Here is a 288,358-nt window from a genome sequence, read left to right on the forward strand (position 1 = left end):
CCCCTCCACATTTCCTATCTTTAAGGAAAAACAAAAATAAGAATATTTCAGACTTGAAAATGCTACCTAGTAGGCACATATAAATAGCAGTGTTATGGGACTTCTATCAAAAATAACCTGTTAACTCTGGATATCCAACCCATTTAATTGATTATTTTTTAAAGGATTTTATAAAACTAGGGGGTAAAAAGACTGGAAGGTCTCCCTTTTCCTTAAAATTCTATAAATATGGTTAGAAGGTATCAGTGGAATGTCATTAACCCTGTTCCTCAATATTGGTTAGGAAAGTTCATTCATCTATCAACATAATGCAAATAATGAATGTGTATAGCAAAGGAATGTATTTCACATATTGAAAATGAAGAGCTACAGAATACAATTAGAGCTAAATGTTAAGTCAAGAAAAAGTACTACTAGTTGCCCTTAAGTTAAATTAGGTATACTCTGTACATGCAGCAAAGTACGAGGTATGTTTACTCAGTAAGAAATAAGATACACTTTGGGTTTCTAAAATTTTGTCTATGTATGTACATTGAAAAAGAGTCTACAGCCCTAACCGGTTTGGCTCAGTGGATAGAGCGTCGGCCTGCGGACTGAAAGGTCCCAGGTTCGATTCCAGTCAAGGGCATGTACCTTGGTTGCGGGCATATCCCCCAGTGGAGGGTGTGCAGGAGGCAGCTGATCGATGTTTCTCTCTCATCGATGTTTCTAGCTCTCTATCCCTCTCCCTTCCTCTCTGTAAAAAATCAATAAAATATCCCTTCCTCTCTGTAAAAAATCAATGAAATATATTAAAAAAAAAAAAAAAAAAAAAAAAAGAGTCTATAGCCTAGTCGGTTCGGCTCAGTGGATAGAGCGCCAGCCTGCAGACTGAAGGGTCCCAGGTTCGATTCTGGCCAAGGGCACATGCCTGGATTGAGGGCTTGATCCCCAGTGGGGGGCATGCAGGAGGCAGCCAATCGGTGATTCTCTCTCATCATTGATGTTTCTCTCTCTATCCCTTTCCCTTCCTCTATGAAATCAATAAAAATATATTAAAAGGAAAAAGAGTCTACAAGTATTGTAAACTGAAAATTTACACAACCTTGCGTCAACATCTTACAAGGTAATTTATAATAGGAAATTTAAATGATAAAGTTGTGCTTTAATGTATTTTTACTAAAATAAAATGGGGTGAAATGAACATTACATGCATACATAGATAGATAGTATGTTACTATAGGACAGTGATGGCAAACCTTTTGAGCTCGGCGTGTCAGCATTTTGGAAAACCCTAACTTAACTCTGGTGCCGTGTCACATATAGAAATTTTTTGATATTTGCAACCATAGTAAAACAAAGACTTATATTTTTGATATTTATTTTATATATTTAAATTCCATTTAACAAAGAAAAATCAACCAAAAAAATGAGTTCGCTTGTCACCTCTGACACGCATGTCATAGGTTCGCCATCACTGCTATAGGACATACTCCTAAAAGCTTTATTAGAGAATTCATGTTATTTACTGAAAATCTTTAAATCTTTGATGATCGAATCAAAACACGTACCAAGTGTTTACTACCCTTTAAATCTGACCATTCTTTGCTGGGGATTGGCATGACAGCTTACTTGAATTCCATTTGTTATCCTTGATTTTTAATATGAAAAGCTCCAGCCTGCTCCATGAAAAGAGCACTTCATATAGTCATTCCATTCAGGAGCAATTCCATTTCCAGGTTAGAGAAACTAAGGACTGCTGAAAGCTCGATATGAATGCCCTAGAGATACAAAGTAATGATCAGTTTGCTCTGTAAAATAACTAGCACAAATCCTAATCAACATGATCTCTTCTAATTATCATTCCTAATGGAGGCAGGGGTAATCCAAGGATAGTGACCCAAGACTTTCTGAAACAATTCAGAGTCCTTTCTATGGTAATAGGACTCTTTCCAGAAAGATTTGTGTGCACTATGAAAACAGAACAAAATTACTTTCAATACTCACCCTGGATTACGCTAATTTTTGAATTAGAACCTAGTTAAATAATGTTCTATTTTCAAATAAATAATTTTAATTAGAATTAAACAATTTCAACTCATTTTAAAATTCAGACCCAATATAATTTATTGCATCTATCATCATATGCTCATCATTCTGAAACTTGTCTAGGAGAAACAGCTACCTGCTTCTTTTTCTTGTTTAAAGTTATGTGGAGGCTTAATCGCCTGTCCATAGATGAACACCCAGAAAGAAGATATAAACCATTTTCAGGGGAAAACATGCATGCATTTATTTTTAAGAATTCCCAGTAAGGGGGGAAAAAAAATTCAACATCTTTAAAAATGTGTTTATTTTTTTTAAAAAATCAGTTGTGTACAAAAGTGTTTCGTAGTTTTAATTCTCAAGACAAATACCCAACCCTCCCCCGACAGCCCGCCCTGTTTCATGGTCTTTCTGGTAACCCACCCACTTTCCCCATACAGGAAGTTAACGGCTTAGGACAGACCCTCCTACAGATTTATCATCACTAACAGATGGTTTAGAATAGAGATCTAGAGAAGCTAACAAGCAAGGTTCTTTCTTAGTGAGGTTAATGAGAATCCCTACAATGGCAGTAGACTTCCAGCAGACACCACAACAAAGCACCATCAATTGCTGAAAGCTAAAAAATAGATATTATTTTCAATAGTATTTCATTTTCTATTGGAAAAGTCTTTAAATTACATTAAATAAGTCTCTTTCCCCCCAAAAGAAATAGTCTAGCTTTTATTATGATGCCTGTAAAAAGTAGGTAACAGCAAGCACACAAGGATTGGTTAACAGCACAGTGCAATGATTTGTATCCACCCACCCGCTAGAACCAAACTGATAAACTGTGCCACACCTGATTAGATATATATAGCAGCATGGTTAAAATAACCAAGCAGAAGGTGACACATTCTCAACTTACATTTAGGTGATGATCACAGTTTTCTGAGGATAGATCAGTCCAATAAAGCGGTAAGAGAACAAGACAGGAGAGATACTGACATTCCTCTACCCCTGTGCCACAAGATTTTTGATCCATGTTGCAGCAGTGCAAATAGAACATGTGACATAATATGCAGACACTGCAGAAAAGTCGCATTTGGGGAAAAGGCTATTTATCAGTAAATACTTCAAGTTGCCTTCTTCCCTAGTGATAGCAATGGGCTGGTATTAAGCATTATTTTAAACTGGTACTAAAAGAATAGAAATGCAAAATTCTTAAATCAATGGTTTGTACCCTGGAATTGAAATTTCTTGAACTAGAAAAAGTGTTTAATACATCATTTTGTAAAAGTCCATGAAATAAAGTTAACTGTAAACAGACGGCTTCCTTTTTCATATCCAAACATTGTTTCCATCTATGTACAAGTATACCTGGCTCCAACTCTTCCCTGCCCGAATTTATCTGAAATCTTTGAAACAACAAAATGCTTTCTTTCCTCTGTTGCTACAAGATTGTGGAAACATTATCTTACTCCTATTGCAGAGTTTTAAAAGCTCAAATCAGGTGTAAACTTATAGCCAAGATCTACTTTCACATTGATAAACTTATTAAGCAGCCTAAACAGTAACACGATATGCTACATTCTGTAGTGCATAAGTAAGCAATATCCACCCAACTGCCAATTCTCTTGGATACTTAAAAAAATTATTTTGCATAGTTTTAAGCGTCACCAACAACCACAAATGTGAAACCACCCCCCCATCAGTCTTACTTTCATTTCATAGATTATTCTCCTTAAAAGCAAAATACTCAGAATCCAAACATATTTATATAATTGAATGTGTTGTGTTTAAGTAAACCATAGTCACAATTCCAAACATTTGTGGGAGCCAACTCAGAGCATCTAATTTAGTACAAGTCCTTCAAATATTTATATACTACTTACTACATACTTATTTGGGTCACAAATAGCTATTCATTCTTTCAGTTATCTGTACTGAAATATTATACAATTATTTGTTGTTGTAAAAGTCAGGCACATACTCACGGAATAGATTTGATTATAATAAAAGCCTGCTGGAGTATCAGTGTCTTCTAGCAAATCTGCCTGCCGTAAACAAGACATCCCTAAATATATATTTTTAACCACTGTTTTTGAGGCCTTTAAAAAAACTGGAAAATCACAAAAAAATTGAGAATTATAAAAATAATTTTTTATCAGGGTACCTTTTACCTAGACCTGTACTTTCAGTGTCCTTTTTCTAAACATATATAAGACCAGAGAAAAAAAGAAATTGCTTTAATTTCTTTGTTTAGGAAAATAAATCCACCTATAGAGAAATATGAAAAAAACAAAATAGGATGACAGTGTTCCAGAAAGGAGAATTATCACATTAAATGAAAATGAGGTAAATAGTTTTGAAATGAAAAATCCATTATGGAGAACCTCTCATACCAAATATTTTACTTTTCAATTTCCTGGGCACTGGGATGTTCAATTATAGTTAGATGAATAGATACCCTATGGGCTAATGTGCATAAAAATCAAAGGCAAGGTATAGCTGCCTCCCAGAGCTAAGTAATGCTTGACATTTAGTAACCTCTGAGCTCTCTCCTTTGTCTAACCACAGGACAATTAAATATACCCTGAAAATATAAGCAATTAGTAAACTGGGTAGATGTTTGATATTTAAAATAATCCAAATATATTACCAAGCTGCCCTCCACTTAAAAAAAAATTCTAACCAACAATGCAACAAAACTGTCCACATTTTCACATAATTCCAACCTTACTTCAAAATATAAAGAAAAGTACAAGGTATTAGTTATTTAAAATAAATAAAGAAAAATCTTGTTTCCTTTGGCATCTTTAGAAAGAAACTAAACTACAATTAAAGGAGGTGATTGTATAAAGAAATTTATGCTTAAGCAAACATATAGGGAAAAAAACATAGCAACTTGTGTTTAGTATGCAATATCTACTACTAGAGTTTACTATTGATTAGGAAAGCCTTACAAGTTTTTGGAAGAACCTTCACATCTTTAACGTTACAATATATTTAACAATGGTTCTTTTATTGCTTCTAAGATTATTGAGAATTCAATGAAATTATGATGAATTTATGGTTTAAAATTATTTTCCAAACACTTAACAATTATAATTTAGGATAAATAACACTTGAAGAAAGCAAACCTTTTATAATAGGACTTTCAATGTACAACCTTGCTTTAATTAATTCCAATTCCATTACATTTTTATTATTTGCACTGTCCTGAAAATTTAATAAGAACTGTGTTTCTATGCATAGAACTGCCTGCAAAAATCCACTTCAACCTTCATAAAATGGTCACAATAGTGTTTGAACTTGCAAAACTAAAAATTTTCAAACTTTAGAATTTAGAATGAAATGTAAGTTTAATACACAGAAAGTCTGACTATATGTACAAGAGCAGGTAAAGTTTTCAATTTTCGTATTATCAGAAACATCATAAAGAAAGCTAGATTTATAACACATTTCTATTCCTATGTGCATCTGAAGTATGTACAGTTAAACACCAACACAGCTTTCATGTGTAAATAGGGGGAAATGCAAGCAAGAGTGACTTTTAAAGTATCTGATAAAGCAATCTCTATAAAGCCAAAGTTAGGCTAAAAAACTGCAGTTGGTTTATTTCATCTTTTCGAGTTCTCAAAGAAAAACTTCATCTGCTTAAAAATAGATGTCAAATTCACTTGAAAAACTAAGTTGGGTTCTTTTATTAAATCTTGGGAATACTGCAACATCAAGTATTTACTGATTTTGCAAGAAACAAAATTGGCAGCTCCATCTTTACATTATTACTTAACATAGGAACGTTTTTAAGAGTAAAGAACTGTGACATAACATTCCATATGGACAACCTAAAAAATGAAGCAAGGGATACTGTCCCTCAGCACATTTCCCAGAGAATTTACTATTAGGATATTAGCTGTGTGTGGCAAGAGAGGAAAAATAAATATAGTGTCCCAGTCTGCTGACCAGGACAAAAAGGCTCTGAATAGGTCACCATCTTCATTCTAGATAAACCTCAAGTTTAAGAATTCTCAAATGCTTAAAATGGTGGTCTTTTCAGCTACCCATCTTAAGAAGTCAAGTACAAGCATGCAAGTAAATTCACAGGCACAGAGGATCCATGTTAAAAACAGTTAAGGTAGCTGTGATGCAACACCAACAATCTGAATGGTCCTGACACACTCAAAATATTACCTAATTATTCAACAAAACCCTGAAGCAAACTCTTGCTATTCTGGTACACTGCTAAATACTAAAGTAGCATGTTTTTTTCCATGGTTTCGCTTAGCTCAAAAAATTTTTACACTATTAAGTAAGAAAAAAATTAAAGTATTTCCCCTTTTTAAATTTACACAGACGTTTAATTAGCTTTATTTACAGAGCAGGGATGTTTTGTTTTGTTTTTTCAGTCTCCAATGGTGCCTAGATAACATCATTAGGCAAGAATGCCAGTTTAAAAGAAATCTATGCAGAATCCTAAAAATAACAGATGTTGATGCTCCTCAAGAAGGGGCAAGCTTGACTATACCAGCAGCTCTCTCATTATGCCTCAGTTACTCAGAAGCAATTCTGTTGCAGTCTCTACATCCCATGATTTTGAAGACAAGGCCACTATTACCGCATTCTGTAGAAATAAAAAGGGGGACAAAAAAAAAAAAATCAAATCTCAAATATCTTAAATCACTCCCTGTCTTTTTATATTTAGAAACCACACCCTATTTTTTTTTTTTAATCTTTATGTTGAGTTGCACTTGTGCATAAAAAGCTTCTAAAACAAATGATTGGAATGAGCAAAAGGAAAAGAAAAATCACTGATTTTTAATAACAAAAAGTTCATATATCAAAACTAAATTTAGAGTATTTTTGAACCAATTCTGTCAGCCAAGAATTTGCTGCAATCATTTAAAATCAATGAACATATCAAAAACAGCATGCCTTTATGTTACTTACCCTATCAAAGCCCATAGCACATAGGTTTTCTATTTTTTTGGTGTATTCTGGACTAGAAACTGGTGCTCCAGCATACACATGTGCCCAGAGTCGAGCTGTCTGTTTGAACATTTCAGGATTTTGCTTGTACTACATGAGAGAAAAAAAATTGGATTGACATGACGATAGAGTTATAACTAGCTAAGTTCTAACTGCCTAATAACCTGCTTTTTCTAAATAAAACTAATGTAGGTTTCAAATGTCATTGATTCACTCTCCACTGCAAACAAACTGTAACATTATTATAACATAAGCTAGAATTCATAAGTTGTATAGATGAAAGAAAGACAAATAACATTTATCAACTCTGATCTCCAATTTGAAATATAAGTAGTAGAAAACTAATACTAAGTCAAGTGAGGTGTTAGAGATTGTTTCTAATTAGAGATGTTTCTAAATACTGTGTAGGGCAAGTATTATACAACTAAATAGAATTACTAGTTTCTAAAATAATGTGAACATTAATTAACCACAGCTCAGGCTAGACACAACTGGACTTTACTGTTTTGCTAGAGCTGTATCAGTGTATAGCGATTTAAGAAAACCCTATATATCAACAATAAAGATTCAAAAAAAAGAAAAACACATATGCAAAGCCCTAATTTATACCACATGTTTTGAGATGATTATGAACTTACCATACAACACTTGTAAAGGATAAAACTTCCCATATGGATTGAAAAGAGGTAAATTTATTCTCAAATATTCCATTATTTAATAAAGCAAAGTATACACTTAAAATAACTGAGGAATTCACTTTCTTTCAGAAGTATTTTATACATCTTTAGTATTTTAACACCAAGATTTTGTTATATTTAAAATGATATAGTTTCTAATATTAATTCTTAACAAGAAAATAAGTAAAATTATTGGCTTGTTTAGGAGCTAGAAGAAATCTTTGAGTCCACCTCACCACTAAATAGGAAACCAAAGCTGGGACTCAGGCTATGCTTCTAAGTACCAAAAATGAATGGATAGCACATACATATGTATAACATGTAAAACCATAATTCTAAGCACTCGGAGACAAACAGAGTATTTTAACAAGAATATATATATATATATAAAACAAGGAGTGAACAACTTTTCAAGAGAAAAGAGAAGCTTGCTAAGGGGAAAAGTTTCATCAGGTAGCCCTGGCCGGTGTGGCTCAGTTGGTTGGAGAGTCGTCCTTTACACCAAAAAAAAGGCGTGAGTTCTATTCCTGGTTGGGGTGCATACAGGAGGCAAGTGATCAATGTTTCTCTCTCTCTCTCTCTTTCTCTCTCTCTCTCTCTCTCTCATCCTCGGGTGAGGCCTAAAAATGTTTCCTTAGGCCTCTAGCCAGTTGGACTCAGTGTATAGAATGTCGGCCCGAGGACTGAAGGGTCCTGGGTTCAACTCTGTTCAAGGGCACTTACGTCAGTTACAGTCAGGCAGTTCTGGAGGCAACCAATCCAATGTGTCTCTCTCTCTCTCTCTCTCACAGCGATGTTTCTCTCTCTGTGTCTCTCACGCTCCCCTCTACCTTCTCTAAAAATCAATGGAAAAATATCCTCGGGTGAGGATTAACAAACAAACAAACAAAAACGTCCTAAGGTAGAGGAAGCATGGCAGATTGGGTAAAATGACATGTAGAAACGAATGCATCTTGAAAAAGCTTGAGCTTGAGGAACAATAAGAATTTAGGGAATTAAACTGAGTATGTAGATAGCTCAAATCATGGAGGAACTTTGCAAACTCAAGAACTGAGACTTATGCCCTAGGCAGTTTGCCTCAGTGGACAGAATGCCGGTCTGTAAACTGAAGGGTCCCAGGTTCAATTCCAGTCAAGGGCACATGCCCGGGTTGCGGGCTCAATCCCCAGTAGGGGGCGTGCAGGAGGCAGCCAATCAATGACTCTCTGTCATTGATGTTTCTATCTCTCTCTCCCTCTTCCTTCCTCTCTGAAGTCAATAAAAAAAGTCTTAAAAAAAAGAATTGAGACTTACCAAGTAGGTGATAGAGCTAATAGGTTTTTAGTAGTAAAGTAAAGTAAGATTTGCACTTTATAAGGCTAACTGGTATCAATGTAGAACATGGGGAAGGGAAGTTCTATCACAGCAGTAGAAATGAGAAATTTTTAAAAATGTGTACTGCAGCAGAGAAGTATGATGACAAAGAGATAATGGAAAGAGAATCAACAAGAGAAAAAAATACCTAGAGAAGAATTCCAAGACTGTGATTGGATATTTAACTAAATTTATGATGGTATCATAGAAAGATAGACCGGTTTGCAGGATTTAAGATTCTGCATTCTGTTTTGGGACTGCTGTGCTGAGGTTTTCATGGAACATTTAGATAGAGCTATCCAGTTCCAAATTGGCTCTTGGGCTCAGGAGGAAGGTCTAGCCCAGGGGTGGGCAAACTTTTTGACTCGAGGGCCACAATGGGTTCTTAAACTGGACCGGAGGGCCGGAACAAAAACATGGATGGAGTGTTTGTGTGAACTAATATAAATTCAAAGTAAACATCATTACATGAAAGGGTACGGTCTTTTTTTTTTTTTTAGTTTTATTCATTTCAAACGGGCCGGATCCGGCCCGTGGGCCGTAGTTTGCCCACGGCTGGTCTAGCCTGAACATTTTATTAATATACAGATGGTAAATCATTGTGGATATGATCATCCAAGTGAGTGTATATAACAGAACCAATAAACTACATTTAAAAGGGAAGAGAAATAATTGTGGGAACTAAGAAGGAACGACTACAACTATGAAGATAAAAGAGAAGAGAACTGTTATTTCAGAAATAAAGCAAAGAAAAAATTTCTAGGTAAAAAAATCAATCCTAATATTTAGATAGGGGTTGGCAAACTTTCTTAAAGACCAGATAATAATTATTTCAGGCTTTCAAACCATACTGTCTTTGTCACAACTATTCAACTCTACCACTTGTAGCTAGAAAGTAATCAAATAGGTGTGGCTGTATTCCAATAAATTATTACTTACAAAAACAGTCTGACTATAGTTTGATATCCTCTTTCTTGAAGATCAAAACTAAAAAATAATTATTCCAATTGGCAATTATAAAGTCACTTCGGCAAACTTTACCATGCCACTTCAGTGCCACAGAAGCTGGTTAAAATTATCAAGAAGGGATCGTCATTTAATGGAGGAACAGATAAATGGATACACACATGACAGAGTATATGTAGGCAAATGTTAATCATAGAATATAGGTTAGGTAGGTATATGGATGTTCACTCTAATTCTTTTTAAAATATATATATATTTTATTGATTTTTTTACAGAGAGGAAGGGAGAGGGATAGAGAGTTAGAAACATCGATGAGAGAGAAACATCAATCAGCTGCCTCCTGCACATCCCCTACTGGGGATGTGCCCGCAACCAGGGTACATGCCCTTGACCGGAACCGAACCTGGGACCCTTCAGTCCGCAGGCCAATGCTCTATCCACTGAGCCAAACCAGTTGGGACCACTCTAATTCTTTTAACATTATCTGTTTGAAAATTTTTATAATATGTTAAAAAATCTACCATATACCCAATTAAGTTAATATATTAAAAATCAAGAAATTACCTTTTCAGATTAATAAAAGAAGACATTAACTTTTCACTATTAGATCTGACAAAATAACCTTATTGCAAGAAAGGAAACCATTTCCAAATTTAGGTTTGATAGAAGTATGTTCATATGTTAACAATGAAAACCACTAACGTAGAGACTAAAAGGTAAATATGTAAGCATCTTTCAAAAGAAGCAGCTATCTTACCTGATTTGCTACTACTGCATCCTGTGGATCATCTGGTTCTGCAGCTGCCAACAGTGCTTGTAATGACAATAATACCGTGCGGAGAGTCATTGCTGCTGCCCTAAAATTAAAAATAGGAAAAGATCAAGTTAAGAATGCTCCACATGACAAAAGGAAAGTGGATGTTTTCTGAATAAAAGATAACTACTGGAGTGAAAAGTAACCCAGGCTTTATCTTAATTATATAATTAAGTCATAGAATTTATAATTACATATTTGTGTACCGTATTTTTTTCTTCTTTACAATGACTGAGTCTTTCTATTTCTTTCTTTTTGTTTTTCATACTCACCCGAGGATATTTTTCCATTGTTTTTTAGAGTGGAAGAGAAAGGGAAAGATAGATATATCGATGTGAGAGAAATACATGCCTTGCACACGCCCTGAATAGGGCCTTCAGGGCCTGGCCAGGGAGGAGCCTGCAATTGAGGTAGGTGCCCTTGACCAAAATCGAACTCAGGACCCTTCGGTCCATAGGCTGATGCTCTATCCACTGAGCCAGGCTAGGGCTGACTGATGTTTCTTGCATTGAAGTTTCTCTCTCTCTATGAGTCATTCTATTTCTTAAGACAATTCAAACTGTCTTGAACTGGCTTTGTTTTTTTTCTTATTACCGATATCTTCAGGTAAGCTGTATCCACTGACTCATTAGGATGCCTACTACTACAAAAAATAAATAAATAAATAAAAATCCAAAATAACAGTTGTTGGTGAGGATGTGGAGTAATTGGAATCCTTTTGCACTATTGGTGGGATTGCAACAGAAACAGCATGGCAATTCCTCAAAAACAAAACAAAACAACAACAACAAATAAACAAAACATACCATAGAAGACTAATTTATTACCAAGAATGGATGATGTCTTAAGGCAGTGAGCATAACAAAGTATGCTTTACCAACTAGTAGCATCGGTAGCACTTGGGAACTTGTAAGAAATGAAAATTCTCAGCCTTATCCTAGACCTACTGAATTAGAAACTCTAGGGTGGTTTAACAGGTACTCCAAGTGATTCTGAAGTACAATAATCTTCAGAAATACTGCTTTAGTGCATTACAGATTAAGCTCACTGAGAAAGGCTATTCTAAACCGATAAAATAAATATCACATCTGCATGTCTATATTTTATATATTAGAGAAAAATTTACACAAGTTGTTCTTTAAAATGTTATCAGAGTAAGTCTTTATTAATCTAATTTATCCTTTTAGAGAAGCTACAGGAATAAGAAAAAACTGGTTATGCTAAAAACTGGCTGAAATGCTAAACTAGTATTAAAAGGAGAATAGGATTTAAAAACCATTATATAATCTTATCTAATAGAAATTACTATTTCTGAAATAGAGCTAGGGAAATAGAAAGTGCTTCTCTAGACTAAGCTTTAAAATTTCCTAAAGTTTACACAAGTTCTTTTCAATAAACAGTTCTAACATCTTTATACGGACAATATTCTTCTAAGACAGATGTCAAAGCATAAACAATACAAATTTAGTCCTTAAATGTTCATTGTTGTCCTGTCATTATCACCATAACAAGGTTGGAATCTTTCTTAATTAGAAATTCACTACTATAATTTCATTTTATGCTTCGGTAATTTTAAAGAGAATGTTTACAGACACATGCACATCAAAAACTACCTAGATAACCCGCTGGTGTGGTGGCTAAGTGGTTGAGCATCAACCCAGAAACCAAGAGGTCATAGATTCGATTCCCAGTAAGTGCACATGCTTGGGTTGCAGGTTTGATCCCCAGCAGAGGGCATGTAGGAGGCAGCCAATCCATGTTTCTCTTTCATTGATGTTTCTATCTCTCTCTCCCTCTTTCTCTCTCTGAAATCAATAAAAAATATATTTTAAAAAAGAGATAATGAGTATTTGTTGTAAAGCCACCTATATAGCCATAGTCGATTTGGCTCAGTGGGTAGAGTGTCAGCCTACTGACCAAAGGGTCCCTCCCGGTTTTGATTCCGGTCAAGGGGAACATACCTTGGTTGTAGGCTCCTCCTCTGCCCTGTCAGGGTGCTTGCAGGAGGCAACCAATCAATGTATTTCTCTCACATCAATATCTCTCTCTGTCTTCCCCTCTCTCTTCCACTCTCTCCAAAAATCAATGAAAAAATATCCTCAGGTGAGGATTAAAAAAAAAAAAAAAAGCTACCTAAATATACCAGCTTGAAGCAGACTTAAACCACCCAAAAAAGGACAAAAATACAAAATATCACAGAAATAGATATACAAAGTTAAGCTAGTTACTCTAATATCCCAATGGACTTGTTTAAGTGTCCTAACTTAAAAACACATGACATCACTTTAATAAAAATCCTAATTTATATAATTTTAAATTAATACAATTGTTTCTTAGAGAAGAAAATTGAAGAAAAATATTCACTCAGAGGAATTATTTCATTTTAAAGTTAAACTCACAATTATTTTAACTCACAATAAAAAGGTAAAACCATCCTATCCTATCTACACTAATAAAAGAGAAAAATGGTAATTGGCGTACGACCGCTACCCTTCCCATTGGCTAATCAGCGTATCCTTATGCAAATTAACTGTCAGCCAAGATGGCGGCCGGCAGCCATGCACTGAAGCGAGCAGGGAGGTTTGCTTCCTCCAGGGACTGCTGACTCCAACATTCCCCGCCTCACTTGCCGGACTCTCAACTGCAACTCTAAGCAACTATTACTATGTTGCAAATAAGAAGCTAAACAAAAGCGGCTTTCAGTCAGCCCCGGACCGCAACATTGTATCCATGTTTTCAGCAGCGAGGCCTCAGAGCTAAAGCTGGCCCAGAATAAAAAAAAAAAAAAAAAAAGAAAACAAGGAGCGGTTGGGAGCTTTTAGTCAACTGCCAGCGGGAAAACAGCCCTCAGCCCCTCACCCAGACTGGCCAGGCACCCCAGTGGGGACCCCCACCCTGATCCAGGACACCCTTCAGGGCAAACCAGCCGGCCCCCACCCATGCACCAGGCCTCTATCCTACATAGTAAAAGGGTAATATGCCTCCCGGCACCTGGATCAGCGGAGCAGTGAGGCTCCCGGCACCGGGATCAGCGTGACAGGGGGCAGCGCCCAAACCTCCTGATCAGCCCTGCTCTGTGCCTGATAGGGGGGAGCTCCCCAATCACCCGATCGTCCTGCGGCTCTGTGTGTGACAGGGTGCAGCACACCAACCCCCTGATCGGCCCTGCTCTGTGTGTGACAGGGTGAGGCGCCCCAACCCCCCGCCCCCACGGGCCCTGCTCTGTGTGTGACAGGGTAGAGCCATAACCACTCCATCGGCCCTGCCCCGAGTGTGACAGTGGTGGCGCCCCAACCCCCTGATCGGCCCTGCTCTGTGGGTAATAGAGGGTGGCGCCCCAATCCTCCTCCACGGGCCTTGCTCTGTGTGTGACAGGATAGAGTCATAACCTCCCCATTGGCCCTGCCCTGAGTGTGACAGGGTGCAGCGCCCCAACCCCCTGATCCGCCCTGCTCTGTGTGTGACAGGGGGCGGTGCCCCAACTCCCCTATCGGCCCTACTCTGTGAGTGACAGCGGGGAGCTCCTCAACCCCCTGATGGGCCCTGCTCTGTGAGTGACAGGGGGCAGCGCCCCAACCCCCTGATTGGCCCTGCTCTGTGCGTGACAGGGGGTGGCGCCGCAACCTCCCCATTGACCCTGCCTTGAGTGTAACAGGGGGCGGTGCCCCAACTCCCCTATCGGCCCTACTCTGTGAGTGACAGCGGGGAGCTCCTCAACCCCCTGATGGGCCCTGCTCTGTGAGTGACAGGGGGCAGCGCCCCAACCCCCTGATTGGCCCTGCTCTGTGCGTGACAGGGGGTGGCGCCGCAACCTCCCCATTGACCCTGCCTTGAGTGTAACAGGGGGCGGTGCCCCAACTCCCCTATCGGCCCTACTCTGTGAGTGACAGCGGGGAGCTCCTCAACCCCCTGATGGACCCTGCTCTGTTAGTGACAGGGGGCAGCGCCCCAACCCCCTGCTTATCGACCATCTAAATAATCTCTTAATGCCTGTTCATGTCTTTTGAAAGGGCAGTATCGAGAGCAATTTTTATGTGTTGTCATTTTCTTCCCCAGGTAAATTAGACACCTTTAGTCATGATAGGTGGGAAAAAAATCAGAAAATAGTTTCTACATAGACTAAGTGTAGGAGTTAAGAAATAAACCATACTAATATAAGTTGTTAAATATGAAAAGTAAACCACCATCTACATGTATTAGTAAAAGACCAAGATTAACAAACTGCTTTCTAGCATACCTGTCCCAGATTATTCATTGTTTATTCAATTTATTTTTCCCAAGATTACGATCCTATAGTTTTCTCTCTTTTTAAAAAATTGATTTTAGAGAGGAAGAGAGATAGAAACATCCATGATGAGAGAGAATCATAGATCACCTGCCTCTTGCACACCCCAGGCATGTGCTCTGACTGGAAATTGAACTGTGACCTCCTGGTTCATAGATCGATGCTCAAACACTGAGCCATGCCGGCCAGGCTATAGTTTTCTTTATCAAATTCAAGTTCTAAAGTCTAAACATCCACACTTAAGCAGAGATATCTACTAAATGTCAATTATACCTCAATAAAGCTGGGGGTGGGGGGGGGGGTAAATGGGGAGATAAGGGCACATATGTAATACCTTAATCAATAAAGAAAAATTTTTTTAAAAATAATAAATAAAGCTGGGGAGGCAGGGAGAGAACAAACCCATGGATATCCAATCTCACCTATTTTATCTGATGTGTCTTTGCTATCTTTTAATATTTCAATTATATAGGTATCAAACAAGACTAAATTTCAGCTCTATCACCTGCCTTAGGAAATGGAAATAGTTGATAAAAAGTCTTTTGGTACAAAAATTCAAGTTCTCTCCCTATATATACCCCATAATCGTTCAACTATCTATAGAGAGATAATCAGAGGTGGTAGGACTGCTGGCTTAACTCTGAGCAAAAAGGAAAGTCAGTGGAAGATTTTAGTCTGGAGCTTTATTTATTTTAAAAGAGGTGGCTATCATTCTGGCTGTTGAGAAGAGGCCGAGCAGGGAAGAGTCAGAAGCAGTGAGGCAAGGTACCATAATCATTCAGACAAGAGTTAAGGTGACTTAAATCAAGGTGGTAGAAGTGAAGCTACTAAGATTTTGGAAGTTCCACCAACAGAATTTAAAGACAGGGTACAGGGTACCAGAGAAAGAAGAATTAAGGACCATGATAAGACTTTGTTCTGAGCAACCGTGAGGATGTAATTGCTAATAACTTAGATGGGGTGAACCAGGTTTTTGGTTAGGGGGAATATCAATCAATTCAGTTTCCAACATGTTTAAGTTTGAGATAAGCCTAGAGTTCAGGAAAGATAAATTTGTGAGTTGCTAGTATGTAAACCATGAAGTTATGAGATCAGATGAGTTCACCAAGGAAGTGAGTATTGATGGAAAGGAGCAGAGGTCAGGACTTAGTCCTGAGGCATTCTCATATGTAAAGCTCCAGAGAGGGAGTAACCAGTTAAGGAGTCAGAGAGTGGGCATAGGAAAAAGGGAAGAACAGAATTGATATTGTGGAAACCAAGTGAAAAAAAAGGTATCTCTTAACACAGCAAATATTCATTAATATCACTGAACGATAGAGCTAGGGGTCTTGGAGATGACCTTATAGGTAAAAACAATAAGGCCAAGAAATTCAGTAAGTTGCAAAAAGTAAAAAAATCAAATGAATGACAGAAGATCTAGTTAGATAGATGTATTCTATACTGTTCAATGTTTAACAATATGGAATGTAGATCAAGAAACTAGATCCCAAGAGATGATATACTGAGGGAGAAGCCTTATACAGATGTGCTATTAGAATGAAAAAACAAAACCAGCAAATCTTGCCTGTTTATCCAGTTACTAAATAAACCAAGTCGCCCACACACTGAATGTTGTCATTCCTGTCTCACCTTGTTCAGGTTCCACTGTTTCCCTTCCTTAACAAATCAAACACATTACTACTATTTTCTCCCACTTCAATGTCTTTATGTTCCCTGCCTGACTGCAACCTGGGCACATGCCCTGATGGGAAATTGAACCAGTTACCTCCGTGTTCATGGGTCCACGCTCAACCACTGAGCCACACCAGCTGGGCCCCAATGTCTTTTTATACCTCTTTGTCTTAGTCTTTTCAACCAGTTTCAGAATATGCCAGACATAAAACAATTCACTCAATCCTGTCAACAGCCTTATGAAGAAAGTATTAACCCCATTTTTTTTCAGATGAGTGAACAGATAAGGCACAAACATTAAGTCAGGGGTTCTCAACCTGTGGGTCACGACCCCTTTGGGGGTCGAACGATCCTTTCACAGGGGTCGCTTAAGACCATCAGAAAACACATATTGAATATATAATTACATATTGTTTTTGTGATTAATCACTATGCTTTAATTATGTTCAATTTATAACAATGAAAATACATCTTGCATATCAGATATTTATATTACAATTCATAACAGTAGCAAAATTAGTTATGAAGTAGCAAGGAAAATAATTTTATGGTTGGGGGTCACCATAACATGAGGAACTGTATTAAAGGGTCGCAGCATTAGGAAGGTTGAGAACCACTGCATTAAGTAATTTGCTCAAGACTACACTGTTCAGTAAATGGCAGAACCAAGATTTGAACATTTTGAACATAATGGCTCCAGAGTAAGAAAGTTAAAAAAAAAGAAAAGAAAAGAAAAGCTTCTTGATTTTGAGAAAGAGAGGAAGGGAAAGGGAGATAGAGAGAGAAACATGGATTAGCTGCCTCCTGCCCCCTACTGGGTATTGAGCCTGGAACCCAGGCATGTGTCCTGACTAGAAATCAAACCTCTAGAGCAGGGGTGGGCAACCTTTTTGTGAGTGCGTGCCAAAACCAGCAAAATCTCTGACTCAAAATTCTTCTGCGTGCCAACTCTAATTTTTTGAGAACATGTTACGCCTATTTGATATCTCTTAAGGTGTACGTATGTGGAAAACCTTGAAGAAATAATAAAATTCATTCAAGCGACAAAAACACAGTATATGATGATGAAAAATACATTAATTTTTTAATGTATACATGTTATGTAAAATTATTTATTTATCTAAGATGCACCTACACTAAATTTACCTGAAAAATAAAAAAGTCGATATTAAGAAAAAAATTGTAAATGGAAGATTATAAGAGAGGGTTTTGCGTGCCAGCAAAAGTTACTGGCGTGCCATGTTTGGCATGCGTGCCAGGAGTTGCCCACCCCTGCTCTAGAGGCATGGGACAATGCAAAACCAACTGAGCCACACAGACCTGGGTCAGAGTAAAAACTCTTAAAACACTCTGTTAAGATAAAATCAGACAAAATATGTGAAAGTACTATAAATTACTGTACAAATGAAGATATCACCTACAAAGGTACTTCTTGGAATCTGAAACTTAAACTGTGCTCAACACAAATTTTCACATTTTTGTTGGGTAACACCATCTAAGTCAGAGCTGATTATTTCAATACTTTTTTTTTAGTCTTCACAAATATCTTCAAGACAACAAAAAATCAAATTTACCAAAATAACAAATGAAGTCCAAGACTTTTCTCAAGAGGTAAGCTAGCATCTGACATTACTTAATAAGTCTGTATTAAAATACAGACTGTGATCTCAATTATAACACATTTTCAATTATGTACTTAACTACATAATTCTTAAAGTCATTGCCCAAATAAGAGAAACTGTAATACATGGTGGGCAAAAGTAGGCTTACAGTTATGCATATGCAAAATAGTTTATTCTTGTATTATTTATTGTATTATTTACCATATGAACTGTAAATCTACTTTTGCCCACCTCTGTATATACAGCTTATGCTTTAAAGCAGTACTCATTTAACACTCCAAATATAGTCTTGGAATTTATATGGGAGAGGGGAGAAGGTAAACTGAAAATCTCTTACCATTGATCTTTCAGGATATCCAAACAAATAGCCCCTGTGACAGAACTAATATTAGGATGCCATATTTTAGTGATAAACCGGACCTAAAAATACAAAGCATACAAGTTTTTAAGTAACAGAATTAAAACACATATAGTTTAAATAGAATTACAAGAGAAAGAAATCCTCATATTTAAAAAGAGTGCCCATTCTTACATCATTTTGCCTAAGAGAAGGGAGTGGTATAGAAGAAAAAGCACTGAAGTAGTAAGCCAAATGTTGTCATTGACATACATTCTTTTTAAACCTTTTAATAAATGCTCCGCCCTTAAAGAAACCCAACAATTACTAGGCATTCACAGATAGTAAACAAACTTTTTTAGTGTGAAGTAAGGTGTAGAATAAGTTTGAAGGAAAAAGTGAGCAAAATCAGTAGTAAATGGAAGCACAAGTAGTAAGTGGCTGTAAGATTGCTCCTAATTTTTCTGTAGTAATTTTTTTTAGCAAATTCTTTTTAAAAAAGAATTCAACTGCCTATTATTATGTGCCAGGCATGGAAGAGACACTGAGGCTTAGAGTTTTAACATATTGATCCAAAATCAAACAACTAGTTAGCAATAGAACAAAGTAAAAACTCATAAACTCTGATTTCAGATTCTAAGTCTCTAGTCTTAGAACCAATACATAATAAAATTTTAAAAATAAAAAAAATCAACTCATTGCCCAGCCGGTGTGGCTCAGTGGTAGAGTGTCAGCCTATGAACCAGGAGGTCATGGTTCGATTCCTGGTCAGGGTACATGCCCGGGTTGCAGGCTCGATCCCCAGTGTGAGGTGTGCAGGAGGCAGCCAATCAATGATTCTCTCTCATCATTAATGTCTCTATTTCGCTCTTCCTCTTTGAAATCAATAAAAAAATCAACTCATTAATATATGCTCCAAATCTAAGCTAAGGAAAGAGGCTAAACAACTTGCACTTTTTTTCCTTATGACTTGGATTTGTCTATTCTACTTATCTCTAACTTCCTCACCTACTTACTCACTAACATATATGCCATTTGAAAAAGCACTTTAAGTCACTAATGGCTTCAAAACACCTAAAACTAATGGACACTTTCCATGCCTTGATCCTTTTTTTATTCTTAAAATAATTTTAATGATTTCAACGATATCTACTTCTCTCCATTCAAAGAACCACCATCTCGTTATAGAACAGTGGTTCTCAACCTTCTGGCCCTTTAAATACAGTTCCTCATGTTGTGACCCAACCATAAAATTATTTTCATTGCTACTTCATAACTGTAATGTTGCTACTGTTATGAATCGCAATGTAAATATCTGATATGCAGGGTGGTCTTAGGCGCCCTGTGAAAGGGTCGTTCGACCGCCAAAGGGCTCGCGACGCACAGGTTGAGAACCGCTGTTATAGGAGATCATTCTTCATCTGGGTTACTGAACAATTTGCTAACTTTACTACCGTCAGTTCTGCTTCCTACAATCCATTCTCCACATTGAAACCAAAGAGAATCCTTTAAAACAAATCTGATTCATACCACTACTCTATTTAAGGCCCTTTAATGGCTTCTCATTCCTTTTGTGCAAGCCCACATTCATAAAGTGGCCCTACCTATCTCTCAAATCTCACTTCTACATCATATTCCATGCATTTGCTCCAAAAGTCATATTTTTAAAAAGTATGATTTTTTATTTTTGCCTTGGGGCCTTCACACACCTTTCTTTCTCTCTCCTGTCTACTAGAGCATCCCAAATATTTAATGTGCCTCATACTGAATACACATACAATTAACATAATGACAATCCTGTTATTACAAGGCTAAACAGTATCCCTCTCAAATATAGTGCAGGTCAAGTAAGACAGGCTATATAGAGCTTATGTACAACAAACATTTCTTCATAACAGATATAACCTCAATATTCACATCTTAAATTTTACCACTGAGTTCAAAATATAATTCTTATGCCAGAATTTCAGTAATTCAGACATTACAGCCTTTTGTGACTTTAAAACAAAAGTTGGTTCAAAATTATATTGGAAAACAGAATTTTAAATTACTACTGAAGATGTCAGAAGGTTTATGGTTTAAGCAAGTGAAATAATACCTAATGGTGCCTAAAACAGAGCCAGGGCTATACAATCACTTTAAAGCTATAATAATGACTTTAGAGGTTAATAATGAAACACTTTTATTGAGAGCATTTAAGTGCACAACTTCATGGATTTCAGTATATTCACAGAGTTGTGCAACCATCACAATAGAATTTTTTTTACCATTTCGCACCTCAAAAAGAAACCATGTAACTCTCATCAGCCAGTCCCCATTCCTCCCTACCTCGCAAGTCTGAAGCAACTACCAATCTATTTTTGCCTCTAGGAATTTGGTTCTTCCAAAGTTTCATATCAATGATTGCCAGACCTCTTTTATTTAGCATACTCTTTACAAAGCTCATCTATCTTGTACCACATATCAGTACTTCACTTCATTTTTGTCTTTTTAATATATTTTTATTAATTTCAGAGAGGAAGGGAGAGGGAGAGGGAGAGGGAGGGGGAGAGAGAGAGAGAGAGAGAGAGAGACAGAGAGAAAGAAAGAGAGAAACATCAATGATGAGAGAATCATTGATCAGCTGCCTCCTACACACCCCCTCCTGAGGGTCGAGCCCACAACTGGGCATATGCCCTGGCCAGGAATCAAACCTGGGACCTTTCAGTCCACAGGCCGATGCTCCATCCACTGAGCCAAACCAACTAGGGCTTCATTCGTTTTTATAACCAAATAACATTTGACTGTATGGACACACTACATTTTATTTATCCATTCAATTGATGGATATTTAGGTTGCCTGCACTTTTTGACTATCATGAACAGTGATGGTATAAACACTTTTGTACAAATTATTGTGTGCATATATGTTTTCATTTCTACTGACTAGAAACCTAGAAGTAGAATTGTTAGGTCAAATGGTTAAAACTCTACTTTTACCATTTTAATCAAAGAATTTCCAAAGCACCTACCAATATTTTACATTCCCACTAGCAATGTATGAGAATTTCAATTTATAGAGAAAATTTAAGTGTCAATGCTACTGCATTTAAAAATGATGTTACATGTCCTGTCGGGTGGCTCAATAGTTGAGCACTGACCCATGAACCCATCACCAGTTCGATTCCTAGTCAGGGCACATGACCCAGTTGTGGGCTTGATCCCCAGTAGGGGGCATGCAGGAGGCAGCTGATCAAGGTTTCTCTCTCATCAATGTTTCTATCTCTCTATCCCCTCTCTCTAAAGCCAATAAAAAACATTTTTAAAAAAGTGATGCTACAGAATGAATACAACAGATGACTTCAAGGATCTCTTAGGGTGGTGATCAATGGTTAATGCTAGCTAATATTTCTCAGTGCTTACTCTACACAGGCACTGTTATAAATATTACCTTTCATTAAATCTCAAATATCATCAGTTATTAAATACACATTTTATGTACCCTTTAAGAAGAAAATTCTGCCAATTAAATTATGACATACCATCCATTGAAAGATGTGTCCTGATTTCAGAGATGTTAAAAATGTTTCACAGAATTATTGGAATTTAATTCTTTACATGGATTAACTCCTTTAATCTTTATAATCCTATGAGAGGATTTTATAAATGAGGAAACTGAGGTAATAGCAGTTTGCTTCCTAAAAATCACAAAACCAGTTAAAAAGCAAAAGGAAAACTTAAACTCTGGTTGACTGTTCTTGGTAGAGCCATATTCACTGAGAGATTTTGTCCTTACTCCATCAGGATCATGGAAATAGAGCGCATGAGCTTTATGAAATTTTTCTGTTGAGTTCTAGCCTAAATTCCCTCATTTACTAGGACTATTATAAAGACTATTTCCGAAAAGGCATATAAAATTCTTAGTGAAAGCAAGTGATAGCTGCTACTATCATTATTCAATAGTAAAAATGTAGTGGTTGAAAGTAGTCTCTCTTGAGGTCTTCTTTTTTTACTTATTTATTTTTTATTTTATTTATTTTTTACAGAGAGGAAGGAAGAGGGATAGAGAGTTAGCAACATCGATGAGAGAGAAACATTGATCAGCTGCCTCCTGCACACTCCCTACTGGGGATGTGCCCGCAACCAAGGTACATGCCCTTGACCGGAATCGAACCTGGGACCCTTGAGTCCACAGGCTGACGCTCTATCCACTGAGCCAAACCGGTTAGGGCTCTCTTGAGGTCTTTTATTTCTAACTCATTTCCATTAAAAAGATTTAGACTATGAAGTCATCCTTATCGCTAAATCTTTACTCATTCCAATGATAATACTGACAACCTAGATTGAATCCAGTGGATGGTAACCCAGATGAAGATAAAAATTAACCAGGATGAGGATAAAATTGAGTCACAGCCCTGGCTGGTTTGGCTCAGTGGATGGAGCATTGGCCTGCGGACTGAAGGGTCTCAGGTTCAATTCTGGTCAAGGGCACATGCCTGGGTTGAGGGCTCGATCCCCAGTGGGGAGTGTGCAGGGGGCAGCCGATCAATGATTCTTTCTCATCAGTGATGCTATCTCTCTCTCCCCTCTCCCTTCCTCTCTGAAATCAATATATATATAATTAAGTCACAAACATAAGATGAAAACAGTGAACATCTCTAAGTGGTCATATTGAAATTTTGTTTTCTATTTTTTTGTACTTCACTATGTAACTTTCCTGTACAACAAACTACCTTTATAATAATAATAATAATTTAAAAAAAGAAATGAAAAAAAAAAATTTGTGTGAGTTCTCCAACATCTAGGAACATCAAGTTTTTCCAGACCTAGAATTTAAGCCATTGTCAGATGCACATCCTATTATTCCTGCCTAGAGCCATTATTAGCTGCCTGAGTAAGCTTGCTTTTCATCATAATTCTAGAAGCTGTCTTCCATTATCTGAAATCTTGTTCACATTAAATTTTCATAGTCAACAACTCAAAACACTCTAATTTTAATAAGCACTAAAATGTATGTATTAATTAAATGGGCCAAGAGAAATATTTTAGAAGTTCATGCACAAAAATAGGCTTACAATACCTTAGGGGGATTAAATGGATATGTTTCTGGTATTTTTATCTCTAGTTGATATCTTCCTCCTAAAAAATGGGGAGAACAGAAAGTTAAGAACACTGCTCATCTGAAACATGTAAAGCCAAATACAGTGGTAGAACTTTCAAAACATGTAGTATTTTATATTCAATTACAACAAACTCATTTTAAAGTTGCAACCCAAAAAGGAAATAATCAAACGCATAATTTTTTAATTTAAAGCATACAGAATACCCATTTTATACAACTATATTAGCTTATCAGTGAATAATAGGGCTAGACATAGATAAATACATCAAACCCACAGACAATCCAATGCCAAATATTTAATTGGGATAATTAAGCAGTACAGATTCTGTCTTTTGTTTCTTCTAGTCCACACTGACAAGAGTTGCTAAATAACTGGGGGGTGGGAGTGGGGAAAAGAAAAATAGAAAGCAGGGAGGTTTAAAGGAATCAATGGTACAGAGGTAAAAGATATATAGATTATGCTATAAATGGAAAGAATCTATTTCTAGCTGGTTCACTCATAAGCAAAAATGTCCCAAACTTTTAACTTGTGCCCTAAATTAAATGTTAACATTGCTTGCTAAATTTTTAAAACAAAATTCAACAACAGGTACACCTAAAGACAAAACTATTGTCTCTAAATTGGTGTACAAAATGCAAAGCTTTACAAAGAGGTTGTTCTAACCAGTAATATATAAATAGAAAGCAACATTCTGTTTTGAAGTTATCTTGAGCAATTAGCAGCTAAATACATATTTTAAAAAGTTTATCTATTTTCCCATACCGGGGAGAATAATAACGCCTCTCAGGAAACTCTAAAGGGTAAAGTCTTGCACTGGATGAGAAGCTGGATTTGAATATTAACTCTAAAGAACCTAATTCTAAGATTCATTAAAATAGAACATTCACTATTTGAAAATATAGCAAATAAAACTGTACTACCAGAATATTTACATAAAAAATTATGCCTGGGATTTGCTTCAAATAATCATGGAATGATCAGATCAAAGACTGGCCAAGAATTGAAAGGCTTTAAAGCTGGCTGATGACTATACGGAGAATTCATTATACCATCTGCCTTCTATAGATATCTGAAATTTTCCATAATAAAAAGTAAGCCCTAGCTGGTTTGGCTCAGTGGATAGAGCGTTGGCCTGTGGACTGAGGGTCCTGGGTTCGATTCCACTCAAGGGCACATGCCCGGGTTGGAGGCTCAATCCCCAGAGGGGGGCATGCAGGAGGCAGCCGATCAATGATTCTTTCTCATTACTGATGTTTCTATCTCTCTCTCCCTTCCTCTCTGAAATCAATACAAAATATATTTTTTTAAAAAAGTAAAATAAAAACTATGTGCTAGAAGCAATATTAACTTCAAAATTCCATACATTCAACTCTCAGTATATCATGAATTCTCTCAAATCCTCCTCCTCCACTGTTAGAAATAGATAGGTGAATGTGGATCTGGGAAAAATAAAAGAGCAATTCACTTGGTTCCCGTTTCTTCAAGCCCTTTTTGGTTCCAATTCTTCTTTTCTTGCTAATTCTTTTTAATAGAGTCCCAAAGTAATTGATACATGAGTTGAACTATATGCCTGAATCAAAATGCATATGGCAGCAGTGAAATATACAGGAAAGTAGTCAAAACAAAAGAAACAAAAAATAAGATAGGTAAGAGATGAGTACTTGAAGAAATTTTGTGAATACAGAGATAACTCTTTATGTTCAGTTATAAATGCTAGCTTCAAATACAGGCATAATAAATCTGGCCTGAAAAATATGTAGGTTCTTTTTCTTTCCTAAGAACCTTACTTTTTTTTTCTAACTTATTTCCAGATTAGTGTCTCTATAACCTTTTATATAAAGTTATTCCTTCATGAATGTCCAAAAACAATCTATTAAGAGTAGTATGAAAGCCCAGATATATAAATAATGCTGAATCCTAGAGTCCCCAATCCTATTTCTACTCCACATCCTATTAATATGCTCTGTCTTGAATTACACTTTTTCTCCTGAATTATTATCTGATAACTTTCAACATCTAATCATATTTGGTATACATCAGAGCAACACAAGGGAGCTTTATAACTACACTGGAGGCCCTGTGCACGAGATTCGTGCACTGATAATAGGGGGCGTGGCCTGCAAGAATTGGCCGATGTGGGAGTGCGGCTCATCCCTGTCACCAGAGTGGCTGTGGACCTGCCCTTTAAGGAGCTACTCCTACTGCAGGAGCAGCCGCTCATCCCGGTCAACTGAATGGTGCTCCCACTGTGGAGCGCACTGACCACCAAGGGACAGCTCCTGCATTGAGCATTTGCCCCCTGGTGGTCAGTGCATGTTATAGCAACCAGTCATTTCACCATTTGGTCGGTTTACATATTAGGCTTTTATTATATAGGATTATTCATATTATAACAGGTTTCCCTACAAAACATTTATTTTTTGAATAACTTAATATTAAAATTTTATCATTTTTATATCAACTTAATCCAAAGGGATGGTAAGGGATGAGATTTTTTAAAAATATCAATAATTCTATAAATTCAAAACAACTCTTAGGGAAAAAGGCTCAAGAACTAAATTGTTCCTTTCCCACTGAGCCATTATGAAACGAGAATTAAGTAACACGTATAATACTGTAATTTTTCCATGGGTGTTCTTCTTCTCAATCTGATTACTTTTAACACTGCATAAAATAGCTGCCTCATTATTTAACAATGATTATAAACAACTTAACATTCCACAGGTAAATTTTGGCCTTAGTTATTAAATTGAGATTTTTAAAAAATCTCAAAAACTAGTGAGAGCCTGCAATAAATATTATCAAACTATTTACCCATGTTTATATATTTTTAAAAAGTAGTATATGTTTATGCCTTTGAATGATGCTTTTCCTAAACAAAGTGAATACTTCTCTGCAACAGTTTTATGATAAAAATATAATTTAAATTAATCTATCTTAAATATATACCCCAAAAACATTAAAACTAATCTTATCAAATATTTATGTCTCATATAATGGCAGCAGTGGAAATAAGCACTTAAAAACCAACCACCAAACTTGTTTCTAATTAGCAAAGAATGTTATATTTATAACTTAATCATCTTGCAAATAGTGTCTATGTCCCAATTTTTTGAATTTATCTACCTCTCTTAAGGGTTGCCAAGAAAGTAGAGGACATTCTGCCTATCTAATTTAGTTCAGGAAGTACCTTGTTTATATGTATCAAACTACTGAAAGAACTCTAGAATGATGTTACTGCCCTATTATCTTTAAAACATCTGAACCTAAAAAAAGTAATTCAAGAATATTTATAATGTCTGCCTTCAGAAAAAAGCTAGTATAGTCGTCCCTCAATATCCACAAGGGATTGGTTCCAGGACATACAAACTTCCAAAATTCGCAGATGTCCAGGTCCCTCACATAAAATGACATAGTATTTGCATATAACCTATGCATATCCTCCCATGTGCTTTAATCATCCCTAGATTACTTATAATATCTAATACAATGTAAATGTTATGTAAATAGTTGTTACAGTGTATTTATATTGTTCAGGGAATAATGACAATAAAAAAGTCTGTACATGTTCAGTATAGACACAACCACCATACACCTAACTACATAATATACATCAGCAACAATGTAACATCCTCCTCCCCCAAATATTTTCATCTGAAGTTGGTTGAATCCACAGATGTAGAACCTGGAGATAAGCAGGGCCAACTGTATATCATATCATTACATACAACACATGCTATTGAGACAAGAACTTGATTTTTATAAGATAACAAAGATCTATTATCTAATGATTGTCAAAAGGACTAAATGAAAAGCTTCCATGAAAGCATCTGATTGAGGGCTGACATATAGGAGGCACTCAATGAATAATATAAAAATTTAAATATCTAAAAATGACTCATATGAACTAGAAAACAAAATAAAATTTTATTATTTAAGATTTGGTAAGCTATACTAAAGACATTTTAGGGTCTTTAAAATTTTAAACAAAAACAAAAATATTCTAGTACTATATTAGATTCTTCTGAAAAATCTGAGGTAAATGTTCATTATAGGATTATAGAACCACAACATTCAAAGTAGACACAACCACCACTTCTAATATTCAGTCAACCCTGATTTATTAAAAAACAAACAAACAGAAAAGTGATGAGAAATATAGGCTTTGAAGTCAAAGGCTGAGACTGAAATCCCAGCTGTGCCACTCAGATGACTTTAGACAAGTTACTTAACTTCTCTGAGTTTAAGGTTTCTTCATCTATGAAACAGTGACAACTGTACTTACCTCATAAGATTTGTTGTAAAAACTGAATGAAAAAAAGACATGTAAAACTCTAACAAGTAAAAACTCAGTAAGTGTTAATACTACAAATAGTTATATGATTTCTATTAAATATCTGAAAGCCTATTATATGCAAGAACCTTGGTTATGCTACATAACCCAAATTTATATTCATTACTGAAGATGTGCGTAATGAAGAAATAAAAAGCTATAAAGCTTTTTTCTGTATCTTATCACCCAATTTCATGCTCTAAAGTAGCTAGAGACCTAGTCTGTGAACATAAAATTCAGCAAAGCTGCCTCTTTTTTATATATCTTGAAACAATCACTCAAAGCTTTCCTGAATAAAAAAATCAAGTATTTGTAATACAGCCTATAAGAAGACATATGAGTGAATGAAATGCTAAGTGACAAACAAGGGAGAGGAATTTAAAAAATATATAAGTATTTTTTCAGTCAGAAATTTAAGGCAAGGCTTATTATAGATACCATATGAAAGGGTAACTGAAAGTCTATAGTCCATATAATTTAGAGGCTTAACTTATACTATTAAATTCTAACCTATATAACCTGTAACTCGACTCTACTGAATCTATTTTGGGAAAATAAAAAAATTAGCTAAAATTCAGTAAGAAAAATAAGTCCAGATAAGTATCTATTTTTATTATTTAAAAATTGCTGTATATCCTAAGCCAAATGAAATTACCTTCCATTTAATTTATAATATATGCTTAAGTTATTCTGATTTAATGTTTCAGACAAGTTCTAATACGCACAATATTTTGATACAGAAAAAAGTACTTGCCTTCATATGGTGTGTCTGGAGGTCCTGCTATTTCTCCTCTTAATTCTGTAAAATTCTCATCTACAAGATCTACTTTAATTTGATTTTTGCTCGTCTTAAAAATAAACAGAAAATAAATGTTAGTTATATCAGCAAGAAAAAAACCTATTATAAAGTATTATCTATAAAAATTCTGAAACCCCCTCTTTCATTAGCTTATCTGCTCTAGTAAAAATAATAGTCTGTGTTTTTCTAGGACTTAACTAGCCAGTTTTAAGAATATTTAAAACAAAAAAACTAAATATTTTTCACTTCAATGTTTTCAATGAAATAAAACTACTTTGAACAATAGTACAATGGCTATTGACTTTACAGGAATGTTCAGAGAAAAAAAGCAGACATTTATATTTGCCAACTTCATGTATGTTAGGTACAAAGTGATAAATCTATTCATTTGTAGACTACACTGAGATACTATACCCCCAGGTTACATGGGCTCTATCCATATAAATAGAAAAATCAGTGTCAATAAAAGCCATTTAGGCTATAAGCTCTCACTTGAACTAGGCACAACTCTAGATATCTAAAATATCTAAATATCTGAAATATTACACCATCCACCCAGAGGGTAAACTGAAATATTATGGTAAAAGCTCTAAGCATCTAATTAACTTCCCTTCCCTTTCCATAAAAATTCCTGAAGCCTAATTGCCTCCCTAGAATTGTCTAATGCCTTCTTCAATTTGTTTTTCTGCTTAGTTTACTTCAATGGCAACAGCCTACTTTTTTTTTTTTTGAGATATAATAGCAAGTTTAATGAAATCAGATTTGTATGAAAGCAAACATTCTTCTTGGCTCCTAGCTCTCTGCTTCTCTGGCCAGCCTATCTGCCCTCAAAGCCACAGCCAGTCTCTCTCTCGCGCTCTTCAGTCTCAGAGTCTGTCTCTGGGTATCTCCACGGGTAACTGGTTGCCTGCAGAGAAGCTATAGGCCACAGAGACCTGCTCCTGAGTGGCAACTGCCTACTTTCAAAACAGATTTTTATTTTAAATTTGTATACCATCTATCTATTCTGCATATTACACTACTTCTCAAAGTACTTTATTATCAATAGTATCACTTAAATCTCTCAATCTGTTATCAGAGCTGATCAATGGTGATTCAGAAAACCCTACAGTGGGATTCACATTAATGTTCACAAGTATCTGTCTGCAAATGGGTTCTCCATTTATATTTTCTGACCTATACTAGCATCTTACTGGTCTATATTTTTAATAGTTTATCCTCCCCTTTTCTCAACTTTTAAAAATATAAAGCCTTAATATACAAGTTATGTTTTCATTTTTTTGGTTAGGATTTCATATTTTTACCTAAGTAACACAGTATTATCTACTCTTATGAAAGTAAGCCTGGCAAGATTTCAAGAATAAATTTTTGTTTTTGAACCTACCTTCTTAGTCTTGTTGCCTCTCCCCACCCCAATAGAAGATACTATTTTTACTCTTTTTCTATACTAAACTGTTTTAGTACAGAATGTTAAGTACAGAAAAAAAAATACAATTTAAAACCTAAATTTTAAAGGTTTCATGACTCCTAATTAATTTTATCTTTTAATAAGAGCGTAAGATAAAAAACATTATGCATTTCAAAATTAAACATCCTAATTAGTACTGGTTCGTTTACTATCATTTTTTATACTTGAGATTAAAATATTTCATATATTCCTGAAGATAATTTTATCCCCAAATTAAAATTAATTATAAATATGCATAATGAGAAATATCTTCCTGTGCTTTAAAAAAATCATTATCACCCTGGTATTTGTAGTAGAGGATTAAGTGTACAGTTTGAAAATTATAAAATATTTTGTCCAGTATGCACAGCAATTAATGTTAAAATAAAAACCTAAGGCATTAGACTTTCACAGACCAATTTAAGGAGCCACAAGTATAACTACAGATTTCCATTTCTCTCCTAAGATTTCTAAGTAAAACAAGAGTAATCAGATCTTGCAAATCATCAATGCTTTCAAAGTTTCTACTGCTTCCCACAATCTTTACCAAAAAGAAGTAAATAACCAAAAATGTGAGGATACTAAAGGATAGGATTAAAGTTTGGAGAAAGGGAGAAGGAGGTAACAAATTAGAAAAGCTGCCTTCTAGATTACCCCCAATTGTCTTGGTTAGTAAAATGGTAAACCAACGTTATTAATTTTTATACCCCGTCTTTATTTTTGTCCTCATTACCCCCAAATTATAATTGAGAAAAATGGGTATTTCACTCCATGAAAAATTTACTAGATTAGCTCAAGAAAATACAACCACCATGATGAAATCTATTATAAAGAAGCATTCTATATGATCTAGAGTAGTGTCTTTATTTGCCGAGAAAATGGAGAATTAAAGACAAAGATTTTTCACAGCTTAATTTTTCCATTATACAATTATCCTTTATTACCTCCACAGTTTAATTCAAACATCCAATTATTCCACAATCCAGAACTCCAATTCCGTGCCCCCACAAACTAATTAAAATCCCACTTAAGACTGAGCTATAAGGAAGACATGGAAAATGGCAAAAGATGACAAATAGTATTAGAAAAGGCATGACCTTTGGGGTCAGATAGATGTGAGCTGAATCCTACTTATGCCAATTACTTGTGGTATTAATTCAGGTAAGTCACTTAACTTCTCTCAATTTTATTACTGTAAAATGAGAATACATCTCTCAGAATTACGTATATGAGAATATCCTGGATAGAAGTAGGGGATGTTGTTCCTCTAACAACATTACAAAAACCCTTGCTTTCAAAGCTTTCTTTTATAAAATGTATTCACAGTTCTGTTTCAGTCTAATATGAATGTAATTTCTAAAAATAGCCGAACCAGTTTGGCTCAGTGGATAGAGCGTCGGCCTGTGGACTCAAGGGTCCTGGGTTCGATTCCGGTCAGGGGCATGTACCTTGGTTGCGGGCACGTCCCCACTGAGGGGCGTGCAGGAGGCAGCTGATCGATGTTTCTCTCTCATCGATGTTTCTGGCTCTCTATCCCTCTCCCTTCTTCTCTGTAAAAAATCAATAAAATATATATTTTTTAAAAAATGTAAAAAATAAAAATAAAATAAAATAAAATAAAAATAAACAACAGGCTCCCTTTCCTTCCTTCGCTAAAGATGAGTACCTGTTACGTGCAGGCACAGGAAACAGTGCAGCAGTGAGGCAACCATTAGTTAAGACTTTCTAGATGGTATGACTTCATTCCAGCCTTAGAGTGAAACAGGCAGGCTGGCAGTGCCCCTACAAATAGTGTCCCTTTAGGTAAGCTGCTGTTCCTTGGGTCTTCCCAGCATGATCAAAAAGTCAGGTGTCTTTAAGGGTCCTAAGCAGGGCAGGGACATTGTCAGTTCTGCACTTTACAAAGTTCACTCTGAGGCTGGAAGAGAGGCCTGTCTGATGGAGCAGGAGGACCCTACCCCACCGTTTGCCTACTATTCCGCTCTGTCTTTCTGAGACAGTCTCTATGGTGAGGCCCAGAGTTCATTCTGGAGGATCCTGCAACCTCACTCTTTTACTTTACCATTGGCCACTTCCTTCCTCTTTTCCTTTGCACCCCAATTCATTCCCTTTTACTGGCTCTAGCAAAAGTATACTTTTAAAAGATCAAGTTTGAATTGAAGGCAGAAAGCACATTCTAACCTGGCTGAGAGTCGTATGCCCCTGGGGACATGGGAGCCAACATCAGAAGGCAGTCCATCCTCCTTTTCAGAGAACTGCCTATCATTATGGAAAGATTAACAACCTAGTCCCAGAGTCACCCACCCTATGCCACTCAACCCAGCCCACACTGCCTGTAACCTATAACTATTATACCTTGCCTACTTTTCCATGCTCCTAATTGTTACTTTCCAATGTAATCTTTGTCCTTCTACACAATATAAGCAGCTGGTTTATGGGGAGGGGTAGAGCAGATTTTTGTGTATGACCAGCTGCTCTCCCATATTGCCGGCATTATTGGAATAAACACTCATATATGAAAATTTTTTTTAAAAAAACACCAAAAAACAGAATGTTATTCATTTTAATGACTATAACGACCAGGGAGGCTAAATAAGTCTTTTGGATGAAAACTTGAAGAATTGTTTGGTATCAATGCACTACTTTTTTTGAGAGGACAGCTGCAAAGTTGCTTTTCTATAATTTCTTCTCCCAACTCAGCTAAACACGAAATGGGACCACTGGTAGTCCTGATTTTTATAATTTTCCCTTGCGGCTCCAATGCATTTCTAACATATAAAAGGAAAAGAAATGAATAGAAGCTATACAGCTCCTAGTAAACATTTTTAAAATAAACTATTTTATTAAGGTATACATAATGTACGCAAAATAGCACGGTGCCAGGGCAGGAGGTCATTAGTCATTGCAGCTGGTCCTGATGTCTGCCATGGCATTGCTCCACCTGGTTTTGCTGCTTTTCTGGGCCTGGAGCTGAAACACAGCTGAAGCCTACATGTCATCTCCAGGGGTTAATACTTAAGGGAGTGGTCCTGCAAGGGCCTGTTGCTAGGTACAGGGCTCTCTGCCCTGGTGACCCTCTGCATTTGGCCCTTCATTCCTGCCCTGCTGATGCCTGTGAGAAATGCTCACCTGTCCGAATGCAAATAACAGACTCAGAGACAGAAGTATGGTGAAAACAAAACTTTTAATACGTTCTCGAGAGCGGGTGTCTGGTTATACAGGCACATATATAGTATCGATCACAGGCTTAACCAGTCCCTCCTCCAGTTCCCATAGGCTAAGTACTATGGGTCACCGGTTTCCTCATACATCGTTTCCTTGTACATCACCTAGGTCTTATTGTCTCCCATTGGGCCATTTAAAAAAATTGGGCTGAGGCCTTTTCTAGTTGTCTCCACCTCCCCCTGTCTAGTTGAGACAGGAGCCTGGGGGTTTCCACCATGATGCTGGCTCATGTCCACAGTTCTTTGTTCTTACATCCTCTTCCCTCCTCCCTACATTCTGTTTGCCCTGGGAAAATTCAGTGACCGGTTCCATTAAAAGTTGACTGTGTTGAAGGTGGATCACAGAGGCTTATTTCCTATAATGCTGAACTGCCTACAACTGGAAGTAAAACTTACAGGATTTAGTTATTACATACTAAAAGTGTATGATAAGGAGGAAACAAGGATCACTCTTATAGTTTTGGTTTTCAACTGGGTAGATGATAGTATAATAAACTAAGATAAGGAAATAAGAAATTGAAGGGTCAGAGTTTGGGAAAAAGGGAAAATCAAATTCAATTTTAGATATGATGAAAAGAAGTATGAAATCTATAAAAACTCCAAGGGCCAAGTAGACTGTTGAAAACACAGACCTAAAGCTCAGGCATGGGTCTGTAGCAAAGATATGATGAGCAAAACAAACAAAAAAATCAAGAGTCGAGGAACCAAGATGGCGGCGTAGGGAGTAGACCTGTGCGTGCTGCCTCCCACAGCATCATTGAAACTACCAACTATAAGACAAACCACCACCATTCAGAACCATGGGGAAGTTAGCCCAGTGGGAGTTCTGCAACTGGAAAGAAAGAAAGAAGCGCAGTGAGACTGAGTAGGAGCTACAGAGGCACCAAAAACAGAGGTACACAGTCACGGCGCCAGGCGGGCTGCAACTGGATGCGCGGTTTTTTTCAATTGGAAGCGGTTACAAACCCCCGAATCCTCTGGGCTTGCTCGGGGCGGGTCTCTGAGGCCCCACGCCCCACGGGGAGAAACAGCACGGCCTTGCAGCGGTCAGAAAGCGAGGGAGGCTCTGGCGTGGGGCTACTCGCCTGCACTGGGGGACGCAAAGTCCCAGTGTCCCGGAGAGGCGAGGGGCCGCGGAGACTCCACCCCGTGACTCCCTGAGACCCCGCCCTACTCAATTTACATTCCCATCCAGGCTGTGCCAGAGGCACAAGAGGAAAGCCTGCACTGTTACAAACTCTCAAATTCACTGAGCTGGTTCGAGCGGGATCATGAGGCACCAGACCCTAAGGGGAGAGGTGGCATGGCCTTGCAGCCGTCAGAAAGCGAGGGAGGCTCTGTCTCACAGCTGCTCGCCGGCACTGGGGGACGCGAAGCCCCAGTGTCCCGGAGAGGTGAGGGGCCACGGAGACGCAGCCATTGCTATTTGCTCCACCATGGCGACTCCCTGAGACCCAGCCCTAATCAATTTACATCCCCATCCAAGCTGTGCCAGGTGCACAAAAAGACCCACCTGCGCTTTTGCAGCCTAACCCAACAAACTGCAGACTTCAACTGCTCGCACCCATGGGAGACACACTGAAGAAGCAGACCTAGGAGAACCAAGATGGCGGCGTAAGGAAGAGACCTGTGTGTGCTGCCTCACACAACAACATCGAAACTACCAACTATAGGACACATAGCTACCATACGGAACCATGGGAAAGCTGGCCCAGTGGAAGCTCTACAACTGGAAGGAAAGAAAGAAGAGCATTGAGATTGAGTGGGATGTGCAGAGACACCAAGTACAGAGCCCAACCCAACAAATTGCAGACTTCAACTCCTCGCATAGAAAGAAGAGCATTGAGACTGAGTAGGATGTGCAGAGGCACCAAGTACAGAGCCCAACCTAGCAGGCTGCAGATTTCGGCTCCTCACATCCGGGAGGGACGCACTCGGGGGGCGAGTCGGGTTCGGGACAGGCCGGGGCCGGGCCCAGCTGGGCGGGCGATGTGGAACCGCTGTACCAGCAGGCGCACAAGCATGCCCACTGGTTCCAGTCTTGCATAGGACGCTGGGGGACGGCAGACGGGCAGTCTGTGCACTTGGTGGAGGGCGAAGTCCGAGCAGGCGTACTGGATGTTCAGCCACCAGGAATGCCTGGAGACTTTGTCTGGTGGGGAGCCGCCTGGCAGGGGACAGAGGGCCAAACTTCGTGTTTCCCGGTGAGGCCGATACAGCCCCGGTGAGATCGGGACGGCCCTAGTGAGGTCGGGATGGCCCCGGTGAGGCCGAAACGGCCCCAGTGAGGCCGGGACAGCCCCGGTGAGGTCGGGATGCCCCCGGAAAGATTGAGACGGCCCCGGTGAGGTCAAGACTGCCCCAGTGAGGTCGGGACGGCCCCAGTGAGGTTGTGATGGCCCGGGTGAGGTCGGAATGGCCCCGGTGAGGTTGAAACAGCCCCAGTGAGGTCGGGACGGCCCCGGTGAGGTTGAAATAGCCCCGGTGAGGCCGAGACGGCCCCGGTGAGGTTGGGACTGCTCCAGTGAGCTTGGGACAGATAATGGGGACCCGTATAGACTGATGAACAGGGGTAGATGCAGAGGCAGAGCAACATTGAACACTGTCAAACTACAGTGGGAAGCCTGAGGAGGGTTTGGGGTGGGGGAATTAAGAGATCAACCGAAGGACTTGTATGCATGCATATAAGCATAACTAATGGACATAAGACATTGGGGGGTAAGGGAGGGCAGGGGATTGTCAAGGGCGGGGGGGGGGGGGGAAGGACACATATGTAATACCCTTTGTAATACTTTTAGCAAAAAATAAAAATTAAAATCTAAAAAAAAAGAATAACCAATGGACACAAGACACTAGGGGTTAGGGGCCGGGGGAATGTCAAGGGGGGGAGAAAAGGAGACATATGTAATATTCTTTGTAATATTTCAAGAAATAAAAATTATAAAAAAAAAAATCAAGAGTCTGTTACCACTGGTACAAAAGGAAGAAAAATGTTTCAGGGACAGAGTAGCTAGCTAATGTTGCTGAGAAGTTAACAATGATAATAGCAGTTCATACTTACATAGCACTTTATAAGCAGCGCTCAAACTGATTTAAATGTAATAACTCACTTAATCCTTGTAACAATCTTACGTGTTTCCCAACCAGTAAACAGAGATACAAAGAGGTCTACACAGATATTAGTGAAGCAAGGTTTCAAAAATGACTCACAAGCCCTAGCCTATTTGCTCAGTGGTTAGCCTACGGACTGAAGAGTCTCGGGTTCGATTCTGGTCAAGGCCACATACCTCAGTTGCAGGCTTGATCCCTGGTCCCAGTCAGGGTGTACCTCGGTTGCGGGCATATCCCCAGTAGGGGGTGTGCAGGAGGCAACTGATTGATGTTTCTCTCTCATCGATGTTTCTAACTCTCTATCCCTCTACCTTCCTCTCTGTAAAAAATCAATAAAATATATACTTTAAAAAAAAAAAGAATTGTGCCCAGCTGGCGTGGCTCAGTGGTTGAGCATCAACCTATGAACCAGGAGATCACGGTTCGATTCCCGGTCAGGGCACATGCCTGAATGTGGGCTCAATTTCCCATGTGGGGCATGCAGGAGGCAGCCAATCAATGATTCTCTCTCATCATTGATGTTTCTAACTCTCTCTCCCTTCCTCTCTGAAATCAATAAATATATATATATTTTAAAAAAGATAAGAATTGCATTGGATTTCTCTTCAGAAAACATGGCAGCAAGACGAGAATGGAGAAGAATTTAGTGTTGAAAGAGCCTGGCCACGGGGGCTCAGTGGTTGAGTATTGACCTATGAACCAGGAGGTCACAGTTCAATTCCTGATCAGGGCACATGCCCGGGTTGTGGGCTTGATTCCCAGTAGGGGGCGTGCAGGAGGCAGCCAATCAGTATTCTCATCACTGATGTTTCTATATCTCTCCCCCTCTCCCTTCCTCTCTCTGAAATCAATAAAAACATATTTATATAATGAAAAGACAACCTACTTAATGGGAGAAGATATTCACCAATGATACATCCAATAAGGGGTTAATAACCGAAATATAACTCATATAACATAACACCCCCCCCAAAAAAACAAACAAAACACAAACAATTCAATTAATAAATGGGCAGAGGACCTGAACTGACATTTCTTCAAAAAGAAGATACAGTGGTCAACAGACATATAAGAAGATGCTCAATGTCACTTAGCATCAGAGAAATGCAAATTAAAACCACAATGAGATATTATTACCTCACACCTGTCAAAATGGCTATCACCCTATATAATAAAAGAGAAACGTGCAAATTAATCGTCCCTCTGTTACGCTCAAGCCACCCCCACAAGCCAATCAGGAAAGAGTATGCAAATTAACCCAACTAAGATGGCAGCGGCCACGGAGCTGGAACAAGCAGGAGGCTTGGGTTGCCCCTGGCGATAGAGGAAGCCAAGCTTCCCATCTGCCCTGGCCGGCCCTGTCTCCGCTCAAGGCTACAAAGTTCCAATCATAGAAGATAAATAAATCCCAGGAAAAAAAAAAAAAAGGAGAGGCTAGGACAGGGGTGGGCAAACTTTTTGACTCGAGGGCCACAATGGGTTCTTAAACTGGACCGGAGGGCCGGAACAAAAGCATGGATGGAGTGTTTGTGTGAACTAATATAAATTCAAAGTAAACATCATTACATAAAAGGGTACAGTCTTTTTTTTTTTTTTAGTTTTATTCATTTTAAACGGGCCGTAGTTTGCCCACGGCTGGGCTAGGAGCTTGGGTCGCTGGGGGGCTTGGCCAGCCTGAAAATGGCCCTCAGCCTCTCACCCAGGCTTGCTTAGGCACCCCAGCGGGAACCCCACCCTGATCCAGGACACCCTTCAGGGCAAACCAGCCGGCCCCCACCCGTGCACCAGGCCTATATCCTATATAATAAAAGGGTAATATGCAAATTGACCCTAACAGCAGAATGACTGGGAATGACTGGTCACTATGATACACACTGACCATTAGGGGGCAGACGTTCAATGCAGAAGCTGCCCCCTGGTGGTCAGTGCGCTCCCACAGGGGGACCTCCGCTCAGCCACAAGCCAGGCTGATGGCTGCCAGCACAGTGGTGGTGGCAGGAGCCTCTCCCGCCTCCTTAGCAGAGCTAAGGATGTCCGCTGGCGAGTGGACATCCCCCGAGGGCTCCCGGGCTGCCAGAGGGATGTCTGACTGCCCGTTTAGGCCCGATCCCCCGGGGGAGAGATCCTAAGCCAGCAGGTGGACATCCCCTTAAGGGTCGCAGACTGCAAGAGGGCACAGGCCGGGCTGAGCCCCCCCCGAGTGCACAAATTTTTGTGCACTGGCCTCTAGTCCTATATAATAAAAGGCAAATATGCAAACTGTCCCCTCAGGTATTCGACCGACCGAGAGTTCAACAGCTCAATATGACATGCACTGACCACCAGGGGGTGGCATGGAACGAAGGAAGGCCCCAGCCAGCAGCCAGGGGATGGCAGGCCCCAATTGGGCTGGATGGAGTCAATGGAGGTGGGGGGTAAGGGGGACATATGTAATACTTTCAACAATAAAGAATTATTTTAAAAAATAAAATAAAGGCTGAATGAAAAAAATAGTAAATAAAATTACTAGGTTATCGTATTTGAACTCTTCATACTTTTATGACCAAAGTACTTTCTAGAAAGGTGGTCATAAATTATTATAGCGCTGGCACTTCATGAGGAGCCCATTTCATCATATTCTCATCATTAGTACAGTCTTTAAAAACACACACAAATAGAAAAATCAACTGTCTATCTTTTTAGTGAGACTAGCCTATGTCTGTCCCAAGCAGCATTGCTGGAGAAAAACCCACATAACCATTCATTAATTGGTTTCTTGTTCAAGTGAAGACCATACACAAATGGAATTTAACATGGCCCTGTGTCTCTGTTCCTATTAAAGAATGATCCTTCCTCTATACCAGGAATACCACCCCTCTGTTCTTCTCAAGGACTTTGCACCTTCAATTACTCCTGCTCTATCATAATTTCTCTCATCCACCAATATACAAACATACACTATTATCTACCAGAAAAAATTCCTCAAGATCACTGCGGCCATATTCTTCTCCAGCTCACCTACTTCTCTGCTCTCCTATCAAAGCAAACATCTTTTTAAACCTTGGTGATGTCACACTCATCAGGTAGCTCAGTTAGTTGCAGTGTCATCCCAGACACCAAAAGGTCTCAAGTTCAATTCCCAGTCAGGGCACATACCTAGATTGTGGGTTTGATCCCCAGTCGGGAGGCAACCAACCAGTATCTCTACCCCCCTCTCTAAAAAATAAAAACATATCCTCAGGTGAGGACTTTTAAAAAATTGATAATGTGTTAGAGTTGTACACTTGAAACCTGTATGGTTTAACTCATGTTACCACCAATAAACTCAATTTTAAAATGTTTATTAAAAACAGAATTGCTCTAGCCAGTTTGGCTAAGTGGATAGAGAGTTGGCCTGTGAACTGAAGGGTCCCAGGTTTGATTCCAGTCAAGGGCACATGCCCAGGTTGCAGGCTCCATCCCCGGCATTGGGCATGCAGAAGGCAGCCAATCAATGATTCTCTCTCTCCCTTCCTCTCTGAAATCAATAAAAATATATTTTAAAAAACACGCACACAAAACACACACAGAGTTGACCAGACTGCCAGTTCCTTACCTTACTTCCTCTTAACCCACTCCAATGATATTCATCTCAGAAATAAGCATCATGAACTATCTAGCTGCTTAAGAGAAAACTCTAGGTGTTTTCCCAGCTTCTTCATTTTTCCTCTGTACCACCAGCAAGCTCTGGTGACTCCATGTACCTTTAAAACATCTCCCGAGTACTTCTACTTCTCTTCAGCTCCCTATTCAACCCTAAACCCAAGATTACAATCATCTCTTGCCTGGCCTCCCAAGAAAGACTCCCCAAATTATCTTTCTGAGTTCATTCCTACTTCCCACTCTCCCACTATACATGGCAAGTTGCCTACCCAATTTCCTCTCTCCTTCTTTCTTACTAACGGAACCCTGATTTAATTGGGGATCAATGTAATCAGCTAAAAGAACATTTCCTAGCCTCTCTTAAACCAAGAAGAGGTTATGACACAGACCTGGATAAAAAATAAAAGCAAAAACAGGTCACTAAATGGGGTTTCTATGAAAGCTCTTTAAAGGGAGCAAACTCAGCTGGCATGCACCTTATGCCTTTCCTTTCTGAAATTCAGACATGTTGTCTGGACTGCTGACAGTCATTTTGAGAATTTAAGGACAAGGGTCAAACTCCTAAGAACGGTAAATTGAAAGTTAGAATAGTCTACTAACACTATAAAGCCCTTAACCAAGTAATTCAGAGATACTTCCCTCCAGACTTTTGTTTAAACCACTTATTTTTTTTTACACCCAGCCAAACTTAACCCCTAACTCTTAAGTCCTTTTTCCTTACATTTTCAGTTTCTATTCATTGTCCCCAAAGCAGCCAAAGTGATCTTTTAAAAAACAATTTTTGTCCTTTGCTTTAAATCTTCAAATGGCTTCCATAGTCATTTAAAACCCAAATTTCTTCCTTTGGGCTTAGAAAATCTTATGTAATCCCGCTTATATCATCTTGCACCATTCTCCTCCCTTACTCCAGCCACAATAACTTCCTTTTGTTGATTAAACACAGCAAATTCTTTCTGACTTTAGGACCTGTACATTAACTGTTTCCTCTGACCTGGAATGATGATCTCTAGAGGCATGGCTTTATAATTCAGATCTTAATCTAAGACTGAAATCTCAGGAAAGGCCTTTTAATTTCATCTATACAATATTACTATATTTCTCAGTGTTGTATTTATCACATACTTGTCTGTCTTCTCTTGCCCCATCCATCACTACAGCTCCATACATCCCTAGGGTGCAATTACAGATAATTTTTTTCTTTAATATAGTTCCATACTTTCCAAAATTCAATAATGAGCAAATGCTTATTTTTATATTCACAGAATTACTATTTATTTATCAGGAAAAAGCAATTAGATGGCCCTTCAGTCTTGACTGTATAATAGTTATAAGCTTTCTATATGCATATTAGAGTTGATATCCTAATATATGACAAAGTTAATTCCACAATTTATCCTCCCAAGTGTTAGTTTAAGGGTCATTCCCAAGGAACTTTTTCCAAGGTTAGGTTTCCCCACCCCAACAGTTCCCCTTATTTAAACTCAACAAACACACATATAATTAACTAGAGGCCCCGTGCACGAATTCATATTGGGGGGGACGGGGGTTGGTCCCTCAGCCCAGCCTGCACCCTCTCCAATCTGAGACCCCTCAGGGGATGTCTGACTGCCGATTTAGTCCCAATCCAGGACCGCTGGCTCCTAACCGCTCGCCTGTTTGCCTGCCTGATAGACCCTAACCACCTCTGCCTGCCAGCCTGATGCTCCTAACTGCCCTCCCCTGCTGGCCTGATCACCCCTAAAAGCCACCGCCCTGCTGTATGGGTCTTGGGTGTGGGTATCTAGCGTCCTCCTCCCTCCTGTCAGAGTCTGGGGTGCACCATGGGATGCAGAGTCAAGTCCCCATCCACCCACATGCGCCTCAAAATCACAAGAGACCCAGACCCGGCCGGCCCCACCCGTCAAGCCCTGCCGACACATCACGACCCTGGCCAGCACCAGGCGGGGACGCAGCCTCCTGCTGATCAGTCGTTACAGCATGAGGGTGTGACAACCATTTGCATATTATATGCCTTTTATTATTATAGACTAGTGGCCCGGTCCACCAAATTCGTGCATGGGGGAGGAGGAGGTTCCTCAGCCTGGCCTGCACCCTCTCCAATCTGGGATCCCTCTTGCAATCCAGAACCAATGGCTCCTAAGCGCTCACTTGTCTGCCTGCCTGATGCCCCTAACTGTTCCCTTCTGGCCTGATCCCCCTAACTGGCTATCTAGACTCCTCTCCTGGCCTAAACCCCCTGCCTATGTGCTCTCCCTTCCTCTCTGCGCCTTCAGACCCCAGTGCAAGAGTGCTGAGAGCTCTCCGCCGAGGTCCCGCCCTCGTCCTGACACCCCTCCTCCAGGCCAGGTGGCACCCCATCCTGACGCCGCCCCCGGCCCCCCCCCCACCCCCCCCCCCGGTCTGGGCCACCGCGGCCCATCTTGACGCCCCGCTCTGGGCCAGGCAGCGCCGCAGGACTGCGCATGCTTCAGCTGGGGGGCCACCCCTGGCGGCAGCCTCACGTCCTGGTGGTGCAAGTCCCCACCCTCCCAGTTCCTGTGCGCGCACACCTTTGACTGGTCATGACTTAGACACCATTAGGACCAATTAGCATATTCCCTCTTTATTATATAGGATTAGTATCTCACTGCCTTATCAAACCATAAGTTACTCCACAATAGCATGAACCATGTCTACCTTATTAACACAGGTAGCATTCAATAAATATTTGTTGAATAAAGAAAAATGTAAAATTAAAGAGTTAAACCCAGAAATACAGATGTCATCATAAACAGGTTGGGCAAAAGTAGGTTTACTTTCGTGAGTACAAAAAACAGTTTATTCTTGTACTATTTTCAGAGTGAACAACTGTAAACCTACTCTTGCCCCAACCTGTATAATACTGAATAAATGCTCCTGAGGTCTTCAAAAGGGAAAATACAAAATAAAGGGAAGGGTTGGGGGTAGGTATTTCCCAATTTTTGGCTTGGACATTATATCACCCCTATGCAGAACCTGACTACATTATCAGTACTTAAATTTAGAACAGAAACCCAACTTCACCAAGAGGCCACATTTAACAACATAGTCAACTCTCCTTCCTAGTCCCAAAGGCAGGATAAAAGGCATTACTTTCATAGTGGTTGGGGATGACCACCCAGAGCTTAAGAAAATCCTTAAAATCATTCAGGAAAACAAGTACCTCTGACTTGCCAAGCAATGTGCTAAGCAATGAAGAATCAAAAATCAGTAGGTCTCTGCCCTCAATGACTCACACTCACAGTTCCTATGGGCAGATGCAGATAAAGCATCTAAGTAAACACCTAAGGATATAATTAAAGTATGACCAAGCCCACAGATATAAAAAAACTGTCTGACATATATAACCACCTAAAAATCTCATCCAAACACCCAATGGCCTAGTAATACCACTCTCAAATATACACCCAAAATCTTGCATGTGTGCACCAGCAAGAAAATGAAAATAACTGAATAGACAGATTCATAAACTGCAGTATCCTATATAATAAAAGGGTAATATGGAAATTGACCCTAACAGCAGAATGACTGGGAATGACTGGCCACTATGACACACACTGACCACCAAGGGGCAGACACTCAATGCAGGAGCTGCCCCCTGGTGGTCAGTGCGCTCCCACAGGGGGACCTCTGCTCAGCCACAAGCCAGGCTGATGGCTGCCAGCACAGTGGTGGTGGCAGGAGCCTCTCCAGCCTCCTCAGCAGTGCTAAGGATGTCCAACTGCAGCTTAGGCCTGCTCCCCGCTGGCAAGTGGACATCCCCCGAGGGCTGCTGGGCTGCCAGAGGGATGTCTGACTGCCCGCTTAGGCCCGTTCCCCTGGGGAGCGGGCCTAAGCCAGCAGGTGGACATCCCCCGAGGGGTCCCAGACTGCAAGAGGGCACAGGCCGGGCTGAGGGACCCCCCGAGTGCATAAATTTTTGTGCACCGGGCCTCTAGTTTTTAAATAAAGGAACTACTACCGAATGATATATAAGAAAAATGAAGCACAGCAGGTCCTGTGTGGCTTAGTGGTTAAATGCTGACCTATAAACCAGGAGGTCACAGTTCAATTTCCAGTCAGGGCACATGCCCAGGTTACTGGCTCGTTCCCCAGTGTATGACATGCAGAAGGCAGCCAATCAATGATTCTCTCTCATCATTGATGTTTCTATATCCTCCCTCTCCCTTCTTCTCTGAGATCAATAAGAATATATTTAAAAAAGAAAAAGAAAAATGAAGCACAAAATTTTTTATCACCGAAAACCAATAGTATTAGACAATCCACAATTTGATGTGCCAGTTCCAAATAGGATGGGTCACAAAAAACAAAGAAACCTCAAAGCAAAGCACCCACAGTCACCTGAGAAAAAAGGCTACATATACTAGCCGTGCATTTATAATTACTAGGAACATTCATAAACACACAAAGGCTGAAAATAATTAACAGAATGACAGGCTCTAACCACTGAGAACACTGTCCAGGGCAAGGCATCTTTTTTTAAATAGCTAAAAGTTAGAACTACAAGCCATCTATAGAATGAATTAAAAAACTGTGACATAAAATACTATATAGTTTAAATTGAAGAACTGAAGCAATATGTATTGTCACAGAAAAAAACCCTCAAAAAATACAATGCTAGGAAGCAATGTTGCAGGATGTAAAATATTATAATAATCATCCATTAAGTGGTTTTTAAGTTTTAAAACACCAAGGAGTGTTTTTACACTAAAAAATACTATGTTTACCAATAGTAAAAACAAAATACAAATAGGAAGGATATACACCAACTTCACATAGTGGTTACTCCATCATACTGGAGAGGAAAAAGGTTACAAGATGAGCTTCATCTGTATGGTATGTTTTATTGGGGGAGGGGGCTCAGGCCAGTTTGAATGAGATGGTTAAATTTGTTAAATTTGGACCATGGCTATAAAAGGTGTTCATATATTATTTTCAAAACTTAAGTGTAAAATATTTCACATTTCTAAAAACCATCTTTAAAAATAATGGGCAGGAAGTAAGTAGATATGACTGTACACTATTGTTTCCATCATAGTCAGTAAATGTTTTGGAGTCAAAGAACTTATTTCAAAAACCTTGTACCACCAAGTTACTGAAATCTGAGAAAGTTAATTTCTTCAGAACTGCAACTTTCTAATCTGTAAAACAACAACAATCTTATAAGGCTGCCATATATATAAAATGTTAGATAACAGGCATTCAACTATAGGTAGTTATTTTAAATTTGCAGTAACAGCAAGGAATTAAAGGGAGGAAAAAGTAGACAGATTTTATGTACCTTGGTTGCGGGCACATCCCCAGTAGGGGGTGTGCTGGAGGCAGCTGATAGATGTTTCTCTCTCATCGATGTTTCTGATTCTTTATCCCTCTCCCTTCCTCTCTGTAAAAATCAATAATACACACACACACACAAACACACACACAGATTTTATTTTATTTTTTAGAACATAGGTTTTAAATGAAGTTCTCTTACATTTTCAGAATTATATAACACCATGAATGTCAGATGGATGTGACCACCACTTTCTAATTTTCAACACCCAATTTTAAAATAGGAATTTTACAAAGGGATTCAAACTTACTTTACACAGCATAGGATTAGAATCTTGATTCCTTGGCCCAGTTCCCATTGACCAGAGCCACATCAAGAAATCCAAGGGTGGCCCTGACCAGTTTGGCCTGCGGACTGAGGGGTTCCAGGTTCAATTCCAGTCAAGGGCATGTACCTTGGTTGCGGGCACATCCCCAGTAGGGGGTGTGCTGGAGGCAGCTGATAGATGTTTCTCTCTCATCGATGTTTCTGATTCTTTATCCCTCTCCCTTCCTCTCTGTAAAAATCAATAAAACACACACACACACACACACACACACACACACACGAAGAAATCCAAGGGTGGGTGGAGGTGGAAGAAGGTATAGTGGGGATAAATGGTGATGGAAAAAATAATAAAATAAAATAAAAGAAACAGCCCTAACTGGTTTGGCTCAGTGGATAGAGCGTCGGCCTACAGACTAAAGGGTCCCAGGTTCAATTCCGGTCAAGGGCATGTACCTTAGTTGCGGGCACAACCCCAGTAGAGGGTGTGCAGGAGGCAACTGATCGATGTGTCTCTCTCATCAATGATTCCAACACTCTATCCCTCTCCCTTCCTCTCTGTAAAAAAAAAAATCAATAAAATATATATTTAAAAAAAGAAATTAAAAAAAAATCCCATAACGCTATATTATTCAAAAGACTTCCAAATTATTTACTTGTCATTTAGATCACATTTTAACACATTTTCTCCAATTTCGTCAAGGGCACTTACCTCGGTGGCAGGCTCCTCCCCCGCCAGGGCGCCTGCAGGAGGCAACCAATTGATGTGTTTCTCTCTTTCCCCTCTCTCTTCCACTCTTTCTAAAAATATCAGTGGAGCCCTAGCTGGTTTGGCTCAGTGGATAGTGCGCTGGCCTTTGAACTGAAGGGTCCTAGGTTCAATTCCGGTCCAGGGCACATGCCTGAGTTGCGGCTCGATTCCCCAGGAAGGGGCGTACAGAAAGCAGCCAATCAATGATTCTCTCTCGTCACTGATGTTTCTAACTCTCTCTCCTTCTCCCCTCCTCTCTGAAATCAATAAAAATATATTTTAAAAAATAAATTAATAAAAATTAAAAAAATCAGTGGAAAAATATTCTTGGGTAAGGATTAAAAAATAGTAACAACATAAAATAAAGATTAACCAACACCTAGAGAACAAGTCCCACATTAATTCCTTTGTACTTTCCTTAGACACTAGCCTCACAACGACAAAGAAGCACTAAAGACCCACATTTTAAGCCTTTCCTTGAGGCAAATTTACATAGAACTAGCACTAAAACATTGAAAGGATCTTTAAGCTATCACTAAAACATGGAAGGAAACCTTTATGGTACAAGAAGAACAATAAGCAGAATATGAAAGGGTAGTTAATTTTGACATCTTAACAGCTATCCATTTACTGAAATTTTAATGTGTCCCAGGCATTGCTCTAAACTAGGGGTGGGGAATATCTGGGTGAGTTAATAAATGTTTGACCAAATATAGCAAGCTAATTTTTAAGTTGATAATTTTGTATTGCCTGCAAATAATGTTATAAATATCCAAATGGCCCTTGACAGAAAAAAGGTTCCCCACCCCTGCTCTAAGCGCTGTAACAACTCTCTTAATATTCCTTCCTATTTTTACAGATAAAAAAAAAAAAACTGCGATACAGAGTCAGTGCTGCAGATATTAAGTAGAAAAGCCAGGACTCAAAGCAAATCTAATTCCAAAACTCACAATCTTTTTTTTTTTATGAATAACATAAAATGCTTTATTTAGTCATTTTTTTAAACACTGAAATGTCATATACAACCTACTTGTTAAATTAGATTTTTACTTTTTTATTTATTAAGGTATTACATATGTGTCCTTAGCTATATTTACCATATTATTGTTAAGAAGGTAAATAGTTCTAGGCAAATTTAAATTCTCACACCAAGAGAGAAAAGCAAAATACACTTAAATACAATATTCAATATTAAACTGTCACTTGTTGTACTTAAAAGTTTTATTGGCATTCAGTTTTTACAGTATCGATATATATAAAACCCTAATATGCAAACAGAACGAACAGCGGAACAACTGAACAACCAGTCGCTATGATGTGTGCTGACAACCAGGGGCGTGCACGAAACATGGCAGGCATCAGCCGCAGTAGGATGGTGGAGCAGGTGAGTGGGGTTGCCAGACCAAGGCGGGGTGCCGGTCACTGTCATCTAGGCGAGCCTCTGGTGGTTACCAAAAATTCTCTGCTCCAGCGCACCGGGGTCCCACCTGGTGCTCACACCTGCTGCCAGCGCCGGCCCCACTCGCACCCACTGCTGGTGCCGGGGCCGCTGCTTGCACCCACTGCCGGCGCCCGGCAACCAGCCCCGATCGCCCCTCAGGGCTTCTCCACCTCCCCCTGCTCCTGAGGGGTAACTGGGGCAGCAGCTGCCACTTGCACCCACTGCTAGCGCTGGCCCTAATCACTCTGCACTGTCAGCAGGTGCGAGCGGGGCTGGCGCCATCAGTGTGTGGGAGCAGCAGAGGCAGGATGGGGCTGCCAGCAGACTGGGGACCGGGGACCAAGGCGGGAGGGGCCAGGCGGGGGCATGAAGGATGGGCCAAAACCCGCCCCTGTGCCCACAGCAGCCTCACAGCCCACAGTTCCTTTCAGGTGCACAAATTTGTGCACTAGGCCCCTAGTACATATATAAAAGCCTAAGCGACGGGCCGAACATTTGACCAGCAGCTATGACGCGCAATGACCACCAGGGGGGCAGATGCTCAACACAGGAGCTGCCGAGCTACAGTGACTTGGCAGCTGTGGTTTTCGGATGATGCACCCGGAACCAGAGAGGAGGGAAGCCTATTCCGGAGCTCATCACCTGAGAACCACCGTCTCACAATCCGGGACCCCTAGGGATGTTGGAGAGCCGGTTTCAGCCCAATCCCCACAGGCCAGGCCGAGGGACCCCACCAATGCATGAATCCGTGCATCAGGCCTCTAGTTTACTTATAAGTTACATATTCCTGTAATTTCTTTGGGATTGCCTTCTGAAATTTGAAGTCAGTTTTAACTTTCCTTTAAAACCTAGCTCAAGAACCTCTCTTCATATGCATACCCTCAGAACTCCCTATCTCCCAATCAGGTAAGTCTTCTGGGGCTGTGGTCAATATGCTCAATAACTCCTGATAACATTTACGAAGAAATAAGTATAGTCTACACAGAGGGGTGATATACTAGGGGACCCCAGATGCATCTAAATCTATGCCTCATGGATAGAGATGAAAGTCTTTATAATAGTAAAGTAAAACAAGAAATGCACCCCAGTCAACACTGCGTGGACAGGCTTTAAATTTTTCATTTTTTTACCCAATCTATAAGCTTACCTTGTTCAACCCACACCCAGAACCCCAAAAGGCACACTATTTAGATAAGTTATTAAGAACAAAGATACCAAGCTGCCATATTGTGTCCCCGCATGTGTATGCTTATTCTGAGCTGGTCTGCCCAAGACTCCCCTAGTGCCAACCCTAGTCCCCTGTGCAGCCCACTTCCTCTACAAGATGAAAGAAACTCGTGATCCAAGAGAAACTGGCCAAACTGTAGGCACAAGTGCACATTGGTGAGAAAGGAACTTGTCGTAGAAAGAAGGTAGTTCACAGAACAGCCACAGCAGATGATAAAAAACTTCAGTTCTCATTAAAGAAGATAAGGTAAACAATTTACTCTGGTAAATATGTTCACAAACCAAGGAACAGTGAACCACTTTAACAACCCTAAAGTTCAGGGATCTCTAGCAGTGAACACTTGCACTATTACAGGCCATGCTGAGACAAAACAGCTGACAGAAGTGCTACCCAGCATCTTAAACCAGCTTTGTGCAGACAATCTGACTAGTTTAAGGAGACTGGCTGAAGCTCTGCCCAAACAATCTGTGTAGGGAAAAGCATCCTTGCTACAAGAGAGGATGATGATGAAGTTCCAGATCTTGTGCAGAATTTTTAAAATCCTCACCCAAGGAGTGAAGATATTTTTCAATTCATTCATTCATTCATTTAAAATATCTTTTTATTGCTTTGAGAGGAAGGGAGAGGGAAAGAGAGACAAAGAAACATCAATGATGAGAATCATTGATCAGCTGCCTCCTGCATGCCCCTCATGTGCCCTTGACTAGAACTGAACCCGGGACCCTTCAGTCCACAGGCCGATGCTCTATTCACAGAACCAAACCGGCTAGGGCCATTGATTTTTTTTAAAAATATATTGATTTTTTACAGAGAGGAAGGGAGAGGGACAGAGAGTTAGAAACATCGACGAGAGAGAAACATCGACCAGCTGCCTCCTGCACACTCCCCACTGGGCATGTGCCCGCAACCAAGGTACATGCCCCTGACTGGAATCCAACCTGGGACCCTTCAGTCCGCAGGCTGACGTCCCATCCACTGAACCAAACCAGTCAGGGCAGGGCCATTGATATTTTTAGAGTGTGGAAGGGAAGGCAGAAGGAGAGGGGGGAGGGAGTGAGGGGAAGAAGGGGAGTGGAAGGGAGAGAAGCATGAATGTGACAGACATGTCAATTGGTTGCTTCCCACACACACCCCAATAGGGAGCAGAGATTGAACCTGTAACCCAGGTACATGCCCTTGATGGTAGTCCAAACCTGTGACTCTCCAATGCACAGGGCAACACTCTAACCATTGACTACACTGGCCAGGGCCCAAAGATGTTTTTTATTGATTTTTTTTTTTTTTTTTTAGAGAGAGAGGGGAAGGGAGAGAGAGAAAAACATCAATGTGAGAGAAACATCAATTGGTTGCCTCCCATACACATCCCAACCGGGGGTAGAACCCACAACTTAAACATGTGCCCTGACTCAGAATCAAAACCTGCAACCTTTTGGAGTACTGGACATGCTCCAACTACTGAGCCACCAGCCAGGGCTTATGGAGAATTTTGATGAGGCTTTCAAGAATGAAGCAAACTGCATTGAGGCAATTTCTGAAGATAAAATTGAAGAAGTTACTGGGAGGTACTATTTTATATTATGACTGCTTTTTCAAATTTTGTTTATGTATCTGATAAAATCTAGATCTCTAATTTTTTTTAAGCCCAAGCCCCATGGACACTGCAGCTCTTCAGTTTTTGCTTATACACAAACCACTCTTTCACCTAATTAAGCTGAAAAAGCCTGGAAATAGTTTCAAATAGGCTAATAAAGTTAGAAGAAAAAAAACACCAACCTTTTCTACTAAAAAATCTGTACAAATACTGGTTACATTGATTTTTACCAGGAAATTTCACCATTTTCTTTAAATCTAAAAGGAAAGTTTAGTCCTGGCCAGGTAGCTCAGTTGTTTGGAGCATTGTCCCATACACCAAAAATATGGGTTTGATCCCCGGCTGGGGCATGTACGGGAGGCAACCAACTGATGTTTCCCTTTCACATGGAGGTTTCTCTCTCTTTTTTCTCTCTAAAATCAATTTAAAAACATATCCTCGGGTGAGGATTAAAAAAAACAACCACCACCAATGAATGCATACATAAGTGGAACAACAAAAATTGAGATTCCTTCTAAAATAAATTTTTTTAAAAAAACTCTGAAAGTTCAAAGCTAGTAGTAGCCATGCTATATAATTTTTTGCCTTATTCTTCATTCATTTTTTAGATAAATTATTCTACACATCTTATACAGTTAATAGTCTTAAATGTTCTCCTAAAGAGTTCTGTCTAAAGCAGTGGTTCTCAATATTTTGTAATGTCTAAGGACATTTTTTTTTTTTAAATATATATTTTATTGATTTTTTACAGAGAGGAAGGGAGAGGGATAGAGAGTTAGAAACATCAATGAGAGAGAAACATAGATCAGCTGCCTCCTTCACATCTCCTACTGGGGATGTGACTGCAACCAAGGTACATGCCCTTGACTGGAATCGAACCTGGGACCTTTCAGTCCACAGGCCGACGCTCTATCCACTGAGCCAAACCGGTTAGGGCTCAAGGACATTTTTAAAAATATATATATTTTATTGGTTTTTTACAGAGAGGAAGGGAGAGGGATAGAGAGGCAGACACATAGATGAGAGAGAAACATCAATCAGCTGCCTCCTGCATATTTCCTACTGAGGATGTGCCCGCAACCAAGGTACATGCCCTTGACTGGAATCGAACCTGGGACCCTTCAGTCCGAAGGCCGACGCTCCATCCACCTAGCCAAACTGGCTAAGGCTCTAAGGACATTTTTAATTGATACAACTGGCAAAAAAAGAAGATAGGGAGGTGGGGGGGAAGAGCTGGCTGTGCTACTATCTAGAATAATCTAGAGCAAATATGTTAAATATATATTAAGTTATAACATATAAAAATCCACTTACATGCTTAAGGAAAACTTATATAATAAATAGTATACATGAAATCAATTTGTTAATGCCATAGATTTAAATATTCCCTATGAATATCCCAGAAAATGTTAGTAAAGTATAGCTACAATATGAAAAAACTACAGATACCATTAAGCACAAGAATAAGAGTATATACTCTGGCTGGCCTATGTGGCTCAGTGATTGAGTGTCAGCCAGTGAACCAGGAGGTCCCCGGTTCGATCCCGGGTCACGGCACAAGCCTGGGTTGCAGACCAATGTGTCTCTCTCTCTCTCTCTCTCTCTCTCTCATCAATGTTTTTATCTATCCTTCTCCCTTCCTCTCTCTAAAATCAATTTTTAAAAAACATAAAAATAAATAATAAAAATTTTAAAGAGCAAATACACTGATTTGAAGGCATTTTATTTCACCGAGCTTTGAATTTTAAAATATATTGCATACTGAAATGCAAGTAAATCTTTCAAGTTAATTACAGGTAACACTTATTTTAATGTTTAAACTAATAATTAAATTAGGTTGTGTTGGGCCCTGGCCAGTGTGGTAAGAGCATCACTAGTGCACTGAAGGGTCTAGGGTTCCATTCCAGGTCAAGGGCGCATACCTGGATTGCAGGTTTGATCCCAGGCCCCAGTCAGGGCATGTTCGGGAAGGCAAACGAACCTATGTCTCTCTCTTTCTCTCCCCTTTCCACTCTCTCTCTCTCTCTCTCAAAAAAAAAAAAAAAAAAAAAAACACAACAGGAAAATACCCTTTTGGGAGGATTAACAAAAAATAAAAAGGTTGATAGGTTGTGTAGTACAATCCAGGATAAATTATTTTTAAATAATTAAATAAAAGCATGCCTTTGTCTTTGACAAGTCATAACAGCGTGGTACAATCTATATATGTAAGCGCTTACATGACGGGCTGACCTCCGACCGGTAGCTATAATGCACACTGACCATCAGGGGGCAGACACTCAGCGCAGGAGCGAAAACCACAGGCATGGAAACATGGAACAGACTGATGAATCTCAGAGGAAAGGGGAGGCGGGGGGCGGGAAGAGATTAACCAAAGATCTTATATGCATACTAGAAGCCCAATGCACGTATTCATGCACTGGTGGGGTCCCTCGGCCAGGCCTGCACCCTCTCACAATCCCCTCGGGTGATTGTCGGGGAGCCGGTTTCAGCCAATCCCCGAAGGCCGGGCCAAGGGACCCCACTGATGCACAATCCGTGCACTGGGCCTCTAGTATAATATAAGCATAAGCAGACCTAGATCCTAATCCCAAAGCTATATGTTTATAGACAAATAATTTAACTTCTCTGAATCTCAATTTCTGCAACTAAGAAATAAAAAATCTAACTCAAAGACCAGTTGAAAATTAGCAAAAATGTATAAACAAATGGTGCTGAGAACCACTCTACAAATGGTAGTTAATAATCATAGTAAATATTAACTTATGAATAGATTATAGTTGACCTCACAATCAACAAATTCACTTATGTAACTTGACTCACAGAATAACTACAGAATATACTTTAAAGCAATTTTCCACTCCTAGCAACTTTGAAACATTACTTACAATTCTCAGATTTAAAATTAGTATCTGACAGACAAGGATGACTTTCCAAACAGTTTCAAGGAAAAATGGCCTTGATGGTGTTTTTATTTATTATTTTATTTTGACTAAATAACATGTTCATATGACTCACAATTCAAAAGGGATCTTTTGATGCCTGTTGCCCCAGACACCAATTACCTTACACAGAAGTACTCAACCCTACCAATTTCTCATTAATCCTTTCACCTATAAAAATACACATTTTCCCCACTTCTGATACAAATGGTGTCCTCCTCCACACTATTCTGCACCACACTTTTCACGTCTGTTTTTTTCTTGATGTTTATATTTTTAATTAACAACACACTCCAAGTATGGCCACTTATAGCTTATGGACAGAACTCACCAAACATTAATCATTCTTTATAAAAGCACTCAAAAGGCCAAAACAAAACAAAATCCTTAAATAAACCCAGTATTCTTAGCAAAACAAGCATATGAAACCTAAACTTTAGTAAACTGGACATTTACATAGGTGACTCAAGATACTGCATTTTACATTAAAAAAAAACAACACATGGCCTGGTTTTGCTCAGTGGATAGAGCGTTGGCCTGTGGACTGAAGGGTCCCAGGTTCCATTCTGGTCAAGGGCACATGCTGGGTTGCAGGCTCGAACCCCAGTAGGGGGTGTGCAGGCGGTAGCCGATCAATGATTCTCTCTCATCATTGATGTTTCTATCTCTCTCCCTCTCCCTTCTTTAAAATCAATAAAAATATATTAAAAACAAACAAAGAACAACAAAAAACACACACACATGGACTGTACTACAAGTCCTTCAATGAGTTGAAAAGAATTCACTTATAGAACTGGCCTTATTAAAATACAGATGAAATAAAATATTGGTGTAAATAAAGCTATTTGTTGGTTATATTCCAAAATTAAGTTATCTGACTCTAAGAATATCATGGTGAAAAGTTGAGAGCCCTTACCACTTTTAAGAAACAGAATATATAGCATTACAAGTTTAATATTAAGTTTCAGGTTTGTACAATCTTATTATAGAAGAAATGTTTGGGGCTATTGGTAAAATATTAGCTGCAACGTTTCATTACAAATATATATGTTAACTATCCTAGAATATATGTTCTTATTAAACAAAAAAATAAAGTCATTATTTCACTGCATATCAGATGACTACTTCTGCACTGTACCACAAAAATACAAAGTCATCCTTCCATTCAGAATTTTGGCACTTGAACAGAGAGGTTAGAGTTCATACACATGCTCTGTAAAACTGATTATACTATATACTACTACATTCAATAAATCTGCTTGTATTTGTAATTTTTATATAATTTTAAACTATTTTCTCCATCATGTCTAATTGGAAAGATGTGTAAACACCCACTATAGACTCAATAGCACAAATAAAACTCAAGTGCTATCAGATATACAGGGGTGGGCAAAAGTAGTTTACGGTTGTTCCTATGGAAAAAGACATGCAGGTTATGATTATTACAATAGCTTTATTAACTCAAAAGAATGTCACAATGACACAGTGAACCTACTTTTGTCCACCCCTGTATGTATTTCAATTACTCATCACGTACTTAGAATGCCGAATTTCACAAATCATTGAGATTATAAAAATACCAGGAGAAAAATACAAACAGCAATCATACATTCAATAATGGTATCTGTCAACTTGAAAATAACAACCATTTCAGTATTGCTTTTTAATCTTTCTTTGTTAATTCCAAGAAGGAAAAACAACCTGGCATTCTTGAATGGGGTATGAAAAACTGTACTGGTACTTGCATGGTTTTGAGTCAAGTTACTAGAACATTTTGAGGATCTTATATAAATAAATGTGGCCAACACTAGAGTATCTAAATTCTGCAGGATTCAAGAGGAGCTTTAGACAAAAAAAAAAAAAAAAAAATTTTTAGTCAATTCAGGTGTGTTATGATACACCTACTCACTTAAAAAGGAGATATAACCATGTGTTAATCAGGTGAAACCTCATGTTTTCAACAGGGCTGTTTCAAAAGCAAGAATCAACAATGAGGGACACATCATAATGAAGTTTCATGGCACAACACAGTCACAGAGGCATTGTCTGAGGAGAGGCTCTCTGATCTGTTACTTCTGTAACTTGTAATGTTTTGAAATCAGCTTATCATACACTTCATTCCCCCCCACCCCCGTTAAAAATATCTAAATGCCTTCAATACACCGAACAACTTGCCTTTGCCCAGTTAAAAGCTTTAGGTGTCAGTAGAAAAGGAGCCGAGGAAGTGGGGGGTAAATGAACATGAGATAATGATCTGGCAGGGAATTAATCTCTTATCTGAGGTGAAAATTCCCTCATCTCCCCACTCAAATACGATGGCATCGCAGTAGGTCCCTCCTCCTCTCCCAACACCCCACTGAGAGGGTAACTCGGAACGTCCTCCTCCTCCCATCAATACCTAGGCATTCTCACGGCGCCTTCCCTCCGGAAAGGACGGCGGAGGCCACAGGCTACCACCCAGAACACCCTCCGAAGTGCGGGCCCCGGAGCACCGCGGCTCCCCGGATCCAGTTACCGTCCCCCTTCCCCCCGCCCACTTCCCGGGTTTTCTCCGGCTCGGCCTGCTCCCCCCGCTCCACCCGGCAGCCACACTTCTAGCGGCGGCCGCTGCCGGGGGGCTCCCTCAGAGCTCACACCCCGCCGACCAGCACCCCCTTCGGCGTCGGCCCCCCCAAACCGTGCTCCTCTCCACACCGCCCACCCGCGAGACTGTCCATCCCAGGGCCCGGGAGAGGACGGGAGGGGAGGGGAAGGCGGCGGAATGAGAGGGGGTGGAGGAGACTGCTGGTTCCCCACAGGCAGAAGGGCGGCCCGCGAGAAGGGGCCCCCGGGGTGAGCCGGGGATGTGGGGAGGCGCCGCTAGCAGGGCCCTCCCGCCCCGGGCTGAGGGGGGGATGTCCCGGAGTTCATTTCTGACCTCCTCGCTCTTCAGCACCTCCTTGAACTCCCGCTTGATTCGCTGCACCGCGATGTTGGCCATGTCTCCGCCCGCAGCTGATTCGTACCCGCCTCCTCCGCCACCGCTACGACCACCGCCACCGCCGCCACCTCTTCCTCCACCGCCTCCGCCCTCGGCGATTCACACCCGAGCGCACGAACACTGCCACTGCCACCCCGGCCGCCGCGCTCTCTTCAGTGTGGAATCACCTCCGCGCCGGGCCACCAAAATGGCGCCGGGGCCGCGCATGCGCACGACGCTGACCTGCCCGGGCGGCGCAGCCGCTCCCGTCGTAGCGCCCCATACGGCTCCGCCGCGAGCCTCGCGCCGCGCCGCGCCGCGCGTCTCAGAGAGCTGCGGCCGCGAGGCTCCGCCCTGCGGGCGTCTGGGGCCCGGAGGGTGCGGCTTCCGCGCCGGCGAGCCCTGCGCGGAACTCCCGAGCCGCCGTCGGCGCCTCCTCCCCGCTTCAGACCCCTGCGTGGTGGTCGGGGCTCCCCGCCTCCGTCCCGCCTCTGGAGGAAGGCTGCAGTCAACCTGGCGGGTTCGCGCGGCCTGGAGCGCTGCCCCGACCCAGAACCCGCCGGCTTCCTGCGCTTGGCTGTGCCGAGCGCAGGAGAACGCGGTCCCAGAACTCAGTCGGGCCCGTTTTTGGCTGGGCTAGGCCCAGAAAGCCCACCGCGGTCCGTTTCCGTTCTGAAGCCATTACAGTGCCGCTGTCACTCCCATCGTGCCAGGTACTAGAAATCATGGCATTAGGTCTGGTCCATGCTGGGTCCCATCAGGTGTATCTGAGGCAGGATGTTGACCTTTGACCTACTTAGATTATACCGAGCTGTGGTACAAAAACCACAGTGTTCTGGTTTTTTAAAATATATTTTTATTGATTTCTAAAGGAAGGGGGAGGGAGAGAGAGGGAGAAACATCAATGATGAGAATCACTGATCGGCTGGGTCCTGCCGGCCCCACACCAGGGACCGGCCCCAATGGGGGGGTATGTGCCCTGACCAGGAATGGAGCTGTGCGCTAGTGAGTCATAAGTTGAGGCCCAACCATTGAGCCACCCGGCCAGGGTAAAACTATAGTTTTTAAACTTCAGTGTACATCAGAATCCATTCAAACCGTGTGTGTGTGTGTGTGTGTGTGTGTGTGTGTGTGTTTTGTTGCTGTTTAAAAGAGATTGCTGGGCCCCATTCCTAGAGTGAGGGATGGGCCTAATTATTTGCATTGGTAACAAGTCCCCAGATGCCGCTGCTCCTGCTGCTGGTTCAGGGACCACACTGTGAGGACCACTGAACTAAGGCATATGGAAGTGAAAAATGCAGAAATAGATGGTTCTTGGGGGAGAAGGGCAGTTTTACTTCCGTAAGCCTATGGCCTACAACAATATCTGACTCTAGTAGGCACTCAATAACTATTAAATGAATAAATGAGTAAAGATAAGAGTAAAGCCCTAACCAGTTTGGCTCAGTGGATAGAGCGTCGGCCTGTGATTCCTGTCAAGGGCATGTACCTTGGTTGCCGGCACATCCCCAGTGGGGGGTGTGCAGGAGGCAACTGATCAATGTTTCTCTCTCATGGATGTTTCTAATTTTCTGTCCCTCTCCCTTCCTCTCTGTAAAAAAATCAATAAAATATATTTTAAAAATAAAAGATAAGAGTAAAGTGTTTTAACACTTGGAGTGCGGGAAACGAGTTAAGTCGGCTCGCGTGAATTGCGCATACTCCGCGGGAGCCGTCTTTAACTCGGTTCATATAGATTTGCGGTGGAGTGCGGGAAACGTGTAAACTCGGGCCGATTGTAACTGCGTATTACCAAATATTTGTTTGTAATCCACCCTTTTGGGGGTGGATCTTATATTTTGGCGGGAAATTCACCCGCACTCCAAGTATGAAAGGCAATGTGAAAATGGTTGCTAGGGTTTGCAACTAGTAGTGGTGCTAAGAGTTACTTTGAATAGAATATTTGGAATAAATAGTAAAGTTTACTTAGAAGTCTATATGTCATTGCACTTTTTTCACCTAACCAATCAGTGTAGTATCCTATTAGAAAAATATCACAAATACACTCTTAGCAAAAATTACTAAGATTGTGGCAGCAAAAAAGGAGATAGCCACAGGAAGTCAATCATTCAGTAGTGGCACTGAGTGATGGCAAAAAGCCCCCGCCATAGGAACCAAGAGGAGATGTTTCATTCCAGCTCTCCATGCCAGTTCTCTTGGTTAATCTTGGTTTCCTCATCTGAAAAGTAAGAAAGCTGGATTTGATTCTCTTTTTCAAGTTTTAAGAATTCAGAATTCGAAATCATCATCTGGAAACTTTTCCCTAAATAGACTAAAATAAATTATTAAAAAAAAACAACCCTTCCAGCAGAGCCCCCTAGTGGTCCTAAGAAGAACCTACTATATATGTGGGTCATGGTACAATGAATTATTCGTATAATGTAAATCATGCAATATTATGGGTATTTGTGTCAATACTATAAGAATAATTATTTTGAAGTGTGCAAAAATTTTTTTTACTATTTTACATTTATCACCTTCATTCAGTCCCTAATCTTAATCTTGGAACTTCAAAAAAAAATGTGCAATGCTCAAATCCCATGGGAACTAGTTAGAAGGGCATTGTAATTTCTTTAATGGAAAGGGATTTGGTAATTTTTAGAGCCATGATCATTGGCTCTAAAATCCCATTTCCAAGTAGTCATTCTACAGTCCTTCCAGAGGATGAGGCTACTACATATTAACTAATATGAGACAACCCTCAAAATACATTTTAAGGGGGAAAATAGCACTATACTAAATGTAATGTGGTATCCTGAATTGGACCCCAGAACTGAAAGGACATACTAGTAAAGTCTGAATATGTTCTGTAATTTAGTTAATAGTACTGTAGCAATGTTAATGTCTTAGTTTTATTTGTTTTGTGAAGCCCAAATTTATTTCTATTTAAAAATGCTTTAAAAAGGTCCAAAGGCCCAAAAGCCCAAAGATGTCCAGGTTTAATTTAAGATCATCCTGAGTTGTTGTCCATCCATTTCTCCTTTTGTGAGGCATCAATTTGATCCGTGTTAATGAGACACCTCGATAATTCTAGTTGAATTGTAGCGATTTCTTGTGACTCCCAATACCTGTCATAAATGCTCATCAGGTTATGAATGATGAGAAATGTAATATCAGAAATAATCACAAGATGTCTGCAGATTCTACTTGAATATCCTTTCTGTATTGTTCTTCGTAACTAGGCCCAGTGATTATCAATTTGAGTAGCAGAGATCATGATGAGTGTCACCAGTAAAGACTGGCATTAAATGGAGCTCTTTCAGACCAGAAACCAGCAAACACCCTTCAAGATGAAACACCCTCTTAGTTTTGACATGGCATTATGGTTTTTTAAGATGTTGAAATCAGTAGAAGTAAGTAAAGAGTATACAAGAATATCTGAAACATTTCTGTAAATCTAAAATTATTTTTTAAAAGTTTACTTTTAAAAAAACATGATGGCCCTAATTGGTTTGGCTGAGTGGATAGAATGTCAGTCCTTGGACTGAAGGGTCCTGGGTTCGATTCCGGGCGCTCAATCCCCAGTAGGGAGCGTGCAGGAGGCAGCTGATCATTGACTCTCTCTTCACTGACCCCTATCTCTCTCTTCCTCACCCTTCCTCTCTGAAATCAATAAAAAAAAAATTTTTTTTAAATGAATATATGAGTCTTTCACTTCAAAGAAAACAACTGGCAGAATTTGTTGCCTACGATAAAATTCAAACTTTCAACGGAAAATTAGAGTGTTAGAAAACATATCTGCCACTGTGACTTGACAACTTCCAAATACACTTAAAGACAATTCTGTTTAAATTGGTGGTGATATTAACAAATGTGATTGCTTGAAATTGTACAGTGAAATGTATTAAAATTTGGAAGATCTGCATAAATCAGTGAAGCAATATTTTCCAAATGACCAACGCAGGATGTTAGAGAATCAGGCATAGGTAAACATTCATTCAAAGTTCAAGATAGACCAATGGATTTTAATGTAACAGAGTACAAAAAGTTCATTGATAACATTTCAGATTCCACATTGCAACTAACCTTTAAGAAACTATAATTTGTCTAGATTTAGCATAGTATTGAAGAATAATATCCACAATTATCTGAAAAAGTTATTAAAATATTCCTTCCCAGTACTGGCCGGTGTGGCTCAGTTGATTGGAGTGTTGTCCTGTACACCAAAAGGTGGTGGGTTTAATTCCCGGCCAGGGCACATACCAAGGTTGAGGGTTCAATCTTGGTCAGTCAGTCAAGTTGTGTGAGGGAGGCAACCGATTGATATGTCTCTCTCTTTCTCTCTGAAAAATCAATAAATATTTAAATAAATAGAGAGGAGACCAAGATGGCGTAGGTAAACACCGGAGACCGCTGCCACAAACAACCATTTCAAAAATACAACTAAAAGACTGAACGGACATCACCCAGAACCACAGGAAGGCTGGCTGAAGAGAGACTCTACAACTAGAAGGAAAGAGAACAGCAAATCGAGGCTCAGAGGCGGCGCAGTGTGGAAAATACAAAGGTACCGAGGTGCGCGCGCAAAGCGGGCTGGTGGCTGAGGGCGCGGTTGTCGTTTTCTGTCGGGAGTGAGTCTCAGACTCTGGGCTCCAGATCCGGGCGAGTCTCTAGGGACCCAGACTCAAACGGGAGAAGCGGGATTATCCGGCATCAGTTGGAACCTGAGGGCAGCTTTCTCTCCGAAGTTTGCAGCGGCTGCCGGGGTTCTGAGAAGCAGAGCCTCTGGGAACGGGACTGAGCGTGGCCATAACTGCTCCCTCCACCCGCCCTGTTGATCCCGCCCCGCCCAAACCCTGCGCACAGCCATTTGCCGATCGCCTCAGGCAAAGGCTGGATTAGCGCCTCCCCAGAAGGCAGACGTTTTCCATACAGCTGATTCCTATAGCCAGTCGGCCTGGTGGTCAAACCCCTCTAGTGTTAACTACAACAATTAAGGCTTGGCTAGAACAAGACTGCGCACAGAGACCACAAGGGGGTGCACCAAGAAAGCATAAAAGATGCGGAGACAAAAAAACATGACAGAAATGGAGGATATGGAGCTAAGAATCGCAATTTTGAGGGCTTGCCATAAATTTGTGCAGAACCTCACGAAAACTAATGAGACCCTCAATGCTACGATAAAGAAATTAGAAAGTAAGCATACACGGACTGAAATAAAGAATATTATACCCAATAGCAGACCAGAGGAGCACAAGAATCAAACAAAAGGTTCGACAAAAAACACCCAATTGGAAAAGCAAAATGAAAAAAGAATCCGAAAGTGTGAAGATAGTGTAAGGAGCCTCTGGGACAGCTTTAAGCGGTCTAATATCAGAATTATTGGAGTGCCAGAAGATGAGAGACAGCAAGATATTGAAAACCTATTTCAAGAAATAATGGCAGAAAACTTCCCCCATCTGGAGAAAGAAATGGACTTACAGGTCCAAGAAGCGCAGAGAACCCCAAACAAAAGGAATCCAAAGAGGACCACACCAAGACACATCATCATTAAAATGCCAAGAGCAAAAGACAAAGAGAAAATCTTAAAAGCAGCAAGAGAAAGAGGCTCAATTACCTACAAGGGAATACCCATACGACTGTCAGCTGATTTCTCAACAGAAACTTTGCAGGCCAGAAGGGAATGGCAAGAAATATTCAAAGTGCTGAATACCAAGAACCTACAACCAAGATTACTTTATCCAGCAAAGCTATCATTCAGAATTGAAGGTCAGATAAAGAGCTTCACAGATAAGGAAAAGCTAAAGGAGTTCATCACCGCCAAACCAGTATTATATGAAATGCTGAAAGGTATCCTTTAAGAAGAGGAAGAAGAAGAAAAAGGTAAAGATACAAATTATGAACAACAAACATGCATCTATCAACAAATGAATCTAAGAATCAAGTGAATAAATAACCTGATGTACAGAATGAACTGGTGATTTTAATAGAATCAGGGACATAGAAAGGGAATAGACTGACTATTCTTGGGGGGAAAAGGGGTGTGGGAGATGCGGGAAGTGACTGGACAAAAATCATGCACCTATGGATGAGGAAAGTGGGTGGGGAGTGAGGGTGGAGGGTGGGGTGGGAGCTGGAAGGAGGGGAGTTATGGGGGGAAAAAAGAGGAACAAATGTAATAATCTGAACAATAAAGATTTAATTAAAAAAAATAATAATAAAATAAAATAAAATATTTAAATAAATAAAACATTTCTTCCCTTTCCAACTATGTATCTGTATGAGGCTGGGTTTTCTTCATATACTTCAACCAGAACAACATATGCAGCATATTGAATGCAAAAGCATATGTGAACATACAGTTGTGTTCTATTAAGCCAGGCATTAAGGAGATTTTTGGGTGAAAATAGAATTATTTTTCACTAATAACGTTTATGTAAATATGTAATGGATTTGTTATAGTTCTTTATTAATAAATGTTCCAAAAATTTCTCAGTTAATTTTTTAAAAATCCTCACCCAAGGATATGATTTTTTAAAATATATTTTTATTGATTTCAGAGAGGAAGGGAGAAGGAGAGAGATAGAAACATCAATGATGAGAGAGAATCATTGATCAGCTGCCTTCTGCACGCCCCCTACTGGGGATCGAGCATGTGCCCTTGACCAGAATCGAACCTGAGATCTTCAGTCTGCAGGCTGATGCTCTATCCACTGAGCCAAACCAGCTAGGGCAGGATATGATTATTAATTTGAGAGAGAGAGAGAGGAAGGAAGAGAGGAGAGAGAGAGAGAAAAGAAACATCGATCAGTTGCCTCCTGCACATGCTGGGGATCAAACCTGCAACATAGCTATGTGCCCTGACCGAGAATCAAAGCCACAACCTTTTGGTGTACAGGAGGACACTCCAACCAACTGAGCCACCCGGCCAGGGATCTCACTTTTAATTTCTAACACAATGTTGTTTGACCTACATAAACATGATCTTTGGAATTCTCAATATTTTTGAAGAGTGTACAGGAGTCCCAAGTACATTTAAAGTATACTGTACTCCTTAAACATGAGGCTTAGATCTAAAGTCACACACTTTTCAGAATATACAATTTACATAAAAATTTTTTTGTGAAGGTTGTAAAATTGGTTTTAGATTGATGGAGGTAATTAACCTGGTAACTCTTCTGTTGTCCCTAACAGAACAATGTGTTTTGATGTGTTGATGCATATAAAAAAAATACAGCAAGGCATAATAGTGCTTTGCTGACCCCTGATAATCGCCAACATTGGAAATGTGAAAGTCTTCCTTTTTGGAGCTCTTGCTGGTTACTGTTACTGCTTTTCAGATTCAAATTTCCTGTTCTCTAAATTCAGAGCAGTATTTCTTTCTACAGCCCTTATGTTCTCTCAGTTTCTGGAGATTTTTTTCCTCTCTGTCTCTCACCACTGGCTATTCTACTCAAGCCTCTCATTTAACTCTTTTTGAAACACCCAGTCATAACTCTCAGATCATTTTGCTCTCCCACCCCCCCGCCCTGTTTCATTGAGTTCTGTTCTTTCCATCTTGTTAGCTCTTCGCCCAATCGGGGATCAAACCAGCAACCCAGGTACATGACTTTGGCTGGGAATTATATCCACAACCCCTTGGTGCACGGGCCACTGCTCTAACTACTGAGCAACACTGGCCAAGGCTGTACCACAGCTTTTTTATCCATACATCTGCTGATGGGCATTTGGGCTGTTATAAATAACTAGTGGCCCAGTGCACAAAATTCATGCACATTAAAAGGGAATTAATTAGAGGAAATATTTTAATATTGCTATTTGCCTTTTCTCTATAATAGAAGTGTCAGAGATAAAAGAAAATTAGTAAAATGTATACGAAAATCTTCCTCCTGTCAGAGTCTGGGGCGCACCACGGGACCCAGAGTCAAGTCCCCGCCCACCCGCATGCACCTCGAAATTGCGCAAGACCCAGACCCAGCCGGCCCCACCCTCATTGGGCTAGATCTAGACCCGGTTGGCCCCACCCCCGTCAAGCCCCACCGGGCTGGGGGTGCAGCCTCAGTTCCCCCAGCCCAGCACCGAGCAGGGGGTGCAGCCTCGGGTCCCCTGTCAAGCCCTGCTGGGTGGGGGGCACAGCCTCAGGACCCCTGTATTTGTTTTTTTGGGGTTTTTTTTGTATTTCTCAGGTCCCCTGTAAAGCCCCGCTGGGCGCGGGGTGTGGCCTCAGGTCCCCCGGCCTGGGACATGGGGGCGCGGCCTGAGGTCCCCCATCAAGCCCCACCGGGCAGGGAGCGCAGCCTCAGGTCGCCCTGGCCTGGCGCTACGCAGCCTCAGGTGCCTGCTGATTGCTCATTATGGGAACCCCGCCTCTGCTGTGGGCGCAGCCATCTTGTGTTACAGGAACCCTGCCTCTGCTGTGACAGCACGACGGAGTGAGGGTCAGTTTGCATATCACCTCTTTATTATATAGGATGCTGCTATGAACATAGGGGTGCATATATTCTTTCTGATTGGTGTTTTGGGATTCTTAGGATATATTCCCAGAAGTGGGATCACTGGGTCAAATGGCAGTTCCATTTTTAATTTTTTGAGGAAATTCCATACTGTTTTCCATAGTGGCTGCAACAGTCTGCATTCCCACCAGTAGTATACTGAGGTTCCCTTTTCTCCACATCCTCACCAGCACTTGTTTGTTGATATATTGATGGTAGCCATCTGGCAGATGTGAGGTTATATCTCATTGTAGTTTTAATTTGCATCTCTCTGACAACTAGTGATATTGAGTGTTTTTTCATATGTTTATTGGCCATCAGTATGTCCTCTTTAGAGAAGTGTCTATTCAGGTCCTTTGCCCATTTTTAAATTGAATTGTTTGTCTTCCTTTTGTTGAGCTGTATGGGTTTTTTATATACAGGGAGTCCCCCAAAAATGTATACACAGATTTTGCATAATTATAAAGGCATTGTTTATTAAAATTTCATTTTCAAAATTGAGCTATCAGCTGTTAAAGTATATATACATTTTTGGGGGGATACCCTGTATTTTGGAAATTAGCTCCTTATCAGATGTTTCATTGACAAATATGTTCTCCCATATAGTGGGTTCCCTTTTCATTTTTAATGTAAATCCATTTGTTTGTTTTTGCCTTTGCTTCTCTTGCCCTAGGAGATACATTGGTGAAAACTCTGCTATGTGAAATGTTGAGATTTTACTGCCTATGTTTTATTCTAGGATTTTTATGGTTTCATTCACTTACATTTAAGTCTTTTATCCACTTTGAGTTTATTCTTATATATGGTGTAAGTTGGTGGTCTAGTTTCATTTTTTTGCATGTATCTGTTCAATTTTCCCAACACCATTTATTGAAAAGACTGTCTTTACTCCATTGTACACTCTTGCCTCATTTGTCAAATAGAAATTAATTGACTGTAATGGCATGGGTCAATTTCTGGAGTCTCTTTTCTGTTCCATTGATCTGTATGCCTGTTCTTGTGCCAGTCCCAGGCTGTTTTAATTATATTGGCTTTGTAATATAGTTTGATATCCAATATTGTGATCCCTCCAACTTTGTTCTTTTCTTTAAATATATTTTTAAAAATGTATTTTTATTGATTTCATAGAGGAAGGGAGAGGGAGAGAAAGAGATAGAAACATCAAGGATGAGAGAGAATCATTGATAGGCTGCTTCCTGCACACGCCCCACTGGGGACTGAGCTTGCAACCTGGGCATGTGCCCTTGGCTGGAATCGAACCTGGGACCCTTCAATCCATAGGCTGACTCTCTATCCACTGAGCCAAACCATCTAGGGCCAACTTTATTCTTTTTTCTCAAGAATGCTGAGGCTACTCAGGGTCTATTTTGGTTCCATATAAATATTTGGAATATTTGTTCTACATCTGTGAAATATGCCATTGATATTTTAATAGGGATTGTGTTTAATCTATAGATTGCTTTTGGCAGCATGGACATTTTAATTATGTTAATTCTTCCAATCCATGAACATGGTATATGCTTCCACTTGTTTGTATCTTCCTCAATTTCTTTTTTCAATGTCCTATAGTTTTCTGAGTACAGGTTTTTTACCTTCTTGGTTAAGTTTATTCTATGTATCTTTTTTTTGTTATTGCAATGGTAAATGGGATTTTTGTTTGTTTGTTTGTTTTTAGTTTCTACTTCTGAGAGTTCATTATTGGTATATAAAAATGCTATGATTTTTAGATGTTAATTTTGTATCCTGCTACCTTGCCAAATTCACCTATTAAATCTAATAGTTTTTTTTGGTGGAGACTTTATGGTTTTCTATGTACAATATCATGTCATCTATGAATAAGGACAGTTTTACTTCCTCCTTTCCAATTTGGATGCATTTTATTTTTCTTCTTGTCTGATTGCTGTGGCTAGGACTTCCAGTACTATGATGAATAAGAGTCATTGAAGTGGACTTCCCTGTTTTGTTCCTGTTCTTAATGGAAATGATTTTTTAGTTCTTGCCCATTGCATATGATGTTGCTGTAGGTTTGTCATATATAGCCTTTATTATGTTGAAGTATGATCCCACTAGTCCCACTTTGCTGAGAGATTTTATAAAAAAATGGGTGCTGGAGCCCAGCTGGGTTGGTTCAGTGGTTGCGGGTCTACCTATGAACTAGGAGGTCATGGTTCAATACCTAGTCAGGACATATGGCCGGGTTGTGGGCTCAATCCCCAGTGTGGGGCGTGCAAGAGGCAGCCATTCAGTGATTCTCTTTCATCATGATGTTTCTGTCTCTCTCTCCTTCTCCCTTCCTCTCTGAAATCAATAAACATATACACGTTAAAAAAAAGAAAAAGAAAAATATCCTTGAGTGAGGATTAACAACAACAAAAGAAAAATTAAACACACACACACACACACAGACACACACACACACACACACACACACATACTAATAATTTCAATTTTTCTGGAGGACCCTAATACAATTCCATAGACATACATATGCATATACCTATTCCTCATATTTTCATAATAGTGACATAATATTTTCAACAAGTGACAATCCATTTCAGGGAATGCTTATCCAAATCCACAGAAAGTTGGGAAGTACATGGCAATAACTAACATCTCACATCTGAATCTGATAAATGTCTTAGGGAACATATCTGCCTCTCTGAGAGCACTGTTCTTCTCAGAATGTTCTGAAACTGTTTATGATGTCCAGTACGGGAGAAATAGAGGTCACTCAGGGGCTACAGAACCAAAATAGACATATCAATCAAATCACTCCTTAAAAGTTACCTTGAGGGTGGGAGGGAGGGGTAAGAGATCAACCGAAGGACTTGTATGCATGCATATAAGCATAACCAATGGACATAAGACACTGGGGGATAGGGGAGGCTGGAGGAATGTCAAGGGGGGGAAAAAAGGAGACATATGCAATACTCTTTGTAATACTTTAAGCAATAAAACAAAATTTAAAAAAAAAAGTTACCTTGAGGAATAGAAAGTTTGAGCAAACCTTCTGCATCATTTTCATGGTGCCCTCAAGCAACCAGCTTTTGCAATTCTCTGTCTATGGCATTCCTTTTTAGTGGGCTGGGCTTGGCAAGATCATGAATCTTTTTTTTTTTATCTGTCTTCTCACCAATTGGTGACTGATGGCAGCTGAATGGGGACTGCCTTAAGTGAAATACATTTTTCTAACAATGTTTGGCCTAAACAATCAACTCACCATTAAATAAATGTATTATGATTTTTGGTTTTTAAATTTCTAAAATAGGGGTAACAATGCTGTCTATATCCTATATAATAAAAGCCTAATATGCAAATTGTCCCCTCAACTGGGAGTTCAACCACTCGCTATGATGTGTGCTGACCACCAGGGCGGGGGTGCAGAACATGGTGGGCATTGGAGATGTGCTGCTGGCAGTGGGCAGCAGTGGAGGTGCTACCAGCCCCGATAGGCTTTGACAAGAGCGGGACCGCAGCAGGATGGTGGAGCAGGTGAGCAGGCAGTGCCAGGCTAAGGCGGGTGCGAGTGGGGCTGAGGGAGCTGGCCGGGGCCCTATCATTCCATCTATCACCCCTCAGACGGTGACCAGAGTGGTGGCAGGGGCCGGGGCCACCACTTGGCTCCCAGGTGCTGAGGAAGCTGAGCGGGGGCCTGATGACTCAGGCAGAGGGGGACACGCGCGGAGGCCTGGGGGCCCAGGTACTACCCAGGGCCCAGAGGTCAGCTGGGACCTGCCCTTCCACACCAGAAGCTCACGCTTCAATTGCCGGCTAGGCCTAGGGACCACACTCATGCATGGATTTCGTGCACCGGGCCTCTAATCCTATATAATAAAAGCCTAGTATGCTAAGTGTCTGGTCGAGTGGTTGGCCATTCAACCAATCAAAGCATAATATGCTAATGATATGCTAAGGCCGCTCAACCGTTTGCAATGATGTGCACTGACCACCAGGGGAAGATGCTCCAACTGGTAGGTTAGCTTGCTGCTGGGGTCTGGCTCTGGAGCCCTCCTGCAGTCCCTCCCCATCTGGCCAACCTTCCGCATCTCTCTCCTGCCCCGATCATGCACCGGTGGGGTCCCTTGGCCTGGCCTGTGCCCTCTCGCAATCTGGGACCCCTTGGGGGATGTTGGAGAGCCGGGTTTGGGGGGATCTGCTTAAGCCAGCAGGCGGACATCCCCTGAGGGGTCCCAAACTGTGAGAGGGTGCAGGCTGGGCTGAGGAATTTCATGCACCGGGCCTCTAGTATTTAATAAATATGGCAGGAGAACTACAAAGAGTCAAAGTATTTTACTTTTTAGATGATTAGAAATGATGCAAATACAAAATCTTACTGCAAACACTAGAAGGCACTATTACTCTACTGAGGCAGAAAATGCGTATAATACAAATTTCTTATATCTTAAACCCCTCCTTTTCCTCAATTCCTATTCAAGAACAAAAAGTGCAGTATGATAAATTTTAAAATGTACATTTCTATGATGTATTAAACTATTTAAAAAGGGAAAAGGAGGACTAGTGAGATAAAGGACACAATTGCAAAATGTAAATCCAATAAAAAGAAGACAGAAACAAAAAAAAAAGCTGCAAAAGGCGATAAAGGAGAAAAGGAATAATGAAGAAAATGAGGTCAAAGCAAGTTTCTTTTATACAATGTAATATATGGGAACTGTTTTACACGTCATAGCTCTTTGCCATACTATGTTGAAAAATTCTAATTTCTAATTAATTAGTAGCTCTCTAGGTCTGCGCTGGCTCGCCTTTTCAATTTTCTCACCTACCCCATTTCTTTCAACTGAACCTTACAAGTAATGCATCAGAATCTATAATGAAGATAATGGTGAGGAGTTTGTAGTTACCATGGAAATTCAAATGTTTTTATAGTACTGATTGGTGGGAAGGGAAGTAGACAAATGTCCTACTTATCCTTCCCTAAATGATTGTGCCTCAACACTTGGTTTAGAGTCCAGTGGTCAGCAAACTCATTAGTCAACAGAGCCAAATATCAACAGTACAATGATTGAAATTTCTTTTGAGAGCCGAATTTTTTAAACTTAAACTATATAGGTAGGTACACTGTTATTAACTTCATTAGGGTACTCCTAAGGCTTAGGAAGAGCCACACTCAAGGGGCCAAAGAGCCGCATGGGGCTCGAGAGCCGCAGTTTGCCGACCACGGGTTTAGACTTACAAAGTAATTGAAGGGATTGTGAATGATGGAGAACTAGACTGGCCTGGACTAATTTTGGTTAGAGGCTTTTTAAAATTTTTTAATTTTAGGGACTTTAGGTTTCACAATAGCTTGAGATTAATTTCTTCTTGCTGCTGCTGCTGTTTTGGTGATGGTGGTTTTGTTTTCTTTTTCTCTCTTTCTCTGAAGGAATGCCTTCTGCTCCTTTTAATTCTTGACAATGAAAGGAATCCAGGAGGAGGCAGCACAGACCTAGCTGCTTAGGATTTGATCTAGGTTTCAAGAGGGATCTTGAGGTTAACTTCTAATACCCTATCTTTGAATCAACTGAAGAAACAGAAATTGAAAATCACGGATTTGTCTAAATCAAATATTGTGCATTTAAGAGCCTAGGAAATAATGCTTCAGATTCTGCGGACATTTTACTAACTGTGCTTTGAGGACAAAGAAATACAAGTGACTCATTTAGCAAATTGAACATTAGTTTGGAGGTTAAAACAACACCTGGGCTAAACAATTTCTCAATAATAAATCCTCTATCAAACTATGAGCTCTCAGGGAATCATGCCTTATTGTTAGGGTTGTCGAAGGAGGTACCCACTAAAAGGGGTAAAGAATTAATTTATTAGGTCATCTGGAAACCCAGATAGGCTGAGCCCCAAAATGGTGCCAGGACCCAGGGACAGAGTCAGAGATTTTAAAGGACTCAAGGCAGGGCTTTTGCTGAGTGAAGAAATCTCTGGGCAGGTCCAGATCCTGGGAAGGTCTGAAGGGGAAGGATAATGGTCTTAGCAGGTGGAATGTGGTCTAAGCAAAAGGGAATGTCGGTTGTGAAGTGGTCTAAATATCAGTTCCCAGGGGAGGGGCTATTGATTCAATTATTTGATCACACCTAACATTCCAGCCTTTTTGTTTTATGAAATAGGGACGAAGGTTATATCTTCTATAGTTACTTCCTGCTGAGGGGAGACCTCAAGATGCAAGGGGGGGGGGGAGGGTTGGGGGGGTGGACTTTGATTGTAGTCAGCTGTAACACTATAGATTTCTCATGGTTGGAGCGAGAGGTTGCAGTGGCATGATTTCCCCAAGAGACTGATTGGTGAAGGCTCAAAAGTGGCCCTGTTGAGTGAAGGGAGGTAAAAGCTGGTCCTGAGGCTGCCACCGCATCACTTGTCTGGTTTTGCTGCTTTTCTGAGCCTGAAGCTGAAATACAACTGAAGCCTACTATTATCTTTAGGGAGGAAAAGACCAGGGGTCTAAGCTGCCCGACTAGTGATATGAAAGGGGAGGATAGCTTATCCTGGGATCGAGGTTCTTGTTTTCCCGGTTTTGCCCATTGCTAGACAATCCAGAGCTTTCTGCCATTGTGAGTTTCTGTACCTGACCCACCATCCTTGCTCTGGGAGTCAGAGGGATGATCAGGCCTAAGCAGAAAATGGGGTTGTGATGGTGTGTAGGGGTGGTATTTCCTGAGTACAAGTAGGGTTTGTAACCTGGTGGAAACAAACTATTTTATACATTTTGGTATTATTGAGGCAAAAACTAGGACAATAAGAATTATGATAAATGGTCTGATGGGAGGAAAGAGACAGTAGTTTGGAGGGTTGTAATCTAATATACCAAAATGAGGTTTTTTCTTTTAGTTTCATTTGTCCTTGGGTGTGGCTGTCTGTCTCCCTGAGATAGATTTAAGCTATTTGCCCTCTGGCTGGGGAGGAATAATGCAAATCATTTACTCTTAAGTGTCCTTGGTTTAGGGCAGTGGTCAGCAAACCGTGGTTCGTGAGCCACATGCGGCTCTTTGGCCCCTTGAGTATGGCTCTTCCACAAAATACCGCGTGCGGGCGCGCACGTACAGTGCGATTGAAACTTCGTGGCCCATGCGCAGAAGTCAGTTTTCGGCCTGGGAGAGTCTATTTTGAAGAAGTGGCGTTAGAAGAAGTGGGGGGTGTCGGTTGGTCAGGCCACAGGAGACGCGGCACAGGCGGGCCACGGGATACGTAGCGCGGGGGAGGCACGCACGATTCATGCACCAGTTGAGGATGGGAGAGTTGGAAGGGGTCAACCTCAGCGAACGTACCTCAATCAGATTGAGGACCTTTTTAGCAAAGGCCAGCTTAGGAGTACCCTAATTAAGTTAATAACAATGTACCTACCTATATAGTTTAAGTTTAAGTTTAAAAAATTTGGCTCTCAAAAGAAATTTCAATCGTTGTACTGTTGATATTTGCCTCTGTTGACTAATAAGTTTGCCGACCACTGGTTTAGGGGAGATAGGATTTACTAGATGGCTTTGGACTGCTTGGCATCCAAATGGCTGCAAACTGCTTTTTAACTATCTCACTTTCCCTATTCTGCTTGTCCTGGCTTACTGGTCTGTGTCATTTAGTTGTAAGACCAGCCTGATCAGACCTAACACCTTACATCTTTTACATCTTACTTGTCTTTGTACCCACAATACCTGGCATGAAGGAGTCTCTCACTAAATGGTAGTTAAATGGATGAACATAAAAACACTCGTTTTTTTCTGTTATTTTTTAGTCTTTACTTTCTTATTTTTTAAATTTTTAAAAATTTTATTATTGATTTCAGAGAGGAAGGGAGGAGAGAGCGATAGAAACATCAATGATGAGAGAATCATGGATCGGCTGCTTCCTGCATGTGCTCTGACCGGGAATCAAACCGTGACCTCCTGTTTCATAGGTCGACACTCAACTGCTGAGCCACACCGGCCAGGCTAGTCTTTACTTTCATTGGATCGTGCTCTTATGACAGAGAGTATTAACAATCTCTTTCTCACCTCTTATCAGTAGGAGTGTTTGAGTCCAAAGAACATGACTGAGGCTGGTGCTAATCTCTAAGTTAGAGAGAGAGGAGACTTTAATAGCCAGTAAGTAAATTTGTGATGCCCTTAAGCTTCTTGGAGTAGGGAAGAAACTATTGAAAACATTAATTCGATGGGGAGTCTTGATGACAGAGGATATAATCTTTCTGCAGTATGAATTTAGACTTTGATGCCAAGAGAATCACTGCTCCTCATTCTGTATTTCCAATGTTGGTTAGTGGACTCATCAGGGACCTAATCACTTAAGCTAGAAATGAGTCATTTTGAATGCCTCTCTCTTTCACAATCACATTGTTCCGTTGTTTCTGCCTCCCTAATATATCTCAGTGATTCTCTTGGCTCTGCTCTCTCTTCCTCCTGTCAGCTTCTTCCTTAGGCTAGTTTTTTAGGAACCTGCAACTATTCTGGCCTTACACGTGCACATGACTATATTGGGGAGGGGGGGGGGGGGCGAAGAGGCCATCTCTCCCTATGAGAGATGAAAGATAGATTGGCCTCTTTCCTTACTTGTCAGAGCCTAGGCTGAATCTCATGCCCGGCATTAAATCATGCCTGAAGCCAGAAGAATGCTTTGTCCTCATTTAAACCAATATCTAGCAAGGTGGTTGGATAGGATTCTTAGACTAATGAAACCTACCTCTGGAGTTAGGGTGTAAAGGATGTAGGGGATATAATCACAAAGTCCACTGGAATGACTTCAGCAGGCAGATGAAAATGTGATTCCAGAGCACAGAGATGCAGACATGGCAGACATTTGCATCGATGTTAATTTGAAGATTTAGGAGAATTTGAGGTCATTTAGGGTGACAGTGTATAGTGAGAGGAACATGTGAACATCGAGGAACAGTTATATTAAAGATTAAAGACTCAATGAGTGAGGGGTGGCCAGAGAGGCAGGCATTTGTAGAACCAAGGTAGTACATCCTCTCTGTAGCCATGGGATGAATGTTTAAAGGAGTTCATTTCTCGTGTGTGTGTGTGTGTGTGTGTGTTAACTTCTCCAACTTAGTGTGTAGTTCTCATGGACAAATGCCCTGTCATTTATTTCCTTTTTTCTTATCTCCTTTTTTCATTCACAATGTCCATCAAAGTCTCTTGTACATGGCAAATGCTTCTTTGCATTTAATTTTCTGATTATGGTGGGGTATTTGGTTAATAAAGAACATTATATGCATGTAAAGAAAAAGTGTAATTAAAAGCAAGAGCACTTGAATTATGGCTCTTTATTAAACTCAAGTGTTGATGCCCTATTTAACAAAAATATTTTAAAACTAAAAGTTATTTTTGTGCTAATAAAACCACAGAAAGCATATATTTTTTCCTCCTGTAGGTATCTTTTGAGTATACTGATGACTATAGAAATGCTTAAAGCAAATTTACTATTAATATAATAAAAATGGTTAAAATGTAAATTTTTAATTAAAGATATTAGATGCCTGTTTCATTTTTAAAAGTCTGCCTTCCATAATGTCAAATTAGTGGTTCTCTTGTTACCTTTTTCCTCTCAGAATATAAGTTTATATGTATACATTTTCAATATAAGGAAGATAAAGACAAAGAACTCTTTATCACACAACTCAATCTGTTTTGCATTATTTTGTTTTTCATCTCAAAATTTGTGTAGGCAGGGGTTGTTTTGCTTTATTGAAGGGGAGTGGGTGTCAGTTAAAGAAGCATCAAGTAAAGCCTTTTTGATTGGCTGGTTCTTTGATTAATATTTAGCACCATTGCCCTGGCTGATTTGGCTCAGTGGATAGAGCTTCAGCCTGTGGACTGAAAGGTCCTGGGTTCAAATCCAATCAAGTGCACATGCCCGGGTTGCAGGCTCAATCCCTGGTGGGGCGCGTGCAGGAGGCAGTCGATCAATGATTCTCATTGATGTTTCTGTCTCTCTCTTCCTCTCCTTTCTTCTCTGAAATCAATAAAAATATACTTAAAAAAAAAAAGATTTAGCACCATGCCCGGCTGGAGTGGCTCAGTGGTTGAGTGTCAATCCATGAACCAGGAGGTCACAATTCGATTCCCGGTCAGGGCACATGTCTGGGTTGCAGGCTGGATCCCAGTAGGGGACATGCAGGAGGTAGCCGATCAATGATTCTCTCTCATCATTGATGTTTTTATCACTCTCTCCCTCTCCCTTCCTCTCTCTGAAATCAATAAAAACATATTTAAGCCCTGACTGGTTTGGCTCAGTGGATAGAGCGTCAGCCTGTAGACTCAAGGGTCCCAGGTTCGATTCCGGTCAAGAGCATGTACCTTGGTTGTGGGCACATCCCCAGTAGGGAGTGTGCAAGAGGCAGCTGATCAATGTTTCTCTCTCATCGATGTTGCTAACTCTCCATCCCTCTCCCTTCCTCTCTGTAAAAAATAAATAAAATATATTTAAAAAAATATTTAGCATCACGTTAATACAATGCACAATTTACAATTAACACTGAATGATGATGATGAAAATACTTTATGAAAGTGGAAATGTACAGCAGATGAGTGGATTAAAAAACTGTGGTACATCTACACAATGGAATACTATGCTGCTGTATAAAATAAAGAACTCTTACCATTTGCAACAGCATGGAGGGACCTGTAAAGCATTATGCTAAGCGAAATAAGCCAGTCAGAGAAAGATAAATATCTATGATCTCACTCATTTGTGGAATATAATGAACAACATAAATTGATGAACAAAAATAGATCCAGAGACATAGAAGCATCCAACAGACTGTCAAACCTCAGAGGGAAGACAGGGGAAGGTGAGGGGAGGGGGCATAAGAGATTAACCAAAGGATTTGTATGCATATATATAAGCATAACCAATCCACACAGACAGTAGGGTGGTGAGGGCCTGTGCGGGGTGGGGGGCGGCGGGGGGAGAGTAGGAGCGGGCGGGGAGAGCTCAATTGAGGGGGGGAAAGGAGACATATGTAATACTTCAACAATAAAGAATTTTTAAAAATTAAAATAATAATAAAAAATTAAAAAAGGAAGTGGAAATGTAATTGGTGCTGCGATTGCCAAAAGAAGAGATAGAATAAATTTTCTATTTGAATTCTTCGTTTGATGTTTTGGTGATTAGTCTAATGGACTGCTTTTTTATTTTCAGAAATTCTTTCTCCATTACTGCCAGTAGCCATTCTTTCAGATCATTAAACAATAGCTTGTGGAGATTAGAGTTTTAGAGGACAGTGATTAGAAGCTCTGGCTCTGAAGTCAGAAAGCTCGAGTGATATTATGTTCCTTAGGTTTCTCATCAATAACAAGGTAAAAATAATGTTATCTACTGCTTTATTGTGAGAATTACACATGATACTTGACATACCACAAAAGTTGGCACATCAAAAATGCTCAGCTATTGATGGCTAATGACTATTAGGTATTGTCTCTGATGATCTATCTGCTCTGCTTACAAGTAATTAGTGGACAGACTATTAGGTATTGTCTCTGATGATCTATCTGCTCTACTTACAAGTAATTGGTGGACAGAGTCATCCATAATTTAATGTTAGTGCTGCTTATGTGATTTCCAGTATTTGGGTGGAGAACTATTTATCAAAGCCAAGAACGGTGTGTTCTGTTTCTGTCGTGTTTACCCAGTCATTAAATAACCACAGTATCTGTCTCTGGCTTTATATTACTCAGTAGTTCTATGATTTAATTGTTGAAAATGATATCTGTTCCTAAATTATGTACGTAGAGTCATTCTCCCAGTAGAAAAAGCAGGACTCCACCCATATACATCACTCTATTCAGAAACTTTTATCCTAGATTTTGTTCCTGGTTCAAATACAATTACTTTGGTTTCTGTAATTTTAGGGTAAGATTTCTTTGCTCTTACGCTATGCCAAATATTATCTCTTTTTCATTTTTATCTGCTAGATCCATCTGATCTTATACTCCCTCAAAACTTTTGCTCTAGCTCTAATCACGTATATTTAAGAACTAACAATTCTTCTGTGGCAAGTTTCACTTTCCTGCTTTTTTCCATTTCAATTCATGTGGGATGCTACAAAGTATTTCACCAAACATGCCAATTTATTCATGAATACTTCTCTTAAATTTCCCCACTGTCTCATTTATTCATGGATCATGATGCCTTTAGCTTGGAGTTAGGGGATACTCTAGGATTACATGCTTAAATATCATAAAATAATTTGTTGTGCTCTCACCATACTCTTGGCTAACCATACTGTGATATCATAATAGCTGAAAGTTTAGCCAAGTATTTTATTTTATTTTTAAAAAATATATTTTATTGAATTTTTACAGAGAGGAAGGGAGAGGAATAGAGAGTTAGAAACATCAATGCGAGAGAAACATCGATCAGCTGCCTCCTGCACACCCCCTACTGGGGATATGCCCGCAACCAAGGTACATGCCCCTGACCGGAATCGAACCTGGGACCCTTGAGTCCACAGGCCGATGCTCTATCCACTGAGCCAAACCGGTTAGGGCTTAGCCAAGTATTTTAATTTCAAATAAATTGCTATGTGTTGAGGATGGTTCTAATTCAAACTGGAGCAGTTAGTTTTGACTCTCTTCTTTTTTTTAACATTTTATTTTTTAATTTTATTGGGGTGACATTAATCAACATGAACATATAGGTTTCATGTGTGGATTACTAATTTACAAAATCTGTACATAGGAACATGTGTTCATCACCCAAAGTCAAATCTCCTGTCACCTCATATTAGGATCCCTTTCTTCCCCCATCCCCGCCCTCTGGCAACCACACTGCTGTTTGTGTTCATAAGTTTCAGTTTTATATTCCACATATAAGTTAAATCATATAGTTCTTAGCTTTTTCTGTTTGACTTATTTCACTTCGCACAATGTCCTAAAGGTCCATCCATGTTGTTGTAAATGATGCTATGTCATCCTTTCTTATGGCCGTGTAGTACTCCGTTGTGTATATGGTATATACCACATCTTCTTTATCCAGTCCTCCATTGTAGGGCACTTTGGCTGTTTCCAACTCTTGGCCATTGACTCTCTTTTTAAGTAGTGGGGTTCTGGATTAGAAATATTCTGCTTATTATTTTTTTCTCCCCAATTAGGTAATATTACATTGCTTTGTCATCCTTTTTTAAAATAAAAAAAAATTTTAATCCTCACCCAAGAATATTATTTTCATTGATTTTTCTTTTTTTTAAAAAATTATTGTTGAAGTATTACATATGTCTCCTTTTTCCCTCATTGACCTCTCCCTACCCGCTCCCGGCCCCCAGCACATGCCCTCACCCTCCTATTGTCTGTGTCCATTGGTCATGCTCATATGCATGGATACAAATCCTTTGGTTGATCTCTTATCCCACCCCCCAACCCTCCCTTTGAGGTTTGACCATCTGTTGGATGCTTCTGTGCCTCTAGATCTATTTTTGTTCATCAGTTTATATTGTTCATTATATTCCACAAATAAGTGAGGTCATGTGCTATTTATCTTTCTTTGGCTTATTTCGCTTAGCATAATGCTCTCCAGGTCCATCCATGCATTGATTTTTAAATGTATATATTTATTGATTTCAGAGAGGAAGGGAGAAAGAGAGAGAGATAGAAACATCACTGATGAGGATCATTGATAGACTGCCTCCTGCATGCACCACACAAGGGATCGAGCCCGCAACCTGTGCCCTAACTGGAAATCGAACCGTCACCTCCTGGTTCATAGGTCAATACTCAACCACTGAGCAATGCCTGCTGGGCTTTTTTCCATTGATTTTTAGAGAGGTGGAGGGGGAGAGAGAGAAACATCGATTTGAGAGAGACATCAATTGACCACCTCCTACACATGCCCGAACCTGGGGGCAGTGGTGGAGCCTGAACTGAGGTATGTGCCCTTGACCACAATCGAACCTAGGACCCTTCAGTCCGAGGGATGACACTCTAACCACTGAGCAAAACCGGCTAGGGCTTGAGTGTATTTTTTCAATATTTTGCTGGTCACATAGAACATATTCCTGTTAAATAACCAGTCTCAACAGCAGACCTGAGTCCCAGTGTAAAACTGGTCTATTCCATATTACGGATACCAAGAAGAGACATGATTGGACTATCCTTTTAGTCCATTTCTATCTCAGGGAATCAGGATAAGTAGAGAAAATGTTTGTTGCCCACTAGACAAACATTTGGACAGTTAGCCCCAATGTGGCAAGATGGGAGAAGGAATTGAATTCTATCAACCTCTTTGGAATTCTTGCATTAGGTTCAGATAATAGACACAGCATCTTGCTTTAGACTATCAGCCTCTGGAGCCCTCAGTTGATTTCACTGATATTAATAATCAATGTTGGCAAAGTGGTACAAGTCACAGCTACCCTGAAATTCGTTAGAGCCACGTTTACAAAACAACACTACTAAACAATATGTTTCATGCCTTTATCAGGGGTCAGTGCCATGCAGGAACTTTAGAAAAACTGTTTAGTCTGATTCTTGACCTGCTGGAATTAACTGTCACATTACGGTCCTCCACCCTGATCTGTTGTCAAGATCTTTTTATGACAAGATCTTTATTGTGATAGAAGTTAAGATGCTTTAGAATTGAAGTGTACACACAAGCTTTAAACATTTGCAATAACCAGTGAAGAATTGGTGTGGATTTAAACAGAAACCAAACCATTTAACAATACCAGCATAAATTTTGTCATATTTTTATACTGACTTTATAATTCTCTTGCCTCCCTGATTTATAGCTATCTGAACTTGAAGGTATACATCTGCTGGATGATAATGAACCATAATCAATCTGCCATTAACCAAGTCTACACCTTCCTTAGGTCAATTCTATCCATAAGGACAGTGTCCTGGGAAACAAAAACAAAAGAACATAGCCACATTAATATTTTTCTACATAGCCATATTAGAGCTCCCCTTTTTTCAATCATTTTGAGAGTGTAGACCACTTGTGGAAGTTTGTATTTCATTCAGCTAACTTCTTGGTTCTCCAAAAAAGGAAAAGGTTTTGCAATAAGCATCTGCATCCAAGCTAAAAAAGAATATTATTCTCTTGTTCTAAGCCTCTCTCTAAGCCTCAGCAGAACTATTAGTTTTCCCTTTGGTAAAATCCATTTCTTGGCTCCTTTCTCCTCAGCAATAGTTTCACCTTTCTTTCATTAATCATTAATTTTAATCCAAGCCTTTCTTTCTGGAGCAGATCCCTCTGGTTCAGCCACTGGGCTAGTCCACATAATTGATAGCAACATGAAACATGGTTGGATTTCCCTTTCAATCCATTTCTCTTTCTTTCTCCTTCCTTCCTTCCTTCCTTCCTTCCTTCCTTCCTTCCTTCCTTCCTTCCTCCCTCCCTCCCTCCCTCCCTCCCTCCCTCCCTCCCTCCCTTCCTTCCTTCCTTCCTTCCTTTCTTCCTTTTTTAAATATATTTTTTATTGATTTCAGAGAGGAAGGGAGAGGGAGAGAGAGATAGAAACATCAATGATGAGAGAGAACCATTGATTGGCAGCCTCCTGCAGGCTCCCTACTAGGGATCAAGCCAGCAACCCGGGCATGTGCCCTTGACTAGAATCGAACCCAGGCCAGCACTCTATCCACTGAGCCAAACCAGCTAGGGCATCAGCCCATTTCTGATTACAGGGGGTCAGATTGGAAAGGTAGAGAAAATGGGGCTATCTTGTTCACTAGGCAACAACAAACAAACATCTGCACAGTTAGCCCTGATGTGATGACCTAATTCCTGGGTCATACATTGCTGTCTTCTGTGTCCTCATATGACAGAAGGGCTAATAGTTTTAATTTCTGATTAGGTAACATGTCTATGCAAAATTCATGCATCACTTAATACCTAAACTTATTTCATCATTCTTACTTAATGTCTACCAGAATTATGTCATCTCATGACCTAAATTTGAATAGTCACAGTTTTAGTTAGCTTTGAATTCTGAAAGAATTCCAGGAAGTAAGCTATATTTGCTTTTAAAAAAAATTATGAGTCCTAGCCAGTGTGTCTCTGTTGGTTGGGCATCATCCCATGCACTGAAAAGGTCTCCAGTTTGATTCCCAGTTGGGGCATATGCCTGGGTTTTGGGCTTGATCCCTGGTTGGGGCATGCAAGAGGCAGCTGATCGATGTTTCTCTCACATCGACATTTCTCTTTCCCTCTCTCCCTCTTCCTCTCTCTCTCCTTTTCTCCCTCTCAAATCAATAAAAAAAATATACAGATTTTGTATCATAGAAATGCACACTAGCCCTAGCCGGTTTGGCTCAGTGGATAAAGGGTCGACCTGTGGACTGATCAAGGGTACATGCTTGGGTTTAGGGCTTGATCCCCAGTAGGAGATGTGCAGGAGGCAGCTGATCAATGACTGATCTCTCATCATTGATGTTTCTATCTCTCTTTGCCTCTCCCTTCCTCTCTGAAATTAATAAAAATATATTTAAAAATAAATAAATGCACACTAGAAACTTATATGATCCCATTAACCAATGTCACCCAAATAAATTTAATAAATAAATAAGAAAACTTTTGGTATCAGGAAAAAAAAAAGTTCACAATCTTGCCAGGACCCCTGCTGCTGCCCAGATGTCTTCAGTCATCAGTCACCTCTGGCTCCTCCCATTTCCCCCTTCCCTTGATATAAAAGAAGCCTAAATTCTGTACTTTCTGAAGTTGGTTTTTTAGATTACTACTTTGCCATTTTTTGGCTTGCTGACTTTCCAAATAAAGTCACTTCTCTCTCCTCAAAAAAGTAATTACAACTATTAATAATATGGGGTAGCCCTAGCCATTATGGCGTAGTGGATAGAGCACCAGCCTGCAGACTAAAGGGTCCCAGGTTTGATTCAGGTCAAGGGCACATGCCCAGGTTATGGGCTCGATCCCCGGTAGGGGGCGTACAGGAGGCAGCCAATCAATTATTCTCTCTCATTACTGATGTTTCTATCTCTCTCTCTCCCTTTCCCGTCCTCTCTGAAGTCAATTCAAATATATATATATATTTTTAAAATATGGAGTAAAATAGTCTTTTCAATAAATTAAGCCTCACACATTGCTGTTGGGAATATAAAGCGATACTTTGGAAGTTTGGCAGTTTCTTAAAATTTAAATATATACCTACCATATGAACCAACCATTCCATTCCTAGATATTTACCCAAGAAACATGAAAGTATATATTCATACAAAGGCTTATGCACAAATGTTCCTGGCAGCTCTATTTTTAATAGCCCAAACTAGAAACCCAAAGGCTCATGGATAAACAATAGAATGCTACACAGCAATAAAAAGGTATGAACTGTTGATACATAAATCTCAAAATATGCATGCTGAGTGACAGAAGTTAGACAAAAAGGAGTACATATTGTATGGAACCATTTATATAAAAGTCTAGAAAATATAAAATAGTCTATAGTTATATAAAGTAACAGTGATTGCCTGGGGAGGAGGGACCCGGATGAACAGGATGAAGGGATTACAGAAATAACACTTGGGTGTGATAAACTAGTTTTCTTGGTTGTAGTGATAGTTTCATGGATGTCTACAGATGTTAATATTTGTCAAATTGTACTCTTTAAACGTTTGCAGTTTAAGTTAACTTTACTTCATAAGATTATTTTTAAAATTCTTGATCTTTGCCCTACTTGTTTTGGCTTAGTGGTTAGTGTTATCCCATGGATGGAAGGGTTGTGGGTTCAATTCCATCAAGGGCACGTACCTCGGTTGCAGGCTCCATCTCCTGGTCATGCGGGAGGCAACCAATTGATGTGTGTCTCTCGCGTAGACGTTTCTCTGTCTCTCCTCCTCCCTTCCACTTTATCTAAAAATTAATGGGAGAAAAAATTCTTGATATTTTGCATAGATGTAGAGATTCCTTGGTGAAAAAAAATCATAGTTTTAGTGAGCCTCACTTTATACAACAGATTTATGAAAACTTGTATTAAGCTAAATATGGAAAAACAAGGTAACTTTTTAAAATATACAATTTTTATTGATTTCAGAGAGGAAGGGAGAGGGAGAGAGAGATAGAAACATCAATAATGAGAGAGAATCACTGATCGGCTGCCTCCTGCATGCCCCACACTGCGGATCAAGCCCACAACCTGGGCATGTGCCCTGACCAGGAATCTCCTGATTCACAGGTCAACACTCAACCACTGAGCCACGCTGGGTGGGCAACAAGGTAACATTTTTAAAATATCAAGGACACTCCTTCTTCATGCAGAGAATTCCTTCTTCTTTCAAATTTTAAAAATCTACATACAAATTAATTTTTTAAGCACGTACATTTCTATGAGATTTTATGCATGCATAGATCCTTATGACCACAGAAAAGCTACAAAACAACTGAACACCTGAAAGAATTTCTCCTGCTGCTCCTTTGTAGTTAGACTCTTTTCTACACCTATTGCTGGCACTCACTGATCTGTATGAATTATTTCTGTTCCTATATTTATGCTTTTCTTTAGATGTCATATAAATGTAATCAGACAGTGTACTATATAGCCTTTTGATATTGGGTTCTTTCATTTAACAATGCATTTGTGATTCATCTATGTTGTTGTATCAATAATCCATTCCTGTTAATTACTGCATATTCCGTTGTATGAATGAACCACGATTTATTTGTCCATTTATCTATTGAACATTTGGATACTTTCCAGTTTTGGACAATTATGTATAATAATGTAAATATACAAAGAATTATTTTACACTAAAAACTCTTTTTGTGGTGTAATCATTATTTTTCGTAATAGTTTTATAAAATTTCATTTTAAATTAATTATTATGTTTAATCCTCACCTGAAGATATGTTATTGATTTCAGAAATGGAGGATAGGGAGAGGGAGAGAGAGAGAAACATCAACCAGTTGCCTTCTGTTTGCGTTCTGACTTGGGATCAAACCTGAAACCTGGTATATCCCTGACTGGAAATTGAACCCGCCACCTTTCTTTTTCCTTCTTTTTTCCCCTATATTATTTAATGTGTTTTTATTGATTTCAGAGAGAGGAAGGGAGAGGGAGTTAGAAACATCAATGGATGAGAGACTCTCGCCACCTTTCTGAATAATACAGATGACACTTCAACCAATTGAGCCACACCGGCCAGGGCAACATTTAGTTTTTAGTATATGAAACTTCCTTCAAGCAGGGCACCTTTGTATGAATGGCATTATGAATGCCTAACAAATATCTACTTCATATGACAAAAAGGAACCTTTTGGCAGTGTTGTCATGGTAGGTATTTAATAAATTTCTAGGGATGAGGGTAAGGGGAGTAGCCCTTAATTTGTAACACTTGCCAATTTCCATGGTGTAAAATATTCCTACCATGGCAATTTAAAGCTACCAATATGACTTCACTGAACTTGAAGTTGGGAACAGATGGGCACAATTGACTCTTGAAAGGAAGGATCAAGTATGAGCTGGCTCCAGCACACTAATTATTGATAATGTAAGTTTAAAAGGTGCATGAAAAGAATAGAGACTATAGAATCAGAACTACATTGTTACAACAGGTATTTTCTGAAATACTGTTGGGAACTTCTAAAACTTCTGATTCAGTTACTGACCATTAGACAAAATGTAATATATTGAATACTTGCATATTAGAATGATTAACAATGAACTCTTTAATTTTTGTTTTCAATACTAAACTTAAAAAATATATATAGATTGAGTTCAGAGAGGAGAGGGAGAGAGAGATAGAAACATCAATTTTTGAGAGAGAATCACTGATTGGCCGCTTCCTGCATGCCCCCTGCTGGGGATTGAGCCCACAACCCAGGTGTGTGCCCTTGACTCGAACCTGGGACCCTTCAGTCCCCAGGCCAACACTCTATCCACTGAGCCAAACTGGGTAGGGCAACAATGAATTCTTCATAGAGGAGTGAAAAGCAAGGTTAAATAAATTTTAAAATATCATAAATATGTTTTTGAGGAAATATATTATGGATCAATTTTTACCAATGTAAAGAGAAAAGTATAATCTATATATATAAAAGACTAAGTGTTTGTCCATCCAACTGGTAGCTGTGATGCACACTGACCACCAGGGGGGCAGATGCTCAACACAGGAGCAGCCATGACACACATTGGCAGTTTAAAAAAATAAATGGCACCGTGGACCTGTTGTCAACAAACCAACACTTGGCTTCCCCCACGTGGGACACAAGCCCCACCACCACCCTGGAGCGACACCCCACCAAATCACAGCCAATGCTGCCAAGACCTCATGGCGCAAAATATGGCTCATAGCCCAGCCCAGCCCGGAAATGGTGGCTGTGGGCGCCAGGTAATCACGTAGTAACGCCCAGCTTTCTCTCCCTAGCGACTAGCCTCCTTGGAGTTTCTTCAGCCCAGGAACCCAACTTGCTTTATAGCCAGGTGCAATCATTCTACAGTTTAACCAAATGTTTATGAAACGTCTTCCCATGCCTCATCTCATTTGATCCTCACTGAAGTTCTGGAGTAGGCAGATAGGAGACTTGGTAGAATCCTATTTTCTTTGCATTAGCAAGACGAGAATAGCGATATTAAAATATTTCTTCTAATTAATTTCCTTTCAATGTGCATGAATCTGTGCACCAGGACACTAGTAAATAATAATAATAATGAACCAGTTTAAAAACTATCAATACATGGTCAATCTGTATTGATAATGGTCCATCTTCTTTCATCCAATCCACTGTCCATTTTCCTTTCCCTGATTATTTTGAAGCAAATTCCCAATATAACATATTTCATCTGTAACATTTTATTGTTTCTCTAAAACAGTGGTTTCCAACCTTCCTAATGCCGCGACCCTTTAATACAGTTCCTAATGTTGTGGTGACCCCCAACCATAAAATTATTTTCGTTGCTACTTCATAACTGTAATTTTGCTACTGTTATGAATCGTAATGTAAATATCTGATATGCAGGATGTATTTTCATTGTTACAAATTGAACATAATTAAAGCATAGTGATTAATCACAAAAACAATATGTAATTATATATGTGTTTTCCGATGGTCTTAGGTGACCCCTGTGAAAGGGTCGTTCGACCCCCAAAGAGGTCACAACCCACAGGTTGAGAACCGCTGCTCTAAAAGAACTCTTTAAACATAGCCACAATAGTGTTTAGTGTTACCATACAGAAAATAATAAACAGAAATTATTATTTTTTTAAAATATATTTTTACTGATTTTTTACAGCAAGGAAGGGAGAGGGATAGAGAGTTAGAAACAACCAAGGTACATGCCCTTGCCCAGAATCGAACCTGGGACCTTCCAGTCCGAAGGCCGATGCTCTATCCACTGAGCCAAACCAGTTAGGGCCAGAAATTCTTTAATATCATCAGATATCCAGTTAGTGTTCACTTTCTTTTTTTTAAAAAATATATTTTATTGATTTTTTACAGAGAGGAAGGGAGAGAGATAGAGAGTTAGAAACATTGATGAGAGAGGAACATCAACCAGCTGCCTCCTGCACATCTCCCACTGGGGATGTGCCCGCAACCCAGGTACATGAATCGAACCTGGGACCCTTCAGTCCACAGGCCGACGCTCTATCCACTGAGCCAAACCGGTTTCGGCTAGTGTTCACTTTCTTGATTGTCTTATACTTTTTAAAAATATATATTTTTATTGATTTCAGAGAGGAAGGGAGAGGGAGAGAGAGACAGAAACATCAGTGATGAGAGAGAATCATTGATCGGCTGCCTCCTGCCTGCCCCCCACTGGGGACTGAGCCTGCAACTCAGGCATGTGCCATGGACCAGAATCGAACCCAGGACCCTTCAGTCCACAGGCTGCTCTATCCACTGAGTCAAACCAGCTAGGGCTTGTCTTAGAATTTTTGACAGTTTTTCAAATAGAGACCCAAATAAAGTCTATAAATTGTGATTGGTTCAATTGATTTATTTTACAAAAGCTTTTTGTGCCCAAAGGTATTAAAAAAAATTTTTTTTAGTATTAAAAATTCAAATAATATACAAAAGTAGAGGAAACTGTACAACAGAACTTAGCTTCAACAATATAACAATCACACCCACTACCTCTCTACTAGATGTGAGGCAAATCCTAGGACTCTTATCATTTCAGCTTTGAATACATCACTATGTACCTCTAAAGATAAGATTTTTAAAATTTAATAACTGGAGTTTCTTTTGACTGCTTGAACTGGAGATAATATATAGTTGGTGTGGTGTGGGTATGCATTGCATGTGCATTTGTGTGTGTGTGTGTGTGTGTGTGTGTGTGGTGATGGATCAGTTATCTAGGGCCCTGCTATACCATGTAGTACCATTTGATTTTTGGGAAACTTCTTACCATTCCAACAGTAGAAATACAGATTGTCCCACTACACAGCTGACACCTCCCTCTCTCAGTTTTACCTACCCTCTCATGTCTCTTTTTCTATTCCCTAGCAGTACCAGGTGAATGGCTTGGCAATTTTCAGACTGGAGGCAATCACCAATTCTCAACTTAGTGGCATCCAATAATTCAGTGGTTCAAGTACCCCTACTTTGAGTGATTCTTTTGGTGACTCCCTCCCTCACCTTGGGGAAAAGGAAAATTCTCTACTCTCCCTCACAACAGGAGAGAGAACACCCTCTTTATTTAGAACACTACAATCCCCCCAAAGGGTAACTTTACCTAAAAAACACTGCCTTCTCCCCAAAAGATACCTTTCACTTGTTCCTGTCTTCCCCTTATATTGGGAGGGAATAATGATGGTGGTCGTGCTGATTACCTTAACTGGTACCTTTCACTAGGCCCAGTGAGGAAGGGATCGACTCCAAAAGCCCATGCTTCTTCAAACATACAACAGGTTAGGGGAAGGTAGTTATTAGCACCATATATTCTTCGTTGTGGGCTCAAAAACAGGATTTTATTTCCCTTAAAATGAAACAACCCCTGACCTAAATAATGAGCTGGATTCCTTTTAAACTCCATTTCATTTAATTAGAAGAGGTGACCCTTTCTCTTATGGGACTGCAAGCAGATGTTGGGTCGGTAGGCATTCTAATATAATGCTTGATTGGGGTTGTAGGATCAACCCCATCGAGGTAGCTCACCCACAGGCTGGTAAACTGGTGCTTGGCTGGCTGTTGGGGAGGCTTTTGTTCCTCTCCACAAGGGCCTCTTCACAGGGCTGTTGGAGGAGAGTGGCATGGAGACTATCTTCCCCCAGAGCAAGCAATCAGTGTCTTTATGACCTAGTTTCAGAAGTCACCCACCTTCAGCTGTGTCCTACAGGTCAGAGTGCCCCTGATTCAAAGGGCTGGAGGAGACTACAGAGGCAATCTTAGAGCCACCGGGGATCCTAACATCTTGATTTTCCAGTAATATATAAAGCAAGTCCTGATAATTTTGCAATAACCCGTACAAGTCTAGTTTTGTACTATACTGTTTCCTTAAACACAGCTGTGTTGTCAACTATGTGCACATGGTGCACTCAAGCAAACAAGACTTTCTGTCCCACAGATTAAAGGCCCTCTGCTGCAGGGTCAGCCCAGGAACTTCTTGGGGCACTAGATTCCACTTCAGACTCCCTGAATTTGAGTCAAGTTCAAGAATTGCAGATTAAGGGCCAAGAAGCTTGACTTGTACTTTGAATCTGTTATTTAACTAGGAAACACTTCTGAGTTTTACCAAAAACCTTTAATTTTCTAGAAACCTTGACCGGTGCTCAAACACTTTAATTAAAAAGCTCTCACAGATTATACTAATTTTCTGAAGGTGACTCAGGTAGTTGAGATGATTAACCAAATGGCTGAGGTAGAAGTCTGGGTAGGCGCAAAAGTCACCACGTCAGAGTGAGGAAGACAGCTAGCTACCTTTCACTTCGCCTGCAGGACAGGCCAAGAGGCACCTTTGTGAAATCTTTCTTGGAACTCCACTTTTACCACTGGTTCTATTTTATTTTTTAAATATATTTTTATTGATTCCAGAGAGGAAGGGAATAGAAACATCCATGGTGAGAGAGAATCATGGGTCAGCTGCCTCCTGCACGCCCCCTACTGGGAATCGAGCCCACAACCCCGGCATGTGCCCCTGACCAGAATCCAACCTGGGACCCTTCAGTCAGCAGGCCGATGCTCTATCCACTGAGCCAAGCCAGCCAGGACACCACTGGTTCTATTTTAATTAAGTTTGTCAACGCATGGACCTTAAGAAAACAATAGAGTAGCCCTAAATTTTGCCAAATTGGGAGATTTCCTGGGCCCCAAACGTTTAGCAGTAAGACTAAGGGGGCCAGAGTAGGAAGCACCAACTTGGTCTAAAAAGACGATTCTTAACTCCACAAATAGTATCCTTATTCCAGCACCTAAGGTCAGAGTAACAAAGGCTTAGGCTAGCTGCCTAACAATCTTAGATGATTTCATTTTAAGTGAATAGGATCCTATTTTCGACCTCACAGCTTCCCTCTTCCAGTCTCCCGCTATCTCTCGACCAGCAAGTCAGGCTTTGGTGACATCTTCCTTGCAATACTCCTTTTGAGCTTAACTGTAGCCAGCTTCCTGGGTGCAAACATGTTAGGGTAAAGGGGATCAATAGCTGCCACATTCAACGTCCCTTTGTACCTAAGACAAAATCCTCTATGCCCCATTTTCACCTGGCTCTGAGTTTTGATCAAAAACAATCTGTTAGTGGTACCCTGTCCCAGCGGACATCAACCTGCGCCCACCTCCACCCCCGCTATTCTAAAGACTCCAGTCGGGGACAGCCATCCGTTTGGGCAAACAGGGACGCCCAGTAGAGGAAACAGTCCATCCCGGACAAACCAGAGGCTACGTGGGGGCAGTTTAACATCCGCGAGGCCTCGCCCAGTCAACCGGAACTGCAACCGCCGCAATCCGTCCTGGAATATCGCGACGCCCGCGCCCGTCCCGCCTCCGCCGACGCACCGCGCAGGCGCGGCGTTCGCGCACGCTCCGCAGCCCCGCCGCCGGGGTCTCGGGCCGCTGCAATCTGTTGCGCCGCCGCCCGCGGAAGCGGGCAGATCCGGGTCTCGTGGCTAATAGTGACGTGGGCAGTCGCACCAAAACAGAGGAGGGGAGGAAGCCCGAGGCCAGGAGCCGCCGCCGCCGCGTTCCGGAAGCCCCAGGCGGTCTTTCTGCCGAGCCGAGCTCCCGGCCCCCATCCTCCCCGCCCCGTCGGTTGTTTTCTGGGCGGGTGAGTGTCTCCCCTGCGGCGGCCCACCTTCTCCTCACCCCGGTTTTTCCTGGGGGGTCCTCCGGCTCTCGCGGGCTGCGGTGGCGACGACACAGCGGGACTGCTGCTCGGGCTCGGTGGTTCCCGGCCGGGCTGGCGAGTCTGCCCGGGAGAACCCCGCTGCTGTCGAGCCCGGGTCCCCCCCGCGAGGAGCGAGGCAGAGAGCCTGCAATTTGGCTTTTCTGCAGGAAACCATAGTCGGGGCTATGGCAGGACAGTGGACGATGGCCCCGGGGGGTTTTATTTTTAGGGCGAGACAGTTAACTCGGGTGGAGGCGTATGATGGAGTAAGAGAAGAGAGGGAGTCATTACGTAGCTGGTAGGAGAGACCCACAAATCCTGAAATTCACACTGTAGCATTTTACCTCTGGTTTTCAGCCCTTGCCAGGTTTAAGGCAGGCACCAAGATGCGTCCTTTGTTGGGATTGATGAGACAGGAAGGCTGCCATCTAGAAAGCGGGAGCGTTTTATCCTGCAGTGTGTTGCGAATTTAAAGGATTCCCCCCCCCCCTTTTTTTCCTGTTTGTTCAATAAGTGGAACCAGAGCAGACAGTCAAGAGGTAGCACAGGTTGTGCGCGATAAACTGATGGCAGGAGCACCTGAAGTCCCATGTTGCGGTTGAAAGCCAAAGTTTTCCAAAGCGGCTGTGTCTGTGTGAAGATTTTAGCCCAGATGATGTTGGTTAGCCGGCGAGAGTCCATAGGATGTTTCTGGTTGTCCTAGTTGGCAAAATCGAAGCTGTGGCCTTAATACCTTGGGTTTGCATTCAAGAGAGTCGGGTGAGCTTTACGCACATATTAACCTGTGTGTGGTGTTGAAGGGAGACCGTCCAGTTTTGGGGTGTTATTGTCAGAAATCGTTGGCAGCTCTGCCTGCAGGAACTTGGAGGAGGGCAGTGACTGTCTCAGCTGGTTTGTTCTTGAGAACCCTTAGGCTGAGGAAGCGTCTGGCTGCCGGTTTCTGTGGAGGAGGCTGAAAGCGTGTGTTCCACTTCGGTGGCTGGCCACGCAGATTCCTCCAGCGTAGCCTGCAGCTAGCCCCCCAAGACACCAAGGAGACCTGAAGACCAAACCTCCTTTTTGTCCTAACTTGGTTTTTAAAAAGAACACCCCCCCTTCCAACTCATTAATTGAGGTGTTTCTTTGGTAAACAGTAAGAAAGAAAAACAGAAGTATGTGCTAATTGCGTGTCCCTTATCAAATCCGGGAAGAGTGCTTACGAATTTAGACGACTACCTTGCAGGGGACCTTCTTGTCTGGACCTCTTCTTAACAAATTTCTTCCTCCTGCGAGGGCAGTTGAGATCTTTTTTCGTTCTTTTTAAAAAAAATTGATTGTAGAGAGAGAGGAAGGGAGAGGGAGCGAGCGGGAGCGGGCGAAGGAGGAAGAGAAAAACTTGGAGATCCAGGACGGGGACCAAACCCACAACCTGGGCATGTGCCCTGACCAGGAATCGAACCCATGACCTTTGCTGCTCTGGAGCAGCGTGGGCAACAGATGGTCTGTGGACCACTGGTGGTCCCTGAGGTCCGAAAACCGCTGCTCTGGAGAATGCTCAACCATCTGAGCCACACTGGCCAGGGCTGAAATCTTTTTCTTACCACAGTTGGAATTCTGTTGAATTAGTTGTTTTCTTGTAGTTCTTTTTTAACCTTTTATGCTAATGCATAACTGAATATTATTGCTTACACAAAATAATTTTTAATAATTGGGGAAAATGTTGATTGAGGCATATAAACAAAAAAGAAAGAGAAAAAAGTCATCAATATTCCTGCCATCACCAATGTTAGCTGTGGTTTGGATCCTTTCAGACTTCTTTTTGGCATTTATACATATATTTAAAAAAATTTATTTGTTCATTTTAGAGATAGAGAGAGAGAGAGAAACTTCGATTTGTGTCTGATTCTTCTATGTGCCCTGACTGGGAATCGAACCCACATCCTTGGCATATCAGGGCAATGCTCTAACCGACTGAGCTACCCAGCCTGGGTGGAATTTATATATGTTATACAAGAATGGTTTACAAGAAAAGCTGTCAAGTGCTTTTTCAGATGTGGACTTTTGGATCTTAACTTTTAAGGACTATTCACTGTATGTTTGCCAGACCATAACAATAAAAATGAGGGTTTTAAAAGATTTCCTCCCAAATATTTATAAGATTTAAGAAATTAGTATGCGTTGTGTGGCAAAGTAAGGCCTTTCTAGTTTAACTGTCGGAAGAGCAAGCACAGAATAACTTGAGTTGACAATATGGAAGTTTCAAAAGTGTTTGCTGTTTTAGTGATTTGATTCAGGTGGAGGTTTAGTTCTATTTCATAGTCACAGTATGTTCCCAATGCTGACCAGCTGTCCAGGCCTGCAGCAGTAAGGTCCTGAAACATTTACTTTATGAATCATACTAAGTATGCTTTATTGACATTAAATTTTGGATGTGTGCTTTAAGGGTGGTGCCAAAAGAGAAGGAAATGGCCTCTTCACCTCAGCTTCAAGGGATAAGTACATATTGTGAAGTACCCTAAATATGCTGATAACCCTTTTGGTTTCCATTAGGCATATACTTACCTAAAACCTTTAAACCTCTATTTTCATTCTGTATCTCTTGGGTAAGTAAAATCAGTCCCAGATGCTAACTACTCATTATCTGATTGATTCTTTTTCTTTGATTTGCCTTAAGTTATAGTGTTCAATATATATTCTAGATTTATCCACTTCTTCCCACCTTTACTGCCACCACCTTTGTCAACTATCACCATCTCTGACCTGGCCTTCTGCAGTAACCTGCTGGTCTCCCTGCTTCCACTTTGGCTTTTTATGGTTCGTTCCCCTGACTACAGTCTAGGTCTAGGAGATCCTAAAATGTAGATCAGATTTTGTTGCCCCTTTGTTGAAAGCCTCCCATCATGTTCAAAATAAAATCCAGACTCCTCACTGAAGCTTGCCAGGCACTACCTGTTTGGCACTAGATCAGTGTGATGGAGCCTGGCCACATCCGTTTCTTCCTTTGTTCCAGGCCCACTAGTGTTCCTGGAACTTGCCAGGCATGCTCCTGCCCTGGGGCATTTGCACTTGCTTGTACCTACCCTATGGCTTCACTACTCTTATCCCAGATCTTGCTAATTCCATGATATAATTCAGCTCTTAGTTCAGATGTTGCCTCTTCAAGGAGATTGCATTGCATTGACTTCTCTTGTTTTCTGCATAATATTTGTCACTATTTGGAATTTCCTTTTTTTAATATATATATTCAGTCTCCCACACTAGAAATTAAACTCTGAAAATGGGACATGTCTTGTCTTTTCACTGCATAGTAGGTACTCAATGAATGTTGGTTGAATGAATGAACTTGGTGAATATGTCTGTATTCCTCTTGAATGTACTGTTCCATTTGAATGTTTGTTTCCGTAGTTGGGCACGTATCAGTAGACACTGCAGTTAGGTAAAGAACAGTTTGGCACTTTGAAAGCCATTCTGAAAGAGGGCTGAAAATTATTTGAGTCTGACATTAAAAAACAATTACCTGTCTGAATATCAATAATAATGGCATTTACTGTTTATGGAATATATATGCCAGTCCCTTTATTTCCTTTATATTGTTTACCTGACATATCAACCCTCCAAGTCAGATATTGTTATCCCTAATTTACACTGGAGGAAACAGACTCTGGGTATTTAGATAAGTTGCCCAAGGTAAAGCGACTAGTACTGTCGGGATTCAAGCCCAATTTTCCCTTGACACAAAGCTCATACCTCCATATATTACAGCAGTATTGACTAGTCTTTTTGATTTACAGAATCATAGAAGTTGTGTTAAATAAATCTACCTGTTTTAGCTATCTGAATATGCTAGTAGCACTACTTTCATGAATCGTTTTCTATTTAAATTTAAATTGGCTACACATTTCTAATAGCCCTTCCCCCACCATTTTAAACAAAAGACATGTTTGTTATTGAAAAGCTACAAAGGATAGTAATATATAAAACCAACAACAACAAAATATAATCCATTCATTCAAAAGTCATCTCTCCACATATTTTTTTCCAGTGTTTTATTTTTAAAAAATTCATCTTTGGTGTAAATGAGATACAATATTCACATAGATTTGTAACCTAATTTCTTGTTTGTTTAACTTAACGAGTTTTATACCATGGCCTTAGAAACTTTCTAAACTTGATTTTAACTGGCCGTATTTTATAAGACATTTTGAATAAAGTGGTTTTTTTTTTAAATTATGGACATTAATATAGTTTCTAATTTTCACCATTATACTACTAAATATTGTGCTGAACCATGGCTTTAAGTAGTTAACCCAAGCTCTAAATAATTAGAGCAACCAGTCTAAATACAAAATAAGTCATATTTAAAACATTGTAGTGATTTGAAGTGTAGTGATTTTAATAGTAATTTAACAAGTATATATAGCATGCATATACTTGCAATACCTAGAAGTTGCCTCTGAGGAAAGGAGAGTACCTTTTACTTTTGCAGTTTTATTATTTTTTTAAACCTTTTTGTGTTTGAATTTTAAAACTATAAATGTGTATTGCTTTTAAAACTAAATTAAACTCTTTGGAAAAGAGTTTATTTTTTCTAAGCTAAAATTTTTAGGTGTATAGTAGTGTTTATATTTTGTTTATAACATTTTAAACTTCAATGCATTTGTTCTGGGGAAAGTTACCTTCTGTTGCTTATTTTCATATTGACTTTTCATTTCCTTTTTTAAACTTAGGTCAAAAGCATTGATGTGAGTCTCAGCTTTGTAAAAATACAGGATGAAGCTGGTTTTTACTTGACCGCACTCATTGAGGAGTGTAACAGGTGCAGCACTTTTCAAAATTTGACAGCTAATAAAGGTTCTTTAAATCAAGTTAGGGATTCAGTAAGCGTCTTCATTGTATATGCCCCAGACCTAGAGATCAGTGGTCTGGCTGCTATCTTGTTTTAGCTCACAATATACTTTTTAAAAAACAAGTTAATTTAACATAGTATGTATTTTTTGCTTTGTTACTCTTAGCAAAGGTAATGTGGAAGAAATTGACTTGTTTGACATTTTGAAATCTTTGGTGTTTATTCAAGTTTCTAAGCTGCAGCATGGTTGAGAGAGGATGTAAGTTACATGAATTGGGAGAGCAGTAGCCATAATTCCTTCTGCTCAAAAAGTCATGTAGGCAAGCAAGTGAATGAGAATGATACTGAGAATAGATTCTACTCTGATTTATCTGAATGATGTAAGTCAGGCATAAACTTGTAACATTACTTGTGATGTACCTCACAATTTCAGAAGACACTAGTACTTTGTAATACAGCTGTTGAAAAGTGCTTTCTTAACATTTATGAGCAATTGATATACACTGTGATTTGTAGTAGTATGGAATTTTTATATAATCTGTTGAATTTTTCTGTTTTTACCTTATGAAAAATAGACCTTGAGTTTAAATCTTGTAATTCAGAGTGTTTCTACTAAGTACTCTTTCATTTTTTTTTTTTTATGAAATGCATATGTAATTTTCTTTTTTTGACTACTGAATACTCTTGAGTAGAAATTTAGAAGACATTCTCTGACTATATGACACTTTGGGTTATGATATTGACTGTAAACAAAGATGATTCAATTGAAAAGTTTTCCTTTATTTTAGCTACTTATAATAAACTAGAGGCCCGGTGCACAAAAATTTGTGCACTGGGGGGGGGAGAGGGGGTCCCTCAGCCCATCCTGTGCCCTCTCGCAGTCTGGGACCCCTCAGGAGATAATGACCTGCTGGCTTAGGCCTGCTCCTGGGTGGCAGAGGGCAGGCCCAATCCCTAGGTGCAGCCCCTGGTCGGGCTCAGAGCAGGGCCGATTGGGGAGTTGGGGCGCCGCCCCCTGTCATGCACAGAGCAGGGTGGATGGGGAGGTTGTGATGCCACCCCTAGTCACGCTCAGGGTAGGGCCAATTGGGGGGTTGGGGCACCGCCCTCTGTCACACTCAAGGCAGGGTCGATAGGGAAGTTGCGGCGCCACCCCCTGCCACGCACAGAGCAGGGCCGATCAGGGGGTTGGGGCACTGCCCACTGTCACACACAGAGCAGGGACCATCGGGGCTTGGGGCTCCGTACTCTGTCACACACAGAGCAGGGCCCATCAGGGGTTTGGGGAGCTCCCCCTTGTCATGCACAGAGCAGGGTCAATCAGGGGTTTTGGGAGCTCCCCCCTGTCACACACAGAGCAGGGCTGATCAGGGGGTTGGGGAGCTGCCCCCTGTCACACACAGAGCAGGGCCAATCAGGGGGTTGAGGAGCTCCTCCCTGTCACGCACAGAGTAGGGCCAATAGGGGAGCTGGGGCACCACCCCCTGTCACATACAGAGCAGGGCCCGTGGGGGGGTTGGGGCGCCGCCACTGTCACCCACAGAGCCGCAGGGCTGATCAGGGGGTTGAGGCGCTGCCCCCTGTCACACACAGAGCCGCAGGGCAATCAGGGGGTTTGGGCGCTGCCCCTTGTCACGCTGATCCCGGTGCCGGGAAGCCTCGAGGCTCCGCTGATCCCGCCCGGCAGGGTCACAGATCCGGGGCCCAGACCGCAGACAGCCTTGCCTGCTGCCGCCTGCCTTCAGTATGCAAATTAGCCGCCATCTTGTTGCTTCAGGGTGGGGGCTGGCTGGTTTGCCCTGAAGGGTGTCCTGGATCAGGGTGGGGGCCCCCACTGGGGTGCCTGGCCAGTCTGGGTGAGGGACTGAGGGCTGTTTTCAGGCTGGCGGGCAACTGAAGCTCCAAACCTCTCCTTTTTTTTTTTTTATTCTGGCATTTATTTACCTTCCATGGCTGTCACTGGAGCTGAGAGCCGGCTTTCTCTCTGAGGCTCGGCTGAAAGCAGGTTTCTGGCCTTTGTTTTCTGTATTCGAAACAATGTTGCGACTCCAGCTCTGAGATCCCGGCTGACTGACAGGAGCTTTCTGGAGTTTTGTTTATCTTCTGTAAATGTTACTATGTTTCCAACTGAAGCTCAGAGGCCGGCTGGGAACGTTGGAGTCCACAGCAAGCAAGCCTCCTGTTAGCTTCCAGCTGCCTGGCTGCCGGCCGCCATCTTGGCTGACAGTTAATTTGCATAAGGATACGCTGATTAGCCAATGGGAAGGGTAGCAGTCGTACGCCAATTACCATGTTTCTCTTTTATTAGTGTAGATGTTTACTCCTGGACCTTAGAATGTTTGGGATTGTACAGGAGCAAGGAACAGCCAGAGAAGGATAGGAAGTTTTCAGGTGAGAGCCCAAGATTTAGAACAGAGACTTCTTTCTTCCCTTTCTCTTTTATGCCCAAGAGTGATAGCTGAGCCCCAGGGAAATACAAACTCTCTAAAGCAGTCTACAGAGAACTTGGCTGAGGGTTGAAGATACATTTCAAATCTAAGGCCTTAGAGTTGAATTGGCCCAGAGCATTTTACAGTTTATAAAGCACTCTTACAAATTCTCATTTGATCCTTGCAACGACCCTTTAAAATGAATAGTTTCAGTTAACACTCTGATTTTATAGAGAATAAAATTAGAGAAACTGAAGCCACAGAGAGACTGAGTAATTTATCCATTCTCAGTAGTAGTGCCATAACTTGAATCATTTATCTAAGATGTATTCTTTCTGCGATGCCATGATGTTTTAGCAAGTGTTCCCTAAGGTAATTCCTAGAATACGATCAAATACTGCTAAGGAAAAAAGGGGTCACTGAGGAAAGAAAGTAATGCCTAAGCCATAGGAAAATAGGGTCGTAGTAACTGGGAATTTCTAGATGAGTGGCCGCAACCCCCAGGTGGACCTTTAATAGAGTCCTGTGCTGCAGTGACATGGAGCTAAGAACATTCTTGATGCGTTAACTTTAATATCAATGTGATAGAAGGTTGAGAGAATTAGTTCTCCTTTTCTTTGAACTTGAACTTTCTCCAGATTACCACAGAAGTCATTTGTGACATTTATGTTGGCTAATGATATTGGTATATAATTATATTATATGTAATTCAGAGTATTTCTATTACTCTGGCGCTCTTGGAAGAAGGGGCTTTTTTATGTTTTCTATATCCTCAGAACTCTTCTGCCAGTTATTAGTCCCCTGAGGACTTATTAGCAATATCCTTTTCAGGAAGGGAGAAGTGAGAGAAGACATGGGTTTGAATCCCACCTCTGCTGTGTGACTCTGGGTAAGTCACTGAAGCTTCATGAGCATCAGTTCTTTCCTCCTTAAATGAGAGGTTGAGAACTGATGCATCCCCACAGTTTTAATAGTATCACTTGTAAAGTTGTCATTTGTAGAATCTGAATAAATGAAGATTTGACATCCTCTAATCTACATGTGATCTATGCAGTGAAACCTTGCACAGGCTTCCTAGTCATGCTGACCTTGTTTTCTCTATATATTCCCATTCTTCTCTATGGAAAGAAAACATTTTGTTGTCTTCTTTTTTGTTGTTGCTAATCCTCACCCGAGAATATTTTTCCATTGATTTTTAGGGAGAGTGGAAGAGAGAGGGAAAGACAGAGAGAAACATCGATGTGAGAGAAACACATCGACTAATTGCCTCCTACATGAGTCCCGACCAGGGCCCTGGGCCGGAATTGAACCTGGGACCCTTTGGTCTGTAGGCTGACGCTCTATCCACTGAGCCAAACTGGCTAGGACTGTTGTTTTTTTAAGCTTGGTCTAGTCTCTTCCTCTTGAATAGTGTGTCCTCTGAAAGAGTGTCTTTAAGCTTTTTGTTATCCTGTAAAAAAAAAAAATTATTTTTGTTAATCCTCACCCAAGGATATTTTTCTATTGATTTTTAAAGACAGTGGAAGGGAGGGCGGGGCAGACAGAAACATTGATGTGAGAGAGACACATCTACTGGTCGCCCTCCACACACACACCCTGCCTGGGACCGGGGATAGAGCCTGCAACCGAGGCATGTGCCCCTGACTAGAATTGAACCCAGAACCCTTCAATGTGCAGGACAGCGCTCTATCCACTGAGCAGAACTGGCTTGGGCCTGTAAAAATGTTTTATGTTAAGAATTTCAGAAGTGGTTTTCACTATATTTTTCTCTTATAAATAGCTATTTATAGATGGGACAATGTATGGTCACTTTATTGGATCAGTAGAGGGAATATATAAGAAATTTGTAATTGTAATTGCTTGACCGTTAATTTGAATTTTTTAAAATCTCAGGATAGAATTCAGAGAGTTCTTAAGGACAGAGAATTGTGATATTTAGGGTATATAATGGAGTTCATTTCAACATTTAAATTTTTAAAATTTCTAACTTCTCCCATATGTAGCTTTAGTACAGTTTTCAACAAATAATGATTGCTTGATTTGAATTTGAGTCTGTATCCTCTTCTTGCCCATCGGAGATGTAAATATGGTTTAAGAGAAAATATGGTTTAATTTCTGTACTGCTCACAAGCTGTCTTTATAGGCCTCACAAAGTATTGTATGTGGGTGAATTTGAGCTCCTTATTACATTGAGATGCTGGGTCATCTGATAAAAGTAATCCCAACTATATGTTAGTATATAGTATAATATCCTATTGGAATTAATGGACAAATATTTTGTTTTCCCTGTTTAATATGCAAGGTAGCCAGAGTTTTGGGATAGCCCTGATCATTTGGTTGATCAGTTTTTAAATTGGCTACTGGGTAAAATCTTAGGGTCAGAAAGCTGTTTCTAGAAAAACATTATTTTTAGAGGTGAGTAGTTACCTCTGCAATGTAATTTAGAAAAAGGTTAAAGAATAGAGAGCAAACTCAAGTGAGAGAAAACAGGTTCCCTGAATGTCCTGGGGGCAGTTCCAGCAATTTCTGACATATGATTCACTTTCGTGGTTTTACAACTCTGGAGCTCTCATCAATAGAATTGATGCTTTTTCTGAGTTCCCCATTTCACTGGCCAGCATCTCTATTTTCCACCTTGTAAAAACAATGGAAAAAATATCCTCTGGTGAGGATTAACAAAAAAAAAGAACACATCTACGTTAATTTTTCTGCATTCAAAATTTTTTTCTGATTATAGGAGTTAATATATGATCATTATGCTGAAACCGGTTTGGCTCAGTGGATAGAGCGTCGGCCTGCGGACTGAAAGGTCCCAGGTTCGATTCCGGTCAAGAACATGTACCTGGGTTGCGGGCACATCCCCAGTGGGAGATGTGCAGGAGGCAGCTGATCGATGTTTCTCTCTCATCGATGTTTCTGACTCTCTATCTCTCTCCCTTCCTCTCTGAAAAAAATCAATAAAATATATTTAAAAAATATATATATATGATCACTATATGATACTAGAGGCCCTATGCACGAAATTTGTGCAAGAGTAGGCCTTCCTTCCCCCAGCTGCTGGGCCCCGGGCTTCCCTCGCAGCCCTGGCTTTGTCCAGTCTAATTAGCATATTACGCTTTTATTATTATAGATTTAATAAAATGTATAAAGTAAAATCATATCACCAAGTCATAACCAGTGTTAAAGTTTGGTTATATTTTCTTTCAACTTTTTTTTTTTTTTTAAATATATTTTATTGATTTTTTACAGAGAAGAAGGGAGAGGGATAGAGAGTTAGAAACATTGATGAGAGAGATCGATCAGCTGCCTCCTGCACGCCCCCCACCGGGGATGTGCCCGCAACCAGGGTACATGCCCTTGACCGGAATCGAACCCGGGACCCTTGAGTCCGCAGGCCGACGCTCTATCCACTGAGCCAAACCGGTTCGGCTTCTTTCAACTTTTTGGAGTGTGTGTTTTTCTGTGCTTTTTATACTTATGTGCATGTGCTATGCTTATTTTTTAAAAATATTTTTTTATTGATTTCAGAGAGGAAGGAAGAGGGAGAGAGAGAAACATCAATGATGAGAGAGAATCATTGATTGGCTGCCTCCTGCACAACCCCCACTGGGGATCAAGCCTGCAACCTGGGCATGTTCCCTTGACCGGAATCGATCCTGGGACCCTTCAGTCTGCAGGCTGACGCTCTATCCACTGAGCCAAACTGGCTAGGGCTATGCTTATTTTTTTTTATCTTTAGTATACTTTAATATTGTATTGTGATCATTTCCCCATGTCATGAAAGAAAATGAAACATAGGGCTGCATAATACATCATAGTATGTATTACAATTTAAACATTCCTTTTTAGCCAGACATTTAGATTATTCTAGATTTTGTTTTTCTTAATTCTTACACTGTCATCCTGACTGGAACTCCTTTTGTTCCTGTTTTTTACTATTATAAAACTATGATAACCACTTTTGTACATCTTAGATTTTTTTAAATAGAACCTTAAAGGTGGAATTATGGTTGGGATGTTCAGAAAGTTCTAGAAAGAAGAACTGATATCTTATTTACTGGGTTGTAATATTTTTTTTAATACATTTTATTTTTTTATAGAGAGGAAGGGAGAGGGATAGAGAGTTAGAAACAACGATGAGAGAAAAGCATCGATCAGCTGCCTCCTGCACACCTCCAACTGGGGATGTGCCCGCAACCAAGCTACATGCCCTTGACCAGAATCGATAGAGTATTTCGCAGGCAGATGCTCTATCCATTGAGCCAAACCAGTTAGGGATGGGTTGTAATATTTATTATCTCTTATCCTTCTTCACCTTTTTTCTGTTTGCCATCCAGCTATAGTATGCATCCAGTATCTTTGGTTCTGGATGTGCCTTGGGAAAAAACCTAAAACAAAACCTGTGTTAGCCCTTGTTTTTTTCCGTCTGTTTGATGTGTATTTTAAAAATGAATTTTAAAATGTATTACCATTTGCCTTTATTTTAAACTCAATTTGATAAAACATTATAGGAACATTAATAGTTGCTATGTACACTGTTGTTTTACTATTTTGATTCTATTAATTGTTAAAGCTTCCAGCAGAGGGTGAATAGGGGAAGGGAAAGGTACAATTTGTGTTAGGGTCACTGAAGGAGGAACGCATGAGGTCAAAGTGGTAAGGGATTATAAATTTACTAGAGGCCTGGTGCACGAAAATTCGTGCACTGGAGGGTGTCCCTCAGCCCAGCCTGCACCCTCTCACAGTCCGGGAGCCCTCAGGGGATGTCCTACTGGTGGCTTAGGATGTCCTAAGCCGCACTCTGGCCTCTCTCTGCTGGAGGCGACTGGGCCAATTAGGGAAGATGCCGCCCCCATCACCCCGCCGTTGCTGCTGCTGCTGCTGCTGGCCGCCGTGGCTGCCTGCCCTTGGCCCTCGCAGTCACCGTGGCTTTGTCTGGAAGGACGTTCGGCTGTCCGGTCTAATTAGCTTTTATTATAGATTAGGTCATCTGGAGACCAGATGTGCTGAGCCCCAAAATGGCACCAGCACCCAGGGACAGGGAGTCAGAGATTTTAAAGGACTCTAGGCAGGCTTTTTCTCAGTGGAGAATTCTCTGGGTGGGTCGGGATTCTGAGCAAGTCCAGAGGGGAAGGTACTGGTCTTAGCAAATGGAATGTGGTCTAAGTGAAAGGGAATGTTGGTTGTGAAATGATCTAAAGGTCAGTTTCACAGGACAGGGGGTGTCAATTCAATTATTTGATCAGACCTATTCCAGCCTTTTGATTTTATGGAATAGGGTCAGAGGTCATTTCTTCCATACTTCCTGCTGAGGGTGGTCATTGAGATCATAAGCAGATGGACTTTGATTGTAGTTGGCTGGAACACTGTATAGATTCCTCATGGTTGGAGTGAGGGGTTGTAACAACATGATTTCTCTGAGAGACTGGTTGGTGAAGGTTCAAAAGTGGTCCAATTTATATTCTTTAGCCAGTAGTCCCATGAATTTGATTAATGTTCTCTAATCTTTGCTGCTCTTTCTGTTAATTTTTGGGCGGCATCCCGGACTAGGCCAGACTGAAAAGACTGTTATGAACCACGTGATCAAGCAAGGTACCAGGCTTTTTCTTGCAAGTGGCTTTTGACTGGCTTCAATCAGTTTTGAGAGTGCTTTCTTGTGGTGCCCTGAATCCAGGCACATTTTTTTTAGGCATGATATTCCAGTCAAAAACTTGGTTAATAAAACAACAATTGGAAAGTGGTCTTACTGAATTCATGCAAAGAAACGTATTGCCATGATTCACTCATTAAGAATTGCCAAATTCTAGAGGGATAAGGTAGGGAGAAAAATTCATAATTTATTAAACTGTTTTAATATACCAAAATAAGGTTTATTCTCTTAACTTTATTTGTACTTGGGTGTGGTTGGCAAATGGCACTAATTGGATTTCTACTATCTGTCTCCCTGAATAGGTTGATTTAAGCTATTAACCCTGTGGTTGGGGAGGAAAAATGCAAATTATTTACTCTTTTTTTGTTGTTGTTAATCCTCACCAGAGGATATATTCCCATTGATTTTTAGAGAGAGGGAAACATTGATGTGAGAGAGAGATATCCATTGGTTGCCTCCTGCATGGCCCCGACTTGTGGCCCGGGATTGAGCCTGCAAACAAAGTACATGCTCTTGACTGGAATCGAACCCAGGACCCCTTGGTCTGCAGGCTGATGCTGTATCCACTGAGCCAAAACGGCTAGGGTCAAACCATAAATGTCTTAACTGTCCTTGGTTTAGGGAAGATAGGATTTACTAGATGATTGCAGATTGCTTGGCATCTAGATTTTCTAGATGGATGCAAACTGCTGTTTAATTATCTCAGTTTCCCTATTCTGCTTGTCCTGGCTTACTGGCCTGTGTCATTTATATTACTTCCCTTTAACATTTCTCCCTATAAACCTTCTATAATTTTTATAAACCTTTTTACAACTTTCGCAAACTTTCTTACAATTTTAACGTACTTTCTTTTTCCTTTATAATGTGTATCTATGCCTCATGCCTTCTATTACCAAACCCATACAATTTCTTTCCAATTTAATTATAATTCTTAACTCTTAGAAACCTTAATTCTCCAATGATAACCAAAAAGTAAACAACCAGCATTTCTTAGATTGACATTTATGAACACACTCACTTTCAAGAAACACACCTTTAACAAAGCACATTACATTAACAGTTCCAAATCTACTTTATGGATTTTCTTTAACAAAAGGTAAGATCAGGTGAACTTAAAACTTGCTATATTTAGATGTATGTCATTTAACCCAGCAATGCTTCAAAGCTTTTAAGTTACCAAAGACTTTGGAAAATTATGTATAGGCATATGAGGCTGGAGAAAAGGCGGGGCGGGGATGGGGGACAAGCAGGCACCACAGCCTGTTCTAGGACTGTAGTTTCCAGGCCGCCGGCTACTTGGGTTTAAAACTGCCACATTTTCCTTAGAGATAACATGCTAAGGTTCGGGTGATAATGAGTTCAGCTTCTGATAGTAGCAAGACTGTTAAGTAAGTGTTTGCAGTTTTACAGTAAAGAAAGTTGTTCTTTGGAAAGGGGGGATGAGAAGGCTCTGAGTTGAGAGCAGTTTTTTAGAGCATTAAAGAGGATGAGAATGCTGGCCTTGGGATCTAAAGGCTCAGTGTGGGGTCCTTTCCTCACGTATCATAGAGCGTCCTTGCGAGAAGTCCAAAGTTGGGAACCCAGATGAGAAAGTACCCAGTGAGCCCGAGAAAGGAAACTACATTTTGTCTAGAGGAGGGGATAGTCATGGAGGAGATAAGGCGTTTATGGCTTAAGATAATGGTTCAACTTTGTGGGGTGAGAGTGGAATGAGGTAGGTGACTGTGGTTTGGGACAACTGGGCTTTATGGGGGGGATGCATGGTAGCTCTGTTGGGCACTGGGATAGAATGAGAAAAGAGGGGATAAAGCGGGTATTTAGTAAGATGCAGTGTACAGGTGAGGTGGTTAATGGCTGTGAGACTAATCTGCCAACCCCCATAACCGAGACTACGGAGAGGACAAGGGTCCCAGTGAATTTGGGGAGGGCAGAATAAGTGGCCCCGGTGTCAATTAAAAAGGAGATCAGCTTACCTGCCACCACAATCATTACCTGAGGCTTTGTCCTAGTGATGTAAGTCTGTGAGGCCCTATCAGGGCCTGGGCAGCTTCAGTCTTTGGTGGCCATTCCCAGGAGATCCAGAGGGCGGCTTTGCTGGACTGGCTGAGGTCTGACCTGGAGAGGCCAGACTGTAGTCTGATCTGCAGTGGCCTTCCCTTCCACACCTTGGACAGGGCCCAGGTGAGGGTCTCAGGTTTGGGCAGGACTTGGCCCTGTGTCGCTTTTGAAGCATTGGCCCGGAGGAGGCTTAGCCCCTCCCTTGGTTGGAGGACCAGCACTTCGTTTGGGGTTGTGAGAGTAGTGGCTAGGAGCTGAAAGGCCTCCTTCTGGCCTCAGTCTTGGCCTGATCTTGCCTTTGTTTTGACTTTAAAGGCCAGGTTACGAGGTCTCTTTGAAGGGTTTGTGGATCTGTGTCTATTTTTCAAGGTTTGTGGTGTATGTCAGGGGCTGATTGCAATATAAAATGGGTGTTCAGAAGAAGGGTTCCCTCTGGGAAGGTGGGGTCTAAGGTGGTAATTTCTGCAAGGCCTCTGTGAGACGGGAGAGGAAGAGAGCTGGGTTTTTGTCAGAACCTTGAGTGATCTTGTTAAGTTTGTCATAGTTGACTGCCTTATAGGCAGCCTTTTTGAGTCTGGCAATGAAACAGGTGATCATGGATACGGAGCCGGCGCCCTGGAGAATTGACCTGATAGTTCCATCTCGGGTCAGTTTAGGGGACCGCATCAGCACCAGCGTGGTTTGCCGCCGCATTCTGTCTATGGAGGGCATCGGCATAGTCCTGAGCTGCTAGCCAGAGGTGCTCCTCCTCCTCTGGGGTTAGAGAGGACAGGATGACGTAGATGTTGTGCCAGGTCAGGTCATAGGGTGGGGTCAGGTACCCAAATTCCTTATTAAAGGTGGTCAGGTCAGTCGAAAAAGACCCAAGACATCTCTCAATCTGTGCGAGGTTGGACATGGAAAATGTGTACTCAGACAATACTCAGGCTACCTCTTGGGAGAGTAGGATGGGAGCTGGAGGCTGGGTTGCCTTGGAATGAGTCAGAAGGGGGCTCGGTAAGAAGACTGAGGAGGTGGACAAAGAGATGGAGCCCGAAGACAGCGGGGCATTCGGACGAGGGACATGAGGTGGATTCGGGGGACCCATAGGGGAACAGAGAAGCAGGTGATGGGAAGGGTTCAAGGGAGGGTTTGAGCGACCTGATGGGTCGGAGAAGGAAGGATCAGAAGCCTCAGGGTGGAAAGGTCCAGCAGAAGGGGGCTTTGAGTGGAGAAGTAGGACTTGATAAGTAGAGCAAGTTTGACAGAGAGAAGGATGATTGCGGAGTGTAGGGGATCTCTGACCATTTCCCATTGCGGTGACAGAAATTGTCTAAGTCCCAGAGACTTAAAATCGAAAGTTCCATTCTCGGGCCAGTGAGTCACTGTCTAATTTATATTGTGGCCAGGCAGTATTACAATAGAAGATAAGGTGCTTTGGTGAGACCTCCGTGGAAAGGCCGAGTGTGTTAAGATTACGGAGGAGACATCCCAGAGAAGTGTTTTTTGGGAGGGGGGGGACAGAAAAACAATTCCCCATGGTGTAATTAGGAAGAGGATGTAAGCCACAAAGGGAGACCTGGGAAGCCAGAAGGGCGTCCCCACCGGCTACTCGGGCTCCAGAGAGAGAGGAAGACAGTCTGATCCGTGTGGCGGGCATCCCCGAGGTGAGGAAGACTGTGGGACCTTTGCCTGAGACGGAAAACAGCAAATCAGAAATCCAAAGGGTGATCTAATTGTTATTTACCAGAGATGAAATGAGCTGGTGTTGAGTGCAGGGAAGGGGGGATCAGCAATGGGAAGGAGGGTTCCCCATCCCGCATCCTCCTCGGCTGGTTCGGGAGGGCTATAAGGGAGGGAGGCCTAATCGAGGCTGGCGATCATGTCACCCGAGTAGGATTTGGAGGATTTGGAGGTAAGCCCAGGTCGAGCAGCTGCTGCCTACTCCTCTCTGAGTAGCAAACTCTGGGTGACTGCAGCTGGGGTGATGGCTCCCCTTCTCCGTGGAACCCCCTGGGTTTTCAGCACCAAATATTAGGGTCGCCGAAGGAGAAATGCATCAGGCCAAAGTGGTAAGGGATTATAAATTTATTAGGTCATCTGGAGACCAGATGGGCTGAGCCCCAAAATGGCGCCAGCACCCAGGGACTGGGAGTCAGAGATTTTAAAGGACTCTAGGCAGGCTTTTTCTGGCTGGATTTTGGGCAAGTCCAGAGGGGAAAGATACTGATCTTAGCAAATGGAATGTGATCTAAGTGAAAGGGAATGTCGGTTCCGAAATGATCTAAAGGTCAGTTTCCGCCCTAGCGGGTTTGGCTTAGTGGATACAGCATCGGCCTGTAGACTAAAGGGCTCTGGGTTCAATTCTGGTCAAGGGCAATGCCCAGGTTGCAGGCTCGATCCCTGGTAGGGTGCATGCAGGAGGCAGCCAATCAATGATCCTCTCTCATCATTGATGCTTCTAGCTTTCTCTTCCTCTCCCTCTCTGAAATCAATAAAGGTCAGTTTCCCAGGGAAGAGGTTATTGATTTGATTATTTGGTCAGACCTAACACTTTGAAAATTGATTTTGCAAAGAATGATTACCTCAGATTTAGGGCAAAGGCTGACTTCAGAAGTTTCCATTGTATGGTCTGTTTATATTTGGTCATTTCTCATTGATGATGAGATTTGGTTCATTTTATTACACATTTACTTAGTTTTGAAGATATCTACTTTACCATATTACCTCTAGCCAACAAATTGAGTCAGGAATGAGGTTCAGATAGAGGGTTAAGATAATTTATCATATTCTGTACAAAAGAAAATTTAAATGTAATTATTTGTCCCTTCTGGTAGGGGGAATAGGAAGCTTACTTTAGAAGAAGTTGTTCTTGCCAGTGCGGTGACGCACGCCTGTAGTCCAGCTACTCGGGAGGCTGAGGCTGGCAGATCGCTTGAGCTGAGGAGTTCTGGGCTATAGTGCGCTATGCCCATCGGGTGTCCATCCTAAGTTTGGCATCAATATGGTGATCTCCTGGGAGTAGGGGACCACCAGGTTGCCTAAGGAGGTGTAAACCAGCCCAGGTTGGAAATGGAGCAGGTCAAAGCTCTGGTGCTGATGAGCAGTGGGATCGAGCCTGTGAATAGCCACTGCACTCCAGCCTGGGCAACATAGCGAGACCCCGTCTCTAAAAAAGAGAGAGAGAGAGAGAGAAAGAAAAAAATAAAAGAAGTTGTTCTTTTAAAAAGTTAATAAGTAGTTCAGATACAAATGGTGTACAGTGAAATGTTTCATTACTACTTCTGTGTCCTAGCCCCTTTCCAGAGGCAACCAATTCTAAATTATTTTTAAATACTAAATCCTTAATGTTTTAGACCATTTGCAAGTGTCTCTCCATAGGTAAAAATTTATGTTTAAGTTTTCATGTGTGGAAGTTTGGGCATCAACCTCTGGTATTTACTTTGTGTAGAACCTTTTGTTTACATGTATACATGTTTGCACATAATTATAAATTTACATACTCATGAGGGTGGGGAAAAAGTAAGTCTAGAGTTGTTAATATGGAAATAGTACAATCCTATATAATAAAAGCCTAGGTGGCATCCTGCCCGCACGCGATTTCATCACAAGATGGCTGCCCTCAGGTAGTCACAAGATGGCCACCGCATGTTGGCCCCCCTCATGTTGTCACAAGATGGCCAGCAGGGGAGGGCAGTTGTGGGCGATCAGGCCGGCAGGGGAGGGCAGTTGTGGGCGAACAGGCCAGCAGGGGAGGGCAGTTGGGGGTGATCGGGCAGGCAGGGGAGGGCAGTTGGGGGCGATCAGGCCAGCAGGGGAGCAGTTAGTGGGTGATCAGGCTGGCAGGCAGGAGAGCGGTTAGGAGCCAGCAGTCCCAGATTGTGAGAGGGATGTTTGACTGCCAGTTTAGGTTTGGGATTGGGCCTAAACCAGCAGTCGGACATCCCCCAAGGGGTCCCAGATTGGAGAGGGTGCAGGCTGGGCTGAGGGACAGCCCCCCCCCCCCCCGCCTCTGTGCATGAATTTCGTGCATTGGGCCTCTAGTAGTTAATAAATAGCAATACAAGAATAAGCTGTTTTGTGTACTCACAATTGTAAACCTACTTTTACCACACCCTATATATAATTTGATTCATAAAGTAAAATGTAGTATACACAATTAAGAAAACAAGGAGAAAACACATCATCTGATTACCTTAACAGAATCAGTATAATCATTTTAATGTAGAATAATTAATAAAGAATAATGTAGGTTTAAATTTTGGACATATAGTAATTCTACATATTTTCTCCCTTAACCACAATTTCACATCAAGCATACTGATTCTATGACTCATTGCTTATGATGGAAATGAATTTCTTAGTAATATTGCTCTTGGAACTAGGAGCAGGGAACTAACCTTTATTGAAGAGAGGAAACTAGAGATTGGGGAAAAAAAGTGAGGAGGTTAAATAAGGGTACATATTTTTATTATTCAACTGAAAAAAATAAAGGAGGAATCATGTTGACAAATCAGATTTTGGGTTCTTAGAACTGACTGTTTCTCTTTTTCTTAGTAAGGAATGGATAGGAGGTGTGTACAGGATAAGCTGCCATTTTGTTATATTTTGAGGTGGGAATTGGAGGATTTTTTTTAAAAAGAAAGGAAAAGACCTTTTCCAGTCTTGCATTCAGTTTATGTTGGCACCACAGTGGAGCTTCGGCAGCAGGGACCAGAGACTCCAAGTCATAAAATGTAAAGGGATTGAATGCTTGCATGGAAGGACAGAAATGCCTACCTCTCCCTCAAATAAAAATTAATATCTAAGTCTCTTGGTATTATCACAGTGAGGGCAATCTCCAGAAGTTTCTGGAGAACAATGGATGATAATGGTACATTACCCAGTATTATTGACTTAAGTAAAATGTCAGTAGTAATCTTACTTCTTTTTATCATTTACTAGTGGCCTGGTACATAAATTTGTGCACATTGAAAGGAAATTAATTAGAAGAAATATTTTAATAGTACTATTTGCCCTTTATAATAGAAGTGTCAACCAAATTCACGATCAACAATGACAGATTGAAACACACCCGTGCGATTGGTGCCAGCAAGGGCTTTATATCTATACTAATAAAAGGGTAATATACTAATTAGACCGGATAGACTGGACGTCTTCGAGACGTCCTTCCAGACAAAGCCATGGTGGTGAGGCAGAGGTGGTTAGGGGCAATCAGGCCAGCAGGGGAGACTGGTTAGGGGCATTGGGCAGGCAGGCAGAGCCGATTAGGGGTGATCAGGCTGGCAGGGGAGAGCAGTTAGGGGTGATCAGGCCGGCAGGGGAGCAGTTAGGGTGATTAGGCTGGCAGGGGAGCAGTTAGGGCAGGGGTGGGCAAACTTTTTGACTCGAGGGCCACAATGGGTTCTTAAACTGGACCGGAGGGCCGGAACAAAAGCATGGATGGAGTGTTTGTGTGAACTAATATAAATTCAAAGTAAACATCATTACATAAAAGGGTACAGTCTTTTTTTTTTTAGTTTTATTCATTTCAAATGGGCTGGTTTGCCCACGGCTGAGTTTAGGGGCATCAGGCAGGCAGGTGGAGGCATTTAGGGCAATCAGGCAGGCAGGCAGGCAGGTGATTGGTTAGGAGCCAGCGGTCCCAGATTGCAAGAGGGATGTCGGACATCCCCCGAGGGGTCCCAGATTAGAGAGGGTGCAGGCCGGGCTGAGGGACCCCCCTCTCCCCACCTCCTACCCCTGTGCACGAATTTCGTGCACTGGACCTCTAGTATATAGATAAAGACTTTTCTAGGATCACCTGGAAGTAGTATTGGTGTGCTTTGTAACTCCTCTGGTCTGTGATAGTTTTGTAGGCCTTCCTTGTTTTTGATGCCCTTGCACTTTTGAGGCCCATTGGTTAAATGTAGAATTCTCCTCAATTAGGGTTTGATGATTTTGCTCATAATTTGACTTGGTGTTATGGTTTTTGAGAAGAATAACCACAGAGTTGAAGTGCCCTTCTCATCACATCATATCAAAGAGTACATGATATGAACATAACATCGCTAATGATGTTTACCTCAATCTTTTGGTTAAGGTAGTGTTTGCTAGGTTTCTCTACTGTAGTTACCTTCTCTTTATGTATTCTGCCCTTTAGAAATGAGTCACTAAGTACCGTCCTCATTCAAGGTTGGGGGAGGAGATAAACCTATTAGTATTTGGAATTCTGTAAGGAAGATGTATCTCTTTCCTTGTCTTGGAATATTTTAAAGCAAGCCACATATAACATACATTGATACGAACATTTTTATAATTCCTGATAAAAATTACATTTCGGAGGGGTTGTAGCAGTTAACTGTAGAATTAGGAATGTATGATGAAACTTTCATTATACTTTGTTTTGTTTTTAGGTGAAAGTTCACATTTTAATTTGCATGTTTTAGATGACTTACGGTTACCTTTAAAAAAAGTTTCTTAGTTAGCTATAGTTCCTCTTTTGGGAATCACTGTTTTCCTTGGGCCTTAGCTATTTCAAAAAAATGTTATACACTTTCTTGGCTATTTTAACTCTTATTTCTCTGAGACACTTGAGATTTATTTACATTTTGCTTACTAGCCCTTAATTTTTAATCATCTTCATGGTTTTGTCTTTTATTCAAATCTCACTACCATTGCATTCTTAGTCCTATTGTAGTCTTTTAATTTTCTTCTTCCTTCTGTTATATTTACCTACTGGAAGGAAATTTACTAGTCATTGGTGAAGCAAGAAATAAGCAAGTAAGGCCATCTTAGGCAAAAGCCATATAATGGTAGTTCCATTACAAATTCATGTGAGAACTATTGTGGGTTAATCTATCATATGTTTGGATTATTTGCTTTAAAAAAATTCATGACTGATTCTCCCAAGAATTTTGTGTTAAAAGCACTTTTAGCCCAAGGCTTTGGGCTCAGTGGATAGAGTGTTGGCCTGCAGACTGAAGTGTTCCGGGTTTGATTCCGGCCAAAGGCATGTACCTTGGTTGCAGGCTCAATCCCCACCCAACCAATTAGATGTGTCTCTCTCACATCGATGTTTCTCTCTGTCTCTCCCCCTCCCTTCCAATCTCTCGAAAAAATCAATGGGAAAATATCCTCTGGTGAGGATTAACAACAATAATAAACAACACCTTTAAAATACTGTTTTGAAATGTGTTACAAAAATAGCTAATCTGTTTGAAAATTACTGTTATAATCTTGAGATATATGTTTACGTTATATTATATTTTGGGAATTTTATTATCCCTAGTTATTAATAAAATATACCTTCTTTTAGAAAAGAAATTTAGAATATAATAGCTTCTTAAAAGGATATATCCCAAACCACATATTTCTTCTGTAATACAAGGAACCAAAGTGAACTCTCACACACACAAATATCTAAACACTTTCTCCCTAAATCTTTAATGGTTTGGAAGACATTTTCCCCCCCTACATGTGAGTCCTTAACCACTATGGCAACAAAAAATAGCTCCAAAATAAAAGAGCTGAAGTAAATTCAGGGTTTGTCACTATCCTTCAGTTCCTCCTGGAAGAAATCAGTGTGTTAAAACTTTACAGAAAATGAAAACACTTTCCAAATAATATATTATCATTGTTATTTTCACTTGCCCTGTTGGGATTTTAGATGTATTTTTCTGTGGTTTGCAATTGTATTAACTCTTTAGCTAATAGTCTGAGAAGATAGTTAAGTAAAAAGATGTGTGAAAACAGACGCTTATTAATCTGATTTTGGCGCCATCTAGAAGGAAGGCAAGAAAATAACCTATAAAAAGTTCTCAATTTTATTATGATATAGCAATGGATTAATATTCAATAGTATAAAGAGCTAAAATCAGTGAAACAAAAGGAGTTTCAAAAATAAGAAATATAAATACCAATAAACTTGAAAGCTCTACAGTTTTATTAGAATTACGAAGTAAAGTCAATGAAATACATTTTTTCATCCTGACATCCTGGCAAAAACATTTTTTAAAAAATTGATTTTAGAGGGGTGGAGAGAAACTGAGAGAAAGCCTGACTGGAGATCGAACCCGCAACCTTGGCACATGGGGACAACACTCTAACCAGCTGATCTACCCAGCCAGGGCACAAATTTTTTTTTTTAATATATCCATATATAATTGCACTATTAGTGATAGTAATAGTGATACTGTGTGCAATTACTATGCTGTACAATTTGTAATTTGTACTATGTGCTGTTGATAGAATTAAAATTGCTAAAGACTTTCAATGAACGCCTTTACATTTTTGTTGTATCCTGTTCTACAGAAATATGGGCACATAAACTTTTTTATAACATTATATTAACAAAGAATTGGAAAGGCCCTGAGTAATCTCTACTAAAGATTTGCTAAAATTGTATGTACATGTTTTGGAGTATTAAAAAGAATGAGAGGTAGAGCTTTATGTATTGAAAGGTCTCTAAAGCTTTTTACGTTAGGAAAAAGCAAGTTGCAGAACATGTGTAATATAATCTCATAAAACCCACCAGGATGATACATGTGTATATATAATTCTAAGTGTGTGATTACATATAAAATCACCTGGTATTATTCAGAACAGACTGCTAACTGGGGTGGTACCTCTGGGGAAAGGAAGAAAAATTGGGGGGAGAGAGGAATGGGAAGGTTAACATTTTTCATTTTACTCTGTGTGCTTTTGGGGATGCCACTGATTCCAAGTGATCTGATAAAGATATACATCACTGATAATGTTGCTATCTTACTATTTCCTACTAGGAGGATTTGGCCTAATTAAGAACCACTTTTAAGAAGTCTATTTCCCAAGGAATCAATTCTCTATATAAACACGTAGTTCCATGGCATAATTCTAGAAAGCACACTGTAACAAAACTACAGTATCTACTTTTTCACCCCTTCCAAAGTTATAAGCAGGCAATTAAATTTGATTCCCCAGTGATGAATGATATAAAGTAAATTAAACCCACCCAGCATGAGCTGAAGTGTTTAAGGTTCTAACAGCAGACAATAACTTAGTTAACAACACTGGAAAATTCCCTCAGCGCATATAGACACTGGATGACTCGACTGACATATTACAGCTGAACTCTACCAGGAAAGGTTTGTTAGTTGTAGTGGATGGAGAAAATGACCCAGATCTGAGGGATATAGGGAATTGTATTTGTCCTCTCAACATACAGAGTGCACTATTGTACTACTTTTTTGGGTTGAGAGTTGTTTAGGAGTGGATGGTTTGAGAGATTTAAATGTATCCACTTATTTTGTGCTTTATGCTGCTTAATAAATCACCTATAAACTGTTGCTTAATTTAGGCCCAGAATCAGATTGGTATCACACATATTAATTATAATGGGAAAATACTGATGCATAAATTAGATACTTGTTATGGAAATTTTCAAAGTAAAATTATGTAGGAATATATATTTATACCTATTACCTAACTTCAATAATTATCATCTGTGCCCATATTTACTTCACTCCTTCCTCTCCTGGATTTTTTAAATTTCGAATTTTTTTCAGTGCACATTTCATATTTTTATGATTTAGGCCTTTTGTAACTGATAGTAATAAAGATGGTTGTCTTCAAGGGTCAAGGCCATGCCTTTGGTATTATTTAACGCTAGGGGCCCAATGCATGAATTTGTGCACCTTGAAAGGAACTGTGGGCTGCGAGCCTGCGGTGGGCACAGGGGTGGGTCTCGGCCCATCCTTCGCACCTCCCCTCTCCGCCCCTCCTGCCGAAGCCCCTGGTCCCCCATCTGCTGGCAGCCCCGCTCCCGCTATTGTCGCTCCCACACACTGATGGTGTAGAGTGATTGGGGCTGGCGCCAGCAGCGGGTATGAACAGGGCTGGCGCCGTCAGTGGGGACAAACGGTGGCTGCTGCCCCAATTGCCCCTCAGGAGCAAGGGGAGGTGGAGAAGCCCTCAGGGGCGATCGGGGCCAACAGCTGCCACTCACTGCTCCGAGCGACCTGGACCAGTGCCGGGCGCCGGCAGCAAGTGTGAGAGGTGGCTCCAGCACCGGCTGCGGGTGTGAGCGGGGCCAGCGCTGGCAATGGGTGCAAGTGGGACCGTTGCCGGCCGTGGGTGTGAGAGGCGGCTGCCGGCCCCCATCACCCCTCAGGACCAGGGGGAGATGGAGAAGCCCTGAGGGGCGATGGGGGCCAGCGGCTACTGCTCGCACCCACTGATGGTGCCAAGTGATCAGGGCCGACGCCAGGTGCCGGCAGCGGGTGCGAGAGGGGCCAGTGCCGGCAGCAGGTGTGAGCGCCAGGCGGAACCGCAGTGCGCAGGAGCAAAGAATTTTCAGTAACCACCAGAGGCTTGCCTCGATGACAGCGACCAGTGCTCCGGCTTGGTCTGGTGCCCCTGCTCACCTGTTCCACCATCACGCCGCGGCCGACGCCCACCATGTTCCACGCTTTGCCACCTGCTGCTGATGCCCACCATGTTCCACTCGCGCCCCGTGGTGGTCAGCGCACGTCATAGTGACTGTTTGTTTGGTTGTTGGGCACTCGGTCTATTTGCATATTAGCCTTTTATTATGTAGGATTGTTCTTACATTAGGGATATATGTTGGGGAGGTGAACACTCCTCTGAAATGTGAAAGGCAAAAGCATTGCATTCATTCATTCATTCATTCATTTAAATGTTTTTTATTAATTTTAGAGAGAGAGGAAGGGAGAGGGAGAGAAATACTGATATGAGAGAGAAACATTAGTCAGCTGCCTCCTGTGCGTGAGAAAGAAACATCAATTGTCTGTCTTCTGTACTTACCAACTGAGCCACACAGGCCAGGGCAAAAGCATTGTTTTAGATTACTTTCTGTCCAAGGCCTCTTCTAGGCTGATTTACTGGGATTCTGATTGAGTAACTCAGTTCGGTCTTGCCCTGGATGGAGTAGCTTCTTTTTTTTCTCTCTCTCTCTCTCTCTTTTTTTTTTTTTTTTTAAGGAGTAGCTTCTTAATGTCTCTGGACATCAAGGGATTTAAATGTGGGGTGGGATTGGTTAAGTTTTTTGCTTAGCTGCTGGTGTGCTGAGGTCCTAGCCAAAAGAACTGTTTCCATTCTATTTTTTTTAAAAAACAAGTACTATTAAGTGGAAACTCTTAACTGGAAACTGAATAATACTTAAAACAGCTCAAATTTACATGAAGAAAATTCCATAGAAGAGTAACACTATTGAGGAATGTCCTATTTATGAATATTTTTTTCTTATTTTACTGGAGAGGCTAATTAAAACTCATGTATACTTTAAAATTCTAGTTGATTTATGTGCTCCTGGCATATATAGACACAGAAAGTAAACCTTGGCAAAAGTCAGTAAATATTTATTCATCCCTGTGGCTTACTCAATGAGGGAGGTGTTTACAGACAGACTGATGACTAAGATGGGTTCCTGCCCTTAAACTGTGTGGGTTTAAAATAAATTTTTTTAAATGGGTGATAAAAACACGTCTCCCTTTCTTTATAAAAGTCAGTTTGCTAGTACAGTAATTCCTCACTTAATATCATTGATGGGTTCTTGGAAACTGTGCCTGTCAGCGAAGTGATGTATAAGAAACCAATTTTACCATAGGCTAACATATAAATAAGAGTTAAGTTCCTATGGCATATTTCTGGTCACAGAAACATGACCAAACTGCTATATAAAGACCCAAAACACTTCTATTAGTAAACATTGAAATAAATGTGAGCTATACAGACATTTAAGAAAGATGAATAGCCCTGGCTGGTTTGGCTCAGTGGATAGAGCGTCGGCCTGTGGACTGAAGAGTCCTGGGTTCGATTCTAGTCAAGGGCACATGGCTAGGTCCCCAGTAGGGGGTGTACAGGAGGTAGCTGATCAATGATTCTCTCTCATCATTTGTATTTCTATGATGGATTCTCTTTCCCTTTCCCTCTCTGATATCAATAAAAATAGATATTTAAAAAAAAAGATGACTAAAAACAAATAAGATAATTTTAGTTTCTAGCCCGCTTATTCCACTTCAGGATGGCGTGTGTCCAGAGCCTCTCCCCACAGCTCAGGATGCAAGGCTGGAACCCACCCTGGACAGGACACCCTTCCATCTCAGGGACGGATACATACACACACACACACACACACACACACACACACTCAGACTGGGAAAATGTAGACACTCCAGATGTGGGAGGAAACCTGTGGAGACATGGGGAGAAGTTGCAGACTCCAGACAGACAGTGGGCCCTGCTGGGGATCAATTTTTTTCTTCTCGTCAACATCATAACAAAACTGTTATTGGAGGACCTACTGTACTTTCTTAGCATTTCTGTGTTTAGAGGCTCCAGAACTGGATAGGTATTAAGCCCTTTATTTATTTTTAAATTTTTATTGATTTCAGAGAGAAAGGGAGAGGGAGAGATAGAAACATCAATGATGAGAGAGAATCATTGATCAGCTGCCTCCTGCACACCCTCAACTGAGGGTTGAGCCCGAAACCTGGGCATGTGCCCTTGACCAGATTCAAACCTGGGACCCTTCAGTCCTCAGGCCGACGCTCTATCCACTGAGCCAAACCGACTAGGGGGGTATTAAGCTCTTTAGTATTTGAATATCATTTTTAAAAATCTTAGTAAAATATCCTTTAATTTTAACTGACATTTTATTGGCCTAGGGAGGCACAGATAGGGAGGAAGGAAGGACCAGTATTTGTAAGTGGACACTTGCTTATATCACACTAGCAGTCTGAGTCCTTTTTTTTCCTTATGGACAATTTGAAAAGACAGTTGAGAAACAGGCTTTCAAGGGTAACTTTATGTATTAGGGTGGATTATATTTACTTTCAGGGTTTTCTGTGTTGGATATATATAGTCAGTTCTCTAACATGAAGGCTAATCAATTTTCAAAGAAAGGTGTAGACACAGAATGGCCTCAGGCAGAACTAGGAAGTAGTCAGAATTGATATTTGGTGTTTCCTGCTTCTGGAGAGTTAGGCAATTCAGCTCAGGTTGTCTCTAACGCCACTTACCCCTTCGATCCCTACCTCCCCTTACTTCAAAAAACAGATGGGAAGTAGGTTGCCCTGCATGTTCTACAACTGGATTTCATCTCAGTATTAACTTGGTATTTCCCCAAGTCATCACATAGAAATCTGCCTCATACTTTTCAGCAGCTGTAAAGGATGTACTTATACTATCATTTATTTAATCAGAACCACGGAGATGAACACTTAGCATTACCATTAAAATTTTTTCCCTTATTTATTGATTTGAGAGAGAAACTTATATTTGTTTTTCCACTTATTTATGCATTCATTGATTTTCGTATGTGCCCTGACCAAGATTTAAACCCATAACCATGGTGTATCGGGATGACATTCTAACTGAGTAAGCTACCTGGCATAAAATAATATAATATTAGTACTAAATTCATAGATATAGGTTATTAATAAATATAAACTAAAAAGGACTATTTTGAATTGTACAGTATATGAAATTTTCATAGCTCAAGAGAAAAAGTAACTCTGAATGATAGTCTTACAATATTTTTTCCTTTCTCCTAGATTTAAACAGTCAAGTTAAATCAAGCTGGGTAATCATGGCAGAAGGAGGATTCGATCCCTGTGAATGTGTTTGCTCTCATGAGCATGCGATGAGAAGGCTGATCAATCTGGTGAGATGAACAGGACAGTCCTATTCAGAACTGAACTGTACTGCTTCTACTCTGTTTTTGTGAAAATGCTATGGAAAGATTTTCATCTGATGGTCACTAAAATTATTTCCTAGTTGAAATTCCACAGTGGTTTAAGTTATGGTTAAAATACTTACCAGCAGTTATTTTATTAAAGATAAAAACAAATTTCTTTATTTATGTTAGTGAAATTCCCATCATTGTTGGGTAACATTCTGCCTATAGTTATTAGCTATCTGGAGCTTGTTTACATGATAAATTGCTGTGAATTCAGTTTCTGTTAATGATATAGTTCAAATCCTACTCCTTCAAATGGTATGACAATAAAAATCTCTTTGTAAAGCATTTCAGAATCCAAATTATTTAACAGAGGCAGATTTCTGACCAACATTCTTTGTTTGGATAGTAGTCTCTAGACTTTGAAGGAGGTTTGAATTGTGTTTTTAAGATTTCCCAAACTTATAAGCTTAAATATGGGGCTATTTATGCAATATATTTTTTATGTACAAAAGGAGAAATTTAACCATTATTAACAATAAAGGAGAGACCAAGATGGCGGCATAGGTAAACACCTGAGATTGCTGCCGCAAACAACCACTTCAAAAATACAACTAAAAGACGGAACGGACATCACCCAGAACCACAGGAAGGCTGGCCGAGGACAGACTCTTCAACTAGAAGGAAAGAGAATAGCATACCGAGGCTCAGAGGAGGCGCAGTGTGGAAAATTTAAAGGTGCGGAGGTGCGCGCGAAAAGCGGGCTGGTGGCTGACTGCGCGGTTGTCGTTTTCAATCAGGAGGGAGTCTCAGACTCTGAGCTCCAGATCCGAGCGAGTCTCTAGGGACTCAGACTCAAACGGGAGAAGCGGGATTGTCTAGCATCAGTTGAAACGTGAGGGCAGCTTTCTCTCCGAGATTTGCAGCCGTTGCTGGGGTTCTGAGAAGCAGAGCCTCTGGGAACGGGACTGAGAGCAGCCATAACTGCTCCCTCCGCCCGCCCTGTTGATCCCCTGCGACCCGCCCCAGCCAAGCCCTGCCCAGAGCCATTTGCCGGATAGCCTCAGGCAAAGGCTAGATTAGCACCTCCCCAGAGGGCAGAAGTTTTCCACACAGCTGATTCTCACAGCCAGTCGGCCTGGTGGTCAAATCCCTCTAGTATTAACTACAACAATCAAGGCTTAACTAGAACAAGACTGCGCACAAAGACCACAAGGGGGTGCACCAAGAAAGCATAAAAGATGCGGAGACAAAAAAACATGACAGAAATGGAGGATATGGAGCTAAAAAACGCAACTTTGAGGGCTTGCAATAATGTGCTAGAAGCAGCCAATAAACTTGATGAGAGCCTCACGAAAACTAATAAGACCCTCGATGCTATGATAAAGAACCAACTAGAAATTAAGCATACACGGACTGAAATAAAGAATATTATACAGACACCCAATAGCAGACCAGAGGAGCACAAGAATCAAGTCAAAGATTTGAAATACGAAGAAGCAAAAAACACCCAACCGGAAAAGCAAAATGAAAAAAGAATCCGAAAATACGAAGATAGTGTAAGGAGCCTCTGGGACAGCTTCAAGCGTACAAACATCAGAATTATAGGGGTACCAGAAGATGAGAGACAGCAAGATATTGAAAACCAATTTGAAGAAATAATGACAGAAAACTTCCCCCACCTGGTGAAAGAAATGGACTTACAGGTCCAAGAAGTGCGGAGAACCCCAAACAAAAGGAATCCAAAGAGGACCACACCAAGACACATCATAATTAAAATGCCAAGAGCAAAAGACAAAGAGAGAATCTTAAAAGCAGCAAGAGAAAGAGACTCAATTACCCACAAGGGAATACCCATACGACTGTCAGCTGATTTCTCAACAGAAACTTTGCAGGCCAGAAGGGAATGGCAAGAAATATTCAAAGTGCTGAATAGCAAGAACCTACAACCAAGATTACTTTATCCAGCAAAGCTATCATTCAGAATTGAAGGTCAGATAAAGAGCTTCACAGATAAGGAAAAGCTAAAGGAGTTCATCACCACTAAACCAGCATTATACGAAATGCTGAACGGTATCCTTTAAGAAGAGGAAGAAGAAAAAGGTAAAGATACAAATTGTGAACAACAAATATGCATCTATCAACAAGTGAATCTAAGAATCAAGTGAATAAATAATCTGATGTACAGATTGAACTGGTGATTATAATGAATCGGGGACATAGAAAGGGAATGGACTGACTATTCTTGGGGGGGAAAGGGGAATGGGAGATGCGGGAAGAGACTGGACAAAAATCGTGCACCTATGGATGAGGACAGTGGATGGGGAGTGAGGGCGGAGGGTGGGGCGGGAACTGGGAGGAGGGGAGTTATGGGGGGGGGGAGAGGAACAAATGTAATCTGAACAATAAAGATTTAATTAAAAAAATAAATAAAGCATATTGTTATGTTATACATTATAACATTTTGTTGTTTTAGAATACTCTTATACAAAGGTATATTGTCATTGGCCAGTTAAAGGCAGGCACCAACATTTGCTCAAATATTTGAATTGTTGGTAGTTAATAAGGTTTTCTGCTGACTCGGTGTCTATATATAGTAATCAGAAGTGTATTTCTTGTAAGTGATATTTCTTTTTAGAATCAGCATATACTAAGACATATGATCCTCAAGAATGCATTAGAGGGAAAGCAATAAACTAAGAACTTATAAATTAAATCTTACTCTTGTGGATATAGAAATATAATGGCAATGTCATATCTGTGATAACTTGATATAAAAATAGATGAGTCTTAGGAAAGAATTTTTTTTTTTAATATATTTTATTGATTTTTTACAGAGAGGAAGGGAGAGAGATAGAGAGTTAGAAACATCGATCAGCTGCCTCCTGCACATCTCCCACTGGGGATGTGCCCGCAACCAAGCTACATGCCCTTGACCGGAATCGAACCCGGGACCCTTCAGTCCGCAGGCCAATGCTCTATCCACTGAGGCAAACCGGTTTCGGCAGGAAAGAATATTTTTAAAAATGTTTTCTCCTGTGTATTCATGAAGTTAAAGAGCTGATAATTTTTATTTCTAAATTCAAATATAAGGCAAACATTTTTTCTAGTTACTGTGATATTAGGAACAACTTTTAGGTCATATTTTACTCTTTCAACCCCATAGCTAATGCAGAAACAAATCCTTTAAGCTCAAAACATATCCTTAAAAACATATCCAGAATCCAGGCATTTCTCACACCTTCAGTGTAACATCCTGGTCTAATCTATAATCATCTCTTGCCTGTATTATTGAAATTAGCCTTCTTATAGGTCTCCTCTTGCCATACCTAACTCCCCTCAGGTTCAGTCTCACTACAGCAGCCAAAATGATATGTTTTTGATAAATGATAATGGAGTGGGGAAAAGCTGTCTCAAAAGAATGTGATACTCTAAATCTCAGGCAAAATATAATTCAAAGCCAAAACAATGAAATGGGACAGGGGAATTACTAGTATATTGACCAAAAAAACCCAGTTCATCAAAAAGATATAAACCTTTATGTTTTGAACAACAGAGAATGCAAAAACTACTAGAAATACAAAAAGAAGTGTTTTAGAAGTATCTGAGAAATGCTAGTGAAAGCCATAGGGATGCCTTTGCAGGTTAGAGAGAGAGGTGTGCAGGTCAGTATATGTTTGTAAGTGCATAGAAGCGGTTCCAAGGGATATACCTCAGACTCCTAACAGTTACATTGGGGAGAGTTTGAAGGAAGTCGGGTACTATTTTAAGTCCATAGAAAGCATCTAATGTAGGTTTCCTTTCACAAATGAGGAAACTGAGATAAGAGAGGTTAAGTCACTTTTCTCAGGTGTTGGAGTTGACTAGAGGGTGGCAGGGGATGCTCAATCTGACAGCTTAGCTCCAGGCCCTGCCCTGCTTCTTTAGTACCATGCTCTGCTCCACTGCCTGTTGATCTCCTTCAGGCATTTAAAAAGCACTATATTTGAAATCAAGGGCGGGGGGGGGGGGGGGGGGGGGGATGGAGGGACATCTGTAATACTTTCAACAACAAAGATAAATTTAAAAATAAGTAAATAAGTCCTGGGATGTAAAAAAAGAAAGAAAGAGAAAAGAGAAGAAGAAAAGAGAAGAGAAGAGAAAAGAAAAAAAAGAAAAACCAAAGGGGCAGTGGAAGGATAGGAGAAAGGAGGAGAAAGACTCTTCATTATATTTTTACTAGAGGCCCAGTGCTCGAGTTCGTGCACCAGTGGGTTCCCTTGGCCTGGCCTGCGGGATTGGGCCAAAACCGGCTCTCCAACATCCCCTGAGGGGTCCTGGATTGCAAGAGGATGCAGGCCAGGCCGAGGGACCCCACCAGTGCATGATTGGGGCCAGGGAGGGGCACAGGAGGTTGGCCAGCTGGGGAGGGACTGCAGGAAGGCTCCAGGGTGTATCTGGCCCTTCTCGCTCAGTCTCAATCAGCCAGACTCCAGCAGCAAGCTAACCTACAGTTGGACCATCTCCCCCCTGCTGGTCAGTGCACATCATAACGACTGGTTGACTGTTCAACTGTCTGCCCCCGGTGGTCAGTGCACAGTTTAGCGAGCGGTTCAGCGGCCTTAGCATATCATTAGCATATTACGCTTTGATTGATTGGACGACCAGACACTTAGCATCTTAGGCTTTTATTATATAGGATGTTTAAAAAGTTGTGAATATGCCCTAGTCCCGGGGTCGGCAAACTGCGGCTTGTGAGCCACATGCAGCTCTTTGGCCCCTTGAGTGTGGCTCTTCCTAAGCCTTAGGAGTACCCTAATTAAGTTAATAACAATGTACCTACCTATATAGTTTAAGTTTAAAAAAATTGGCTCTCAAAAGAAATTTCAATCGTTGTACTGTTGATATTTGGCTCTGTTGACTAATGAGTTTGCTGACCACTGCCCTAGCCGGTTTGACTCAGTGGATAGAGCTTTGGACTGTGGATTGAAGGGTCCTGGGTTTGATTCTGGTTAAAGGGCACATACCTCAGTGGCAAGCTCGATTCCTGGCTCTGGTCGGGGTGCATGTAGGAGGCAACCAATCAATGTTTCTATCACATGGATATTTCTTCCCTACCCTTCCACTTTCTAAAAATCCAGGGAAAAATATCCTTGGATGAGGTTTAATAAAAACAAAAACACCTGCAAAACAAAACAAAAGGCTGTGTGAATGTATTGTCTATTCAAATAATTAGTTTAAAAAGAAAACTTTGTAAGCACCTTCAAAGGTATTACAAGCAGTACAGTTATATACAAAAATTTGTAATTACAGACTTTTTCCACTGGAGAATAAAATTTTTGAATGTACTCTTAGGTGATTTGAAAATACTGTATTTTACAATGTTTGGCTTTTCAATAATTCTAATAAGATTTTCTTCTCTTCTTTGACCTTCTTTTAATTTCTAAACTGGTAGAATTTTTTCTCATCAGAATGTAAAACATACATATAAAAATAGAAAAAATGTGTATGTACCCTAAGGCTCAGTGATACAAATAGCAATTCAGACTCTTCTCTACTGCCTCATCAGTACTTATATACGTTTTGATTACTTAAAGTGAGTTGTACCAGAACAAAGAATATAATCTGATTTTCATTCATTGTATTGTCTATCTGCAATATGGACTTTCAAGTAAATGATTGTATCTCTGATTATATTTATAGGAATGTTTTAAAATGATACATTATAAACAGCATTTAAGTTCAAGGTTGATAACACTGCAGTACAAAAAATGCCCAATTTGGGGTGCTGGTGACAAAGCTTTACTTACTCTCTTGGCATATCTCCTTCCTGTGATTTAATTATATCACTGAGTTACACAAGTGTTAGACTGTTCATGCAGTAGTATTTTGCTGGGTGCATGTATGTTTCTGTTTGTCTCAGGAATGTTCAAAAACATTAAAAATGGAGGTATTGCCCAGCCGGCATGGCTCAGTGGTTAAGCATCAACCTATGAACCAGGAGGTCATGGTTCAATTCCCGGTCAGGGCACATGCCCCGGTTGCAGCCTCAATCCCTAGTGTGGGGTATGCAGGAGACAGCCGATCAATGATTCTTTCTCATCATTGATGTTTCTATCTCTCTCTCCCTCTCCCTTCCTCTCTGAAATCAATAAAAAAAATGTTAAAAAAATGGAGGTATTATCTGACATTACAGATATTTTTCTGAGTCTGATACTCTTCAAATACTGCCTAATAGGACTCAAAGGAGGTAGATATGAATATATAGTAAGTCTGTCTCAATTAAAATTAGGTATCTTTGTCATGTTACATATAATTCTTTGTTTTATTACTTAACACGGGAATATACATAGTGATAAAAATAAGGATATTTAGTGATGTAGAATATGTAGTAAGATGCCAACATAAAACCATAATCTAATTATAAGTTATTCTTTTATGTTGTCTAGAATTTTTTTCCCCCATCTAAAGTCAGTACTCTTTTTTTTTTTTTTTTATCTAGTTTTGGGTTGTTTATTTATTTTTATTTTTTTAGAAATTATTTCAGAGAGGAAGAGAGAGAGATAGAAACATCAATGATGAGAGAGAATCATTGATCGGCTGCCTTCTGCACGCCCCACGCTGGGGATTGAGCCTGCACCCTGGGCATGTGCCCTGACAGGGAATTGAACCATGACCTCCTGGTTCATATTCAACCACTGAGCCATGCCAATTGGGCTAGTTTTTGTTTTGTTTTAAAATATTCATGTTTCCTTAAATCATACAAACTGCCTGAAGAGGGGCTTTTTTTTCCCATTTCCATTGGAGCCATATGTAAACTTACTCTGGCTTCATCCTTTCCTCCTCCCTTGCCACCACCTCCTTCTCATGTTTTCTTGACTGGCTGTCTCTTGGTATATAGTTTCTTCTATAATGATAGGCGTTTCAGAAAGAGAGAACAGATGGATTTAGAAATGTGAACTTGAATTATGCTCTGTTTTCCCTATTCTCTGTTGTAATCTAAGATTTGGAATGCAGTAATCTTTTTTTTTTTTTTGCTTGTTTGTTTTGAGCTCCATTTCAGCTCTAATCTAAATAGTGTAATTTTAAACTTCTACATCTTTAATTTACTTAAATTTGTTTCCGTATTAAAGTACTATAAGCATGTGATCTGGGAGATCCTTGAATAGATTCCTCTATATGGCCTGACAGCGCTGTGAATTGTGACTAATGTTTTCTGTACTTAAAGAAGTCATATTAAAGACCTATTGGCTTTTACCTTGAAGAAGATGTGGGCCTGAAAATCTTAAGAAAGCTCTCTATCTAGCAAATATATCTACTACAAGTATATTTTAATTTTTGTAAAATATAAGAATTGATATATGAATATGTTCTTTTGAAAAAAAGCAACCAATGTACTAAAAGTAAGACTGAACTCCTCTGTCACTTCTCCAAATTAGCTTATTTCCTGCTTCTCTAGATGAATTTGGTATGCATTTTCCCAGATCTTTCTAACAAATATATATTTGTATACTTTCCCCCAATTCAATAATAGTATTTAGCATTTTCCATGTTGCTACAAAGTCTTTTTAATCATATGATCAACTTATAGTCTTTATTTTAGTCAGTAAAGGAAATTTTATTGGACTTTGGAGCCATGCCAGCACAGCCAAAGGTTCGGTGAGCCTGGGGGCGTGAGGGGGCAGGGTGGCAAAGGATGTAGAAAAGACAAAGAGAATAAGCTGGGTCTAGTGCCTGGCTGAGGCCACAAAGAGAGATCCAGACAGCAAGCTGAGCCTTTATTTTATAGTCAGAGTAAACAAGGTAGTGGTCACCATAGTTACAATGTTCTTGTGAGTTTCACTTGTTTTGGCAGCACTTGCTGCATCTCCCTCAGCCCATTAGCTACATAGGTAAGATCTAGGGAGGTCATAAGGTTAAGCCTAATTATGCTAAGAGGGCTTTGCCCTCTAAGCTGGGACTTGTTTGTGGCTTTGCCAAGGCTTAACCCTATAGCTGCTCCCTACAGACTTCTTTTTTATTTTATTTTTTAATATATTTTATTGATTTTTTTACAGAGAGGAAGGGAGAGGGATAGGAGTTAGAAACATTGATGAGATAGAAACATTGATCAGCTGCCTCCTGCACACCCCCTACTGGGGATGTGCCCACAATCAAGGTACATGCCCTTGACTGGAATTGAACCTGGGACCCTTCAGTCCGCAGGCCGATGCTCTATCCACTAAGCCAAACTGGTCAGGGCCAGACTTCTTTCTTAAATCTTAATGTTTTTAATCACTATCATCCAGGCAATGGAAGACTAGATACTCTTCCTGCGGTAGAGTTTTCTTTAAAAGACTAGAGGTCCGGTGCACAAAAATTTGTGCACTCCGTCGGGGGGGAGGGTCCCTCAGCCTGGCCTGCGCCCATTTGCAGTCCAGGACCCCTTGGGGGATGTCCACCTGTCGACTTAGGCCCACTCCTTCTGGCAGTAAGGGAGCCTTCGGGGGATGCCGACTAAAGGCTTAGGCCCCCAAGGGAGCTGTGATGAGGAAGCTGGGGTGACAGAGGAGCCACGCTGTCCCGCCCCACCACTCTGGGTTGGGTCGCACACGAGACGCCTGGGCGGGCCGGCCGATCGCTGCTGCCCCTCCTGGCCGCCCCGGGTCGGGTCGCACACGGGATGCCCTCCACCCCAGGTCGCAGATAGCAGGCCCAGATGGCGGCAGGGTAGGCGGGATGGCGCTGTCCCACCCTGCTTGCAGTATGCAAATTAGCCGCCATCTTTGTTGGCGGTTAATTTGCATATCGTGCTGATTAGCCCATGAGAGGTGTAGTGAAGGTACGGTCAATTACCATGTTTGTCTATTCTTAGATAGGGTAACTATTGTGTGTCCTCATGGCACAAAATTCACACAGTGCTAAATGTAGAAAGGGAAAGACAAAAAGTCTCCCTGAGTTCCCCAACTCCTTATTGCCACTTTATCAAATTTGAACTATTAACAGTTTCTTTTATATTGTTCCAGTTACTATGGCTATATAAATAAGTATCCCAAAACTTAATGGCATAAAACTACCTTTTATGGAGTTCACGAACTGTGTGTCAGTTCATACAGAGCGCAGTGGAGGTGGTTTATCTGCTGTACAGCATCTGGATTCTTAGCTGGAAGACTCAGGCTGGGAGCCAGAAACATCTGGAGGCTTTTGCTCACTCACTGTCTGGCAGTTGATGCTGATGGGCGGCTGAAACCGTACCTAGTACTGTCAGCAAGAACACCTACATATGGTCCTTTCAAGTGGCTCTGTGGCTTCATCACAGCATTGTGGCTTGTTTCAAAGAGGATTGGGGTGGAAGAGAACCAGGCTGCAGCTGGCAACTTGTTATGATGTAGCCTAAGTCACATACATACAACACTTCTGCTAAACTCCTGGTTGTAACAGTCACTAGCTTGCTCTTGGGTTCAAGAGCAGGAGAAATAGACTTTATTTCTTGATGGGGAGTGGCAAGATTCTGGAAGACTGTGTGACTGGTAATAGTGCTATGGCTATTTTTAGAAAATATAACCTGCTACGTATATCTTTCTAGAAAATTGTTTTACATAGGAGAGATTATAGTATGTATACATTTCTACAACTCCCCCCCCCCCCCACTTCATATATCTTTGCATATTAGCAATATCTTAGTTCAGGCTGCTTATAAACAGAAATGTATTTCTCATAGTTCTGGGCTGGAAGTCCAATATCAGGGTGCCAGCCTGGTTGGGTTCTGGTGAGAACCCTCTTCCGGGATGCAGATGGACACTTTCTTGTTGCATCCTCAGTTGGTGGAAAAGGGTGAGAGAGCATTCTGGGGGCTCTTTTATAAAACCACTAATCCCACTCATGATGGCTCCACCCTCATGACCTAATCACCACTGAAAGTTCCCATCTCACAATAGGGGATGAGGATTTCAACATACAAATTTTGAGGAGACCACACATTCAGTCCAAAACAGCAAATCAAAGTCAGGCTCATTTTTTTGTGTATGTGTGTCCTTTTTTTTGGCCTTTCTTTTTAATAACACATAAAATAGGTGAATATCTAAATTATTATCACATGAAGCGATACAGAAATATAGAGCAAAATATCAAAGTCCCTCCCCCTATTGCCCACACCCCCTCCCTCCATCCCACCTCATGACCTCAATTGCTTGCTTGGCTGGAGGTTGCATTAAGTTTGTGGACTTTCATATACCTATGTATTTATGTATATGTCTTTATATATAATAAAAACAAACAGTACTGTATGGGTGTAGCATATAAATTGTACTATTATCTTACCAGTGCCCATAAATTGTGTGATGATTTTGGTTCAGTAAATTAACTCAAATTCAGATAGTATTTTGTAGGATTAGGGAAAGTATGTGCATGTCATATGGTCAAAGCAGCCCAGCCTATTGGTGTTAGACATTTAAAAAATATTTTCAAAATATTCAGTCTTGCCTTTACCTGATTATTTGAAGCCTTGAGGCTTAAATGTGAATATATTATTGTGGTCCATCAAAATTATGTTTGTTAATGTTGTAGGAAAATATGTAGAGATGCTGCTTAATCATTAAGGACTAAATGTGCTCAGAAATACTAGGTTTTAGCTGATCTCCCAGTAGAAACACTGAACTTCTGCAGTGGTGTGATTATGCAGAAATACTTGAATTGAATGTACTTTGTCATTTCTTTAAAATTCCCCTCCTAAAAAAGGGCTGCTGTCGTGAGTGGCACACATAGAGCAGCCTGATTTAAAAAAAAAAAAAAAAAAAAAATTCCCCTCCTGTTGTCCTAGCCAGTTTGGTTCAGTGGGTAGAGTATTGGCCTGGGGACTGTAGGGTCCCAGGTTCGATACCAGTAAAGGGCACGTACCTCAGTTACAGGTTCCCTGGCCCTGGTCAGGGTATGTGCAGGAGGCAATCAATTTGATGTATCTCTCTCACATCGATGTTTCTCTCTGTCTCTTCTTCTCCCTTCCACTCTCTCTAAAAATGAGTGGAAAAATATCCTTGGGTAAGGATTAATCAAAAAGTAAAAATAAAATTAACCTGTAATTGGGGAAAGTGTATCAAAACTTAAAATGCACATACCTTTAGTATTCTAGTAATTTTTATATGCCTTATCCTAAAAAGATTAATGAAGTATGCAGGAATGTATTTATAGGAACATTCACCATAGCATTGTTTTTCTTTTGTCAGAAGGGGGAGGTGGGGAAAGAAAGAGAGAGGTGGGGGGGACATCAATGATGAGAGAGAATCATTGCTCAGCTGCCTCCTGCACGCCCCCCACTGGGTATGGACATGTGCCCTGACCAGAAATTGAACTGCGAACACTGAGCCACACCAGCTGGGCAGCATTGTTTTCATATAGAAATTTGGGAATGATGCAATTAAATGGAATACTGCGCAGCATTAAAAGTTATATAGAATTGGGTTTGGGCATTAAAAGATTTGCAACTTGCCCTAACCAGTTTGGCTCAGTGGATAGAGCGTCGGCCTGCGGACTGAAGGGTCCCAGGTTCGATTCTGGTCAAGGGCATGTACCTTGATTGCAGGTACATCCCCAGTAGAGGGTGTGCAGAAGGCAGCTAATCGATGTTTCTAACTCTCTATCCCTCTCCCTTCCTCTCTGTAAAAAAAAAAAAAAAAAAATCAATGAAATATATGTGCCGAAACCGGTTTGGCTCAGTGGATAGAGCGTCGGCCTGCGGACTGAGGGGTCCCAGGTTCGATTCCGGTCAAGGGCATGTACCTGGGTTGCGGGCACATCCCCGGTAGGAGATGTGCAGGAGGCAGCTGATCGATGTCTCTCTCATCGATGTTTCTAACTCTCTATCTCTCTCCCTTCCTCTCTGTAAAAAAATCAATAAAATATGTTTAAAAAAAAAAGAAAAGATTTGCAACTAGTTGTTGAGTATGGCAAAAAGGTAGCAAAATAACATTAAGTGTTCTATTTTATAAAATTATGTGTACATGCATATATATATATTACAAAAATGTATATCTGGAACACATTTAACCAAAATGGTTATCATTGGATGGTGGGATTTTGTGTATTTTGCTTACTGCTCTATTCCGACTAACTACTAGAACATAATGAGCAACATTGGAATGTAGGAAAATTTTTTTTTTTTTAAATATATTTTATTGATTTTTTACAGAGAGGAAGGGAGAGAGATAGAGAGTTAGAAACATCGATGAGAGAGAAACATCGATCAGCTGCCTCCTGCACATCTCCTACTGGGGATGTGCCCGCAACCCAGGTACGTGCCCTTGACCGGAATCGAACCTGGGACCCTTCAGTCCGCAGGCCGACGCTCTATCCACTGAGCCAAACCGGTTTCGGCTGTAGGAAAATTTTTTAAAGTCACTGTTTTAATATGTTTTTATTTATTTCAGAGTTTGGAATGGAGAGGGAGAGAGAGATAGAAACATCAATGATGAGAATAATCGATTGCTGCCTCCTACACGCCCTCTACTGGGGATTAAGTCCGCAATCCCGCATGTGCCTTGCTGGGAATTGAACTGTGACCTCATGGTTCATTGGTCAATTCTCAACTACTGAGCCACTCCGGCTGGCCTGTTTTGTTTGTTTGTTTGTTTGTTTTAAGAGACTTTATGTTTTTATTTTCTATGTGAGATTCTCTACCACATCTTCAAATCCATAATGTAGAGTCTGTTTATATGGCTATGTTTTCTAAATCCCAAATTGAAATCCATGACCTGACATTGATGACCATTTCGAACAAGCATGTCAAACTCAAAGGCTAAGATGGGCCAAATAAACAAGGTTTAAGTTTATGTGGGCCACAAAAAAACAAAAGCTTCTATTTTCATAGAAACATAGGTTTATTTTGATAGAGACATGATGAATACAAAGGGCTGAAATAAATGAGTAATCATTAACATAAAACAATAGAACATTTTAATAAAAATTAATATTTTTTCTTGAACATTAACTTACCAGACACTGAATAATTGCACAAGTTAATAAGCATAATGCAAATAAACCTATTTTTCTTGTTTCTGAAAGCAAAATATATCCTGTTGTGCACACTAAACAAGTCAGTACAAGACTAATGACATGACAATCAGCTGCTAAAATATTCGCTGCTAGTATTAGTGTAGAGAAATGGTGCGCCGGCACATAAGGGAAATTAATGCAGCACGATTATAGTAATCAGTCAACGTTGTAGTTCGTTATTAATAATTATGTATTTCAGGATATTGTAAAAATTAAGCTACGAAATTTTTTTTAATATATTTTATTGATTTTTTTACAGAGAGGAAGGGAGAGGGATAGAGAGTTAGAAACATCAATGAGAGAGAAACATCGATCAGCTGCCTCCTGCACACCCCCTACTGGGGATGTGCCTGCAACCAAGGTACATGCCCTTGACCGGAATCGAACCTGGGACCCTTCAGTCCGCAGGCCGACGCTCTATCCACTGAGCCAAACCGGTTAGGGCCGAAATTTTTATTAAAATGTTTCTTACATACTATTATATTGTCTAGGCCGCAAAAATATTTGTGCTGTGAGTTTGACATGCTTGATTTAGAATATTTTAAACTGGGCACATCTATTTTCCATCTTCATTTTCAAAAATAGCTTGATTTTAAGCTGGCAGTGAACTGAGTTGTTGCAAATAAAGTTGACATGAATTCCTGAGGAATTTGAAAACAAATAGCAAATAGACTTTTAAAATCCGAAAACCTTATCTTAACAAAATGCACATAGATGGCACTTGTTAAATTTTTTTCAGATAGGCCCCGGCTGGGTAGCTTAGTTGGTTAGAGTGTTGTCCAATGCACCAAGGTTGTAGGTTCAATGACTGTATAGAACACATACGAGAATCAACCAATGAATGCATAAATAAGTGGAACAACAAGTCGATGTTTCTCTCCCTTTTCTCTCTCTCAAATCAACTTTTTAAAAAATTTTAAAAGTATATTTGTTAGATAAATGGATACTTTTCTGTATGTATGTTTTGAGGAAAGCCATACGAGTCTTACACTCAGATATTTTCATACCAACGTTATGACTGTGAGCTGTGTGAGGTCTGGTCAGAGAGGACATTGACTGGGACACTTATTCATTGATTTGAAAGAACTTTTTGTTGTTGGTTTTGGAGTTCGGTTTAAGAAAATATTAGTGATAATTTTGAGCAGATTTATTTGCACAAACAGGCAGGACTTTTCCCCCCTTTCCTGAATCTAGTCCATAAAAGTAAAATGTTTCATCCATGGGTAACCAAGTTTTAAATGTAACCATTTAATCAGACCTCCTGAGGCCATGAATGCATTCTTTCTCATTTATGTGTGTTTTTGTTTTTGTTGTTTTTGTTTTGGAGTGGGGTTAAAATTTTTTAAGGTGAAGCAAATTCAATTTAAATGAACACTGAAGTAAAATTTAGTTACTGTGGACCAGTACCACATGACAGGGAAATGGGACTTTGAAAACTCAGAAATTTAATTCTGCACAAATAAAAATCATTTCATTCTCCTGTGAGAGTCTCAAAAAATTCCTTTTTTCAGGATACCGTAAGAATCCCACCCTCAGTGATAACCAGGGGAAATAAGCTCCTCTCCTCTCCTGTAACTCTTGGGGAGTCTCATGACATATGAGAGCAGGAGTTCCTGTCATAGGTGTGTGTTTTCTAATTCCTTAACTTAAATAGGTGAATTGTGGTAGATCACAGTATATTTGAAAATTACTTTAGGAAAAATCCCCCCAAACAGAGCAGCCCCTCAATGTGTTCTTCATTTATATCTGATTTTGAAGATACGATATACACTGTGGTAGCATTCATTAAAAAACAAAACATGACCATTCTAATGAATAGTATCCATTTTTGGTGAAGTCCAGCGGCTAACTTTCCTTTCTTCTTATTCATTGTAGTTGAGGCAGTCCCAGTCCTACTGCACAGACACAGAATGTCTCCAAGAATGTAAGTAACGATGGGACAGGAGGAGGCTTGGCATTGAGGGCAGAATTAGAGGCCAGATGACTGGGCATATTTGTCAGAAATTACTCTTGGTTTGTTCTTTAAGAAAATGGTCCTCAGTAATGTATTTCTACTTAATTATTTCATCTCTAACTGAAAAAATTGTATGGTTTTGTGTTTGTTTTTTTGCCTCAAAAACAAATCCTGTTCATTGAAGAAAATTCACAAAGAAGAAAAAAGAAAAGGAAAAACGCCCAGAATACTAAAAGATAACCACTGTTGACTAACTTGGTGTAAACCCTTCCGGGCCTTTTCTTGGCAAATATATGTGTAACAGGGCACTTTTGGCTGGTTGAACTGGAACGTTGAGGCTGCTAGCACAAACCCTTCCTCTTTGCTTAGCATCTATTTTCATCCATTGGCAGCTCTGAGAACTTCTGAGTAAAGGAACAGGCCATTCTTTCCCAAGGTTTGGAAGCTTTGGGAGCCTGTGCAATCATTCCTTTGGTTCTGACATTAGCATTCCCAAGAGGAATGAGCAGTGGGAAGGTTTCTGTCTGTGTCTTTATGCTCAGTGGTGACAGTACAGTCAAGTGAGATTCAGCAGGAAGGTGGATCCTGCATGGGAATGCAGTTGACAGACTTGGTGGCCATTATGTTAAATATCTTTTCTTTCAGGACAGAAGTAACTTGAAGGATACTTTGGGGGAACTGATAACTAACATTTAAGTCAGTCCAGTCTTGTGCTATATTAATTCAACAGTTAAAGAATGGAAGTATGACATTCACAGGACACAATTAGGTTTCATATACACTTATAAAAAGGGGATCACTTGGTATTGTTTTTCACTACTGAAAATATCAGTGTATATCTATATTAAAAATATTTACCAACTGCTCTAGCCAGGGTCACGGGTTCAATTCCCAGTCAAGCGCACATACCTGGGTTGCAGGTTCAGTTTCCAGCCCTGTTTGGGAGGCAACCAATTGATGTGTGTCTCTCACACCCTTGTTTCTTTCTCTCTTTCTCCTCCCTCCCTCCCTTTTGCCCTCTCTGAAAATCAATGGAAAAAATAGTCTCAATTGAGGATTAACTCTTTTTGCCCTTATAAGTAATACTAAAACATCCTTTGTATGCACATTTTAGGGCTTTTGAATTAATAAATTGCATTTATTTATAGGCTAGTTGTTTATATTTAACATCTCTGAAGCTGAGCTCCACTTTATTATGTATATGAAGTAAAACAAATCACAGTAAAATACCTTTATAAAGGGGCTTGTTATTACATGATTAATTGTTCTTGCAGTGTGTACTGGGTGTTTCATCAAATTCTATAAATATAACAACTTATAGGAGCTGGTACAATGCCTCGTCCAGAGTAAGAATTTTGTCAAAACGTAGTCCATTGGTGCGACAGGGTAAAGATAATGGTACTGTGCAGATGTGTTAAGTTGTTAGGATGGTGAGTGGTGGTTCTCTCACTTCACCTTTCTTTATGTTGCTTCTTTAATAGCATTTATTAATCTGCATTCTGTCTTCTGATAAGCAATTCAGTTTTTTGACTCAGCAGGTAAAGCTAAAACTTGTTCTTCTAGTTGAAAGTAATCTTACTGAACTTACAGGAAAACTAGTGTTTATTACATTTGTGGTATTTGTGACCTTTGAGCCAGCCCCACCTGTAAACAGATATACTCTTATTTCTGTGAGTGAAATTTTCACTTCCTTAATTTATTTTATTATTATTTTTTTAAACAAGCTCCCTTTCCTTCTGGAGTTTTTTTTAAAAATATATTTCATTGATTTTTTTACAGAGAGAAAGGGAGAGGGATAGAGAGTTAGAAACATCGAGGAGAGAGAAACACCGATCAGCTGCCTCCTGCACACCTCCTACTGGGGATGTGCCCGCAACCAAGGTACATGCCCTTGACAGGAATCGAACCTGGGACCCTTCAGTCCGCAGGCCGATACTTTATGCACTGAGCCAAACTGGTCAGGGTAGGAGTTTATTTTTTATATTATTATTTTTTATTGATTTCAAAGAGGAAGGGAGATAGAGAGTTAGAAACATCAGTGATGAAAGAGAATCATTGATTAGCCGCCTCCTGCACGCCCCCCACTGGGAGGATCAAGCCTGCAACCCAGGCATGTGCTCCCGGCTCAACAGAACCCGGACCCTTTAGTCTGTATCCACTGAGTCCGTATACAGCTGATGCTGTATCCACTGAACCAAACCTGCAAGGGCCACTTCCTTAATTTAAATATAAAGGCAAGCTCTAGTCCTTGAGTATTAATTTGGTCATATTTGGCAGTTTTTTCCTACCAGTTCTTTTAGCATTTATTGGAAATCCTTTCTGAGAGCCATATTTTTTAATGGTTTAAGCAGTTGTTTCCTCTGGGTAATAAAATCACTTTTCTGTTTATTCTAAATTTTCTCTAGTGAGCTCTTGCTGTTTTTATAAAATATAAATCAAGGGTTCCCATGACTCCCCTCCTGAGGTTCAATAATTTGCTAAAATGCCTCACAGAACACGGGAAAACAGGTAATTTACTATCACTGGTTTATTAGCAACCAAATGGAAAAGATGCATAGGGCAAGGTGGGGTGGGGGGTGCAGAACTCTTATGTCTTTTTCTGGTGTGCCCTCCCGGCACATTGATGTGAACACCAGCCAGCAAGCTCTCTGAACCCCGTTGTTTTATGGAGGTTCCATTATGTAGGCGGGAAGGATTAAATCATTGGCCACTGGTGATTAACTTCTACCCTCCCTGGAGGGCAGGGAGTGGAGCTGAAAGTTCCAACCCTCTAATCCAGGGGTGGGCAAACTTTTTGACTCGAGGGCCACAATGGGTTCTTAAACTGGACCGGAGGGCCGGAACAAAAGCATGGATGGAGTGTTTGTGTGAACTAATATAAATTCAAAGTAAACATCATTACATAAAAGGGTACGGTCTTTGTTTTTTTTAGTTTTATTCATTTCAAGCAGGCCGTAGTTTGCCCACGTCTGCTCTAATCACCTGGTCTCAACCCTGGGCAAATAGCCCCTATCCTGAAGCTAGGGGCCCACCAAGAGTCACCTTATTAGCATAAACTCAGGTATAGCTGAAAGATTAATTATGAATAACAAAAGATGTTCCTATCACCCCTATCACTCAGGAAGTTCCAAGGTTTTAGATCTCTGTTCCAGGAACCAGGATGAAAGCCAAATACATATTTTGAATTATATCACAATATCATAGTACCTGTTATGCCTGCCATGTAGAATTGCATATTTGAGATGATGTAGTTGAATAGGGATCTCAGTACTTCATGTGGAAGCAGGATCTAGTTGCAGTCTGTTAGCAGATCTAGTTGCTGCGTGATTCTTTATATTGAGCTACATTTCACTTTATTGTGATGTACACCCATAGTTTTGCTCTCTATAATAGTATAAAACAAATCTGCTCACTCTTCTGAAAGACTGCCTATCAGATAGAGCTGTATGGTAACCAGCTCTATCACTAACTTACTGTTGAAGTAAATCAGCATGAAAACGGGTAGCTGTACTGAGGACAATGTAATTACTGCTTACCAGCTATTTTCAACCGTTTCATCTCGTGGCACACATAAACCAATTGCTAAAATTCTGCGGTACACCAAAAAAATGTATTTTTTGCCATTCTGACAAAAAAATAGATATAATTTTGATTCACACTGGATGGCTATTGTTTTTGTGTTGATTCTTGTCATTTTTTTATTTGACAATCTAAGGGAATAGAGGTCAGTGCCCCTGAATAAATAGTCAGGTATTGCATGTTTTAAAAGTTCTTGCAACACACCAGTTAAAAATTGCTGCTGTATATAACCCCCAAAATTACAGGCTTAAAGCCTATTGGTGCTTTGTCCACTTTCACTGTTATAGTTCTACTTTTCCAGTGAAAACTTATAAAAGTCTACAGAAATAATCCCTTAGGCTCTGCCACCTCATAGACTTCCTTCTCTACTCTCTCTCATCTTTCTGTGTCCAGCTAAGTTAATAGCTTCTTTGTAATATTCCATTTGGCATCGTTTTTTATTTTTCTTCTTATTTTAATTCTTATGAAACTGGAGAACCAATGGGTCTGGGCTGCCTTTCACTACTTGTACCAATTAAGCTGAGACAGGGTTGAATCATATATGAGCGTTTATTCCAATAATGCCAGCAGTATGGGAGAGCATCAGGTCATCCACAAAAATCTGCTCTTGCCCACCTGGTGTGCTCAGTGGTTGAGCGCCGACCTATGAACCAGGAGATCGAAGTTTGATTTCCGCTAGGGGCATGTGCCTGGGTCGTTGGCTTGGTCCCCAGTCGGGGGCATGCAGAAAGCAGCCTATTGGTGATTCTCTCTCATCAGATGCTTCTGTCTTTCTCCGTCTCCCTTTCTCTCTGAAATCAATTTTTTTAAAAACCTGCTCTACCCCTTCCCATAAGCCAGCTGCTCATATTGGGTAGAAGGACAAAGATTACATGGGAAAGTAGGAATTGCAGGCATGGGAAGTGGGCAAGGTGTAATGGTTACAGGTTACAGGCCATGTGGGCTGGGGTGGCAAAGGGCAGGCAAAGGTCGGTGCCTCTAGAGCCAGATTGTCTCAGCAACAAGGTGGTTAATCTTTCCGTGATGATGGGCCGTTCTCGGAAGAGGAAGATGGACTGCATTCTGATGTTGGCTGGAGTACAGCTCTCAGCCAGGTTAGAATGTGCTTTCTCTAATCAGAACAGAACAATCACAATTAACAGAGCATGATTAATATTTCTTATAATTATAGCTAGTCCCCATTGTTCTATTTCTGCCCCTAACACTTACCTGAGGACATGATTAGAGAGAGAATGAGAGAGAAAGAGAGAGAAACATCAATCAGCTGCCTTCCTCACACGCCGCAACCTAGGATTGAACCCGTAACCCAGGCATGTGCCCTGACGAACTGGCAACCCTTCCGTGCACAGGATGCCACTCAACCAACTGAGCCACTGTCGCCAGACTGGCATCTTTTTTATAATACTCATGTTTGCTTTTAAGGAAAACAGAACACTCTATTTTGGTGTACAAAGTTCTTTTGCATTTTTATGATTTGACATCTTTCCAGACCATAGAGTAAAAGGCATTCACCCTCATTTTTAAAAAGTTTATTTTAGAGGTGAGAGAAAGGGGGGGGGGGGGGGGAGAGAGAGAGAGAGAGAGAGAGAGAGAGAGAGAGAGACTTGTTGTTCCACTTATTTATGCATTCATTAGTTGCTTCCTATATGTGCCCTGACTGGAGATAGAACTCGCAACCTTGGAGTATCAGGACAATGCTCCAACCAACTGAGCTACCCAGCCAGGACTAAAAAGTACCCTCTTTTTTTTTTTTTTTAATACATTTTATTAATTTTTTACAGAGAGGAAGGGAGAGGGATAGAGAGTTAGAAACATCGATGAGAGAAAAACATCGATCAGCTGCCTCCTGCACACTCCCTACTGGGGATGTGCCCACAACCAAGGTACATGTCCTTGACTGGGATCGAACCTGGGACCCTTCAGTCCGAAGGCCGGCACTCTATCCACTGAGTCAAACCGGTCGGGGCTTACCCTCTTTTTTGTTGTTGTTAATCCTCACCTGAGGATTGATTTTTAGAGAGAGCGGAACGGGGGGAAGAGACAGAGAGAGCCACATCGATTGGTTGCCTCCCACAGCCCCAACGAGGCCAGGGATCAAGCCTGCAACTGAGTTCATGCCCTTGACTGGAATCGAACCCGTGACCCTTTAGTCCCAGCCGACACTAACCACTGAGCAAAAAGGCTAGGGCTGTTTACCCTCTTATGGCAAATAATTTCCAGGTAGTGAGGGAACAGATTTTATAACCTCCCCTTGATGTGCCCCTTACTATTTATATGTGCCTAAAGGTTATAACAATGAAAAGCATAGAGGCCAGGTCATTTAAAGGTCCATTTACCTCTCCATACTGACCTTGAAATAACTGCTCCTAACATTTGTTTGTATTACCTGCATACAGTGTCAGGGAATTTGAATAGCATACCTGTTCTGAGACTTCATGAAGTGAACAGTTGTCATCCTACTCATTCTCCCATCTACCCAGATCAAATCTCTAGGTGTTATTAACCTTCTATATATCTTCCCAGAATTTCATATACATGTACAAGCAAAATATGTATTTGCCCCTCGTTTTTGGACACTGTTCTGCTTTTTTTCTGTCAAAAAATAGCATATCTCATGGAAACTTCAACTTTTTTTTACAGCTTTAAAGTATTTTATTATACAGATATACCATAATTTATTAGTCAGACACTCTTGATGGACATTTAGTTTGTTTTAGTTTTTTTTTTTGTTAACCCCTAGAGTGCCGGGGAGCACGTTCATGCTCCTCCTGTCTTTCACCAAAAGTGCCCGGAGCGCTATCAAAGCTTCGAAATGGCATCCAGTTCTAAGTCTGCTTTTATTAGTGATGATGATATTGCTAAATATGTCAATGTAGTAAAGGTTTCCTTAAGTTTTTGAATATGTAACTTCATTTACTTGCGATTCATAATTTTTTTTCCTAAACTGCTATAAAATCAGCAAAAATGCCTTGGCAATTTTAGCATAGTTCCTAGGATGTTGGTTGGCACTCAAATCTTAATTTTGTGGGACTGCTATAAATGAAAAACATTGACTGTGATCAAGAGGTTTTACAGCTGGTTCATCTGTTATCCTTTATTCCTAGGAGGGTCTTTCAGTTAGTGGAAAATACGAGAAATGATCTTATTAAACCTTGGAGGTTAGGAAAACTATATCCATTTAGCCTTTTAAATGGAGAAATTCGACTGCATACTACTACCCTTTGAGCAAGGGTGGGGAATCTTTTTTCTGCCAAGGGCCATTTGTATATTTATAACATCATTCATGGGCCTTACAAAATTAACAACTTAAAAATTAGCCTGCTATATTTGGTCAGACATTCAATTAACTCACCCCTAATGGCATGGCAGGGCCAGACCAAGTGATTTCATGAGCCTTATATGGTCTGAGGGGAGGTTCTCCACCCCTTGTCTAGAGGCGTCCTTCACTTCTTTTTCTTTCTCCTCCTACCACCATACTAGTCAGTCACCAAGTGTACTTCTTCCATCCTAATACCATTTGTATTTGACCCTTTTCCATTCCCACTTCACCATCTTATCTAGGCTAGTTATTCCCACTAGGATCCATCTGCACTCAGTCATTTCTGTGCTGTAGTTGACCTTAATACTGGTAATGGCTAATGTTTATTAAATACCTACTGTGTACCAGGCATGATGCTAACTGCTTTTCGTGTACTGATCATTTCAACCTTCACAACTCTCTGAGATGATGGTAGTATTTCCATGTCACAGCTAAAGAAACTGAGGCATGGATTACATAGCTAAGAGGTGGTCTCAATTCTTAAAAAGTTAATGACTTTGCCGAAACTGGTTTGGCTCAGTGGATAGAGCGTCGGCCTGCGGACTGAAAGGTCCCAGGTTCGATTCCAGTCAAGGGCATGTACCTGGGTTGCGGGCACATCCCCAGTAGGAGATGTGCAGGAGGCGGCTGATCGATGTTTCTCTCTCATCGATGTTTCTAACTCTCTATCTCTCTCCCTTCCTCTCTGTAAAAAATCAATAAAATGTATTTAAAAAAAAAAAAAAAAAAAAAAAAGTTAATGACTTAATTAGGAGAAATAGGAAACCATTTCTTTAAACTAGAAATGCTATACTAGTCCAGAGTAGAAAGGAAAGAGTGGTCAGAGAAAATGGAAATTTTTACAGAAGAGAGAGAGGGATGTAGGATATAGGAGAATAAATAGAGGTTGTATACTAGTATAAGAACATGTCAGATGGGAAAAATAATGAGTACCCCAAGGCTGAGTTTGCAAAGTTGGCAAATGCTGTCAGCCAAACTAGTATTGAACTATTGCATCAGATTCATTTGGAAAGCTTTGAAAATATTGTTGGTTCCTTACCCCACCCCTGAGTTGCTTCTGAATTAGATGGTGTGAATTAGAATCTGTGGTGTTGATATTGTTGCAGGCTATCCTGATGCACAGGCAGACTAGGAACCACTGGCTAAAGAGAAGGTATAGGGTTGACAAAGGATGCTTTTTCTGAGAAATGGTAAGAGTTCATATTGATGAATAGGTCAAATCTTAGGAAGGGCCAGGCTGAAAGAGTTCAGAGTGGAAGCAACAGAGTGAGTCACTGGGTTGGTCAGCAGAGATGTGTTAAGAGCAGAGTTTTCTGGCAGCAAAATGCAGGAAGGAAAGGCTGCAATAGGAACCAAGCTACGAGACAGTTACAGGGAACCAAGTGTCATATTATCACTATGAGAGTTTTAAAAAGGAGTGGGCCTTTTGTCAGGGCTGCTTGATCCAGAAATATGAATTAGTGAATTTGTGATCTGAGGTTCAACTCTGAAGCTTCAGAATCTTTTACTTACAAAGAATATAAAAAAGTAAAGGATTCATTTTTCAAATTGAATAAAATAAGAATTGGCATTGGAGTTACACTTTTGGTTTATACAATTAATACTTTATTTCTGAGAGGGACACTATAAGGTGTTAATGTACAGCTATCTTTCTTTGGCTAACTTTAAATCTAGTTTTACTTAACAGGTAGTTATAAGCTTTCTTATAAAAAATTATTTTTAAGTCTGTATTTTCCAACTTTACTACCTACAGTTATAATAATTTTCAGAAGTCTGCCTCACTATGTGATATTGTCAGAGATTATGGCATAGCATAGAGGTCAAGAGCACAGGTTCTGGAATGAGAATACTTGTATTGAAGTCCCAGCTTTGCCACATATCACCTATATGACATTGGGATTTAATCCCTTTTCTCCAGTGTCCTAATCTATAAAATGAAGATATGATAGTACCTACCATAAAATAAAATTGTTAAATGGATTAAGAGAGATAATACTTGGTTCAAAGTAACCACTGAAATTTTTGCTGTTTAGTAATGAAATAATAAATAGTATTTGCTTTTTAAAAATCACTGTTGGATCAGCATATAGCACAGAATTAGAGGAGGCAAGAGTAGGTATGGGGAGATCTGCTGAGAGGCCATTGCAATAGACCAGACAAGAAGTGAAGGTAGCTAGAGCAAGTGTGGGAGCAGAGCTAGAATTGGACAGATTTGAGTGATATTAAGGTAGTAAAATTGACAGAAAACTCATGATGTGTTAAATAGAAGATCATTGAGAGAGAACAAAAGATATTCTCATAGGTTTCTGGCCAAGGCAGCTGAATGAATGGAGACCCAGTTTGGTGGGACATAGAAGGTGGGACAGGGGAAATGCTTGTTATTTTAGTTTAAGAAGCTGCTGAATGGTTCTGACGTATACCACAGTTTAAGAACATTTGATGGCGGTGTATAGGTGACCTTTTGAAAAGCTGTTCAGATGACAATGGAGGTGGATACCAACCAGAGCCGTGATGGGAGGTAGTGAACTGTAGACAGTTCTCAAGATATTAGCTCAGGGAAACGGGTTAAGATAGGGGAAATGAGGATTTTTTTTTAAGATGGGATAAACTTGATCACATTTAAGTGATTCTGGGTTGGCTGCAATGGAGAAAGGGGTGTTGAATACACAAGAGAGAAGATAGTGCATCCTCTCTAAGAGCAATGGGATCCAAAGCTCAAGTGGAGAAATTGGTTTTAGTTATAAAAGAGGCACATTTAGTATAATAGGAGGGAACCAAGGAAAAGATGTATATAGAGAAAAAAACCTGCTGATTCATTGTGTGATGAGTAATGCAGTTTTGGTGACTGAATACTATGTTAGCTGTTTCTGGGGAAGTGATTGGGGTTGGAACAGACCGAGGCTACATTCCTATCCAGCCTGCTGTTGGGCTAGCTCACCCCTTTGCCTGACTTTGTCCCCTTTGGTCACTAATCTTGTGGCCTCAGCAATGCCACTCCTCAAGTCCGCAGGCCTTCACTTTCTTGGGAGTGAGTCCTGGGCCCACGGACCCCAGTGTAATGCATCTTGCATGGATTTCTTTTACTTTTTCCTGAGGCAAGGAGAACAAAACCAAACAGTTATAGTGTTTTTTTAAAAAATATATTTCATTGATTTTTTACAGAGAGGAAGGAAGAGGGATAGAGAGAGTCAGAAACATCGATGAGAGAGAAACATCGATCAGCTGCCTCCTGCACACTCCCCACTGGGGATGTGCCCGAAACCAAGGTACATGCCCTTGACCGGAATCGAACCTGGGACCCTTGAGTCCACAAGCCGACGCTCTATCCACTGAGCCAAACCGGTTAGGGCAACAGTTATAGTCTTGACAGCCTATTTTAATAACCAACTAGAGATATTATGCTTAGAAATGTAATCTTCTGTAATTTTCATTTCTTTTTTTTTTTTTTTTTTTTTTTTCTTTTTTTTTTTTTTTTTTTTTTTTATTTTCCTCTTAAAGTATTACAAAGGGTATTACATAAGTATCCTTTTTCCCCCCCCCGCCCTTGACAAACCACTACCCTCCCTTACCCCCCAGTGTCTTATGTCCATTAGTTATGCTTATATGCATGCATACAAGTCCTTCGGTTGATCTCTTACTCCCCTCCCTCCTGCCCCCCAACTCTCTCTGGCCTTCCCACTGCAGTTTGACAATCAGTTTGAGGCAGCTCTGCCTCTGTATCTATTATTGTTCAAAAGTTTGTAATGGTCTTTATTATCCATGAATGAGTGAGATCATGTGGTATTTTTCCTTCATTGACTGGCTTGTTTCACTTAGCATAATGCTCTCCAGTTCCATCCATGATGTTGCAAATGGTAGGAGTTCCTTCTTTTTAACAGCAGCATAGTATTCCATCGTGTAGATGTACCACAGTTTTCTAATCCATTCATCTACTGATGGGCACTTAGGCTGTTTCCAGATCTTAGCTATGGTGAATTGTGCTGCTATGAACATCTGGGTGCATATATCCTTTCTGATAGGTGTTTCTGGTTTCTTGGGATATATTCCTAGTAGTGGGATCACAGGGTCAAATGGGAGTTCCATTTCCAATTTTTTGAGGAACCTCCATACTGCCTTCCATAGTGGCTGCACCAGTCTGCATTCCCACCAGCAGTGCACAAGTGTTCCTTTTTCTCCACATCCTCTCCAGCACTTGTCGTTTGTTGATTTGTTGATGATGGCCATTCTGACAGGTGTGAGATGGTACCTCATTGTTGTTTTGATTTGCATCTCTCGGATGATTAGTGACTTTGAGCATGTTTTCATATGTCTCTTGGCTTTCTGAATGTCCTCTTTTGAAAGGTGTCTATTTAGATCCTTTGCCCATTTTTTGATTGGATTGTTTATCTTCTTTTTGTTAAGTTGTATGAGTTCCCTATAAATTTTGGAGATTAAGCCCTTATCCGATATGACGTTGGCAAATATGTTTTCCCACGAGGTGGGTTTTCTTGTTGTTTTGTTGATGGTTTCTTTTGCTGTGCAGAAGCTTTTTATTTTGATGTAGTCCCATTTGTTCAGTTTCTCTTTAGTTTCAACTGCCCTAGGAGCTGTATCAGTGAAGAAATTGTTTTGGCATATGTCTGAGATTTTGTTGCCTTTGTATTCTTCTAGAATTTTTATGGTTTCCTGTCGTACATTTAAGTCCTTTATCCATTTTGAGTTTATTCTTGTGTATGGTGTAAGTTGGTGGTCTAGTTTCATTTTCTTGCATATGTCTGTCCAATTTTCCCAACACCATTTATTGAAGAGACTATCTTGGCTCCATTGTATGTTCATGCCTCCTTTGTCAAAAATTAATTGAGCATATTGGTTCGGGCTAATTTCTGGACTCTCTATTCTATTCCACTGATCTATATGTCTGTTCTTGTGCCAGTACCAGGCAGTTTTGAGAACAGTGGCTTTGTAATACAGCTTGATATCTGGCATTGAGATCCCACCTACTTTGTTCTTTCTCAGGATCGTTGCAGCTATTCGGGGTCTTTTTTTATTCCAGATGAATTTTTGGAGAGTTCGTTCTAGATCTTTGAAGAAGGCCATTGGTATTTTAATGGGAAGTGCGTTGAATGTATAGATTGCTTTGGGTAGTATGGACATTTTAATGATGTTGATTCTACCAATCCAAGAACATGGTATGTTCTTCCATCTGTTTATGTCTTCCTCTATCTCTTTTTTCAACGTCCTGTAGTTTTCTGAGTAGAGGTCTTTAACCTCTTTAGTTAAGTTTATTCCTAGGTATCTTAATTTTTTTGGTGCGATGGTAAATGGGATTGTTTTTCTGATCTCCCTTTCTGAAAGTTCACTGTTGGTGAATAGAAATGCCTCAGATTTCTTGGGGTTAATTTTGTATCCTGCTACATTGCCAAATTCATGTATTAAGTCTAGTAGCTTTTTGATGGAGTCTCTAGGGTTTTGTATGTATAATATCATGTCATCTGCAAATAAGGACAGTTTTACTTCCTCTTTTCCAATTTGGATGCCTTTTATTCCTTCTTCTTGCCTAATTGCAATGGCTAATACTTCCAGTACTATGTTGAACAGGAGTGGTGAGAGTGGGCATCCCTGTCTTGTTCCTGTTCTTAGGGGAAATGGTGTTAGTTTTTGTCCATTGAGTATGATGTTGGCAGTGGGCCTGTCATATATGGCTTTTATTATGTTGAGGTATGATCCTTCTATTCCCACCTTTCTGAGAGTTTTTATCAAAAATGGGTGTTGGATTTTGTCGAATGCTTTTTCTGCATCAATTGATATGACCATGTGGTTTTTTTCTTTCAATTTGTTTATGTGATGTATCACATTTATTGATTTACGGATGTTGTACCATCCTTGCATCTCTGGGATGAATCCTACTTGGTCATGGTGTATGATCCTTCTGATGTACTGCTGGATCCGATTTGCTAAGATTTTGTTGAGGATTTTGGCATCTATGTTCATGAGGGATATTGGCCTGTAATTCTCTTTCATTGTGATGTCTTTACCTGGTTTTGGTATTAGGGTGATGCTGGCTTCATAGAATGAGCTTGGAAGCGTTCCTTCCTCTTGAATTTTTTGTAGTAGTCTGAGGAGGGTAGGTTTTAGTTCTTCCTTGAATGTTTGGTAGAACTCCCCTGTGAAGCCGTCTGGCCCTGGGCTTTTGTTTGCTGGAAGCTTTCTGATGACTGCTTCAATTTCTTCCATAGTTATTGGCCTATTGAGGTTTTTAGATTCTTCCTGATTGAGTTTTGGAATGTTGTATTTTTCTAGGAATTTGTCCATTTCCTCCAGGTTGTCCAGTTTGTTGGAGTAGAGTTGCTCGTAGTATTGTTTAACAATCATTTGTATTTCTGTGGGGTCTGTTGTTATTTCGCCTCTATCATTTCTGATTTGGTTTATTTGGGACCTCTCTCTTTGCTTCTTGGTGAGCCTGGCTAGGGGTTTGTCAATCTTGTTTATCCTTTCAAAGAACCAGCTCTTGGTTTCATTGATTTTCTGTATTGTTTTTTTGGTCTCTATGTCATTGATTTCTGCTCTAATCTTTATTATCTCCTTCCTTCTGCTCACTCTGGGGTTTTCTTGTTGCTCTCTTTCTAATTCTTTGAGTTGTAGAGTTAGATGATTGACTACCATTTTTTCTTGTTTTTTGAGATAGGCCTGTAGAGCTATAAACTTCCCTCTCAGGACTGCTTTCATTGTGTCCCAGAGGTTTTGGATTGTTGTGTTTTCATTGTCATTAGTGTCCAGGATGTTTTTAATTTCTTCTTTGATGTCATCGGTAACCCAATCAATATTTAATAACATGCTATTCAGCTTCCAAGTGTTTGAGTATTTTGGGTTGTTTTTATTGTAGTTTATTTCTAACATTATGCCATCGTGGTCTGTGAAGAAGCTTTTTATGATTTCAATCTTCTTGAATTTGTGGAGACTTTGCTTGTGACCCAATATGTGGTCTATTTTTGAATATGTCCCATGAGCACCTGAGAGGAATGTATATTCCGCAGCTGTGGGGTGAAGTGTTCTGAAGATGTCAATTAAGTCCATCTGATCTAGTGAGTCATTTAGGATTGCTGTTTCTTTGCTGAGTTTTTGTCTAGCGGATTTATCCAGTGATGTCAGTGGTGTATTAAAGTCCCCTACTATGATTGTATTGTTGTCGATCTCTCCCCTGATATCTTCCAGAAGTTTTCTTATGTATGTGGGTGCTCCTGCATTGGGTGCATATATGTTTACCAGGGTTATATCTTCTTGTTGTATTGATCCCTTTAGTATTATGAAGTGGCCTTCCTTATCTCTGGTTATGGCCTTCACTTTGAGATGTACTTTGTCAGATATAAGTATTGCTACCCCGGCTTTCTTTTCCTTTCCATTTGCGTGAAAGATATTTTTCCATCCCTTCACTTTCAGTCTGTGTGAGTCCCTTCTAATGAGGTGGGTCTCTTGTAGACAGCAGATGTATGGGTCATGTTTTTTTATCCATTCAGCCACTCGATGTCTTTTGGTTGGAGCATTTAGTCCATTTACATTTAAAGTTATTATTGAAAGGTATTTGTTTGTAGCCATTTCTTTTTGTGTGTGTGTGTGTGGCTGTTTTCTTTCTGAGCTTGATATTTCTTCTTTTTACACCAGTCCCTTTAGCATTTCTTGCATGGCTGGCTTGGTGGTGATAAACTCCCTTAGCCCTTTTTTGTCTGTGAAGCTTCTTATTTCCCCTTCAATTTTGAATGATAGCCTTGCTGGATAGAGTATTCTTGGATTCAGTCCTTTGCTTTGCATCACTTTGTAGATTTCCGTCCATTCTTTTCTGGCCTGATGTGTTTCTGTTGAGAAATCATTTGATAATCTAATGGGAGATCCCTTGTATGTTACTTTCCGTCTCTCTCTTGCAGCCTGTAAGATTCTCTCTTTATCCTGAACATTTGCCATGGTAATTATGATGTGTCTTGGTGTGGGTCTTTTCGGGTTCACCTTGTTTGGGACTCTCTGGGCTTGTGTGACTTTTTTCTTCCCCACCTCAGGGAAGTTTTCTGATATTATTTCTTCGAATAGGTTTTCTAATCCATGTTCATCTTTCTGTTGTTCTGGCACCCCTATTATTCGTATGTTGTTTCGTTTCATGTTGTCCCAAAGCTCCCTTAGGCTCTCCTCCTGTCTTTTAATTTTTTTCTCCATTTGCCGTACAGTTTGAGTGTGTTTTGCTTCCTTGTCTTCTAATTCACTAATTCGGTCCTCCGCTTCTCCCAGTCTACTGTTGATACTTTCAATGGAGTTTTTTATTGAAGCTATGTCACTCTTCATTTCTTCTTGGGACTTACTTAAGTTGTTGATTTTTTCATCTGTTTCTTCTAGCTTCTTGCATAAGTAGTTGAGTTTTTCATCTGTTTCTTCTTGCTTCTTGAACATGTGGTGCATGTACTCTAGGAACCTTATTCTGAATTCTTTTTCCGTCATGTTGCATATCTCTGTCTCACTTAGCTGCTTTTCTGGCGAGTCCTCCTTTTCTTTCCTTTGGGGGTTTCTTTGCCTACCCATGTTTGATCTCGCTGACATATGTAGATGTTGAGGTGTTCAGTGGCTGCTCCCTGGGTGGCAGGGGCTCCTTGGGTTGTGGTTGCTGCTCAGACGGTTGCGGTAGCAGCTGCTTTCCAGTTGGCAGCAGCTCCTCTGGTGGGTGTTGTTCACAGCTGTGTTGGCTCTTCTGGCTGGTGGGGGGAGGCTTCACGTACAGTTGCTGTTCCACAGACAGAGGGTGTGGTGATCAGGAGGCTGTGGTGATCAGGAGGCTGCGGTGATCAGGGGGCTGCTGTTGCTTGGATCTGCTGCGTTGATTTAAAGGCACAAAATACAACAGAGCAAGGCACAACGTACCAGGCACTGAACACAAGTATATTCACAATATTAATAACTCCAAATAAAGGTGGCCAACCGAATTAAGAGAATTAGGGGATAAGGGAGAAAGAAGAGAAGAAGATAAAAGAGAGAACAGAAAAGAAAAATAAGAAAAAAACAAACAAAAAAGGAGTGCAAAAATAGAATTGGGAAAAAAGAGGGGGGAGAAAAGAGAGCGAAAAAAGAGAATGAAGTAGAAGTGGGGAAGAGACTCCCCGTATGAGGAGCAAACTCCAATAGAACTGCCACTAATCTCAACAAATTCCAGCAACAGATCCCTGGAGATGAATGCAAACTACAAACCACCAATAATATCCAGAGGGGTAAGGGAAAACAGAAGCACAAAAATAGCTGGGGTGGGGTGGGGGAGGGAAGGGAAAAACCAGCAGAAAAAAAAAAGAAAAAGAAAAAGAAAAAGAAAAACAACCTCACAACCAGTCCTAAAAAAGAAGAAAAAACACAAAACAAAACAAACAAACAAATTTAAAAAAAAAAAAAAAAAAAAAAGCCCAATATATTCAACAATCAAGAAAACAATAGAAAGATAAGAGAGAAAAAAAAATGGTTGGAAAGTGAAGAAGGATAAAGAATAGGTGTATAAGGATTTAGAGCAGTAGATTGGAAATAGGATATATAAGTAGGGTGGAATTAGACAGGGGGTAAAAAGAGGGAATTGGGAAGGTCTGGAGCAGGAATAGGGTAAGAGAAACAGGACACCAAAAGGGGAAAAGTAAGGAAGAGGGTTTTAGCAAAGAGGTGGAATTGAGATAGGGAAAATTAATGCTAAAGGAACGATGAAAATAGAATGGAGAACACTAATCCCAAAAGAAAATAAAGAGAAAATAAAATGGCACTTTAAAAAATGGTAAAATGGTAGGAGTAATAATACTGGTTAAAAATAAAAATGTGGTAATTGAAAGGGTAAAATCAGGTGATGGAAAAAGAAGAAAAAGAGAAAAAAAAATTGGTTTCTTAGTAAAAAGGTGAAAAAATTAAAAAGAAAAAGAAAAAGAAAAAATTTGCAGTAGTGATGGTCTTTCGGTTCTTCTACTCTTCAGCCTGGTTCGCCTTGGTCCTGCCAGGTATTTAGGAGAGTGTTGCCTGCATTACACTGTTCCTCCGTGTTGTAAATCACAGTCCTGATTTTAAAGCAGGCCGTATTTGTGATCCAGTCTGCCTTAATTTGTATTCCCCTAAGAGTCAGTTTGTGGCTCAACCTCTGGGTGGCAGTGTTTTTGGGTTGGCCTCTGAGGCTATACAGCTTCTCTATCCTTTTTTAATCCTTACCCTGCTCTGTGTTGTTGGTGGGACTGAAAATCCCTCTATAGGCCAGACCCTGGTAACTCCCAGGGGCTAATCAGCTTGTTTTAGTCCTTTATCTCATACAGGGTGGAATCTGGGTGTGGCTGTGCTCCTTGCCTGGGGGGCTGGGGGGAGGAATTCCACCCTCTGGAGGAATGGCTGCCCCAGTCCTGGGCCCAGGGGGGTCTCAGCACTCAATTCGCTGCCACCTCCTCCGGCTCCCCCTCTTTCCTCAGCCTCTCCCCAGATTCCCCTCGTCTGCACCTTCACCCTCTCTTCAGCACAGGTGAGTGTCTGTATCCGAACTGTCCTATGAGCAGGGTTCAGTGAAAACAAAGAAACAGACAAACGCCGGCCGGCCGCGGAAACGCTCCTCTTACCGGTCTGGGAAACGCTCCTCTTACCAGCACTGCATGGTCTGGGAAACGCTCCTCTCTTATGGGCACTGCACGGTCTGATCAGTTCCTCAGGATGCCCCCTTTAGTCTCAGTTCTCCGCAATCACAAAATCCAAATCTCAAATCTCCTGGCGCCAGCAAACCCGCGGAACTCCTTACCCTGGTCAGGGTCTGTGTCTGTCCCAAGAGACGCGGCTGTCTGCCATGCGGTCTCCCTCCGACCCTCTGGGCTCAGGTCTGGCAAACTTTCCTGCCCAGATCCCTGGTTTTTAACCTTTCCAGGGGAGGTCTGCCCTTCCAGGCTGCAAGCCGTCTCACCAGCTGAGTAAATTTGCCAATTCGGGGTGGGTGTTATTAGTTTCAGCTGCTTACTCCGTTTGCTCCGGGACAAGACCTGGGACGCGTCTGCCTATATCGCCGCCATCTTGCTTCCTCTCCTCAATTTTCATTTCTGATAATTGAATTTTCTAATATAGTACAGTAAAAATTTGTTTCATTTATTAGAAGTTTTTGAAGCTCATACCTTGGGCCAGGCACTGTGGTAGGTACTTGTTATTTTGAATGAAATAAAATATGGCTGCCTCACCCGAACCGGTTTGGCTCAGTGGATAGAGCGTCGGCCTGCGGACTCAAGGGTCCCAGGTTCGATTCCGGTCAAGGGCATGTACCTTGGTTTCGGGCACATCCCCAGTAGGGGGTGTGCAGGAGGCAGCTGATCGATGTTTCTAACTCTCTATCCCTCTCCCTCTCTGTGAAAAATCAAAATATATTTTAAAAAATAAATAAGTAAAATAAAATAAAATATGGCTGCCTCAAGGAGCAGAGAAAAATGATATATACATACGCGCACCTGACATTTTCTTTTTTTAATATGTGGAATATTTTTGTTGTTGTTTTATTTTTTTACTGATTTCAGAGAGGAAGGGAGAGGGAGAGAGAGAGACAAACATCAATGATGAGAGGAATCATTGGTCAGCTGCTTCCTGCACGCCCCCTACTGGGGTTTGAGCACACAACCTGGGCATGTGCCCTTGATCGGAATCGAACCTGGGACCTTTTAGTCCGCAGGCCAACTCTCTGTCCACTGAGCCAAACTGGCTAGGGCTGACATTTCTTTTGATAAATGCATAGACTTTAAAATATCTAGATCTGAATCCAACTTCTTTATGCAAAAAAAGGCCAAATTAATATCTCTTTGTTTGAGAATATCATTGAAGGGATCTTTAATCTATATATTACATAACTCAGATGTTCCTTTTTCCTTAAGCTTTGTTATTTTTTTCTTGCTGCTTCTGTAATTAAAATGCAGAATTCCTCCTTCCCCAAAAGTAAGTGTCTTTATTGTATATCAGACAATTTTAACCTGGGTTCCATAGATCTCAATATATCTGGATTAATGGCTTTGTGGGACAATGAACTTTCCACAATTATATGCAAAATTACTGAATTTGTATACATAGATATTTACAGTGAAGTGGGTCCCCTTAATTTTTATCAAATTCTCAAAGGATTCTATTCCAAGATATTAAGAACTACACTATTAAAATCTTCATTTAGCCCTGACCAGTTTGGCTCAGTGGCTAGAGCGTCGGCCTGTGGACTGAAGAGTCCCAGGTTCGATTCCAGTCAAGGGCATGTACCTTGGTTGCAGGCACATCCCCAGTATGGGGTGTGCAGGAGGCAGCTGATGGATGTTTCTCTCTCATGGATGTTTCTAACTCTCTATCCCTCTCCCTTCCTCTCTGTAAAATATATATTTTTTAAAAATCTTCATTTAGTAGGTTTTGGCTTTTGACTATTTTATACAATTTATCATCTAGATTTTCTCACAGGAGGAAAGGGAAATTGAAAATGTAATACTTCATAATTCTACTTCTCTAAATTATGACTACAGTTTTTTATATTACTACAGTTTTTGAAGTTAACATTTAAACATAATTGTTTTTACATTTATCTAACAATATTATAATCATGCTCCAGTTTTTGTTGCAAATATTTTTTTTGTCTTTAGTACCAGGACCCTCTGGTGATAATGGCATCAGTATTACCATGATCTTAATGGCCTGGATGGTAATTGCATTGATCTTGTTTCTACTGAGACCTCCTAATCTTCGAGGATCCAATCTAACTGGGAAGCCAACCAGTCCTCATAATGTAAGTGCTGTTGATTAGAAACCCATTTGAAGAGGTTGGGGCGCGGGGGGGAGTAATGGCATGAAAAGGGGGGGGGGGAGTTTGTTTTGACTGAAAGATCTGAATTAGCAAAAGGAAGATTTAATTCATGGAGTAAGTTAAAGTTCTTCCTTTGTCATCCTAGTAAATCTTGCAACCTCAAATGGCTTCGTGTTCATAGCGTTTACATACAGAGATAAGCATAGTAGCCCAAAAATAATTTAAAATGAATTCCAATTTTCACTCACACGAGAAACATTAAAAATGATTCAGCTTATGATAATCTACAGCAATATTTCTCAGATCTCAGTCCTCTTCCCCAGTTCTATCCATCTCTCAGTTGATTCTTTGCCTGTCATGTTTCCAGCTCCCTGAATTCTCTTACTAGCTGCAATTGAAATGGTTTTACCTACACTCCATTTTCTCCCCTCTGTTCTAGCTATTAAATACAGTAAAGACACTGAGTCTATCTGGCTAAATCCTGTTTTCCCATCCTATTTCTCTCAAACTCATTTTTCTGATTCTGCATTACAATAATCAACTGAGCTGGCAGAAGCAGAGGTAGGAATCACCCATGTTGATAAATTTTGATAGTCATGATTACAACCATTTTTAGAATTTTCTATATGAAAAACATCACTCCATCATGTTTTCTCACAGGAGGAAAGGGAAATTGAAAATGTAACACTTCGTAATTCTACTTCTACTAGAATTCTACCCAGTACAGAGTTCTCGGTACTGTCTTTACTAGAACCTCCATTAAAGGATCCCTTTTCATCATTTTCAGAACCAGCATTTATTTATTTATTTTTTTCATTCGCTTTGGATATCTCTTTTAAAATATTTCTGTGATGGATTCATTTTTTGAACATCAAATTATCCCACAAATTCCTTCAACCTTCACCATGTGGAATTCCTAAAATAATTGCTTCTTTTCCTTAATCCTGTGTTGTTAATATAAAAAAGTTCAGTTAACCTAATTTCTTATGCAAGAGAAAGCAAATGTGCAATGTTAATTGGTCAGTGCTTTAGTTTTTTTAGGATTAGAACATTTAGATATATAACATGCTGACTTCAATTAAGAAAGAAGGCCTCATTAGCACTATCTAAAAAAGCCTTAAATTTATTTTTGTTTTTGTCTTGGAGAGGGGATTAGCCATTAAACAGCTGTCTTGATAAATTGCTTTCTCCTTAGCCCTTTTTCTTACTTTCTATATACATTTTTATTTTATATCAGAGATCTACCTCCTCATCGCTTGGAGCTAAAGAAATCCAATTTAATAAACTAATTTAGAAGCCATTAAAAATGATAAGATTACAGCCCTCTGAGCCTTAGATCTTTGTTAGTACTAGTAGTCCCACTGCTCTAAGAAGCAAGAAAACATATCGAATAATTCCAAATAGAAAAATTGACCACCCTCTCTTCGGGCCTCATAGCATGTCAGAGTAAATAAATAGAATCTTCCTGGCCCTGACCGGTTTGGCTCAGTGGATAGAGCGTTGGCCTGCGGACTGAGGGTTCCCGGGTTCGATGCCGGTCAAGGGCATGTGCCTTGGTTGTGGGCACATCCCCAGTGGGGGGTGTGCAGGAGGCAGCTGATTGATGTTTCTCTCTCATTGATGTTTCTAACTCTCTATCCCTCTCCCTTCCTCTCTGTAAAAAAATCAATAAAATATATTTTTAAAAAAAAATAGAATCTTCCTGAAGATTCCTGAAGTGCTGATATTCCCTTTACAGTTCAGGTGCTTTCTATTGCAAGTTACAAAAATCAGCTCAACCTGGCTTAAATAAGTGCTTTATTGGTTTACACATCAGAAAATCCAGAGGTAGAGTCAGTGTTTAGAAAGTTTAACAGTGCCATCAAAGACAATTCTTTCATCATACCATCAGCTTCATGCCAAGATGGGCTCCCTCTGTACTCATTAGATAGCTGCCATGTGCGTCCTCATTGACATTCTGTAGTGAGAAACAAGTCTCGAGTTCATTTTGTACTGTACTCAATCCATCACCTTAGCAAGAGAGAAGAGGCTACCTTTATTAGTTTGAATATCACCTGTGGAGCTGTTAGGGAGAGGAGTTTCATCCAAAACATACCACTGTTAAGCAATTTTCCTTTCTTCCATAGCACAGGGAAGAATGAGACAAACATTGGTGAAACACTAGTAATCTAGTGTTCCCTTGTGCAAAACCGTATGAAAAAATCCTAGTAAGGATATGATTTGAGATGGGAAGTTGGGGGACACTGCTGCTCAGTTCTTACTAAATGTGTTAGATTGGTTGCACTGGGATTTAATAAGTCAGTTCTATAATTTTTCTCCAATACAGGGACAAGATCCACCAGCCCCTCCTGTGGACTAACTTTGCAATATGGGAAGTGAAAATAGTTAACACCTTGCACGACCAAATGAACGAAGATGACCAGAGTACTCTTAACCCCATTAGAACTGTTCTTCCTTTTGCATCTGCAATATGGGATGGTATTGTTTTCATGAGCTTCTAGACATTTCATTTGCAAGCTTATTTTTGCCTCCTGTGTTATCACCATTCCTATTCACGGTGTATTTGAGTAAATGATTATATTTTTAAAAAATTACATGGGCTTTTTGGTTACCCTAAACTCAAACATTCCATTCATTTTGTTTGTAACTGTGATCACAATTTTGGTGATGATTTCTGGCCTGATTGAAGGAAATTTAAGATCTCTGCATTTAAATATTTTAAACAGTTTTGATAGATTTTAAGGTTGCTTTTTTCATAGGCTATTTATAAAGTTATTTGGGGTTGTCTGAGGTTTTATGAAAGAAAATTAAAACCACACTATATTTCTACTTACCTTAGTAGTTTATTTGTGTGTGGGTAGCAGTTCTTGGGACTGTGGCAGCCTTTGGAATATTTTACAAGTTACGGCTGAAATCTGCATCATCCATTACAACTGGCTTATGTGACTAGAAAAGGAGGAGAGAATAAATTATATATAACTGTTTACTAAGGTTTTCATTCCCATAAAAATGTCTAATATTACGAAAACTTTAAATAAACGTGATTTAAATATGGTGGATGATTTTCTGTCCATTATATGACATATGAAGCCACTGTATATTAACTAGCCTTACAAGGTTCATGAAAGGAGGAAAATAGTTAATTCTTTTTGCCTTTGCCAGGTATAATCTATTCAGTAATAATTTAATCTGTAATTTATTTCTTAAATGAGTGCCTCTCAGAAAGCTTCCTTTTTGTTCAGACACTTCCCTGTTAAATGAAACTCTTAAAGCTAACTGTATGGGGAGCCTGTTTGCTTACTGACATTTGAACACTATTTGCTTATTTACTCTATTTTCCTTTGAAGAAAAATAAATTTTGAGTATTTTGTGGTCCTTCTGACTTTTAAAAATATTTATTAAATTCTTGGTTTACTCCAAGGGAAAAGGAGAAAAATGAGGAACAATCAAGGATTTTTTTCTTACCCTGTATCTCATTCTTATTTGGTAATGGAATGGATTGGGGTGGGGAAATATAGGCAAAATTTTGAACTGTATGAAAAGTAAAAGGTTGCATTGTTTTGGTTAGTTTGAAAGAAAATGAATACAACTGGCATTTTAAAAAGGCATCACCTATGTGGTTATGGAATTTTTTTCTAGCAAGTGATTACAGAGGATTTATGGGGGCTAGAAGAAATTTTGCTATCAATGTAAGGAGTTCCCCCCCTAGACTTGTCTAGCTTTTCACTGTATTGATCTGAGAAATTGTATGAATTGAATAAACTTCTCAAAATCATTGTACTGTTTAAGAGTCTCTGATATAGTTGTGTGACACTCCTAGGGTATTTCCCCCCCTTTATTATGATTATGTTCTGGGCCATAAACATTGTAAGGGCTTCATTTCATTATATAATCCAATATTGACTGCTTGCATTCCTCCTGTGCATCTTGGCTTTGTGCTCAACTTCTTGAAGTAGTATAACGTATTCTTAATTGTCTAATCAAGGGTATTGTAACACAGGTAAGTCAAATCCTGGATAAATAAATACCACAGACTTACGGTTTTTCCTCTTGCTGTGGCGTACTGGAAGCCTTCCCAGCTCTATAGCTACTATCATATTTAAAGCAGAACAGGCAGGAATGGTGTAAGATGGAGCTAAATGCCTATAAGCATTCCTATTTCTGCCCTTGCCCCCCTGAACTTTGAAGGCTTACACATACATCCTAAGTCTGTTCTCTAAACTGCTAGAAATCCTGGCAGGGATCCTGATGTATTCACTGAATCAACGGCTCACAAATAATTGAGAATTGGCTTTGGTAGAAGATGTGGCTGTGACATGGAAACAATGTCTAGTGTTAGTTAGAGACCTGGAAATCTGGATTCTTATTCCTAGTTCTTCATTTCTGTCACATCCACTTAATTGACAGAACATCTAGAATATTAACCTTTCCCTATATGGATCATCTAATTAGTAACAAAAGTTTTTAGTGGAGTATTTAGTCTTGGGTTTTTTGCTTGTAAAATATCTGCAGTTCTAAAAAAACATAGTGTGCTACTACATATAAAGTATTCCTATGAACCTAAGTAGTAATTTATATTCTTTTTCTTAAAGCTTCCACATGTGGCCTTTTTATTAAGCACACTCTTATTCATTACTTGGCTTGTAAACATTCACCTGAATTATGGCTACAAGCATTTTTAAATAATCTGGAAAAAAGAAAAATAAATCTTCACATTTTAATCACTGCAGGCTCTTAAAACATTCCACAAATGCCATTCAGAATTTATTTTTAGAGCCACTTAATGTCCCTTTATGCAAAATAATGTTTTGTTTTTTGCTTTCCATTTGGAAAAAAAGTTAATATTGGAACTATGTTTAGTAAAAGATTTTATCATGTAGATACCCAAGCACTGTTCCCTGGTCAGCAAGTCATATTTTAAACAACTTGTAGAGATTTTCCGAAGTAACTATGAAGTTCAGCTATTCCATAGTTACCTTTAGTGTCTTTGTGTGGTATGTAATATGATAGTGTTTATGGAATAACCAAATTCTTACATTTTCAAAGGAACATTGGAAATTTTTCACTTGGAATGAAAGTCTGTCACTCTAAATGAATATGTGCTAAACTTTGACCAGCTCAGCTTAAGACATAAAATAGCAACTTGAAGGAGAAATGGGAGTTTACAGTTAATGAGTTAAATTTTTGTTGTTGAATTAGTAGGTTTAGTTTTAACATTATAATATTTCTCAATGAAAAATCATGTATTTGTTACCATGTCTGATGATTACTTTGTTAAAAGGAAAGTGGCCATATGCTATGCTAAATGTTAATTGCTGTTTTTAAATGTTTAATCATGCCAAACAAATCATGTCTGTGCCATCCAGAGTTTATTGTAATCTCTTACTGAGTACTTGGATTGGGATAAAGGGCTTGTACTATGCACTTTTTATTAATGAATAAATAGAAAATGTTAGTAACACTCATTGTTTTCTGTTTGGCTTTTGTTGGAAGAGAACCAAGTATCTTCTGCTTAGTAAAATGTTAACATCCTTTATTAAACAGTTTCTTTGTAAGCCTTTTTACCCCTAACTAAAGACTTTCCTGCCTTAGCCGGTTTGGTTCAGTGGATAGAGTGTCGGCCTGAGGACTAAAGGGTCTTGGACTCGATTCCCATGAAGGGCACCTGCCTGGTTGTGGGCTCGATCCCCAGTAGGGGGGCATTCAGGAGGCAGACAATCAATGATTCTCTCTCATTATTGATGTTTCTATTTCTCCCTGAAGTCAATAAAAATATATTTAAAAAAGACTTTCCTAAAAGAGAACTTTAGGTTATAAGAAATACATTAACATTATAATAGCAGTATGGGGCCTTACAATTAATCCAGCAAGTACAATTTTTGTGTTTACAACATACAGAACAGATGTAAATCTAACACCAGGGCATGCACCCCCAATAAAAGGGTTAAGATTTATCCTTGCAAATGTTCTCGGTCTTCGTTTTTATCTAACAACCTTAAAGACTACACTTTATCTTGTCTCCCATTGCACCTCTGTCAGCGTTCTCTTACTTTCCCATTTTTACTAGCAACAGCCTATTGAAAGTTGGCAGTCTCAAGCTTCAGTCAAGCATGATTCTGTTAGCCAAAGCCAAATCAGAAAATACAAGTCTTAACAAAATCTTGGCAGCTAGGTAGCATTGAAAATGATGGACTTGGGGTGGTGAACACACAATCTATAATAATAAAAGGGTAACATGCTAATTAGACCGAACGTCATTCCAGACGTCCTTCCTGATGAAGCCGGGGTTGGAGGGAAGCCAGCCAGGGACCCTGATATAGTTGTGTGACACTCCTAGGGTATTTCCCCCCCTTTATTATGAGGGCGGCAGGAGGAGGGAAGCAGCCTGGGTTTCTGGGTGCTGGAGGAAAGCCGATGCCAGCAGCCAGGGGAAGGAAGGTCTACTCTTGCACAAATTTTCATGCATCAGGTGTCTAGTCTATAGATATATAAGCTTAAGCGACCAAACGACCAGTCGACCGGTTGCTGTGACACGCACTGACCACCAGGGGGCAGACGTTCAATGCAGGAGCTGCCCCCTGGTGGTCAGTGCACTCCCACAGCAGGAGTGCCGCTCAGCTGATTGACCCATCCTGGTGGCCCACCAGCCCGGCGGCAGCCACTCACTCCATCAGTAGTTCTGCAGGTCCAATATGCGGAGAACGGGCCAGGCACCAACGACCAGCACTGCTGGCATGATCCCAACAGCACCACCGGCCTCTGGAAGTCAGCCTTGGGCATCGCGGCCACTTCCCCTCCCTAAATGCTCTGCAAGGAAGACACAATATAAAAGCAGCTGCCAGGTGGTTCCTGACAATGGACACGAATGTCAGCAGGACAGATCCGGATCCCGGGATGGCAAGGGCGTCCCACTGCCCACCCGGAGGGCTGATTTCATCCCACCCCCACCCCCACTCGCCTCAGGATGGGCACCAGATGCAGGGCTCATGGCTGGTGAGCCTATCCCAATCAGGACTGACTGGGTGCAGTGGGGCCGGGATGAGCAGGAGTGGCAGGTGGTGTTGGACTGCCAGTTTCGGCACAATCCCTGCAGGCTACACTGAGGGACCCCACCCATGCACAAATTCGTGCACTGGGCCTCTAGTATAATATGCAGATGATGCATTATAGAATTGTACCCCTAAAACCTATATAATTTTATTAACCAACTAGAGGCCCGGTGCACAAAAGTCATGCCCTCAGGGGGGAGTCCCTCAGCCCTGCCTGTGCCCTCTTGCAGTCCAGGAGCCCTCGGGGGATGTTCGACTGATGGCTTAAGTGGGGAGCGGGCTAAGCCATCAGTTGGACATCCTTAGCGCTCCCTCCACCACTGCGCTTGCCAGCTGTGAGCCCGGCTTCTGGCTGAGTGGCGCTCCCCCTGTGGGAGTGCACTGACCATCAGGGGGCAGCTCCTGCATTGAGCGTCTGTCCCCTGGTGGTCAGTGCACATCATAGTGACTAGCCATTCTACCATTGGGCCGATTTGCATATTAGCTTTTTATTATATAGGATGTTACCTCAATAAATTTAAATTAAAAAAGAAAACTATAGTTTTCCTATTGAAGAATGGGTAGGGCCCACCCAGAAAGTGTGCCTCAGTAGCTGAGCATCAGCCTATGAACCAGGAGGTCATGGTTCAATTCCCAGTCAGGGCACATGCCCAGGTTGCAGACTAGATCCCCAGTAGGGGCCGTGCAGGAGGCAGCCGATCAATGATTTTCTCTCATCATTGATGTTTCTATCTCTCCCTTTCTGAAAATTATAAAAATATATATTTTTTAAAAGAATGAGTAGGGCTGATAATTTTCTCCCTCTACAACATCCAAGCAATTTTTTTTCATTGTCACATTTTAAGAACTTAGTCACAGATGTAAACTGGCAGCAGTTAAGGTTGAAATCCTTTGCCCTCTCATATTAATAATTTTTTGTGCTAATATATGAAAGCATCAGATATTCAAAGAGTGTTTTTTGTTGTTTTTTTTAAAATATATTTTATTGATTTTTTCACAGAGAGGAAGGGAGAGAGATAGAGAGTTAGAAACATCGATGAGAGAGAAACATCGATCAGCTGCCTCCTGTGCACTCCCCACTGGGGACGTGCCCGCAACCCAGGTACATGCCCTTAACCGGAATCGAACCTGGGACCTTTCAGTCCGCAGGCCAACGCTCTATCCACTGAGCCAAACCGGTTTCGGCTTCAAAGAGTGTTTTTGTTGAAGATGGCTGACAATTTTTAAAATCACTCTAATTTTCACCCAGTTCTCAAACTTCTATTTTTATTGCAGCAATCTTATTGTGTGCTAAATAAGAATATTTAGTATTGTCAAAAGTGTTTTAGCCTTGGGGAAAAAATGTTAAAGTAGCTTTGTGTGATTCCGGCATAATGTTAAGGTAAGCAATTCATTCGGATTTTAAGCTATTCTCACAACTAAAAAAATATGACAGAGGCTATAGCATTTAGTGATAGCTTACAGTGATTCTCAAACACTCTGGTTATGGGACTCCAAAGAGCTTTTGTTTATATGGGTTATGTCCATCAATATTTACTGTGTTGTATCCCAGATTAAAACATTGAAAATATTAAATATTTTTAAATAACAATAAGCCCAATACATGTTAATATAATAAAATGCTTTAAATAAAAAAAATAACCATTTTCCAAAATGAGAACTTAGTGAGAAGAGTGGCACTGCTTTACATTTTGCAAATCTCTTTAATGGCTGGCTTAATAGAAAAACGCTGGTTTATCATTTTTACTTTCACATTTTAATGTTGCAGTATTTTCCCTTCTTATGGAACTGTATGTATGCTAGTTTTCAATTATTAAAAGACTAATGCTATTTTGAGCATCCTATGCCTTGACAACATCCATTTATTTTAATACAATCTTTGGGTAAAGCCATTAAGTGAGGTAAGATCATAATGCAGAAACTACAAGAGATTTTGCAGGAATTGCAGGAAAGACTTGGATACTCCAAAGCATTAAGATAATTGTAACCCCAGCTGCTGTCCAGAATGCTAGAGTCAGTGTGATCAGACAGCTTGGAAAATATAGGATTTGCTGGGCCGGTGTGCCTCAGTGGTTGAGCATGGACCCATGAACCAAGAGGTTGTTGGTTCAGTTCCCAGTCAGGGCACATGCCTGGGTGTCAGGCTTAATCCCTGGTAGGGAGCATGCAGAGGGCAACTGATCAATGATGTTTCTCTCTATCCCTCTCCTTTTCTCTCTCTCTAAAAATAATAATAATAATAATAATAATAATAATAATAATAAAAGACATTCATGAAGCATTCTGAGAAAAAATATTATAAAAAAAGAAAATATAAGATTTGATAAAACTAAGTTGAAGTACTTTACTGAATAAATCTTGTAAATTTTATCTATGTCAATTTTATCCAGTCTCTCTAGAAAAATTTAGTAGTCTTGTATAGTATTCAAGTTACTTTTAAGAGTCAATGTTATAATTTATATGGCCAGAGTGTCCTGATTCTCAGAAGAAAAACAGAGGTGTAAAAAGATAAGAGACACCTTGGGACCCAGATGGGTCCACTTCTCAGAAAAGAAAATGCATTTTGAGAACAGACAAAGGACAAGATGCACTTTGATTTGGTTGCTGTGCCTAGACCCTGACCCCCTCTGGGAGTTTGCCTCAGGAATGCTGACCATTCTCGGGTCCCAGGTACTGGCTGGTGGAGGCGGGTTTTAACACCATTGAAAAGTGACTATCTTGTTATCTCTCAGAATTCAAAATTCTGGAAGAAGATACACGGACCACAGATTCTGCAGTCACCCCCCTGCATGCAGCATTTCTTCCTTACCTCTATATAATCAGCCAGCTGGTAGGAGGTGTTAGAGCAGATTTCTGGTGGATGACCTGCTGCTCTCCCATGCTGCCGGCATTATTGGAATAAATGCTCATATGATTCAACCCTGTCTCTGCTTAATTGGTTCAAGTAGTGATAGGCAGCCTGGACCCATTTGTTCAGTATCATTTTCTGGTGACTCTGGTGGGATTACAAGTGGAGAAATTCCTCTGAGGTGAGTACTGGGGATCCACTTGCTGCCTGGACTGGGAGTTCCTGGGGCTGAAATTCGAGACGCTATTTGCAGTGTGGCCAGGAATTTTCCTATGGAGTCCCACTCTCAGCCCGGCAATTCCCTTCCTTACACTTAAGTTAAGCATTTTTGCATGACATGAGAAGCATTTGCGGCCTCTCGTCTGGGCTTCTTTGTAAGGCACAGGAAGCACTTACTGTGTGTAGCACCAGAAGCCTTCCCTGCCTCTCTTCTGAGCAAGCCTGATCAGTGGGTTTGTTTTGTTTTGGTTTGGTTTTGTGTGTGTGTGTGTGTGTGTGTGTGTGTGTGTGTGTGTGTGTTTAACACAGGACATCTGAGGTTTCTGTGGCTGGACAGATAAGCACAGTGTAAAGCTCTTGTCTGTGGGTTGTGTGCGCCTGTAAATATTGTACATAAGAGTGTCTCTGTTGATTGTTCTTTTGTGTCTCTTTGTTGTTTGGTTTAATTTGTTTTAAAGATGAGGGCATACCCCACTTTGCTGGGGTCCCCAGCTGCTTATGGCGGGCTGAACCCGGGGCAAGAATTGCAGGGACTTCCCAGTCGCTGCCAAGAGTTCTTAATCTTGGGGACCCTCCCTGCCTCCCTCTCAAGGCATTAGCCGCCTGAAACACTTAGCTATAGTGAGAGATCTTGTCTGTCTGTAATGCAACTTTGGTTACAGGTGTTCGTTGCTTTTTTTCTTATCTTTTGGAGATTTAGTTTGCTCTTCACCATTTTATGAACACAGGGGACCCTGTGTCTCTGCTGTTTGGGCTTTGCACCACTCAGACCAAAGGTCATTTGCTCTGCTGGGTTAGTGTGAGATAAGATTCTAAGGGTTATGTCCCAGTCTCCCCTTTTGAGAGTACTCATTTATTTACTTTAGGGGTTGTTTTTGTTTTGAAGGGAGGCCCCGGCAGCTGGAAGGCCCCAATTGGCCCTGATCTCTGGCCAGGTCTAGGGCCCCCTACCTGTGCACGAATTTTGTGCACCGGGCCTCTAGTAGTAATAATAAATGTTTTGGTCAAATATGTTTGACAACCTTCCCAGGGTTTGAATTTTAAGAAACTTGCCCAGCGGGTGTGGCAAAGTGGTTGAGTGTCGACCTATGAACCAGGAGGTCACAGTTCAATTCCAGGTCAAGGCATGTGCCTGGGTTGTGGGCTCAATATCTAGTGTGGGGCGTGAAGGAGGCTGCAGATCAATGATTCTCTTATCATTGATGTTTCTATCACTCTCTCTCTCTTTCTCTCTAAAATCAATAAAAATATATTTTAAAAAAGAAACGTTTTATTGACCTATAATTGGCTTTAGGTCCTTCCAATAGACCCTGGAATGCCTCAAGAATTTTTTTCTTTCCTTATGAAGGAAATTTTTATGCTTAAGATACACGGGAAGCTTTGTCAAATGAAGAAATAATGACTATATTTCTATATGCATATTATTAAAATGGATGTTTTGAAAATTATCTAAAAATTTCTAGGAGTCTATAAATTCTAATATACTTTCATTTATTACTCTGTTATTCTAGAATATTGTATTTAACAGAAAGGACAAGGTTCCATGTCGACTGCATTATAATCAGATCCATAACCCTATCATTTTAAATTTTTTTTTTGTCATTTAGAGACAGTCACTGTTTTGTTATAATGCATTTGCAAAAATGTTACATCTTCTGAGAGATCCATGGAAAGGACTCTGATTTATTTTAAATTACATATCTCTGAGAATAGATTTTCAGATCATCCCCTTCAAACTGTATGAAAATTATTTTTTAAATGTTTTTATTGATTTTCAGAAATAGGGAGAGGGAGAAAGAGATAGAAACATCAATAATGAGAATCATTGATCAGCTGCCTCCTGCATACCCCCCACTGGGGATGGAGCCTACAACCTGAGCATATGCCTGAACCCATCCATGAAGGATTTGTTTTATTTTTAAAAAAATTTTTAAAGTAACATATTTTGCTCAACAGCTTTTATTTTCTTTATTTTTATTGATCTCAGAAAGAGGAAGAGGGAGAGAGAGAGAAAGAAACATCAATGATGACAGAGAATCATTGATTGGCTGCCCTCTGCACATCCCCCACTGAGGATCGAACCCGCAACCCAGACATGTGCCTTTGACTGGAATCAAACCTGGGACCCTTCAGTCCGCAAGTCGATGCTCTACCCACTGAGCCAAACTAGCTAGGGCGTAAGGAATTGTTTTTAAGTTGTAAGAGGAACCTGTTTATAAATTGAAACCCTACATAAAAATTGACATAGAAAGCAGGTAACAGTAGAACTGTTCAGATTTGAAGAAGGGAGAGACATAGGAAACCCAGAACCCGGCCTGTTTTAACCTCCCACTTATTCTCTCCTCACAGACTGACACACCACCAGAGAAACTTAGAATTCGTGAAACATAATTTGAAAATACATCAAGAAGTTCTCAAACTCTTTGTTTTCAGGACTCCTTTAAACATTTAAAATTTGAAGACCCCAAAAGTTTTTTCATGTTGATTTGTATCTACTGGTATTTACCCTATTAGAAATGAAAACTGACAAATTATGAAAAATGCATTATTTTCTTAAAAACGACTAATAATTACATGTTAACATAAGTAACATTTTAATGAAAAATTACTATATTGCCAAATAAAAAATTAGTAAGATTGGTATTGCTTGACTTTTTAAAAATCCTCACCCAAGGATATTATTTTTCATTGACTTTCAGAGAGAGTGGAAGGGAGGAGGGGGAGAGAGAAAGAGAAACATTGATGTGAGGGAGACACATTGGTTGCCTCCTGTGCACCCCGACTGGGGCTGGGAAGGAACCTGCAACCTAGGTACATACCCTTGACCGGGAATTGAACCTGTGGCCCTTTGAATGCTCTACCCAGTGAGCACACCAGCCAGGTCATGCTTGACAGTTTTGTAAATCTAAAAGTCTGCATTCAATATATTACAATGTCAACGAGCCTCTAGCAAATTCCAATATGTTAGTAACAGAATGAGAGTGAATAAAGCAAGTAACATTAGTTTTATCTTTTTATTTTATTTTATTGATTTTTTACAGAGAGGAGAAGGATAGAGAGTTAGAAACATCGATAAGAGAGAAACATCAATCAGCAGCCTACTGGGGATGTGCCCGCAACCAAGGTACATGCCCTTGACCGGAATCAAACCTGGGACCTTTCAGTCCGCAGGCCAACGCTCTATCCACTGAGCCAAACCAGTTAGGGCTAGTTTTATCCTGAAGATGTTTTGACCCCCTGGATCCCTTGAAAGGGTCTCAAAGACTGTGCATCTTGAGAATGGCTATCCTAGATCCAAAGGTCCATTCTAGCTAATATTGATATTCTGATTTAATTTCTGAGATTTTACTGATTGCTGTGAAGATTGTGATGATTATCAAAATACTAACAAAGAATGTAAAGTGAATAATAGGTAGAAAAATGTTGAATTCATAGGAAGGGGAAGAATAGAAAAGTACATTATTTTATTTTTTATTAGAAAGCCAATTGTAATAGGTAAATCTATATGCCAAGTTAAAAATGATACCCCCTCTTATAGTATAACTCACATGCATTGCAATTATTTATGTGTTCATGTCTCCTACTAGCCTGTGAGTTTGGAAGAAGGAATTGGGTCTTGATTCATTTTGCATCTTTGGTCTCTAGGATAATGTCTAATGCACTAAATATTTGATGGGTGATAGAATTTAACTGCATAGAATGTACAATGCCTACATATACTATCACACTTTACACTTGGATTGCGGGAAACGAGTTAAGTCGGCTCGCGTGAATTGCTCGTACTCCGCGGGAGCCGTCTTAACTCCGTTCATATAGATTTGCGGTGGAGTGCGGGAAACGTGTAAACTCGGGCCGACTGTAACTGCGTATTACCAAATATTTTTGTTTGCCGTTCACAAAGATACCTACCTGCGTATGCGAACCGCCATCTTATATTTTGGCGGGAAATTCACCCGACACTGTAGTGTTTATACAATTCACAGCAAATTATTTTATTTAGTCAACATTCAACAGTTTTTTACAAGTCATCATCATGATCCTATCAATAAAACCATCATCTATGCGATATTTTAAGGCAGCGGTCTGAACCTGTGGCTCGAGACCCCTTTGGGGGTTGAACGATCCTTTCACAGGGGTCGCCTAAGACCATCGGAAAACACATATTGAATATATAATTACATATTGTTTTTGTGATTAATCACTATGCTTTAATTATGTTCAATTTGTAACAATAAAAATACATCCTGCATATCAGGTATTTACATTACGTTTCATAACAGTAGCAAAATTAGTTATGAAGTAGCAACGAAAATAATCTTATGGTTGGGGGTCACCACAACATGAGGAACTGTATTAAAGGGTCGCAGCATTAGGAAGGTTGAGAACCACTGCTTTAAGGTCTTTATAACCTAATCGATCTCCTCATGATGTATCTTAAAATGCTTTGACTTCTAGTACAGATTGTTACCTGATGTAATTATTTTTTTAAAAAATATTTTTATTGATTTCAAAGAGGCAGGGAGAGGGAGTGATAGAAACATCAATGATGAGAATCATTGATTGGCTGCCTCCTGCACGCCCCCTACTGGGGGTCGAGCCCACAACCCAGGCATGTGCCCTTGACCGGAACGGAATCGGGGCGACACTCTATCCACTGAGCCAAACCGGCTAAGGCCCCTGATGTAAGTCTCAATGAGAGAAACCAAATGTCATGACTGCTTGTATTTGAGGTTTAAATGCCCGTGGGATGGGGAAAGAGAAACAGAACTTCCTTCCACATTAAAAGTGGGCAGGCTCCATATGTTAATTTCACCCTCCCCCATGCACGGGACTTACATGTGGCATATTCTGCTAAGTCTCATGCACAGACACCCCAGATCCTGCATTTGGCAGGAGCTTCAACTCTAGAAAACACCTCTGAAGGGCGTGGGTGTCCCGCTTCTCCTCCCAAGGGATCCGGGCGGGGGCGCGAAGCGGTCCAGTCACGACAGGACTCAGCATCCTCCAGACGTCAGGCATCTCCTTCCCAGAAGCGGCGGGTCCGACCGGATCTGACTCAACCTTAGGCCGCAAGCCCGCAGGGTGAGGCGGCCCCAGGGGCCTGGAGGGCGTGGGAGGGGAGTCAGCCGCCGGCCCCGTCCGACCGGCCCCGTCTGACCCGCAGTCCAGCGGGCCAAAGACAAGGCCGGCCCTCCGGGCTCCTGGGGAGACCGGAAGGGGGGCCCGGACCTTCCGGTCCCCTCGGGCTGCCGCGAGACCAGTCTCCCCCTTCTCCCCCCTCGTAACCCCGGAGCATGGCGGGCCTGGTGCGCATGCGGCAGCACCTCGGCGCGGACCGTTAGCCAGCACCCGGTGACCGGGAGGGAAGCGGGGCGCAACCGTGACCCCAGTGCCTCTGACAACCAAGGCGGTGACGCGCCAGGGCCCCAGCCCCGCAGTCAGAGAGGACCGCTGCGCACGCAGCTCCGCCCAGAGCTGTTCGCGGCAGGGGCGGGGCCGCCTACCTGGCCAGAGAGGATTGGCCCAGGCTCGACCGGGGCGTGGCCTGATCCTCCCAGCGGCGACTGGCCCCGCCCCGCCCCTGGACCCCGCAGGAAATAGGGGCGGGCCCCCGGCCTGGTGTGGCGGGAGGAGGAGCAGGCTTGCGGCGGAGAAAGGAGTCCAGGAGGGCCTGGCAACGGGGGAATGAAGCCTCCGCCTTCTCGGGCAGAAGCCTTTAAATACGGGCCCAGGCCCGGGACTCTCGTTGCAGTGAGAGGAGACCTGGCGGAGCGGCTGCAGTGTGGCCCAGAGGGAGGAGTTGTCCGCGCCGCGGGGACAGGAGCGGAAGCCGCGCTCGGTGCTTGGAAGAGGGTAAGCGCCTTCCCGGGATGGCTCTCCGCCCCGTCGGGATGCTCCGGGGTCCCGGCGGCGTGTGCAGGGAGCGGGGCGGGGGTGTGCGCGCTGCCCCAGGTCCCTCCCAGCGCTCAGTCCCGGGCTTTCTGTCTCCAGACCCCCGTCTCCTCCTCTAGGCTCTGGGCGGGAATCGCCTTTTGGATCTGCTGCCCTGGGGATGGTATTGCTTGGGCTTTTTATCCCAGACTCGCGAGTCTTCCCGTCGCATCTCTGTCTGCTTTTTCTCACTTTCTGAGTTGAAATAAAGGAGATTTCCCCGGCCGCTCAGAAAGCCGAACGCCCCCCGAAGGAAGCGGTCCTCTGCTTAGGGACCCCATTTTGGCCTCAGAATCACGCCTGGTCTTTTGTTTGTGTGAAGTCTGCTTACCTGGGGGCTGCTGCTTTCTTCACTCCATTGGCTCTTCTTAAGAAACCAACGAGAAAACGAAGCCAGAAAGCCCTTTGGAGGGCGAAATCCGAAGGCATTCTATTGTGGCATCTGTATGGGCTGTCCTGGAATGCATTGTTGCCGCTACACCATATCCATGGTTTTTATTTCATGTCAGGGGAGGCCTGTCGTGGGTGCTTTAGGAGATCATGTTTGCGTGAGACCTTGATAAATTATACCTCTTCTATAGGAAGATAATTGAGTAGGGTTGAGAATTCTGGAATCGAGAAAAGAGGGATTCACTGGTAGGGAGCTTTTTATGGATATATGTACAGAGGAGGGCTGTCCATCGACTGCCCTCAAAGACACAGAGTCTTTGAGTTTCTTCAAGTCCCCTAAGAAATAGAGAACAGTAGTCTGGTCTGTTTCTTCGGGGGGGGGGGGGGGGGGGTGTGTCTGCAAATGAAAGAGCTTACTGTCTGCTCTGAGATGTGCTTGTTAGTACTCAGCAGCTAGTTAAAGGTAAGTGGTAGACAATCCTGATTGGGAGGATCCCACGTCTTCTCTGACCGCTGTACTTCTTTTCTCTAACATAAAATCTACAGCTAAGCCCTAACCGGTTTGGCTCAGTGGATAGAGCGTCGGCCTGCGGACTCAAGAGTCCCAGGTTCGATTCCGGCCAAGGGCATGTACCTTGGTTGAGGCACATCTCCAGTAGGGGTGTGCAGGAGGCAGCTGATCGATGTTTCTCTCTCATGGATGTTTCTAACTCTCTATCCCTCTCCCTTCCTCTCTGTAAAAAAAATCAATAAAATATATATTAAAAAAAAATCTACAGCTAAGAAGCATATTCCATCCAGTCTCTCACTATTTCCACAGCTAAAGAAACCCTTTAGATCTAACATTAGCACTCTCTCACTGATTAGTACTTTTCCTGGGTCAGGCATCTGTTAGGATATAACTTTTGAAAATGACTAAAATGATTTGTGAAGTTGATATATCCAGCTATAGTCAGTCCATTGCTTTGTGCAGAGTATACTGAAGAGGGGGGAGGGGAGGGATTATATTTAGTTTAGATTGTGATAGGACCTTCCCTATCTGTTAGCCACGTATTCTAGGTAGAAATATTGACCTCAATTTGTAAAATTTTAAATGAAGAGTGGTTTTGGAGTCGCCTGGTTTGTTGTAACTTTCCCAAAATACACAGGTAAAAAACTCATTTCAAACTGACTTATAAAGCAAACATGCCCATTTCCCTGACAGCCCAGTAGGGAGGGTCAGAAGGTACATAAAAGTAGAAGTAGGAAATGGAATCAGAAGACATCTGTGTTGGGGAAAGTATATAGCTAACACTGTATCCATATTAAAGCATATTGAAAATTTTATTGAAATTTCCAAAGATAATTTATTTGGATTTGCACAGATTGTACATCTAACTTCTTCCGTAATTTTCCCATTGTCTTTTACAGCCATACTTCTTATGAAATAGCAATGCAGGGGCCCCAGAAACATATGTAATTCTATAATACAAGTCCACCTGCTATCAGTCGTTTACTCCATCTGTTGTACGTGAGACAAGCTGAAAACAGCTTTGCAATCAAGGTAGTTAAGAAATAACTGGGAAGACATACTGAAGTTCTATCTAAAGAGGAGAAGATGATAGGATTCTGGGCAATCTCTGCAAAAATACTATGATCAGCCATCTAAGCTAAAGATATTAAAATAATAGTCTTCATTTATAAGGTAGACCCTCATGGAGAGTTACTCATTCATTCAATTAATATATATTGAGAGCCTACTGTTCTAGGTATCGAGGCGAATAGCAACAGGTAAGCACTGGGAGTACCTTATTAAACTATGAACTTCTTTTTTTTTTTTAATATATTTTATTGATTTTTTACAGAGAGGAAGGGAGAGAGATAAAGAGTTAGAAACATCGATGAGAGAGAAACATCGATCAGCTGCCTCCTGCACATCTTCCACTGGGGATGTACCCGCAACCCAGGTACATGCCCTTGACCGGAATCGAACCTGGGACCTTTCAGTCCGCAGGCCGACGCTCTATCCACTGAGCCAAACCGGTTTCGGCAAACTATGAACTTCTTGAGCTCAAGTTGCCTCATGTACATATTCAATCCATATTTTTATTATTATTATTATTATTATTTGCTTTTATTAGCATTTATTTTATGCTGAATTTACTCCCTGGCCATAAGTTTTTGTTTCTTCTGGGTTATCTTTTTCTTCTGTGCAACCTCCTCTTCTCGTTTAGGAATACTGCTCTTTTTCAGTGGGATCATCTCCATGTGGCAGGGAGAGCTCCTGTGTGGGTTAGTCTGCCCCTGAGATCTGTAAGTTCTGTGCTGCATCTTAGGAACTTCGTTCACCTGGATGTGCTCAATGACCAGAGAATCTACATCTAAACCCTCAAGTTCAGCATTACTGTCTGCATTTTTAAGCATGTGCAGCCAGCACCTGTTTTGCTTGAGTTTGAGGGCATAGGATTCCCTATTAACCTCTGAACTATGGGATTAAGTGGTAACCCAAAGAAATCATCTGGTCCAAAAGTACTTTGAGATGACACTTTTTACGTATTCTAGATTTATTGGTTTTACTTAGAGAGAGAGGTTGGCTAGCTGTCCAGTAAGGGTGTTACAGTGTAGTAGTTCTTCAGGTTCATTACAGTTCAGGACTTGATCTTCAGCCTTTCATATCTGGAAGGTAGTACCGCCCCCCCTCCCCACCTCCATGAAGTTAATGAGGCTTTAAATGTTAACTTATGATGATTAAGCTCATAAGAGACTGATGAATAAACTAGAATGGAACTTTGCTATCACAGTAGAGAAATTTTATTCCAGTGCCTAGAATACTTGTGTCTCAAATCCAGGTCATCACTTTCTAGTATTATGGTTCCTGGAAATCTGAATTCGTAAGGTAGCATAGAATCAGAACAAAGAATCTTGGGGGAATATGCCATCCAAGCATTGGGAAAGCCTGTTTTTGCTGTATTCTCTGGAATCAGAATACTTCTGACTTCCAGATTCTGTGTACTCTTATGTAGACAGGACTGAAATAAACAATGTCATTCTTGTTCTTAACTCCTTCTTTCCAGACTGATCATTCCCTTTGTGTGTCCCCCCCCCCACACACACACCACCCCCTTTTTTTGTGTGTAATTATTAGATTTTAGCTACATTAATGCCATTGATTCTTAGGTTACTTTCGCCATGTTACCGTAAGTTATTAAGTTGTAGTCTCATGGATTGTTATGGCCATGCTTTCCTGAGAGAGGCATTCAAGACCCACTTTCAATTCATTTCCATTCTAGGAGACAGTTATTGCTGCTCACTACTTCTTAACATCCACTTTTTTGTCCAGCGAGACAGATCTCACTTCTTTGGACTCATTTCTCTCAGTAAGTCCTTATTTATTCTCTTCTTCTCATCTGGAATGTCCTCCCCCACTAATCTTTACTTTTTATATCCTACTCATTCTTTAGGTCAAGCTTAGATTTTACATTTGCCTTGATGTAGATGCCTTATTATTTTGACTACCCCCCCCCCCCTCCCGCCCCATAGACTTTAACACTCATTTTGTCATTTATTGTTTATACTGCCTTGCATAATTTAGCCATGTTATCTGGGTGCAACTAGCAACTTTTCAACTTTTAAGTCAGCTTAAAAGTCATTTTCTCAGAGAGTCCTTCTTTAACTACCCTATCTAATGAGGTCCTTTCTCCACAGACAGCTTTTCCCTCCCTCCCTGTCTCCTACATGATTATTTCCTTTATATGGAACTAGAGGCCCAGTGCATGAATTTGTGCACCCGTGGGGTTCCTCTGCCTGGCCTGCAGGATCAGGCCGAAACTGGCTCTCCGACATCCCCCATCCATTCATGGCCATGGATTGCGAGAGGGCGCAGGCCAGGCCGATGGACCCCACCAGTGCATGATCGGGGCTGGGGAGGGACCGGGGGAGGGCTCCAGGGTGTGTCCAGCCCGACTCACTCAGTCCCGATCGGTAGGACACCAGCAGCAAGCTAACCTACCAATCGGAGCATCTGCCCCCGGTGGTCAGTGCACATCATAGCGAGCTATTGAGCAACCTTAGCATATCATTAGCATATTATGCTTTGATTGGTTGACCAGATGACCAGACACTTAGCATATTAGGCGTTTGTTATATAGGATGTGTCACAACTGCCATTATTTCGTCTGTGTGCTCTCCTAGAATATAGCCATATTAAAGTAGGAACTGTATCTGTCATGTTCACTACTAGTATTATGTATCCACAGTACATAGACCAGTAGTGGTTGTTACATAGTAGGGTGTTTAATGTCTTTCAATTGAATCATTCCCTAGAATAAATTGTTAAATACCAGAGTGTCAGGTCCTGTATCCCTCTATGGCCAAATTCTCTGCTATGCCTACACAGTAGACCCTTACATTGGAAATATTAATTTTTCATGACGATGAAGATGGGAATAGGCCTGAACTAAGTTGAAGCAATTTTTAAAAAATATATATTTTTATTGATTTCAGAGAGGAAGGGAGAGGGAGAGAGAGATAGAAACATCAATGATGAGAGAGAATCATTGATGGGCTGCCTCTTGCAAGCTCCCTACTGATGATGGAGCCCACAACCCGAGCATGTGTGCCCTTGACCGGAATCGAATCCGGGGCCCTTCAGTCTGCAGGCTGACGCTCTATCCACTGAGCAAAACCGGCTAGGGCTTGAAGCAATTTTTTTGAAAACAGATGCTGAGCCTTTTCTATTGTAGAGGTGGGAAGAGCAGCAGCGAATGCTGGAGACACATCTATGGTAAACCTGCTCCAGAGTCAGAAGTCCCTTTCCCACAGGTGGGACCTTTAGCCAGTTAGCTACCCCAATGCAGCCTTTTCCTCCCATGTAGTTTTTCTTTCTCCTGGTGTATAGGGCACTTGAGGCATGGACAATGGTAAAGAGCAGAACTGAAAAGTAGAAGGGTGAAGAAATGAAAGATGGATGGTTGCCAAAAGTAAATTTTGAATTTTTGCTGAGGTGAATCTTGTAATCCTAAATGTTTAATAAGAATATCAATTAAAATATTTTTAATTGAGCCAAAACCGGTTTGGCTCAGTGGATAGAGCGTCGGCCTGCGGACCGAGAGGTCCCAGGTTCGATTCCGGTCAAGGGCATGTACCTGGGTTGCGGGCACATCCCCAGTGGGAGATGTGCAGGAGGCAGCTGATCAGTGTTTCTCTCTCATCGATGTTTCTAACTCTCTATCTCTCTCCCTTCCTCTCTGTAAAAAATCAATAAAATATATTTAAAAAAAAAAAAAAAAATATTTTTAATTGATTTCAGAGAGGAAGGAAGAGAGAGAGAGAGAACTAGAGACATCGGTGATGATAGAGAATCATTGATTGGCTGCTTCCTGCACACCCCACTCTGGGGATCAGCCCACAACCCGGCATGTGCCCTGCCCAAGAATCGAACCATGACCTCCTGGCTCATAGATCGATGCTCAACCACTGAGCCATGCCAGCTGGGCAAGAATATCATATTTTTATGGCTTCACATGATAGGAAACTAAGTGTTAATCCACTTAGATTATTAAGGAGAGAATCTACCAGATTTGGCATTGTAAGTACATCCACACAATGGAATACAGTATAACTTTTTTTAAAAAGTAAGAGAGAGGAGAGGAAATGGATAGGACTTCAGAATGCACTAAGTGGAAAATAAAACAAATGTTGATAGTGTATATGGTATTCTATCATTTGAATTTAGGAAGAAAAGATGATGAGAATTTCCTATATATTTACTTGAGTTAAAAATACTGGAAGGATACACAAAATTCTAATAAAGGAGTTGCTTGTGGGAACAAAGTAGATAGGGATGGGGTAGTCATGAGACTTAGAGTATATACAGTAGGTCCTCGGGTTTCGTGGAGATCCGTTCCTACGGCGAGACGTAACTCGATTTTCGAAGTAAGTCGGAACTCACCTACATAAGCACCTACGTCACTCACATGGAGTACACACACAGCAGTAATGAAGTGAAACAGTAAAAAAAATTTAAAAGAAATATAATTCCTGACCTTGTGGTAAATAAATAATAAAAAAAACATAAAGCACATATGTACATATGTCAAAATGACGGAACTTTTTTTTTTTTTATAAATAAATGGGAGATGGCGACATAACCACGAAACGAGAGGTATGTCAAGTCCGACATAACCCGAGGACTGTCTGTACCTTGTTATATGGATTTAATTTTTGAACCATATGAATGCATTACCTATTCAAAACAAAAAACAAATTTAAAAAATATTTTTGTATGTATATCACTAAGAGTATTGCTTTCTGCTCATATTTATTGTTTTACTAAAATTCTGTTTCTTTATACAGTTTTAAAAAGTCATTAGAGATTAGACTCTATGACAATGGTTCTCAACCTTGGCTGCACATTAGAATCACCTGGGAATCTTTTTAAAATCCTGATTTCTGGACCTCATCCTCTGGAAATCTGTTTCTTTGTTATGGGGTGGGTCCACAACATTAGTAACAAAGAAACAGAATTTCCGGAGGATGAGGCCCAGAAATCAGGATTTTAAAAAGATTCCCAGGTGATTCCAATGTGCAGCCAAGGTTGAGAACCACTGCTCTATGAGTTGATATCTGCTAATTATGACCACTAACGATCAATTTATAAACCAGGGTTAATTGTTAATAATACAAACCAGGATACTTTTATGGTTTGGTCAGCTCATTCGTTTCCAGTAGGGAAATCTACCCAGAGAACCAGTGAAGATTAGGGATATATTTGGCAGGCATTGTAATGAGATCAGCCTTCCCTGATCCATGTAGGAGTATACTAAAAAGTTACTGAATTCTCTGATTATCATTTTTCTTTACTTTGGAATCCATGAATTAGATGTCTGCGGTCTTGACAAGGAGTAAAATTCTGAGAATTTGATCAGTTTGACAGTTTTTGTTCTCACTATAATGAATAAACTGACTTTCTTATGTATAAATTAGTCTTTTGTAATTTTGATTAGTGTAAATCAATTTAACTAATGGTTTTTGAAAATCTGTCAAGCCCTTGCTGGTGTTATTCAGTGGTTAGAGCATCAGCCTGTGCACGGAAGGGTTGTTAGTTCAATTCCTGGTGGTCAAGGGCAGATTCAATCCTCGGCCCATTGGGGCATATGTGGGAGGCAAGCAATCGATGTGTCTTTCTCACATCAATGTTTCTCTCTCTCTCTCTCTCTCTCTGTCCCTCCCTCCCTTCTATTCTCTCTAAAAAGCAATGGAAAAATACCCTCGGGTGAGGATTAAAAAAAAAATCTGTGTTACAGCTTTGGTTACTACAGAAATTTCTTTCCTTTAACTACCTCATGGTTTCTGATTAAATTTGAAATTGAGTTTAAGATCATCGTCAAATACCTAAAAGGAAACTGAAGCCAAACTGGGTAGAGAGTATAATCTCAGAGGCCAATTCTGGACGGCAGAACTAATCTTACTATCACTGTGTTTGTCTAAACCGGTCTCAAGGCTGACCTTTGTATACCAGCATTTATTTAAGCAGGAATTACACTGGTATTTCACCCTTGAACTTTACCTCCGCAATCAAAGTTGTTCTAGTGTATTAAGAGGCCTAAGTAAGGTTTTATTTTGCTTCTTGACTTTCTAAATATTGGGTCATTATAATCTTTGTGGCTCTTCTCCAGTAATAGCAGTTATTGTAATTTTTTCTTTATGCTTCATACTAGTGCAGCTGAGAACAGGTTTGGTCATCCAATTGGAATGTTATTTTTTATCACTATTTTCATAATTCTTAATGAGTGTGAATGTAGGAAATCTTTCCAGATATGGCACCTTGACAATTTTTATTGTGTGATGAATAAGCAAAGTTATTTTAAATTTTCTGTTTTCAATAGTAGAACAGTCTTACTGTTTCTCTTCTAGTACAGTCATGTTTGAAATTAAGAAGATCTGTTGCATCGGTGCGGGCTATGTTGGAGGACCCACGTGTAGTGTCATAGCTCAGATGTGCCCTGAAATCAAGGTAACGGTTGTTGATGTCAATGAATCAAGAATCAATGCATGGAACTCTCCTACGCTGCCTATTTATGAGGTAAACCATATTGTACAACTCTTTGTTCTTTGTTTTCTTACTTGTTTTGTGAAATAACTTACTATTGATGTAAAAAATCTATGATCGAAACTGATAGGAAATTAAATTTAAAAATTTAGATATACAGTGTTGTGGACATTATAATTACAATTATGTCAAGTATGACCAGGAAAATGACTGGAAAGAAGTAAATTAGAATATTAATAATGGTTGTATTAGTGCAGTGAGTTTATGGGTAATTTTTTTCTCTACTTTCTAATTTTACTATGACTACCATAACATTATAGTAAAATTAAAAAGTGGTATTTAGGAAATACAAAACTATGGATGTTTATAATATTAATTCACATATAAGTCTGTTACAGTTCTTGGATTATTGTACTTATATCAGGTAAATCTTGGATTGGTGAATGGTGCCTTTCATATTTAGTGTTTAGTATCACAAGTTTGTTTAATTGGAATTTCAAAATTTCTGAATTTAGAGAATTTATAGTTAAGAAAATATGCTTTTAACTATTTTATTAAGCTCTCTGCATCCCTTTTTAAACATTATTTCATTGTAAATGAATTCATGATAATGATTTTGAAGCCCAACAGGGAAGCATTTGAAAATTTGATGGTAGCATTTTCTATTCAGTATTTTTATATATAAATACTAGGGGAACAATAAAGAAAAAATGGCAATAAATATGTACCTATCAGTAACCACTTTAAATATCAATGGCTTAAATGCTCCAATCAAAAGACATACGGAAGTTAAATGGATAAGAAAACAAGACCCATATATAATGCTGTCTGTAAGAGACCCACCTCAGAACTAAAGACATACACAGACTAAAAGCAAAGGGCTGGAAAAAGATATATGTTTTATTTCTTGATTTTATTTCATTTATTTATTTATTTATTTGTTTATTTATTTATTTTTTGCCGGGGGGCCGGGACCAACGATCACCAGCTGCCCAAGTACCAAAAAACTATGCTTCCGAAATCTCTTGATGTCGATTCCGCACGTAGAGCAATCAAGCTGCTCTACGTGTGCCACTCACGACAGAAGCCCTTTTTTATTATTTCTTGATTTTAGAGAGAGGCAGGGAGAGAGAGAGGAAAAAGAGAGAGAAAGAAACATCGATTTGTTATTCTACTAATTTATGTACTCATTGGTTGCTTCTTGTATGTGCCCTGACCAGGGACTGGGATTGGGCCCTGCAACCTTGGCATATCGGGATGATACTGTAACCAACTGAGCTACCTAGCCAGGGCAGAAAAAGATATTTCATGCAAATAAACAATACTTATATCAGACAAAATAGACTTTATAATGAAGACTATAATAAGAGACAAAGAAAGACATTACATAATGATAAAGGGATTAATCGAACAAGAGGATATAACCATTGTAAACATTTATGTCCCCAACATAGAAGCACCTAATTATATAAAGCAAATCATGATTGTAGGTATAGGAGGAAATGCCATAGAGAAGCAATGAAGAATTTCAGAGAAGGTAAACCAAATACCAGAAGAGTTTTTTTTGTTTTGTTTTTTAATTTATTTTTATTGATTTCAGAGAGGAAGGTAGAGGGAGAGAGAGATAGAAACATCAGTGACGAGAGAGAATCATTGATCGGCTGCCTCCTGCATGCCCCCTACTGGGGACCGAGCCCGCAACCCAGGCATGTGCCCTGACCGGAATCGAACCCGGGACCCTTCAGGCTGCAGGCCAACACTCTGTCCACTGAGCCAAACCAGCCAGGGCATACCAGAAGAGTTTTAATAGTGCAGATGCCATAGAGATGTATGTCTTGGTTATGAGTGACTAACACAGTGAAGAGCACATAGTAAGTGTTCAATAAATGTTTGCTGAATCAATTGGTAAGCTTCAACTATAACAAATGCAGGAGAAATAAGGGCTGAGACATATTCATTAAATTTTGTATAATGGAGGGGATTATAACTTTTGCAAGAATAATTACAAATGATAGCTTGAGGGTGAAAGTGTAGAAAAAAAGGTAAGACTCTTTAATTTAGAAGGGGGTGGTCACTGAAGAGGGGCACAGGGTAAATGCAATGATTTTATTTATATTTGATGATCGAGCTCGTTAATAAACTAAAGTAGACAAATCACATAGAGAAGGAATAGTCAAAAGCGTAAGAAGAAAGGGCTAAATGATGGAATAATGTAGACAGAGCAGAAGGATGGGATCAAAAGCACAAATGGAGGGATTAGCCTTAAAAATTTCTTCTTGGAGACTGAAGGGAAGCAAACAAGGATGGAGAAACATATAGACCAGTGATGGTGAACCTTTTGAGCTCGGCGTGCCAGCATTTTGAAAAACCCTAACTTAACTGTGGTGCCGTGTCACATATAGAAATTTTTTGATATTTGCAACCATAGTAAAACAAAGATTTATATTTTTGATATTTATTTTATATATTTAAATGCCATTTAACAAAGAAAAATCAACCAAAAAAATTAGTTCGCGTGTCAGAGGTTCGCCATCACTGATATAGACAGTTTTGTTGGTGGGGACCTGAAATAAAGATGACTGACATTGGTAATCTTAATTGTCTGGAATTGAGAGGTGAAATATTCTGAAGAAGATAAAAGGGATAGTGTTGGATCAAGGATTGTGAATAGTAAAGAGCAGTACAGGTGCTCCTCGTTTTATGAATGGGGTTACATCCAGATAAACCTTTATAAGTTAGAACTATTATAAATCAAAAATGCATTTAATATACCTAATGTATTGAACACCATAACTTAGCAAAACCTAATTTAAACGTGTTCAGAACACTTACATTAGCTTATAGTTGGACCGTTATCTTGAGTTCTATCTCAAGAGCAATTGCCTTCCTTTTCTCACCAGAAACAGTAACCACAGATGTTTCGTAGACTTGATGGGATGCAAAACACAATATCCAAAAAACACTGGCGAACACGTTACACTGTAGAGCAGGGGTCCTCAAACTTTTTAAACGGGGCCAGTTCACTGTCCCTCAGACCGTTGGAGGGCCGGACTATAGTTTAAAAAAAAACTATGAACAATTTCCTATGCACACTGCACATACCTTATTTTGAAGTAAAAAAACAAAACGGGAACAAATACAATATTTGTATTTGCATGTGGTCCGTGGGCCGTAGTTTGAGGACCCCTGCAGAGTATCTCTCATGGTCACTGCTGCTGAGCAGTGTATTGCTACCTTGGGAAGACATCAAAGTTCGAAGTACAGTTTCTACTGAATGCATATCGCTTTTGCATCATTGTTCAGTCAAAAAGTTGTAAGGTGAAGTCCTGGCCAGGTAGCTCTGTTGGTTATAGCATTGTACGATAAGCCAGGGTTGTGTGTTTGAACCCTGGTCAGGGCGCATACAAAAATCAACCAATGAATGCATAAATAAGTGGACCAACAAATCAGTGTTTCTCTCTTTCTCTTTCTCTCTCTCTCTAAAAAAAAAGACTTATCAGGCCACAATGAAAACCCAACGAAATATACTTAAATTTGAGTTTAAGTTTACTGTGGTTCTTTCTAATCTTAAAGGCTTATATTTTATGGGTCAAAACTATATTAATAAACAAGTAGTCATTTTGTATTCCATGAGAAATAGTAATGATTTCTAATGTAAAATGTAGTACTAAGTTACTTAAGTTTTTACTCAGAAAATAATGTGGCAGATACTGTTAATATTTTGCAATTAAAACATTCTGTTTTGTGTTACCATATTTATTGAATAGTCTGCCTTTTTTGTTAACATTGTTCATCAAAATAATTTAATAACTACTTTTTAAATTTAATGTTTTATTGATTCTGTAATTTGATAAAGATTATAACTACTTTTTATTTTTATTGATTTCAGAGAGGAAGGGAGAAGGAGAGAGAGAGATAGAAACATCAATGATGAGAGAATCATTGACCAGCTGCCTCCTGCACAACCCCTCCTGGGGATGGAGCCCACAACCCAGACATGTGCCCTTGACTAGAATCGAAGCCAGGACCCTTCAGGCTGCAGGCCGATGCTCTATCCACTGAGCCAAACCAGCTAAGGCATTAATAACTACTTTTTAAAAAACAAAATGAATAATTTGCTTTTCTTTTTCTGAGTAAAATTAAAGATAATTTTACCCTGTGAAAGGATTTGAGTTTTTTTCATAAAAAGTATTATATAAATTCTAATTAGTAATTATGATAATTACATAATGACTCTAATAAGAGGTAGAACCTATATTATTAATTGCTTCTGCATCACTTCTGAAGACCTACAAATATCTCATTGGTTTTAGCAGAGTAATGTAATTGTTAATTTTGAGGTCTTACTGAAGCTTAGTATAAATTCTGCATTGCCTTAGCTGGTTTGGCTTAGTGGGTAGAACATCGGTCCGTAGACAGAAGGGGCGCAGGTTCGATTCTGGTCAAGGTCACATACCTCGGTTGCTTACTCAATCCCTGGCCCCAGTCAGGAGGCAACCAATCGATGTGTCTCTCCTCTTACATCGATGCTTCTCTCTCTCTGTCTCTCCTCCTTCCTTCTACTCTGTCTGAAAAATCAATGTAAAAATATTCTTGGGTGAGGATTAACAAATAAACAAACAAAAAGCCCTGGCCCATGTGGCTCAATTGGTTGAGCATCATCCTGTGCACTGAAAGGTTGCTGGTTTGATTCCCAGTCAGGGCACATACCCAGTTGTAGGTTCAGTCCTCAGTCTGGGTGTGTACCAGAGGCAACCGATCCATGTGTCTTTCTCGAATTGATATTTCTCTCTCTCTCTCTCTCTTTCTTTCTTCCTCTCTCTCTCTCTCTCTCTCTTTCTCTTTCTCCCCCTCCCATCCCTGAGTGCGTGTTCTGCCTTCCTCTCTCTCTCTAAAGTCAATTAAAAAAACATATTAAAGAAATTCTGCATTGCCCTAATTTTAAGTTAATTTAAATACAGTATTAGGAGATTATACATAGGACTGAATTAAATTCCTCTGCAAAATCCCATAACCTTTTAGTCTGATTTTCCAGAATCTAGTCAAAATAACCAAGGAAACATTACTATGATTGATTACACTATATTCATGGTTCTAGTGGTTCATGTATTTTGCTGGTCCTAGTATATATTTTAGTCAAACTAATGGAAATTGAATTTACATTTAATACTTCCTCTAATTGCTTATGTTCAAAAGCCTCCAAACCATGAAGAAAAATAAATTGCTTCTGGATATAACTCTAAACCCGAAGCCCTGAAGTGGCTTTTTACTTTGCTATATACACAGATAGTTTTATAAACATCCATAATATTGTGGGCATTGTTTGAACCTCTCCGCCAAGAAAAGTAAACGTCAGTGGTTTAGGTCTTTTTTTTTCTTTTCTTTTTTATTATGGAAAATTTCAAATGTATTAAAAGCAGAGAGAATAGGGTAATGAATCCCCATATGCCCATCACCCTGTTTCAACAACTTATCAACATGGCCCAGTCCCCTCTCCCAAATACCACCTTCATGATTATTTATAATTTCATCTATACTTATTTCATTATGTATCTCTAAAAATAATTGTTTTTTAAATGTAAGCACATCTCCATTATTACTGATAAAATTTTAAACAATTTCTTAATATCAAGAATTTTTATACATGTTCTTCCTCCCATAGTTTATTTGAATCAGGGTGCAAGTAAGATCCAGACATCCCAACAGATTCGTGTCACCTAAGTGTCTTTCAAGACCACAATATTTTAATCTCTCTTTCTCTCTCGGTTTTTCTCTTTATTTATTGAAGAAACCAAGTTGTTTATCCTGTAGAAATTTTCAGTCTGGATTTTGCTTATTGGACTGGTCTGATCAGATTTAGTTCTGATTTTTTTTGCGGGGAGGGGCAGGAATACTTGTTAGGTGGTGCAGCACAGCTTAATATTCTTAACGTTACTATATCTCCTGTTAAACTATGAGAAAAGTAACAATTCTCATTAGAAGTGTTTCTTACAGTATGACTTAGAAAAAAATATATTAATGTATGTGTAAATAGTGACTTTCACAACCAGTTGTATGGCCTAAATTCTTGGGAGTAAAAACCTATATTATATTCATAATGATAACGTGAAATCAAATGTTTGCTTGAACTCACAGAAGACATTGAATTTCCTGATAATTGTCTTGATACTCAGAGTTAACTATTAACTCTTATGAAATAATCTGGCACATGGTAAACAATGACAAAGCATTAAAATAAGCTGCTGCTTTAATTGTGGGAGGTTTAATTTGCTTTACTGAATAATGTTAAATAATGTACACTTTATGGCCTTTGGTGTATGATCTTTGATTTTTGTACACAGGTGTTATTTGAGAGCGAGTCTAGACCTTTAACTTATAATATAAACTTCTCTTTCTTTAACACATGTAATTCTATACTCTTAAGTTATCTCATATAACTGGTAAATAGTATGTACAGCTCCTTTTCTTTTTTTCTTTTTAGCCAGGACTAAAAGAAGTGGTAGAAGCCTGTCGAGGAAAAAATCTATTTTTTTCTACCAATATTGATGATGCCATTAAAGAAGCTGATCTTGTATTTATTTCTGTAAGTATTTCCCTTTGTTGTGTGTGTTTTAATGTATTCTTGTCTGTACGGACGTTTCATTTTATTTTAGTAGTAAATGCATTGTAGTAAGCCACAGCATTGCTTAGGATAGCATTATCCAGTTGAATTTTGGTTGTCACTGACTTTGTCCAAAACCTTGTCAAACCCTATAATCATTTGGTCAAATATGTCATTAGATCATTGAACAAATAAATTCAGAGAAAGTTCTAGTTTGAGATCTATAATTAGGAAGTGCTGGTAATGTGTGAGCACATATGGTGATAGTATTTTATTTCATCATTTTTCCCCCTCTGGTTGGTGGAGGTGAGGTAAAGAGAATCAGGTAAAGTTTGCTTGCAAACTTACAGGCATCTCCTATCTAGATGAATTATGTTCCAAAACTCATTTTAAATTAATTTGGAACTTGGCATCTGTTGGTTAGGTTGTCAGGCTAGCCTACAGACACCTTCAGCTCATAGTACGGCTAAACTATTGCACCTTTGTAATTAAAAAAAATAATAGATTCAATACTTGGGAGTAAACTCTGATAATCCAGTATTTGAACCAAGGTAACTTATTTCTTGCTGTCCTGGTAACCATCTACTCACATTTTCTCTGTGTGCGGGTATAGTTATCACCAATTGGTGTCTGAGCTAGGATGTTATAGGACTCAAGACCATTAGGGCCTTACAGAATAAAGGTGAAGCCAGTGGCGTGAGTTTTGACTGGGTCCCATGAGATAATGGGAAGAAATGTCATGAGGTCCATCTACCCTCTATGCATATTGTTAGTGACTATAAGTTAAAGAAAGGGTGTTTTCTGACTGGTGAGACAGAAGCAGTACTGTGAAGGTATGTGAACTCCAGAAAAAAAGTGGTAATGAAGCCAATCTCTCTCCCTTTTGGGCCATTTTAATTACTTCAGAGCAATTGGTGTAGCTTCTATGACTCACCTACCCATCCTCTACTTAAGCTTGCAGGAGGAAAACCTTCTGATCATCTCCCATCTCTGGCATGTTCTGCCTTATCCAGTGATGGCGAACCTATGACACGTGTGTCAGAGGTGACATGCAAACTCATTTTTTTGGTTGATTTTTCTTTGTTAAATGGCATTTAAATATATAAAATAAATATCAAAAATATAAGTCTTTGTTTTACTATGGTTGCAGATATCAAAAAATTTCTATATGTGTCACAGCACCAGAGTTAAGTTAGGATTTTTCAAAATGCTGGCACGCAGAGCTCAAAAGGTTCGCCATCACTGGCCCTTATCCATTTGACAGCCATCATTTCCCTACTGTACTCTGTTGCACCGTGGCTTCATGACTTATTCTTTTCTTAAGTTGTTCTATACATACAAACAAGTTTTTCTTCCTGCTTTTCACTCCTCAACTCACTCCTCAAATTTTTACTTATTTTGGCTTGATTTCTTTATTGAGTCCCCCATTAGGTTATAAGCTTACCTTTGAAAAGAAAATTGGCACTTCTTCCTCCTGGTTGAGAAATTATTCCTGTATAGAATTTTATATTTTCAGTGTACTTCCAGTTTTTTTTCTTCTTGTACTTTCATTTTTATCAGAGTGTTATAAAACTCGTGTGTTAGATTTTAAAGAGTGTGTTATCCTGAATAGGTCATTGAGGCAAAGGCAGCCACACTTCCCCAAGGTTATGTAATAGAGCTAAGCCAAAACTAAATGCCTAGACTCTGGGCTCAAGATTTATTTTTCTTTCTGTTTGATAGTCTTTGTCTACGTAGTATTGTGTATGCTGAAAATGCTAAATGATTCTTAGCTTTAATGAGCCAAGAAGGTATTTGTGAATGATACTGTAAACATTTTTAAAAGCTATTGATATCGGTCTATAAAGAAGGATAGTTAGAAAGGAATTTAAAGACCATGATAATATATGACATACAATGAAGAGAGGAAAAAATAGAAAATTTACATTTCATTTCAGATTGTGAAGTCCGTTAGGATAAGAACTGATTCATTCATCTTTATAGCTTTAGCACTTTTTTTAGCTTGGTACTTGCCTGCCTTGGTGTCTGACACATGTATGGTAGTTCTCAACAGAAATTTATTGAATGAGTTCTCCAGAAGCTTCAAGCTATTCCTTCTGGTGATTATATTTATAAAGTGTATTGTTTTTGAGGAGCAAATGAGGATTAAAGTCAGGGCTACTGATGACAGGTAACTTCCCATTTGACTAGCTAATTGATGGTCCATGGCCTATCTTGAAATCACTGAGTATCTCACAGATAATCTGTTCTTAATCCCGGATACTTTCACCAGGTGAACACTCCGACAAAAACCTTCGGAATGGGGAAGGGCCGTGCAGCAGATCTGAAGTACATTGAAGCCTGTGCTAGACGCATTGTACAAAACTCACATGGGTACAAAATTGTGACCGAGAAAAGCACGGTTCCTGTGAGGGCAGCAGAAAGTATTCGTCAAATATTTGATGCAAACACAAAACCCAACTTGAATCTACAGGTATAAAAAAGAGGAAGCATTAGAATCTGGTTTTTCATATGTAAATATTGATGTCTTAAATTTGTGCACAGTGAATTCTAGCTTAAAACTTTCTTTGTATTGGGATTCTAGGTTCTGTCCAACCCTGAGTTCTTGGCAGAAGGAACGGCCATCAAGGACCTAAAGAACCCAGACAGAGTACTGATTGGAGGGGATGAAACCCCAGAGGGCCAGAGAGCTGTGCAGGCACTCTGCGCTGTGTATCAGCACTGGGTTCCAAAAGAAAAGATCCTCACCACTAACACTTGGTCTTCAGAACTTTCCAAACTGGTTGGTACATAGCATTCAACTCTCAATTAATTTAAGGCCTAGGATTTATTTCTCTTATAAACTGTTAGGTTACACAGCTACTTTCTTAATATTAACAAAAGGTATCCTTTTGAAGATAATATTCTTATACATTATGAAATAATTTTCACAAGGGGGATTAAACATTCCCCCTTATATAAAATACTCTGGAAAATTCTATAATTTTAATAAAATTTAAGAAAATGGAGGGTAGAATAAAAGTATTTTTTAAAGTCGCCCTAACCGGTTTGGCTCAGTGGATAGAGCATCGGCCTGCAGACTCAAGGGTCCCAGGTTCGATTCCGGTCAAGGGCATATACCTTGGTTGCGGGCACATCCCCAATGGGGAGTGTGCAGGGGGCAGCTGATTGATTTTTCTCTCTCATCGATGTTTGTAATTCTCTATCCCTCTCCCTTCCTCTCTGTAAAAAATCAATAAAACATATATTTTTTTTAAAAGTATTTTTTAAAGTCATTCCCTTCTTTTACCCTCTTTCACAATCATCTTCTTTTTCTAATTAAGACATTTTCCCTTACCAACCTATCTATTGACTCCTCAAATTGAGCCCATCAGTAACTTTTATATCTCCCTCAGTAATTTGCATCAACACAATGAAATATAATCCAGATGTATAAAATTGCTGTTTTAGCTTATCATAGTTTTCCTTTTCTTATTTTTTTAAGGCAGCAAATGCTTTTCTTGCCCAGAGAATCAGCAGCATTAACTCTATAAGTGCCCTCTGCGAAGCAACAGGAGCTGATGTAGAAGAGGTGGCAACAGCCATTGGAATGGACCAGAGAATTGGAAATAAGTTTCTGAAAGCCAGTGTTGGTAAGCTGAAAATTTCAGTACATAAAGTGGGTTCATTTAGCTGGGTCTCTAAATTTAAGGAAGTCTCGCCCAGCTGGCGTGGCTCAGTGGTTGAGCGTCGACCTATGAACCAGGAGGTCATGGTTTGATTCCAAGTCAGGGCACATGCCTGGATTGCGGGCTCAATCCCCCGTAGAGGAGCAGGAGGCAGCCGATCGAGGATTCTCATCATTGGTGTTTCTCTCTCTTCCTCCCCCTCTCTGAAATCAATAAAAATCTATTAAAAAAAAATACATTTAAGGAAGTCTTTGTTTAACTTAATGCCCTTAAAATAATCATTCCATTGTACATGTAGCCTTCAGCCTATCAGGAACTTATTTTTTTTTTTATAATGTATTTTTATTGATTTCAGAGAGGAAGGGAGAGAGAGATAGAAACATTGATGTTGAGAGAGAATCATTGATCAGCTGCCTCCTGCACACCCCTTGCTGGGGTTCGAGCCCACAACCCAGGCATGTGCCCTTGACGGGAATCAAACCCGGGACCCTTCAGTCTGCAGGCCAACACTATCCACTGAGCCAAACCAGCCAGGGCTATGAGGGACTTTTTAAGTGAGGTAACAGTTACTTATGTGGTTTAATAATTATTGACCGATTAGTAGGATAAACATACTTCAGTGTCTTAGAAGGAATAAATTAGTATTTAGTAAGAACATTTAAGAAGAACAAGTTTGGGAGACGACATAAAAAAACCTCAAGTAATATCCAAAGCAAGTAGCAAAAATTTGCTATCATTTGCTCTTCTTATGAATATACTTTTAGAAATCTGGCTTTGATCTTCATTATTTCCAGATTCTGTATTTATGAGTTACCTTACTCACTAAAGTTTATTTCTAACTTCCTAATCAATCCTTGGGGTGCTTTGTGGTCATTTGCAGAAATGAACAGAGAAGCAAAAAATTTGAGTCACCTGACATACATTCCCAGCTAGAGCTGAATAAGGCAGTGCTCTTGCCTTCCTGTTTCAGCTTTCATACTACAAACATGCACTGTTTTTGTGGTTTATTAAGTTCCAAGGGTTTTGCATTTTTGTGCTTCTTGGTTATGGTTTCACTGTTTATAATGCATCCAGGAGAAAATACATGTGGTTAAGCTTCATTCCTGCATGAGTGATAGTGCTAATGGCTGTGAGTTCAATGTTAATGAATCAATAATATGTATTAAATAAGGTGTCTCTAAACAGAAACACATAAAACAAGATTATTGATTGATTGGTTGATGAAAATGTGACCAGAAGCTCATAGGAACTTAACCCTGTATTTCATCTAGGAGCAGTGCTACAGTATTTGCTAATTCAGCAATCTGTAGAACATAACTACCAAGTAAAATGAGAACTGATTTGATTGTATTTTTGGATATAAGTAAATAAGGTTGATGTAAAAGTAAACAGAGCCTCTTTAAAAAAATTTTTTTTTGTAATCCTCACCTGAGAATATTTTTTCCAATGATTTTTAGAGAGAATGGAAGGGAGAGGGAGAGAGGGGATGTGGGGGGGTGGGGAGGGGGTGGAGAAAGATCGATGTGAGAAAGACACATTGACCAGCTACCTTCTGCACGAGAGCCGGGGATCAAACCTGCAACCAGGTATGTGCCCTTGACTGGGAATTGAACCCACTACCTGTAGCCCCACTGGCCAGGGCGTAAACAGAGCCTTTTACACATTGGTCCATAGGGCAGCCTTTCTTGTATTTCCGGGACCTTATGCCATTTTCCAATACTGGTTTCCCTGGCTTTGTGTATCTTTTTGATATTTTCTTCTAGCTACCATTTAATAAAGATAACTACAATTTACTGAAGCCATATTGTGCACCAACTTCAGAACCAGCACTTTATATATCTCATTATTAATCCTTACAACCTGTTACAAAGGTGCTGGTATTTTCTTTATGGAGGTAATTGAGGTTCAGGGACATTTTGCAACTTGCTCAAAGTCATACAGCTACTGAGTGGCTAGGCGTTTCTGACTCCAGAGCTCATGCCATCCCTCACTGTATACGGCATTGCACTAGAATAGGGGTGGGCAAAATATGGCCTTCAGGCCAAATCTGGCCCAGTTTATTTTTGTAAATAAAGTTTTATTGGAACATAGCCCCAACCATTTTATTACATATAGTCTATGATTGTTTCTGAGCTCCAAAGGCAGAGTTGAAGAGTTATGTCAGAGCGCTGGGTGGTACTTCTCAGTGGTTAGAGCATCAGCCTGCAGACTGAAGAGTCACGAGTTCCATTCCTGTTCAATGGCATGTGCAGGAGGCAACCAACCCATATGTCTCTCACTTTGATATTTCTCTCTCTCTGTCTCTCCCTCTTCCTTCCATTCTCTCTAAAAATCAATGGAAATAATATTGTCGGGTGAGGATTAACAACAAAAGAAAGTTGTGCCAGAGACTGTATGGCCTACAAAGATTTAAATATTTGCTACTGGCTCATCAAAGTTTGCCACTCTGTCTGTGCTAAAGTTAGATATGTGGGGCAGTTAGATAGACGACTGAGAAAAAAAAGAAAATGAAAACAATAAAACTTTAGCTAGAAAATTATTTGGGGTTTATTTATAGAATTGATTAGTTGCCAGCAAGTTTCACACAATTGGTAAACCCACTAATTTTCCAGTATTCAAATTTTAGTATTTAAAATCCCAGCATAGGTCCTCTGATTTAGTATGACAAATTTGTCACGATTCAGTTTTGTGGTATCCTGAATGAAAATATTGTCATTTTCTTTTTTCTTTCTCTAGGTTTTGGTGGGAGCTGCTTTCAAAAGGATGTTCTGAATTTGGTTTATCTTTGTGAGGCTCTGAATCTGCCTGAAGTAGCTCATTATTGGCAACAGGTATTGATCTTTATAGTCAACAACTTTTATGATTAACTTCTAATTAAAAATGTCACTTTTTGTGAAATGTTTTTGATAGGATTTATTTATTCCAGGAACTCAACTATTATTATATTCAATTTTAAAATTTTAGGTTTATTTACTGGGTTTCAGTGTTTTTGTCTCTTGCTAATCAACTGTGATAGAAGTTTCTGATAAAGGAGTATTTCTTCTAATTTCATAACTAAATTTGCTCCTAGAGTAAAGCAAGAACTTACTCTAAATTGTAATTATTTATCATTAAATGCATAAAATCAAAATAAAGGAAGGACCTGTATTATAATGATTTCATGTGGTTTGCATAGGCTAATATTTGTCTTGTCCCTTTGAGGTAAAATTAGAGACGTTCTCAAATTGGAAATAGAGTTAACATTTATTGAGTCCTTACTCTGCCAGATTCTCTCTCTTTTTTTAAAAAAAAATATATATATTTTTAATTTATTTTAGAGAGGAAGGGAGAGAGAGAGAGAAACATTAATGATGAGCGAGAACCATTGATCAGTTGCCTCCTGCACACCCCACACTGGGGATCTAGCTTGCAACACCAGGCATGTGCCCTGACCAGAAATTGAATCTGTGACCTCATAGTTCATAGGTCAAGCTCAACCACTGAGCCACAACAGCCAGGCCAGACTCTCTTTTTTTTTTTTTTTTTTTAATATATTTTATTGATTTCTTACAGAGAGGAAGGGAGAGGGATAGAGAGTCAGAAACATCGATGAGAGAGAAACATCGATCAGCTGCCTCCTGTACATCTCCCACTGGGGATGTGCCCGCAACCAAGGTACATGCCCTTGACCGGAATCGAACCCGGGACCCTTCAGTCCGCAGGCCGACACTCTATCCACTGAGCCAAACCGGTTTTGGCGAGACTCTCTTTTTTAAGTGCTTTGCTTAGTTCTCATTTATACTATTAGTCTTAATAGTATCCTTCATTTGTAATGAGGAAATTGAAACTTACAGATGTTAACTAATTTATCCAAGATACCAGCCAGTATATGTACCTTTCCCAAATATTTTTCCCCCCAAGTTTGTAGTTTTTCAGATTTCAGCAGTGGGTAGGAATGTAAGGAAATACACATTTTAAAAGATGGAAATGTATACTCAATCCCACATGATAGCTTTATCTTACTGTCCATTGCGGGGCAAATGCAGATAAAGGCTTGCTTTTCCAACACTTTGGGCTCATTTCCCGTTCTCAGGATACAGCTCCTTGAAGCTTAGAGCCTTAACCGCCCCCCCCCCCCCCCCAAAGTAGTCTCTTTCCTTACATTCATTTGGTCACCAACATGAAGTCTTGTTTATAAACTTTTAGGAGAGAAACAATTAGGTGATCAGAGACTTTGACCCATAACATTTAGTTAAAAACTGCCAAATGTTGATGGTGTTATAGTTCATCCAGAGGCAGCTGTAACTCTGTACAGTGTTTGACAGTCCTCTGTCCACTTTCTATTCACACATAATTGTGGTGAGGGGTGGGAGTAAGCATATGAGGAAGTACTTTGAGATTTGATTGCTTACAGCCCTGCTTCCACAGGGTTTGGAGAAGTTAGCTAATGAGAACACTGCTTCTATGTGGTTATTTAGGCTGGCCTCATAGCTGGACCTCAAATGCTGTGTTCTCCATCTTTACATCCATCCCAGCCTGATGCATGGAAAGATAAGCCAAATGAAAAATACAAATTTTAGTATGGCTTTAAGGACTGGGGAGGGAGGTTTTGTTTTTTTAATCTGTAGATACTAAAGCGGTTGGCTAATCTTTGTCTCCTGTTGATTTATAAGCCTTGGATTCATACAATAGTATGCATCATAAAACTAAGCAGTGTATGGCTCAAGCGGTACCTCTTTAATCGTTGCATAATTGTACATGTAATTTCAGGTTATAGATATAAATGACTACCAGAGGAGGAGGTTTGCTTCCCGGATTATAGATGGTCTGTTTAATACAGTGACTGATAAGAAGATAGCTATTTTGGGGTTTGCATTCAAAAAGGACACTGGTGATACAAGGTATTAGTTCTTTAAACCATTTCAATCCCTTTGAGAGTGTTAACTCCTTATCTTATCCTGGTGTTTGACTGGTGGATGAGTGTGTAAAACACCTGTATGTATACAGCATAAAGAATAAAAATAAAGTGAACATCCATATCTTCACGAGATATAGAATCTTACCTGTACAGAGTGGGCAAAAGTAGGTTTACAGTTGTTCATATGGAAAATAATACAATAATTAATGAATATAATATGGGGGGTAGGGGAATTGAGTAAAACAGAAAAAACAACTCATAGACACAGACAACAGTGTGGTAATTGCCAGAGGGAAAGGCAGTGGAGAGAGGTGCATTGACAGTTTAGGGGGGGTAAATGATAGACGAAGACTTGACTTGGGGTGGTAAACACAGAGTACAATGTACAGTAATGTGTTGTAGAATTGTGCACTTGAAACCAGTATAATTTTGTTAACCAGTTGTCGCCCCAATAAATTCATTAAAAAGGAAAAAATATAAGAATAAACTCTGTTTCTTGTATTCACAATTGTAAACTTTTGCCCCGCCCTGTATATTAAATGCCTAAGGTATTAGAATATATGCCATTTAAAAGCTTAACAACACTGGGTTTTTTTCATCAGAGAATCTTCTAGTATATATATTAGCAAATATCTGATGGACGAAGGTGCACACCTCCATATATATGACCCAAAAGTGCCAAGGGAACAAATAGTGGTGGATCTGTCTCATCCAGGAGTTTCAGAGGATGATCAAGGTAAGGCTTTGAGTCTCATGAATCACTTTGAGTATTGGTTGGCCTGTTTCACCATCATTTCTCTAATGAAACCCTTAGGCCCTGGCCAGTTTGCTAAGTGGTTAGAGCAGGTTCTATTCCTGATCAAGGGTGTGTTCCTTGGTTGCAGGTTTGATCCCCATCCCTGGTCGGGGGCTCCTGCAGGAGGCATTTGATGTGTCTCTTATCTCTATCTCTATCTCTATCTCTCTTTCTCCCTCTCCCTTCCTCCCTCCCCCTCCCCTCCCTCCTCCCTCCCCCTCCCCTCCCTCCTCCCTTACACACTCTCTAAAAATCAGTGATTTTTCCTACATATTCCATAAAGCCCCAGAGGCTCCAAGCAGATGCTTCTGGGGGCACCCCTGGGGTGCTTCATGGCCACCTCATTCCCCTCACTCACACTTCAGCCGGACCATTCCATTTCTTTCAGGCCCTCAACTCCTCCTGCAATCCTAGTGTTAAAATGCACAGTTTCAAATAACTCCTTTCCTATTGCCAATTTTTTTTTTGTTATAGTGTCCCAACTTGTGACCATTTCTAAGGATCCATATGAAGCGTGTGATGGTGCCCATGCTGTTGTTATTTGCACCGAGTGGGACATGTTTAAGGTGAGGTGGCGAAATGGCATTGGGGAAAATTGTAGAGGTGTTCTAGTACCAGTTGGGGTTGAATATGTGCTCATGCGTGTATTCTAACTGCTCCTTTGGTTGTCTCTATAGGAATTAGATTATGAACGTATTCACAAAAAAATGCTGAAGCCAGCCTTCATCTTCGACGGACGGCGTGTCCTGGATGGGCTCCACCATGAACTGCAAACCATTGGCTTCCAGGTAATCATGGCCTAGACTGGTGTTATGTTGTTTGGCCATTTGCTTTCCAATGGTGTTACATTTTAGTATTTTAATATTTTCTCATTTACAATACCATGACTCTAGGGCAGTTCTCCAGGAAGTGTCTATGGGATTTTTGTAACTATTCTATTCCCTCCTTAAATTTATGATCTAGCCTTAGCCAGTTTGGCTCAATGGATAGAGCATCAGCCTGAGGACTGAAGGGTTCAGGTTCAATTCCAGTCAAGGGCACATGCCCAGGTTTCGGGCTCAATCCCCAGTGGGGGGCGTGCAGGAGGCAGCCAATCAATGATTCTCTGTCATCATTGATGCTTCTATCCCTCTCTCTCCCTTTCTCTTCCTCTCTGAAATAAATAAAAATATATTTTTAAAAAATGTATGATCTAAAGGTCATTCAATCTTGGTCTCCCTTACATAGTAGCTAGATAAAGTTATTAGTTGCCTATCATATAGGGACAAAATATGCCCTGCCTGACCTTGTATCATAAAGATCATGAAAAGATATAAAAAAAATTTTTCCTGTAACTGCCAAGCCTGCTTTGCTAAACTGTCTGCAGCACACTGACTCCTCAGTGGCCAGGTCTTTCATTCCTACACAAATGACTGGAAAACCGCAGAATGCAGTGTAGTTGCCACGTGTTGGTATAGGATCCTATGCCTTCTGAATTCTGAAACTGTCCCAGTGCTGAGAGAGGGCTGAAGGAGACGAGGGAGCTTCAGTCCTGGCCCTCTGCTTCTTTAGTTTGTCACTTAACTGTGGAATGCTTAGAGAGCTGACAGAAACCTCTGCCCAGAACAGAACGTTCATATGTTGCATTGATTTCAGTTCCACCAGGCGTCCTAAGATTAGTAAGAAGGAGCCACTTTCTGTTTCCTCACAGCAGTGTATAGGGGGCAGGAGGCCAGGTGGTGGGGCGGGGGGCAGGGGGGTGTAAAGAAATGTGCCAGGAGATTGCTGTCAGCATAGGCCCCTAGCAGAGGGGAAGCGGACAGAGTTCAGAGTTGGCTGTGTGCTGAGAAGGCCTCATCTCCTGTTAAAATATCAGATCTGGTTCTCTTAACCTTCACCGAATTGTTGAAGCTCTTTCTTATTTAGAATTGTGTTCGTTTCGCATTCATGAGAGATTCACTTGCAGCAAGAATCAGATGGCAGCCTCATCTGTTAACATTTCATCAAGGACCTTGGGATTCTTCTCTCCCACCCCTCCTTACTGAGTAACAACATGACTTCCCAGTCCTTACTGAAGTCAGCAGTGTTATTTTTTAAAGATTATTTGCAAGGCATAGACAGACTTTCTCTCATTCCTGTTGAACTCATGTAAGGGAGAAGATGTGTAAAGGGTATCTATTTCAAATGAGTTTTAGTTCTTATAAGTTAACTTTTCCTAGTAAGCATTTTATTTTATTTACTTATTTTTAAATATATTTTTATTGATTTCAGAGAGGAAGGGAGAGGGAGAGAGAGACAGAAACATTAATGATAATGCCTCCTGCACGCCCCCCACTGGGGATTGAGCCAGCAACCCGGGCATGTGCCCCCGACTGGGATCGAACCTGGGACCCTTCAGTCCGCAGGCTGATGCTCTATCCACTGAGCCAAACCAGCCAGGGCTCCTAGTAAAAACATACACTTACCCCTCAGAGGCCAGGTCTTTTATTCCTGACCGGGAATCACACCATGACCTCCTGGTTCATAGGTCAACGCTCAACCATTGAGGCACACTGGCTGGGCAAACTTATGACTATTAAAGAAGCAATGTCTTTAAAGTTAAGATTGATGATTTTGAATATATGGAAAAGAGTTTTAAATGTAATATCCAAAATACAATTTGACTTTATTCATTGAAGGTTGACTTGTATGCCAAACACTGTTGAGCACTTAATCTAATTCTTCCCACAACCCTTTGAGGCAGGTGGTAGTAGTAACATTTATAAATAAGGAAGAAAAACCTAGAGAGCCTAGGTAACATAGTAGGATTCCAACTGGGCCCTTCAAACTCTAGAGCCTGAACTCCCCAAAACAATGCTACTAGAGCTTCTGCAAGTTTTTTAGAATAAGGGAAGTGGGCATGAAAACAGAGTATGAGAGAGAATTTGAATTAACTGGAGGCTAGTGTCTTAATTGCTTCCATATGTGCTACCAGAACAAAAGCAGCATATGATTCTCTGCTCTGTTTGAGGCGGGGTGAGGGGGATGTCTGCTGTTGGGACTGGTGGGAGTATCTAGATATGGAGTATCTAGATATGACTATGAAAAGTGGAGTATACATGGGATTGAGAAACATAAAAAATAGGCAAGGAACCAAAGATCTTTCATAGCAACTCAGACAACTTGGAAAACATTTTCTGCTTTCCCCTTATTATACTTCAATATAGAGTTTTTACATTTATGTGTTATACTTGTTAGTTTTCTTTCTAAAATCTCTCCCCCCCCCCCCCCCCCCCGCCCCTGTTTTTTCTAGATTGAAACAATTGGGAAAAAGGTGTCTTCAAAGAGAATTCCATATGCTCCTTCTGGTGAAATCCCAAAGTTTAGTCTTCAGGATCCACCTAACAAGAAACCCAGAGTCTAAACATTGTCATTTTTATTTGTAATTTTTTGGTACTTCAGGGTAGCAAATATCTACCTGATATTTAATGGTAAATGAACCAAGTGTTTTTAAGGAAAGAAAACTATTTTTTTAATAATCAATTTATATTAGCTCTGTGGGAGTCAGCATATCTAGTAATTATGAATCTAGAATATTTTTTACATATTTTTATAATATTGTTACCTCAGTGGTTGGATGAGTGGCAAATGATCATGTTGGCTTTAATGGTGTTGGTTTTTGTAATACAAAAATTAAACTTCAAACACTTTTTACTTTACAAAATACCCATAGGCAGCATTTTAATGTTGTATTATAAAGGGAAAGCACTCTTCAGTTTTTCTGATTATCGGTTTGATGACCTGTCATTAAATATGTATTTAAAATCATAAAATTGCTATGCTAATTACTGGGCAACCGGTTAACCTGTCCGACAGTGTCGTGGAGACTTAGAGGTTCTGGCTTCACTGGGGAAAGTGCTTTCCAGACCGTTTGTCTCGATGACAGTTTCTTAGGAGGAGGATGCAATGGGCAGAATGGGGCCTTTTGTGCTTTTTCTTTTTATTATGCTTCTAATATTTTTCCTGTGCTTCTGTGTTAGAAATAATCCTTTTGCCTAATGAGCTGTGTCATTGATTTTTAAGCCCCAAAAGGTCATCACTGCCCTAACTGGTTTGGCTCAGTGGATAGAGTGTCGGCCTGTGGACTGAAGGGTCCCAGGTTTGATTCCAGTCAAGGGCATGTACCTTGGTTGCGGGCACATCCCCAGTAGGGAGTGTGCAGGAGGCAGCTGATCGATGTTTCTCTCTCATCGATGTTTCTGGCTCTCTATCTGTAAAAAAAATCAATTAAAAAAAAATATATATATAAAAAGGTCATCACTGCTTATTTCCAATCAATCCAAATAAGATTAAACAGCCTTTTTTTTTAACATGAAGAGAACATCAGTGGTATGATCTATATAATTTCTCTTCACTTCTCGTTTTTCCTCACTGATGATTCTTTTTTTAGTTCGAGAGCCAAAAATATTTGTTACCTTGACTTTGCATTTTTTATTTTTATGATTTGTTGCAATTTTCCTACTTTTTCTTTAAGTAGGAAAATGGATATAATCTCATGTATAAACTTAAAGACGTAGATTTTACAAATTATGGATAGTTTAATTCTAAAATAAGAATATTTGTATGTGTTTCCACATGCTTTTTTCTTATCTCTTGTTGACTTATGTTTGATTGTTTTCTGTTTTATTATTGAAATGTGTCAGATGTCCATTTGATGCTTATGCTCTGCTAAGAGGGTACAAAGCTTAAACAGATACAGGTCTTATCCCTGAGGAATTAATGCTGGTCAGTAAGAACACAGAAACAAATATAGAGATAAGGACAGAGACATCTGTACAGATATCAAATACATAAATAAAATATTCTGCATAAACAACTGTGTAGGTGTATTTTTGTCACAGTGCGAGTAACTAATGAATTATGACAGTCTGACATTAGAAAGGGAAAATATCACTTCTTTTTTGAGAAAAAGCCATTACATCATACTTGCAGATGATGCAAGAAAGGGAAGGAATGTAGCAAGTAGACCAGCCATCAGCAAACTAGCTCATGAGCCAAATTTGGCCAGCCGCTTGTGAGCTAAGAATGTTTTTTACATTTTTACGTAATTCCATTTAGAATGGTTATATAAGTCTCCAATTTTGCCCCTTAGTTCGAGAAGCCTACAATATTTGCTATCTGGCTCTTCAATAAAAAGTTTGTAGACTCCTGAAAGAAACAAACAGCAGAGTGTTTGAACATAAAATGAGCCTGCCCTAGCTGATTGGCTCAGTGGATAGAGCGTCGGTTTGTAGACTGAAGAGGGTACATACCTCAGTTGCAGATCTATTCCCTGGTTGGGGCATGTGCAGGAGGCAACCAATCTCTCTCTCTCTCTCTCTCTCTCTCTCTCTCTCTCTCTCCCTCCCTCCCCCCATCCCTTGCACTCTGTCTTAGAAAAATAAAAAAGATGAGCCCTCACAAGATTTGAAAGTGAGGATGAGCTTATTTATTAGAATTTGCTTTACATTTTTGCTTGAAAATATTGTATTCTGTTTAATAATTTTATATACTAGTTAAGGGACTATAACCCCAAAATGTCTTGCTAAAGCAGATAGAATTAGGCACTCGTTTTTAGTTGTAGCATGCTTCAATGCCTAGAATTGGTTTTTTAAAATGTGTGTAAAATACTGCCTTAGTTGGTTTGGCTCAGTGATTGGAGCATCAGCCTGCGACTGAGGGGTCTTGGGTTTGATTCAGGTCAGTTGCAGGCTCAATCCCCACCCAGTCGGGGTGTGGGAGGGAACAAATCAATGTGTCTCTCTAGCACAGATGTTTCTGTTTTTCCCCCCTCTCTTCCACTCTCTCTAAAAATCAATGGAAAAAAAATACTCAGGTGAGGATTAACAAAACAAAAAAGTGTAAAATACTGATTAAAAGGTAAGAGAATTGGTAAGTGGAGGAAAATGGGCAATAGATGGTTTATAGAGCCTTGTAAGCTTGATGTTTGTGGCAGGGAGGAAAAAAACCAAAGCAGGGAGGTAACTTAGCACAGCTATTTGAGAACTTTGTGTGAAAAGTTGCAAGAATGTGGTTAGCCTTTTCTTCCCCTAATAAAATTAAAGACCACTAAAAAAATGTGATACGTGATTTCTATTTTTCTTAGCTAGTATTTTTGATGGTGCCAATGTATATTGGTGAGATTATTAGCCAATAATTAAAACAGAAAATCATACATAAAAATGGTTTTAAAAAATCATTCAAATAGATAGAGAAAAATATTTAAAAAAGTAAAATCTCTCTCCCACAGTGTACTCTCTAGAAATTATCTGTTATTCCACTTAAGACTTTCAACTTTAACCTGGCTGGCGTGGCTCAATGGTTGAGCATCAACCTATGACCGAGGAGATCATGGTTCGAGCACATGCCCAGGTTGCGGGCTTGATCCCCAGTAGGGGGCGTGCAGGAGGCAGCCGATCAATGATTATCTCATTGATGTTTCTATCTCTCTCCCTCTCCTCCTTTCCTCTCTGAAATTAATATATATACGAGAGGCCCGGTGCACAAAAATTTGTGCACTCGGGGGAGGGGGGAGGTACCTCAGCCCAGCCTGTGCCCTCTCACAGTCTGGGACCCCTCGGGGGATGACCACCTGCTGGCTTAGGCCTGCTCCTCAGGGGATTGGGCCTAAGCTGGCAATCAGACATCCCTCTGGCAGCCCGGAAGCCCTCGGGGGATGTCCACTTGCCAGCGGGGAGCAGGCCTAAGCTGCAGTCGGACATCCTTAGCACTACTGAGGAGGCAGGAGAGGCTCCCATCACCACCGCTGTACTGACAGCCATCAGCCTGGCTTGTGGCTGAGCAGAGCTCCCCCATGTTGGAGCACACTGACCACCAGAGGGCAGCTCCTGCATTGAGCGTCTGCCCCCTGGTGGTCAGTGTGTATCATAGTGACCAATCATTCCCAGTCCTTCTGCTGTTAGGGTCAGTTTGCATATTACCCTTTTACTATATAGGATAGAGGCCTGGTACACAGGTGGGGGCCGGCTGGTTTGCCCTGAAGGGTGTCCCGGATCAGGGTGGGGGTCCCGCTTGGGTGCCTGGTCAGCCTGGGTGAGGGGCTGATGGCTGTTTGCAGCTGGTCATACCCCCTTCAGGGTGGGGGTCCCCACTGGGGTGCCTGGCCAGTCTGGATGAGGGGCTGAGGGTTTTCAGGCTGGCCAAGCCCGCCAGCGACTGAAGCTCCCAGCCTCTCCTTTTTTTCTTCTTCTTTTTTTATTCTGGGATTTATTTACCTTCTATAATTGAAACTTTGTTGCTGCTCCAGCTCCGAGGCCACGGCCTACTGAAAGCAGGTATCTGGGTTTGTTTAGCTTCTATAATTGCAACTTCGTTGCTTAGAATAGAGCTCAGAGCCTGGCCGCAGCAGGGAGGAAGCGTGGCTTCCTCCATTACTGGAGCAAGCAAGCCTCCTGCTCGCTTCAGCTGCATGGCTGCTGGCCACCATCTTGGTTGGCGGTTAATTTGCATATCTCACTGATTAGCCAGTGGGAAGCGTAGTGGAGGTACAGTTAATTTCAATCTTTGTCTATTATTAGATAGGATATATATATATATGTATATATGTGTATACACACACACACACACATGCTTTTTTTCAATTAGCAATAATCATGTCTCGGATAAAACTCATTGGCTACGATATTGCTACTGCACAAAGCTGAAATCAATAAAAATAGGTTTTAAAAATATTTTCAGCTTTAAATGTTTAATGCATTATTAGCATGTGATATCTTGGCTAAGTTACCTGCAGACCTTATTTTCCTCATCTGTAAATAAAGGTAAATTCATCTCTAACTCAAAAAATTGTGATAAGTCCTAGCTGGTTTGACTCAGTGGATAGAGCGTCAGCCTGCGAATTGAAGGGCCCCGGGTTCAATTCCAGTCAAGGGCACATGTCCGGGTTGCCGGCTTGATTCCCAGTAGGGGGTGTGTAGGAGGCAGCTGATCAATGATTCTCTCTAATCATTGATGTTTCCATCTCCCCCTCCCTTCCTCTGAAATCAATAAAAAAATAATTAAAAAACAAAACAAACAAAAATTGTTATAAGGATTTCGTGAGATAAATGTTTACACAAAGATCTTATCAGCATAGTAGCTGGCAGGTGATGGGCACTCCTGTTAAACCCATGATGAGCTGGTCCCTCTAAACCAGAACCACATTTAGGTTCTGGAATCCCTAAGAACAGTAACACTGAGCATTATAGGACAGTAACTGTGCTAAGCCCATTGGGTGCATTTTCTCATATAATTCCTTTAAGATATAAGTCCTATCCTCATTTTCAGATGAAGGGCAGAAGCTTAGAAAGATTAATAACTTGCTCAAGTCAGAACTGTTTGAATAGGAGCTTTTCTTAGTTGAAAGCATCCTAATTTTAGAGGTACTAATATGAGTGAGTACCTATGGCCTTAGGCAGAATCTATATATATAAAAGCATAAGCGAACGGCCAACCGTGCAACCATCCAGTAGTTGTGACGCACACTGACCACCAGAGGGCAGACGCTCAACACAGGAGCGGAAATCACAGGCATGGAAACATGGAACAGACTGATGAATCTCAGAGGAAAGGGGGGAGGGGGAGGGTGGAAAGAGATTAACCAAAGTCTTATATGTATACTAGAGGCCTGGTGCACAGATTGTGCCCTCTCACAATCCAGGAGCCCTCGGGGGGTGTTGGAGGCCTGGTGCATGGATTTGTGCACCGGTGGGGTCCCTCAACACAAATCTGTGTACCGGGCCTCTAGTATACATATAAGATCTTTGGTTAATCTCTTCTTGCCCTCCTCCTCCCCCCTTCCCTCTGAGATTTATTAGTCTGTTCCATGTTTCCATGCCTGTGGTTTCCGCTCCTGTGTTGGGCATCTGCCCCTTGGTGGTCAGTGCGCATCATAGCTACTGGATGGTGGGCCGTTCACTTAGGCTTTTACATATATCAACTAGAGGCCCAGTGCACCGATTTGTGCACCAGTGGGGTCCCTCGACCTGACCTGCGGTGATCAGGCCAAAACTGGCTCCAACATCCCCTGAGGGGTCCTGGATTGTGAGAGGGCACAGGCCAGGCTAAGGGACCCCACTGGTGCACAAATTGGTGCACTGGGCCTCTAGTAATGCAATTACATCCCAAGGAAACTAACAAAAGGTGAATGGGGCAAAACAGAATACACAGCAGCTGAGGAGGTGAATACATGCCCTTCACCCTCGGGGGACTTCCAACTACTTACTAGAAAGGGGTCTGAGGTTCTAAGGAGGCTGTGGATGGGGAGGAGGAAGAAAGGTTCGGCAAGACAAATTCCTGAAATTAAGGTCCAGGTGTATGGGTAAGCTAATTTGTACTCACAATTAGGAAACCCTATTTAAAAATATTTCAAATTAGATGTCTGTGTACTATAAGGCAGAAGCTGTGAGGTGCTAAGAAATGAAGAACATAGATGAAAAACTAAGCTTTTAAAGAAGGTAAAACACAGAAATAACTGATCAAATATGAAACTAGCCATTAATGATGAAAACAAAATGCAGTGTGGGCACAAAAATTAACTTTACTCCAGCTACCTGTTTGCCCTAAAGCCAGCAGGTCAAAAGACTCTCTGGATGTTGAGTGATAAGTGTTGAATTAAATACATGCTCTATTTTCATTCTCTCCTTACCAAAGCTGACAACCACATTTATAAGCCTCAAGGAAAGATAACTTGATTGGCTTTAGAGGAATAATCCTGACATTTGGGAGTCCATTGAAAAATCCAGCTCATTGCCCTGGCCTGTGTGGCTCAGTTGATTGGAGCATCAACCTATACCAGTGATGGCGAACCTTTTGAGCTCGGCGTGCCAGCATTTTGAAAAACCTTAACTTAACTCTGGTGCCATGTCACATATAGAAATTTTTTGATATTTGCAACCATAGTAAAACAAAGATCTATATTTTTGATATTTGTTTTATATATTTAAATGCCATTTAACAAAGAAAAATCAGCCACAAAAATGAGTTTGCATGTCACCTCTGACATGCGTGTCATAGGTTCACCATCACTGACCTATACAGACAGGTGGCAGATTCAATTCCTGGTCAGGGCACATACCTAGGTTGGGGGTTCTATCCCCGGTTGGGGCATGTGCTGGAGGCAACTAATTGATATTTGTCTCTGTCTCTCTCCCTTCCTCAATCTAAATCAAAACAAAAAAATATCCTTGGGTGAAGATTTAAAAAAATTAAAGAAAAAATCCAGCTCAAACCCTCCCCCGCACAGCACCCTATAGTAAAGTTTTATTTTTAAAGTGAATTTATTGGAGTGACATTGGTTTGCAAAACCATACAGGTTTCAAGTGTACAACTCAATAAACCATCATCTGCACACTGCATCCTGGGCTCATTGCTCCAAGCAAAGTCTCTTTCCATCCCCATTTGCCCTCACTTTGCCCACCTCCACCTTGTCCCCACTCTCCTTTCCCTCTGGCTATCACTACACTATGGTCTGTGTCTATATGTTACGTATACGTTTTTTGGCTAATCCCTTCACCTTCATTCATCCAGTCCCCGCTTCGCTCTGAGATCTGTCAGTCTGTTCTCTGTGTCCATGCCTGTTTCTATTTTGTTGGTCAGTTTATTTCGTTCATTAGATTCCATATATAAGTGAGATCATAAGGTATTGTCTTTCTGACTGGTTGATAGCTCCCCCCACCCCAGCTTCCAGCTAGCTGTAGAGTATCTTAGCACTTAGTATGCATGGAGAGCCAAGGATCACTAGGCATTTGAGGGGAGCCTTCAACCCAAGGGGCAGAGACCAAGACAAAGGAAGCAGACAATGCTCAATACAGAAAACTCCAACTTAAAAAAACTAGCTATCTTTAGAGAGAAAATTGGTAGAAATTGCAGCTAGGAAACAAGAACAGGATGCTATTTTTTAAATATGGAATAATCAAAGAGCTCTTGAAAATTTAAATGTGGTGGCCACAATTTTAGCAAGAGAACCCTGGCCGTATGAAATCTCCATGGAAGCCCAATGTAAAATACATTACAATGGTATATCATTAGCATAAATGTATGTTACAGTGTGGACATGTGGCTCTGAGCACCGGCCGGGAATCTCAGCTGCTGCTCCTGCTCCTGCTATTTTGCTCTATTTACATTCTGAATTTTTCTTTGTGGTGTTTTCCCCATTTTTCTGCCTATTGCCACTGGTGCTCACATTTCTTAACGTAATAATACCTCTAAAGTTACGATGCTTCCAGCTTCAGGGAAGAGAAACTCCTATTTACTAGTAAACCAGTTTCATTAATAAAGACATTTATTATCTCGCCAAACAGGAAGTGGGTTACAGGAGGTGGTTTCTCAGTTGGAAAGGGGCTAGTTTTCTTAAAAAAACAACAATGTGCATTTATCACTTTCACTTTATTAAAAACACCATCTGTACTACATAAATAAAAAGAGCAGACATACTGAAATGGGCCCATAACAAATTGTAACACATGGGAGAACACTGATGTATTTATTAACTTGTGCTGCCCAATCAAGAATTTTTGTAGAGACCTCCTGCCGTGCCTCTGCATTTAAATGTACTTTTTTGTTGTTGTTAATTGTCACCGGAGAATATTTTTCTATTGATTTTTAGAGAGTGGAAGGGAGGGGGGAAAACACAGAGAGAGAAACACCAATGTGAGAGAAACACATCGATTGGTTATCTCCTGGACTTGCCCTGACCAGGACCCGGGGTCTAGCCTGCAACCAAGGTATATGCCCTGGACCAGAATCCAACGTGGGACCCTACAGTCCTCGGGCTGACGTTCTATCCACTGAGCCAAGCTGGCTGGAGCGAAATGTACTTCTTATTAGGGCATCATTGTTTAGGAAGGTCAAAGCTCTGCCCTGGCCTCTTAAAAATTCAAGCCTGTATGTCTGTTACAGGTGTGCAAGGGAGTACACCTTTACAGCATATGTTCATCACATCCAAATGTCCAGCAAGAGCCAGGCATTAGGTCATGGATTTTAGTCATGGTATAATGGTTAGTTATGCCATTTTAATTATTTTACACTGGATTCCGTTAAATTTCATTTAGCAGAAAAGATTCTTCTGCTAAAATGTTTCATTCCCATTTGCCTCCATAGTGCAAAATGAGGAAACATTAGAATCTAATCTATTATTCCCGTGAAAGAATAGACTTTAGGGAGGATGGTTGTCAGAGATGTTTACATTTAAAGTGATGGAGTTAATTTTACACGGCAAAATTTACTAGGATCTCTAAAGAAAGTCAATCAAAGTATGTTTGATTCCCGTGAATGAAATTAAAATGTACTAATTTTCAAAGTTATGCATTATTTTTATTAAAAATACTAGTTCACACATTTTAAAACTCAAAACAGAACTGGCTATCCACATTACATATTTTACAATATAGCCACCTAAAGACTTCCTTTGTGAGATGTAGAAGAAAGACAAGATTCAGTCAAAAGTTCCTGGTACTTCGGAAATGAATTCCTTACTCAGATCACTACTATTATGCATACAACCGCCTCCTCAGAGCAATGTGAGGAGTAAAAGGGACAGTGCATGGTGATAGCAAACTACCCTTAGATCTCATTTCCCTGTCTCGGACAACATCGTGGTCTTGGTTTCCCAGAGGCCCTAAACAAGTAATCGAGGCAAAACTATTTTGCCGAACTAAAGTGGTCACACCAATGTAAAAGGCAACATGCAAGCTCTTAAGCCTTTCTAAGTCATCCCCACGATGTTACACTGTTATGTGAAGAACAAATCTAATTACACGTAATCTAGTCAGAGTCTCCAGCTATATTGCCTGTTTCATCGCAGTATGTTATTTATCAGAAATGCAATGCATCAATGATGCACAAGTAAGAGAGGCTTAAGGTTTGCTAGAAGTTTTCAATGTATTTTTAAATTATACTGTAAAACAGTAAGCTCTTACAAGGATGTTTTATGATTACATCACAGCAAGCAACTGTCTCTTGGGACAAAAAAGATATGTTAAAAGGCAAATAAATTGCTATAATTAAATATGCACAACTTATTGACATTTTTCTTAAAACAAAAATTAGGGTTCATCCAGTGAAGCCTAGGCATTCTGCCACCACCTCTGTTAGCAAATGGAATCCAGTTCTCAAAATTCCTGTGATCTTGAATGTCTTGTTAAGTGTTACAGGGCTTTTGTTTTTCTTTTAGCCACTAAATTTTTCAGGAAAAATTCACCTATTTAGGAAAAATGAAAATAGATTAATATCAATTTAAAGTCAATGTCAGAATAATTATACTTCAGTGTTTCCCTTTAAAGAAGATTTTTTTGTTTGTTGGCATTTCTCTCTTCTCAATGGCAATAATATCTCCTATATCTTTGGCTCTTTCCCCAACAATGATTAGTCATTATTCTTAAAATAATTTTTTTATGATCACTACAATCTCTACTATTATTCTTGTTTTTTTCTCTTTATTGTCTTTTTTCCATCACCATTTATCCCCCCTTTACCCTCTCCCACCTTCACCCACCTTCCTCTCCCCTGTAGTCACCATACTGTTGCCTGTATCCATGAGTTCTATTTTTTTGTTCAATCCCTCCTCCTCCACAACGCCACCCCGCCCCCACCACCACCAAAGCTGTCTGCCTGCTCTCTCACTGAATCTGTCTCTATTTTGCTTGTTAGTTCAGTTTGTTCATTAAATTCCACATATGCATGAAATAATTTACTATTATTCTTTCTAGTAACTCAGTATTATAAAGGATGACCCTATTGTATCTATGGGTCTTCTGTACATTTATTCCACACTATGTGCACTATCTATTCCTCATCACTGACAAAGGTATTGCTGTTGGCACAATTCATTTCAGAGAGCAATTCTGCTACATTATTAGCCTAGATGTGATGTTTATAAAACAGACCCCGTTTCAGTTGAGCAGACTCATCTGATGGAATCTCTTTAGCTCATTCCCCTCTAGGGAAGCAAGAGCTCTTCCTTTATAATGGTTTCTTCTCCGCCCCCTAAGATGTGTCTATCACTGTGACAGCACAGCTCAATGCTTATTGGCAGAGCTCAGAGCTGCAGGTCTGATTTTATGAGGAGTCTGATCAAGTCTCTTTGTCATCCAAATATACGAGTAGAATTGCAACCTCCCCGTATACAATCACAAAGAATCCCAAAGCTCATAAACTAGCCAAGTAATGGAGAAAACAATCTTTGCTGCTCCATACCTCTGTCTAAATCTGATAGGAGTGAAACAAATGTTATTATCAGATCCTAATGCATGGACTGAAACTAATGCTCTATAATCAGAATTTGATTTTTTACTGGTAATTTAAAAAGCATTAAAATGTTCGTAATTAATTTCCTTATAAATGTTAGAAAATTTCCTTAAAAACATACCCACATACACAAAACCAAAAACAACAAAATAAAAACTCCTTTCAAATGACAGTACTCTACTGTAACCACTTTGGAAGCTGATATTTTTCTATCCTTTATATATAGTGTTAGCTTGCTAGCACTACCTGAAGAATAAATCACTTGTAATTATTAGTTTCCAAAGTCCCCACATCCTGTCAATGAAGTCAATTTAACTCTTGGGTTTTGTAACTAGGATAAGCTATTATTACTTCATTTAATTTCTTTACAGGAACACAATAAATATTACTTATACTTTGAATAATTTTTATAAATATAATTCATGCCAAATTTAAGCATATCTATGATTTAGACCCTAATATAAAAGTCATTTAAAAGAGCATTAAGCCCTAGCCAGTTTGGTTCAGTGGGTAGAGCAGACCCAAGGGTCGGGGTTCGATTCCGGTCAAGGGTACCTACAGTGGTTGCAGGCTTCTCCCCAGCCCCGTGCCCTGGTCAGGGCTCCTGCAGGAGGCAACCAACTGATGTGTTTCTCTCACATTGATGTTTCTCTCTGTCTTTCCCTCTCTATTCCATTCTCTCTAAAATCAATGGAAAAATATCCTTGGATGAGGATTTAAAAATAAACAAAAAAATAAAAGGGATAGAGCAGATAAAAGTATTTTATTTTATTTTATTTTATTTTTTATTTATTTATTTTTTTTTAAAAGAAACTTCTATCTTTTTTTTATATATATTTTATTGATTTTTTACAGAGAGGAAGGGAGAGAGATAGAGAGTCAGAAACATCGATGAGAGTCAGAAACATCGATGAGAGAGAAACATCGATGAGAGAGAAACATCGACCAGCTGCCTCCTGCACATCTCCTACTGGGGATGTGCCTGCAACCCAGGTACGTGCCCTTGACCGCAATTGAACCTGGGACCTTTCAGTCTCCAGGCCGACGCTCTATCCACTGAGCCAAACCGGTTTCGGCGATAAAAGCATTTTAAAAAATAAAATGAAATAAAAAGAAAAGATCATTAACAGTAACAACATGGCTCAGACACATCCAAAAAATAACTAGCTGTTTATTCTTCAAAAAATTATAACTAAGTCTAACTGACAGGGCAAACACCATAAAGATTTCTTGGATTAAATTAAATTTTCAGATATGTTCTCACAAACTTTTTAATGGCCATTATCATGATTTTTAATCTCTTGGAAAAGGCTTTTATTTTCACTAGTCAGCTCAAACTATGGATCAAAATAAGAGCTAAAATTACCAAGGTGAAAAATTGCATGTAGCAAGTAAAAACAAAAAATGTTTATAGGGAAAATAATCTTAAGAATTTTTTTCTGTTGCCTCTGGGAGGAAAAACACAAAGCTATTAATGTTGCTGGCAGCAATGCTGTCAAACACTTTTCAGGGTTTAATTTGATCTAAAATTTGGAGTTTGAAGAAACAACTGGCATCATTGTCAAATGACTACGTTTTCCAAAAAACCATGTTATATGCTTGATGGATCATTGTCATTTCTGAGTAACCTACTATTGATATCCAAGCATAGAATAAACTGATTACTTCTGCTTTCATCAGAGTAGCTGAGCTATTACATATTAAGGTAGGGAAGGATTCTTTATTTAACAAATGAACAACTAAGAGTAAATGTTCCCTCAATATGACCCTTATGAAACAAATCTCCTAAGGAAGTTCCCCCAAACCCTCCCCATTTTTCTTCTTCACAAAAGACAACCACAACTATTAAAATGTAAATGTGGAAAGTTATGGCCTACATGAAACCATCCCGCACAGTCTACCTCACCTGCTTTATATGAAGAACGCACCAGAGGGCCACTTGCCGTATAATGAAATCCAAGGTCATTTCCTACTTTTTCCCAGTATTTGAACTTTTCAGGAGTAATGTATTCTTCAACCTAGATTTAAAGAATTAATTTTGATTCTAGAATTTCCATAAATCATTTTGATTCTACAGAAAATTGATACCAATGCATTCAAGGTGGTTTCATAAAAAATTATTTATTGTTGAAAGTATTATATATATCCCCTAGTCTCCCCCATTGACCTCTTCTAGCCTGCCCCCACCGCCAGCCACCACCCTATTGTCCGTGTCCATAGATTATGCATAGATGCAAACAAGTTCTTTGGTTGATCTCTTCCCACCCACCGACCCTCCCCTCCTTCTGAGATTCTGCAGACTATTCTATGGTTCTGTGTCTCTGGATCTACTTTGTTTATCAGTTTATTTTGTTCATTAGATTCCACATATGAGTGAGATCATGTGATACTTACCTTTTTCTATCTGGCTTATTTCACTTAGCATAATACTCTCCAGGCCCCTCCATGCTGCCTCAAAGGGTAAGAGATCCTTCTTTTTTACTGCTGCATAGAATCCCAAGGTATAAATGTACCACAGCTCTTTTATCCACTCGTCTACTGATGGGCACTTGGGACTTTAACTCTTGTAAATTGTGCAGGTTTGATTCTGGTCAAGAGCACGTGCTTCAGTTGCAGGCTTGATATGCTTCTCACGTTGATGTCTCTCTCTCTCTGACTCCCCCTTCCTTCCACTCTCTCTAAAATCCATGCAAAAGTATCCTCAGATGAGGGTTAACAAACAAACACACAAATAATAAAAAGTGGGATCTACCTTTGCACAATGACTCCTTTTTCTGGTTTCCTCCCTGATTTTATTGTTTGGATAATGACTATTAGCATCTGAAGGAAGCCTTGCTTTCCCCCTCCTTCTTTCCCCACCCTATCCAGTCCCTTCCCTCACTGGAGGTCAGATATCCCTCAGCAATAGAGCAAGCCTGAGAATTATTCTCAGATAGAAGACACCGTTAAGCTTATTGTCAGTAAGGTTTAATATTTGTTTTGCATGTGATTTTATTTTCGATTACTCTGTTTCATGGGAACCATTATAGAATTCTAAAAGGCAAATTTATGTGGCAACTATTTCCTTTAGCATGGCTAAAATAAAAATTTTAGGCTCAGAATATCCTTGCAAAGGTTAACATTATTTACAAATATTTATATAATTTTATTCATATTTTAATGTGCTTAATTGCTACAGGTGTGAAAAAATTGAAAGATGTGGAGTATCTGGGGACAGTAGCCAGTGTTTGCCTTCATTCAGACTATGCTGCTGCTCTTTTTGAAGGCAAAGTCCAGTTACACTTGGTAAGTATAATTTTGATGTCCTGGAGGCCTGCTCAGTTAACTTAGTGTCTTATTAAAAACTTCGGTCAGGAAGCAACCTTGTACAGACTAGCTAGAAAGCCAGGTGTGGATAAAGGATTAACAAAAACCTTTACCCTTCTGCAGGAGATGGTCAATTAGTTTTCTAGCTCTGGCAAGAAACCCACCAGTTTATCAACTGTGCTACTTCCAACAGTGCTTATGGTAAAAATGACCCTGTTGGTAACTATGTAGAAACCATAAATGAACTATAAAAGCTGATGGGAAGGCCATACATCTGGGCTTCCTGGGTTGCACTGCCTCGTATATTTAGGCATGTTGCTTGTGGGGGTCCTTGAAACTAGGCCTCTTGAGTTGTCCAAGAGATACTGGCCCTGGAATATGGGGCTTCCAAACCAGGGCATCTGCCACATCTGTTCTTGGCTCTTTGCTTCTGGGAAGCCAGGGATTAGCCACCAGACAACTTCAGAGCCTGTGTTCCCACTAAAGAGGGGTGTCTAATGCTGCCCTGCTCGTAAGCCGTGCTTCCTGCCTGACGCCTTTGAGTAAACTGGCCTATGTAGTCTGCTGAGTCTGAATGTTTAATTGAACCTAAGGAAAAGATCCTCCCCTACGAGCCACTGCTATTCTTTGTTTTAGATAGAAAGTGAACTCTTGGATACTCAAGAAGAGCGTGAGACTCGACTCTTCCCAGCAGTGGATGATAAGTGCCGGATCTTATGTCATGCCTTAACTGGTGATTTCCTCATCTATGGCACGGATGTACGTAATATCTCCTTTAATAAAGGACACAGGGCAATTTCTAGTTTTTACTTTGTAATATATTTTATATGTATACTAGAGGCCCGGTGCACAAAAATTTGTGCACTGGGGGGGGGGGGTCCCCCAGCCCGGCCTGTGCCCTCTCGCAGTCTGGGACCCCTTGGGAGATAACGACCTGCTGGCTTAGGCCTGCTCCCGGGTGGCAGAGGGCATGCCCAATCCCTAGGTGCAGCCCCTGGTCAGGCTCAGAGCAGGGCCGATTGGGGAGTTGGGGCGCTGCCCCATCATGCACAGAGCAGGGCGGATCGGGAGGTTGCAATGCCACCCTCAGTCACGCTCAGGGTAGACTGATTGGGGGGTTGGGGCACCGCCCCCTGTTACACTCAAGGCAGGGTCAATGGAGAGGTTATGGCTCTACCCTGTCACACACAGAGCAGGGCCCGTGGGGGCGGGGGGTTGGGGCGCCTCACCCTGTCACACACAGAGCAGGGCCGATCAGGGGGTTGGTGTGCTGCACCCTGTCACACACAGAGCCGCAGGGCAATCGGGGGATTGGGGAGCTCCCCCCTATCAGGCACAGAGCAGGGCTGATCAGGAGGTTTGGGCACTGCCCCCTGTCACGCTGATCCCGGTGCCGGGAGCCTCGCTGCTCCGCTGATCCTGGTGCCGGGAGGCATATTACCCTTTTACTATATAGAATAGAGGCCTGGTGCATGGGTGGGGGCCGGCTGGTTTGCCCTGAAGGGTGTCCTGGATCAGGGTGGGGGTCCCCACTGGGGTGCCTGGCCAGGCTGGCTGAGGGGCTGAGGGCTGTTTTCCTGCTGGCAGTTGACTAAAAGCTCCCAACCGCTCCTTGTTTTCTTTTTTTTTTTTATTCTGGGCCAGCTTTAGCTCTGAGGCCTCGCTGCTGAAAACATGGATACAATGTTGCGGTCTGGGGCTGACTGAAAGCCGGTTTTGTTCAGCTTCTTATTTGCAACATAGTAATAGTTGCTTAGAGTTGCAGTTGAGAGGCCGGCAAGTTAGGCGGGGAACATTGGAGTCTGCAGTTCCTGGAGGAAGCAAGCCTCCCTGCTCGCTTCAGTGCCTGGCTGCCGGCCGCCATCTTGGCTGACAGTTAATTTGCATAAGGATACGCTGATTAGCCAATGGGAAGGGTAGTGGTCGTACGCCAATTACCATGTTTCTCTTTTATTAGTGTAGATACATATAGTGTGTCCTGAAAACTGTACACACACACTTTGAATAATTATAAAGGTAGTGTTTATTAAAATACATTTCATTTTTACAACTGAGCTATCAGATCTTAAAGTATGTATACATACTTTTGGGACACCCTGTATATATTATATATTACATACATATTATATATTACATATATTACATATTATATAATAGATATAAGTAAATATATGTAGAGTACATAGGTGGCATGATTTGTTAGTATTGAGTGCTTTTGTGATTATAAGCAATTTTGAGAGCACAGTGAAAAGGGCAAACTATTGAGTGTAGAATATCTGGATTTAAATATCAGGGGTTTTTTAACTTATAGGTAGATTTTTATTTTATTTCTAAAATATATTTTATTGATTTTAGAGAGGAAGGGAGAGAGAGAGTTAGAAATATCGATGAGAGAGAAACATCTATCAGCTACCTCCTGCACGCCCCCTACTGGGAGTTGAGCCCGCAACCAAGGTACATGCCCTTGACCAGAATCGAACCCAGGACCATTCAGTCCACGGGCCGACACTCTATCCACTGAGCCAAACCTGTTAGGGCGATATTAGTTCTTTTACTTGACTGTTGCTCTTTAACCCCTCCAAGCCTCATTTTCCTTATCTGGATGCTTTAAGGACTTAATTTGATGACGAATATAAAACACCTCACTCAACTTTAGATTTCCAGTGCCTACGTTTTTTAGTAGGCATTTAATAAGTATTAAAATTAACGGAATACTGAGGACCAGTGTTTTGGTCCTTTGAACCACCATTACCCTGTACCTCTAAGTATTACGTTAGCCACATGGACATAAAGCATAGTTACAGTAATAGCATCTAATATTTGTCAAAACGTTTTCAAAGATTTTTCAAAGCATTTCATACCTATCTTGTTCAGTCTCTAAATTCAGTAAAGTTGGTAGAAAAGGTGTTGTTTTCCACATGAGAAGAACAATGATTCACTATTTCCATTTTCTCTCATTAAATTGTTTATTAAAAAGAGCAGGTCTTAAAGCATGCTTATTGCCATAGAAAGACTTTATAAGTTGAAAATATCAGTCTTTGTGCTAATTTACATCAGTAGGGTAGGTCTCATGTATCAGGTGAAGTAGTAAGTGATGTGGTAAATAACATTAAATACAATACGTTTGCATGACACCTAACATTATAAAGCCTGATCTCACTCACCTCATTAACTATATAAAATAAGCAGGGACGTTTTAGAGATGAGGGCACTGAAGACTGAGAGGTCACTAGGTTTGAGAGAGAGGTGGAACTTGGACAAGCAAGATTTCCTGATGGAAAATGTACTCTTTCCACTATGCCACAGGCACTTGAAGTAAGAACTCAAAGTGTAGTGGCCTGTCAATAAGGCAGTACTTATCTGTCTCATTCTTTTTTTTTTAATTGAAATATAATTGACATAAAACATTATATTAGTTTCATATGCACAACATAATGATTTGATATTCGTATATATTACAGAATGATCTCCACAGTAAGTCTAGTTAACATCCGTCACCATACATAGTTACAAAATTTTGTTTCTTGTGATATATCTCATTCTTAAGTGATTCTGAAAATATTGGTGCTTTTTAGCAGCTTTACGGAAGTATAATTGGTAATAAATTACACAAGTTAAAATGAAGTTTTGACATATGTATGCACCTGTGAAACACCATCAACTCAATCAGTATAATGGATGTATTTATCACCTTTAAAAGTTTTCTCAATCCCTCCTTCCCACCCCTCCCCACTTACTGCTTTGTCACTATAAATTAGTTTGTATTTTCTAGAGCTTTATATAAATGGTTATGGACTTGATCCACAGTTTGGGGTGTGTAGGAGGCAGCCAGTCAATGATTCTCTGTCATCATTGTTGTTTCTGTCTCTCTCTCTCCCTCTCCCTCTCCCTCTGAAATCAATAAAATAATATTTTTAAAGAGAAGCCAGCAGCTTTGTAATTTTACCTGTGGAAAATAAAGAATTAATTAAAATTACCAACATCTGGCAATTCATGGGAGCTGTACCTTGAGGTGGCGCTTTGTTGGCTGCATATACTGTCCTAAAGTCAAACAGTCCACATCTGCCTCACGAAGTGCTAGGGAAAAAAAACCAACACATTATATTAGCAGATGCTTTTATGATGCTAAAATTATAATTTAAGTATAATTTTTCAGAAAGTAATTTCACTATAGAACAGTGTGAACTTTATCCTGGCCTATAATCCTGATGTTGGAAAGTAAGACTGTACCCATTCATTCAAAGGTATTTATGTGTCAGGAGATATAGTAAGGACTGAAAACATAGGAATGATTAAGACAATCATGGGGGGCTGATATAAAGATGAATGACTCCAGCCCTAACCGGTTTGACTCAGTGGATAGAGCATCGGCCTGTGGACCAAAGGGTCCCAGGTTCAACTCCAGTCAAGGGCATGTACCTTGGTTGCCAGCACATCCCCAGTAGGGGGTGTGCAGGAGGCAGCTGATCGATGTTTCTAACTCTCTATCCCTCTCTCTTCCTCTCTGTAAAAAATCAATAAGATATATTTAAAAAAATAAAAAATAAAGATGAATGACTCCAGTACTATAGAATAAATGCTAAAATAGGGTTGGAAAGTGTCTAGAGCAGGAGTCTGTTAGGCAGAAAAGATGAAGAGAACAGTATATTAAAGGCCCCAAAACACCCACATTGTAGACCAGACATGCTATATAAGGCTTTAGGTAAATGTACAAGATATGCACTGGGGATGTGATTTGATCTTTGACTTTGGAGTCTTTCTAGTAAAACATTATGAACTGTGGAAAAGAGAAGTTTTTAATTACTATTTGAACTCATTACTCTTTGAAACAATAAATAGCTACAAGAAGGCCAAGGACTTTCAGGTAAAATAAAAGCTGTTATATTTAAAAATTTAAAAAGCCTAAGAATCACAAAGCAAATGGGCTTACGGGACTAAGGTTAGCAAAGTCCAAAATATATCATGTTATGTGACAATGTTGCCAGTAAGCTCTTTCTCAAAGGCCTGGATTCATCTTACTCATCCTTGAACTGTCAGTGCTGGCCAGAGCTCCTGGTACCTAGATGGCTCTCAAAAATTGTCTAACTGAACAAGTGAACAAAATCATGTTTTTACTTGATACAAGGGTAGGAAATAAAATGGGATGCAAATTTCATATCTTGACCTTCCTGCATATCATTCCACAAAATTCTAAGAAAACATACATCCTTCCCTTTTTGTGTTACTATTTCTAAGCATATACTGTACTTAATTCTTGGAACTTTCACTGAGATTATGGAGGGAATCGTAATGGGGCCTTCAAAGTGGGGATCCTGTCCAGCCACTGTGGCTCAGTGGTAGAGCATCGGCCCATGAACCAGAAGGTCACGATTCTATTTCCAGTCAGTGCACATGCCCAGGTTGTGGGTTCGATCCCCAGTAGGGGGTGTGCAGGAGGCAGCCGATCAATGCTTCTCTCTCATCATTGATGCTTGTATCTCTCTCTCTCCCTTCCTCTTTGAAATCAATAAAAAAAGTGAGGTTCCTGCTATTATTCAAATGAAATGGGAAAGAGTTTTAATTTTCAATTCCTTTACCTTTCATTGTTGCATATACTTGCTCGTCATCCTCGCCTAAACCCAACATTATAGATGTTTTAGAAATGACATCAGGGTGAACCTCCTTGGCGTGCTTCAGGACCCGCAGAGATTGGTCAAAGTTGGCCCTGGGATCACGAACTTTCCTTGAAAATAGCAAGGCTGTTGTCAGCAAGAATAACCACAAGCTCAACTAAGCACATAGTTATGTAAGCAACAGGAAAGACCAGAAAAGTACATTCTGGACATTACATTACATCTTATGGTTCAATGGTAGAATTTGTGCACCAATGTCTAACTGTTACTTTAGGATAGAAAATAAGGCTTTGCTGGGCGCCCTAGCTCTTGACTTTTTTTTTTTTTTTTTAAATATATTTTATTGATTTTTTACAGACAGGAAGGGAGAGAGATAGAGTTAGAAACATCGATCAGCTGCCTCCTGCACATCTCCTACTGGGGATGTGCCCGCAACCCAGGTACATGCCCTTGACCGGAATCGAACCTGGAACCTTTCAGTCTGCAGGCCGGCGCTCTATCCACTGAGCCAAACCGGTTTTGGCCTAGCTCTTGACTTTTAAGGCCTTTCAAGTCTGGGGCAAAGAAAATAAAAGAAATTCAATTTATGAAGTACTTGAAGAGAAGCTAGAATTCTGAAGCTGAGAGTAAGTGATTATAAGGGGTAGTCAAGAAAAAAAGGAAAAAGCGTGGAAGAAAATCTTCATATTGAACAAAGGAAAAACTGTTTAACTTAAACCCACATTTCAAGGCTGAAACTTTTATGATAATTTCTTTTCAAAAGACTGAGCTGCCCTCTGCTGGTGAGTATACAACATTGACATCTCCTAGTTTAAAAAAATGCAGGATTCTGGAATTTTCACTGGAAAGGATAATGTTTCTTAAGTGAAAACAGGGAAATTGGCACCCACTGGTGGTGGTATGATGAGATACGGCAGGGTTGGAACAGGCTGTGTGCCAGACTTCAACAGGGGCCAAACCACCATGGTTTAAACTGGGACAAGGCCCAATGGATAGAAATTGCTAATGTTAGCCTGGCTGGTGTGGCTCAGTAGTTGAGCATCGACCTATGAACCAGGAAGTCAGTTCAATTCCTGGTCAGGGCGCATGCCCCAGGTGCAGGCTCAATCCCCAGTGGGAGGGATGCAGGAGGTAGTTGATCAATGACTCTCTCTCATCATTAATGTTTATATCTTCCTCTTCCTTCCTCTCTGAAATCAATAAAAAAATATATTTTTTAAATTGCTGATGTTAAACCAGCATTCATCTGAAATCAAAAGCAACCTTTATTTTTGAGTAATTGATTTGTTGTTGTGGTTGTTATTTTTAACCAGAGACCAGTTCACTGAGAAGAGAGGTAACCAATTGATGAGTTAAAAAATAACCACAAAACTGGTAATACAGAAAGTCATTATTTTCTGAAGTCATTATTTTCTGAATTTAAATTGTGCTCCCTAATGTTTATAATTTAGGGAAATGATGGTTATTCTTTATCATATTTCTTTCAAATTCTATAACACAGTATAATGTCTATAAACTAACAAAACCATTATCAAAAACTTTACTAAAATAAAAATGAATGTTAAAGGTTAAAATAATTTTTATTTTTTTGAAATATGAACATAGTCATAATGTGGAATAACAATCTATAATTATTCCTACCCACTAAAATTTTTAGAAAAAGTAAAGTATAGTGTCTACTTTTTAAAAGAGATTTTAAAATACATCTGAATGATACCAGTTTTTCTTTGGCATCATTTATTGCATATCTTAATGCCAAGTGTATTTTATAGTCTTTTTTGTTTGTTTTTTTAGAATTATAATCAAAGTATTTGCTCTTGTGTAATTTTTTTTAACACTGTTCTTTGAAAAAATAACTCATTGGCACTTGTAATAAGATAGTATCAAAAAAAAAGAAAAAAAGATGCTCATTATGTGTGTATAACAAAACATACACATGCATAAATATGATATTTATACTTGGATGTTGGAAACTGATATTACTGGGTAGAAATATTATGGGTGATGATCACATTCTTTCGTTGGCAATATTATCTTAATTTTTCTGTAGCAGGCTTATTTACGTTGCTTTTGTTTAAAAAATTCACTTTATAAAAGTCTATTACAAAGTTCTCCTTTGAAAAAAGTGAGAAAACATTACAACATTACTCTGTATGTGTAATCACCTCTGTAATTCTGGAACTGTTTCTACATTATGTGCATATACATCTAATCCTGACAGAGCGACTTTTTCTATTGCTTTAAGATCTCCTCGGAAATCAGGAGTGAGACATTCCACAAGAATTTTTGGATTCCTAAGGGGAAAAAAGATAAGCATTAAACTGAGGAGAAGAACTGACATAACTGCTGCTCAAAACAGAAATCACCCTACACATTCTGTATCAGTTTCAACACAGGAATCTTTAGAAACCCTGCCCCAAAAAGCATGAACATACAAATGTTTATACCTGAACTGTTTAATGAAAAAATAAATCCAGAACATCAAATAATATGTACACAGTGGCTAAAACACACCTGTAAGCAAAGGACAACCAGGATACATTTTGACTGTGCAGATTTTTAAGCATTACTAAGAAGGCACTTAAAAAATATGTATTTTTTTAGGAATTAAAATATAAATATTTAAACGTTAAATATAAAATATTTTTTAGAAAGTAAACTGGGATATCTCTATGTGAACGTAAACATTATTTGATTGCTTTGATTTTTATTTCTTTTAAAATTCATCCAGTAGGACTGTCCTCGAAAATATTTCACAAGTGTTATGGGCTTTAAAAGCTATTCTGAGATGCTGAATCAAGTTGAGCTTTGCTTAAATAGAATGTAAGCTAAATATTAATCTTTCTATTTATATTGGCTATATCTATACATTCAAGCATTGAAATGTGAACTAGCTTATAGAGCTGCTTTCTCTGACAGCAGCAGAAATGACCGGGACAGCTGACAAATTTTTCCACAAACCCAACTGCAAAGTTTTGGGAGCTGTTTCCTAAGAGAACAGATGTAAAAAAAAATATGCCCTTTCATGGATATAAAAGATATTGAAAGAACACATCCTATAACTCACTGTTTGTTAACTGCAAGTTGAAACCCATTAGTAGTTTGTGAAATCAATTTAGTGGGTTGCAAACAAAAATTTTTTAAATGAATTATAAAATATATTAAGTAGAAAATATTACAGGAATCATTGAAGAAACATTTACTAAGTATGTAGGTGCTAGACTAGCACTGAGCTATAGGAAATAGGCATAACTCCCTTTTTAAATGGACGAGGTTAAAATCGAAAAAATGTGGATTATGGGTAAAATTCCAAGGACATATAAATACAGATAAAATCTACATCAAGACTTACATATTTTTACAATGTGGGAGCTTATCTCATCCTTACTCCTTCTAGATGATGATTTATTCAAAATCAGTGCTAGGAAGACTATAGCTTTATACTTCTTTTAAAATTACTCAAAGGAAGTTTAGACTAGCACTCAAATTCAAAGCAGGGGCTCTATGCACCAAAGGTTCATGAATAAACTCATGTCTCCAAATCCCTAAAATTTCTGCAAATATGTATCTGTATGTTTACATATGCTTTTTTCTGGCAGATAATTTCCAGCAGATTATCAGAGGGATTTATAACACCCCCACCCCAAAAAAGTTAATACCACTGCTTTGAAGTAAAGACCATACTGAACTTATATGAGACCAAAACAGTCCTTAAATTACACAAGTACCTTTCCTTTAAGTATGATACAGTCTTTGCAAAGTGTTCAGCTCCTCCATCAGGCAAATCTAGAAACAAGAGAGCCCACTGCTCAAGGTGATGCCACAAATTGGTAAGAGCAAATTTCCGGAAGAGGTAATAATGACACTAACCATCTCGATCCACAGACGTCAGGACAACATAATCCAGACCCCACTCTGCTATTGCCTTCGCAGTATTGTAGGGCTCATTGGCATCCAGCGGAGGTGGCTTTCTTGCAGTCTTAACGGAACAAAATCTGCAACCTCTTGTACATGTGTCACCCATCAACTAAAATAGAGATGTTACCATTTCAATCAAGTAGACAGATTACCCTCAAGAATATAATATTGAGAGGATAAAGTTACAAAGAATGAATACAATTTGACTCTGTTTATAAGAAATTTGAACCATTCAAAGCTAAGCAATATAGTTAAGGGACACAAATATAATGTGGTAAAACGAGAAAAAAATAGGAAGTGATAAACTCAGGACTAAGAATGGTGTTAAGGGAAAAAGAAATGGGATGCGTGCCGGAAGCCGGTCCACCCTTGCTGCTTGACACAGTTACTGCAGGGAAGAAACATCTGCACAGCTTATGTTTCAAGGGACCTGGCGTATATGGCATATGGTTTGCTCCCCCCCCCTCTTAGCGCTATGTGTTTTAAACAGGACCACCTCCCCGAGAAAGGTTGTTTCCCCAGGTTAGGGATTAACAGGACTAAGGAAGAGAATGAATCAGTGAATCCCCCTAGTGTTACAGAAATACCATGTACTACTTATGAAGAACTTGGACTAAAACTGTTGGCAATAAATTTGGGACTTGTTGGGCCCACATCCCCAGGGGTCTGCCCACCAGGGAAAGCACCAAAGCCTATACCCCTGGAGATCCACCGACTCAGGGCAGTCCCAGGGAAGGCAAGCAGCGAGGCTGGGAGGACATAACCTTTACTGGGTAGGATAATCTCCTTCTGTCACTTCCTTATAGCTTATCAGTAGAGCAGCGACCTAGGAATAGCCCTTATAATGCAACACAGAGATTAACCTAGACAAGATTAAAATCAACAGAACTAGATAGAGACAGGATTTTTGGTAAAGGTCATATAAGAAACTATGGAAATGAAACAAGGAACTGTAGAAGGTTACCCAAAACATACCATGATGTGATTATAGAGGCATGCTTATAGGATCAAGTGATATAAATACAGATGTAAGAGGACAATAAAGAGAACCTAGCTATGATGATCAAGTGAATGCTGCCTCCATGTCATTTATTCTTCGCCGACTCCGTTCACACCTTTGGGAACCCCTGGACCTGCTGGGGCTGGACGCCAACAGATGCGATCCGCAAGGAATGCATAGGCGGATTCAAAGATAATGCTAATGTTCTACTCTCAAACTGGAGCTATTGGGTTATTTGCTATATTGATATTCTTACACATAAGTTATAGAGATTCTTTTGTATCTATTTACTATTAATAAAGTGATTTAAAAGAAATAAAATATTTAGTGAACATCAATATGCAGGTCTCTGTGGAAATTAAATAGAAGGCACAGCTCCTTCTTGTTAAATAGATGAAACAGAAAACACATAAAAAGTTAATAATCTGCTCTCTGTGGGTATCGCTTTCTCCAGGACACTGCTGCTGCTGCCACAGGTCACCACCATGTCTACCCGCTGCAAGCACAGCCATTGCAGATGTTCTGTAGGGGTTGTAGTTTGGGGGAGAAAGCTCCTCTCCCCCTTTAACCCTTTCAGAGGGGACTCACAGCAATGATGCTTAGGCCCAATGTCTCACAGAGTTTTTTTAAAATATATTTTATTGATTTTTTACAGAGAGGAAGGGAGAGGGATAGAGAGTTAGAAACATCCATGCGAGATAAACATCGATCAGCTGCCCCCTGCACACTCCCCACTGGGGATGTGCCTGCAACCAAGGTACATGCCCTTGACCGGAATCGAACCTGGGACCCTTGAGTCTGCAGGCTGACGCTCTATCCGCTGAGCCAAACTGGTCAGGGCTCTCACAGAGTTTTAATGAAACAATGAACTCTCCCCAGGAACCAGTTATGAGTCAACAGTGGGAAAGGGGACCTGGTGAGGGGTGAAACCAGAGATCCCCATCATGGAGTATTCAGAATTACTCCTTCAAGAACTGAGGTTGTGTAACTTGGATAAGCTCCTGGTTGGCTCTGCATTATAAGAAGGAGCTCTATCTCATAAGAATCCCCACTTTCTCAAGTGAATAGCCTCCAGCTGGTACAATGCAATGGTTTATCAGACCTTTCCAGACAAGTATGAATTCTCAGTTGCACATCATAATACAGGTTAACCTCAATACCTCTATATCCACACTCTTCTGGATAAATATGGTAGACTGCACTGTTAATCCCAATTTTTAGGCAACCAAATTAAGGTTATACATCTCACCATTTGCCATGTAACTTGCAGGCCCCCCCCCCCCCCCCCCCCCAATCCCCACACACTGGATGAGGAGTTTATGTGTCTATCCCAACTGATGTTTGGCTTGGCCATATGACTTAATTTGACCAATAGAATGATAGCAGGCATGACCAAGCAGAAAGCTCAAATGTGCATAGGTGGTTGGCTTACCCTTTTGTACTCCTTCCATTCTCCATAAGAATATGCCCTGAAGAGCTGCTGGTCCAAAGTAAATAAAGCTCTGTAGAGCAGAACTGAATCCAACTTACTTCCTGGAGTTCAGCTTAGCTCAGTCAAGGTCAGTGGAACCCCAGCCAACCAAAAGCCCATGAGAAAAATAAATTCTTGTTGTTTAGGGGGAAAAAGAATTTCAGTACCATAAGTAACATTTCCAAAATTTAATAGAAGATATAGCTCAAGACAGCACATGATTAACTGTCAGACAGATGGAAAAATCAATAATATATTCAGAGATTTATTCAGAGAAGGGAGAGATCATAACAGGCTGGTTTATTTTGTCAGGTTTTTTTTTTTTTATGCATTTCACAAAAATCCATGTGAAATGAAAAATCTAATCAGAGGCACATAATGCATATTTTTAGGAGAAAGACATAAAACATTTCCTTTCAATTTCTAGACTAAAGCTTTAGAGTTTGAGACTGGCCTTACCATGATTGTGGCTGTAGCAGTAGCATATTCTCCACCTCCCCAACACTCTCCAATATTGGGACAGCGAGCTTCCTCACACACCTGTGAGCAAAAGGGAACTGAATACAACCAGGTTGAAAATATTTACCAATTGAACAAATGAGTAACTAGGCATTTTACCTGTACATCTTTACAACATATTTATGAAGAAATTCACTATTTAAAAATGCTGTTAAGTAGCCAAACTGTATCTTTATTAAGTTAAAAACTATATGAATGTATACATTTTATATGTGCAAAGAAAAGGTTTGTAAGGATACATATTGAACAGTTACCAAAGTGGTATAGTTAACATTTGGGATTATGTAAATGAGGTTTCACATTTATCTTTATACTCTTTCCTACAAGCATGTTCTTAACTTGTAATATAAAACGAACCAACCGTCATTTTCTAAGATGCAGGAAAATCTTTCTTTTCCCTACTATTAAATGAGAAGCTAAGAAATTCAATTACTTTTTTTTTTGCTTAATTCTCACCCGAGGATATTTTTCCATTGATTTTTAGGGAGAGTGGAAGAGAGAGGGAAAGACAAAGAGAAATATTGATGTGAGAGAAACATATTGATTGGTTGCCTCCTGCATGAGCCTGACCAGGGCCTGGGCTGGGGAGGAACCTGCAACTGAGGTACATGCCCTTGACTGGAATCGAATCTGGGATCCTTTGGTCCACAGGCTGATGCTCTATCCACTGAGCTAAACCAGCTAGGGCTTCAATTACTTTTTGTTTCTTTTGTAAGGAAAATAATTTTTAAATTTATTTTCATTATTAATAGTAATGTATCCTAAACACTTTCCTTACTGTTATTGCTATGTAGTTGATTAATTTTTAAATTACACATGTAGAAAATGTACGGCTTTTGGTTAAGAGAAATATTTAACACTTTGACAACTTACTGTATGGAGATTTAAATTCCGCAAAGTATTTTTCAGTTTATTGTAATTTTTCCCCATGGGAATCTCTGTCTTTAGCCATGGAGGTAGTCTTAACCTGAGGAAAATGAAAACTATACATTAACAAACTTATCTCCAAATAATCATACAGCATTGATCTATTAATTCTTGTTGATCTATTAATTCCTGGTTAAGAGGTCCCCCCCCCCCCCCATTATTCTGAATTAACTTGTAATTTTTGCCATAGAAGAAAGAACAGAGATTCAAATTTAGGCTTGCTCAAACACTTTAGGAAACACTGATATTTGTGTCTAACAGGGCACTATGCTCATGCCTATCATTTGCAAAGGCACAGAATAACACCATCCTAATAAAAAAGAATGAGGAAGTTTTGAACATCTCATTTCCCAATGAAAAAATTCTCTATTTTTTTCAGATTAAGGAGAATTTTCTGCTCTACTTTATATTCTCGATTTTTATGTTGATTATTAAATGAGAAAAATCTGAAATTTGGAGTGAAGACTATGTATCCTCAGGTTCCTCTTGACTTCCACCCACTTGTGATCTAGAAGTTGTTGGGTAAAGTATCCAGCAAAACAATTTGTCCTCTGCATGAAATCCCCTCACCATTCTTTTAAATTAAGTCAAGATATCCATAGGTCATATGTACATAGACTTCGAGAAGCACAAGTTAGATCATCAACACCCAATTACAATGAAAAATTTAACAAGGTCTAATAGATTAGTAGTAAGGTAATAACCTTCACTTTCTGAAGAAATTTGATGATGAATAGAAAAAACGAGATGGAGGTGTAGGGCGGTTCATCCCAGAAAGGTTGAAGGAAAATTATCAAAGAGCACAGAGAAAAGCATTTCAACAATTTCACCTACTTACCTATTCTATGTCTGTTATCACTTCCTTTTAATGATTTTAAGCTAAATTTAACAAGTCTGATTAAAAATATACTCTAAGGTTTGGTTATATCTTAGAATAATGCAAGATGAAGGAATTGGACATTAAAATGATCTCAAAATTTCCATTACCTTTCTCCTTTATGGCGCTTTAAGTTTCCTTTATATTCATCCCAGTTGCTCTTGTCTGCAAGATCACCAGACACAAAATCTTGAAGGTCTGGTCCATTTTGTAAAAATTCCTTTTTTTTATCTGGCAAGGAACTTAATGCTCTGACTGGGCTGCATAAATATTTTCCAAATACCTAAAGAGTTCGTTATGACATTTATTTAGTGGGGTTTGGAATAATTTACTTACCATTTAATACCCCCTCTCCCCACCCCCCTGCAGATACCAAAATTTGAGGATGCTCACATCCCCTGTATAAAACGAACTGGATCAACGCGTACAATCCTACCTTCCCACCGGGATTCCCAAATGCAGATAGGGGGGAAAAATCACCTCATTAGTGGGCTTTTGCAGTTCAGACCCTTGTTGCTCAAGGGTCAACTGTACATTTGTTGACCATAAGAAACCACTAGCTTCTAGATGTGAATACGAACGTGACAAGATAGCCCAAACACTGCAAAAGTCATTAGTCAGTACATCTAATGCAAAAGAACCTTCAACAATTTAAGAAGAGCGTCTGTTAATGGTGCTGCACGATTGCTACAGCACTTGTCCTTGTCTCTGGGAAAGCCTACAGCACAGGTTTGTGTGTTCAGCGTCCAGAGTGGTGTCTAGTACATCCTATCCTATGTAATAAAAGCCTGATATGCTTCCTATATAATAAAAGCCTAATAGGCTAAGTGTCCGGTCATCTGTTCAATCAAAGCCTAATATGCTAATGATATGCTAAAGCCGCTCAACCGCTCACTATGAGGTGCACTGACCACCAGGGAGCACACGCTCCAACCTGTAGCATAGCTTGCTGCTGGGGTCCAGCCAATCAGGGATAAGCCCGCCAGGCCCTGGAGCCCTCCCAGGTCCCTCCCCAGCTGGCCAACTTCCCGATTCCTCCCTGGCCCCAATCGTGCACCCCTTGGCCTGGCCTGTGCCCTCTTACAATCTGGGCTGAGGGGACCTCCCACCCCAGGGCAAGAATCTCGCACACTGGGCCTGTAGTAGTAAATAATAAGGGGTGCTCAACACAGTGCTCCTATAAATGCTCCAAAAAGTGCAGGGTTCAACTCAGTGATAAACAGAGAGAAAAGCTCTCAGCTGGGCCAGAGAACCTACAAAGAAACCAGTACCACAGGGGTGTTGGGAGCATTAAATGACACCACATGAAAAAAGATTAGAGCCCCGCGGGCAGGGCGCAGTCAGTGGTGGGGCGGGCCCATTCCGGGTTACGGCACCAGCAGGGCTTTCGGCTAGACTAGACCCCCCAGGGGAGGGTGGGGCAGGAGGCAGCCAATCAATGATTCTCTCTCCCTTTCCTTTCCTCTCTGAAATCAATAAAAATAAATTTTTTTTTTTTAAAGCAGCACATATTATGTTATCCCGAGGGCCACGAGAATAGAGCAATTTGTTGCTTCCATTAAAAAAAAAAAAGATTATAACAGTGCCTGGGTAGAAGTAAATGATCAGAAATTGTTGGCCTTATTATTGGGCGCACTGAAGAGAATGGAGCCCCCCACCCCACGCCCGCACCCTGAAATCCCGCCGCTCACCTGGGGTCTCACGGTGCGGACCACTACCCCGCATCGTAGAGACATCTCCCTCTTCCGTCTTCCGGCAGGGTCCCGGGATCTAGTGACCAGGAAAAAATAGGTGAAAAATCCTCTCGGTATTTATGACAGCTGACCTTAAATACCACTGAACCGGTGGAACTTCAAGCTGGCTCCCGATTGGCTGCTTTAGCCGAGTGGCGTCGCGCACTCATGACGTCATACGCAAGGCCCTTACGGCTACAAGAACGTGATGACGAAAGACGCTTCCTCTTTGCCGCATCTACTGCGAGGTGAGGTTATGTCTGTATTCGGTGGGCCTTGGGAATCTGAAGCCATCGGCTCTGGGAGAGCCAGCGGCGCCGGTGTGGCGCTCGGAGGCTTTATCCTGGCTGTTCCCCCGCGCGGCGGGCCCTATCTGGGTTTGGCGGCACTGGGATTCGAGCTCTGTCCCGGCTGTTGGGCCTACCCCCGCCCCGCAGCGCTGCCGGGATGGCGCCTCGCTGCTAGGGCTCCCAGGGTGGCGCCGGGTCGGAGTTGGTCCGCTGGGCCTCGGGACACCGGCTTGCTGCTCGCAGGCCGGCGCGCACGGGGCGCCGCTCTCCCGGTGGGTCCACCCGAGACCTCCCCGGGGTTTTTGCCTGCCGGTCTCCGATAGGTGTGACACTCGGGGCAGGGTAGTTTGGGCGGAAAGTGGCCCTGCTCAGGTCTCTGGTTATCCCGAGTGTTTGTGTTTCAGGATGAAGACCATTCTCAGCAATCAGACTGTGGACATCCCAGAAAATGGTAGGGGACTCGACGTTAGTCTTTTTCTTACGCCTTTACTGCGCGCTGTGTCCCCGGCTCCGCCGCCTCACCAATGCGTTCTTTCCTAGTGGACATCACTCTGAAGGGGCGCACGGTGATTGTGAAGGGCCCCAGGGGCACCCTGCGGAGGGACTTCAACCACATCAATGTAGAGCTCAGTCTCCTCGGAAAGAAGAAGAAGAGGGTAAGGTTTTGTGTGTGTGTGTGTTTGACACCTTCATTGCTTGTTTGGAAGGTTGTGCTTTAATAACATCGCATTTGGCTGCTTTAAAAATGACAGAACTGAGGTTTACTGTTTTAGCTGAAACTTTGGTATCAAAAATTGTAAGTAGTTTTAGCAAAGTTGGAGAACAAAATTCCTGAAGAGGGGACTATAAGCAAAGCTCCATGCCAGCAGCCCTCGGTAGTGGCAGGTCTTAACAACTGTTGCAAGTTCCTCGGGATTGTTTTTGTAAGAATCTTCGGAATCGGGCAGTAGACTTTTTCACACTTAGCATTTTAGCTTTCTAGAAGTGAAGTGGGTTGTCGTTCCTTTGTAAAACTACCTGTGATGAACAGTGATAGCTGTTAATTACTGAGGGCTTTATATGTGGTCACATCTTTCCAATTAAAAAGCATGTACTTTAATTAGGCCTCATGTTAGAATGTAGTGTAATTCTCTAGGTTAATGGACTTTTCTTCCAAGTTACTTATTACTGGAAAGAATCTGCTAAAGTTTTTATTCTGTTACAGCTCCGGGTTGACAAATGGTGGGGAAATAGAAAGGAACTGGCCACAGTTCGCACTATCTGCAGTCATGTACAGAACATGATCAAGGGTGTTACACTGGTAAGCAAATCCGTCAGACAACTTTTTACGGGGTGGCTGTACTTTAGGCAGCGTAAGTGTCTGCTGTAGGGAATAAATTATGCATGTGATTTACTGAAATTTCTGAGCTCTAGAATGTGGGAACAGGTGATCTTAGTAAAAGTGTTTACTTAGGGTCTCCTTTAAGTGTTTAGGATTAAGTGATCGATGCAAGGAAAGACCCGATGGTCTTAGTGGGGCTGAGGGTGTGTTTTGTTTTGCTTTTATTGCAAATTGTAGCACATCGGGTAGGTTTTGATTTATTTATGGTGTGCCTCGCATCACCAAGGCCTCTTGATAGGGATAGGAAAAGATGGATCTGATTTCTGAGCTCCCTGTTCATTTCCTTAAAAGCGTATTTGATATCACTATTCTCCTTCCAAATCCCTCTCCCTAACCTTTAAAATAAAATTGATGCTTCTGTCTTTGCTGAAATGCTTTTCTTTTAATTAAAAGTCTGTCCTCCTAGAGTATACCTGATAATGGCAACTTGTACTGGACTCCATTATAAGCCTATCTTGCCATGTCTCCCTTTGTTTACCCCTTGCTCCCAACCTAATACGTTCCTTGAGGGCAGAGTGCTTGTCTTAATATCCTCAATTCTTGCCATCTATCCTACCTTAGTGACTCAGTAAATGTTAGTCTAATGTCCAAGGTAAAGGACTTGGGGTTTTTTATTAAAAGAAGCTAGCATTGATTGCTGTGGGCACAGGAGGTAGTAAAATAATGCTTCCTTAATGTAGTCAGTAATGTGATAACTATGCCAGGTGGGTACTGGAAATATTGGGGGACACTTTGCAAAGTGTATGATTGTCTAACCACTATGTTGTACACCTGAGACTAAGACAAAATAATATGTATGTAAACTCCAAGTGAAAAAATAAATAATGCTTCCTTAAGGAGCTTTACAGTCCAGTGAGGAGACACTGAAACAAATGTTTGTGTATCAAATTTTTGTAAGGCTTGGCTCAGGTGACAGTTATAAAACCTTGACGAGTGCTATGTGAGGACTCTTTTATTTTTAAATTATAAATATCCTACAAATTTTTAAAACGATTTCTTGTCTTTCAAATTTCTCAGCATTGCTAATTGTTTACTTAATGTAGGGCTTCCGTTACAAGATGAGGTCTGTGTACGCTCACTTCCCCATCAACGTCGTTATTCAGGAGAATGGTTCTCTTGTTGAAATTAGAAATTTCTTGGGCGAAAAATACATCCGCAGAGTTCGGATGAGGTCAGGTATGTGCATACCTTCTGATGGTTCAGAAATATTTCCTTTGTACTTGTGAAGGCTGGTAGTTTGGGTTAGCTATGAATACAACCAAATATATTTCAGAATTGTCTGTTTTGATGATGCTTATAATAACTCTCGGTGCTAATTAAAGGCTTTATACCAATTGCAATTCCTGAAGGCTTTTGCATTGGAGTAGATGGCAGGGCATGGTAGTTGTGTTTAATTCGCTTTGCAAACTGAAATCCTAAAAAAGAATATTTGGATAGCAGTTAATAGCATAGAATGCCTAGGTTCAATTCTGAGGCCTCACAATCAACCTTGGGCCAGTTATCTCTGTAGCTCATTTTCCTTATCTGTAAAATTGGGAACATCTCATGAGCTAAATTTGAAGTGCACTTAGAGCAGTTCTTGCCTGATACATAAACACTGAAGCATTAGAAAATTGTGTGTTAATTCTTACCCGAAGATAATTTTTCTATTGATTTTTGAAGAGAGTGGAAGGGAGGGAAGGGTGAGAAAGAGAGAGAGAGAGAGAGAAAACTATTGATTGCTTTCTTCCTGAATTGACTAGACTTGGCCAGGGATCGAACCTGCAGCAAACCAGGTACATTCCCTTGTGCCCTTGACTGGGAAACCCCAGATCATTATTGTTCAGGGTCCACACTCTAACCACTGAGTCACACTGGATAGGGTGTAGAAAATTTTAAAGCTTATAAGCTCTCGGTGCTTTTTATTCCATTGGGGTCTGGAGGGATGGGAATACAAGCTTTCTATAGCTAAAATGTACTAGCTGAATGTCATCTTCTCTACTCCTTAATTGAATCAGCGTGTAACTACTATGGGAGAGATTCGTTCAAGCAGATACACAAACAAGATTTTAAATGGAATAAATTGCTACTTGATTTAAATTAAATATTTTCTCTGCACATCTGATTGTACGTTGACACTCTGCAAATACCTTCTCCCCTTTTAGGCGTTGCTTGTTCAGTATCTCAAGCCCAGAAAGATGAGTTGATTCTTGAAGGAAATGACATTGAACTTGTATCAAATTCAGGTTTGTATGTTTATTATGCCTATAATTTTTTTTTCTAAATATTATAGTTGAATATGTGGTATTCTGTTCATTTGGTGAGCTTTTTTTAATTGTGGAAATTAAAAGCTTTCCTCAAAATACTCAGGTTTTAAATGGGTTTGGCTGGTAAAGTAATTGCCTTATCTCTTATAGCTGCTTTGATTCAGCAAGCCACAACAGTTAAAAACAAGGATATCAGGAAATTTTTGGATGGTATCTATGTTTCTGAAAAAGGAACAGTTCAGCAGGCTGATGAATAAGATCTAAGGTAGGTTCTTATAGTGTCTTAAGTTTTATTACTGCTTTACTTGAGGGGTATCTTAATTTACTAAGACTTAATGAGTTACAGTGGCAGAAATGAGTTGCAATCTGAAACAGTAAATTTGGCAGATAATAAATGAAATTGCATTCACATTTTAAAATGTGAATCTATGTTTTATATTTAGAGTAGAACTTTTCTGGGCAAGGATTTTGATGGAGATTTACAGACATTTTTATTTCTTTTTACAGTTGTCCAGCTATAGAAACACCGAGATGCCGAATGGTTTGCCACATTTGTCAAACTATAAAGATGTACAATAAAAGCCTTGTATTGATTTGAGACTTTTTTTCTTAAACTGAGAATTCTTTCCAACTATTTGGCTGGTAAACAGTTAAGTTTCTAGTAAGACTTCATGGGTAGTGTGACTTCTTTTTTTGAAAGAATTATCAAGGCAAGAATATACCAGTGACAGGCAACACTATGTAGCTGTTTATCATTGGATGTAGAATTCTGGGGGTGGCCTGAAGGTAATCTAATTTTGCAGAGGCATGAATTTAAATCTGAGGCAAGTGTGTCTGAATTATTTGTCTGTATACCAGTAACTTATTCTGCGAAGGGAAACAAAGTGGGACACCCTTAGTAAGTATTGGGAGATGCAGTAAATTTGTGTTTATGATAAACACTAGAGGCCTGATGCACGAAATTCGTGCAAGGGGCTCAGCCCTTGCAGCCCCGCCCACTGGTCGTTCCAGAAGGTTGTTCTGTAGTCCGGTCTAATTAGCATATTAGCTCTTTATTATATAGGATAGTTGCTGTGCTCCAAGGTCCTCTTCATGTTATCCTTTACCCTATACCCTTCGTCATCTATTTACTTTCATATCCTAGTCCAGTGATGGTGAACCTTTTGAGCTCAGCGTGTCAGCATTTTGAAAAACCCTAACTTAACTCTGGTGCTGTGTCACATATAGAAATTTTTTGATATTTGCAATCATAGTAAAAGATTTATATTTTTGATATTTATTTTATATATTTAAATGCCATTTAATAAAGAAAAATCAACCAAAAAAATGAGTACGCCTGTCATAGGTTCGGCATCACTGTCCTAGTCTTTGATATTTAACAAACTGATAACATTCCATAATCTCCTAATTTCATGTGTCAACACTTCAAATACATATTGTTTGGTTTAATGATTATAATTATTAGGTGTTTAAGAAATGGACGAAATGATAAATCGAGAATTTGTTTTGAAGTATTTTAGGTGGGATTGGGTTAGGCATTGAATAGCATTTTAGGTGAGACAAGTTATTTCCAAATTGATAATTTGTTGAAGCTAGATGGGGCTTCATTATAATATTTCTACTTATATTAAGTTTTGAAATTTTTCATAATGTAGAAATGAAACAAAAATCCCTGTATATTTTGCCTGGATTGGTGTAATAGTCTTTTCTTTTTTTAAATATATTTTTAATGATTTCAGAGAGGAAGGGAGAGAAACATCAATGAGAGAATCATTGATTGGCTGCCTCCCGCATGCCCTCTACTGAGGATTGAGGCCACAACCCGGGTGTGTACCCTTGACTGGAAAGGGACCTGGGACTCTTTGCAGGCTGACTATCCACTGAGCCATACCAGCTAGGGCTGTAATAGTCTTTTAACTGGTTACTTTTGTTCCTCCATGTTTTCAGCAGCAGCCAGAATGCCTTTTTTTTAATCCTCACTCAAGGATAATTTTCCATTAATTTTTAGAGTGAGCGGAAGAGAGGGAAAGACAGAAATATCTATGGCCCAGGCTGGGGAGGAGCCTGCAACCGAGATACGTGCCCTTGACCAGAATCGTGCCCTTTGGTCTACAAGCGGATGCTCCATCCACTGAGCCAAACTGGCTAGGGCCAGAATGCTTTTTTAAACTGAACCTACCCTTACTTTTACACTGACTGAACTGACCTTTCTATTCAATATTGCTGCCTCTAAGGCTTCAAGTTATCTTTCCCTTTGGAAGTTGTCTTTGGACTCACCAATGACCAAGTTTTACTAAAGCCCACCTTGACCACCCTATTGTGCTCACTCACTCCGCACCCCCTACTTAGCATATCCTTACTCTGTTTCAATGTAATATTTGTAGTTTACTTTGTCGTGTGTTAATTGTATGTCTTCTTGATGCTAAATTTAACCTTCACACAGGGGTGGGTTTCTATAGGGATATTTTAAGTACCTGGAACAGTGTTTGGCACATAACTGTTTGCCAAGTGAATGGTACCCAGGTTGCCAGGGAGGTTCAGTTTATAAAGATTTAAGGTGGTAATAGCAGTGGAAATGTAAAGGAGATGTTTTGACGATTTCAGCGCTGGATGTGAGGAAGAAATTTTCAAGTGGCAATATCACAGATGTTAATATTGAGTGTGGGTAATAGACCATAGTAGCAACTCTGAGGGTAAGTGTGATTTCTCCAAGAGTGAAGTGGATTGTCATGCAGGGTGAGACCTTCACTGGAGATAACTATTGGAGGTTGGTTGTATCCAAGGAGTGATCTCCATTTCGTTACTTGGGTGTGGTAAATGAAAGTCTAGTTTTCCCCAACGAAGTCTTTCATATCTTCTGGGTCTTCTATGGATAAGCACTGTGTATTGCCCCAACTTTGAGGTGGGGGAGTACATATTTTATAATGAGAAGTTAATCTGGTTGGCACACAGCTTGAGAGGATGGGGGAGGCCGTGTTGGTACAGCACCCAGTTAACATCAAACCCATTCATATTTTACAGTTCTTACATTTGACCTAATGGTTAACAGTTAATTTAGAGTAAATTACATTGAAAATTAAGTCAATAAACTGACCTCATTTTCCAGCTCTTTAAACCATAATTATGTTGTGATATTTCCATATACATATATCAAAGACTTAGTGAAAGATGGTTATATTGCATATGCAACCATAACAAGTCAGATTTTTAAGATTTTTTTCCGCAACAAATCTCAAAAACTTACTCTAAAGATCTTACTGTCAAATGTTATTAACCATTTCTAATTGACCCTTTATGATTTTTAAGTGAGTTTAGCTAAACCTAAATAGTAAATATAATTGGTCATGAGCCACATTGAATACTTACCTACAGATAACTAAGATAAATTGTATTTTAATGCAATACTTTTTAAAATATATTTTTATTGATTTCAGTGTAGAAGGGAGGAGAGAGAAACATGAATGATGAGATAGTCATTGGCTGCCTCCTCCATGCCCCATGCTGTGTATTGAGCCCGCAACCGGGCCATGTACCCTGACCAGGAATTAAACTGACCTGTTCATAGGTCGAACCCCAACCACTGAGCCATGCTGGCCAGGCTACCTAAGGATTCTTAAATGGTGTCGAAATACTTCCCAAGTGACAGAAAGGGAGGACTGTAAGCATTGGGTTTGGAATTTGCGTATTTGAGAGAGTTTATGGCAAGGCAACAAGTTTGAAAAAGGACAATACATTTTTAAGCTCTAAATGTAAAGACATTTGAAAAATAGTGAGTTCGATTAATGGAATTGTAAACCATGAATACAAGATACAAAGTAGAGACCAAAAAAGCAAAACCTAAACTTAGCTCAATTGTTATTCTTATGGCTAAATATGCATTTTTCAAAACCTTGGATGTTACTGGTTAAAAAGTTGGGTCAAGTTTCACACTGGGTGGTATGGTCAGTGGTTAGAGGGTTGGCCTGCACACGGAAGGGTCTCAGGTTTAATGCCTGGGTTGCAGGTTCAATCCCTGGCTCCGGTGGGGTGGGGGCACATGTGGGAGGCAACCAATGGATTTGTCTCTCACATCGATGCTTCTTCACCCCTCCTTCCCTTCCATTCTATAAAAAAATCAATGGAAAAAAGAAAAGTTGCCCTGACCGGTTTGGCTCAGTGGATAGAGCGTCGGCCTGCGAACTCAAGGGTCCCAGGTTCGATTCCGGTCAGGGGCATGTGCCTTGGTTGTGGGCACATGCCCAGTGGGGAGTGTGCAGGAGGCGGCTGATCGATGTTTCTCTCTCATCAATGTTTCTGGCTCTCTATCTCTCTCCCTTCCTCTCTGTAAGAGATCAATAAAATATATTTTAAAAAAAATTGATAAGAGATTCTTAATGAAAGGGTGAGGGCTATGCCCTCCATCTTGCCTGTATCCTCCATGTTGGGGCCATGTGCGGCCTTCTTCCCGGAAGCCCAGGCCTCTGCTGGCCACGCCCGGGATTTTAAACTAACCAATGACAATCAAGGGAAGTGCGCGCCATAGATATGACCACATCCTGTGTAACAGGACCCGGCTTGCGCCTGGCCAATCGGCAGAGCACAGTCCTTTCTCCTCCCCTTACTCAGACCCCCCCCCTATATAACCGGTCTCTGGGCGGGGTTGGCTCTCTCTTGGCCACTTGGCTAGCCGATGTGTCGGTGAGTCTGGTGGATGGAGAGCTCAAGCTAGCCTGAAATACAGATTCTTATGCTTTTGCATCGGATTGGATGGCTCCCTGATGTGGTTTCTTGGGAATCTTGAAATCTGGGCACAACACTTAACTGGTACTTCCTATGAGACTATTTACAGGAGCTCTGGGGTCAGAATGAATCTATGTGGCACAAAGGAAAAACCTGAGCCAAGTGATGAATTTAAATGCCTCTGTTTAAAAAAAAAAAAAAAATTGACTATGTGTATACCTTCAGGCCCACTTAGTGCTCATAAGAAAATATCAAAAATCTAAAAACAGCCTTGGTTGGAGGAGTGGGTGCACTGGGGGTAAGATGAATAGACAAAAAGCAATAGCCAAAATTTGCTATTTGAATTTGGCCAACCAAAGAGCAAACTGATTTCTCATTCCTTTTGCATTTACTTGATCAATTGTGTTACCTCTTTATAGTATCTTTGAAACATTTATTTCACTTAGAATCTCATATGTAATTTGGCTTCTGGTAGAGGTGGACTTGGAAAACAATTACAATTGCCTTAATTTAGATTATTTTCCTACCAGGCCTTTTTGAACTGAAGAGCTTTCCTTTGACTTAGGAAAATCTGAATTTCTGGAGAGGATGGCTAGTGACTAGCTGCATTTAAATGTTGATTAACCTAAAGAAAGAAAATGGGCATAATTGGGTTTACATGCAAGATTTATTCCTCCAACAATTAGAATACACTGAATAAATCATAAGCACAGAATTAAGAAAGTTAAAACTCCAAGTTTAGACTTAAGAATTCACTAAATCTCAGCTGCAGTGTAAAAAGTTGGAGCTCATTCAGCCTCCTCATTCTGAATTGCATCCAAAGAGTCATAGTTGCTAGGTCCAGATGTGGCTGCATTCTATACCTTGAGAGGTCCATGTATGCATGTGGTGTCTGAAGAGTGAAGCTCCTCAGGGGAGAGCTAGTCTTGGGAATTATATGGTCCTTGGTCTGATAATTTGTTAAATAAAACATTTCCTAAGTATGCTAGATACGATTTTGTCACCTCACAAAACTCATGTGAGGAAGAATGTCAATTTGTCTAAAGAGAGTTGCTTGGGTGACTTCCTATCTTCATAGGCATTTGGGTCTTGCTGTCCTTAATCTTAGTATTCTGATCTTCACATGAGATGAGTTAAAATCACTTAATAAAGGAGAGACCTCACAAAATTAGATGATAATTTGTATTTCTATTGAGGAAAACTAAGGGACGTGCTTAAGAGTATGCTGTAACTGGCTATAGACAGCACTCTACCCTATTGTGTTTTTTCTTTCCATTTGAGAACCACCCTGCCATAAAGGGCAAAGCACCTTGTTAGAAGTGACAGAATATATCACTGGTCATCCAGTGTTGAGTTTTAAATCTCTGCTATGGAGTCTAACAAAACAAAGTTGCACTTTTTCAAAGTAATTTTTTTTTATGACAAGTAGCTTGGTATTTATAAAAGAAGAGTGATGGAAAACATCATTGAAGCAATGTATCAGATAATCCTCGTAGCTTATTGTCTAGGTCAGTGATTTTTAACTGGTTTGCTGCAAGAATTTTTAAAACATGCAATGCCTATTTAGGGGCACTGACCTCTTTTCCCTTAGATTGTCAAAAAAATGACAACAGCCCTGACTGGTTTGGTTCAGTGGATAGAGCATTGGCCTGCAGACTGAAAGGTTCGATTCCGGCCAAGGGCATATACCTTGCTTGCGGGCACATCCCCAGTAGGAGGTGTGCAAGAGGCAGCTGATCGATGTTTCTCTCATTGATGTTTCTAACTCTCTATCCCTTTCTGTAAAAAATCAATAAAATTTATTTTAAAAAAATGACAACAGCTAACACAATAGCTATCCAGTGTGAATGAATTAGAATTACACTTTTTTTGTCAGATCAGCAAAAATAAATTTTTGGTGTGCTGCAGAATGTTAATAATTGGTTTATGTGTGCCATGAGATGAAAAAGGTTGATAATTGCTGGTCTAGGCAAAGCCTTTATCTTCAGATCCAAGAACTGAATTCACTGACATGAAGACAGGAAAATTCATTTGAAACACAGAAGTGAGATTGATTGTCATCATCTTGGCTACCACTAATATCTCAAATTTTCTTTGTTACAATATAGGTATATCTTCTGTAAGTTATGAATACATGGAACTGGAGTGAATTTTTAAGCTTTCTATCATGCAGGCAGAAGTAGGATCAGTTTAGCTAAGAACTTTCTTGTGGTCTTTCTTTAATGGTATGTGTTGGAAGTTCTTTGCTTTCCAAAATTTTCTTCTCTTTCGCTTATGAAAAAAGGTGATTGATAAAAGTAGAACCAGGGTAGAGAAGAAGCAACAACCAAAGAATATCAGTGGCTTCTTCTGCACAAGAAATAAGCAGACAGTGCACTTCGTGTTTCTTTGAGTCTGACTGCATCTAGCACTATTGTTCTCAGAAGGGAAGCCACCGTTGCTGATCAGTTTGTTGTAAAACTGAATTGAGGATTTAGCTTTTAAGTCAGATGTGAAGAATCCAAATCTGGGTTTAAATTTTTCTTCAGTCAGTTTGAATGCATAATAGCCTTTGATTTTGACTTTATCAACCAGGTATGCTGAAAAAGAAAAACATCAGAAATGAACATTATTAACCATAAATGGACTATAACACACCTTTGAATAAGAATTTATTTTTCATTGAAACAAGTAAACTCATGCCCATAAAAGGTGATTTGGTGATTTTTCATTAAAGGTCTTTTTAAAAAATGTTTTTATTGACTTTTTTTAGAGAGAAAAGGAGAGGGATAGAGAGTTAGAAACATTGATTAGAGAGGAGCATCATTAATTGGCTGCCTCCTGCACACCCCCTTCTGGGCATCGAACTAGCAACCTGGGCATGTGCCCTGACTGGGAATGGGACAAGTGACCTTTTGGTTCCTGGGTTGACGCTCAACTACTGAATCACACGGGCCATGATAAAGGGCTTTTATATTCTTTTGTAATTGATATAAAGGTGGTGAAATATATACAGTTAAGTTTAAAAAAGAAATTTGAAGTAAAACTTTGATTTATAAATGATACAAACACAGCTAGAGGGAAAAGTAAATTTGAGTTGATGCCATGAAGGACTTACTGTCACTTGTTCATAGGGAAAAATCTTGCCTATTTCGCCTGATTCCAAACCTCAAATGTGCCCTTAGTGTTGCCTGTAACCACACTTGGTTTCCCCTAGTCACTCACTCTTTTTTTCTTTTTTTTTTTTAATGGTTTTATGGGGGAGTTATTTTTTTGTTGCTAATTTTCACCTGAGGATATTTTTCCATTGAGTTTTAGAGTGGAAGGAAGGGGAAGAGACACATCGACTGGTTGGCTCCCACCTAGGTATGGTGCCTGCAACCTAGGTATGTGCCATAGACCAGAATCAAACCCAGGACCCTCAGTCCTCAGGTCAACATTCTATCCACTGAGCCAAACAGGCTAGGGGTCCTCTGCCATTCTTGCTTTGAAGTAATGACCTTCCTACTTCACTGAAAAACTGAAGCACTCAGGGAACTTCTTCAGTCTTCCATAAATATCTACCTATCTGCATCTGCAATCATATACTAGTACTAGAGGCCTGGTGCACGAAATTCGTGCAGTGGGGGTGCGGTCCCTCAGCCCGGCCTGTGCCCTCTCACAGTCCGGGACCCCTTGCTCCTTACTGCCCACCTGCTTGCTGCTCCCTGCCGCTCGGCTCGCTGCTCCTTAGTGCTGCCACAGAGGCTCCCACCACCGCCACTGCGCTCGCCAGCTGTGAGCCCAGCTTCTGGCTGAGCAGCGCTCCCCCTGTGGGAGCGCACTGGCCACCAGGTGTCAGATCCTACGTGTAGCATCTGCCCCCTGGTGGTCAGTTCATAGCAACCAGTCATTCCACTGTTTGGTCAATTTGCATATTAGGGTTTTATTATATAGGATTCTGCCTTCTTGTTACTCTGGTTGACTTCTCTTTGCTCTTGGAGGAGGCTGATTCCTCCACTTACACCTGAAGCTTATTATCTCTTGCCTACTCCAGGACATTGCTCCATTTGTTCTCTCATGTATCTTCCCTCACTACTGGATCATCTATATATATCAAAGCCAGCGACTGGAACGACCAGTTGCTATGACGCCCACTGCGGCCAGTGAACCAGCCCGATCTGGGGTGGGGCTGGCCAGCAAACCTCCCGGGGCCTCTCCCCCCAGCCAGCTCTGTGCCCAATGGGCCTGTCCCACCCTAATTGGTCCCTAGTCCCTCACCATGGCTGGCTCCACCACTGATCGCCCACCCCAATAGGGGGTGGGGCCGGCCATCCAACCTCCTGCAGCCCCTCCCCTGGGCTGGCCCTGCCCTAGATGGGCCCCCACCACCCCAATCAGGGGCAGGGCCAGCCGGCCAACCACCCATGGCCCTTCCCCCCAGGTCGCTGGCCCCCAATCGGCCCCCCCACCCCATTTGGGGGCAAGGCTGGCCAGCCCACTGCCCACAGCCCCTCCCCATGACCAGCCCCACACCCCAATCAGCCCCCACCACCCCAATCAACCCCACGGCCCCTCCCCCAGCCAGCTTCGCCCCCGATTGCCCCCCTCCCCCCCACCAATTGGAGGTGGGGCCTACTGGCCAATCGCCCCTGGCTCCTCCCCCAAGCCTGTCTGGTCCTGATCAGGCTGATCAGGGCAGGCTGGCCAGTCAACCTCCCGCTGTCTCTTCCTCCCCCTGACAGTCCTGGCCCCAATCTGCTGATTGGGGCTGGGCTGGCCGGACCCCACCTGTGCATGAATTCATGCACTGGGCCTCTAGTTTTCATATAAACAGGCTGTTGGTTATCTTTTACAGCAGTGGGTCCTCTTCAGTGATTTTTGCTGATTTCTCATCTCTGACCTCTGAATACTGAAATGTCCCAGAAGTCAGACCCCCCCCCCCCCCGCCCTTTTCTATCCTTGCTCCCTTAGTGATTTCAATAAACCCTATTTTAAAAAATACCATCCATTTTTTTTCTTGGCTCCCAAAATGTATCTCAGCCCAGACCTCTCCTCTGAACCTGAGACTTACACCTATTAGCCTACTTGACATCTCTAATTGGATGTCTAATAGACATCTCAAACTGTGCAACATCAAACAACTCATTTCCAAAAATGTGCCTACCAGTCTCCTCCACTCTAGTAAATGGCCATTTCATTCTTTTTTTCCCCCCCAATATATTTTTATTGATTTCAGAGAAGAAGGGAGAAGGAGGGAGAATCATTGATTGGCTACCTCCTGCATGCCCCACACTGGGGATCAAGCCTGCAACCTGGGCATGTGCCCTGACTGAGAATTGAACCATGACCTCCTGGTTCATAGGTCGACACAACCACTGAGCCGGCTGGGCTACTTCATTCTTTTAATTACTCAAGCCAAAACCTTGGAGTCGTTTTTCACTCTTTTCTCACATGCAATCCTGTTGACTTTACCTTAAAAATATACCCACTTTGCCCAGCCAGTGTAGCTCAGTGGTTAAGTGTCAACCCATGAACCAGGTAGTCACGGTTCAGGGCACATGCCTGGGTGTGGGCTCAATCCCTCCAGTAAGGGGTGTGCAAGAGGCATCCCAATCAATGATTCTCCCATCATTGATATTTCTGTCTCTCCCTCTCCCTTTCTCTCTCTGAAATCAATAAAATATTAAAATATTTTTAAAAATATATATCCACTTCTCACCATCTCCACTTTTTTTTTTGTGGGTTCACAATATTTATTGGCTTGTGTCACAGGAATTTGACCATAACACCAATTTTCTCATTAAAAAGAAAAAATTAAAATACCCAGTATTGTAAATAAAGTGTTCTCTTATTCTGGATCTCCTGACTTTCTGCTTTCAAATGCAATAACAGTCCTAGTATTGCTTTAGGCTAGGGGGTGAGGGTCTGCTTCCATAGTTTGTACTAAATTAGGTCTAAAATTGGTAATGGGGATAGGGGTGTATTCCTTCATGGGCCAAGACTTAAGCCCTCAGGGCTGGGTACCCATTTCTCCTCTACATGAGCCATTAAGATAATGTTAACAAGAAACACATTTATAATGTGATATTAAGAAAAAGTTGGGTACAAGACTGCATTACAGCATGAGCTCAGTTGTATTAACAATGTCTAGTAAGCACAAGTCTAGGTGGTTGTTTTGGAGAATGGGATTTCAGGTGATTATTTAAAAAAAAATACTTTTCTATACTTGCCAAATTTTCCATAATGAGCTAACATTGTCACTAAGGAGCCTACTCTCCTCTTTTAGTTTTGGTAATCATCACCAGAGGATATTTATTTTTCCAATTGCTTTTCAGAGAGAGTGGGAGGGAAGGAAGAAGAAGAGAGACAAAGACTGGTTGTCTCTGGACTGGTTGCCTCCCGCATGTGCCCAACAGGGAATAGAACCTGCGACCATTCAGTGCGTGGGGCTGTCCCTTGACCCCACTGGCCAGGGCTCCCCTCTTCCTTTGTTCCCAGTAGCTGGTGGCCCGCGAACCTCACCTTTCCTGGCCTCCTGGATGTATTTCTCTAGGTAGTACTTTCGGAGTTCATCGTTTTCCAGAGCTGGGTCATCAATGCCATTGGCCGTGATGTAAACATCCAGGTCTCCGTAGTTCCTCCGGATCCAGCTCAGCACCTTCCGCTGTCCCCAGGGCAGCACGGCCAGGCGGGTGGGGGAGCTCAGGCAGGTGATGTCTTGCAGAAACTGGACGTCCCTGTCCGTGTCATAGTGGCTGCCGTTCTGGCGCGCGTGCAGCACGAACCTGGTGGTGAAGTGGTTCAGGGCATAGAAGTCGGCAGCGCCCTTGACTAGCCGCCTCTCTTCCTCGGTGAACTGAGGCAGCCTGGAGCGCGAGAGCCCTTGCCTGTTCTTGAAGGCGATGTACTCCCTCATGGCCAACGGGTAGTCCCCGGTCTTGAAGAGGGGTTCGGCGAACCAGGCGATTTCGAACTGGAGGAAGCGCTCTGCCGCCTGCCAGTGCGACTCTGCATAGGGGTTGGCGGGTTCCGCCCAATCCGAATGCAGAGACAGAGAGACCGACCCGCGCTGGGCCGGCCGGTACTGCCGGTCATAGAGGTGCCACGCCAGGGCGTGGGCGATCAGCAGGTTGTGGGCTGCCCGGTAGGTGTCGTTACCAGTGCGGTTGTAGATGTCACTCAGTCGGTTGGGCTCGTTGATGGTGATCCAGAGCTTCACCAGGTCCCCCAGCTCCTGGAAGCACAGCCCGGCGTAATCCTGGAAGGCCTTGGCCGTCGATGGGTTCAGCCACCCCCCGCTCTGCAGCAGCGGCGTGGGGAGGCCGAGCTGGGTGTGGGTCGGGTAGTACAAGGTGACCATTGGGGAGATGTTGAGCTTCAGGCCCTCACTGACCACACACCTGTAGTACCGCAGAGCTTGTCGGTTAACTGTGGACAGGTTGCCAGTAGGAAGGACTGAGGGCCAGTCCAGAGCAAACCGGTAGTAGGTGACTTTCATCCTTGCCAACATCTCCACCTGTCTTTTGATGCTGACGAAATCTGTGCATTGACCTGGCCGTGTTTTCAGCTTCACTCCTCCCACTTGGTGCAACAGTCTGTTGCCTGTCACATTCCACACATACAGGTGAGGATCGGTGAACTGTGGGGAGGAAGCCACCAGCTCTGGCTGTGAAAAACAAGCACATTCAGGTCAAGTACACCCAGGTGGACAGGCTGTCAGCATGCATCATCTGAGAGGGAGAAGGGCCTGCTCTTATTTTGCCTCTCACTGACAATAGAGAAGATACATGATGAGTATGTCCTTAACCTAGTGTGTTCCAGCTGTGTGTTCCAGCTGTTCTGGTGATGTCATGGAAAAGGCCTGATGGATGATCTTCTTTTCTAGCCCTTGAAATTTCCTAGGGAGACCAGAAGACTTAAGGAAGGAACCACACCCAGGAGGGCTTAGCTTGGAAAATAAGCTGTTTTACAGAAAACCCAGAGAGGCTGTTTTCCAGTTAATTTGTCCTAGAAACCCAGGTCAGATGATGGGGTCTCATGTGATTTTATTCAAATGCATCAGGATATTGGCTTGGTACTCTCAGTTGAAAAGAATCATGAAAGATGGACCCTTTAAACACTGCCATAAATTGAAGCAAAGTTAAAATTCCAGTGTAGAGGATTTCACTGAGGGCAGCACTTCGGGTTAGAGGAGGCTAGTTGATCCCAGTCAAAGTTCCTAAAAGAAGCCTGTGTGTGATGGGGTAGAGAATGACCCCTTGCATTTGCTGAATGCAAATCTCTAACACCCTCTTCCGTTTGAAAAGTCAAATGATATCATCACATGTGCATCATTATATTCTCCCCACCCACATGCCTGTGAGAACATAGCATTTACTCATCCACCAGGAGAATACTGAACACCCTCTTTATGCAAGGTACTTGGATACGAGCAGAAAGGACAGTAAAATACTCCCCAGAAACTCCCAAGTTGACTCTTTGATCTGATGGTGTCTCGTTCCCTACTCCTCACCAGGAGATAGCCCTGGACTCTCTTTGAAACTCAGGCCTGGCAACCCTGTATAGTGAGCGTTCAATCTCACTCACCTTACAGGTGTGCTGTGAGGAGTCAGTGACTCTGGGAAAGTGCTCTGTCAACTCTAAAGCACTGTACAAACATAAACTAGACATGACTTGGGTTTAGTTTTCCCTGGTTGCAATAATTGCCTGCCAGCTAAATTATAACGGAAGAGGGCTTAAGAAAAAACACTTCCAAATTCAAGATTAATAAGAAAAAGTAAAAGTTTTTTTTTTTTAAATGACTTGTTTTAAGTTCTTGTTTTAAAGTACTTTTCTCCCCATGGCTGAATTTAAGTGCACCTGGAAAAAAATGATAATTAACCTTTGGTAAATATTTTCCCTCTAATTGTTTTCTCATGTGTCATTTTTCATAGTCTAATTATGAAACCATATCACTGCTCACTTGCCATCTGTCAACCAGTTATCTAGAACATTAAACTGAGAGAACATTGATCAGGTGAGCATGAAGTTAAATCTGTATATAATTATTTGAGTAAAATCCTCCTAGCCTATATGGCCAGTTTCAGTGTCTTGAAACGTCAGAGCATCCTGGTAATGATAGGGTGTTTACAAAGGGCAATCTTGCCATAAGGTAAGGCAATATTAAATGAAAATGTCTTACTTGTAAAAACCTCCAGAAAGCATTAGTCTTAGCAAGTGGTGTGTGACTAATCTGCTAACAGATCTAGTTAAAGATAATGCACCTTGCTCTCAACCCTAGCTCCCAGAGCTTGGTTCTAAATTATTCCCCACTAAAAGGATCCTGAGCTTTGGAGGAATATGGCTTTTTCCAGGCCCGGGGCAGGAAGAGAATGAGGTGATGCTGGTACATCTTGTGCCAGAAAAATAAGGAAGTGCTTAAGAATAGAAAAGGAAATCTCAAAAAGACAGGAGTAGCTGAAAAGAGTCCCATTGGCCAAATTTAAGATAATTTGAGCATCAAAAGGAATAATGAAACAATGACAACAATGTCATTAAAAAAACACACACACACATAATAAATGTAGATGGAATACTCTAATTAGAAATTTGCCATTTGGCCCTGGCTAGGTAGCTCAGTTGGTGCCGTGATCAGCAAACTGCGGCTGACGAGCCACATGCGGCTCTTTGGCCCCTTGAGTGTGGCTCTTCCTAAGCCTTAGGAGTACCCTAATTAAGTTAATAACAATGTACCTACCTATATAGTTTAAGTTTAAAAAATTTGGCTCTCAAAAGAAATTTCAATCGTTGTACTGTTGATATTTGGCCCTGTTGACTAATGAGTTTGCCAACCATTGGGTTAGATCATTGTCCCAATATGCCAAAGTTGTGGGTTCAATCTCAGGTCAGGGCACATACAAGAATCAACCAACAAATGTATAAATACTTGGAACAATAAATCAATGTTTCTCTCTTTCTCTTCCTCTCTCTCTAAAAATCAATAAATAAAAATAAAAACAGAAACAAACAAACAGGATAAATTCACCATTTTGCAATTTACAAAGTATAATGCAGACAAGATTCATGAATCAGTATTAAGAAGATTGGATGATGCCCTAGCCTGTTTGGCTCAGTGGATAGAGCATTGGCCTGCAGACTCAAGGGTCCCAGGTTCGATTCCGGTCAAGGGCATGTACCTTGGTTGCAGGCACATCCCCAGTAGGGAGTGTGCAGGAGGCAGCTGATCGATGTTTCTCTCTCATCGATGTTTCTAACTCTCTATCCCTCTCCCTTCCTCTCTGTAAAAAATCAATAAAATATATTTAAAAAAAAAAAAGAAGATTGGATGAAATGCTATTGGGGAATAGGATATTTATATGGTCTCAAAGTATCACCATCAGATTACTTTTTAATTACAAATTGAAGATACCTTTCAATGAAGAGATCTGGCAAATGCCACCTTAACCAAGAAATCTGGTGACGACTACTTAACTAACGTCTTTAGTAATGAAACAAGCTGACGTCATGTACTTTCTGATGTGATACGCATCGTCTATGTACTATTATGTCCAGAAATGGTTAACTGAATCTAATAAAGAAACAATCAGAAATCCATGAGACATTCTATAAGCAATTGGCCTGGACTCTTCAAAAAAGTTAATACTGTGAGGTTGGGGGCATTGCTCTGAATTAAAAGAGGCTAAAGATACATGAAAGCCAATGTGTTATCCTTGTTTGTGATCAATTTTTTAAAAAATCTATAAAGGACATTTTCGGAACATTTAGGAAAATTTGAATATGGATTAAATGATATTGAATCAATACTAAAATACATAATATTATAATGGGAGAGAAAGTAAATGTGGCCACATGTTAACAATCGATTTGTCTTGATGAGGGGAATATGTGTGTTTATTGTAGTAGTTTGAAATTTCGCAAAACAAAACGTTGGAGGAGGAAAGAATGCTAAGAGGTGGGGTGAGTGGGTATAAGGTGGGGATATGTGGGGGTAGGCATAGTAATATATTTATTTTCATTTTGGGATATAAAGCTTTTTAAAATTAAAGTACAGTTGACACAATATTATGTTGGTTTCAGGTATACAACATAGTGATTTGACATTTACATACCTTACGAAGTGATCACCACGAAAAGTCTAGTAACCATTTGTCACCATACAAAGTTATTGTGACATTGTTGACTGTATTCCCTATGCTGCACATTGTAGCCTCGTGACTTATTTATAACGAAGTTTGTACCTCTTAATCCCCTTCACCTTTTTGCCCATCCCTTCATCTCCCAACCCTCTGGCAACTATCAGTTTGTACTCTCTATGAGTCTGTTTGGTTTTTGTTTGTTCATTTGTTTAGTCTTTTATTTTTTTAAAATATATTTTATTGATTTTTTACAGAGAGGAAGGGAGAGAGATAAAGAGTTAGAAACATCGATCAGCTGCCTCCTGCACATCTCCTACTGGGGATGTGCCCGCAACCCAGGTACATGCCCTTGACCGGAATCAAACCTGGGACCTTTCAGTCCGCAGGCCGACGCTCTATCCACTGAGCCAAACCGGTTTCGGCTGTTAAGTCTTTTAGATTCCACATATAAATGAAATGATACAGTATTTGTCTTTCTCTGATTTACTTCATTTAGCATAATGCCCTCTAGGTCTATTTGTTTTGTCACAAATGGCACAATAATATTCTTAAAGTGATACTTTCATTTTGTCAGTCTTCCTATACTATAGGACCTAGAGAGACATCTAGTTTTTGCCAGCACAGCATCTATTCATACATCCTCTGGCTGAAATGTCAGAAAGCATCCTAATTTTTCTTGGCAAACGATTCAACTTCACTCTTAGTTCAAATTCAAAGGGAGCTGACTTCTTGCTGGGCTGCAGGTGTGAGCATGAAACCCAGACCTAGTTGATTGCAGAATTACTTTCCCCTGACCTGAGTGATCAGCTCTTGAGACTAGGAATAGGGTCTTTAGAATGGGGCAGACATTCACATCACCAACCAATGTGAAACAGATGGAGGTCTTCAGATAGGGCAGGAGGAAATGGCAGGTTGGGTCATGTACAGGCAGGAACTCCTGTCTCTTTTGGATCTCTCTTTGCTAGGCCTGGAATTTTGAAAAATATAAACCCACTTGAAGTGGCAGGGAAGAGAAGGCTGTCTGACTATGCTGTGTGGAGGAGGAGACAGGAACTGGGTAAGTAGGTGGCTCTGTAGGGAGCTGAAGGTGAGTCACTGTGTCTGTGTGGCTCTATGTATGTTTCTCCTTTTATCACTTCTGGGCTTTTACTAAAGTCTTGTTTAAATATTGACAGGGTTGCCGAAACCGGTTTGGCTCAGTGGATAGAGCGTCGGCCTGCGGACTGAGGGGTCCCCGGTTCGATTCCGGTTAAGGGCATGTACCTGGGTTGCGGGCACATCCCCAGTGGGAGATGTGCAGGAGGCGGCTGATCGATGTTTCTCTCTCATCGATGTTTCTAGCTCTCTATCTCTCTCCCTTCCTCTCTGTAAAAAATAAATAAAATATATTAAAAAAAAATATTGACAGGGTTTGAGATTCATAACCAGTGAACACTGCCTACTTATGGTTTGAGCCCTTTTGTCTGGTCCCACCTTTGTACATTTTGTTGTCTTTCTATATGCTTCTAGAATACAGGCAATAGTGTGGTACTGTGAGGACTTACAGTGGTCAGGAGACAGATCTGGGGAACCTGGACAAATTATGTAACTTCCCTAACCTTCAGTTTCCTTGCCTATAAAATGAGGGGTTTAAGATTAGCTAAAGACAACTTGCATACATTTAGGTAAATGCTTGGCACGTAATAAGGGCTTAAAAATAGTTGTTATTATTATTTTGGAGAAAGCACTCTGCCTCTGGGGGCTTGAGGGTGGCCTGTTACAGTTGTGCCACTATTTGTGTTACCTTGGGCAAGTCACTTAGGTATCAATTATTAATTGATAATCTCACTTTCCTCATTCATAAAATGAAGGATTTGGAACAGGGGGTCCCTAAGGTCTCACCTGGCTCTAAAAGTTGACCTTGCCCTAGCGGTTTGGCTCAGTGGATAGAGCGTTGGCCTACGGACCAAAGGGTCCTGGGTTTGATTTCAGTCAAGGGCATTTACCTGGATTGCAGGCTCCTCCCCGGCCAGGGCCCTCATCAGGGCTCGTGCAGGCGGCAACCAATCTATGTGTTTCTCTCACATTGATGTTTCTCTCTCTCTTCCACTCTCTCTGAAAGATCAATGGAAAAATATCCTTGGGTGAGGATTAACAACAATAAAAGTTGACCTTTTTCATTCACTATGTATTGAGCCTGAGCTTCTCTAGGAAGGCATACATACAGCAGGCAGCAAAGCCTCAAACATCTCCACCCTCATGCGGAGAAAGTTTGCATTCTAGTGGGAAAGACGGGTGATAAATAAGAAGAATGTGTGAAGTGATTACCAGGGGCTGGGAGGTGGGGGAAGTGGGAAGATATTTGTCAAAGGGTACAAACTTCCAGTTATAAGATTAACAAGTACAGCATGGTGACTATAGTTCATAATACTGTGTTATATTCTTGAAAGTTGCTAAGAGAGTATGATTTTTTAAAAAAATGTTTTTATTGATTTTTAGAGAGAGGAAGGGAGAGGGATAGAGAAATAGAAACAATGAGAGAGAAACATCATCGATCAGCTGCCTCCTGCACGCTCCATACTGGGAATCGAGCCCGCAACCCAGGCATGTTCCCTGAGCGGGAATTGAACCAGTGACCTCTTGGTTTGTGGGTTGATGCTGAGCCATTGAGCCACACCGGCCTGGCAGGGAGTATATCTTAAGCGCTCTTACCATGAAAAGAAGTGGGAATTGTGTGACGGTGTGGAGGTGGTAGCTAACGCCTTGGTGGTAATCATTTTGTGATAAATAAATGTATCAAATCAACAAAAGCTGTATATCTTACACAACATTGTTCTATCGCTTATATTTCAGTAAATATAACCTGGAGAAGGAGAAAATGTGTAAAGTCCATAATATGTTAGGGAGTGATGAATGCTACATGAAAAAAATAAAGAGGAAAGGGGTGAGAGGTGATAGTAATGGGGCTATGACTTTTGGGAGTGGAAGGAAGCCTTTTTGAGAACATGACATTTGAGTAAATATTTGGAGAAGGTGAGGAATGGGATGTGTGGGGAGGTCCCTCTGGGATATAGAGACCTCATAAGGCAAATTATCTAAATCTATCAAATAACAGGAATGACTTAAATAAAGGGCCACTGAGTAATTTGCTTTTGGCAAAACAAAAACCTATCAAATGTTTTCCCTATAACTTTGACACTGCTCAAAGTGCCTCTCACAAAAAGAACTCAGTTGTTTCTAGACTTGAGGGCAGCCTCTCCAACTCCTTCTCCAAGTTTCCCATCGTGAGTCCCGGCACACGCAAGGCTCTCGGGAAGCCTTCGTTCTTCTCTTCCTCGTCCTTCCTCTTCCCCCAAGTTTCCTTCAGAACCTCCCAGTAATCGTGGCATTTGATATGGTCTGATGGCTCTCTCTTAGCTGCCACTGAGTAAGTGCAATAAAATGTTGTACACTATTGTCCCGCCTTACAGTGAAGTAGCCACTTACCTTGAGGACAGACTCAGTGACACCCCAGGAGAAGTCGCAGGGAAACTCACCCCGCACATCGGAGGTGGACTCTTTTAGAGGGAAACCGTTTTCTCGTATGATCTGTTTATAGTAATGTGCTGAGGACTTGGGCTTTCTTTCCTTTTGTTTACTATGAAAATCCACATAAAATAATCCTCGACGCGTGGTGTAGCCATCCTGCCATTCAAAGCCATCCAGGAGAGACCAGGCAGTGTAACCAAACACGCGTATTTCATCAAACCTTATTGCTGCACAGAGAGAGAGAGAGAGAGAGAGAGAGAGAGAGAGAGAGAGAGAGAGAAATCAGAGATGTTTGGAGGCCTAAACACACTCGTTCATGTTTATGGCTTCACCAACACCAGGCCAAGGGGACAGCGTGTTGTGAAACCAACCTTTTGCCCAATTTGTAGGCCCATTAGATCAAATAGAAAATTCATGTTTATCCTTGAAAAGCAGCATTTATTTTTTTCCACCCAGGATGGTCCTCCCCCAGCAAGTGAACCACACAGTCAAAGCATCCACCTGAACACTTTCCTGCGACTCAGTGTGCAGGTCTGTGTCAGAGGGCATGGTGATTCCCAGAACTCCTTGGGACAAATGTCTGCTTAGGACCAAGAGGGTCTCATTTCAAGCTTGGGTTGGTTCCCGTTTGTGGACAAACTATCTTCTATGAAACGATCCTTCAGGGACTGAAAAACTAGCTTTGAGAATGAACATACGTGGATGTAAATATAAGGAGGGGAAAGTCGTGCAGTGATGTAAGAGAACAAGCACTCACTGGGCCGAGGGGCAGGGGAAGGGAGGGTACTATTGGGCAAGTTTCTCATTTGTAAACAGAAAAGATTGGAAAAGATGATCTCTCAGGGTCTTTCTAACTTTACAATGCTGATTCAACGACTTTTAGGAGTTGGGTAAACCTGAGATATGAAAATCAACAGACAGCAGCAATAAAAGCAACAAAGACTCAAAACCAATCAGGAAACTTTTTTTTTTTTTTTTTTTTTTTACTAAAAGCTTTCATTTCTCTCACAGGAATGCCTCACTTTTGCACTTTTGATTTTTGCTGTTGTTGTTAATCCTCACCCGAGCATATTTTTCCATTGATTTTGAGAGAGAGTGGACGGGAGGGGGAGAGACAGAGAGAGTGAGAAACATCAACGTGTCTCACATCGATTGTTTGTCACCCAGGGCCAGGGATCGAGCCTGCAACCGAGGTACGTGCCCTTGACTGGAATCGAACCCAGGACCCTTTAATCTGTGGGCCGATGCTCTATCCACTGAGCCAAACTGGCTAGGGTGCATTTTCTGGGTTTTATCATTAACACCCTTTTCCTAAAAGGTAGAAAATCCTGACCGAGAGATTTCTTTGAGATCACTGATGTTTGAAATAAATACATTTTAACAGGCCCTGGTTCTAACCCCGTTGGTATAGGGCACTGAGGAGAGGTGGAATAGTAGTGCCTGGGAAATGACACCCTTCTGCCCACGGGCATGGCGTCAGGCACAGGCCCTCTGCTCCAGAGGCCCCTATACACGTGCTTGTGGCTGGGCACGACTCTGTTCCACGCTGCTCCTTCCTGCAGGGTGGGCAGCAGGCCCTTGCTGTTCCCGAGGACCCTCCCTGAGCACTCTCTTCGGCAGAATCTGGGATTTCTCTCCAGACAGGTGGCTTTTAAAGAGAGCTACAGAATTTTAGAAGGATCTACCGAGGATTCCTTTATATTTGTGCGAAATGGAGCCCAGCTCTGACAGAGCCATCATGATTTGAGTTTGTGTTCTGCTCCATTATTTCAATCAGCCACCTGTAGATGTCACTACTTGAGTAATGGAAAAGGAATGAGGGGATAAGAAAGGGTCAGAGAAATACTCAGGATCAATAGAAATGACTCAGCTTTGAGATTCGTCGCTTCGAGATTCTTTGTCTTCGGACTTTTTCATCATTTGGACATGTAATAGAGTGAAAGCACAATTCCAAGAAAGCTGTCAGCATCTTAGAGTAAAGCTCTACTGTTAAAAAAAACTTTGGACATATCTTTCTCAGCATTATGTCCTTTTTGATAGACTGAAACAGCATCTTGTTGCCAATGAATTATGTATCTATAGTCTAAAATTATTTTGTTCTCAAGCTTTCACTAAAAAAGAACATGAGATAACATTAAAAAATTTTGTCGCCCAGTCAGCATGTCTCAGTGGTTGAGCATCAACCTATGAACCAGGAGGTCATGGTTTGATTCCCTGTCAGGGCACATGCCCGGGTTGCGGGCTCAATCCCCAGTAGGGGGTGTGCAGGGGGCAGCCGATCAATGATTCTCATCATTGATGTTTCTATCTCTCTCTCCCTTTCCCCTCCTCTCTGAAATCAATAAAAAATATTGTAAAATAATTCTTTCAACACTGGACAATAAAAAAGCTGCGATAACAATAATCATGTAGTCAAAGGCAACTTTAAATATATAGCATAAATATTTAAAAAAATTTTTAGTTGAGCTAATGTGCAACCAACCTTGAAGAACCTGGTTGAGGAAATTCTTCATCATGTAGATGGCTGTGGTATCTTCTGTTTTTACATGACTGTTCGTGAACCAGCCATTCTCAGTAATGAAGATGCGGGGGTGGCCATATTCCAGCTTAATCCAGTTCAGCACGTCTCTCAAATTGAGTGACACATTTTGTCCCATTTTAGCCATGGTGCTCTGGGGCTTGAAATTGTTGGGCCCAAAGGAAAAGGCAAAGAAGTCAGCTGTGCCCCTCACCTCCTTCTTCTCCGCTTCTGAGAAAAGGGGCAGAATGGAGAGCAACTGCTTTTTCATCAGCTCTGGGTAGTCCCCGTCCCCGTGGATAGGATTGGCAAACCACCCGAGCACAGAAACCATGGACTGTTGGCACTTGAGTACATCCATCGTGTTTTCTGGTCTGTTTGGTTCAATCCAATGGGATCCCAGTGTGATCGATAACCACCCCTTCTGATGTGGGCGGAAATTTATGTTGTAGTTGTGCCAAACTTTCGAGTGAGCCTAAGAAGAAGAAAATACGATTAACTTATATTGTTCTTACAAGGGTTTGACTTGGCTGGTAGAAGGTCTTTCATGGATAAATGAATGAAGCACAGGGTGATGCACAGGAAAGCTGCCAGGAAACCCTGATGGCCTCAAAGGCGGTGCTCTGCCCACCTCCCCTTGCTTGCAACCCATGCCTCTCCTGTAGGATTGCTGAGAGGCAGGCAGAGAGCCCTCGTCCACACTCCATCTTACTTCTCTTCTCCCTGACCCCCTTCCTGGCCCTCCTGGGGCTGGTGCAAGTGAGATACTATGTGGATTAGAGGATTTCTTCCTTTAGATAAAAAGACGCAGAGCAGTGAGCTTTCATTGTCCCACAGAATCTCCTTCTGGCCCTGACTTAGAAGTCCAGGATAATGTGGGATCTAGATTCTGTAAATGAATAATAATAGAGCCACCTCCTAGGCTTGTTGTGAGGCTTGAATGAATTAATGTGTGTACAGGGCCTCAGAACAGTGCCCGGCACAGAGTAACTTCTATAGAAGCCTTAGCTGTGGTTACTATCATTATAAAAGTGTGGCAGGTGCCGCATAAACCAGAAAACCAGGGGACAGTATGTGGGTCTTGAGGTCAGCACACTGGGGCTTGAAGTTCAGGTGTTTAATGTGTGGCCGTAGAGAAGTCACTTAACCTATCTGAAATCTGTTACTATCCTCATCTGTAAAATGAAGTTAGAAATAACAGTAATACCCTTTGTAAAGTTGTTATTAGATGTAGAGCTAATGTATGAATTAAATCTGTAGCACAGAATTAAATATGTAGCACTTAGGAGCTACTGCCTAAAGATGAATGTTATTGCCTTGGCTGGGTAGCTCAGTTGGTTAGAGCATCGTCCGATATGGCAAGGTTGTGGGTTCAATGCTCGGTAAGGCACATACAAGAATCAACTAGTGAATGCATAAGTGGAACTGCAAATTGATGTTCCTCTCTCTCTCTTAAAAAAACAAGAAGAAAGGATGGATGTTATTATTATTAGTCTCCTGGAGTTTACGTTTCCAGTTGAGCTCTTATGACAGAGCCTCATGATCGGTTTCCAGTCTATTTAATAGGTACGAGTGTCACTCAGTGCCTGTCTTGCCTGCCCTGAGAGGCTGAAATAAACGGAACAGGAACTCGCCCTCAGGAGCCAATCATCTTATTGAAAAAATAAGACTGAAAGGTGTGAAAGAGAAACATAAAATGGCATAAAGTAAGGCCTTAAATGAAAAAATATTTAAAGCAAAAAGGCAGGTTCATTGAAGAGCCATGAGCTCTATTAGAAGGAGGAGCAAACATTAAGGACTCCAATTAAGGGCCCCTGACCAGTCATAAAATTATCCTTTACCTGTGACCATGTCTCTTTTCCCTCAGCATTTGACTTGCTTGCCTCTTCCCAGGTCTCCTGATTTCTCCTCTATTTGGCTGTTTCTAAAACCAGTGCGCACACCCTTCCCTTTAACCCACAAAGTCTGCTTTTCTTTGTTCCTTGGCTTTTCTTTTGCTCATCAGAGACGTTGTGTATTGGGTTGAATTATCTGAAAGGGTCTCTGTAAGTCAAGGACAATCAAATGTGCCCAATGGTTCAAACCTAATAGACCCTGCGGACAGCAATGGTGCTTCAGAAATCCTGTTAGGGTGGGGAAAGGTAGGCGAGGATTTCGAAGTTGGTGCCTTGTAGCTTGATGGAAGGAGTTCATTGAAATCATTCCCGGGAAGATTTCCTTAAGTAGATGTCTCGAGGTATTACCACTGTCTATCTGATCTTACTTGGTTTTCACTGCAACCATTTAGCACCCAAATGTCCCCAAGGATCTGTAAGAATGCTCTCCCGTCAGAGAAGTGTACAGGCTGCCGCCTCCTCCCCTGCCTCCATCCTGAGGTTCCAGCTTCTGGAAGGAACCACACGGGGACCGGGGACAGACACCACCTTAAGTGGTCTCAGCTGCTCTGTCTGGGCTGAAAAGCCTGGAATCCCAAAGTCTTGAGAACTGCATTTTTTTCTGGTTTGAAACAAAAGCAGTCATGCATTGCTAGAATTCTTTGCTTGCTTCTAATCAGTCACGTCATGCCTTGATACTTGACCAGGGCAGTCATGCAGCTCCGACGTGTAAACTATAAAGCTCAGCACCCATGTAAGATCCTGAGCCAGAAACTCGCTGCCTTGCAAATATGACGCCATCAGACACCAAAGGGAGAGTGAGATGGAGTCAGTAAGAAATTTATTAAATCAACAATGAGCCAGTCCTAATAGGAAAAAGAAAGGGAGGGAGGCGTTTCTTTGAAATAGGTGTTTTATTGCATATTTTAGTGATTGTATGAAAGATAACCTAAGCTGTGATAAAATCTTGGTGGCATCAGCATTTTAATGAGAAATAGAGCAGCTTAGAAGACAACGGATATGTACCTTTGCAACATCTTTCCAAACAAGTTTTCTGGATATATATGTCTATATACTCGTTTCGTCATGCCCCAAGGTGACCTTCGTGTTCCACAGCGTCTCTTTCACCTTTGCTGCTATTTGCATAGGCTATCAAGGTATCTAGGGTTATCTTTGCTCTGGGCTGAAGGCAGCCTCTCCATTCTTGTGTAGAGAATGTGGGGGAGGTTCTTTGGACAGTGCTTATAGTTATAACTTGATCCTGTTTGCCGAGTAACAAGGTAAAAAGTATTGCTCAGAGGTAGTGAGTTTGACATAAATCTTGATGAAACAGAGATATCTACGTGTGTGCGCTGCTCTGATGCTCACAAGGAGGGCTGCTGGGAAGACTAAAATAGGGCTAGGAGGGGCGTGCAGCCTGGGCCCTGCCACCTTGCACAACAGTCTTTCTGAGCTTTCCCAAGGTTACCCTCTATCTGTACAAGGCCATCTACCTTTGGAATGATTGATTTAAGGGAGCTTCAACCTTTGTTCTTTAAATTCAGTAGCTTAAAGGGGAAGTCAGCAGCTTTTTTTTCTGTTGTTGTTTGGGGTCAGCTATCAGGGCCTCATATCATTGAGAGGCAGCTGCTGGCCTAGCGTGGCAGTTCTCTTTGATGCCCCTGGAAATGCAGACTCAGATCAGTTCTGTGGGTGATAGGAAGCAAATAAGACACAACTCTAGAAGCCCAGATGAAGAAGGGGCTGGAGGCCGGGAGACATGGCGGGACACTGGTGGGAGGGGGTGCTGTGGGGGGCGTGGGTTGAAGACAGATGAGCACACCTAGCACATTACACGTGTCTGTAACTAAGTTACCGCCAATCAGTTGTCCAAAGTTAAATTTCCAATTCGGTGCCTAATTTTAGTCACATTTTGGCTGAAATATCTTCATGTAGATTTGTTTATTTGTTAAAGCTATTTAACAAAGTATTAAGCAAAAACTATTAAAGAAAATTTACTTTAAACTCCACAATCACAGCAAACTATTTTCCTATTTCTGTGTTCCCTGCCAGCTTTTCCCAGTATATTTCCCAGCTAAAATGACTGAACATATTGCATGTTGTTTTTAGTCTTCATAACTATCTTAACAGTATAATAATTCACCAATTTTATGAAATACGATTTACTTAGTCATCTCTCTTTTGATAGAAATTAGCTTTTCCTCCCTCCCTCCCTCCCTCCCTCCCTTTCTCCCTCCCTTCCTTTTTCCTTCCTTCCTTCCTTCCTTCCTTCCTTCCTTCCTTCCTTCCTTCCTTCCTCTCTTTCCCCTTTTCTATCATAAATAATGTTGTAATAACTAATGGTGGGCATATAGCTTTTAATTTGTTTGAATTATTTCCTTTTGTTAATCTCAGAATGACTACCTAACAATTTTTAAAGTTGTTTTACATATCTCCAAATGGTTTTTTGGCCAGTTTGTCCTTTGGTGTGAGTGTTCTTTGACCACCTGCTTCGAAATATGGATTGCTCTTTTTTAGTGATAAATGGCCATGAAGAATGATATAAAGATGCATCTCACCTACATGGCACTCTAGGCGACAGGGCCTGGGTCTTGAAAGCAGGACACCCAGCCTCCAGTACTGGCACGGTGGCGACTAATGAGCTTTATGATCTTGGATAACGCATTTCCCATTCAGCAGTCTCAGTTCCCTTCTCCATTATACTGAGCTAAAAATAAACACTAGAGAATTGTGGTGAAGATGGAATGAGGTAATATATGTGAAGATCCTGTGCAAACTACACAAATGTAAATTTGAAGTATTTTGAAAGAGCAAGCTGAAAATTAACTTGCTGTGGAAAACAACAGTGGGAGTCTGTGTGGGATGAAGAGTGTTAATAGAAATGATTCCTTCTTCCTTCCCTCCTCCGTCCCTTCCTTCCTTCCTCTTTTCCTGTCATAAATAATGTTGTAATAACTCTCCTTTACCCCTTGAGTTTCATGGCTAACCTGTTTGTCCTTATTTTTTTTATTTTTTTTGAAGTTGACCGAGTTTTATTCTTTGTCCATTGGGACTGAAATTAATTTCAGGTTGATTCATTTTTTCATCTATTCAGCACTTCTTTATATTTGTTTTCTACTGATTACAATTGCTGTTCCAGATTTTTTTAATCTTCAGTGATTCATTCTGCATTCTACAAATATTTATTAGGTGTTTAAGGTGTGTGAACTTTACAGAAGTTCATTGCTAAAAATTATGACTATTATCTCATTAAATATATCACTGTCATTTCTTTAATTTTTTTGACAATCTTGAAACTCTCTTAGAAATATCTTACCCTCGTGATTATAATGAATCAGGGACATAGAAAGAGAATGGACTGATTATTCTTGGGGGGGAAAGGGGAGTGGGAGATTCGGGAAGAGACTGGACAAAAATCGTGCACCTATGGATGAGGACAGTGGGTGGGAAGTGAGGGTGGAGGGTGGGGCGGGAACTGGGATGAGGGGAGTTATGGGGGGAAAAAAAAGAGGAACAAATGTAATCTGAACCATAAAGATTTAATTAAAAAAAAAAAGAAATATCTTACCCTCATTATTCTTAGGAGAGAATATTTAAATATTAAAAAAATTTACCACCTTTCATAAGGAAAATATTTACCCATCCTATTCATGTTTTCTATAGTTGAAATAACTCAGAAATAATCATATTAAAATTAATTTTAATGAATTTTCATTTTAATAAAATTCATTTTAATTAATTTTCCTCCCATTTTCTTTGTAATCATTATATTTGCAAAGTATTTTAACAAATCATTGGTTGTTCTCAGTTTGTATAGTTTCAGGATTTTCCCCATAGGAATCATGTAAAAACTAAGCTCTAATATACTTGTTCCTTTAAAAAATGGTCCTATAGGTCATTTCAAAGAGAGCTTATGGGACCAAAACCAGGAGTTCTTAACTCTGTGACCTAAGATTGAAGATCTTTATAGTATGTAATAGACACTCAATAGTGCTATGTTTTCCTGAGGAGTATAAGATTTAAAAACCGGTCCTATTATTGTTATAGAATTCTAATTTCCATTATAATATTACTGAATTAAATCAATGCCTGAGCCAGAGTCTAAACCTGGCAACACAAAGGGGAAAAGCTCTAGAATAAAGTTCCTAATTAATTAAACGAAGCATCTGTGGTTTCCACAGATATTAGAAGGGAGTTTAGAAGAAATCAATATTAGTAAATTGGAGCTTTACAGGAGGCCAGGTTCCCTGCCCAGAGATAACATTTGTATGCCAATTTCAGCGTTCTGTTCTTAGTAAATTAACAATGGTAATCCTGTTAGTAACTTTTTCATGCAAAAGAACCATATCTCAGAGAATAATTAAAGCTAAAACAGCCTGGGTTGGGAACCTGAAGCTTTCCCTCAGGATTTAGGAATGAAGAGTTAAAGATAGTCAATACAAGTATAGCCTGGCTGGTGTGGTTCAGTTGGTTGAATATCATCCCAAGAACCAAGAAGTCACAGTTCGATTCCTGGTCAGGGCATGTGTCTGGGTTGTGGGCTCGATCCCCAGTGGGGGCTTGCAGAAAGCAGCTGATCGATATTTCTATTTCTCCCTCTCCCTTCCTCTCTCTGAAATCAATAAAAAATATTTTAAAAAATAGAATCAATATAACAGCCATTCTAGAAATCATAAATAATATAACTCTTACAATAACACAAATACCCCTAGCAGGTTTGGCTCAGTGGAGAGAGTGTTGGCCTGCAGACTGAAGGGTCCCAGGTTCGATTCCACCCAAGGGCACATGCCCAGGTTGCAGGCTCGATCCCCAGTAGGGGGAGTGCAGGAGGCAGCCAATCAATGATTCTCTCTCATCATTGATGTTTCTATCTCTCTCTCCCTCTCCCATCCTCTCTGAAATTAATAAAAACATATTTTTAAAATAACAAAAATAAATGTGGAATCTAATGAACAAAATAAACTGGTGAACAAAATAGATCCAGAAACATACAGTCATGAACGGACTGATGAATTTCAGAGGAAAGGTGGGGGGAGAGAGATTAACTGGGGGAATTTATATGCATACTGGAGGCCCAGTGCATTAAATTCGTGCATGGGTAGGGTCCCTAGAGGCTGCTGGCTGCCAGCTGGGGCCTCCCATCCTCTGGCTGCCTACTGCTGCTGCAGGCTGGGGCCTCCCTTTGCACCCGCCTTGGCCTGGCGCCGCCCGCTCACCTGCTCCACCATCCTGCCGCGGTCCTGCTCTTGTGGGGGCTCATTGGGGCTGGCAGCATCTCCACTGCAGCCCACCACCTGCGCCGCCCCCTGGTGGTCAGTGCATGTCTAACTCCTGGTCGGTGGAACACCCTCCCATGGGGACAATTTGCATATTAGCCTTTTATTATATAGGATATGCAGAGCCCATGGACACAGACAATAGTGTGGCAAAGGCTTGGGAGGGCAGGTCCAGAAAGGAGGAGGTCAATGGGGGGAAAAAAACCACACAAAGCAGACATCTGTAATACTTTCAACAATAAAGATAAATTTTAAAAAAATAACAAAAATAAGGCCCCATCTTGGGGCATGCAAGAAAGGCAGATTCACCATGAGCCCCAGGAGCTGAAGCTTCAGGCCCCTGGCGTGCATGGGTCCTTGTAAAATGCTCTATGTGGGTTCTGAGTAAGGCTGTGATGAAGCACTGCTAGGTAAGGATTTCTGCTAAATTCCCTAAAGAGACCTCAGAAAAAAAGGAGTCAGAATCTCCGAGACTACAGCAATCTGATGTAAGATTTCTCTTATTTTAAATATTCACTTTTGTAGCAACTTTTGTGTTTGTCATTTTTTAAAAAAATATATTTTATTGATTTTTTATAGAGAGGAAGGGAAAGGGAGAGGGATAGAGTGTTTGAAACATCAATGAGAAGAACATCGATCAGCTGCCTCCTGCACATCCCCCACTGGGGATGTGCCCGCAACCAAGGTACATGCCCTTGACCAGAATCGAACCTAGGACCCTTCAGTCTGCAGGCCAACGCTCTATCCACGGAGCCAAACCGGTTAGGGCAATGTGTTTGTCATTTTTTACATATTTTTTTAGATAGGGCCTCCAGATTGTGTAAGTCTCAGGCCAGCGCCGCACAGGTCCACGCCTGGCCTATGAGCTATTTGAGTGCAGGGACCATAAGTATTTTGTCCACAGTTGTGCATACACATGCCCAGGATAGAGCCTGGCATAAAATACTTGTTGAATGAATACCCACTATGAGCCAGCTAGTATGTTGGTCACCTGACAGCCTCTGCGAGGCAGATTTTATTTTTCTAATTTTAGAGAAGAAACTGAACTTCCCAGAGGCTGGGTAGTGGTGGAGCTAGGATTTGAACCCAGGTCTTCCCTGATCACTTTACTAACCCATCCTGCTTTCTGTATGTGCCAGTTCTAAATTTTGAAGCTGTTGGGGAAAGAGCACCCGATATGAACCATAACATACTGTTTTAAAATGATGCTTTCTTTCCGCTGAGCTTGGTTATTAAAAGAACTAAACTGTCTTGCATGCTGAGAAGAAAATGTCTATGTAGTAGTATGTCTAGAGTTCAGGATCACCCAGAAAGGTTCTGGAAGACCTGCCAGCAAATTTGGGGTGTTCAGAAGACCACATAGTAGTCCAGGTGCCCAGCACAGCATGTAACATTTATGTGTATTTCCCTGTCCCAGTATTGGCACTGGATACTGTCCTCAGAGGCTAAATGAATCCCTATGCATCACTTCTACATTTGACTGTCTCAACTGAGGATGGTGATCTTTACACCACTGTCAATGTTAGACTGAGAGGGCAGGGATGCCGTGCTTGCATAGTGTTGAACACTGCATCACCTACAAACAAGTCATTAATAAATGGTCCTTAAAGGTGAGTGACTTTCATGATCAAATAGAACAGAATAGTGATTAAATTACAAAACCATAGAAAATTAATAATATAAATGGTAATAAGAACTAACATCTATGAGTGCCAAATGTGCCAAACATTGTTCTAAGTGCTTTCCATTTAATTCACATTTATCTCCTTTAATCCACACTTAAATTTCTTGAGGTAGGTACTATTATCATTCCCATTTTAGAGGAGAGTTTCATGAGTTGTCAAGCCCACGCTGTATTGCTCCAAGTTCTGTGCTCATGCCTGCTAATTAGAGGTAGAGGATGAACCTTATGGGTCATTTGGTCCAATAAATGTTTAAAAATATTTTAAATGAAGAAGCTGAAACTCTAGAAATAAATGGCTTACCCAAAGTCCCAGTTAGTGGCAAAGCTAGAATTAGAAATAAGTACTTCAGCCTTGTAGTTCACTTGTCATATCATCATGAAAATTAAATTATGTGTCTTTGAAACACACTTTTATACCTTAGATTCAATGGTGATTGAACAGGCTGTGAAAATGCAAGGGGTGTACTAGTATAACAGCTATGGCCCCAAATCAAGGGCCAGTGGACTGAGAAAGCCAGTGTATGGCACCCAGTGTATGGGTGCCAGGAACATGCTCAGGAGAGAAGCAGTCTGGAGCAACACCTCGGTAATTAAATGGAGATTCTGTTTAACTTCTTTCTCTTACAGAAATTCTGTACATCATCAAAGGCAAGTTTAGATAAATCATTTTTCTTTAAGTTCCTTCAACCCACAGCTATTATTTTATCTTTCTTAACTCTTCATTCATTTACATTGATTATTTCCTTAAATTCAAGTCTACAAACACTTATTTAACAAATACAAGGCACTATGGTAGACATTTAGATAGAGATGAACAAAATAGTGCCTGTTTTATGACCTCAGACCTCTATTAGGAGAGACAAGTACAGAAATAAATAGAATAAAAACAGTGTAGTTTTATGTTTCAATTAATCAGAAACAATAACAAAAACTTAATATGATTCAAATTGTATTAAAAATTTGACCAAATGTATGTGTTTATTTATACATAGAAAAATATTTGGACATTGAACAAGCTGCTAGCAGTTGTTACTTCTGGGTATGGAGTTAGGGAGTAAGACTTATAGAGGAGAATTCAATTTTTTTTTTTGAGACTTCATTTTAACTTTATGTGTTATATATTGTTTGAACGTTTTGTGGTAAAAAGCATCATTTTTGTAATTTAAAAAGGTCAAGCCCAGCTGGCGTGGCTCAGTGGTTGAGCGTCGACCTATGAGCCAGGAAGTCACAGTTTGATTTCCCAGTCAGGGCACATGCCTGGGTTGTGGGCTTGCTCGCCAGTGTGGGGCATGCAGGAGGCAGCTGATCAACGATTGTCTCTCATTGTTGATGTTTCTATCTCTTTTTTCCTCTACCTTCCTCTCTGAAATCAATAAAAATATATTTTAAAAAATACAAAGATCAAGAGCATTGGTTGAAACAAATAGTTTCTATCAGTGAATTTAATTGCTCTTTGCTTTCACTCTTCAGTTTCTCCAAGTTCCATAAATCTCAAAGGAAAAACCAGAAATTTAAAAAAGTTGTTATTCTGGATTCCATTATATATTAAAGAATGTTTGTTTGTTCTGTAACAATACATTGATATGTAAAGGTAAAAGGAGGAGACGTACAATGCATATGTGATTAACATGAAAGAAGCACTGATAACAGTAAAACCCCAGCCCTTTATTTAAGACTCAGTCACATAATCTCTGGTCAAGATATGATGCTATGAAGAACCCACCAATGGACTCTCCCAGACACACTTCCAGGAAGCAGTACGAGGTCACCCAAGAACCACTTTGATTACTTAAGTATGCACTCATTACTAGTTAGTAAGTGAAATGTTTTGATGTATTCTCAGCATCCCTGCTACTTCTCAGCAACGAAATCATTGTTAATGTTTAATAGTTTTGATTATACCTTTTTTTTAAACAAAGACTATTTTCTAATGTTGAGTTTTCTCAGTAAGCCTTTTTATATACAGTTAAGTGGCTTATTTTATACTATAAACTAATGTAAAGTTTCCCTCAGTTCATAGACACATCATATTTAGTACCGTTTCCATTACTTAACATTATTTTCTGATCTCCAGTTGTGCCTAATTTTCCATGTATGAGAGTTTTCATATCAAATCAAGCTGTTTAAACATGATCCCAATGTTATTTTCTGGGCATTTATAATTACATTTATTTAAACGCTTGTTAATCATTCACTGAAGTATAACTTTTTCTACTTAATGATTAGAAAAAGTAAATATTGCTCTCTTGAAGGTTTTGGATACCAATTGTCATCTACAAATAGTTGTGTTTTTTTTACATGGTTCTTGTATCTAATGGTGTATAGAAACTGTCTTTGGCAATTCTTATCTGTAAGCGGTTTTCATCTTTATTCAAATTTGGTTAGAAACATGTATAAAAATGCTAGTTTTAACTTGTTTGATCATTATTTTCTGTATTTTGTTGGAGATGTCTTAGGTCCTAATGGAGATGAGTGGGGATGATCATATAAATACTATGATCATTAGCTAATGAAATGAATAATTGTGTTAACATTTAATTAAACTTTAGATGGTATTGCCAAGGGCACACATATGTGATTTAACATCACTTTAATGGAGCATTAAAGTTTTTAAATATATATATATATATTTTATTTTTTTTATTTTTTATTTTTTTTTAATTTTTTTTATTGATTTCAGAGAGGAAGAGAGAGGGAGAGTGAGATAGAAACATCAGTGATTAGAGAGAATCATCAACTGGCTGCCTCCTGCACCCCACACTGGGGATCGAGCTCGCAACCCGGGCATGTGCCCTGACCATGAATTGAACCGTGACCTCCTAGTTCATAGGTCGACTCTCAACAACTGAGCCATGCCAGCCTGGTGAGCACTAAAGTTTTGAGCAAATAAAAATTAAAATCATGGGGACAATGAATCAGGGATAAATTGTTCATAGATTTTGCGGACAAATAAAACATGTATATAGATTGTTCTGGTCTTTAAATAGGCAAAGTGAAGTCAATTATCTGTTGAGTCAGTATCAACACTAGTGACTGTTATGGGTTTAAAGCTGAAAATTGTTATCTTTCATTGAATCTAGCTAGGTAGCTCATTCATGCCATTAAACCTGGCTAACTTGGATTCAGATGGCTAAGATTTGAATTTTGGCTCTGATACTTACTATGGAGTAAAAAACCCCCACTTATCAGCTGTGTAGCCTCAGGAAAATTTTTCTGGGCTTCAGTTTCATCCTATACTAGAGGCCCAGTGCATGAAATTTCGTGCACTGGTAGGGTCTCTAGCAGCTGTCGACCGGGGCCTCCCACCCTTTCCCTGGCTGGCCCGCCCCCCATGGTGGAACTCCCAGTCAAGGGGACAATTTGCATACTATGCATTTATTACCTACACTAATAAAAGACAAAAATGCTAATTGACCATACCTTCGCTACGCTCACCAGCCAATCAGAAGAGTATGCAAATTAACCCAACAAAGATGGCTGTTAAATTTGCATACTGCAGGCAGATCCTGCTGTGCTGCCCTGCGGGGGCGGCAGCATGATCCCCAGCTGCTGCCCACCCCAGCGCGGGATCCGGGCCTGCCGGGTGCGACCAGGGGAGACGGGGCAGGCACCGCAGGATGGGGCGTGCCATCTGCCACCAGGGGAGCGGGCCTAAGCCAGCAGGTGGTTATCTCCCAAGGGGTCCCAGACTGTGAGAGGGCACAGGTTGGGCTGAGAAACCCCCCCCCCGCCCCCTCCCCCGCCGCCAGTGCACAAATTTTTGTGCACCGGGCTTCTAGTATAGGATAATAAAAGCCTAATATGCAAATTGCCCCTCAACTGGGAGTTCGACCAGGGGGTGGGGCCATCCCGCCAACCACCTGTGGCCCCTCCCTCTGACTGGCCCTGCCCCCGATCATCCCCCCCCAACCAGGGACAGGGCCAGCTGGCCAACCTCCCATGTCCCCTCCCCCTGGCTGGCCTGGCCCAATTGGCCCCGATCGTGGCGGGCTGGCCGGACCCCAACCGTGCACGGATTTGTGCATTGGGCCTCTAGTCAGCTACAAAACGGCTATAAGAATACTTACCTGGTAGGGTTGATGTGAGAGTTAAACAATATATGAAAAGTACCTAGGGCAGTTTCTGAAACTACAGGAGGTATGCAATAAAATAGTCTTACTATAAAAATAATTATTAAGAATAGTAGTATAGAATGTCAAAACATTACCTGTAGTAATGTTTCAACCCTCCACTTAAGAATTAAGACCAATCTCTGTCCTTTTTTCTCCCCATTTCTGCATTCTTTTTTGCAGGGTGGGGTGGGAGGGCAAAGTGTGGAAAGTAGCAAATAACAAGTTTTGGGGTTTTTTTTAAACCTTTTTTTCTGTCCTTCATTGACAGAAAAGCTTGAGCTAGCTTTTAAAAAAAGGGTGTGGTGGGGCAGGCTGGAGGCGGTCAATGGGGGGGAAAAGGGCACATATATAATACTTTCAACAATAAAGAAATATATATATATATATATATATATATATATATATATATATATATTGATTTCAGAGAGGAAATGGGAAGAGAGAGAGAGAGAGAGAGAAACATCAATGATGAGAGAGAATCATTGACCGATTGCCTCCTGCACGGGATTGAGCCTGCAACCCAGGCATGTGCCCTGACCGGAAATCGAATTATGACATCCTGGTTCATAGGTCGACACTCAACCACTGAGCCATGCCGGCTGGGCTGGACTAGCTTTTTAGCTACAAGATTTAGCAACCCAACTCTAACACAGGAATTTTTAAAAATTCTTTTATCTTATGGGAAAAAAGTCATTTCAGATGATCTTTGAAGATTTTGGTTCTATCTAACTAAAAAAGAATTCTGCTAGTATTTCCATGTCAAAATATTATACTTAGTCTTCAAGACATTGGTGGGGAGTTGGGCAGAAGAGGTTTAAAAGTGACATTTAATCCATTTAAACGTGTCTGTGAAATATGCAGTCTTCTTGTTCAAGAAAGCAGTTGCAGCAGCCTCCTGGCAGAGAAGGCTTAGCTGTTAATCATGTGAATGGTGGCTTTTTCACAGCTGTTTTTGCAGTTTTCACACTAAATTTTGGTAAAGAATTTTGACAGAGCCTTCAAGAAGTGCATTATATAGAGGTGATTGTTTTATTTTAAAATATAACATTTTCTCTACTGTCTACTTTATTTTTTACAGTTCACAAAAATTGAAAAAATAACATAGTGAACCCCCATGAACACATCGCTCAGCTTTGAGAGTTGTCAGCATTCTGCAGCTTGATTCAAGGTGGGCTGTAGATGTAAAATTTTTCATAGAAACTGGCATACCTATTTGATTTGCATGTTCTGAAAAGACTGTATGTTTGTGCCAGAGTATGTGTTGAAGTGTGTGAAGTGTGTGTGTATGTGTGTGTGTGTGTGTGTGTGTGTGTGTCTGAAATCAACTTCTCTTCAATTGCAATTTTAAATCCTTTCTGGGATAAGGTAGGTCTTATTTTATTATAAAATAATCAATTGAATTATTTCTTGAATATCTAACACATACCCCAGCCTGGTGTGAGCTTCTCTGAAGGGATGATGGCAAGAAATGCTAAGATAGTTTCCCAAAGAGGTGAAAAAATAGGGAGAAGTAAATATCCCAGGCTGAGGACCAAGTTGGTAAGGCCTTGACCTAGATTAGTGTTTCCCAACATTTCTTGTCCTAAAAGCCTCTTTCCCAGTATTAAACAATCTCTTAAACCCCTGAGGAATTTAAAACATTATTTCATCATTTGTGTGTAGTATACGCAAAAGTGTTGGCATATATTTACTTATATAATCTATTTTATTACTAAAGATTATAAAGTTTATTTTAAATATTCAGAAAATAAATAATGAATATTTAAAATACTCATAATATACAAACATGAATGTTAGCATTTTCCCATCTTATAAACACTATTACATTACGTAAATTATTTTAATGACATAAGAAAAATTATTATGTGACACATTTTTTAAATGATCCTGTGTTTGGTTTTAAGACAGCATGTATACCAAAATGCAGAGTAAAATTTGCCCATTCTGTGGTGTTTTCCAAGTCTGGTACACCTACCTCTTTTGTATGGGAGATGACATTAGGTATAACAAAAATGAGAATTTTTATTTTAAAATGTTACATTATTTATTTAAAGGGTATTAGAAAATACTGGTGTCTCATGTATAGTAGGATATAAAGTTTCCTTTCAAAACAAACATTTTATAGGAAAATGTTTTAATAAATAAGACTACATGTGGTTCTTGGATATGCAAACAAACAAAACAGCCAGCAAAAAAGCCAACATGGAGTGATGTGCAAAAAACTACACTTTGTGAAACACAATGTTACAGCATCAAAAATGGATAAAAATTGTTTCTATAACATTTTGCTTAAATTCTTAAATTTTGCTTTTTAAAACAGTACAAGCTTTCAAAAAGTAGGTTTAGTTTTGCTCATAAATAGCTATGTATATAAGAGCAATGATTTGGGCCAGCTCTTTCAAGTATTTCACAAATAACTAAAAGCCACTCTTTATTTCCAATATGTGAAAAGTCAAGCTAGATATAATCATCAACATTATTTTCTCATTTAATATTTCTTAAAGCTTTGTTTCCTCTCCTGAAACATCCTGATAATACTATAAATTAATTTTGAGTTTGTGTGTGCAACTTATAGATCTGGTGAAAATCTCCTTGAGATGATTTTGAAATTTATCTTTTTCATGTCCCTCGTACTGGTTATATTTCAATGTCCTTGCTCTTTATGCTTCATGCCTTTAACCACTTCGTCAGTTGTTTTTAAGGGACTGAAGGAAGAGGAATTTTGCTCTTCCCCCCAGGGTATATTTGGTAATGTCTGGAGACATTTCAGTTGTCACAACTCTGGACAACAGGGGTACTACTGAAATCTAGTGGGTAGAGGCTGCTAAATATCCTACAATGCACAAGATAACCCACACAACAAAGCATTCTCTGGCTCAAAATGTCAATAGTGCTGAAATTGAGGATTCCTGGCACTATATAGACAGAATGTGGCTATGAAAGATAATAATTTAGAGCTGTGAAATGGTCAAGACTATCATGGAAGCTGGCAGTATTGAGTGGAGTAATCAAATGAATCAGCTACCATCTCATGAACAAACTTACCTGCCCCAACCTCTATGCATATTTTCTCAGAGGCTCTCAAATATTCCATTTTTAGTGGGGAAGAAATCTACAGATTTAAATTATATTATGCATGTATATTGATCTAAAAATAAAAACGGGCACAATTACTGCCTTTACTAATGTGAAACCTTGGGACTTTGCTGATCTGAGGAATGAGAGTATAGGCCAAACAGGTTAAAATTTTAAAAACTGAACTTGGGAGAAAGAAATCTTTCCTCCACAAAGAAGAAAGATGCCAACCTAGAAGAAGAAATGGACACAAAAGAAGGAGAGAAAGGGCTTCTGAGAGTGTCCTGGTTATCGGGTCCATTCATTCCTGTGATTTGGTTACTGAGCCAGGATGTTGCTCATTTTTGCTTAAGCCAACTTGAATTAGGCTTCTGTCACTTGTGACCAAAAGAGTCCACACTAATACACCACTGGATTAATACAGGTGATTTCAGGAATTAGCAATAATGCAATGAAATATGTATTTTATACTTGGAATTGGGTCTTTGATTACAAGTTTAAGAGAAACTCCTAAACCACTCATTAAATGTACCTAGCATGTATCTAATATTCTGTGCAAGGTGCTGGAAATATGAAGACAAACAATAGCATCTTCTTTCAAAGAACTCTCAGTCTAGTTGGGGAAACAAAAAAGCACCATATGGTATGAATTCAATGCACATCTTACTATGTGAGCCTTCAGGAGGGGCACCTACTCTAAAGGATCAAGAATAACGTAGAGGTGGTAACTGCCTAAATTGAGTCTTGAAGGACATTATCAGCAAAGCTGGGAGTAAGAAAAGCATGTTAGTTGAATAGAGAATTAATGAAGGCTGAGCAGAGGGGAATAGTAAGGTAAAATCCAGACACTTTAGTAGTGCATTACAGCCGAGTGTGGGGTGCAAGGGTTTGGCATTAGTGATGGGGGTGGGAGAATGGCCAGGAAGGAGCCTGGAATGGAGGCCGGGTTTGTGTCTTGAAGATCTTGATGAAAAGTTGGGACTTTATCCCAGAAGTTTTGGGACATCACTGATGGATTTTATGCAGGGGAGCGACATGATGCATTTTTAAGAAGTATCTGCTCTGTAAAATGGGGGTAATAACAGACACCTAGCAATATTGTTGCAAAAATTATAGATAATCTTTAAAGCTATGTTTGCTGTCCTTGAAGATGGACAAGCCAATCAAGGCGTGCTCTTTCTGTTCTGAACATTGTTAGGGATTCAGAGTGAAGCATCCATTAGTTGGTGTGATTACCACAAACTTTTATCTGAGGCTTAGACTTGCTTTAAGCCAGGTAATGACCAGATCTGTCCAGCTCCGTCTCAGGACTGGCCAGACAATTCAGGTTTCCTCCAAACCAGGACATTTCAGACTGAGATGGAGTTTTCAAGATCATCCTGGAACTTAAAAGACCCTGTAGCCACAATGTAATCTTCTCAATAGCTGAGGATTGGGAAATGGAGTGATAATCACCATCCATGAATTTAGGTTTATATTAGGCTTAAAAAAACACTCAATAAATGTTCTTGGACTAAAAACTAATCCTAAAGAATGCTTCTTTTGGGTCACAAGGTGGCATAATAAGGAAGAAACACTCCATTGCAACATAAAATATCCAATTAATCTTTGCTATGTTAAAAGAAAGGCAGAGAGGGGACAAGTGGGAAAAACAAGTTCACCTCAGGCTACCAAACCACTGCCAGCTTTCTCTCTAGTGCTATAAGTCACTGGGTTATGCAGTATATTTCACTTTTTTTAAAAAAAAATTAAAATTATTGGGGTGACATTGATAGATAGGACTATATAGATTTCAAGTGTACCGTGCTATGATACATGATCTGCATTGTGTGCCCACCACCCCAGAGACCCCTTAGAAATTTTAAAGAGGTGGAAGAAATTACTTGGAAAACACAATAATTTAAAAATGTAATACCTCAGTTTAAAACAATAAAATCTCTACCAGAGTGCTAATTTTGTGGTAAAGACAGAGTTTATCTCAAATTAGAGGAAAATGAAAAATATCTGAAAGTATAGCATTTTACATACTAAGTTTGGAAGCAATATCCATTTGTTAGTTACATCTTTTTCCTGTGTATTTTTAATCAGATAGCCAATTTTAAGGCTTTAAATTAGCCACTTAAACATATTTTTAATAAAATTTCTAATTGTTAACATTTTCCCAGGTAACTGAAAACTTTTCAACAATTTAGAATTTTTAAAATAAGACATTAAATAACCATATATGTACATGTAATTGTATAGAAAACTTTAAACAGACTATATTAGAAACGATTAACAGCAGTTTTTTCAAGGTTGGAGTTGTCAGATGGAGAAGGAGAGAGGAATTTAACTTTTTCACTTTATATCCTTTGGTACAATCTGATATTTCTCAATTTACACCAGCAAGTACTGTTTTAATAATTAAAAGAACTAGATAAAAGAAATATTTTTTCTAGCTTAAATATGTATATTCTTCATAGTTGACAGCTCTAAGTTTTCTCCCCTTTAATGTCTTTTTCCCAAATCACAGAATACCCATGCATTAATATGTTATACATACAACTCTATTCAAAGATATGTAAATGATCTTGAAATTATAATGCAATCTGTTTACAGCAAGGGCAGATGTGACTGAATCATAGTACAATAATCCAGAAAGTTCATGTATTTTTGTATGTGCAATTAAGACATGGAGTGATTTTATGTTCCTATACATTTTTTCTATTTCTATATGTTCAACATTTGATTATTAGAAATCAGATTACTTCTCCTACCACATGATGAAACCCCACTAATAGTTTTTTCATTTTCAAAATGTAACAGTTATTCAGAGTAATTTATTTTTCCCAAGTAAACTAGTTGACTTAAAAAGATACACCTGATTCTAAATATTAGCCTCAATGTGAGACAAAATCTCTTGAAATTTTTCAAAAGATTGTTCCTTTAAAAACATCCTTAATAAAGACATTTAGTGTTTAATTATGTTGTCATTTACAAAGCCCATGTTTTCAACAGGTGCATTTTACTCTGTAACCTTGGGCAAGCTATTTAATCTCACTAAGCTTCAGTTTTCTCATCTTTAAGATGGGGATAATAATATGACATAGTTCATAAGATTATCATGATGATTAAATGAAATAATGCAAGTAAAATGCTTAAAGTAGTCTTTAAACACTCAATGAATATTAATTTATTTTGCTTAGAGTTTCACTATTTAACATTTCCCAGCATAAAGTCTAGCTTTTGAACTATACAGCTTTAAAACACTTAATAGAGCATATTCTTCCAGTTTTGATATTACTTGTTTAATTTCAACTCCTAGAACAATTAATCTTCCCTGCTATGTAACACAAATGAAACCAACTGTGAATTACATTTATTTCAATTCCTGCATTTAATATGTATCAGTTAGCTAACACTTATTTAGCTTACTATAGCTAAGTACCAGTAAGAATAGCGATAGTAACAACAAATACATATTTGAAATGGTCATGCCTTAGAATAATTCTGAAATGGTTTCGTATTGTCAGAAAAGGATTTCCAACAATTACATTTATAAGGTACTGGTTTTCCACAGAATGAAAGGAAACTCATATTCTCATGCTCTAATGTATAATTGTAGATTTAAAAATAGTTAATTTTTAAAAGTGCACTTTTAAGGAAAATAATTGGATTAATAGAGTAATAATAGCTTAGATAAACAAAATATATACTACTTTAAACATGAAATTTGAGGATAGACCTTGAGGGTTAGAATAAAATTAGTTGAGTTGATTGCAATAAAGAGACTTATTTAAACATGATACATTTCTTAGGGTTTCTTTTGAACTCCTGCTTTGCATATTCGGAAGCTATAATATGAAGCCAGCGGTACAGTACCTTGATCAGGTTGTGTCCCACAGCGTAGACAGCTGCTAAATTTCCTTTCTCTCCAGGGGCATGCATACCTGTCCCATACCCATGCCAAGCAACTAGATATGGGTTGTGAATTGTAATCCAGTATTTGACACGGTCCCCAAACGTCTGGAAACAGTATGTGGCATAGTCATTGAAGATATCTATTAGAACTTCATTTTTCCACCCCCCGTATTTTTCTTGCAGTGCCAAAGGCAAGTCCCAATGGTATAAAGTTACTATAGGTTCAATGTTTCTAAGTACTAGAGCGTCCAGAAGACTGTTATAGTACTGGAGACCTTTTGCATTGGCAACTGCTGCTATTCCATCGGGGAAGAGCCTTGGCCAGGAAATTGAAAATTGATAAAAAGAGACGCCTATAAAATCCAGAGCCGATAAGTCCTTTTCCAGAAAAATGTAACTGTCACTGGAACTATTCACACTGCTGACATTTTTAAGGTGCGTCTGGGTGAAATGATCCCATATAGAGGGACCTCTTCCATCTGCCTTCCAATTCCCTTCCACTTGAAATGCTCCAGTCCCAACGCCCCAGAAAAAGTTTTTAGGAAAAGTGTCATAGAGAAACAGCTGACTTTCATTTACCGGGCTGTAATTAGGATTTTTAGACCATATAGCTCTTCCGTCTCCGGAGAATCCAGTAACAGCTCGGAGGAGAATGAATGTTGACAGGATGACAGATCTCTGCAGTCCCCCGGTGGACATTGTTTCCCTATAGCGTATGTTGCTTTCATCAGTCCTGAAGCAAATCCATTCATTCCCTGGAGATTCTGCCGCACAGCCTGGCTTCACTCGCCACTAACTGCTCGACTGTCTTATCAACGCTTCAGTAAAAGCTTGTGATTGTAAAGCTCTGTCAATGATTAGCTTGAAGTGTGAGACTTGGGATGGGCCATGGAGAGCAACGTAGTCTGAGGGAGGAGGCTCTATTACAGCCACCAACACATTTCATCCTCTTATTATGGGAAAAATTAGATGAAAATGCATGTGACAATAGTCTGAATGTGTAACTAAAACATATGTAAACAATGAATAAAAATGCCATATTTTCTCTGTAGCCTTTTCTCTGTAGCCTACTGACTCAAATCTTTCCTGAATGTTTTGACCATTATTGCCTACAGTATATGTCTTTTTTATTTTTATAATTTTTGAGTGGTCATTTATTATTTCACATTTCAGGAAAAACAATCTTATATGCAAATAATAGCATTTCTACATGCCAATAATAAAGAGTTAGAAAACATAAGATATTACACTTTCACAAAAATTATAATACATCTAAGAATATTCTTAAATGTTACCCAATTTAAGAAAATTATAAAACTGTATTGCTAAATTTGAAAGAAGATGAAGGACTATATAGCACTTTTTTTGGTGGAAACACTGAATACTTTCCAATTTAATTTATAAACTTAATACACTTTTAACCCAAATCCTCTAATACCAGATTTTAGTTACACAAAATTATTGTGAAAGTTCCTTTGAAGAATAAATAGGCACTAATTACAAAAAAAATCTGAAAAAGAAAATAGTGAAAGCATAGACTACTTTCAGATATGAAACCATTAAAAAAAAAGCACAAATTAAACAGCATGATTCTGGGATAAGAATAAATAGAAAGAAATATTGTACAGAACCTATAGTCTCCAAATAACCTTGAAAATGTTTAATGTTTTAAATACTTGAAATATCACATACCAATGAGAGGCAGAGTGGTTAATAGTTTGGCATCTGGAGTTAGACTGCCTAAGTTTAAGTATAGCTGTGTGACTAGAAAAAGTTATTTAATTTTCTGCGCCTCAGTTTCTCTTATGTAAGAAAATATATTTAATAGTATCTACTGCATGGATTAATGTGAGGACTAAATACATGCAAAGCACTTACAACAGAGATGGACATATACTAAGTGCTCAATAAATGTTACTATTGTAATTTTTATGTGAAAACTGGGGACTGAACCCTCAACCTAGGTATGCCCTCACCAGGAATCGAACCGGCCACCTTTTGTGTATAGGATGACACGCTCCAACCAACTGAGCCACACCAGCCAGGGCCATAGCAAACACCGTTTAATAAGTTGTACACATTTCAATTACTCACATCCCTGTGCCTTGGTACATGTGCTCTCTGCATAGGAAGTGTTCTACTGCATGTGAGGGTGTAAATGATTGCATTTAAAAGTTTTATTTTTGTAATAATTTTGCAGTTTATACTTACAGCAAATCATTAGGCTGTATACCTTAAATTAGTACAATGTTCCAAAATTATCAAAATTACCAAACATTATAAAAAGTACAAAATTATCAAAAGTAAAAATTAGTGCCCTGACCGGTTTGGCTCAGTGGATAGAGCGTCGGCCTGAGGACTGAAAGGTCCCGGGTTCGATTCCGGTCAAGGGCATGTGCCTTGGTTGCGGGCACATCCCCAGTAGGAGGTGTGCAGGAGGCGGCCGATCGATGTTTGTCTCTCATTGATGTTTCTAACTCTCTGTCCCTCTCCCTTCCTCTCTGTAAAAAGTCAATAAAATATATTTAAAAAAAAAAAAAAAGTAAAAATTAGTGATGAAAACCAATGTTGATGATGCTCATGTCTACCTGTTTTTCAAAACTTCACTACTTCCTCTGGAAAGCCTTTCTGACTCCTGGTTTGAGTTTATTTATTTAAATTTTTAAAATGTGTTTGCAGTTTATTAATCCTCTCGTGAAAAATCTGCACAACCACTGCAGATAAGGTCACTGCAGAATCTTTACTCCTCTGTTGTCCAATCTCCAACGTTTTGCAGCATCAACCTTGGCCTTACCAGCCCCCTGACTTTCTTCATCCTGTTCTTGTGACCCTTTCACTGTTTTCTTGAGGTCTGTTTCTTCTCATACAGGCCATATCTTGCAAGTCTATGTGTGGGTTCATTGTGTGTGTGTGTGTGTGTGTGTGTGTGTGTAATCCAAGGAATTGTAAATCATGCTAAAGCCACCACCACAATGGGTTCTGAATCCAAATATAGAGATGATATCTGGTGTGGTCTTGTACATTTTGGCTAGTTTTTCCCAAAATTTCTGTCTTAGGGGCTGTTTGCTTTCTCGGGGTGAAGGACGTCAATAACTGTTTGTTTCTGTTGAAGTAGCAGGTTGGTCATAAACTTCCTGGGCCAGACAGTTACTGTGTTGTTCATGGTGGTGGTTGGTCCGCAGGCAGCCAGGAAGGAAAAGAGCCAGTTTGATTTGATTTAGATGGATCTACTCTGTGTTCCCATGGCAGCTCATGCTTTCTCTACTGGGACAGTCATCACACAATAAATCAATAAATTACACAGTAAATTTATCCGTATCCTCTGTTCCACTGTTCTCTCTATCTTTCTTTATTTTTTATTTATTTATTTATTTTTTTAAAATATATTTTATTGATTTTTTACAGAGAGGAAGGGAGAGAGATAGAGAGTTAGAAACATCGATGAGAGAGAAACATCGATCAGCTGCCTCCTGCACATCTCCCACTGGGGATGTGCCCGAAACCCAGGTACATGCCCTTGACCGGAATCGAACCTGGGATCTTTCAGTCCGCAGGCCGATGCTCTATCCACTGAGCCAAACCGGTCTTGGCTCTCTATCTTTCTTTAAAAAACAGCAATCATGACTAGTTAGTTGAATATTTAATATAGGGGGCCTAGTCATCACTAAAGTATATGGTGAATGAATGAATGTACCTATAGTATACTATGTATACACCTCTATCGCTACATTTATCACATAATCCTAGAATGGTTTGTCTCCTCCACCAGACTGTAAGACTATCTCTTATCTAAATTTTTTAATCATTGTTTATCATAGAAAATGCTTAATTATTGTCTATGGAATGAATGGAGTTGGTACAATTAACTCACTATAAAATAAAAATGTTCCAGGTTTATTGATATGCTAGAGGTCTAGTGCACAAAATTTGTGCACAGGTAGGGTCCCTAGTGGCTCACTATACATTAACCCACTATAAAATTTAAAAGTTTTATGCACATAAATGTGCATATTAGGCTCTTATTATTATATAACTTAATATTTACTTTTATTTTCTTCCAGTTTGCTATGGCTATATTATTTTTAATTTACCATCTTAACATTTCTGTGGCTATATATTTTTGAATTAGGTGTGTTTGTGTAAATTATTACATTTAAGTTTTATTTTAGTAATAATTTTGCAGTATGTACATATATCAAATCATTATGTTGTACACCTTAAATTAATACAATGTTATATGTCAATTATCCTATATAATAAAAGCATATATATGTCAATTATCCTATATAATAAAAGTCTAATATGCACATTTAGGGCTGGGTATGTGCCCTGACTGGGAATTGAACCGTGACCTCCTGGTTCCTTGGTTGACACTCAACCACTGAGCTATGCTGGCTGGCCCTATTTTTTTCTATTACAAACAATTCAGAAATTAACAACCCTGAATTCATGACTGCATATGTAAGAGATACAAGAGACTGCTAAAACCGGAATTGCTGGGTTAAAGGGGATGTGCATTTTCTGTTTATGGGTATTTCCTGACTGCCCTTCAGAAAGGCAGTTGGTACTTTTAAGCTCTTGCCATTAGCACCTGAAAGCCAGTTTCCCCTACTCTCCTCAATACAGGGTATTTCCAGTCCTTTTACTTTTTGTCAGTATGATAAGGAAAAGATAGCATTTCATTTTTGCATTCATTCGGGCTTCTCTGATTATTGATCTTTTCATATTCTTCTTGGTTCTTTCTATTTCCTCTCATGTGAGTTGCCTTTTTATCTACTTTGTTTTACTGTCCTGTTTTTTTTTGTCTTTTTCTAATGAATTAGAAGAAGCTCATTATATATAAAGCAGTGAATCCCTTGTGTGATATAAATGTAAATATTTTCTCTCAACAATCTGTCTTTTAACTTTTTAAAAAACAGTTTTATTGAGATATAATTTCCATGCCATACAATTCATCCACTAAAAGTATGCAATTCACTAGTTTTTAGTATATTCCGTGTATTTAGATCCGTGCAACCACTACCACAATCAATTTTAGAACAATATTTAATTTCGTTTTAATGTATTTACATGTGCAAATGATTTGAATTTTTGTGCAACCAAATTTATTATTAATTTCCTTTAATGTTTCTGGGCTAGGAAAGCCATGACCACTCTAAAATTATATTGATAGTCTCTTATATTTTCTCTAATACATTTTTAGTTCTGTTTTACGTGTTGTGATCTTTTTAAAATTAAAAAAGTTTTTAAGTTATTTACTCCCCCCAGTCTTCTTCCCCACTTTCAACTCTTACAACTGTTATTCTAGAATTTGTACATCTCCATATTTCATTTTGTATAATCTTTAGGTAGTGGTATCTTTCAATTAATTAATTTCAGACTATCAATTTCCTGTTTTGGTAGATGAAGTTGTAGGTTTCTTTCTTTTTTAAAAATATATTTTATTGATTTTTTTACAGAGAGGAAGGGAGAGGGATAGAGAGTTAGAAACATCGATGAGAAAGAAACATCGATCAGCTGCCTCCTGCACACCCCCCACTGGGGATGTGCCCACAACCAAGGCACATGCCCTTGACTGGAATCGAAGCCGGGACCCTTCAGTCCACAGGCTGATGCCCTATCCACTGAGCCAAACCGGTCAGGGCAAGTTTTAGGTTTCTTGGATCACCATTTCCTTTTGGTAAAAAACCCCCCAACACTTACTTTTTTGGTTAAATTGATATTTAGGGTTTATATTACTTTTACATAAATATTTTTTATATATATTTTTATTGATTTCAGAGAGGAAGGGAGAGGGAGAGAGAGATAGAAACATCCATGATGAGAGAGAATCATCGATCGGCTGCCCCCTGCAAGTACCACACTGGGGATTGAGCCCACAACCTGGGCATGTGCCCCGGAATCGAACCTGGGACCTTTCAGTTCGCAGGCCGATGCTCTATCCACTGAGCCAAACTGGCTAGGAACTTTTACATAAATATTATTCATTGCTGAATATTGTAGTATACTATGATTATGCTCTCTCTCTTTTTTTCTTATAGTTTAATTATTGCCCTTTAAAAAAAAATTTTGCTCAATTGTCTTTGTAGCTATTGCTAAGGCTTCCCACACCTGCCAATAGCTCTCTACAATTTTCCATAAGACCATTTCTTTTATTATTAGTTTCAATCTTTTCTCTGGGAGGTAGCCCTGCTAGGGACCTTCGTTCCCCTCTATCTAGCGATGCTCTGACTATTTGCTGTCTTGGGACTCTGCCCTTTGCTACTGTCTTAGGAATTCCTTTCCCTTTCCCCTGCTTTGTATTGTTATTTGAATCTCATTCTTTCATTTTCCTTGGTTCACTCCCTCATTGTCATGGAGTGGATGCCCCAGCAGCTTGGTCCAGAGGGCACAGTGATGACAGTTCTTGCTTTGCATGTCTCCTGAGCGACTGCTGCACCCAGACTGCTCGCCCGCTACCCCTGGGGCACAGCTGCCACCTGGGATGCCCCTCTTTTTTTTCAGGTGCTCGGTCACCTGTTTTCTGTACCCCACATCTTCCTCTTCTCTCTTCAGTCCCTCATTTTGGTGGAGCATGTTTCCCAGTAGGGAATCAATTTTGGAGGCAGGCTTAGGGGGGACTACATGTCTTTTTCTACCCACACGTTTGTTTGTTTGATTGAGTTTAGAATTCTAGGTTGGGGCTCGTTTTCACATAAGCTTTTGAAGGGAGACAGAGGTGATGATTCTGGTGTTGGGACAAGCCTGATGGACCACCCCGGGCATCACTGGTATTTGTAGCAGCCAGAGTGACATTCCCTGGAACGTCTCCAATTTCATCGGTGAGGGAAGGGAGGCTGTGGCAGTGGCAGTGGTAGTGACAACGGCAGCATCAGTTGCCGTTTCCCAGGGTAACCTTACACAGAAGCCTAGTGATGGCATCTGGCTTCATTTCTGCAGCCCCTGCCCCTCTAACATACTAAGTACTGAATTTTGTTAAAACAAAACAAAGCAAAATGCCCTCTTTTTGGTTGTTTCCTTTGATTCTCACTCATGGTGCTTGTGCTTGGTCATCTTTGTTTTGTGGGGTGTGTGTGTGTGTGTGTGTGTGTGTGCGTGCGTGTGTGTGTGTGTGTGTGTGAATCATCACCTGAGGATATTTTTTACATAGATTTTTAGAGAGAGTGGAAGGGATGGAGGGAGGGGAGAAAGAGAGGGAAACATTAATGTGAGAGAGACACATCGACTGGTTGCTTCCCACATGCGCCCTGACCAAGTCCGGGGATCGAACCTGCAACCCAGTTATGTGCCCTTGACTGGATATTCTGAGATCCTTCGGTGTGTGGGCCGACACTCTAACCACTGAGCCGCCGGCCAGGGTGTGCTTGGTCATCTTTAACTGTGAGTGGAGACTTTGCAAGTGGTGAGAGGGTGAGCCATACAGAGATCAGGGAAAAGAGCACTCCAGGTAGATAGTGTGTAGTGAGTAAAAGGTCCTTGAAGTAGAAGTATGTCTGGCACCTTCAAGAAATGATGAACTCTTTAGGGGCGGAGACTGGACTTGGGGTGGTGAACACACAATACTCAGAGTGATTTCTGTTTCCTACACTGAAGACCAACAGACACAATGTGTAAATGAGATGTAGAATTGTGCACCTGACACTTGCATAATTTTGTTAACCAGTGTCACCCAAATAAATTCAATAAAAAGGGGGAAAAAAGAAGAAATAATTGCTGGGGTCCTGCCCCAGCGGGTCAAGGGGTTCCCCAAGGTGTGGACGGAGTCGGCGAAGAAGGAATGACACGAAGGCAGTGTTCAGTTCATCAGCATAGCGAGGTTCTCCAGCCAGGATCTAGCCTGGATCTATTGCCATGTTCTGTCGCCAGGTTCTAGTCAGGTTCTCTTGCCATGTTTTCTTGCTAGGTTCTGCCTCTAGGTTCTGTCTAGGATCTCCAGCCAAGTCCTGTCTCTTGGTTCTCTCTCTAGGTTCTCTCCCGCCATGTTCTGTCTAGGTTCTCCAGTGAAGTTCTGTAGCCAGGTTCTGTCCAGGATCTTTTGCCATGTTCTCTGGCTAGGTTCTGGTTAGGATCTGATGTTTATTGTTTTGTTACATCCGTATTTATACCAGCCGATTTTAATCCTGTCAATTTCTATTACAAAGGTTAGGGCGTTTCTTATCTCCATTCCAGGGAGTAAAGATTATGTAGCTTAACTACCTGCCTGGCACTTAATTAAGGGGTTGTATCCCCTCCCTAACCTCAGGGAAAAATTCCTACCTGGGGAAACAACCTTTCTCAGAGAGGTGACTTTGGTTAAAACACATAGCGCCAAGAAGGGGAGCAAACATATTAAGAACAGTATGTCATATACGCCAGGTCCCTTGAAACAGCAAGGATGGACCAGCTCCCGGCAAATAATGAAGCCAGTGTGGCCAGTGGAATGAATGAGAGCAGTAGGGAGTAAGTACGGAAAGGTAATGGGACCAGATGGTACAGGGGGATGGAGAGGAATCTGTCTTATACTCTTAGTGAGAAGAGGAGCACTGGAGGGAGAGTTTTTAGCAGAGTGACCTGATCTAATGCATTTGAAAGGAATCACTGTGGATGATGTGTGCAGAGTCTACTATAAGGGTGACAAAGGCAGAATCAGGGTGATTCGTCAAGAGACAGTAACAAGTAGAGAGATGATGGTAGCTTGGACCTGCATGGTATTGCTGGATGTGGTGAGATTTGTTAGATTCTAGTTATATTTTGAAGAATGAGCTAACAAAATTTCCTGAGGTGTGTGTGTGTGTGTGTGTGTGTGTGAGAGAGAGAGAGAGAGAGAAAGAGAGAGAGAGAGAGAGAGAGAGAGAGAGAGTCAAGGGTCAAGGATTACTTCAAAATTTTTGGCCTGAGCAAATGGAAGAATGGCAGTACTATTAGTTGGGATGCAGGTTTGTGAGGGAATATCAGGAATTTGGTTTTGGACATAATAACCTTGATATATCTATTAAATAGCCAAATGGAGATGTGAAGTTGGAAAATGGACATATGATTCTGAAGTTCATGGGGAAAATCAGCAGTTGATACAAATTTAAAAGTGTCAGTATTCAGCCAGTATACAAGGCTATGAGGCTGGGTGAGCTAGCTCACCAGGCAGTGAGTATAGAAATGAGCCCGCAGGCAGTCAAGCATTGAGAGGACAGGGAAATCAGCATCTGAGGAGTGGCTATAGAAGGAGGAAATAAGCCAGGAGACTACTAATGTCCCCAAAACCAAGTGAGAAAGTACTTCATCAAGAAAACTCCTGCCCTAGCTGGTTTGGCTCAGTGGATAGAGCGTCTGCCTGTGATCTGAAGGGTCTCAGGTTCGATTCCGGTAAAGGGCACATGCCCAGATTGCAGGCTCAGTCCCCAGTGGGGGGTGTGCAAGAGGCAGCCAATCAATGATTCTCTCTCATCATTGATGTTTCTATCTCTCTCTCCCTCTCCCTTCCTCTCTGAAATCAATAAGAATGTGTTAAAAAAAAAGAAAAAGAAAACTCCTCATGGAGAGATATTTTATTGAAACCATAGAGATTTAATTTCCAGGTTATTAATAATTTATTAATTGTACCTTATTAAAAATTTCATCTTCACAGCCATCTTATACATTATTTATACATAAATACAAATTTTCTGATTTCTTTGCTCATGATTATTTCTTTCATTCCAAATCTAACAGACATTTTAGATATAAAATGTCCAGAAACAAATTCTTATTTCCTATTCCCAATCCTGTTTGTTGAATAGTACAACTATCCACCTTGGGGGTATCATTTTTTTTAATTAAAAAAAATGTTATACTTATAGAAAACTTACAAAAGCAGTACAGTGTTCATGCATATCTTTCACTCAGTTTTGCTTCATGTTAACTTACATAATCACTTATAATGATCAAAACCAGAAAATAAACATGGCTATGATACTATTTACTAAAGTATGAACCAATCAAATTTTACTCATTTTTCTCCCAATGTCCTTTTTCTGTCCAGGATCCCATATTGCATCTAGTTACTGTATATTTTTAGTCCTCTCCAATCTATGACAGTTCCTCAATTGTTCCTTGTCTTTCATGACCTTGACACTGTTGATGAATCCTAGTCAGTAATTTTGTAGAATGTCTTTCAATTTTGGTTTGTCTAATATTGTCTCATGATCAGATTTAGATTGATGGAAGGAAGGGAAAGAGATGGAATCTATATATATAAAAGGCTAATATGCAAAGTGTCCCCTCAGGAGTTCAACCGGGAGACCAAGAGTTCGATCGCTCCCTATGACGTGCGCTGACCACCAGAGGGTGGCGCGGAACGAGGGAAGGCCCTGGTCAGCAGCCAGAAGGCCTTGATCGGCCCTGATTCCCAGCCAGGCCTAGGGACCCAACCCGTGAACGACTTTTGTGCACCGGGCCTTTAGTTTAACTATAATAGTGAGTTTCAGCACATAGTAATGTTAAGTGTTCTTAAACTGAAACATTTTCAAAACAATGTCTAGAGAATTCAAGGTATTAGTAATGATGCTGCACTAAATTCACCAATACAGTGCATCCCAGAGCTAATGATAATATTTCTATAAAGGCACCAAACCAGGTATAATATTTTAAAATGTGGAGTCTAAAGCATTTGGCCTTGTCTTTTTTTTTTTTTTTAATCCTCACCTGAGGATATTTTCCCATTGATTTTTAGAGAGAGTGGAAGGAAGGGGGAGAGATAGAGAGAGAGAAACATTGATGTGAGAGAGACACATTGATTAGTGCCTCATCCGTGCAGCCCGACTAGGGCTTTAGTCCATGGGCCAGGCCGACACTCTATCCACTGAGCCAAACCGGCTGGGCGACCTTGTCTTAAAGCAAAGTTAGTTCTCTCTATAGCAGGTAGCAGCTTAAATGCAAATGTTAAAAGTATTGTTTATATCCCTTTTGTGGCAATAAATCCGACTTCATCTGGTAAGTTTTTTGCTGTATATTTTGTGGAAGATGTGAATTTATTGGAGTTCCTTTTTTATGTGTCTTCTGTTCTGACTTGTGTTCATTTACAAGATTTTTTTTAAACCTCCAATATACCCTAGTCTGTATAAACAATGATTATATTCAATTTTATTTCAACTGCATATTGAGAAATATGACTGTGAAATTTCCATGGAAGTTAGATTTTTATTTTTACTGCTAACATTGTTAAAATATAAATGAGGGTTCTGGGCATACCTTATCATAGAATCTCAGATTCTCAAGAGTCTTAAAGGTCTGTTATATCCAGGTATGTGGTCATTCTTCCTATAACAGTCGTTCTCAAATAATAGCTGATGGCAATTTCCTTTATTCACCATGCCTCACATAGTTTCTATGAAACAACAATAACAACAAAATGATGGCATTACTTTGGTTTGTAGCTTTTGGGGAATGAAACATTATCCTAATCATAAAACCTACCACTATGAAATGCTGTTGGCATTCCCGTTGCTCTGTTTATACACATAGATGCATTATATATAATAAAATACATTGAGATACATTATATATAATCAAATGTGTATATCAACAGTAAAGCTTTATGATTTTTAATAAATTTACTATTTTAAATGTCAATGTTTCTTCTAACCTAAGTGAAAATACTGATTTCCTTGGGAGAAACTTTCTATTATTTATATGTTATAAAAATCTTCAGGCAAATTTCTATAAATTTAGATTACTCAAGCATAATCCCATTAAGAAGGTTAACTGGCTATCATCCAAGAATTAAAATAGATGACATAGTTAGTGCCTAATATCCTAAATTAGAATACGTGCACTTTAATGGTAACAGATATGACTTAATGATTATGTTCATAAATGGATTACAAGGTCGACATCACCGGTCTGGCTCTGCAGTCATCGCAAACACAGAAGAGGACAAGCTGCCCAGCAGACTGTTTTCTATAAGGAAAATGTTCCAGTAAACCCTGACAAGGCAGGACAGGCTAATATTTATCCAGAGGGCCGAAAGTCACATTTGTTGTTGCACAGTGAAAATTCGATTGATTCCTATTGACTTATAAACGTCTATGTGAAAGACAATGCAACAATTGTGCTCCTGAGAAGGAGTTCAAAGTGACTCCAAGTGAAGAGGTATTCCTATGGCACAGATAAGTTAGATAACGCAGATAACCAGGGCGGAGGCATTGCCACTGAGGATTTCTATTGACCTTTGCAGTTGTCTTTCACTGATACACAGTAGTTCCGTGAGATTATAAAGGATGACCAAAGACAAATCATGCCCTTTTTAATGAATACACATCTGTCAGTCCATTCAGGAGGGCAGCGATTTAACTCTCCGTGTAAGATATGGAAAGAGAGGCAATAATATAATAAGAATAATCCCAACCATTCGCAAATTTAGAAACATACTCAGAGAGATGTTAATGTCAATATTCTAACTTTGGGAGTACAGAGTTCTCCATGGAATGTAAACAGTTCTTCCACAGGGATCTGTCCCTAAGTGGGGCAGGAAAGAGACCCCTGACTTGCACAAAATTGGCTTTGTTGATAGAGTTTTCCCCGAAGCCTTTTCTTTATAGGACTAAGACAAGGCCAGTGAGCATCAGGTAGTCAGATCCAATATAAACATATCCCTTAAAAATTGTCTTCTTCATGTTAGGTCTCAAATCGTTATTATAAGGGAAAGAAAAAAATATTTTAGGATTTCAATAGGTGTCTTTAATTCTGGAACTTTCAGTGCTATATTATCTGTTACCAACTACACTCTACAAATGAATTGTTAGTCTTATTTATTCATCAGCTGCTTTGATATATGTTGATATTAAGAAGAGCTGAACTAATGACTAAAGAGAGTATGATCTCTTTAGTCAAAATACTTTTAATAAAATTAAACTTTTAATACTTTGATCAAAATACTTTTAATAAAACATGCACGGAATCTTTGTTAGCTAATGTTTTATATAATGAAGAACTGACTTTTCTATGCCTTTCTGAAAAACTTTCTAAAGATCAGCAGCCCTGCCCTGGCCAGTGTGGCGCAATTGATTGGAGCATCATCCTGGGCACCAGAGGGTTTCAGGTTCAATTCTCGGTCAGGGCACATTCCCAGGTTACAGGTTCTATCCCCTGATCAGGGCACCGATGTTTTTGTTTCTGTCTCTCTGTCTCTCTCTGCGTCTCTCTCTCTCTCCTCTTTCTCTTAAAACAAACAAACAAACAAACAAAACACGCACACACACACAACAAAAACCCCCAAACCGCACTATATCCTTGGGTAAAGATGAAAAAATATCAGCAGCCTAGTTTGTTATGTTCTTTGTGTATCCCCAATTTCTTGGAATGCATTATTGCAGTCTTTCAACTAAGACCTAGAAATGGAAGTAGTTATGACCTATTATTTTATTCTCATCAAAGAAGGGCTATATAGAAATGGAAGGTGCATATAGAATGGTCTTTTGCCTGGAACAAATTCAAACTAGACACTATTAGAGAATAGTGACAAGTAAGAGTTAAAATCCAGATGCAGTTATTAAGTAGAAACAAACTTAATAAGAAACTCACTCAAGAGATATATGCACCAGTCATATAATTGGCTTTCTTGCTTTTCTTTGAATATATTTAAACTCATACCATATGAGGGCCTTTATACTTGCTGTCCCTTCTCAACATTCATGTCTCAGCTCAATGTCCCCTTCTTAGACGTCTTTTTGATCACTTACTTCCCCATTCTTCTCCCCAGCTTTCCTCTATCTCACCATGTTGCTTCATTTTCTTTTAGAAAATATTTTTTATTGATTTCAGAGAGGAAGGGAGAGGGAGAGAGAGATAGGAACAGCAATGATGAGAGAGAATCATTGATTGATTGCTTCCTTAAGGCATCCTACTGGGGACCAAGCTCACAACACAGGCATGTGCCCTGACCTGGAATACACTGTGAGCTCCTGGTTTGTAGGTTGATGCTCAACCACTGAGCCACACTGGCTGGGCATGCTGCTTCATTTTCTTTACAGCACTCACTCTTATCTAAAAATACAAAATTTATTTTTCCTCAAAAATATAAACTTCAAGGAAGCCGGGACTATCTGTCTTATTTACTGTGGGTTCCCAGCATGCACACAAAAAAGTGCTGACACAGCAGAAGCTCAATAAATATTTGTTGAATAGTACATGAGTAAAAATCACCACAGGTAAAAAAAAAAAAAAAAAAGGCATCAGTGTTCTGTTCATGCTTATTTTTTTGAGCCCTTTAAAATATTTCTATTCTGGCTATCTATTACTTCACACCAACTATCTCAAAACTTAGTGCCTTAAAAGAACAATCATTTTATTATGCTCACACTACTGTGGGTCAGAGTATTTAGTCAGGCCTTGGTGAGGTGATCTTTCTGTTCTACACAGTGTTGGCTTGGGTCACAGTGGAATCCCACCAGCACCTGGGAAGATGGCTTCACTTTAAATTCTGGCACCTGATGGAGATGGCTATAAACCTGGGCTCAGCTGGCCCCTTCTCTCGCTTTACATGGCAGCTCAGGCCGCTTGAGAGAGCAAGGTGGGAGGCGCTAGTCCTCTTAAAGCTGTCTGGACCTGGCATAGTGTTGTATTCACCGTTTACTTGGTCAGATCAGTCACAGGCCAGCCCACGATCAGGTGAGAAGTATCAAAGCAGATGCAGTAATTTTTAATATTTCTGAGTTACAATATTTCCAAGCAGATGTTCCTAAAAAACAACAACACAATCCAACAAATTAAATTCAGTATCTTTCTGGAAGTTACAGGCTTCTGATTGAAGTCCCACCTAAATTCAAAGGAGGCTTCAAAATGCTAATAAAGAAATAAAGAAGTTAAAAGTGATATAATGGAAAAGATATGTATACTTTTTATACTATGCTGTACAC

At 40.3% G+C, this 288,358-nt stretch overlaps 6 protein-coding genes and 3 non-coding genes across 11 annotated transcripts; 4 read left to right on the forward strand and 5 right to left on the reverse strand.

The window, feature by feature from the left end:
* Positions 1-2,733: 2,733 nt before the first annotated feature.
* On the reverse strand, positions 2,734-57,090 carry UBE2K (ubiquitin conjugating enzyme E2 K). Its single transcript, XM_070397733.1, has 7 exons — positions 56,846-57,090; positions 28,911-29,004; positions 23,781-23,839; positions 18,722-18,804; positions 10,750-10,849; positions 6,958-7,086; positions 2,734-6,631 (listed from the first exon to the last, which is right to left on the reverse strand). The coding sequence occupies exons 1-7, from the start codon at positions 56,906-56,908 to the stop codon at positions 6,557-6,559; spliced, it is 603 nt and encodes a 200-aa protein (XP_070253834.1). The 5' UTR covers positions 56,909-57,090; the 3' UTR covers positions 2,734-6,556.
* Positions 57,091-90,262: 33,172 nt separating this feature from the next.
* SMIM14 (small integral membrane protein 14) lies at positions 90,263-159,242 on the forward strand. Its single transcript, XM_070397746.1, has 5 exons — positions 90,263-90,497; positions 119,031-119,140; positions 134,036-134,084; positions 153,621-153,763; positions 156,108-159,242. The coding sequence occupies exons 2-5, from the start codon at positions 119,066-119,068 to the stop codon at positions 156,138-156,140; spliced, it is 300 nt and encodes a 99-aa protein (XP_070253847.1). The 5' UTR covers positions 90,263-90,497; positions 119,031-119,065; the 3' UTR covers positions 156,141-159,242.
* A 10,339-nt stretch (positions 159,243-169,581) lies between these two features.
* UGDH (UDP-glucose 6-dehydrogenase) lies at positions 169,582-212,524 on the forward strand. Of its 2 annotated transcripts, XM_070397767.1 has the most exons (14): positions 169,582-169,750; positions 178,112-178,280; positions 184,729-184,830; positions 187,121-187,321; positions 187,433-187,630; positions 188,333-188,480; positions 191,253-191,347; positions 193,266-193,396; positions 194,016-194,149; positions 194,684-194,775; positions 194,887-194,997; positions 210,873-210,910; positions 211,629-211,735; positions 212,393-212,524. In XM_070397767.1, exons 2-13 carry the CDS (start codon positions 178,119-178,121, stop codon positions 211,711-211,713), a joined length of 1,497 nt encoding a protein of 498 aa, XP_070253868.1. In that variant the 5' UTR covers positions 169,582-169,750; positions 178,112-178,118; the 3' UTR covers positions 211,714-211,735; positions 212,393-212,524. The 2 variants fall into 2 exon arrangements, with proteins under 2 accessions (XP_070253868.1, XP_070253861.1); XM_070397760.1 differs by lacking the exons at positions 169,582-169,750; positions 210,873-210,910; positions 211,629-211,735; positions 212,393-212,524 and adding an exon at positions 197,481-199,145.
* Positions 179,209-179,342, reverse strand: LOC139001425 (U11 spliceosomal RNA). The gene has a single exon (XR_011470012.1). It is a non-coding gene; the product is annotated as a U11 spliceosomal RNA (small nuclear RNA).
* On the reverse strand, positions 201,734-201,868 carry LOC138999578 (U4 spliceosomal RNA). Its single transcript, XR_011469405.1, has one exon. It is a non-coding gene; the product is annotated as a U4 spliceosomal RNA (small nuclear RNA).
* LIAS (lipoic acid synthetase) lies at positions 205,573-227,932 on the reverse strand. Of its 2 annotated transcripts, XM_070397780.1 has the most exons (11): positions 227,772-227,932; positions 226,191-226,363; positions 225,150-225,243; positions 224,217-224,297; positions 221,239-221,395; positions 221,097-221,154; positions 219,534-219,662; positions 217,333-217,478; positions 215,763-215,833; positions 210,357-210,468; positions 205,573-207,404 (listed from the first exon to the last, which is right to left on the reverse strand). In XM_070397780.1, the coding sequence occupies exons 1-11, from the start codon at positions 227,814-227,816 to the stop codon at positions 207,352-207,354; spliced, it is 1,119 nt and encodes a 372-aa protein (XP_070253881.1). In that variant the 5' UTR covers positions 227,817-227,932; the 3' UTR covers positions 205,573-207,351. The 2 variants fall into 2 exon arrangements, with proteins under 2 accessions (XP_070253881.1, XP_070253886.1); XM_070397785.1 differs by lacking the exons at positions 221,097-221,154; positions 221,239-221,395; positions 225,150-225,243.
* A 519-nt stretch (positions 227,933-228,451) lies between these two features.
* Positions 228,452-232,328, forward strand: RPL9 (ribosomal protein L9). The gene is made up of 7 exons (XM_070397811.1): positions 228,452-228,554; positions 228,644-228,759; positions 229,308-229,403; positions 230,528-230,660; positions 231,629-231,709; positions 231,881-231,995; positions 232,238-232,328. The coding sequence occupies exons 1-6, from the start codon at positions 228,509-228,511 to the stop codon at positions 231,985-231,987; spliced, it is 579 nt and encodes a 192-aa protein (XP_070253912.1). The 5' UTR covers positions 228,452-228,508; the 3' UTR covers positions 231,988-231,995; positions 232,238-232,328.
* A 2,680-nt stretch (positions 232,329-235,008) lies between these two features.
* On the reverse strand, positions 235,009-274,281 carry KLB (klotho beta). Its single transcript, XM_070397798.1, has 5 exons — positions 273,453-274,281; positions 253,535-254,045; positions 251,011-251,279; positions 242,933-244,076; positions 235,009-239,028 (listed from the first exon to the last, which is right to left on the reverse strand). The coding sequence occupies exons 1-5, from the start codon at positions 274,188-274,190 to the stop codon at positions 238,640-238,642; spliced, it is 3,051 nt and encodes a 1,016-aa protein (XP_070253899.1). The 5' UTR covers positions 274,191-274,281; the 3' UTR covers positions 235,009-238,639.
* Positions 259,337-259,462, forward strand: LOC139001375 (small nucleolar RNA SNORA25). Its single transcript, XR_011469971.1, has one exon. It is a non-coding gene; the product is annotated as a small nucleolar RNA SNORA25 (small nucleolar RNA).
* Positions 274,282-288,358: the final 14,077 nt, after the last annotated feature.

The sequence above is a fragment of the Myotis yumanensis genome, unplaced genomic scaffold, assembly GCF_028538775.1.
Source record: "Myotis yumanensis isolate MYYU_CA2020_CCGP unplaced genomic scaffold, mMyoYum1.0.hap1 SCAF_1, whole genome shotgun sequence".
NCBI lineage: Eukaryota > Metazoa > Chordata > Mammalia > Chiroptera > Vespertilionidae > Myotis > Myotis yumanensis.

Bases quoted from the DNA above. Each gene is read 5' to 3' on its own strand.
- UBE2K (XM_070397733.1), bottom strand. From the start codon at position 56,908: ATGGCCAACATCGCGGTGCAGCGAATCAAGCGGGAGTTCAAGGAGGTG. The intron at 29,005-56,845 runs GTCAGAAATGAA...TTTATTTTTAAG, and splicing joins AGGTGCTGAAGAGCGAGGAG to ACGAGCAAAAATCAAATTAA. The intron at 18,805-23,780 runs GTATTGTAAGCC...TTGTATTTTTAG, and splicing joins ATCCATTTAATCCCCCTAAG to GTCCGGTTTATCACTAAAAT.
- LIAS (XM_070397780.1), bottom strand. From the start codon at position 227,816: ATGTCTCTACGATGCGGGGTAGTGGTCCGCACCGTGAGACCCCAG. The intron at 226,364-227,771 runs GTGAGCGGCGGG...CGAACTCTTTAG, and splicing joins TCCGCACCGTGAGACCCCAG to GTATTTGGAAAATATTTATG. The intron at 224,298-225,149 runs GTAAGTTGTCAA...TTTTGCTCACAG, and splicing joins GGAATTTAAATCTCCATACA to GTGTGTGAGGAAGCTCGCTG.
- RPL9 (XM_070397811.1), top strand. From the start codon at position 228,509: ATGAAGACCATTCTCAGCAATCAGACTGTGGACATCCCAGAAAATG. The intron at 228,555-228,643 runs GTAGGGGACTCG...GTTCTTTCCTAG, and splicing joins TGTGGACATCCCAGAAAATG to TGGACATCACTCTGAAGGGG. The intron at 231,710-231,880 runs GTTTGTATGTTT...TATCTCTTATAG, and splicing joins TGAACTTGTATCAAATTCAG to CTGCTTTGATTCAGCAAGCC.
- SMIM14 (XM_070397746.1), top strand. From the start codon at position 119,066: ATGGCAGAAGGAGGATTCGATCCCTGTGAATGTGTTTGCTCTCATGAG. The intron at 134,085-153,620 runs GTAAGTAACGAT...TTTTGTCTTTAG, and splicing joins CACAGAATGTCTCCAAGAAT to TACCAGGACCCTCTGGTGAT. The intron at 153,764-156,107 runs GTAAGTGCTGTT...TCTCCAATACAG, and splicing joins AGCCAACCAGTCCTCATAAT to GGACAAGATCCACCAGCCCC.
- UGDH (XM_070397767.1), top strand. From the start codon at position 178,119: ATGTTTGAAATTAAGAAGATCTGTTGCATCGGTGCGGGCTATGTTGGA. The intron at 193,397-194,015 runs GTATTAGTTCTT...TTTTTTCATCAG, and splicing joins AAGGACACTGGTGATACAAG to AGAATCTTCTAGTATATATA. The intron at 194,776-194,886 runs GTGAGGTGGCGA...TTGTCTCTATAG, and splicing joins CCGAGTGGGACATGTTTAAG to GAATTAGATTATGAACGTAT.
- KLB (XM_070397798.1), bottom strand. From the start codon at position 274,190: ATGTCCACCGGGGGACTGCAGAGATCTGTCATCCTGTCAACATTCATT. The intron at 251,280-253,534 runs GTTGGTTGCACA...CTCTCTGTGCAG, and splicing joins CCTCAACCAGGTTCTTCAAG to CAATAAGGTTTGATGAAATA. The intron at 239,029-242,932 runs GTGAGGTTCGCG...TTTCTTTTTCAG, and splicing joins CATCCAGGAGGCCAGGAAAG to CATACCTGGTTGATAAAGTC.